The 283,200-nt window shown below is 44.3% G+C and overlaps 4 protein-coding genes across 9 annotated transcripts; 3 read left to right on the forward strand and 1 right to left on the reverse strand.

Moving 5' to 3' along the window:
* The first annotated feature begins 5,711 nt into the window (after window positions 1-5,711).
* On the forward strand, window positions 5,712-33,218 carry LOC110506123 (epithelial splicing regulatory protein 2). 3 transcript variants are annotated; one of them, XM_036963857.2, is made up of 17 exons: window positions 5,873-6,061; window positions 6,234-6,385; window positions 6,873-7,001; window positions 13,682-13,795; window positions 16,634-16,748; window positions 16,834-16,935; window positions 17,308-17,362; window positions 17,912-18,022; window positions 18,180-18,312; window positions 18,721-18,763; window positions 19,337-19,638; window positions 20,459-20,689; window positions 20,879-21,077; window positions 23,872-24,082; window positions 25,101-25,296; window positions 31,395-31,494; window positions 32,020-33,218. In XM_036963857.2, the coding sequence occupies exons 2-16, from the start codon at window positions 6,254-6,256 to the stop codon at window positions 31,482-31,484; spliced, it is 2,163 nt and encodes a 720-aa protein (XP_036819752.1). In that variant the 5' UTR covers window positions 5,873-6,061; window positions 6,234-6,253; the 3' UTR covers window positions 31,485-31,494; window positions 32,020-33,218. The 3 variants fall into 3 exon arrangements, with proteins under 3 accessions (XP_090078773.1, XP_036819752.1, XP_036819751.1); XM_090222647.1 differs by lacking the exon at window positions 6,234-6,385 and having other exon boundaries at window positions 5,712-6,061; XM_036963856.2 differs by lacking the exon at window positions 31,395-31,494 and having other exon boundaries at window positions 5,875-6,061.
* Window positions 33,219-34,720: 1,502 nt separating this feature from the next.
* On the reverse strand, window positions 34,721-142,019 carry LOC110506757 (nuclear factor of activated T-cells, cytoplasmic 3). 3 transcript variants are annotated; one of them, XM_036964593.2, is made up of 10 exons: window positions 141,511-142,019; window positions 119,065-120,241; window positions 109,577-109,739; window positions 70,673-70,872; window positions 69,939-70,111; window positions 69,596-69,736; window positions 57,749-57,804; window positions 57,421-57,547; window positions 52,874-54,046; window positions 34,721-41,100 (listed from the first exon to the last, which is right to left on the reverse strand). In XM_036964593.2, exons 1-10 carry the CDS (start codon window positions 141,599-141,601, stop codon window positions 41,042-41,044), a joined length of 3,360 nt encoding a protein of 1,119 aa, XP_036820488.2. In that variant the 5' UTR covers window positions 141,602-142,019; the 3' UTR covers window positions 34,721-41,041. The 3 variants fall into 3 exon arrangements, with proteins under 3 accessions (XP_036820488.2, XP_036820487.2, XP_036820489.2); XM_036964592.2 differs by having other exon boundaries at window positions 69,939-70,135; XM_036964594.2 differs by lacking the exon at window positions 141,511-142,019 and adding an exon at window positions 134,300-134,987 and having other exon boundaries at window positions 69,939-70,135.
* A 5,131-nt stretch (window positions 142,020-147,150) lies between these two features.
* LOC110526627 (DEAD-box helicase 28) lies at window positions 147,151-151,086 on the forward strand. Its single transcript, XM_021607758.3, has 4 exons — window positions 147,151-148,537; window positions 148,726-148,809; window positions 149,400-149,612; window positions 149,854-151,086. The coding sequence occupies exons 1-4, from the start codon at window positions 147,422-147,424 to the stop codon at window positions 150,169-150,171; spliced, it is 1,731 nt and encodes a 576-aa protein (XP_021463433.3). The 5' UTR covers window positions 147,151-147,421; the 3' UTR covers window positions 150,172-151,086.
* A 3,649-nt stretch (window positions 151,087-154,735) lies between these two features.
* LOC110526625 (talin-2) lies at window positions 154,736-280,159 on the forward strand. 2 transcript variants are annotated; one of them, XM_036964205.2, is made up of 57 exons: window positions 154,736-154,868; window positions 204,457-204,624; window positions 204,881-204,978; window positions 205,516-205,645; window positions 205,758-205,910; window positions 206,833-206,975; window positions 208,095-208,222; window positions 208,602-208,665; window positions 209,233-209,337; window positions 210,643-210,798; window positions 213,437-213,538; window positions 213,761-213,837; window positions 214,800-214,980; window positions 216,733-216,846; window positions 217,348-217,456; window positions 218,246-218,454; window positions 219,496-219,594; window positions 219,767-219,934; window positions 222,227-222,361; window positions 222,493-222,652; window positions 223,778-223,944; window positions 227,482-227,610; window positions 241,195-241,308; window positions 241,499-241,612; window positions 241,886-242,020; window positions 242,216-242,344; window positions 242,467-242,569; window positions 243,449-243,657; window positions 247,762-247,881; window positions 248,096-248,293; window positions 249,568-249,707; window positions 251,046-251,139; window positions 251,462-251,551; window positions 251,732-251,854; window positions 252,218-252,361; window positions 252,663-252,824; window positions 252,918-253,058; window positions 253,248-253,429; window positions 253,729-253,861; window positions 254,154-254,255; window positions 254,427-254,597; window positions 256,773-256,919; window positions 258,271-258,372; window positions 258,692-258,811; window positions 259,049-259,195; window positions 263,743-263,909; window positions 269,073-269,256; window positions 269,511-269,636; window positions 270,587-270,703; window positions 272,880-273,065; window positions 273,325-273,432; window positions 273,528-273,633; window positions 274,129-274,253; window positions 275,455-275,643; window positions 275,801-275,983; window positions 276,192-276,317; window positions 277,108-280,159. In XM_036964205.2, the coding sequence occupies exons 2-57, from the start codon at window positions 204,489-204,491 to the stop codon at window positions 277,234-277,236; spliced, it is 7,629 nt and encodes a 2,542-aa protein (XP_036820100.2). In that variant the 5' UTR covers window positions 154,736-154,868; window positions 204,457-204,488; the 3' UTR covers window positions 277,237-280,159. The 2 variants fall into 2 exon arrangements, with proteins under 2 accessions (XP_036820100.2, XP_090078775.1); XM_090222649.1 differs by having other exon boundaries at window positions 252,663-253,058.
* Window positions 280,160-283,200: the final 3,041 nt, after the last annotated feature.

Here is a 283,200-nt window from a genome sequence, read left to right on the forward strand (position 1 = left end):
CACCTGTCATTTGTCCTGTCCTCCAGACCACATCCATTCGATTAACACCAGTCAATACAGGCTGCAGCCACCCAAGGCAGGCAGGCAGAGACGGGTACAAAGGCAAACACCTCTGCCTGTTCAGCAGTACCAAGGTCACCTCCAGCCAAGCGGTCTGATAGAGAGAGGAGAAAGACCCTCTTGTGCGCACACAGCCTCATACCTGATTCACCTTTATCATACATCTCAATGTCAATGCATGTAGCAGACTATGATCCATCCATTTTACATGGAGCACCTGTGGATAATAAATAGGTTAGTGATGTCAGACCATCTTCTCCATGCAGCCAGTCCCCACATGAATGATTACAGAAACATGAGTTTCTCAGACTAAACAGGATGGGCCATGTTAGTTTGATGGAGTGTGTGGACACATGTCTACTTGTGCTTGTGTACAGAACTGTGTACTAAAAGTCCTAAGAAACACCAAAGGGTGGTCAGTGTGAGGACCAGGGCTGTATGTGTGGTATAGAGACAGTATGCCAGTGCTTTAGTGCCTGGGTATCACATGCAAACCTACTATGTACAATCAAAAGACACACACACCGTTGCAGAAGTTAGGTGGTGTGTCCCTGCTGCCTGGTTTACTTGGTGATGTATCAACTTCACATGTATCTCATTAGCACGGCATCTGGATTCTCTCCAATACACAAACACAGTGGGCGACGCTGAATTGTGTGTGTGTGTGTGTGTGTTGGGGTCAGGAGGTCTGTATCAGTAGGCAGCAGCATTAGAGAGGTTTCACCCAGAGAGGAGAGGAGCCTCTGACCCCAGACAGACCTGCTGGAGGGTAACTAGAGAAGGAGCATGACAGAGGCCATCTCCAGCCTCATCTATCAACTTATTGGTTACAGCCTCCCTCATCTTCTCAACCCACTGTCTCTGGACGCTCCATGTAGCCAAGGCTGCCTGCCTGCAGGCACATATCTAGGGCCAGCTTAGCCTCTCCCGGTCCGAAACAAAATTCTTGGAATCTACCCCTAGTCCCCTCGCTCCTACCTGCGACCTGATGGCTACTGACAGCTCACATCGCCAACATGTCCGTTCAGTCATGGGTTGCCATAGTTACATCAACTGCTTGCAGTAATCTTTGCCCTGACATTTTCAAAACAAAGGAGAGGGGGAACAACTACACACAGTCAACGTACCCACACCACAACAGTCCCAGATTGACAATAAGTAGATTCTCCTCTGTCAGTGGAGGCAGTAGAACCACATCAAAAAGGCAAGGCAGTCAGCTTGGATCAGTGAGTGAGTAAAATATACCCTGCAGATACTGAATGACACATTCTCTCCAAGACCAAACCCCTATACAGAACCAGGAGGTCACTCACCCAAACAACTCTCCACCCACAACATTTAGCACATTATGCACAAGGAGGAACATGATCAAACCCAGCTACAACGCAGGGAAACATGAATAGGGAGTCCCCTATGATGTCAGGTGTAGATATCAAATGACAGGCCAAACGTGGGTTTTATGATGTAGTTCTGCATATATGTAGTCTGATTACAAGTCATGTCTGGTAAAATCCCTTGTGAGGGGCTTTTCAGGGACAGAGAACAGTTTTGGTTTTCATGTTTCTGTTCTACCAGCTTAGACTGTTTCCCTGCAGTCATAAGAAGGTTGTGAAAGCTTTTTGAAAGGACAGCAACAACAGGAAGTAAAAGGCATCAGGCATAAATCTCAGCTCCTGAACCGGAAACTCAACGAAGGGCTGAGCCAGAGCAGACAGCAGCATTTGCACTTAGCACCCCTGGACCTCCTGAAACACGCTGTGTAAGCAAGCACTGTCGATAACTAAACAGTCACACACACACACCTCTTCTGGTTCGCCCTGTGTGAGATCCTCTTCACACTCCACTATATCTCCATGTCAGCTGGAGGCAGCAGGAGCTAAAGCACTAGATGAGCCAAGCTCAGAAGTGAGTCATTATACAGACCCCACTATGCTTCTGGGTGGGTGTTCGTCAAGCCTGCCTCTCTGCCTGCCTGCCTCGCTGCCTGCCTGCCTAGGCATAAACATCTCCATACAGCACACATCAATCTCCCTGGAACACACAGCTTGCTTTGGGTAGGGTCCCAAATAGCACCACATCCATATTTAGTGCACTACTTTTGACTAGGGGATATAGGGCTCTGATCAAAAGTTGTGCAATAGGGCGCATTTGGGATGCAACCTGGGACACTCTTCCAAACAGAGGGATTCCTGAGACGCCCAAGAATGTCTGCTTTGGGAAAAAATGGGACCACTGACTTCCCTCCAGGAAGATCTCACAAAAGAATAGTACTACCAGTCTGTTCCGTAGACAATAGTGTAGGTGGGATGTAGGCGTTACAAGGCTGTAGTGGGATTAAAATCCCATCAAAAAGACTGAAATACCGTGCCTACAGAAAGTATTCATACCCATAGAGGTATTGCACATTTTGTTGTGTTACAGCCTGAATTCAAAATGGATTAAATAGATCTTTTTTTTCTCACCCATCTACAAACAATACATCATAATGACACAGTGAAAACAAGTTTAGAAACGTTTGCAAATTTGACATTGAAACAGAAATCTCTCATTTACATAAGTATTCCCACCCCTGAGTCAATACTTTGTAGAAGCACCTTAAGCAGTGATGACAGCTGTGAGGCTTTCTGGGTAAGTCTATAAGAGCTTTCCAAACATGGATTGTGCAACATTTCCCCATTATTCTTTTCAAAATTCTTCAAGCTCTAGTTGTTGATCATTGCCAGACAAACCTTTTTCAGGTCTTGCCATAGATTTTCAAAACTGTAACTCAGCCACTCAGGAACATTCACTGTCTTCTTGGTAAGCAACTCCAGTGTAGATTTGGCCTTGTGTTATAGGTTATTGGAGTGCTGAAAAGGTGAAGGCATTTGAAAAACCTCCCTGGTCTTTGTGGTTGAATCGGTGTTTGAAATTCACCTGCGACTGAGGAACCTTACAGATAATTTTATGTGTGGGGTACAGAGATGAGGTAGTCATTAAGAAATCATGCTTGAAGTCATTAAAACTTGTTTTTCAACCACTCCACAAATTTCTTGTTCACAAACTATAGTTTTGGAAAGTCGGTTAGGACATCTACTTAATGCATGACACAAGTAATATTTCTAACAATTGTTTCCAGACAGATTATTTCACTTATAATTCACTGTATCACAATACCAGTGGGTCAAAATATTAGATACTCTAAGTTGACTGCCTTTAAACAGCTTGGAAAATTCACCAAAAAGTATGTAATGGTTTTTAGAAGCTCCTGATGGTCTAATTGACATAATTTCAGTCAATTGGAGGTGTACCTGTGGAGGAATTTCAAGGCCTACCTTCAAACTCAGTGCCTTGTTGCTTGAAATCATGGGGAAATCAAAAGAAATCAGCCAAGACCTCAGAAAAAAATTGTAGACCTCCATAAGTCTGGTTCATCCTTGGGAGCAATTTCCAAAACGCCTGAAGGTACCATGTTCACCTGTACAAACAAAAGTATGAACACCATGGGACCACACAGCCGTCATACCGCTCAGGAAGGAGACGCCTTCTGTCTCCTAGAGATTAACGTACTTTGGTGCGAAAAGTGCAAATCAATCGTAGAATATCAAAGGACCTTGTGACGATGCTGGAGGAAACGGGTACAAAAGTATCCACAGTAAAACAAGTCCCATATCGACATAACCTGAAAGGCCGCTCAGCAAGGAAGAAGCCACTGCTCCAAAACCGCCATAAAAAAGCCAGACTACAGTTTGCAACTGCACATGGGGACAAAGATCGTACTTTTGGAGAAATGTCCTCTGGTCTGATGAAACAAAAATAGAACTGTTTGGCCTTAATGACCATCGTTATGTTTGGAGGAAAAAGGGGGAGACTTGCAAGCTGAAGAACACCATCCCAACCGTGAAGCACGGGGATGGCAGCATCATGTTGTGGGGGTGCTTTGCTGCAGAAGGGACTGGTACACTTCACAAAATATATGGCATCATGTGGAAGGAATATTATGTGGATATATTGAAGCAACAGCACAAGACATCAGTCAGGAAGATAAAGCTTGGTCGCAAATGGGTCTTCCAAATGGACAATGACCCCAAGCATACTTCCAAAGTTGCGGCGAAAATGGCTCAAGGACAACAAAGTCAAGGTATTGGAGTGGCCATCACAAAGCCCTGACCTCAATCCCATAGAAAATTTGTGGGCAGAACTGAAAAGCGTGTGTGAGCAAGGACGCCTACAAACGTGACGCAGTTACACCAGCTCTGTCAGGAGGAATGGGCCACAATTCACCCAACTTATTATGGGAAGCTTGTAGAAGGCTACCCAAAATGTTTGACCCAAGCAATGCTGCCAAATACTAATTGAGTGTATGTAAACGTCTGACCCACTGGGAATGTGATGAAAGAAATAAAAGCTGAAATAAATCATTCTCTCTACCATTATTCTGACATTTCACATTCTTAAAATAAAGTGGTGATCCTAACTGACCTAAGACAGGGAATTGTTACTAGGATTAAATGTCAGGAATTGTGAAAAACTGAGTTTAAATGCAATTGGCTAAAGTGTATGTAAACTTCCGACTTCAACTGTACATACTACCTCGTACCCCTGCACATTGACTCGGTACCGGTACTCCTTGTATTCATTCTCATTATTGCTATTTTATCTTGTCACTATTTCCTTTAAAAAAAATGTAAATTTGTCTTACTTTTTAAGTCTGCATTATTGGGAAAGGGCTCGTAAGGATTTCACAGTAAAGTCTACACCTGTTCTATTCGGCGCATGTGACAAATACAATGTTATTTGATTATGTAGCAAATAAATAGGAGCTTGACAAACCTGGTGATGGTTAGTCATTACCAGCCAGGGACATACATGTATTTTCTGTATTAGGTGGTGGAACAGAGTTTCACTCTCAAACTTGGCACAAGAGAAGCTAAAATTCCTATATTCTTTTAAAAACATGGACCGACACCATCATTGCATCAATGCTGGGTAATAAATTCTGCAGTCAAACTTGTTCATTATGTAATCCAACATTTTTACTGGATATGTGTTCAACAAAAGTTAAACATTGCCATTTTGCTACTATTTATGTTAAGTCTACACATACAATTTGATGCACACCTTGGATATATCCAACCTATGCACCACACAGAACATAGAATGCATTGCAACTGCCTGTGCAAAGCAATGCTGCAAGGCAAACAGTGTTCTTTCATCTACCCTACTGAAAGTGGTACTGATGCACCAAGTCTGGAACCAACTGGACCCTGAACAGCTTCTACCCCAATACCATAAGACTGCTAAATAGTTAACCAAATAACTACCCAGACTATCTGCATTGACCCCCTTTGAGAGACTGCATTTGACTCATCACATATGCTGCTGCTATTGTTTATTATATTTTTCAAGTCACTTTATCCCTACCTATAAGCACATATCTATCTCAATTACCTCGTGCCCCTGCACATCGAGTCGGAACTGGTACCCCACAAGTTATTGTTTATGTATTCCTCGTTATTATTTTTCTGTTTTTCTCTACATTGTTGGGAAGGGAGCGTAAGTATGCATTTCACTGTTAGTCTACAGCTGTTGTTTGCCAAGCACGTGACAAATAAAGTTTGATTTTGTTTTGAATGTAGCCTTACTTCTGGTGTGCCAAATCCCAAGAACACTGTCGGTGTGATAGAGGCGTAAGGTGCTGTACTACTTCAAAGGTGTGTGAACAGCCGGAATCTTATTTGCTACTACTTCCGCCAAACATGCTAAACCAATCAGGTTAGTTTACATAGATTTTGGTGCGCTATGTCCCGCCCTCACCTTTGCCATGCGGCCAATAGGCCAACTCCCCTTACTGAAAGTAAGAGGCTGAATCATACACAGGTAGCTCAGAAAAATAGCGAGAGTGAAAAACAATTCTGGGCTTGTCATAGAGTTCGCGTGAAAGAAAACAGGGATTTTTTCAAATTTTCTTTACCAGTTAAACCAGTATCTCTGGATAGAACACGCTCAAGTACTTGATCAGGTAGAGTCTTTGGTCGAAATCTCTTTCGTGTCCTCTTGAATATAATCTTTCTTTCCCCTTATTCGTTTTCTTGACTTCAATTGAATTTCCAGACCTTTTGTTTGCTTCTCTTATCACTGGAAAAAGGTGGATCCTGGTGTTATTTTTATTTCATCTTTGCTTTTAATTGTAGTTTTACCCTTGTGGTCCCTGATGGCTTCGCACAGTGATACTCTGGTGGTGTTCTTTGGGGCAACAGCTGGTGCAAATGGGGGTAAACTGGGTTCGGATGAGAGGGAAATAATTCTCTTGGTGTGGCAAATTGTGGATCTACATGAGAAAAAGGTACGGACTTTCTCACCCGTTGTAAAGGTTTCTTCTTGAATTCTTAGTGTTTTTGTGTCTAAGTAGTGGATTCATGTTTTAACTTGACAGCTGACATATTAATCAACAAAGGTATGCGTTCTGTAATTATTTGTGGGTCACAGTTTTAAAAGTGCGCATGGGCCTCAACTAATCCAACCGATAGGCTCATGGGTGTGTAGCTTACACCTGTCAGATTTAACTTCAGTGAAATGCTTTAAATATATGTTGAAAGAAAGCATACCTTTTTGGTTATATGTCAACGCCTTGACATTGGCAACTGTGCGTTGACAATTAACTGCTTTGTTTGACAATTAACTGCTTGTTTGATGGTCTGAGTTCATAAAATTGGCCTGTCATGTTTAGTGCTGACTTGGGTAATTATTTGCGTTTTCACCAAACTGTACTCTGTAGTTTATAACTAAAATGGGTGGCACATGCCATGGTGAAACAACGATTCCGTTCACAGGTTGGGAAACTTCAGAGACGTCTTGTGAAGCCCGACTCTTTGGAGTTGACAGACCAGAGTAAAGAGGAGACTGGGCTGTCTGTGGAGGAACTCTACAAGGCTGAACCTCTGGACAAAGTTCTGCAACAGGTGAGACTGATTAGGCTACTGGTGAAGATTCCTGTTCAGGCCCTAAAACATTTTAGGACTCAAATCTGGAGTCTTGTCCTTTGCTTTCCTGCATTCTCCGACTTAAATATTTTAAACCTGACTCAAAGAAAAGCTGAAGATGCTGAACAAAGCATTTCATCTCTAATATGATAATGGCTGAACTTTAACTGGCAAAAACAGCCATGCATGATAAGACTGACAGCATTCAAATGGTCTGTGTCACCAACCACCTGGAGGGAGGTAACAGGACAAGCTTGATGAAGCTTTAAGTAAATGTCAAGGTGTGTTGATTTTTCTCAACAAATGGAAACCCCTGAAAGGTATCTGACCTTTACAAATTATTCCACTTGGTTTGGCTGCTGTTTGGCCTATTAAACTCTGACAGGTTGTGAGTAGTTCAATCCAAAATGGTATCCTATTCCCTATAGTGCACTACTTTTGACCAGAGCCCTATGAGAATAGGGTGTCTTTTGGGACCGGCTCAGTGTAGTTGCTGGTTTGAGTAGGCTTGCTTGGCTAAAGCAGTGACTGCCGTGGGGTTGAGGTAGGGACGGGGAGGCAAGCATGTCTAGTCTTGTCCCAGACTGATGCGAGCTGCTGACATCTGGAAGACTGAATGTTTACTTGGGAATGCAAAGAAATACCCCTGCTGGGTAGAGAGGACGGAGAGAGAGAAAGTGTGGGAATGACAGAGACCCCTTGCCATAGCCCAGCACCTGTTTTCTCAGGCCAGGTAGTTGTGAGATAAGGCAGTCTGTTCCTGTTTATGATGACCAGGATGTAAAAGTGTTTTCAGGTTCCACCTCCCCTGGTATGTTTTGACAAAAGAAGGGCTTATGTTGCCAAACGTGTTTCTCAACCGCTCTGTCTGCCTGCAGTGTTGAGAGTATTTGTATGCACTCTGTAGGTAGATAGTTACACCGAATCCCATCCCCGCCCCCAGCAGTATTTCAATCATTGAAAACCCCATATTACCAGGCTCTCCTTGTGATTTAGGGTTACGATTAGAGATGCTGTCTGACTCAATGCTGTGGTCCTCTCCCATGCAACAAGCAGGTTTGTTGAAGTGATCAGTTATTCCTCAACAACATTTTGCAATATAGCGCCTGAGTTTGACAGTGCTCTTGCTGTTGACACACTATAGATTTAGAGTAGATCCGTACTGCAAGATGCTCTCACTGCTGATTGCTGAAGTAATCTCTAGTTTGAGTTTCTATACCTGCAAGCCGTCCCAATTCATTTGTTTTGTGGGTCTGTGGACCCTTTAAAGATTAACCAGAAAAATCCATTTTTTACTGGCTTACCTCTGTCTGCTAGGTCACTTTCTCTTGCCATTGGTCAGGTTAAGTTTATTTATTTGTCTCTATTGATTTAAGTCAGGCAGTCAGTGGAGGAATGGAGACATTCAGCTAATGTGAGTCATACGAGAGACTGCCTTTGGGGTTGTAGGTAGGAATAGCTAACTAACCTAGCAGAGACCATATCTCAGTGGACCTGTCAATGTCATAAGGCCAGAGTAGCCAAGCCAAGGATGCAGATTTGAAGAAATCTTTCACCAAAGAAAACAGTCTGAGATAGAGAGAGATAGAGATTAGAGCTGGGCTGCACCCTTTCCATTGGGGGAGGGGGGGGGGGACGACTTTAAATAACTACTGTTCCTTGTGGGCTAGCCTGCCTTCGATTCAGCATATCAACAAGTTTCTCTCCCTAAGATTGAGTTTATAAAAATAAAGTCAGAATCCTGTTGTAGTTTCTCTAACTGTTCTCAGATCAATGGGTTTGTCTGGAAGACATTTGGGATTTTGACTCATTGAACCCCAGTCAGTCTTAGGCCCTCGCTTATTAGGGCCAGTATTGAGTGTGAAGAGCCTCAGATCAGTGCAGTGATAGTACACAGGCTCTGACATGCTCTGTTCCAGGGACCCCGGAGCAAAGCGTGTTCAGCTCTCTGTGCTGCTAAGTCTCTCTCATAGGTGGGGCAGCGTCACCCTGTTCCAGGTTGTGAAGGCACTGGGGCAGGTGCACAGCAGAAGCAGATAATGAAAGATAGTGCCAGCAGCAATAAAACACTCCCTCGGTCTTCTCCCTTCCTGCTCTCCAACAGCATTGTACCTTGTAGAGAACAAGCCAGAGGATCCTCTACAGAGCCAGGATTGTAAACATCTAATCTCCACAGTCCAGTCATAAAATGACTAAAGTTTGGGACAGTGGTGTGACTGTAACAGGCCTAGCCATGAGTACTGCCTGGTACTCTCTACTCCCTTATCATGAGCCTCATCACCACCCCTGCTCTACTCCTCTCCATGGGTCCAGTCTCAACACCATGCAAACACACCAGCTATAGCTTATACTACAGAGCAAACACAGATGGGGCCAGGTTCAAGGGTAAACTCCTACCTCATACTCACCCATGGCACAGTGCAACAGAGAACCTTCCATTGGGGGAAAATGAAACCAATGGTAATCAATGAATGGTTTGGCTGGCCAGGTCAGGTATATTACAGTGACCGTCTATGCACGTTCTCATTTGTTGCATGTTGACATTTCCTATTCTGACAGCCTTGCTGCTAGTGTTGGCATATTTATCAAGACCTGTTTCCTTTGTTAGGTCTGTCCTGTTGGACATGTTTGCTCTAATAGTATGCTGGTTTGGCAGAGAGGATAGAGTAAAGGGTGTGTCGCTTAGTTCCTTAACCATTTGTTTCTATTCCTTATCCTGCTGCTGGTTGTGCAAGGTGAGGCTGCATAGATGTGAAAACAGCCGTGAGCTAACAAACACCACACCTCACCCACCATGCATTAGGTTGAACACAACTACCTTCACATCCTGCTCTGTTCCTGCTTGTACGTGTGTGTGGAGAGGGTTCTTGGTAACTAAACAAATGTGATAGATATTTGCATGTCAGTGTCTGAGGTGACAGAAGAATGTTTAATATCCGATGGCTTCTGAGAATGATGCTCTACCCCCCGAAACAGAGGAATAATTTTGAATTCCACAGCGCCTCAACCTGTGCTGTTTTGTTCCTCTCTTTGTCACATAGTCAACTGTGTCAGTCTAGACTTTCCTTGACTAATATCCGTCCTATTATCTATTGGACTACTTAAATGACTGGCATCTATACCATAGATGTTACCAGATACATTACCGTATCTGTTGATACCCCTATGACATACAGTGTATCATCTGTCATGGCTCCCAGATGATGAGTCATTGACCTCTGGATCCTTGGCAGCCAGTCTTTTCAGAGAAAGCCAGTCAGTTGTCTTAGGGGCCTATCTGACCGGTCCACCTTAGCCAATGAGCTTCCTGTGTGTATCTGTGCTTCCCTAACCCAGATGTTATCACACTATGGTGAAATGTAGCGTACCAGGCCCTGAAGTGGCATGGGATCCCACAGCTCCACGTGGCAAGACAGACCTGCCCAACAACCCAGCATCTTGGTCCCGGTCACCACGAGGACTCAAACATCTCATCCCTTTTAGGGTGTGATAGGTTCAGGATAGCTGTAGGCAATAGATGCAATGAAGGGTTCAACAAAACTCTATTTTTTTTTGTAGTCTCAATACAATGCATATGATGGTATAGGGGGCCTAGTGTTGTTCTGTCCAGTGTGATGGTGTTTGTGGGTAACGGCAAGTGAGTTGAAATAAGAGCCCCTCATTAACATAATTATTTCCTTCAAGTTGAACTCCCGGGTGGCTCAGCAGTCTAAGGCACTGCATCTCAGTGCAAGAGGTGTCACTACTAGAGGTCGCCCGAATATTATTTTTCAACGCCGATACCTATTTATTTATAATAATGACAATTACAACAATACTGAATGAACACTTATTTTAACTTAATATAATACACCAATAAAAATCTGTGAAATACTGAACCATAAAGTCTTTTATCTAACGGGTGGTAATAAGTCTAAAGTCTAAATATTCCTGTTACATTGCACAACCTTTAATGTTATGTCATAATTACGTAAAATTCTGGCAAATTAGTTTGCAATGAGCCAGGCTGCCCAGGCTGTTGCATATACCCTGACTCTGCATGCAATGAACGCAAGAGAAATGACACAATTTCACCTGGTTAATATTGCCTGCTAACCTGGATTTCTTTTAGCTAAATATGCAGGTTTAAAAATATATACTTCTGTGTATTGATTTTAAGAAAGGCATTGGTGTTTATGGTTAGGTACAGTCGTCCAACGATTGTGCTTTTTTCGCAAATGCGCTTTTGTTAAATCATCCCCCAGCGTTGCATCGATTATATGCAACGAAGGACACGCTAGATAAATTAGTAATGTTATAACTTAGATTATGAATGATTGTTTTTTATAAGATAAGTTTAATGCTAGCTAGCAACTTACCTTGGCTTCTACTGCATTCGCGTAACAGGCAGGCTCCTCGTGGAGTGCAATAAGAGGCAGGTGGTTAGAGCGTTGGACTAGTTAACTGTTAGGTTGCAAGATTGGATCCCCCGAGCTGACAAGGTGAAAATCTGTCGTTCTGCCCCTGAACAAGGCAGTTAACCCACCGTTCCTAGGCCGTCATTGAAAATAAGTTGTTCTTAACTGACTTGCCTAGTTAAATAAAGGTATAAAAAATTGGAAAAATCAGCGCTCAAAAATACAGATTACCGATTGTTATGAAAACTTGAAATCGGCCCTAATTAATCGGCCATTCCGATTGGTTCGAATCCAGGCTGTATCACATTCAGCCATGATTGGCAGTCCCATAGCGCGGCGCATAATTGACCCAGCGTCGTCCGGGTTTGGCCGCAGTAGGCCGCCATTGTAAAAAAAATATTTGTTCTTTTAACTGACTTGCCTAGAAATTAGCCTCACTGACTCACAATTAGTCACTAACGACCATTAGATCTTCTGGACAGATAACGTGATAAGTAGTAGCTAAACAAACCACGAATTGGTGAATAGTTTATTAGAAATGGAAAGAGTATTTGAGAAGTGTTGCCTATTTTGATGTAAAGGTATCTACATATATTTCAGGATGTTGTGTATCAGAATTCATAAAAATAGTTTTGAGAACACAACTTGTCCAAAAAGTGGTTTCTTGGCACAACTTAAATTGAGCCACCTACACATGTTTGTACTGAATGAAGTATTACCACTACCTTTTTCAAAACCATGCCCATCTTTATTTCCAAAACCCAATTCAACACAATCAAAATAGCTTTTTTTGTATTTTAACACGAGCTTAACACCTAACAAACACTTGAGCCCATAGACTGGAGCTCTCTGTTAAGGGTGTCAGTTATTTATTTTACTGTTGCAGCCGACGTATATACTGTTGCGTCGTCAGTGTACATAGACACACATGCTTTATTAAAGGTCACTGGAATATCATTAGTGAAAGGCCATTATTGTTAAGGTACACCACACTCAACCAAGTTTGTTATAGAGGCTTCTGTGCTGGGTTTAGGACCTCATATTGAAACTTAGAGACCCCAACTTATGTATAGAACAATCTTAAAATGACCTACTGTGGTTTAGACACAAGCATAATGAAACCTCTTAACACAATACATTAATTTGACTTGGTGAAAATGTATATATTTTTGACCTAACTTGCTTACCACTTTTTCCATGTGGTTTCTTCCTTCACAGACTCAATACAATTATGACCACTTCCTCAAAATTTGATCAGATGATACATTTTATGTGTGGTTTCTGAGAAACAAGGGTGGCTCAACTTACCCCACTCTCCCCCAATAGACAGGATACCAAAACTATATCCTCAAAGAAGGAAGCCAGCCTAGCTAGAAATACAATTGGCAGCACTAACTGGCAAATTGGAGAGGTCAGTTTGTTCGTTGAGGTGATGGTGAGGTGTTATGTCTGACTGTTAAAAGACACCAGTAATGTTTACACAACACTAGTAATGGGCCACATTAAATGCAATGATTATTACTGAACACAGACCTATTTCGGAGTCCCTGCTGTGGGGCATGGTAAGTGTTTTATAGGGCCTAGTGATTGGCAAACATTGTTTTATAGGAAGCGAAGCAGTGGCTGGTTTCTCTGGCTGGGGTTGGTTGTTTTCCCCTTTCCTGTCTGTTTGGTCTGGTTGTGACTGTTGGTCTAACTGCTAAGTGAAATCCTCCCTGTTCCAGGTGCTGATTAGCACCACAATCCCTCTTGTCTGCTTCCTTGCTATGAAAACACCTGAAAAAAACTATTCACATTGGTCAATCTCAGGACGCCTCCCTACCTGTTCTTCCCCCAGAAAACACAAACCTACCTGTTCAGGGAACTTGTTCGTACCAGTTAGCCTAAAGACTTGGCCTATTTAAAGGGTTAACGGTTAGAAACGCTGTGCTAATTCTTATGGGAGAGAACTCCCAGAGCACTATTATTCTAAAACAAACCAAGCATAAAAACCTTTGTAGTTAGCAGTTTGCTGCAGCAGAGCATAATTAATCAGTACTGTGTTACTCTGTGGTTGCTCATAGGTGACATTGGCACTCCCATGTTTGTCTGCTGGGCACAAGTGGTTTACACTGGATCTCTAAAAGACCATAGGGAGCTACTTGGCTGATAACCAACAAAGTAAAGGCATACTTTAGTTTTGTTGTGTGTGTGTGTGTGTGACTCATTGTATGTTCTCACAATAACTCTCCTCTTGTATCTTTCTTCATTCTCTCCCTACAGTTCCAGCAGTCCGTCTCAGCGGAGTTGAAGGCTCTGGGCAGAAGCTCCTACACACTGTGTGTCGACGGGCCCCTCATCATACGACAGGCCCTTCACCCTGAGGTCTCCAAGAAGGTATTGAGTGGCCCTTGATTTTCTAACCTACCATTCAGGGAAAATGTAGCAATTTTGATAGAAAATATAATTGCCCTTATTTACTGACCAAGTTAGGGGAATTTCCACCACATATAGAGTTGAAGTCGGAAGTTTACATACACTTAAGGTTGAAGTCATTAAAACTCGTTTTTCAACCACTCCACAACTATAGTTTTGGCAAGTCAGTTAAGACATCTACTTTGTGCATGACGCAAGTAATTTTTACAATTGTTTACAGACAAATAATTTCACTTATAATTCACTATCACAATTCCAGTGGGTCAGAAGTTTACATGTACTAAGTTGACTGTGACTTTAAACAACTTCGAAAATTTCAGAAAATTATGTCATGGCTTAAGAAGCTTGTGATAGGCTAATTGACATAATTTGAGTCAATTGGAGGTGTACCTGTGGATGTATTTCAAGGCCTACCTTCCAACTCAGTGCCTCTGTGCTTGACATCATGGGAAAATCAAAAGAAATCATCCAAGACGTCAGAAAAATAAATTGTAGACCTTCAAGTCTGGTTCATCCTTGGGAGCAATTTCCAAACGCCTGAAGGTACCACATTCATTTGTACAAACAATAGTACGCAAGTATAAACACCATGGGACAACGCAGCCGTCAAACCGCTCAGGAAGGAGACGCGTTTTGTCTCCTGGATATGAACGTACTTTGGTGCGAAAAGTGCAAATCAATTCCAGAACAACAGCAAAGGACCTTGTGAAGATGCTGGAGGAAACGGGTACAAAAGTATGTATATCCATAGTTAAACAAGGCTGCTCAGCAAGGAAGAAGCCACTGCTCCAAAACTACTGTAAAAAAATACTGTTTGCAACTGCACATGGGGACAAAGATCATTATTTTCGGAGAAATATCCTCTGGTCTGATGAAACAAAAATAGAACTGTTTGGCCATAATAACCATTTTATGTTTAGAGGAAAAAGGGGAAGCTTGCAAGCCAAAGAACACCATCCCAACCGTGAAACGTGGGGGTGCTTTGCTGCAGGAGGGACTGGTGCACTTCACAAAATAGATGGCATCATGAGGGAGGAAAATTAGGTGGATATATTGAAGCAACATCTCAAGACATCAGTCAGGAAGATAAAGCTTGGTCGCAAATGGGTCTTCCAAATGGACAATGACCCCAAGCATACTTCCAAAGATGTGGCAAAATGGCTTAAGGACAACAAAGTCAAGGTATTGGAGTGGCCATCACAAAGCCCTGACTGCAATCCTATAGAAAATTTGTGCGCAGAACTGAAAAAGCGTGTGCGAGCAAGGATGCCTACAAACCTGACTCAGTTACACCAGCTCTGTCAGCAGGAATGGGCCAAAATTCACAACTTATTGTGGGAAGCTTGTGGAAGGCTACTCAAAACATTTGACCCAAGTTAAACAATTTAAAGGCAATGCTACCAAATACTAATTGAGTGTATGTAAACTTCTGACCCACTGGGAATGTGATGAAAGAAATAAAAGCTGAAATAAATTATTCTCTCTACAATTATTCTGACATTTCACATTCTTAAAATAAAGTCGTGATCCAAACTGACTTAAGATAGCACATTTTTACCAGGATTAAATGTCAGGGGTTGTGAAACTGAGTTTAAATGTATTTGGCTAAGGTGTATGTAAACTTCTGACTTCAACTGTTTCATACATACATGCATACACACACACACAGTACCGTTCAAACGTTTGGGGGCACTTAAATTTCCTTGTTTTTTTAAAGAAAAGCGCCATTTTTTTTTTTTTTGTCTAATAAAATTAAATTGATCAGAAATGCAGTGTAGACATTTTTAATGTTGTAAATGACTATTGTAGCTGGAAATGGCTGAGGGAAAAAAAAGGAATATCTTCTTAGGCGTACAGAGGCCCATTATCAGCAACCATCACTCCTGTGTTCCAATGGCACGTTGTGTTAGCTAATCCAAGTTTATTTTTAAAAGGCTAATTCGATTATTAGAAAACCCTTTTGCAATTATGTTAGCACAGCTGAAAACTGTTGTTCTGATTAAAGAAGCAATAAAACTGGCCTTCTTTAGACTAGATGAGTATCTGGAGCATCAGCATTTGTGGGATCGATGACGGGCTCAAATGGCCAGAAACAAAGAACTTTCTTCTGAAACTCATCAGTTTCTTGGCAATTTCTCACATGGAATAGCCTTCCTTTCTCAGAAAAAGAATATACTGAAGATCTCGTACAATGCTGTGTACTACTCCCTTGACAGAATAGCACAAACTGGCTCTAACCAGAATAGAAAAAATGGGAGGCCCCGGTGCACAACTGAGCAAGAGAACAAGTGCATTAGTGTCTAGTTTTAGAAACAGGCATTTCCAGCTACAATAGTCATTTCTGACGTTAACAATAGCTACACTGTATTTCTGATCAATTTGTTATTTTAATGGACAAAAAATGTGCTTTAAAAAACACTGACAATGCTATAATTCAGTTCAGATAATGAGTCTGGTATTTGTTTGTGTATGTTCTTTACATTTGACCTTTTAGCCACGTGTGTAAGTTGTAATTCCTGGGTCACAGTTAGCAGTATGTCTCCTGTGCTTGTGTTGAGCAGTAACGTCATCATCTGCACAGGAATGCTAGCTATCCACACAATCATCCGTAGATGGCGTCATGTCATCTGTTTTCCCCGCTTTATCTCATCCCCTCTTTATGCCACCTATTCCTGGCTCCCTTCATTGCATCACTCCTATTATCCCTTATTTTCATGAGGTCTGTCTACAGAGTACACTACTATTCAGTGAATGTTGAATGGACTAATGACTGACCTACCTGTTGTGTGTCTGTTTCAGAACCTGGTCCTGCCGGAGTGTTTCTACTCCTTTGTGGATGTGAGGAAAGAGTTTCACAAATGTTGTCCCAATGCTGGACAGGTCCAGGACCTAACACTGCCCTCTATGCTAGAATGTAAGTCGGAGTCAGATGAAATGTAATCTCATCTGTTCCTAGTACTTATATAAATGACTGATAAAACATCCTTACATGTGTGTAGATGTGTGCATCCCAGAACTTCCCCTGTCAGAGCAGGTGATGGGGCTGAAGGAGGTGAGGTGTATGGTCCAGCTCTCCCTGCACATCCTGGCTGAGCCATACAGTAAGTCTATACATCTCTCTCCTCTTTTGCTATCGCATTTCCCCCCACTCTCTGTCTGTGCCAGTCCCACCTGGCCACCCCACAGCCCTGTCAATCTCTCTACGTTAGGTGGCTAACAGGAATGCTGCTGAAGTTGCAAGCTGGCAGGCCAGACCTGTTGAGCATGAAACAACCTGGCAGCATGGAGCAACACTTAAAAACAACATTTGTTGTATTGTTCAGTCTGAATATAAGTGAAGTTGATTGGCTTCTGTTGGCGGATCCAATGTCAAGCCTAATGTGAAGTTATTTTTTATCAGTATGGTCCTTTTGATTGTAAATGTGGATAGAAGTTTGATCCATATTGTAAATTAGTGTTTGAATCTCTTGCAGACCACAAATTCTCATGCTTTGAAGCTGTGAAGTACAAGCTTGAATCGGGAGCATGGTATGTATATTGTGCATCGACTTCATGTAACCTCACTCAACCAGGTTGTGTGGCCACGTCTCTATACTAAACCTGTTGTTTAGTGTTTACTGCAGTTGAAGCCTAACCAACCGTCCCTCCCATGTTCAGAGCCAGGCTCGTAGCATTGATTACAGCAACAAGGGAAACCACAAGCGTGTCATTAAACCACTCCAACTTTGCCATTAAGTACTTAACTGGCTATCCAGTAGCACCACACAAATCTCACTACGGTGTCCGATACCCATTGCCCTGACAACCCCTGGCATGTGTGTTTCCGTGTTAGAGTACTGTGAAGTAGACTGTTAAACTGCATAAGTCCCAATTTTTACCATGTCTCTCTCTGATGAAGACAACTTACTGAAACACTTTGGTTTTTAACAATATAGAAGTACTATTCAAGTCCATTTACATTGTCTTCAAGAGTTTGTGAACATGACTTTCTCTGTCTCATGCAGCATTGAGTTTAGTGTGTAACTGTTAAACACCGTTCCCCATGTTGACTGTGCCCCCCTGGTTTGTCTCCTGCAGCAGTAAGACTGAGCCAGTGGACAGTGAGACAGTGATCAGAGCCAGGGGGTTGCCATGGCAATCCTCTGACCAGGACATCGCCCGCTTCTTCAAGGGCCTCAACATCGCCAAGTATGTTACCAAAACATGACTGTGTGTCATGTGATTAAGCCACGGTTCCACTGACAATTGGCGACTAATACCCACAGGATGTTGTACATGCAGCTTCGCCTCCATAAAGGGTCAAATTGTTCTGACCTTTCCTCCAACCTCTCCCTGTGTATTTCAGGGGTGGTGTGGCCCTCTGTCTGAACGCGCAGGGCAGGAGGAACGGTGAAGCCCTGGTTCGGTTCATCAACCAGGAGCACAGAGACCTGGCCCTGGAGAGACACAAACACCACATGGGCAGCAGATACATTGAGGTCAGCATCCGTATAACACAGCAGCCCCTACATCTAACACAGCAGCCCCTACATCTAACACAGCAGCCCCTACATCTAACACAGCAGCCCCTACATCTAACACAGCAGCCCCTACATCTAACACAGCAGCCCCTACATCTAACACAGCAGCCCCTACATCTAACACAGCAGCCCCTACATCTAACACAGCAGCCCCTACATCTAACACAGCAGCCCCTACATCTAACACAGCCATACTAATGCTGTTGCTTCACTAATGGATCCAATACCGTTACAGCATCAGCTATGCAGCCAATACTGTTACAGAGGAAAAAAGTGTCATGCTTTCCAACTGTAGCACAATGCATGTTGCATTGGTCAGATGAAAGGCCATTTGGAGTTGCTAAAAGTCTCCTCTCATCCTCACAGGTATACAAAGCCACAGGAGAGGAATTCCTCAAGATCGCTGGAGGTCAGATTTCAGACTTTTTTTCCCCTTCCCTCTCTTCCCTTGACTAGAGGGACTTTCCCTGTTCCTCCGCCCTGTACCACTCCAGTTGCCTGGCTTATCCTGGGGGAATGAAAGGTGCTTTGTGGGCCTCACCCCTCAGAGGCTAGTTGGAGGAAGGTAACTTTACCCCTGGCCGACAGTGTCTCACCTCATCCTCCCGGCGGCCATTGAAAGGCCCAGCTCAGGGCCATACAAAGGGGGCGTGAATAGACAAAGAGCAGAGCTGATACAGGAGAGAGAACAGGGGGAGAGACTAGTGTCTGTCTGTGGACTCTAGCCAGTCGACTGGAGTTCAATAATATCTGTCAAGACATTGGACTTTCAGCAGATACTGTTTGCCCTAGACTCTGACTCACTGCTCTTGTTTTAACGTCTACTCTTGTATTTTAAAGTGATGTAATGCATTTTAGCATTTTATTTATTAGTGGCAGTAAGCAACAATAATTTGCATGTTAAAGGGACCAAGTAATTAGCTAAAGGTCTTACTTCTCACTTATAGCTAACTCTGTTTCCTCTCCCTCTGTGTGACTGTAGGCACATCCAACGAGGTGGCCCAGTTCCTGTCCAAGGAGAACCAGGTGATCATCAGGATGAGGGGTCTTCCCTTCACCGCCTCTCCCCAGGACGTGTTGACCTTCCTGGGGGCCGACAGCCCCGTGACGGACGCCAGCGACGGCCTACTCTTCGTAAAGTACCCTGACGGGCGGCCCACAGGCGACGCCTTCGTCCTGTTCTCCTGTGAAGAGTACGCTCTGAACGCCCTGAAGAAACACAAGCAGATCCTGGGCAAGAGATACATTGAGCTGTTCAGAAGCACTGCAGCAGAGGCCCAACAGGTAAAACACATCACAGTCACTGTTTATAGGTGTAGTAGAATGTAGAGCTGTTCAGAAGCACTGCAGCAGAGGTCCAACAGGTAAAACACATCACAGTCACTGTTTATAGGTGTAGTAGACTGTCACTATGAGGTAGAGTTGTTCACACAGGTTCAGTGTAGTAGAATGTAGAGCTGTTCATAAGTACTGCAGGTGAGGTCCAACAGGTAAAACACATCAGTCACTGTTTATAGGTGTAGTAGAATGTAGAGCTGTTCATAAGTACTGCAGGTGAGGTCCAACAGGTATGGCATCTAGGGACTCAATGGGGTTTCTATACTACTTAACCTACTATCAGAGATGCATCAAGCTATTCCCTTGTACTGCAGCCAAGGTGCAACAGTTACATTATAGTAGACAGTCACTGTGAGGTAGAGATGCTTAGAGCGTTTTAAAGACAGTTAAGGTCCAACAGGTACAGTGTTCTAGGCACTGCCTGTCATTTGAGATCATTTCTTTAGAAAGGAGGACTACTGGCGATGAACCTCTTTCTCCATATTTAACCAGTTCTCTAATTTGTTGTGCAATGACTATTGTGTTTACAGTGTAAGACATGACTAAAGTTGAAGGACTATACGTGACACAGCATAGAATGCGGTCCCCATGAGTCAGTTTGCTGGAGGATGGTACTTGTGTCGTGACACAGGAGTTGTTTGTTTGACTATTATATCAGAGCCTCTTGTAAATGAATGTCAACATGACTCAACACCACAGGAACAGCAATATAATGAAGTCGGTGCCGACTTTGTCGTCTAACCTTTTGACCTCTGCCCTCTGTTAGGTCCTGAACCGTTACATGTCCACCCCTCTGATCTCCACGCTGCCCTCCTCTTCCATGGTCCCTATGCCGGTCTTGGCCACGCCCCCTTACCTGGCGACTGGCAGCACGCGGGACTGTGTTCGTTTGCGAGGTCTACCCTACACCGCTGCTATAGAGGATATACTGGAGTTCATGGGAGAACACACTATTGATATTAAACCACATGGAGTTCATATGGTGCTCAACCAACAGGTACTGGTTGGTACACACACACACCATGGTACTTTCACTCGTCTTATATGAAATACTTAGTGTAGATGAAGTGATGGGTACAAGCCGAGGATTCGGAAGCAGCTCTACACTATTGAGATGTGACAAGTTCCCACCCTAACCCTTCCATCAGAGCATCATTCTCATCTCTAACCTCCCTCTCCTCTCCAGGGTCGTCCCTCAGGTGACGCCTTCATTCAGATGAGGTCAGCTGACAGGGCGTTCATGGTGGCCCAGAAGTGCCACAAGAAGATGATGAAGGACCGCTATGTGGAGGTGTTCCAGTGTTCTACTGAGGAGATGAGCTTCGTCCTGATGGGAGGAACACTGAACCGCAGCGGCCTGTCCCCTCCACCCTGCAAACTACCCTGTAAGTCCATAATACACCTAGCTGAATCACTGCATGTCCCATTGATGTTTCAGAACATATCACGTAAACAGGAGAATATGTAGCAAGGACAACAGGACAAGTAGCTTTCAGAAATGCTTGTTTATTATTAAAACGGACATGTTTCAGTCAATGTTATGCCTTCTTTTGATGGTTTGTTCAGGGAACATACACTGCTCAAAAAAATAAAGGGAACACTTAAACAACACAATGTAACTCCAAGTCAATCACACTTCTGTGAAATCAAACTGTCCACTTAGGATGCAACAATGATTGACAATAAATTTCACATGCTGTTGTGCAAATGGAATAGACAACAGGTGGAAATTATAGGCAATTAGCAAGACGGTTCTGCAGGTGATAACCACAGACCACTTCTCAGTTCCTATGCTTCCTGGCTGATGTTTTGGTCACTTTTGAATGCTGGCGGTGCTTTCACTCTAGTGGTAGCATGAGACGGAGTCTACAACCCACACAATTGGCTCAGGTAGTGCAGCTCATCCAGGATGGCACACCAATGCGAGCTGTGGCAAGAAGGTTTGCTGTGTCTGTCAGCGTAGTGTCCAGGGCATGGAGGCGCTACCAGGAGACAGGCCAGTACATCAGGAGACGTGAAGGAGGCCGTAGGAGGGCAACAACCTAGCAGCAGGACCGCTACCTCTGCCTTTGTGCAAGGAGGAGCAGGAGGAGCACTGCCAGAGCCCTGCAAAATGACCTCCAGCAGGCCACAAATGTGCATGTGTCTGCTCAAACGGTCAGAAACAGACTCCATGAGGGTGGTATGAGGGCCCGACGTCCACAGGTGGGGGTTGTGCTTACAGCCCAACGCCGTGCAGGACGTTTGGCATTTGCCAGAGAACACCAAGATTGGCAAATTCGACACTGGTGCCCTGTGCTCTTCACAGATGAAAGCAGGTTCACACTGAGCACATGTGACAGACGTAACAGTCTGGAGACACCGTGGAGAATGTTCTGCTGCCAGCAACATCCTCCAGCATGACCGGTTTGGTGGTGGGTCAGTCATGGTGTGGGGTGGCATTTCTTTGGGGGGCTGCACAGCCCTCCATGTGCTCGCCAGAGGTAGCCTGACTGCCATTAGGTACCGAGATTAGATCCTCAGACCCCTTGTGAGACCATATGCTGGTGCGGTTGGCCCTGGGTTCCTCCTAATGCAAGACAATGCTAGATCTCATGTGGCTGGAGTGTGTCAGCAGTTCCTGCAAGAGGAAGGCATTGATGCTATGGACTGGCCCGCCCGTTCCCCAGACCTGAATCCAATTGAGCACATCTGGGACATCATGTCTCGCTCCATCCACCAACGCAACCACGTTGCACCACAGACTGTCCAGGAGTTGGCGGATGCTTTAGTCCAGGTTTGGGAGGAGATCCCTCAGGAGACCATCAGGAGCATGCCCAGGCGTTGTAGGGAGGTCATACAGGCACGTGGAGGCCACACACACTACTGAGCCTCATTTTGACTTGTTTTAAGGACATTACATCAAAGTTGGATCAGCCTGTAGTGTGGTTTTCCACTTTAATTTTGAGTGTGACTCCAAATCCAGAGCTGCATGGGTTGATAAATTTGATTTCCATTGATACATTTTTGTGTAATTTTGTTGTCAGCACATTCAACTATGTAAAGAAAAAAGTATTTAATAAAAATATTTCATTCATTCAGATCTAGGATGTGTTATTTTAGTGTTCCCTTAATTTTTTTGAGCAGTGTATTACACAGGCAGGGTTGGCTGTAGTAATTATGCCCTCCCATATTAGTTGTAACACACCCATTAAAACTCTGAAGGGTTTGTTTGCATACACATGGTTAAAGTGGGTGTGTCTATCTATCCCAGTGTACTTTGTTCTATTAGTGCCCTGTTGCTATAGAGATTATATTCCTGCTTATCATATCACTAGAAGGCAGTGCACACTCTTGGTGTGGCTATTGGCTGTTGTGAATTCTGATGGCCACACTTTGAGAGCAGTTGCTCAAATGGCTGTTTGTTTGCTGTAAACTTTGTTTCCATTTATTCAACCTCATGTTTGACAACTGTAATCTCACTGGCTTGACCTGGAGTTATGGCAGTCACTCACTCGGGTTGCCAGGTTGGTGACATGGTATACCTGGGAACGCTCAGCCCAACAAGGTCACTCGGCGCCTTCAGCCCAACAAGGTCACTTGAGTTGCCAGATTGGTTTGGGGAGTGTACCTGCAAACCCACCCTCAGCCCACAAGGTCACTTGAGTTGCCAGATTGGTTTGGGGAGTGTACCTGCAAATCCACCCTCAACCCACAAGGTCATCTGACTGTGTTTTGTGTCAATGTGGCAACAGACCCATACAGCCTGTTTGTGTGTAAATACACAACCTCCCTCCATCCCTCACTGTGTTTATGTTGTAGGGTTAGGGTAACACCAAGGACAACTGGAGCAACTGAGTAGAATACTACCTTGAGGCTTTTATGTGACTAACAGTCTTATCAATCATATGTAAAACTAGAGTTTTTCCTAGGGACCATGCTTCTGCATTGCTTGGGCTTTGGGGTTTTAGGCTGGGTTTCTGTGTAAGCACCCGGTGACAACTGCTAATGTAAAAAGGGCTTTATAAATACATTTGATTGATGTTGTATGCCGCTGGGAGCTGTGTGATGGTTCAGCGTGATGTTTGATGTGCAGGCTTAGGCATGATGGTGTAGTAATATTGAGGTTATGATAAGGATCCAATGTTCCTGTGTGGTTGTATCTGAGATTCTGAACTTCGCTCTCTGTCCTCTCCCCAGGTCTGGCTCCTCCGGCCTATGCTGCGTTCCCTTCTCCTGCCATGCTCTCTGAGGCTGCTCTGTACCAGCCCCCCCTACTGGCCACCCCCAGAACACCCCAGCCCCCACACAGCCCCCACCCCACCCCCACCCTAGCCTACTACCCACCACAGCACCACCCTGCACAGCTCTACATGAACATGAACATGAACTACACTGCGTACTACCCCAGGTTAGTGTGAACTACACTGCGCACTACCCCAGGTTAGTGTGAACTACACTGCGCACTACCCCAGGTTAGTGTGAACTACACTGTGCACTACCCCAGGTCAGTGTGAACTACACTGCGCACTACCCCAGGTTAGTGTGAACTACACTGCGCACTACCCCAGGTTAGTGTGAACTACACTGCGCACTACCCCAGGTTAGTGTGAACTACACTGCGCACTACCCCAGGTTAGTGTGAACTACACTGCGCACTACCCCAGGTTAGTGTGAACTACACTGCGCACTACCCCAGGTTAGTGTGAACTACACTGCGCACTACCCCAGGTTAGTGTGAACTACACTGCGCACTACCCCAGGTTAGTGTGAACTACACTGCGCACTACCCCAGGTTAGTGTGAACTACACTGCACACTACCCCAGGTTAGTGTGAACTACACTGCGCACTACCCCAGGTTAGTGTGAACTACACTGCGCACTACCCCAGGTTAGTGTGAACTACACTGCGCACTACCCCAGGTTAGTGTGAACTACACTGCACACTACCCCAGGTTAGTGTGAACTACACTGCACACTACCCCAGGTTAGTGTGAACTACACTGCGCACTACCCCAGGTTAGTGTGAACTACACTGCGCACTACCCCAGGTTAGTGCGAAATACACTGCGCACTACCCCAGGTTAGTGCGAACTACACTGCGCACTACCCCAGGTTAGTGCGAACTACACTGCGCACTACCCCAGGTTAGTGCGAACTACACTGCGCACTACCCCAGGTTAGTGTGAACTACCCCAGGTTAGTGTACAAACCACACAACCATTTCCTTCTCGGGTTTTGTCAATATGAACTGTACATCCTCTTTTGTCATGTGTGTTTCATGTATGTATGTATGTATGTATGTATGTATGTATGTATGCAGTTCAAAGTGCCATGTTTGGTATTGATTTTGACACTGGAACATCTTCTGAATAATGTACACTTGCTTCCAAAGAAAGAAAAATAAATGTGTTTCTCTCTCGCTCTAGCCCCCCAGTCTCTCCCTCCACGATGAGCTACTTTGCGTCTCCTCCAGGGTCAGTAGCGTTAGCGGCCCAGCAGCCCCATGCCCAAGGCCACGTTGCCTCTCCCATGATGCCCCAGCACGGCGCTCTAGTTAGGATGCAGGGTCTGCCCTACAACGCCGGGGTCAAAGACATCCTCAGCTTCTTCCAGGGATACCAGGTCAGAACCTCCAATATGACCCCCAATACTAACCTTTCTTTTTCCTCCATAGTCCCCCCTCCCTCTACCCCAGTCTCCTTAGTTCCAGTCTCCCCAGCCCCCGTCTCAAACTCCATTGCAGTTTAATGTCTCTTGGTTGATTTCTTTGCCACTCTTTTTTTGTGTATTGTCCCTTTCATATACAAAGATCCCACAATTTTACCATGCCAGCTTTTTTGTGGGGGTAAAAAAACATGGCAAATTAAAAGCCACCTAAGACCTAGTCATGATTCCTGCATGTTCAGATGCTGTAACCAAAATACAGGTATTGGGTCTGTGTGATTGGTTCTCTGCTTTTATTCAGGTAAATTCATAAACACTTCCATTGTTTTAACACCTCCCCTAATTTGAAATGCAAACAGCCCCCATGGTTTAACAACATCCCTGCCAGTTACTCACTGACATGTATAAAAGGAGTATACCTGGAAATGAGTTGGAAATAAGGGGCTGTTTGAATGGGGCTCATATAAACATTACCAAATGAGTTGGAAATAAGGGGCTGTTTGAATGGGGCTCATATAAACATTACCAAATGAGTTGGAAATAAGGGGCTGTTTGAATGGGGCTCATATAAACATTACCAAATGAGTTGGAAATAAGGGGCTGTTTGAATGGGGCTCATATAAACATTACCAAATGAGTTGGAAATAAGGGGCTGTTTGAATGGGGCTCATATAAACATTACCAAATGAGTTGGAAATAAGGGGCTGTTTGAATGGGGCTCATATAAACATTACCAAATGAGTTGGAAATAAGGGGCTGTTTGAATGGGGCTCATATAAACATTACCAAATGAGTTGGAAATAAGGGGCTGTTTGAATGGGGCTCATATAAACATTACCAAATGAGTTGGAAATAAGGGGCTGTTTGAATGGGGCTCATATAAACATTACCAAATGAGTTGGAAATAAGGGGCTGTTTGAATGGGGCTCATATAAACATTACCAAATGAGTTGGAAATAAGGGGCTGTTTGAAAGGGGCTCATATAAACATTACCTTGTGGTATGTTACCTGTAAAAATACATCTTCTGTCTGGTTTAGGAGCTGTCGGTTAGAGTCCTGCATCTGGTCACCTCCCTACAGTTGACCTGCAAAAAAAATCAGCTAGCGGGTGCAATGAAAAAATTATTTCAACCCACGGGTCGGCTCGCGGTTCAGAACAATTATTTTGCTGGTCGGAAGCATTTTAAATCAAGATAATATATTTTTTTACAAACCCTGGAGGTTATTGTGTTGCGAATTCCATTCTGTGAGCGGTGAGGCAGACATGTAGGCTACCAGCCATGCATGCAGTGGATCAGGGAACTGTCCATTGTGTGGTGCTGAAACTTGTGTTTTATCCCCCCACGTGAATATGTTGCCAAGTGTACTTCCCCTGGCTAGCCTAGCTCACGTGAAAAAGGCTAACGTAGGCCTAACCGGAGAAATAAAAAGGTTCTGAAATACACCATAGTGGAACCAGGACAACAACCCGGTAGATGGAGTGGCTATGCAGACAGCAGAACTTGCAAGCAGGTATTTGTTTAAGGTGGGCCAATTCAGTTTAATATCAGTTAATTCAGGCTTTCGTTCATTTGGACCATACGCAGGCCATATGAAGTTTAAACCGGTGCGCTGGTTAAAGTTTGAGTAGGCTATAGCCTATAAATGTATTATTGCAGCCTATATTCGATTCTTGGAATTGTTTAAGTTTCAATTCAATTATTTGATTATCTAAACAATATTGAATGTAAAGGTTTTGTCAGCTCTTGGCAATTCTATGCAGGTGGATCAGGTTGAGGAGAAAAATCTTTCGTCAGATGGGGCTCTGAATTGGTTTTGGGCGGGTGCGGCTCCAGAACTGACCCGTGTAGGACTCTACTGTCGGTACATTGTATGGCTTGTGTTACATAAAATTTACACAATTTGCAGATGTTATCACGGGTGCAGTGAAATGCTTATGTTTCTAGCTCCAACAGTGCAGTAGTATAAAACAAGACACACAAATGAAGAAATACCTGGACAAACTGTCCAAACCCTTCTTATTCATGAATAGCATATTTGTATAATTCCCCCACCTCATGACAAAACCATCTTTGTTTAACTACAAGCCTGTAGGCAAACCCATCATTCAGAACTGAACAGTCAGTGTGCTCATATATATTAGCAACCAGAATGAATGCTTTACTGCAACACAAACCATGGTTCAGCACTGCAGCATATTCAATAAGGGACGTGTGCACTTGTGCTCTCCCCTTCTCTTGCTTCTCCCTCATTGGCTGACTGGCTGAGTAGGCGGAGTGAGTCTACAGAGGAGGTATGAACTGAACTCTCACAGTACTGTGACTGACTGGGCTGGTTGGGCAGGTGTATTAGGTGTTCTAGCCTGAGGATACTGGGATGGGACTGAGGTGTTTTTGTTAAAGGTTTGGGTCTCTTTGTGCTCTTAAAGGTTTGTTTAGAAAAGTTTTTAATGTCGTGTGTGTGTGTGTGTTTTCCTCGGGGCTAACTCTAAGCTCCCAGCATGTGAGAACACCTGACCAGTTACTGTAGGGCTTTACAGTCCTACACACTGTGTGTGTTAATGCTAAAGAGAGAGTGTTGCTGAGTTCAGTCCTGACTTGACTAAACCACTGTAAACTCCTCCTGACTGGTTATCCCCTGGTTTCTGCAATCTGGATCAATTAGAAAGTTGTTGTGCTGTCTGACTGAGCACTCAGTTTGGGTGAGGAACTGTTCTGAGTGGTGGATTGGTGTCTTACACTACAAGTGTAATGTATGCATGTACAGTTGAAGTCAGAGGTTTACATACACTTAGGTTGGAGTCATTAACTTGTTTTCAACCACTCCACACATTTCTTGTTAACAAACTATAGTTTTGGCAAGTCGGTTAGGAGGTCTACTTTGTGCATGACACAAGTCATTTTTCCAACCATAGTTTACAGACAGATTAATTCACTGTATCACAATTCCAATGGGTTAGAAGTTTACATACACTAAGTTGACTGTGCCTTTAAACAGCTTGGAAAATTCCAGAAAATGTCATGGCTTTAGAAGCTTCTGATAGGTACACCTCTAGTTGACGTCATTTAGCCTGTGGATGTATTTCAAGGTCTACTTTCAAACGCAGTGCCTCTGCTTGACATCATGGGAAAATCAAAAGAAATCAGCCAAGACCTCAGAATTTTTTTTGTGGACCACTATTCTGGGTCATCCGTAGGAACAATTTCCAAACGCCTGAAGGTACCACATTCATCTGTACAAACAATAGTACGCAAGTATCATACCGCTTAGGAAGGAGACGCGTTCTGTCTCCTAGAGATGAACGTACTTTGGTGCGAAAAGTGCAAATCAATCCCAGAAAAACAGCAAAGGACCTTGTGAAGAAGCTGGAGGGAACAGGTACAAAAGTATCTATATCCATAGTAAAACGAGTCCTATATCGACATAACCTGAAAGACCGCTCAGCAAGGAGGAATCCACTGCTCTAAAACTGCCATAAAAAAGCCAGACTACGGTTTGCAACTGCACATGGGGACAAAGATTGTGTTTTTTGGAGAAATGTCCTCTGGTCTGATGAAACAAAAAATAGAACTGTTTGGCCATAATAATCATTGTTATGTTTGGAGGAAAAAGGGGGAAGCTTGCAAGCCAAAGAAAACCATCCCAACCGTGAAGCACGAGGGTGGCAGTGTCATGTTGTGGGGATGCTTCGCTGCAGGAGGGACTGGTGCACTTCACAAAATAGATGGCATCATGAAGTAAAATTATGTGGATATATTGAAGCAACATCTCAAGACATAAGTCAGGAAATTAAAGCTTGGTTGCAAATGGGTCTTTCAAATGGACAATGACCCCAAGCATACTTTCAAAGTTGTGGCAAAATGGCTTAAGGACAACAGAGTCAAGGTATTGGAGTGGCAATCGCAAAGCCCTGACCTCAAGAACATTTGTGGACAGAACTGTGTGTGCGAGCAAGGAGGCCTACAAACCTGACTGTTACACCAGCTTTGTCAGGAGGAATGGGCCACAATTCACCCAACGTATTGTGGGAAGCTTGTGGAAGGCTACCTGAAATGTTTGGTCCAAGTTAAACAATTTAAAGACAATGCTACCAAATACTAATTGAGTGCATGTAAACTTCTGACCCACTGGGAATGTGATGAATTAAATGATTCTCTCCTATTATTCTGACATTTCACATTCTTCAAATAAAGTGGTGATCCTAACTGACCTAAGACGGGAAATGTTTACTAGGATTAAATGTCAGGAATTGTAAAACTGAGTTTTTTTTTAATGTATTTGGCAAAGGTGTATGTACACTTCCGACTTAAACTGTATGTATAGTGGGACAAAAAAGTATTTAGTCAGCCACCAATTGTGCAAGTTCTCCCACTTGAAAAGATGAGAGGCCTGTAATTTTCATCATAGGTACACTTCAACTATGACAGACAAAATGAGAAAAAAAAATCCAGAAAATCACATTTGTAGGATTTTTAATGAATTTATTATTATGGTGGAAAATAAGTATTTGGTCACCTACAAACAAGCAAGATTTCTGGCTCTTACAGACCTGTAACTTCTTCTTTAAGAGGCTCCTCTGTCCTCCACTCGTTACCTATATTAATGGCACCTGTTTGAACTTGCTATCAGTATAAAAGACACCTGTCCACAACCTCAAACAGTCACATTCAAACTCTACTATGGCCAAGACCAAAGAGCTGTCAAAGGACATCAGAAACAAAATTGTAGACCTGCACCAGGTTGGGAAGACTGAATCTGCAATAGGTAAGCAGCTTGGTTTGAAGAAATCAACTGTGGGAGCAATTATTAGGAAATGGAAGACATACAAAACCACTGAAAATCTCCCTCGATCTGGGGCTCCACGCAAGATCTCACCCTGTGGGGTCAAAATGATCACAAGAACGGTGAGCAAAAATCCCAGAACCACACGGGGGGACCTAGTGAATGACCTGCAGAGAGCTGGGACCAAAGTAACAAAGCCTACCATCAGTAACACACTACGCCGCCAGGGACTCAAATCCTGCAGTGCCAGACGTGTCCCCCTGCTTAAGCCAGTACATGTCCAGGCCCGTCTGAAGTTTGCTAGAGAGCATTTGGATGATCCAGAAGAAGATTGGGAGAATGTTATATGGTCAGATGAAACCAAAATATAACTTTTTGGTAAAAACTCAACTCGTCGTGTTTGGAGGACAAAGGATGCTGAGTTGCATCCAAAGAACACCATACCTACTGTGAAGCATGGGGGTGGAAACATCATGCTTTGGGGCTGTTTTTCTGCAAAGGGACCAGGACGACTGATCCGTGTAAAGGAAAGAATGAATTGGGCCATGTATCATGACATTTTGAGTGAAAATCTCCTTCCATCAGCAAGGGCATTGAAGATGAAACGTGGCTGGGTCTTTCAGCATGACAATGATCCCAAACACACCGCCCGGGCAACGAAGGAGTGGCTTCGTAAGAAGCATTTCAAGGTCCTGGAGTGGCCTAGCCAGTCTCCAGATCTCAACCCCATAGAACATCTTTGGAGGGAATTGAAAGTCCGTGTTGCCCAGCAACAGCCCGAAAACATCACTGCTCTAGAGGAGATCTGCATGGAGGAATGGGCCAAAATACCAGCAACCGTGTGTGACAACCTTGTGAAGACTTACAGAAAACGTTTGACCTCTGTCATTGCCAACAAAGGGTATATAACAAAGTATTGAGAAACTTTGTTATTGACCAAATACTTATTTTCCACCATAATTTGCAAATCAATTCATAAAAAATCCTACAATGTGATTTTCTGGATTTTTTTTTCTCATTTTGTCTGTCATAGTTGAAGTGTACCTATGATGATAAATTACAGGCCTCATCTTTTTAAGTGGGAGAACTTGCACAATTGGTGGCTGACTAAATACTTTTTTGCCCCACTGTATGTTCCAAAGACAGTTTTTAGGTGGGTTGTTGGGGACTTGTGATGTATCTACATTTAAGTGTGATTGTATTTATGTGCTGTGTGTGTATATAATGCTCTACCAAGTCCCCCTGTCTGACTGTGAACCTCATTACACTGTAGTACTCTCCTGAAGACTACAGCAGCATGGTTCAGATGAGTCGAGGACAGACCAGGAGTCTGATCCAGCCCAAAGAGTGGCTCTGTCTGTAGGGAGACTTGGGTAAGTTACCAGCCTACCCTGTACCTCACATGGCCCCCGTCTGCCTGCCTGCCTGCCTGCCTGCCTGCCTGCCTGCCTGCCGGTCCACCTGCTTAACGTCAAATCAAGAGTGTGCTCCAGAGTGACTCTTTCTGTTTCTCCTCGCTCGCTCGCTCGCTCCTTTCCTCTCCTCATCCATCTAGCCCTTGACCTGAGTGTGCTAACCTACTCCCACAGACTGATCAGGGGATTGCTTTTGGACTGTAGCTCTTCTAAAGGGAAGCATGCATTAGAAGGAATTGCATTGACCTGTGGTTTCTCGTCTGACTCATCCAACTCTACTGGGTTGATCAGTGCAGGATCTCCTCTCCAACTCTACTGGGTTGATCAGTGCAGGATCTCCTCTCTTCTTTGCCAGATTGTGGCCCCCTGGTGTTGGGATGGTGCTAATGACTGAGCGGTGTGGCTTCTATCCCCTCTGTCTCTCTCTCTCTCTCCACGACTCTCTTCATCTCTCCTCCATCTCCTGTGGTTTGTTGCCTCCAGCTCCAGCCGGACGCCGTCCTCCTGTTGTACAACTTCAGCGGCCAGCGTAGCGGCGAGGCCCTGATCACCTTCCCCAGCGAGGAGTCAGCCAGGCGGGCCGTGGCCGAGCGCGCCAACCACCCCCTGTCTGGTCTCCCCGTCCGTCTGCTGGTGTGCTGCGACTAACCTCGATCAGCTGACCGCTACCATGGCGGGAGGAGTCGAGGACCACAACCGCTGATTCCTTCTCCCTTGTCACTTCCTCTCCCTCCACTACTGATACAAACACACACGCACACACCTCCCCACAAACAATCTGCTGACTCTCCTCCCTCTTAGCCTCTTTCTCAAGCTCCCTCTCAACATTCATACACAGACCGACAGACACCTCTCCCCACAGAACTTGGTTGTACACATATTTATATTTGATGCACATCCTCCTTCCTGTGTGTCTGGTACTGCATAGAAGGGAAATCAGACGCTCGTTCCACTACTCCCTTTTCTAAAACTAGAAAAGACAAGGCCACTATGTACAGTAGTGAGAGCCACAGTAACATGCTGGATGCTGAGCTTAATCACAGCTACTTGTGTAACAGTGTTTGTTTCTGCTGTGAAAGCATTTGTATGGCATGCAATTATATTTAGAATAATATGTCCAAGCACTCTGTCTTTGTTACAATCCGAGTAGGCTAAGGCTCAATTAGCCGAAGTCTCATTTAGTTCTGTAGTATACTAGCATGACAAATATTGATTCTTTGTTTAATCCAAAAAACTCTTCCTAAAATGTAGATTTTATTTAAATGTGAAAAGAGTTGGCTGTTCGTCTGCATGATCTTCAAGCAATATCCTTTAAAGGGAGTAGATCTCTGTGCCATCTGTTTTCTTCCAGACTATATTTGATAGAAAACCGTGTCCTTCTGCAGCATGCTTTCCATTCTCCCTTGTTTTTGGACTGTCAAACTGTGTAAAAAAATGTATATTAAGAAAACGCTGAATGAGTGGTTCCTGTGACTGGGCTGCTGAGAACATTAGTCTGGTTTCTCATCTTTGCTATGCCTATATTACCCAGAGTGCAATAGCAGCCCCCTCTGTGGCTTGGCTGACCTCTGGTGGCTGATGGGAAAAAAATTGTTTCTTTTAAGCAAGTTTGAGACTTGACTTGTATGAATTTAACTACTGTATGTGTATATAACTGTTTGAATAAATACAACTTTATTGCCCCAGTGTTTTAAATTGCCTTAATTTGTTCTGAACTGTGTCAATTAAATTATATCGAAGATATACAGTAGTCTGTGACATGGTGGATGGTGTGCTTATTGACAACTAGTAACCTTTATTTTTGCTGTGAAAAGCATTTTTGAATGTATGGCATAATGCACCAATGAAATGTATTTTTACACTGGATTGAATTGGACAACTAGATGTCTCGAATCGTTAATGGCACACACAAATTCATAAATAAGGTGTTCTAGTAATCCCTATTAGTAGGCTGATCTAGTCAATTCCACATGTATATTCCAGTGTAGGTCTGGATGACTCCAATGAAATGAGGCCCTGCATAAAGTGATTTGTTTATCAGTGAAAAGGTGATCTCTTCAGGACCATCACCATCATTCCTCCCACACAACCAATTTATTAACACTGAACAAAAATGTAAACATGTGAAGTGTTGGTCCCATGTATCATGAGCTGAAATGAAAGCTCAGACATTTTCCATATGCACAAAAAGCTTATTTCTCAAATTTTGTGCACATAGTTTTTTACATGTCGCAGATCAAGAAGCTGATTTAAAGAGCATGATCATTACACAGGTGCACCTAGTACTGGGGACAAAAGGCGACTCTAAAATGTCCACAACACAATGGCATTGATGTCAAGTTTTGAGGGAGTGTGCAATTGACATGCTGACTGCAAGAACGTTAATTTCTCTACCATAATCCACCAATGTCATTTTAGAGATTTTGGTAGTATGCCCAATCGGCCTCACAACCGCAGATCATGTGTAAACAAGCCAGCCCAGGACCTCCACCCCCAGGTTCTTCACCTACGGAATCATCTTAGACCGGACAGCTGATAAACTGGATTTGCCCAACTGAAGAATTTCTGCATAAACTCATCTGCGTGCTCGTCGTCCTCACCAGGGTCTTGCAGTTCGGCGTCATAACCAACTTTAGTGGGCAAATGCTCAACATTGAGGGCCACTGGCATGCTGGAGAAGTGTGCTCTTCATAGATGAATCCCGGTTTCAATTGTACCGGACAGATGGTATGTGGTATGCTGATGTCAATGTTGTGAACAGTGTCCCATGGGTGGCAGTGGGGTTATGGGCATAAGCTACGGACAACGAACACCATTGCATTTTATTGATGGCAATTTGAATGCAGAGATACCGTGATGAGATCCTGAGGCTCATTGTCGTGCCATTCATCCACCCCATTACCTCATGTTTCAGCATGATAATGCATGGACCCATGTTGCAAGGATCTGTACACAATTCCTGGAAGCTGAAAATGTCCCAGTTCTGGATGACATATCTGTTTTCCCAGTCATGGGAAATTTTATTTCAATTTACTTGTTTGCTTATATGAACTGTAACTCAGTAAAATCTTAGAAATTGTTTCCATGTTGCGTTTATATATTTGTTCAGTATAGAAAGAGAAAAACACAAAGCCCCAGATTGACATTTGTATTTTTATTGATACACTACTGTAAGAGCCCCAGATTGACATTTGTATTTTTATTGATACACTACTGTAAGAGCCCCAGATTGACATTTGTATTTTTATTGATACACTACTGTAAGAGCCTAAATGCAAGGTATTCCCTTAGAATACGTTCAAAAAGCACTGCAGTCTTAAATTACAAAATGGTTTTAAAATACAAAATGTACATGAAATGACAATACAAGGTTCCTGTAAACATCAGCTAAAACCTGTATTTCCCTTTTCTTTTACAAAACATATATTTATAGATATATGCACCCAACCGTTAGGAATGACATCCATTTCAAAGTATCAAAAATAGAGTTCTAATGTCAGTCTGTGTTGCATTTTACCAGTATGTAAAATGGGAACATATTGTTTATCTTTGGTTTTACAGAAGAGGATGGCAGAGAGCGAATGGTTACTGAATTTAATGCTGCTTTTGTTTCTGGACTCATATGCCTCATTCACACTATAGAGCCAAGCTGCGCCAAGCCGAGCTGTACTGGGCTGCCCTGTTTACGCATCTACATAGTGCGGGAACTGTGCTGGAAAGGACCATGTGAAAATGAAACATCCAAGCCAGCACAGTACGGTTCTGATCAGCTCTATACTGTGAATCAGGTAACAGTAACAAGCAGCACCAGAGCCAGCCCTTCCTCTTGTAACTAACGTCCTGCTGTCCAAAATATATATTCTCAAGTAAATTATTAACCCAGAAGAGCATACAGACAACAAACCAGTAATTCATATTTAACACATGAGTTAAGGCCTTCCTATAGTTTAAATAAACAAATAGTGACATTCTTTCCTCACTATTTGAAAAGGTTTTACACAAAAGCCACGAGATTATTACAAACAAACCAGTTATTTTGTACTCGATGCCAAATATCACGTCGTCATGATGCTTTCGTCATGGTTTGCATAGTAGCCTAATGCATCTGTGTGCTTGTATTGTACAGAACTGAAATTCATTATAAAAAAAACACTTATCTACAGTTTATTGGGTACAAACGCACACATCCACACTTAATATAATCTACTAAGACGCTTGACCTGTGTCCTTTACAAGGCAGATTCACTGACTGGCCCTCTGGTATGCAGGACTAATAAGTATTGTGCTGATACTCTAGAAGGCTGCGTTTATACAGGCAGCCCAATTCTGATATTTGTTCCACTAATTGGTTCTTTGACCAATCACAGAACTTTTTCAGGGCTGTTCTGATTAGTGAGAAAAAGATCAGAATTGAACTACCTGTGTAAACAGAGTCTTGAAGTAACAGAACCAAGCATCTCTGCTGCATCTACAACTATAGGCATCAAGGTTCTTTTTTAATAAAAAAAAAATGTTTTTAAAGGCATCAGGCAGGTTTTTGTGTATAGCAGAATTCTTTTCTATTTCTGATTGGACATGATTGACAGTTGTCATTAGCAACACCCTCTCAGAGAAAAAATATACATGCAAGAATATACATATATCATTGTCCAATCACAGAGAACATGTTAAGGCAATAGGAGTTGTTCCTACCCAGACCAATCAACATGTTATATTACAGCATGACTACGTAATGTATGGCATACATACATACATCTATCCAGCATTCAGAATCACATTCTGGAAACATCCTTATGATGATGTTGGACTGGAATATGTTGCTTTTCAACACTCAACTTTGTCATTTTCTTTGGACTTTTTGTTGTTGTAATTCTCAGGCAAACTGAAAATCTTTTTATTATTGCTATCAATATTCCATACATTCGCAGTCTGTATGTCTCCCCAAGGAGGAAGATTGACAAATACATATATTTGTCCTGAAGACAAAATGATAATTTGTCGTGATTGTCGTGATGTGCAACACACAGGGGCGCTGGAAGAACCAACAACATACAAAAATGAAAGTCGTTTTTTAAAACTAACTTAACCTTGTTCATCAGGGGTGGTGGAGGGGGGGCTATACATAAATACAGTATATATAAATGACTATATATAAAAGACATTTATCAACAGTTTATATCTGCAGTTTTCAATGTGTTATATTATTTCCAATAGCTGCTTTACCCTCAGAAGGTATGGTTGTTACAAAGTGGAAGGCAGAGTCTCTGGGCCCAGTTTTTAAAAAGTTATCTGATTGGATTTCTGCAATCGGATACAATTACATGTTAGAATTGGGTTTTTCAAAAGAAAACAAAACTATTCTGATCCTCCAGATTTGGTAATCCAATCTGACCATTAAATCAGGATTAAATGTAGTTTTTGCTGGCCAAAAGTAATGCACTATACAGGGAATAGGGTGCCATTTCAGACACTCTTTAGTTATTGCATGACAGAGCTCAGAGGAACACAGGTCCGTCTTGCTCTGTGGATAATTCAAACACCACCTTTAATTAAACTCCAACGAGTCTACTTACAGTTACAAATATATATATATTTACTTGTCTTAACAGGCTACCTCGGTCTGGAGGAAACCAGTGTTCATCTATCCATCGCATAAAACATATTCATCGAAAGTCAAGCGTCTCCATATCACAAACTCAGAAATCCATCTCATTTCTATAAAAATCAAAGTCATACTCTGCATGAAGAGTCAGCTGTGCAAACAAACAACAAAAGCGTTTACCATCCTATCATTCAAAGCTGCTATTTAACAGGGTTTATAAGGCATTTGTTCAACCTGAAGAGGAGGTGTGGGGAGTCAGGAGGAGAGTAGTATTAATACACAGATACAGTGGCTTCAGAAGGTATTCATACCCTTTGACTTATTCCACCTTTTGTTGTGGTACAGCCTGAATAGAAAATGGATTATATCTACACAATAACCTATAATGACAGTAAAAACACGTTTTATAAATGTTTGCTAATTTATTGAAAATAAAATACAGAAATCTAATTTACATAAGTATTCACACCCCTGAGTCAATACTTTATAGAAGCACCTTAAGCAGTGATTAAAGCTGTGAGGCTTTCTTGGTAAGTCTCTAAGAGCTTTGCACACCTGGATTGTGCAACAATTAACCTTTTGGTTGTTGATGGTTGTTGGTTGTTGATCATTGCTAGACAACCATTTTCAGGTATTGCCACAGATTTTCAAGCAGATTTAAGTCAAAACTGTAATTTGGCCACTCAGGAACATCCACTGTCTTCTTGGAAAGCAACTTCAGTGTATATTTGGCCTTGTGTTTTAAGTTATTGTCCTGCTGAAAAGTGAATTCACCTCCCAGTGTCTGGTGGAAAGCAGAATGAACCAGATTTCCCTCTAGAATTTTGTCTGTGCTCCATTCTGCTTATTATTTTATTTAAAACAAATCTCCAGTCCTTATCGATTACAAGCATACACATAACATAATGCAGCCATCACTATGCTTGAAAATATGGAGAGTGGTACTCAGTATTGTGTTGTATTGGATTTGCCCCAAACATAACACTTTGTACTCAGAACAAAAAGTGAATTGCTTTGCCATTTTTTTTTGTAGTATTACTTTAGTGCCTTGTTGCAAACAGGATGCATGTTTTGGAATATTTTTATTCTGTACAGGCTTCCTTCTTTTCACTCTGTCAATTAGGTTAGTATTGTAGAATAACTACAATGTTGTTGATTCATCCTGTTTTCTCCTATCACAGCCATTAAACTGTGTAACTGTTTTAAAGTCACCATTGGCGTCATGGTGAAATCCCTAAGCCGTTTCCTTCCTCTCTGGCAACTAAGTTAGGAAGGAGGCCTGTATCTTTGTAGTGATTGGGTGTATTGATACACCATCTAAAGTATAATTAATAACTTCTCCATGCTCAAAGGGATATGCTCAATGTCTGCTTTTTTTTTACCCATCTACCAATAGGTGCCCTTCTTTGCGAGGCATTGGAAAAACTCCCTGGTCTTTGTGGTTGAATCCATGCAACTTATGTGACTTGTTAAGTTCATTTTTACTCCTGAACCACTCAAGACATTTCAGCTTTTTATTTTTTATGAATTTATAAACAATTCTGAAAACATAAGTCCACTTTGACATTATCGGGTATTGCGTTTAGGCCAGCGACAAAAATTACTACATTTAATATATTTGAAATTCATGCTGTACCACAACAAAATGTGGAAAAAGTCAAGGGGTGTGAATACTTTCTGAAGGCACTATATCTACATGGCTGGAAGGTCACTAGAAGTGTGGAATGTTGCATATTACAGATCCCAGTCCAGCACAAGAGAAGAAGAGAAGGGGCTCCCAGGCACCAAGAGACAAAGAAGGACAAGGGTGATGGGGGTGTCGCAGTGGGGCTGCAGTACTACCTCTACACTCCCAGGGGGTGCTGTTGTGACATCACTCAACCAACCGGGGTGTTTGTACCGTCAAGGTCTATGCTGGTGAGAAAATCATGAGTACAGTATTCAACCCTTCTTTATTCTTACTGAGGGGTCCTATTGTTCCTCACTGAGCACTACACTGTTAGGGACAACATTGTGACTTGATAGGGTATATTTCATACTCCATCCAGACACCCTGAGCAGAGTTTAGCTGCATAGAAACCGTTTAGGAGGTGATCACTATCTAAACCAGTGATCACCTCTGGGGATCTGAACCCAGGCCTGAGAACTAATGCTAAAAATGAACCCGAAATCAACTGAACAGAGAACATGTTCCTCGTCTTTCTGCCACTCACTGACCCCAATAATCCTACAGTTTGTCAGAAAATCACGTTGTAGGATTTTTTATGAATTTATTTGCAAATTATGGTGGAAAATAAGTATTTGGTCAATAACAAAAGTTTATCTCAATACTTTTGTTATATACCCTTTGTTGGCAATGACAGAGGTCATTTTGGCCCATTCCTCCATGCAGATCTCATCTAAAGCAGTGAGGTTTTGGGGCTGTTGCTGGGCAACACAGACTTTCAACTCCCTCCAATATGGGGTTGAGATCTGGAGACTGGCTAGGCCACTCCAGGACCTTGAAATGCTTCTTACGAAGCCACTCCTTCGTTGCCCGGGCGGTGTGTTTGGGATCATTGTCATGCTGAAAGACCCAGCCACGTTTCATCTTCAATGCCCTTGCTGATGGAAGGAGATTTTCACTCAAAATGTCATGATACATGGCCCAATTCATTCTTTCCTTTACACGGATCAGTCGTCCTGGTCCCTTTGCAGATAAACAGCCCCAAAGCATGATGTTTCCACCCCCATGCTTCACAGTAGGTATGGTGTTCTTTGGATGCAACTCAGCATGCTTTGTCCTCCAAACACGACGAGTTGAGTTTTTACCAAAAAGTTCTATTTTGGTTTCATCTGACCATATGACATTCTCCCAATCTTCTTCTGGATCATCCAAATGCTCTCTAGCAAACTTCAGACGGGCCTGGACATGTACTGGCTTAAGCAGGGGAACACGTCTGGCACTGCAGGATTTGAGTCCCTGGCGGCGTAGTGTGTTACTGATGGTAGGCTTTGTTACTTTGGTCCCAGCTCTCTGCAGGTCATTCACTAGGTCCCCCTGTGTGGTTCTGGGATTTTTGCTCACCGTTCTTGTGATCATTTTGACCCCATGGGGTGAGATCTTGCGTGGAGCCCCAGATCGAGGGAGATTATCCGTGGTCTTGTATGTCTTCCATTTCCTAATAATTGCTCCCACAGTTGATTTCTTCAAACCAAGCTGCTTACCTATTGCAGATTCAGTCTTCCCAGCCTGGTGCAGTTTTGGTACAATTTTGTTTCTGGTGTCCTTTGACAGCTCTTTGGTCTTGGCCATAGTAGAGTTTGGAGTGTGACTGTTTGAGGTTGTGGACAGGTGTCTTTTATACCGATAGCAAGTTCAAACAGGTGCCATTAATACAGGTAACGAGTGGAGGACAGAGGAGCCTCTTAAAGAAGAAGTTACAAGTCTGAGAGAGCCAGAAATCTTGCTTGCTTGTAGGTGACCAAATACTTATTTTCCACCATAATTTTCAAATAAATTCATTAAAAATCCTACAATGTGATTTTCCAGATTTTTTTTCTCATTTTGTCTGTCATAGTTGAAGTGTACCTACGATGAAAATTACAGGCCTCTCTCACCTTTTTAAGTGGGGGAACTTGCACAATTGGTGGCTGACTAAATACTTTTTTGCCCCACTGTACATGTGTAGGTGGGTGAATCTGAGCTCTTTTGCTGTCATGTGGGTAAATGAAAGGTTTGTTCATGTGTGTCTGGAGGGTCTTTTTGTGGACTGGTAGGTCCATGAAGTGTAAAAGGGAATCTCAGCCCAGTCTGTCCTGCCTAGAGGCAGGTAAAGTCCTGTGGTGGAGGTGGTGGTGTTGGGGCTGGTGAAGACACTGCTATGCCCAGCTGGGTGTGTGGATGCCTGGCCACGGACAGCGCTACGACTGGGCACCGCCACCAGGGGACTGGGACATGTCTCTGCCGATGATCTCATTCACTGGAAACACAAAGAGAGAGGATACAGGTTCACTACAGCTGAACAACACAGTCCAGAGGGTTTATTATTATAGGCTACTAAACCTTAGCAAGGCTTTCTTCAACTTCAATTGACCCAAAGTTTTTGAGACCACATTGATTGTCATATATTATCAAGAAATCAAATCTAAATTGTGTTCCTGAATGCATTCGGACTGTGAGAAAATACAAATGTTTACCAGCAGAGGGCGATGTTGCCCCGCTCACTTACTGACTTCTCTGAACACAGAAAAGTTCAGCTTCAGCATATCACAGTGGAGAGATAGAGGGAAAAACTCATACATACACTGGCAAGACCCAGAGGTTCAACTCACAGCTTTGGAATGACAAAACCACCGTCAACAACCAGAAAGCGAGGAGAAACTATTCCATTCACTGCCGTGTGTCATTACCGTCAGACATGACCTTTGATAGCGTCCAAGATATTTAGTCTTTACCACCACAACATGTCGACTCCTATAAATATCATCCTCCATTTATTGAATGGCCTAGCGAGCACCATTTCTCTATTGCGTTTCTTCATTTCTTCCACCTCTTAATTGAGCTTGAGTACATTTCCTCTAGCCTATTATTGTGGGTTTGCGAGTGTAGTAAATGGGCCTGTATAAAACTAATCCATTGTTACAACACATGTTGTCGACCCCAGAGAGGCACTCAAGCACAGTGCTGTAGGTAATTACTCTGCCAGGCAGAGCTAGCTAGGCCTAATATTAAATAAATAAGTTATTTTCTCTCTCGCTCTCTGGCGGTGGGGCATGTTGGAGATGCCTCCAACAGAGGCCTGACTGTTACAGTGGTGCCAAAGCTGTTTTCAGCTCACACCGGGTCCAGCGTGGCTCAGCGGGAGAACCAGCGGGGAGCCTGTAAAAACCACAGCCGTAAATTAAATCAACTTCTAACCCCCATATCACGCTAACTGAAGCTGCATCTGGTTAACCTGTGGAACAAAAAGGAGGGTGAGAAAGAGAGAGGGAGAAAGAGAGGGAGAGAAGAGAGAGGGGAGAGAGAGAAAAGAGAGAAAGAGGAGAGAGAGAGTGAAAGGAGAGGATACGTAGCCTGGTTTGGTATTTGTGGAAAAAGTGAAGATATTTTCCACACAGCAGCGACTGGTAGCTTTGCATTCGTGCAGCAGTGGCGGCATTCATACACCGTTCATTTCCTGATGTGGCACATAGGTGTCAAAAGTCATGGCAGGTCAAAGAGACAGAGGGCAAAGAAAGGAGAGGGTTTGACTATCTGGTTTAGAGCGAGGAGATGGCGAGTGAGTCCTCTGAGCTCTGACAGTTTGACACACATTAAGACAGATAGACACGCAGGTATTCAGCCAGACCTGTCCATACACCACAGCAACAGTACCAGCCCTGCTGCTTGGGGATTCCTCTTCTCTTACCTACAACTGGCCACTTGTTGTGAAACTGTCTGTTGTGAAATCATACATTTAATGGCCCACCGTGTCTGATGGACAAGTCAGCATCTGCTTTATATGGGTCATATTATATATGGGTATTTATATATGTGGTATATTATTGGTAGATGGAGTGAGAGGAAAATTAACAGTCAAATCATGTGTAGATTAAATTCAGAGTATTATCGAGATATTAGGGAGTCCGTTCAAATTAATTCATCTTAAGATCTTCCCTTTATATTTCTTAACCACATTTGGCTGTGTATGGGGTTAAATAATAATGTATTCATTAACACAAATCAAGAATGATACTTTTTCATCAATTTAATTAAAAGCCTTGATATTCTGTATTCCAGTTGTTACCCCCATCCCTAAGAATCATCAGCTGTATATCAACTGATACCCCCATCCCTAAGAATCATCAGCTATATATCAACTGTTACCCCCATCCCTAAGAATCATCAGCTATATATCAACTGTTACCCCCATCCCTAAGAATCATCAGCTATATATCAACTGTTACCCCCATCCCTAAGAATCATCAGCTATATATCAACTGTTACCCCCATCCCTAAGAATCATCAGCTATATATCAACTTTTACCCCCATCCCTAAGAATCATCAGCTATATATCAACTGTTACCCCCATCCCTAAGAATCATCAGCTATATATCAACTCTTACCCCCATCCCTAAGAATCATCAGCTATATATCAACTGTTACCCCCATCCCTAAGAATCATCAGCTATATATCAACTGTTACCCCCATCCCTAAGAATCACCAGCTATATATCAACTCTTACCCCCATCCCTAAGAATCATCAGCTATATATCAACTGTTACCCCCATCCCTAAGAATCATCAGCTATATATCAACTGTTACCCCCATCCCTAAGAATCATCAGCTATATATCAACTGTTACCCCCATCCCTAAGAATCATCAGCTATATATCAACTGTTACCCCATCCCTACGAACATCAGCTATATATCAACTGTTACCCCCATCCCTAAGAACATCAGCTATATATCAACTGTTACCCCCATCCCTAAGAATCATCAGCTATATATCAACTGTTACCCCCATCCCTAAGAATCATCAGCTATATATCAACTGTTACCCCCATCCCTAAGAATCATCAGCTATATATAAACTGTTACCCCCATCCCTAAGAATCATCAGCTATATATCAACTGTTACCCCCATCCCTAAGAACATCAGCTATATATCAACTGTTACCCCCATCCCTAAGAATCATCAGCTATATATCAACTGTTACCCCCATCCCTAAGAATCATCAGCTATATATCAACTGTTACCCCCATCCCTAAGAATCATCAGCTATATATCAACTGTTACCCCCATCCCTAAGAATCATCAGCATAATATCTACTGTTACCTCCATCCCTAAGAATCATCAGCTATATATCAACTGTTACCCCCATCCCTAAGAATCATCAGCTATATATCAACTGTTACCCCCATCCCTAAGAATCATCAGCTATATATCAACTGTTACCCCCATCCCTAAGAATCATCAGCTATATATCAACTGTTACCCCCATCCCTAAGAATCATCAGCTATATATCAACTGTTACCCCCATCCCTAAGAATCATCAGCTATATATCAACTGTTACCCCCATCCCTAAGAACATCAGCTATATATCAACTGTTACCCCCATCCCTAAGAACATCAGCTATATATCAACTGTTACCCCCATCCCTAAGAATCATCAGCTATATATCAACTGTTACCCCCATCCCTAAGAATCATCAGCTATATATCAACTGTTACCCCCATCCCTAAGAATCATCAGCTATATATCAACTGTTACCCCCATCCCTAAGAACATCAGCTATATATCAACTGTTACCCCCATCCCTAAGAATCATCAGCTATATATCAACTGTTACCCCCATCCCTAAGAATCATCAGCTATATATAAACTGTTACCCCCATCCCTAAGAATCATCAGCTATATATCAACTGTTACCCCCATCCCTAAGAATCATCAGCTATATATCAACTGTTACCCCCATCCCTAAGAATCATCAGCTATATATCAACTGTTACCCCCATCCCTAAGAATCATCAGCTATATATCAACTGTTACCCCATCCCTAAGAACATCAGCTATATATCAACTGTTACCCCCATCCCTAAGAACATCAGCTATATATCAACTGTTACCCCCATCCCTAAGAATCATCAGCTATATATCTGAATACAATTACAACGTCTCAAAGTCATTGCACTCCTGTTAAACTGGTACATTCTCAAAAATCCCCCCAAATAAATTTGTCTCAGAAAAAGTAATACAACTATTTCAAACATAATTTTACAGTATCGACAATGAATACTGTAGCGTCAACTGTACTTGCTAGTTGACTACCATTAAAAAAAGCAGTGAAAACTTATTGGTGGTTCCATGATAGAAATAGAGGTGTTTATTTGTATTTGTTTGTGTGATCTGTGAGCTGCTACTACTGCTGATGTGACAGAGGGAGGGGCAGGCCTTTGTGCTTGGCTGGCTAGCCACTGTCTCTATCCTGTTGGCGTGGGCGGATGGTTCTTCCTCTCCCATCACACACGGCTATCTATCTTCACACATAGACTGTATTTGTCGGTTAACTGCGACAGACAGCTTTACATAAAACATCAGTCTACAACAATGTATCCACGTTCTAATCACAGCACACGAGCTGAAATGTTCAACTAAAAATGAACCATTATTGTATGTGTTTAATGTAAGTCTCAAGCACAATGTCTATCTGCAGTTGTGTCTGTTTAGAAAACGTTCCACAGAACACACACAAAACACACAAAACGATGCAAACTTTCACACGGGCATTAGATATCCTATTAATCGACTACTGGTAAATTTTCAAAATGGGCTCTAACAAGACTGACAGTTATATAAAATATTATCAACTAGGTCTATAATCTGATGTAGATCTGGGAAAAATCTTTCAAATTGTGCTTGACTTCAGTAGTTTCATACCTGAACCAATGTCTCAGATTGACTTGTTTTTATGACTGCATCAGAAACGTGATGATTTAGCCCAGCTTACTACAGAGAACCCTGGGTCTCTTTAACCCTCTGGAAGGGAGATCCTCTTTATATGACTAGGAGGGGGGGGTCCCTATTAAGCCAGGGAACTGCTCCTCATACAGTGAACTGTCATTTCGCTTCTAAGGTCCTAGGGCTAATCTACTTTACTGGATGTGTGACTAAACCAGCCCATGAACATGACTTCCCTCCCCATCAGACCAGTGTCACCTCTCAGACAGTACTGTAGTGGGGAACGAACCCTTCAATCACTGTGACTTAGGCTAATTACAGTCAAAGACAGAGAGTCCCTCCTCGATCAAAGTCCATCAGTGTACTGATTGGTGGTAAAACTAGGTTTTCAGTGTGTGTCATGTCATTATCTCAAAGGGGAAACTCACATGAATCACTTTACCTAACCCAGACATAGGGGAGAAACAGACTGCCCTTATTAAATCTACATTGTGTGTCCTTTCTGACCCCAATTATTTTTCTTTGCTTTTCTTTGCTTGGAATCACAGTGATCTTTAACGTCATGTCTAGATGTGTACATTTCATGTCTAAAAGGGATCTGCTAAAATGATCTCTGCAATGAGAAACAGAAGTGAAACAATCAAACAGATGTGGATTTTCTATGATAAACAGGTCATCAGTTAGGATGGAAAACAGGTAATCACCCTGGTTCCCGTCTGACAGATTGAAAAAAACGTTCCCTGACAGACAAACACTGAAGTGTGAAGCAGAAAAGGGCATGTAGGGCGCTCCAACAGAGAACCAGCTTCAGAAAATAACAAGAAGACTGAGTGATTGTTCTCTCCACTCTACCAAATGAAGAAAACATGTGACGATGGATAACACTTGTGCAAGGCACGGGACAGGCAAGCCAAGATTCAGTTGGTCAAAAGGAAGACTTGCAATGACATGCACACATCTTCTGAGAGCCTCGGGTAGAAGAGAAAACATCAGGCGTTCAAGTCAAATGGACAAGTCCACTTAATGATCATATTTCATTGGAAATATATGGTCAGTTTCAGTAACAGAATCTAGACGACTAAAAACATTCCAGGGTTGCTAGGCTAACATCTCTTTTTTTTGTTTAACTGTAGCTCTGTAGTCTATTACTCTAGTCTGACACGCTGCCAGAGAGACAGATCACAGTAACAGTAGAGCTCCAGTCAGAACACTATAGCCTCATTAGAACACTGCTGCAGTTTTAACAAAGTCACTCATCTCTGTGAATCATCTGTGGATTTCCCATTTGTAAGTGATTCACAACACACATGTCTTTTGATCTGGCCCCTTTAATGTCTGCTCACAGGAAGCCATCAGATGACCACAAGAGTGAGTTACAAGGTGGAAGCCAACAGGATTGGAGCCAGAATGGCCATCCTAAAATGTTGGAATGGAAGCCAATAGGATCCGGAATGGCCAACCAGAAGATTCATCTAAACTTCTACCACAATAGACCATGACCTTAGGATGTGCAGTAGGGATCAGATAATGACACATTCTATGTGTCTGCTGCATTTCACAGTGACTAAACGCCTAATGGCACTTAATGGCATTTTAAGAGATTTGTCCGGACTGGAGGCTAGTTTAGTGAGTTAGAAGAATTCCTGCATCCACATAACTAGAATGGCGGATAACTGCAGTAACCTGACTGCCATGTGTTATGGTGTGTGTGTGTGTGTGTGTGTGTGTGTGACTCAACAGTTCTCTGAGACACTTGACATATACACTCCCCTTACAGCAGCTGTCACACAAAGCACACTACAGGGTTTAATAGGGATATCAACTATAACAGTGGCTCTCTGTTAGGAAACACAAATCAACAATGACATCTAAAATTGACAAGCTAACCGATAACACAACCCACGAGCTGGTACAAGAGGCCATTTGCATACAAACAAGACAATATTATATTCAAAACATTGATATGGGACTCTGTAAACAAATAAAAGGTTTCTCTTTCTGTTTTCCTGGCTGAAGGTCAATGTTAAGTTCCAACATTACCAAGGATCTCCGGCCTGCCCGGGCACTCCGTCTGCCTGGCGCTGGCCAACATCTTGACGGAGAAGCACACTGAAAAGCACGCACACACAGACACGCACACACAGACACGCACACACAGACACGCACACAGAGACACGCACACAGAGACACGCACACACAGACACGCACACACAGACACGAACACACAGACACGCACACACAGACACGCACACACAGACACGCACACAGAGACACGCACACAGAGACACGCACACACAGACACGCACACAGAGACACGCACACAGAGACACGCACACACAGACACGCACACAGAGACACGCACACAGAGACACGCACACAGAGACACGCACACAGAGACACGCACACACAGACACGCACACACAGACACGCACACACAGACACGCACACACAGACACGCACACACAGACATGCACACACAGACACGCACACAGAGAGAGAGAGAAAGGCACACTGGCAGGACCTGAACCCCAGAGCCCAGAACCCAGTGCTGGTGCTACACTGCCAATTACATTCCTAAGTCTTTAATTGTATGGAAAGACGACAAACAAAGTCGGTTTCCACTTGTTCCAGGGCCGGTGGTGTGTGTTTGTGATTGTGTTTAACTAGCTGAGTTTGGTTAGGTCCGGGCCTGATGCATTTTCCTACCACTGTTGTTTTTTCCTCACATTAATAGAGAGTTGTGTTATTTATCTGCCATGCTCGGTTAGAAGTTAGAAGCAGCCACTGGCTGGGCTGGGACTTGGACCAAGCCACAAAGCCACCAAACCACAGAGTACCAGAGGAGAGTTTCCACTGTTGGGGACAACTCAGGACTCTGGAGACTGAGGCCTGCTTGACCCAAACTGACCAGCAGCATGGTGCCAGGGTTCTGTGACTTCCGTCTAGTGGTAGTGCAACCTGTAGACTAGAGGTTGGTTCCCTGGGTCTGTAGTAGTAGAGACGGACAGGGCCTACCTCACGGAGGGGATTGGAGTCTGGTGAAAGCTATGTTTCAAGAGCCTTAGTAGCAGACCCAGATTAGCCCATGTTTTAAATGTAGATGTGTGTGTGTGTTGTTGGCTATGCTGTGTCAACAGGGACCGTGCACATGCTCTGGGAGCGGCATTGCTCGTGTATTTGTATATAGAGTTGTGCCTGAGAAAACTGCCTAAAGTATGTGATTAACTACTGTGTGCACAGTGTTTACAATGTGTGGCGCAATACTCATAGTACTGACGTGGATATGGCTGTTTTTGGTGGGTGCATTTACTGTGTGTACTATGTGCCTGTGTCTCTCTGTGTGTGTGTGTGTGTGTGTGTGTGTGTGTGTGTGTGTGTGTACACTATGACAGCGCTAGAAATAAGTGTGTGTGCCTGCTCTATGTCGATGTCTCTCACAAGAAGAGCGGGAGCAGCAGGCCTGGCCTATTATTAACCCAGAATGCCGTGCTCACGGCGAGAGGCAGCTGTAGCCCGAGCAGGAGAGCAAACAAAAGATGCAGGCACGCGGTGTCACACACACACAGCCTCGGCTACCCCCCCGCCCATCTGCACTGTGTATGTGTGTTGTCTGTGCAAACACAGGGCCAGCTGATTAATTAGATGAACACACGGGTCGGCACCACAAGTGGTTCAGTCTGTCACCATGACGGCCGTAATCACCCTCACAGGAGGGTTCACTCACATTCACACGAGAGGAAGGGGGAGAGCAAGGTTGCACACACCTACAGCACGCTATACACACTACTGTACAATTACTGTCCCTGTTAATAGTGCACTCACATTAACACTGTTCAGGAAGATTGGAAATATATTGACACTAAATATGGACACTAAACCAAATATAGACTACTGTACCTACCAATAAAGAAGCAGAGGTCCTGTACACAGCAGTTTCCTTTCAGCTGCTAGCTCTAGCAGAAGAACTGCCTCCTCCTGCCTCTTACTGATAAATACATACTCTTTGTTATAAACCTTTATTGGAGATGAGAATTCATCTAGGAGGAGTATGAGAAGTGGGGATGCATACTGCCAGTTGGGTGGGATCCTCAACTCGTCTCTCCATCTGTCAGTAAGTCTGTGCCACTCCTGAACCCCCCACACCCACAGTAGACCTACTGCACGCACACACACACGTACGTACGTACGCACGTACGTACGCACACACACACACACCCTCTACATGGCCCCTGCCATGGTACGTCACCAGTCACCAAGGCCATCTGTTAGCTCACCACAGCAGTTTTACACTGTGACATGGTGGTACACACACACAGACTTGTGCTGACACAAGTCTATGCAGGCAATACTACAGTGATACTCAGGGGCGCAACTTTGGTTTTAGAAGTGGGGGGGGAACTAATATTATATATATTTTTTAAATAGTAGGATAAACACTCCAAACAGCCTACCCGACCGCTCGGAGGCGTCCGCATGGTCCTAAAGCACACAGTTGCCTTGTTTTGTATCACATTCCAATGATAAAACTGGGGGGACAAAAATGCAATTCCCCAAGTGAAAGTTGCACCCCTGGTGATACTACTGTATACTGAAATCCTACCAGGGAATGACTATCATATCAAAATGTACATATCAGCACTGACCCTGTTCTTAGTTAGACTACTAGAACTCAGACAGATAGACAGACATTAACAGAAAGACACACAGATAGTCTAGTAGACCAGAGTTCAATCACTTTCAAAGACATTTAGATGGAAGTATTTAGATATTTATTTATTTGAAAAGAAACGTAGTTGAATATTGGAATGTATTTAGAAATACACTTGGAAAGTATTTGAAAACACTCAAATACACTGACTCAAATACACTCCCATGCATTTAACCCAGTTATTTTAATATAGTATTTGAAATAAGGATTTGAAAATACGGTCAGACTTGATTTGGATCGTCCGGATTTTTGCTTTGTAGATGCTCTACAGATGGTCATACTATCAACAAACTATCTGTTGATAAACAACTGCTTGCTAAGGTTAGGGTTAGGTTAAGAATAAGGTTAGGGTAAGGATTAAGTTTAGGGTTAAAGTTAGAGCTAGGGTTAATAGATAGTTAGTTGAAATATTACTGATAGTCTGTAGAGCATCTACATATGGACTATCCAAATAAAGTGTTACCGAAAATACTTCCAATAGAAGTAGTTAATTAGGCCACATTATTTGAAAATAGTCAAATACACCAACAACAACAAAATAAATAACAAATAATTAAATACACATGAACCCTGGTCTGCTCTGTGGTATATTTCATGTGCTGCTCTGACCTCCTAAAAACTCAGTCCTTCCATTGCTGCACTGCGCTGCTCAGTCATTCACTGCTTCATGATGTCCTACAGAGCCAGTGTGTGTGTGTGTGTGTGTTTTGTGTGAATGTTTGTTTGTGCGTCCTACAGAGCCTGCATGGCACAGAAGCTATTTCTAGGCCTCGCTCAGACAGGTTCTTACTAATCCCAGGGTGAACCTGTCAGTCTTTTCAGTCAACAACTTTTCTCACACTTTTCTTCTTGGTATGTACAGGTAACTGCCAAAATAAAGGAAACACTTGAGTAAATGAGGGCCACAAAGCAAGTGCTTCCACACTGGTCTGGAATTAACATCTCATCATCATGCTTAGGGTCATATATAAAAATGCTGGGCAGGCCCAGTTGCCCATTATTTTGGCTACCATGGCTAGAAGAGATCTCAGTGAGTTGGGTAGGAGGGGGCACATTTGACAGGAGCTTCGTTGACCAAGACTGCACAACTTGCTGATGTTTCACAATATGCCATGGCCGTGTCAGTCAGCAGATCTCAACCCAATTGAACACTTATGAGAGATTCTGGAACATTTTTCCCCCACCATCAACACATTTCTCATGGAAAAATGGTGTTGCATCCCTCCAATAAAGTTCCAGACACTTGTAGAATCTATGCCAAAGTGCATTGAAGCTGTTCTGTCTCGTGGTGTTTCCTTTATTTTGGCAGTTACCTGTAGCTACACCGTCTGAGGGAAATTGACTGAGGCAGCCAGACTTTTACTTGCACAATGTGTGTGTGAATGTGTGTTGGAGAGTGTGAGAGAGAAATAGAGAGTGAGTAATTAAGGATATACTGATTATGATTATGCGTGCGTACACACAACTGTGCGACTAAGTCTGAGTGTATGAGTGTGTGTAGGCATACACATGTAGTGTATTATGCAGCTGGTGAACTTGTGTCTGATGGCCTTTCATACATGACTTATTGATAATGGACCGTGTAATTAGCCTGGCCCTTGCTAGCACACAATACAGCACTTCCTGATGCACACACACTTTCTGTCACAGCCACTCCAGGCTGTTTATTAACTATGGGCCATTTGACTGCTGTTTATTTGAATACGTGACTGAGCGGGACCAGTGTGCAGAGAAGCAGAAGTGGCTGTGCATGGCAGATTAGAAACTAAATGGGGAATGGTGGTTTCTCAAACGGCTTGTGCCGAGTTAGGATTTGTAGTGTTCTTGAAGTGAAGAGGCACTGTTAATGAGTTAGTCTCATCATTCTCCAGTCAGTTTGTTATACCACCGTAAATAGAGGTACATTAGTCCTCTTCAGAATGGAAAGGGCCTTCCACACACAGTATGTGTGTGTGTGTGTGTGTGTGTGTGTGTGTGTGTGTGTATGTATGTGTGTGTGTCAGATAAGGATGAGCTATTTGTGACGAGGTCAATAGTGCGAGAGTCATTAGTCTATTGTGCTGCTATGATGTCCAATCCTCCTGTCAGGACCACTCAATAACAACCCTACTGTGTACAAAACCCAACGGACGATTTAAGTGCTGTATTTATGAAATACAAATCACTACAACGAGACATCATTTCACCCAGGAGAATTCAGTAACTGGTGGAAGGTATCTTTTTCCACAGTGTTATAAAACAGAAGCATTTTTGTAAAACACGTGTTAGCTGGATGCTATGCAACAATGTAATGTAATGCAACTTTTTTTTAATTCTAAAGGATAATAAAATAATGAAAATGTAAGGAGACACAGAGAGAGTGTAGTGAGTACAGACACAGAGAGAGTGTAGTGAGTACAGACACAGAGAGAGTGTGGTGAGTACAGACACAGAGAGAGTGTGGTGAGTACAGACACAGAGAGAGTGTAGTGAGTACAGACAGAGAGAGAGTGTAGTGAGTACAGACACAGAGAGTGTGGTGAGTACAGACACAGAGAGAGTGTGGTGAGTACAGACACAGAGAGATGGAGAGGCTGACAGACAGAGCTGTGTCTTACCGTCGTCCAGTGTGATGTCCTGCAGGCCGATGGTTCTGAAGGTGGGCTCTCTCTCCTCCGGCTCCTGCTTGATGTTCACACTCTCCCCCTCCGTAGGGAAGGGGCTCTGCTGGGGGGCAAGGGGGTGCTGCTGCACGGGGTTGCTGCTGCACAAGCCTGGGGACAGGCTGGACATGACAGGGCTGCTGGCCTGGGGACTGTGTGCTGGGGGGCCCAGAGGGCTGCCGGTGGGGGAGGTGGGCGACTGGTAGGGCAGGGAGTGGAGCTGGGGGGAGGGTGGCCCGGAATGGGGCGAGGGAACCATGTGGGCTGGAGGGGCACTGGAGGTAGTGGGACAGGAGGCAGACCTCTGGCTGGTGGGGTGGTAGCCCCCCATAGCTCTCTGCAGCTGGGGGGAGGGCTGCATTGGATGGTTTGGGTGGGTGGGTGAGGGCTGGCCCATGGGGTGGTTGGGGCGGGTGGGCGAGGGCACCTGGCTGGGGTTGGGGGGGCAGTGGTAGCCCATGGAGAGCAGGTGAGGGGCAGAGTGGGATGAGTGGGTCATGGGCTGGCTGTGGGGGGCCGTGGAGATGGGGCTGTGGGGGCTGGAGACCTGCTGGGCGGAGGTGGATGGGGAGGAGTGGTACACCATACCCAGCCCCATGGGGTGGGGGTGGGAGGCCCCGGGGTCAGACTGCTGCTGGTGGTAAGGCATCCTCTCATAGCCCTGCGGAACCCCAGTGTTCATGGAAAGGCTGGGCTGGCCATTGTAGGGCAGGTTGGGATTTAGGTTGCTTAGGTGGCTGGGGTGGGTGTGACTCTGCTGCATAGGATGGTGTTGGTAGGAAGGCCTGTTGGGAGGGGCTGGGCCCGGATGGAACGTCATGTGGCAGTCAGCAGGCGTGTGGAGGCCTCGGCCCTGGAGGTGAGGCAGGTGCTGGAAGGAGGGGGAGCCCATGAGGGGGCAGGCAGGCTGCAGAGTATGGAGGCTGGAGCCGGGGCCCGCAGCCAGGCCCCGGGGAGAGCTGGACAGAAGGCCGTCCGGTGGGTGGCCCTGCTCAGGGGAAGGCAGCTGGGTGTGGGTACTGCGGACCAGGATGGCAGCATGGGCCAGGGGCATGGACATACCGGGCATGGGGGGCACAGCAGGGGGCCCTTCCATCTCTTCTCTGTTGTGCTCCTGCTTCACCAGGACTGGAGACAGTGAGTGAGAGTGAGCGAGACAGAGACAGAGACAGAGACAGAGAGAGAGAGAGAGAGAGAGAGAGAGAGAGAGAGAGAGAGAGAGAGAGAGAGAGAGAGAGAGAGAGAGAGAGAGACACTCAGTATGGGAAACCAACGCATTGCCTTTCACATGATACCAGCATTAATATATTCAAATCTTTCATTGCAGCCATAAATATTTTGGTGACATATGTTATGATTATGATAACAGATAATGAATTCCAAAGAAAAACACAAGGCAGTACTCATTTGTTTGACCAAATTCTGGAACACCACAAATAGCCAAATCTCAGGATTAACTTCCCAATCAACATCCACATGAACATCAACATGAACTTGGTTCACCCAAGTTCAGAATGTATGTTTTAACTATATTAGAAATCTTTACTTAAACGGAGCACCTTTACAACGGCGCATAGCACAACTCTGCTGTGTACCAATCAGTAACCTATTTCCCAATCTGGTGCTTGTGACCGGGCAGGGTTTTATTTTGACTCAGCTCTGAATCAGAGAGAGGGAGCATATGTTGTTGGGTTTGGGTGCCATCATGTTGACTGCAGTATGGGGAGAAGCAAAATGCCTTCCAGCCATGCTGAAACCAGGAGGAGGACAAACCAGTTCACAGCCCCTAGTACCCCTACTACCTCCCAGGGCCCTCCCTCTGACAGGCATGTTACTGAGAGAATACAGCCAGGAAGACCTGTGTCTGAGGGGGAAGGGACAGAGATACTGTGATAGATTGGGTTAAATGGTGCTTTTATACATGTTTTGGTTTTGAAGGGGAAAGGCACTGCGATATTGTAGAGACAGAAGGGGTCTTCCTCAGCACCTATCCATACTTGGCCAACCCTAATGACAAAGTTTTTCTTGTCTTGACCACCTGAGAACCCTACACATTCTAATCATGACATCCTCCTTAAGGGATCTCAGAAGTTAACTGATGCTCTTTTCTCACAGTTCAGCCCTAAACCAGGCCAGCCAGGGCCCTACTACCCACGCACACTAGGTAGCACAGTGTGATTGGTGGGCCGGTGATGTCACAATTAAGGGTGCGGTGTCCGTGGTAACAATAGTGGCGTCTACACTGACAGAGCAGGCTTCCTGTGCTGTGCTCTAATTGGCTGTCCTGGTAGGGTAGCGTGGAAAACAGGAAGCACTAGAAGAGTGGGCGACGTGCTGCAAACGGAGAGTGGGTGGAAGGGCACATACACATCTAAACACACTCACACACATTGCTGTGGTAGATATCAGAAATTGCTCACTTGTCATTATATTCCACCAACACAGTTTTCGTTTTGACTAACGTTGATTCGACGTTATTGTTGGAAAACAATAACAATATCAAGTAACTATGCAGGGATTTGACTTAATGAGAAACATTAGGAAACTGTAGAATCCACGTAAAAAAAAAAGAAAATTCAGCCTTGGAGAGATTTCATTTTAGACAAACAACACCGTTTGAAATTCCCACAATTCCTGTGTGCAATAAAATGTTCCTGGAGAGCAGAAATTTGCACACTAAAACTTAAATGCAAATACACATCAGAAATAGACAGCAATAGAGTTTCATGGTGCTTTACATAAACAATCGGCGGATGCACATGTAACTGTTAGTGGAGGAGCCCCTTCTTTAACCACAGCTATGCAAACTGTGAGGGAAAGTTCAAAGCTCTCCAAAACCGCGTTAGTTAGCTAAGCCCAAAAGCAGGATCCTCGGCAGTGTGTGTATGTTTGTATGCGTGTGCTGCTGCTTTCCATGGCTGTATCTGCTTTCTGTCAATCCCCCTGAGAGGTCAACACAGGAGTGACAAGCAGGTTTCAACGTGACTCCACATGATCCTGTTCCAGTATGTCTTTAGAACACTCCCACTGCCACACAACTGCTACATCATATAAATGTGGTTGATGAGATGTTAGCTAAACACCACGTGTTGCAAGATCTAATCATCTGCAGTGGAACACAACCGCCAGTGATTCTAAAGACTTGCAATTCAAGCACTATGATTGGTGTAGAATAGAGGTTGACCGATTAATTGGAATGGCCGATTAATTAGGGCCGATTTCAAGTTTTCATAACAATCGGAAATCTGTATTTTGGGGCGCCGATTTGCCGATTTTTGTATACCTTTATTTAACTAGGCAAGTCAGTTAAGAACGCATTTTTATTTTCAAAGACGGCCTAGGAACGGTGGGTTAACTGCCTCGTTCAGGGGCAGAACGACAGATTTTCACCTTGTCAGTTTGGGGGATCCAATCTTGCAACCTTACAGTTAACTAGTCCAACGCAATAACGACCTGCCTTTCTCGTTGCACTCCACAACGCCTGTTACGCGAAATGCAGTAAGCCAAGGTAAGTTGCTAGCTAGCATTAAACTTATCTTATAAAAAACAATCAATCATAATCACTAGTTAACTACACATGGTTGATGATATTACTAGATATTATCTAGCGTGTCCTGCGTTGCATATAATCTGACTGAGCATACAAGTATCTAAGTATCTGACTGAGCGGTGGTAGGCAGAAGCAGGCGCGTAAACATTCATTCAAACAGCACTTTCGTGCATTTTGCCAGCAGCTCTTCGTTGTGCATCAAGCATTGCGCTGTTTATGACTTCAAGCCTATCAACTCCCGAGATGAGGCTGGTGTAACCGAAGTGAAATGGCTAGCTAGTTAGCGCGCGCTAATAGCGTTTCAAACGTCACTCGCTCTGAGCCTTCTAGTAGTTGTTCCCCTTGCTCTGCATGGGTAACGCTGCTTCAATGGTGGCTGTTGTCGTTGTGTTGCTGGTTCGAGCCCAGGGAGGAGCGAGGAGAGGGACGGAAGCTATACTGTTACACTGGCAATACTAAAGTGCCTATAAGAACATCCAATAGTCAAAGATTAATGAAATACAAATGGTATAGAGGGAAATAGTCCTATAATTCCTATAATAACTACAACCTAAAACTTCTTACCTGGGAATATTGAAGACTCATGTTAAAAGGAACCACCAGCTTTCATATGTTCTCATGTTCTGAGCAAGGAACTGAAACGTTCGCTTTCTTACATAGCACATATTGCACTTTTACTTTCTTCTCCAACACTTTGTTTTTGCATTATTTAAACCAAATTGAACATGTTTCATTATTTACTTGAGGCTAAATTGATTTTATTGATGTATTATATTAAGTTAAAATAAGTGTTCATTCAGTATTGTTGTAATTGTCATTATTACAAATACATTTAAAAAAATTGTCAGATTAATCGGTATCGACTTTTTTGGTCCTCCAATAATCGGTATTGGTATCGGCGTTGAAAAATCATAATCGGTCGACCTCTAGTGTAGAATGTAGATCCTCCTACCTGACAGGTAAGTGAAGCGTTGTGATTGGCTCCTTTTCCGTTTGCCGTTACACACGTAGAACTGCACCTGAACAGCCGAGGTCACGGTCTTACTGTGGTAGGGAGGGACCTCCACTACGACGCTCGACTGGGAGAAGGATCCAACACAGTCAACGTTTCCACTTTTCACAGACATTCACATTAGTTAGGATACTTTAGTAATAATGAATGAATAATGCTACATCAATATAACAGCTGTAAAAATATAGCCTAATGATACAGAATAATATACATCATGCTTGTGACAGCTAAGCTACAGAGAGGTGTAGAAAGCTTGTGTTCTACTTACTCCTTGACTTTTCTCACGGATGATTTTCGCCTCCACTTCCCACTGGGGTCGTCCATCTAAAAAGACAAAAAGAGAGAGAGAAGACATGACAGATGAGTAAAACACATTGTAGGACTCCATTTTGACAGACGGCAAGATCACAGCATTCCCAGTCCAGGCTGGGCCTGGCGAGAGACAATGCATTCGGCTCTTAGTCTGCTTTTCAAATTATGTGTGAATTAATGAATAAATGGCAGAATGGCACCCATAGGGATTCAGCATAGAGTCAACCCACCTTCTTCTCCTCCACAAACAGATGGAGTCAACAGACAAATTTGACACAAAGGACTCCATCAAATCCTCCCCTAATTGAATTGCCAGCTCTTGGATTAATTCCTATATCAATGTGAATCTGGGAGGAAGTGAATTCTAGTATCTGTCAAATAGTTTTCAAATAGAAAACCAAGACCATTAAATCTAAAGATCATACAGTAATGCTGAGTTGAATAAGTCAAGTAGCTCAATGCACCTGACATGCAATAAACTCCGGCAAAAGAACCTAAATATGAAGACAATCTATGATCATTACACTGTATTTCAGAGCCATCTTTAAGTCTTGTGTAATATTTTGGAATGTATCTTCTGGGTTACTGTCTATTTTCCTAATGATCATCATGTCAGTGTCACGCCCTGGCCTTAGTTGTCTTTGTTTTCTTGATTATTTTGGTTAGGTTAGAGTGTGACATGGGGGATTTATGTGTTTTGTCTGGTCTAGGGTTTGTTGTATGTTTATGGGGCTGTTTCCTTTCTAGGTAGTTTGTATGTCTACGGTTGCCTAGATTGGTTCTCAATTAGAGGCAGCTGTCTATCGTTGTCTCTGATTGGGAACCATATTTAGGCAGCCATATTCTGTGGGTACTTTGTGGGTGGTTGTCTTCTGTCATTGCACCAGATAGGACTGTTTCGGTTTTCACATTTGTTGTTTTGTATTTTGTAGTGTTCTCATTTATCGTCTATATTAAACATGTTGAACACTAACCACGCTGCATTTTGGTCCTCCTCTCCGTTACAGTCAGTGTAAGACTCCCTGCCCCAGCAGACATGGCTCAATATGAACCACAGAAAAACTTCGGAAAGCAGAGGGATTTCAATTGGTTCTGGCTGGGGGACCAGAAACATCTCAATGATGTCATCTTTATGGACACAAAAACTCTGTGGAGAGTATTTTTACAGCTATTAAAAAGTAATCAGTCTAAATATCCTGTTGTTTGTCTTGCCTGGTTAACATTATGGAGAGACGAGTGGAATAACTCTATTTATTTAAAATCCCTGCCTCCCTCCTCCCTCCGCCGGTCGGTCCACCACGCGCTAGGCTACGTTGCGCTGCCAGAGTTCTGGCTGGCTTAGGAAAGGAAACATCCCCTTATTTTCCAGTTTTCCTCCTACAGATCTAATGATCTGGCCAGACATCTTAGGCATCCAGCCATTCAGAAAAACAGTTGAGAGAATTATAACGGGCTGCTGCGTTTAAGGAGGTTACGATCATCACAACTACTAAATCAGATATGTATTCAGCAACTACTGCAGTCACTTACAGTAGTAAGTAGCTACAACTTTTTTTTAATGACATGATGCCACACTAACTTGCAATTGAAAATGGGTCTGTTTCATGCTGTTCATAACATATGGATCTGATTACATCTGACTGTACCTGTGTTACTTCTCCGCTTCCCCAAAACAATCTGCCCTAATGCCTGCTGAAAGACTCCCCATCTTTACAATGGGATCTTATAGCTGTACTGTAGTTATAGGTTAAGTCCTGTACATCTACAGTATTCTGCTTTTCCTTCCAAACGCTTCCCCTTCTAATAGCCATCTATAGTAGATGGCCCTTCTCTGATCTCCTCTTAACTGATAACTGTTCAGAGAGATAACATACTACTTTAGTTAGGAAGACCCTTGATCTCATCCTAACAGAGGCAGATGACAGTCTTTGCCCCAGTAATCCTGTGGTGCATTAGACTCTTCTATAGAGCTCAATGGAGATTCCACCATCCCACAGAATGAAACAGAACAGGTTTATGACATAAGCCACTTTAGGCTATTGTATCTCTACTGGAAGATTCCTTATCTTTTTGTGAAAGGGGGGCTCTAGCTACTCCTCTAGGTATCTGAGTCAGCTTTCTGGTAATGCCTGAATAATGACCTTGGGTGCCTTAGCTCTGTCTGACTTCAGCATACTGAGCGTATTTCTGCAGCACATGTTGACATTCAATAGGGAGGAGGGAGAGGGCCCCACATGTACTGCCACCATCCTCCGCCCACCACTAAACAAGCTCCAACAGGAACCTACCCGATGACGGAGAGAAAACATATCCATCCACCCCTCACCCTCAGAAAAAAAAACATGTTCTATATACACCCCTCTCTCAGAGAGTTAAAAACACATCCATGTGTTATGATATCTACCAAAACAATGAGGGCTATTCAGACAGCTAGAATAACTGTAGCTTGTAGACCTTTTGTATGGAAGAAAGGAAAAACACTGATGCCTGGTGTGTTAAATGCAATTTCAATTCAACCAGTTTTTTTTTTTTTTTTTACATCATTCTCCACTCGCCTTCTGCCCTCATCAAGGCCCTACAGTAGTCTTACAGTATAGTCAGTCAGTATAGTCAGTCAGTAAGCCAGTAGAGCCAGTATAGTCAGTACAGTACAGTCAGTCAGTAAGCCAGTAGAGTCAGTAAGCCAGTATAGTCAGTAGAGTACAGTCAGTCAGTAAGCTAGTAGAGTACAGTCAGTCAGTAAGCCAGTAGTCAGTACAGTACAGTCAGTCAGTAAGCCAGTAGAGTCAGTAAGCCAGTAGAGTAGTCAGTCAGTAAGCCAGTAGTCAGTAGAGTAGTCAGTCAGTAAGCCAGTAGAGTACAGTCAGTCAGTAAGCCAGTAGAGCCAGTATAGTGAGTACAGTACAGTAGAGTCAGTAAGCCAGTAGAGTCAGTAGAGTACAGTCAGTCAGTAAGCCAGTAGAGCCAGTATAGTGAGTACAGTACAGTAGAGTCAGTAAGGCAGTAGAGTCAGTAGAGTAGTCAGTCAGTAAGCCAGTAGAGCCAGTATAGTGAGTACAGTACAGTCAGTCAGTAAGCCAGTATAGTCAGTACAGTACAGTCAGTCAGTAAGCCAGTAGAGCCAGTACAGTACAGTCAGTCAGTAAGCCAGTAGAGTCAGTAGAGTACAGTCAGTCAGTAAGCCAGTAGAGTCAGTAAGCCAGTATAGTCAGTAGAGTACAGTCAGTCAGTAAGCCAGTAGTCAGTACAGTACAGTCAGTCAGTAAGCCAGTAGTCAGTACAGTACAGTCCGTCAGTAAGCCAGTAGAGTCAATAGTCAGTACAGTCAGTCAGTAAGCCAGTAGAGTCAGTAGTCAGTACAGTACAGTCAGTCAGTAAGCCAGTAGAGTCAGTAAGCCAGTAGAGAAGTCAGTCAGTAAGCCAGTAGAGTCAGTAGAGTACAGTCAGTCAGTAAGCCAGTAGAGCCAGTATAGTGAGTCCAGTACAGTCAGTCAGTAAGCCAGTAGAGTCAGTAAGCCAGTATAGTCAGTAGAGTACAGTCAGTCAGTAAGCTAGTAGAGTACAGTCAGTCAGTAAGCCAGTAGTCAGTACAGTACAGTCAGTCAGTAAGCCAGTAGAGTCAGTAAGCCAGTAGAGTAGTCAGTCAGTAAGCCAGTAGTCAGTAGAGTAGTCAGTCAGTAAGCCAGTAGAGTACAGTCAGTCAGTAAGCCAGTAGAGCCAGTATAGTGAGTACAGTACAGTAGAGTCAGTAAGCCAGTAGAGTCAGTAGAGTACAGTCAGTCAGTAAGCCAGTAGAGCCAGTATAGTGAGTACAGTACAGTAGAGTCAGTAAGGCAGTAGAGTCAGTAGAGTAGTCAGTCAGTAAGCCAGTAGAGCCAGTATAGTGAGTACAGTACAGTCAGTCAGTAAGCCAGTATAGTCAGTACAGTACAGTCAGTCAGTAAGCCAGTAGAGCCAGTACAGTACAGTCAGTCAGTAAGCCAGTAGAGTCAGTAGAGTACAGTCAGTCAGTAAGCCAGTAGAGTCAGTAAGCCAGTATAGTCAGTAGAGTACAGTCAGTCAGTAAGCCAGTAGAGTCAGTACAGTACAGTCAGTCAGTAAGCCAGTAGTCAGTACAGTACAGTCCGTCAGTAAGCCAGTAGAGTCAATAGTCAGTACAGTCAGTCAGTAAGCCAGTAGAGTCAGTAGTCAGTACAGTACAGTCAGTCAGTAAGCCAGTAGAGTCAGTAAGCCAGTAGAGAAGTCAGTCAGTAAGCCAGTAGAGTCAGTAGAGTACAGTCAGTCAGTAAGCCAGTAGAGCCAGTATAGTGAGTCCAGTACAGTAGAGTCAGTAAGCCAGTAGAGTCAGTAGAGTACAGTCAGTCAGTAAGCCAGTAGAGCCAGTAGAGCCAGTATAGTGAGTACAGTACAGTAGAGTCAGTAAGCCAGTACGCCAGTATAGTCAGTACAGTACAGTTAGTCAGTAAGCCAGTAGAGTCAGTAAGCCAGTAGAGTCAGTAGAGTAGTCAGTCAGTAAGCCAGTAGAGGCAGTATAGTGAGAACAGTCAGTCAGTAAGCCAGTAGAGTCAGTAGAGTACAGTCAGTCAGTAAGCCAGTATAGTCAGTACAGTACAGTCAGTCAGTAAACCAGTAGAGTCAGTACAGTACAGTCAGTCAGTAAGCCAGTAGAGTCAGTATAGTCAGTACAGTCAGTCAGTAAGCCAGTAGAGTCAGTAAGCCAGTAGAGTCAGTAGGGTAGTCAGTCAGTAGAGCCAGTAAGCCAGTAGAGCCAGTATAGTGAGTACAGTACAGTAGAGCCAGTATAGTGAGTACAGTACAGTAGAGCCAGTATAGTGAGTACAGTACAGTAGAGCCGGTATAGTGAGTACAGTACAGTAGAGCCAGTATAGTGAGTACAGTACAGTAGAGCCAGTATAGTGAGTACAGTACAGCCAGTATAGTGAGTACAGACAGTCAGTGAACCAGTATAGTGAGTACAGTACAGTAGAGCCAGTAGAGCCAGTATAGTGAGTACAGTACAGTAGAGCCAGTATAGTGAGTACAGTACAGTAGAGCCAGTATAGTGAGTACAGTACAGTAGAGTCAGTAAGCCAGTAGAGCCAGTATAGTGAGTACAGTACAGTAGAGCCAGTAAGCCAGTATAGTGAGTACAGTACAGTAGAGCCAGTAAGCCAGTAGAGCCATTCTAGTGAGTACAGTACAGTAGAGCCAGTAAGCCAGTAGAGCCAGTATAGTGAGTACAGTACAGTAGAGCCAGTATAGTGAGTACAGTACAGTAGAGTCAGTAAGCCAGTAGAGCCAGTATAGTGAGTACAGTACAGTAGAGCCAGTAAGCCAGTAGAGCCAGTATAGTGAGTACAGTACAGTAGAGCCAGTGAGCCAGTATAGTGAGTACAGTACAGTAGAGTCAGTAAGCCAGTAGAGCCAGTATATTGAGTACAGTACAGTAGAGCCAGTAAGCCAGTAGAGTCAGTATAGTGAGTACAGTACAGTAGAGCCAGTATAGTGAGTACAGTACAGTAGAGCCAGTAAGCCAGTAGAGCCAGTCTAGTGAGTACAGTACAGTAGAGCCAGTATAGTGAGTACAGTACAGTAGAGCCAGTATAGTGAGTAAAGTACAGTAGAGTCAGTAAGCCAGTAGAGCCAGTATAGTGAGTACAGTACAATAGAGCCAGTAAGCCAGTAGAGCCAGTATAGTGAGTACAGTACAGTAGAGTCAGTAAGCCAGTAGAGCCAGTATAGTGAGTACAGTACAGTAGAGCCAGTAAGCCAGTACAGCCAGTATAGTGAGTACAGTACAGTAGAGCCAGTAAGCCAGTAGAGCCAGTATAGTGAGTACAGTACAGTAGAGCCAGTGAGCCAGTATAGTGAGTACAGTACAGTAGAGTCAGTAAGCCAGTAGAGCCAGTATATTGAGTACAGTACAGTAGAGCCAGTAAGCCAGTAGAGTCAGTATAGTGAGTACAGTACAGTAGAGCCAGTATAGTGAGTACAGTACAGTAGAGCCAGTAAGCCAGTAGAGCCAGTATAGTGAGTACAGTACAGTAGAGCCAGTATAGTGAGTACAGTACAGTAGAGCCAGTATAGTGAGTACAGTACAGTAGAGTCAGTAAGCCAGTAGAGCCAGTATAGTGAGTACAGTACAATAGAGCCAGTAAGCCAGTAGAGCCAGTATAGTGAGTACAGTACAGTAGAGTCAGTAAGCCAGTAGAGCCAGTATAGTGAGTACAGTACAGTAGAGCCAGTAAGCCAGTAGAGCCAGTATAGTGAGTACAGTACAGTAGAGTCAGTATAGTGAGTACAGTACAGTAGAGTCAGTAAGCCAGTAGAGCCAGTATAGTGAGTACAGTACAGTAGAGCCAGTATAGTGAGTACAGTACAGTAGAGACAGTATAGTGAGTACAGTACAGTAGAGCCAGTAAGCCAGTAGAGCCAGTATAGTGAGTACAGTACAGTAGAGTCAGTAAGCCAGTAGAGCCAGTATAGTGAGTACAGTACAGTAGAGCCATTAAGCCAGTAGAGCCAGCATAGTGAGTACAGTACAGTAGAGCCAGTATAGTGAGTACAGTACAGTAGAGCCAGTAAGCCAGTAGAGCCAGTAAGCCAGTAGAGCCAGTATAGTGAGTACAGTACAGTATAGCCAGTAAGCCAGTAGAGCCAGTATAGTGAGTACAGTACAGTAGAGCCAGTATAGTGAGTACAGTAGAGCCAGTAAGTCAGTAAGCCAGTAGAGCCAGTAAGCCAGTAGAGTCAGTAAGCCAGTAGAGCACAGTAGAGCCAGTAAGTCAGTAAGCCAGTATAGTCAGTACAGTACAGTCAGTCAGTAAGCCAGTAGAGCCAGTATAGTGAGTACAGTACAGTAGAGCCAGTATAGTGAGTACACTATACGGGTCCTTTTCCTGTTTGATGAGGTTCACTCTGATCAAATAATATGTTTTTCCCCTCAGAATAATAATAATAATAATGCACTTTCATATTCCCCTTCCTCTGAGCCAAACTGCTCCCTCCCTCCCCCAGAGCAGGTAATACAGTGATAGAAGTCAGCATGAAGCCAATGCATGTGATCCTGTTTCATCTGGACAGAGGGAAAGGACCTTTCTGCTTTTCCTAGCATTAGGAGGTGATGAGCGAACGAGCCAAAGACCAGACCTCACACTGACAGACCTGCTGTAGCCAGATGGACCAGAGTCGCCTGCCTGCATCATTATGGCTCCCCTTCCTCAACTACCTCTCTCACTCCTCCCCTATCTGCAGTGCAGCCAACAAAGAACTGGTAAACTGGATGGACACACAACCAACTCACTAAAAGACCTCAATTACTGCTTGTAATAAAAACATAATATGGTCATTTAGCAAACGTTTCTATTCAAAATGACTTTTATCATCTTTAAAAATGGGAATTGAACAAGTCCAGTAGAGAGTCCAGTAGAGATTCCATAAACTGTAATGTAGAACTTGTTATCAACTGGTGCCTGGAGCTAGGGATTCCTGTTACCCAACCCTCCTCTCTTCCTCTGTGCATTTAGGAGCGGTGTGCCACCACTGCATTTATTTGTATGTATGCCCCAGGAAGACCCCATCCTATCCCCCCAGGAAGACCCCATCCTATCCCCCCAGGAAGACCCCACCCTATCCCCCCAGGAAGCCCTCACCCTACCGCATGAAGTTCCCATCCTACCCCCCCAGGAAGACCCCATCCACCAACCCCCGCATGAAGTCCCCACCCTACAGGTAGCAGGTAACACTGACTATACATGAACTAACTAACCACAATAAACTTGTCTTTCACACTCAACGTGATTCCACTGTTGTACTCTGTTTATGGAAGGAGAAGGTGGAAAACTCTGTCATTACTACTCTCTTCCTCTCCTCTCTTTATTCCATCCCTCCATCCGCTCCCTCCAATCAGACATGTTCTGCAATAAGCGTCTGGATTAGCCTTGATGAGGGACAATTTACACAAACCAGATCATCATTATCTCTCTATTTCCCCCATGATGAGACACATCATGTCTGCAGGGCCCAAGTTTCCTCCACTCCACTCCTAGGGTAAAGGTTTCCACTCAATTTCTCAAAATAATGTATCTTAGTCAATAAGTAACAGCCCCCTTGACTCTCCTCCGTGTTTGAACTTGATTCAGTTTGGCCTCTTTCACAAAGCTATGGTGGGCAGGCAGGGACTGGTTCACAGAACGCTGTCACCCTTTCACAGTTTCCATCCTGGAGCCCGCCCATACTTGTGTTTTATTATTGAAAGAGTTAAAGGAGGGAGAGTCTAAATAGTGGGCTGTAGTACGTTAAGTTCAACCCAATGAAGAGGTACAGTATGAGCAGAAGGACCGACCACACTCAGAGACTCTCTCTTATTAAGTTAATACACTAAACAGGTCAGGGCAGGGCTAAATATTAACACTGATAAGGACTAGAGAGAGACTGAGGAGTCAGGTGTAAGCAGTAGATTGTACTCTGTGAGTGTGTGATAACCTGTGTGTCAGTCAGTAGCAGTAGTCAGATATGCTACCCATCTTTCTCTTGGGATGGACAGATAAGATCAGAAAAAGAGACTGAGATCCATTTTTAGTGGCTCTTGCTCTTGAGCTTTGTGTGTATTATAACTCATAACTCAGTAGTAACATTCCATGGATGACAGAAAAATACATGTGCCTTAAATAGTAGAGCAGTGCTAGTGGGCGGGATAGCAGCATGGTGTGGAACGCACCCCAGGGCTGTAAGAGGCATGGGACTGTTCTTTTTACAGGTGTTTCTATCTAGTTGGGTCTGACTCTTCCTCCGCAGTCAGTAAATCAGTTATTGGAACCTGTTTGATCTCTGTGTTGAAAGAGGTGATTGGTGATGGTGACGTTCTATCTAGAGGATGTTGAGAAGGGTCCTTACACTCCAGCTGTTTTCTACACAACAATGGTTATGTTGTTGCAACAGCGCCTCCTCAGGAGGCTGAAGAAATGTGGCTTGTCACCAAAAACACACAAACTTTTACAGATGCACAGTCGAGAGCATCCTGTCAGGCTGTATCACCACCTGGTACGGCAACTGCTCCACCCACAAACGTAAGACTCTTCAGAGGGTAGTGAGGTCTGCACAACGCATCACCGGGGGCAAACTACCTGCCCTCCAGGACACCTACACCACCCGATGTCACAGGAAGGCCATAACGATCATCAAGGACAACAACCACCTGAGCCACTGCATGTTCACCCCACTATCATCCAGAAGGTGAGGTCAGTGCAGGTGCATCAAAGCTGGGACAGAGAGACTGAATAACAGCTTCTATCTCAAGGCCACCAGACTGTTAAACAGCAATCACTAACATTGAGTGGCTGCTGCCAACATACTGACTCAAATCTCTTGCCACTTTAATAATTAAAAAAGGGATGTAATAAATGTATCACTAGTCACTTTAAACAATGCCACTTTATATAATGTTTACATACCCTACATTACTCATCTCATATGTATATGCTGTACTCTATACCATCTACTGCATCTTGCCTATGCCGTTTGGCCATCGCTCATCCATATATTTATATGTACATATTCTTATTCATTCCTTTACACTTGTGTGTGTGTGTATAAGGTAGTTCTTGTGAAATTGATAGATTACTTGTTAGATATTACTGCATGGTCGGAACTAGAAGCACAAGCATTTCGCTACACTCGCAATAGCATCTGCTAACCATGTGTATGTGACCAATGCATTTTGATTTGATTTTAGTTAAGCTGGAAGTACAGTACCTAAAGCAACCCAGAGCTTGGATCAACTCACTGGATCCAAACTACAGAGTATTTGCTACTGTGGATATTCTAAGGTGTTTAATTTGGATAAACCAAACAGTATTATATACACTTGGAGTCTGAAGTTTACATACACCTTAGCCAAATACATTTAAACTCAGTTTTTCACAATTCCTGACATTTAATCCTGGTAAAAAGTATGTGTCTTAGGTCAGTTAGGATCACCACTTTATTTAAAGAATGTGAAATGTCAGAATAATAGTAGAGAAAATTATTTATTTCAGCTTTTATTTCTTTCATCACATTCCCAGTGGGTCAGAAGTTTACATACACTCAATTAGTATTTGGTAGCATTGCTTTTAAATTGTTTAACTTGGGTCAAACATTTTGAGTAGCCTTCCACAAGCTTCCCACAATAAGGTGGGTGAATTTTGGCCCATTCCTCCTGACAGATCTGGTGTAACTGAGTCAGGATTCTAGGCCTCCTTGCTCGCATACGCTTCTTCAGTTCTGCCCACAAATTTTCTATGGGATTGAGGTCAGGGCTTTGTGATGGCCACTCCAATACCTTGACTTTGTTGTCCTTAAGCCATTTTGCCACACCTTTGGAAGTATACTTGGGATCATTGTCCATTTGGAAAACACATTTGCGACCAAGCTTTATCTTCCTGACTGATGTCTTGAGATGTTGCTTCAATATAGCCACCTAATTTTCCTCCCTCATGACGCCATCTATTTGGTGAAGTGCACCAGTCCCTCCTGCAGCAAAGCACCCCCACAACATGATGCTGCCACCCCCATGCTTCACGGTTGGGATGGTGTTCTTTGGCTTGCAAGCCTCTCCCTTTTCCTTCAAACATAACGATGGTCATTACGGCCAAACAGTTATATTTTTGTTTCATCAGACCAGAGGACATTTCTCCAAAAAGTACAATCTTTGTCCCCATGTGCAGTTGCAAACCGTAGTCTGGCTTATTTGTGGCGGTTTTGGAGCAGTGGCTTCTTCCTTGCTGAGGGGCCTTTCAGGTTATGTCGATATAGGACTCATTTTACTGTGGACATAGATACTTTTGTACCCGTTTCCTCCACAAGGTCCTTTGCTGTTGTTCTGGGATTGATTTGCACATTCCACACCAAAGTACGTTCATCTCTAGGATACAAAACACGTCTCCTTCTTGAGCGGTATGACAGCTGCATGGTCCCATGGTGTTTATACTTAGGTACTATTGTTTGTACAGATGAACGTGGTACCTTCAGGCATTTGGAAATTGCTCCCAAGGATGAACCATACTTGTGGAGGTCTACAATTATTTTTCTGAGGTCTTTGCTGATTTATTTTTATTTGCCCATGATGTCAAGCAAAGAGGCACTGAGTTTGAAGGTAGGCCTTGAAATACATCCACAGGTACACCTCCAATTGACTCAAATTATATCAATTAGCCTATCAGAAGCTTCTAAAGCCATGACATAATTTTCTGGAATTTAGCAGGCTGTTTAAAGGCACAGTCAACTTAATGTATGTAAACTTCTGACCCACTGGAATTGTGATACAGCAAATTATAAGTGAAATAATCTGTCTGTAAACAATTGTTGGAAAAATTACTTGTGTCATGCACAAAGTAGATGTCCTAACAGACTTGCCAAAACTATAGTTTGTTGACAAGAAATTTGTGGAGTGGTTGGAAAACAAGTTTTAATGACTCCAACCTAAGTGTATGTAAACTTCCGACTTCAACTGTATCTCATATAAAACCATTGTAGCAAGAGGACAAACTAAAAATAATCTCTCCTGATGCGTTGGATGGTTCGACCATGTGAATTAAGAGTCAGCTTGTGGGTCAACAATATTTTATTTGACTTTTATTTTAAAATGGGAGACACCATACATCCCTTTTACAAGGGAGCCCTGCATACTGTATACACAATTTACAAAATAAAGTCAAATACAATATAATACAAATAATCAAGAAAAACAATCACATTCCTCAGCAAGGATGTCCCTAAGGATCTCCCCCCTGTGTGTGAGACGCTGTGTGTACAAGTCTCTTACCAGGGCCCTTCTCCAGGAATATGACCTTTGATTCGGGGAAGAAGTTGGATCCTGTGATGACCATCTCCTCTCTCCCGCTGACCAGACAGCCGGTCAGACTGGCCTTCTCTACCTGGGGAAGCTCCTGGGCCGAACGCTGGGCTGGGAGGATAGAGGAGAGGAGAGGGGTTTACATAGGCAGCAATGTACATATGAGAGAGAGACAGAGAAAAGAGATGAGTGGGGGGGGGGGGGGGGGGGGCGGTAAAGAGAGAGAAAAGGGCTGTATGTATGTATGTATGTATGTATGTGTGTGTGTGTGTGTGTGTGTGTGTGTGCATCTGAACAGGATCTGGACACTCACAACACTCCACGGGGATGGATGCAGCCTGTAGAGAGAGAACCTTCCCATTGGGCTGGGGAATGTGAACACGAAACACCACTCGCACACGCGTGTTCTTCCGCCCGATATCAGTCTCCCCCTTCCGCAGCTCAATGTCTGAGTTCCGCAGCTTCAGGATGCCAGCACAGTCAATACTGCAAGAGAGATAGGGTGGGGAGCTAAGCAACACCCCCCGATTGGGTATCAATTAAGCAATTTATTAGGCTGAATGAAAGGCTGAATGAATTCCATAATAAACCTTTGCCATCATATTGTGAAAACATATCTATCTGAGTCAAATTACAAAGTGTAATGCAGTAAAAATGATTTATTAATGCTACAGCTATGAGGGAAACACCAAATCTAAGATAAAACATCTTGGAAAACCAGAGCCTTTGAAATAAAAGCCTAAATATATACTTTGGTCAATGTAGATCCCTAAATAAGGGAATAAAGTGTATTGAAAGCATATTCTGCTTGGTGGGAAATTCTCATATTTTCCTGCTGAACTTAACCCTCCTGTTGGTTTGAATTAAGACAAATAAAATCCTTACCGTGTGTATGTATGTATGTATGTGTCTGTCTGTCTGTGGATATTATGATCCTGTTTGATCATAAACTGTTCTTTTTACACTTTCAAGGTCTTCCTCTGTGCTAGGAGGTAGCACTCATAATTCAACTGAGTAATGTAATCCTTGAGCGACCATGACACCCACCTGGCAGACATATTGTTTTCGGGAAGCAGAGGAATCTCGAGAACTTTGGTGCTGGAAATGATGATCTCCTGGCTGGCGGTGGCCACCGTTTTCCCAGTGATCCGATGCACCTGGTAGAAGGCGTGAGGTCTGAGGTAGCGGTCGTCTGCCGTGCCGATGAACATCTGTAGGTTGACAGGCTTCTCGTTGTAGCCCATCAGCTGAGACAAGGCAGAGATATGGAGGGAAGGGGGGAGAAAACCCCCCCCAAAAAAACATGAGTATGTAGATCGAGTCCATATGAGCATCGCACTTCCAGGACAATCTGCACATTTCCTTTACTTCCCAATGCCCACTTCTCTCTTTTCTGGAGGAAGTCTAGCCTAAATGTCAGCTTCAAACATTTAAGTGAAAACCCCAGTCAGTCAGGAATTTCTGGCAGGATCTCTGGAGATTCATCTGGATCCCTCTACTTGGCCTCCAACCAGGTCAACACACACACAGGCACACACACAGGCACACACACATACACAGGCACACACACACACGCACGCACACACACACACAGGCACACACACACACACACAGGCACACACACGCAAACACGTTCTCTTCCTCTAACTAAAGACCCTCATAATTTCCCCTTTGTCTACTCTCTGTTTTCAATCCGCATATGCACAGTTACCTCCAAAATCCCTTCTGCAGAGGAACCACCATCTAAGACCGTAGCCCAGTATTTTCCGAGACAAACCCCCAACAGGTCGGAGCTACCCAAAAAGACCAAGCAAAAAACGAGGAGACACGTTTTCAAAACACGAGAGAGAAAGGAGAAAGAACATGGAAATGGAAAGGGAGTGAAAAATAATAATCTTGAAAGACATTCTTTGGTGCACCACAGTGCCGGAAACAAAATGACTACAACTTTACTGAATGGAGAGCAAACTTGGAAAAATATGATCTTCAACTCATTCTGTGTGGTCTATCGTGCACCTTTTAAATAACCTTTTATTGGTGAAGCTGCGGTTTTGGGTTCTAGACTAAACCTGTCAGTGAAATTGCCAACCAACGCCCATGACCCTGATCCAGCTGTGGTGCCAGTGCCAGCTTGGCCTGGGCCCTGGGCAGCCTGTGCAGCTGCTCTCTCCTTCTTGGCTCTTTCAGGAGCCAAAATGGCCATCAGCCTGCCATGCAGGTGAGAGGCCCTCCCCTCCATCCACTCCTCAGAGGGACAGAGAAAACACCGACAACACAATCCCACTACTGTTAGGAATGTTGTGCTTGGCAGAGGCCGTGACGGCAGGATGGCACCCCCTCCACCACAACTTCCACCCACCACCCCCCCGTACCCACCTCCCCAACCCAGCCAAGCCACATCCAACCCCTGGCTCCACTGCAGCTGGAGGGTTACCCCTGCTCCCCACCCTGCGTCACACACCGGCGTTACCGTTTGGGGAAAGAGAGAAAAAGGTTAGGTGTGGAAGGAGAAAAAAAGAGAAAAGAAAGGAGGGGGGTTTGAGGGTGGGAGTTGTCATTATGCAGTCCACAGCCCAACAGCAGCCAAAACAGTGAAATTATGGTCTGGGTGGAAACAAGTGTACCTGAGAAAAACACCAACCACCAAAAATCACATGCCGCTAGGTTTCAAAATATTTACTTTCTCTGAAACCAATTATTGAACATCCTTTTCCTTTCCAGCTCCAACTGAAAGCTTGACTGTGGTGGTGTGTGCTCACTTAGGGGGGAGAGATCCTATCAGCCACTCCATTGATTTTTATTGAATTTTCAGACTATTTTCTCTCTGACTAAAACACATAGCTGGGACCCAGCGGGGTCAGAATAGAGGTATGGGGGCCTGTTGGGGTCAGACAGAGTCAGTGGAAATGATGTGTTATGTTTAGTGGTCTTTGAGAGAAGACGAGTCCCCTGGGTATCATATAGGGTGGTAAAGACCTCTACACCTCTACTACTATAACGCTGAAGACAGGAGCAGGGTTCTAGGAGCATAAAGCCTCAGTGTTCTGAATAGGGGTAGGGAGGTGAGGTAGCCGGGACACACAGTCTTGCAAGACGATGCTGGTCAGGGGCTTTGTTAACGCAGTGAACCCGAACCTACCCCCTCTCCCTGACCTCTAACCTCTGTGTGTGTGTGTGTGTGTGTGTGTGAGAGAGAGAAAGAGGGCAGGGTTTATGATGACCTGGCTCCTCATAGGCCTAGTTACAGGTTACAAGGCCCGGCTGGTCTGGTCTGGCTGGTTAATTCCTCTTCAGGGTAGATGGCAAAAAAATGTAAAAGCAGGCCCAGCAGCTGCCCACTGCAGCCCTGCCAGTCTCAACTCAACCAGGTTAGGTCACTCTCCTCTCTGCTTTGCAGCTCCGCCTATTTATACAGGCAGGCACATCTAGGAAAGCACCAGCAACACATGGAGACCTTTAGAGTATGGGTGATTAGACCTGTTCTGTTCCATTTGGACTTCATTCTTGATTCTTAACCTTTCAACACACGGCAGACACATTACAGCTGAGCAGTAGGCCTACTTCCAATTCAGGTTGATGTGGTACTGGACAATTTGTCTCAGTTAGAATTTCCAGTTCCGCAATGCATTGTTCATGCTGAAGTACTGGGTGCTTACTAATCAAATGCAGCCACTGCTTTAATGAACAAAAACCAAAGCATTTTGATATTGCATGCATTAGAACAATGGAGTAAAGAGCACCTGGCAGAGGGGCACACACAGGCTTAGGATAGAACTAAGTGACAGGGAATGTCCCCTGAAATCATTCCTAGCTGGATGTCTTGGAAGTGTGTGTGCCCTCTAAGCCTGCTCCTGTTGGACCTGCGTGCTACAGGCTGATACCTAGGAGACAATCTGACTCTTCCCTGACTATGCTAAGAAGCTTTCGGACGGCCGGGGCGAAGCGTGCGAGGTCACATCCTTGTCTTACACTGTGACACACACACACACACACACACACACACACACACACACTTGGGGCGATCAGCCTCAGAGGCGGTGCCATTTCGCCCGTCGAAACAAGGCCAGAGTCAGGGATAGGGCCTGTTGCATCCACAACACATTGGCACCCAGCTGAGCGGACAGGGTTGGTGAACAGTCCAGCCTAGTAATGGATTAGTCCATCAGAGCTTTTAAACAGAGGAAGAGAGGTGCACTATAATGGTCTCTTAGATCTGCAAATAGGAGAACTGGCATTGATTTAACCCTACCTGAATACAGGAACACAGCTGTTATAGTGCTATTAATATTGTCCCTACAAGGTTAGTCTTTGTAGGGTACCAGGTGAGTCGAGCAGAAAGGTAAAGTCTCATAAGAAATAGAGTGCAACGAATCTCTGAGACAATGGATGTGCAGACTCTGACTGCAACTCCAAATGTCAAAAAAGCTTGTCTTCATTTTGGCAATTGAATATATTTAGATGTGCTGAAAGTTGTTTATACGATCAACATTACTTCCTGTATAATACCCCCCTATTATGGGGTCATCCTCAATCCCTAGAGAACCCCATCAACATGAAATACATCAATGTGTGTGTGTGTCTGCATGTGTCTAGCTAACTAGTGATAATTATCATTACAATTACCTGTGATCGTAAACAAAACCTTAAGTCTACTTTCAAAAAGCTCAAAGTTATTAGGCATGGCTTTATGAGGTGCTTTACAGTCTGTTATTACTAGTATAGATATGGCAAGCGGACTATGGAAGTGAGTACTGACTGACTGATTGAGTGAGTAAATCTGTGAGTGTGTGGCGTTATAATGTTTATTCACAGCACACCATGTGTGTTCCAGACAGCATATAGCGACTTTATGTTTCTGTGTGGGTGTGAAACTGTGAGAGCACGGGGGGGTGAAAGAGAGAGAGAGAGAGAGGAAGTGACGTGACGAGCACTAGAGCACAAAACGTGGTCAGAAATCAAGTATTGTTATTCTTTTGTGAAACCATGTTTCATGCTGAGGTACTTTTCGCATCTCTAAACAAAATACTCTGTTCACATAAAATACTTTGAACACCTGCAGTTCATCTTGGAGTAGAAGTTTCTGTAAAGACCTACTACACCAAGGCCTCTCTCAGTCTCTAGTCTATAACACGAGGCCCAGGTCTGGAGTAGAGGTTTCTGTAAAGACCCACTACACCAAGGCCTCTCTCAGTCTCTAGTCTATAACACGAGGCCCAGGTCTGGAGTAGAGGTTTCTGTAAAGACCCACTACACCAAGGCCTTTCTCAGTCTCTAGTCTATAACACGAGGCCCAGGTCTGGAGTAGAGGTTTCTGTAAAGACCTACTACACCAAGGCCTCTCTCAGTCTCTAGTCTATAACACGAGGCCCAGGTCTGGAGTAGAGGTTTCTGTAAAGACCCACTACACCAAGGCCTTTCTCAGTCTCTAGTCTATAACACGTGGCCCAGGTCTGGAGTAGAGGTTTCTGTAAAGACCTACTACACCAAGGCCTTTCTCAGTCTCTAGTCTATAACACGAGGCCCAGGTCTGGAGTAGAGGTTTCTGTAAAGACCCACTACACCAAGGCCTTTCTCAGTCTCTAGTCTATAACACGAGGCCCAGGTCTGGAGTAGAGGTTTCTGTAAAGACCTACTACACCAAGGCCTCTCTCAGTCTCTAGTCTATAACACGAGGCCCAGGTCTGGAGTAGAGGTTTCTGTAAAGACCCACTACACCAAGGCCTCTCTCAGTCTCTAGAGTCTGTAACACGAGGCCCAGGTCTGGAGTAGAGGTTTCTGTAAAGACCTACTACACCAAGGCCTTTCTCAGTCTCTAGTCTATAACACGAGGCCCAGGTCTGGAGTAGAGGTTTCTGTAAAGACCCACTACACCAAGGCCTTTCTCAGTCTCTAGTCTATAACACGAGGCCCAGGTCTGGAGTAGAGGTTTCTGTAAAGACCTACTACACCAAGGCCTTTCTCAGTCTCTAGTCTATAACACGTGGCCCAGGTCTGGAGTAGAGGTTTCTGTAAAGACCTACTACACCAAGGCCTTTCTCAGTCTCTAGTCTATAACACGAGGCCCAGGTCTGGAGTAGAGGTTTCTGTAAAGACCCACTACACCAAGGCCTTTCTCAGTCTCTAGTCTATAACACGAGGCCCAGGTCTGGAGTAGAGGTTTCTGTAAAGACCTACTACACCAAGGCCTCTCTCAGTCTCTAGTCTATAACACGAGGCCCAGGTCTGGAGTAGAGGTTTCTGTAAAGACCCACTACACCAAGGCCTCTCTCAGTCTCTAGAGTCTGTAACACGAGGCCCAGGTCTGGAGTAGAGGTTTCTGTAAAGACCTACTACACCAAGGCCTTTCTCAGTCTCTAGTCTATAACACGAGGCCCAGGTCTGGAGTAGAGGTTTCTGTAAAGACCCACTACACCAAGGCCTTTCTCAGTCTCTAGTCTATAACACGAGGCCCAGGTCTGGAGTAGAGGTTTCTGTAAAGACCTACTACACCAAGGCCTTTCTCAGTCTCTAGTCTATAACACGTGGCCCAGGTCTGGAGTAGAGGTTTCTGTAAAGACCCACTACACCACATATGTCAGAGTCAAGGCCCGCGGGCCACATCCGGCCCGCAAGAAGGTTTTTTACGGCCCCTGGGATGATCTTGATTTATTATTAGAACCGGCCCGCAGCAAGCCGGCAGCCCGCAGATCTTTTACACGCACCAATACTACATTTCCCACAATGCAAAGGTGACGCACCGAGCAGTAGGCTGCTTCATTTCAATATTTATTGGCACAGCAGTCGTCAGCATCACAGTAAAATTAACTTTCAGATACCCATCAAAAATGGCAAAACGGAAGGTGGATACTGAGAACCGGGGGTTTCAAACAAGGTGGGAGTCGGAGTATATGTTCACGAAGGTAGCTGGAAAACCTGTGTGTCTTCTGTGTGGAGAAAGTGTGGCGGTACTGAAAGAGTATAATCTGAGACGACATTATGAAACGAAACACGCGGACAAAAACAAGAATATGGACATGGAACAAAGGCTACAAAAGGCAGAGGAATTAAAACGAGGCCTCAAATCTCGACAGGCTCTGTTCAAAAAAGCCAAATCACAAGGCCAGGCTGCTGTCAAGGCCAGTTTTATTTTGGCAGAAGAGATCGCTAAATCAGCCCGGCCATTTACGGAGGGGGATTTCATCAAAAACTGCATGATTAAAGTTTGTGACGAAGTTTGCCCAGAAAAAAGGCAACTCTTTTTAAATGTGAGTCTGAGCAGAAACACCATTGCCGAGAGAGTAGACCAGTTGTCCATCAATCTAAAAGAGCAGCTTGTGAAAAAGGGAAAAGATTTTATTGCATATTCCTTGGCTGTGGATGAGAGCACCGACATTTCTGACATTGCCCAGTTGTCAATTTTCATCCGCGGAGTGGACTCCAACCTAAGCGTGACAGAGGAGTTTTTGGCTTTACGTCCTATGCATGGCACAACTACGGGGCATGATTTGTATGAAGAGGTGTCAAGATGTGTAAATGAGATGGAGCTGCCTTGGGAAAAACTCGTGGGTTTGACAACCGACGGAGCACCTGCGATGTGTGGACACAGGAGCGGACTGGTGGCGAAGATACGGGAAAAGATGCAAGAGGAAAACGCGACAGGTGAGCTGACAGCTTATCATTGTATCATACACCAGGAAGCGTTGTGCGGTAAAGCCTTGAAAATGGAGCATGTAATGAGCATCATCACGCGCACAGTTAACTTTATCAGAGCCAAAGGTTTGAATCACCGCCAGTTCAAGGCATTTCTGACGGAGTTAGAAACGGAGCATGGTGATTTGCCTTATCACACAGAGGTGCGATGGCTAAGCCAGGGAAAGGTGCTTCAAAGATGTTTCGAGCTTCGTGAGGAGATTTGTCTGTTCTTGGACAGCAAAGGGAAAGACACAACACAACTCCGAGACGAAATGTTTCTGTGTGAAATGGCTTTTCTGTGTGACATTACGAGTCATCTGAATGCAATAAACTTGCAGCTGCAGGGTCGGGATCGTGTCATCTCTGATATGTACAGTACAGTGAAGGCATTTAAAACCAAACTGACTCTGTGGGAGACGCAGATGCGGAAAGAAAATTTGAGCCACTTTCCCAGCTGCCAGACCATGAAAGAGAAGCTCTCTACCAGTGCGTTCCCGAGCACACAGTTGGCTGATAAAATAGGTATGCTTGCCGCTGACTTTCGACGCCGATTTGCTGACTTTGAAGCACAAAAAAGCAGGTTGGAACTGCTCGGTAACCCATTTGCTGTTGACGTGGAAAGCTCACCACCAAACCTCCAAATGGAGTTGATTGACCTCCAATGCAATGATGCACTGAGGGCAAAATATGCGGCAGTGGGTGCTGCGGAGTTCGCCCGTTTCCTCCCCGGCACAATGCCCCAGCTGCGCATCCAGGCTGCTCAAACGTTGTCTATGTTTGGCAGCACATACCTGTGTGAACAACTGTTTTCTTTGATGAACCTGAACAAAACATCACACAGAAGTCGACTTACTGCTGAACACCTCCACTCAATTCTGAGGATTTCTTCAGCTCAGAGCCTTACCCCGAACATTGATGAACTTGTGGAAAAGATGGGACACCACCAAGTATCACCCTCAACCTCAAACAAGTGAACATTACTGTGCAATCACATATTTAGAGTTTTTACTCAGTTCAAGTTTAAAAGTTAAAATTTAATATTTGTTTTCACTGCATGTTACTTCTCCTTAAACAAAGTGTTGTTTTTGATTAATAGATTTTTGCACTTTATTTTTTTGTATTTCAATCCAATTATATTTTAAAAATATTTCAGTTGAGTGGATGATAGAAAATTGCTATTATTGTTTTTTCTTTGAAGTAAATTTAGCCCACTTTTGCTAAAATAGAAAATATAGTCTACTGATGGTGCCTTGAATACCGGTTTCTTTCATTTAATGTTCATGTTATGGGGATATTTATATAAAGGAAATTTGTCTTTTGTGTCTGTTGAAAATTAAAGATTACTGACAGAGCCATAAGAAAATATTGCTTTATTTATCTGATCATATTGTAATATATTTGTTAGGTTTTCAGTAGGTTCAATTAGGTTCACTAGACTATATGCGTCATTTAAAAATGTTTCAATGAACATTCGAACAGTCCGGCCCTCGTCTTGTAGCTGATTTTTTTATTTGGCCCTCCGTCCATTTGACTTTGACACCCCTGCACTACACCAAGGCCTTTCTCAGTCTCTAGTCTATAACACGAGGCCCAGGTCTGGAGTAGAGGTTTCTGTAAAGACCTACTACACCAAGGCCTTTCTCAGTCTCTAGTCTATAACACGAGGCCCAGGTCTGGAGTAGAGGTTTCTGTAAAGACCTACTACACCAAGGCCTTTCTCAGTCTCTAGTCTATAACACGAGGCCCAGGTCTGGAGTAGAGGTTTCTGTAAAGACCCACTACACCAAGGCCTTTCTCAGTCTCTAGTCTATAACACAAGGCCCAGGTCTGGAGTAGAGGTTTCTGTAAAGACCTACTACACCAAGGCCTCTCTCAGTCTCTAGTCTATAACACGTGGCCCAGGTCTGGAGTAGAGGTTTCTGTAAAGACCTACTACACCAAGGCCTCTCTCAGTCTCTAGTCTATAACACGTGGCCCAGGTCTGGAGTAGAGGTTTCTGTAAAGACCTACTACACCAAGGCCTCTCTCAGTCACTAGTCTATAACACGAGGCCCAGGTCTGGTAGTGAGCCATCATGTTATGAAACACACTCAGCAGATGTGGGCTGCTCCAAATGAAATAATACGTCAGGTAAAACTGATTAGGGCCTGACTGTAGAGTAGAAAAAGCCCTGCTTCAGCACTCCCAGTGAGTCAACACCACACGGTTAAACAGAACAGAAACAGAAGACAGAGATGGCTAATTTAACAACCTCTGACATTTAAAACTACTTCCAAAATAACTATTTTCTTTGCAATTTCCGTTTTTCAGTCCCAACATCATAGCAAGGCTACACCTTTCCAAATACTGTAATGTGTAAAGTGTTATGTAAACATAACACATGCGAGGGCAAATAAGCAAAAAATACAGACACACACACGTAGGCACAGGCAGAGTAGACACACGCAGACACACACACACACACACACATAGACACAGGCAGAGTAGACACACGCAGACACACACACACACACACACACACGTAGACACAGGCAGAGTAGACACACGCAGACACACACACACACACACACACACGTAGACACACGCAGACACACACACACACACGCAGACACACACACACACACACACATAGACACAGGCAGAGTAGACACACGCAGACACACACACACACACACACACACACACGTAGGCACAGGCAGAGTAGACACACGCAGACACACACACACACACACACATAGACACAGGCAGAGTAGACACACGCAGACACACACACACACACACACACACGTAGACACAGGCAGAGTAGACACACGCAGACACACACACACACACACACATAGACACAGGCAGAGTAGACACACGCAGACACACACACACACACACACATAGACACAGGCAGAGTAGACACACGCAGACACACACACACACACACACACACGTAGACACAGGCAGAGTAGACACACGCAGACACACACACACACACACACATAGACACAGGCAGAGTAGACACACGCAGACACACACACACACACACACATAGACACAGGCAGAGTAGACACACGCAGACACACACACACACACACACACACGTAGACACACGCAGACACACACACACACACGTAGACACAGGCAGAGTAGACACACGCAGACACACGCAGACACACACACACACATAGACACAGGCAGAGTAGACACACGCAGACACACACACACACACACACATAGACACAGGCAGAGTAGACACACGCAGACACACACACACACACACACACACGTAGACACACGCAGACACACACACACACACGTAGACACAGGCAGAGTAGACACACGCAGACACACGCAGACACACACACACACATAGACACAGGCAGAGTAGACGCACGCAGACACACACACACACACACACACACGTAGACACAGGCAGAGTAGACACACGCAGACACACACACACACATAGACACAGGCAGAGTAGACACACGCAGACACACACACACACACACACATAGACACAGGCAGAGTAGACACACGCAGACACACACACACACACACACACACGTAGACACACGCAGACACACACACACACACGTAGGCACAGGCAGAGTAGACACACGCAGACACACACACACACACACACATAGACACAGGCAGAGTAGACACACGCAGACACACACACACACACACACACACGTAGACACAGGCAGAGTAGACACACGCAGACACACACACACACACACACATAGACACAGGCAGAGTAGACACACGCAGACACACACACACACACACACACACGTAGACACACGCAGACACACACACACACACGTAGACACAGGCAGAGTAGACACACGCAGACACACGCAGACACACACACACACATAGACACAGGCAGAGTAGACGCACGCAGACACACACACACACACACGTAGACACAGGCAGAGTAGATACACGCAGACACACACACACACATGTAGACACAAGCAGAGTAGACACACGCAGACACACACACACACACGCACGTAGACACAGGCAGACTAGGCACACGCAGACACACACACACACACACACACACATGTAGACACAGGCAGAGTACACACGCAGACACACACACACACACACACACACACACACGTAGACACAGGCAGAGTAGACACACACACACACACACACACACACACACACGTAGACACACGCAGACACACACACACGTAGACACAGGCAGAGTAGACACACGCAGACACACACACACACACACACACACACACACACACACACACACATAGACACAGGCAGAGTAGACGCACGCAGACACACACACACACACACACATAGACACAGGCAGAGTAGACACACGCAGACACACACACACACACGTAGACACAGGCAGAGTAGACACACACAGACACACACACACACACATACACGTAGACACACGCAGACACACACACACACACACGTAGACACAGGCAGAGTAGACACACGCAGACACACACACACACAGACACAGGCAGAGTAGACGCACACAGACACACGCAGACACACACACACACATGTAGACACAGGCAGAGTAGACACACGCAGACACACACACACACGCACGTAGACACAGGCAGACTAGTCACACACAGACACACACACACACACACACATATAGACACAGGCAGAGTACACACGCAGACACACACACACACACACACACACACGCACACAGGCAGAGTAGACACATGCAGACACACACACACACACATGTAGACACAGGCAGAGTAGACACACGCAGACACACACACACACACGTAGACACAGGCAGAGTAGACCCACGCAGACACACACACACGTAGTAGACGCAGGCAGAGTAGACACACGCAGACACACACACATGTAGACACAGGCAGACTAGACACATGCAGATACACACACACAGGCAGAGTAGACACATGGAGACACACATGTAGACACAGGCAGAGTAGACACGCACACGCACACACACACACACACACACACACACACACACACACACACACACACACACACGTAGACACAGGCAGAGTAGACACACACACACACGTAGACACAGGCAGAGTAGACACATGCACACACACACATACACAGACACACAAACACGCACCCTCTGCCTGCTTGTTTCACATTCCTCACCTCACATCCCCCACCAAATCCATGGTTGGTGTGAAATACCACAGGAGGGTGGTCTCTGCACTTTCGTAACCTCCTCAAATCCTCTGGGACCAGCTGGTCAATAAGATCTGATGGATCACGTCAGTCAGTAGTCAAATTAAACCTGCTGACATTAATACCAGTCACATGTCTGACACACACCGCACTGCTGCTGCTGGATATATGTCTGCGTCCCAAAAGCCACCCTATCCCCTACATAGTGCAGTAATTGCACTACTTTTTACCAGGGAAATGGTTGAAAGCAGGTAGCTATGTAGGGACTAGAATGCCATTTGGAACACAAGCATAGGCTGCCTGCTAGGTTACCTAAATATAAAACTACTGGATACCATTACAGATTCAGGTCTAAATAAAGAGAGGCTTATTTTGGTTCTGTGGAATCTGTTCCACTGATCCAGTATTAAAGAGAAAACAGCCTGGCCGAGGGCCCAGGGAGAAGAGGGTGACATGCAACAAGGAGAAATGTAAAACAGCCTTTGAAAAGTGTTGAGGGATGGTTGGGCTGGGCTGGGGCTGGGGCTGGGCTGGGGCTGGGTTGGGTTGGGTTGGGGCTAGGCCTGGGTTGGGTTGGGCTGGATAGGGGCTGGGTTGGGTTGGGTTGGGGCTGGATTGGGTTGGGCTGGGTTGGGTTGGGGCTAGGGCTGGTTTGGGTTGGGGCTAGGGCTGGGTTGGGTTGGGTTGGGCTGGGTTGGGTGGGGCTGGGTTGGGCTGGGGCTAGGGCTGGGCTGGGCTGGGCTGGGGCTGGGCTGGGTTGGGGCTGGGGTTAGGGCTGGGTTGGGCTGGGGCTAGGGCTGGGGCTGGGTTGGGTTGGGCTGGGTTGGGCTGGGGCTGGGCTGGGGCTAGGGCTGGGTTGGGCTGGGTTGGGGCTAGGGCTGGGCTGGGTTGGGGCTAGGGCTGGGCTGGGCTGGGTTGGGGCTAGGGCTGGGCTGGGCTGGGTTGGGGCTAGGGCTGGGTTGGGCTGGGTTGGGGCTAGGGCTGGGCTGGGTTGGGGCTAGGGCTGGGTTGGGGCTAGGGCTGGGCTGGGTTGGGGCTAGGGCTGGGCGCCGTATCACCAACAGAAGCGTAGCCCGCCAAACTTCACCGTGAGAGCTGCATGTTTCACCATGCCTAAATCCACCCTCCCCTTTCTCCTCACCTCTCCTCCTCACCCCCTTCAGCTCCGACCCTCTACCTCCCTCCCCTTTCCCTCGCTCCTCACCTCTCCTCCTCACCCCTTTCAGCTCCGACCCTCTACCTCCCTCTCCTTTCCCTCGCTCCTCACCTCTTTCAGCTCTGACCCTCTACCTCCCTCCCCTTTCCCTCGCTCCTCACCTCTCCTCCTCACCCCTTTCAGCTCCGACCCTCTACCTCCCTCCCCTTTCCCTCGCTCCTCACCTCTCCTCCTCACCCCTTTCAGCTCCGACCCTCTACCTCCCTCCCCTTTCCCCTCGCTCCTCACCTCGCTCCTCACCCTCTTCAGCTCCGACCCTCTCCCTCCCTCTCCTTTCCCCTCGCTCCTCACCTCGCTCCTCACCCTCTCCCTCCCTCTCCTTTCCCCTCGCTCCTCACCCCCTTCAGCTCCGACCCTCTCCCTCCCTCTCCTCTCCCCTCGCTCCTCACCCCCTTCAGCTCCGACCCTCTATCCCCCTCCCTCCCCTCTCACCCCCTTCAGCTCCGACCCTCTCCCTCCCTCCCTCCTCCCCTCGCTCCACACCCCCTTCAGCTCCGACCCTCCCTCCCTCCCTCCTCCCCTCGCTCCTCACCCCCTTCAGCTCCGACCCTCCCTCCCTCCCTCTCTCTCCTTTCCCCTCGCTCCTCACCCCCTTCAGCTCCGACCCTCTCCCTCCCTCTCCTTTCCCCTCACTCCTCACCCCCTTCAGCTCCGACCCTCTACCTCCCTCACCTTTCCCCTCACTCCTCACCCCCTTCAGCTATGACCCTCCCTCCCTCCCCTTTCCACTCGCTCCACATCCCCTTCAGCTCCGACCCTCCCTGCCTCCTCCCCTCACTCCAGACCCCCTTCAGCTCCGACCCTCTCCCTCCCTCTCCTTTCCCCTCGCTCCACACCCCCTTCAGCTCCGACCCTCTCCCTCCCTCTCTACTGTAATACACCACGTTCTTTAGGCGCATGCCTCTGCCAAGTTGTTTCCCTGTGTTTCTCTGGTGTTGCCATGGCAAGGCTCTGTGCATGTGTCTATGAGTGTGTGTATATGAGTGCATTCTCACACTGGTGTAAACTACAGATCTTAGTGCGTGCGCGTGCGTGCGTGTGTGTGAGAGACAGAGAGAGAGAGAGAGATATGTTGGAGCGGCAACAACGGTGGTCAAGGTCATGGGCGGCTTCTGGGCCATGACGTTCAGTGGTGTCTCTGCTCTGACACGGCTTAGGGCCCACCCACGCACACAGCCCTGCTGTGTACCCAGCACACCAGGGCCCAGAGAGCCGCTTGGCCGTTTGTTTAAACAAGGTCAACACACACACACACACACACACACACACACACACACACACACACGCACACCAGAGCAGAGCAGAGCAGAGCAACGTCTACTGTATGCTCAGCCAGTATATGGTTCTGCAGGTCTGCTCAAAGCTCAGTGACTCTTTCCCCTTTTCTATCCCTCTCTTCCTCCCCCCATGTCTCTCCCCTTACCTCTGCTTGAAGCTGAAGGCTATTTCCCCCTTCTCTTTACCACCCCCCCCTCTCTCCCCTTTTCTCCATCCTTCCTCTCTCTCTCTCGCTCGCTCTCTCTCAATTCAATTCAAAGCGCTTTATTGGCATGGGAAACATATGTCAAAGCAAGTGAAATAGAAAATAAATACAAGTGAAATAAACAATATAAAATGAACAATAAACATCTCCCCCTCTCTCCCCCCACCAAGTACCCTCTCCCTGCCGTCTCACTGCACACTAACCCTGATTACATCAAATGAGAGTGGAGCCTCACAGCCTACCTCATGTTTACATCAAATAGAGCCTGGGGCAGGACAACAGCTCCGGTCGGTTCAATCAGTGCAAACTGCAGAGCAGAGAGTTGCTCATCTCCCTCTTTATTACCCATACATGCCTATTGAAAGAGTCAACAAAGCCATGCCACAACAACACAGAGGAATAAAGACTACACACAGTGGAGCAGAGGGGACTGGTGTAGAAAAGTGACAAACACAGAGGAATAGAGACTAAACACAGCGGAGCAGAGGGGGACTGGTGTAGAAAAGTGACAACACAGAGGAATAGAGCCTACACACAGTGGAGCAGAGGGGGACTGGTGTAGAAAAGTGACAACACAGAGGAATAGAGACTACACACAGCGGAGCAGAGGGGGACTGGTGTAGAAAAGTGACAACACAGAGGAATAGAGACTACACACAGTGGAGCAGAGGGGGACTGGTGTAGAAAAGTGACAACACAGAGGAATAGAGCCTACACACAGCGGAGCAGAGGGGGACTGGTGTAGAAAAGTGACAACAAAGAGAAATAGAGCCTACACACAGTGGAGCAGAGGGGGACTGGTGTAGAAAAGTGACAAACACAGAGGAATAGAGACTACACACAGCGGAGCAGAGGGGGACTGGTGTAGAAAAGTGACAACACAGAGGAATAGAGCCTACACACAGTGGAGCAGAGGGGGACTGGTGTAGAAAAGTGACAACACAGAGGAATAGAGCCTACACACAGTGGAGCAGAGGGGGACTGGTGTAGAAAAGTGACAACTCAGAGGAATAGAGACTACACACAGTGGAGCAGAGGGGGACTGGTGTAGAAAAGTGACAACACAGAGGAATAGAGACTACACACAGTGGAACAGAGGGGGACTGGTGTAGAAAAGTGACAACACAGAGGAATAGAGCCTACACACAGCGGAGCAGAGGGGGACTGGTGTAGAAAAGTGACAACACAGAGGAATAGAGCCTACACACAGTGGAGCAGAGGGGGACTGGTGTAGAAAAGTGACAACACAGAGGAATAAAGACTACACACAGCGGAGCAGAGGGGGACTGGTGTAGAAAAGTGACAACACAGAGGAATAGAGCCTACACACAGTGGAGCAGAGGGGGACTGGTGTAGAAACGTGACAACACAGAGGAATAGAGACTAGACACAGTGGAGCAGAGGGGGACTGGTGTAGAAACGTGACAACACAGAGGAATAGAGACTAGACACAATGGAGCAGAGGGGGACTGGTGTAGAAAAGTGACAACTCAGAGGAATAAAGACTACACACAGCGGAGCAGAGGGGGACTGGTGTAGAAAAGTGACAACACAGAGGAATAGAGCCTACACACAGTGGAGCAGAGGGGGACTGGTGTAGAAAAGTGACAAACACAGAGGAATAAAGACTACACACAGTGGAGCAGAGGGGGACTGGTGTAGAAAAGTGACAACACAGAGGAATAGAGACTACAGACAGCGGAGCAGAGGGGGACTGGTGTAGAAAAGTGACAACGCAACAAGCCACATGCTTTATACAGTGCCTTGCGAAAGTATTCGGCCCCCTTGAACTTTGCAACCTTTTGCCACATTTCAGGCTTCAAACATAAAGATATAAAACTGTATTTTTGTGTGAAGAATCAACAACAAGTGGGACACAATCATGAAGTGGAACGACATTTATTGGAAATTTCAAACTTTTTTAACAAATCAAAAACTGAAAAATTGGGTGTGCAAAATTATTCAGCCCCCTTAAGTTAATACTTTGTAGCGCCACCTTTTGCTGCGATTACAGCTGTAAGTCGCTTGGGGTATGTCTCTATCAGTTTTGTACATCGAGAGATTGAAATTTTTTCCCATTCCTCCTTGCAAAACAGCTCGAGCTCAGTGAGGTTGGATGGAGAGCATTTGTGAACAGCAGTTTTCAGTTCTTTCCACAGATTCTCAATTGGATTCAGGTCTGGACTTTGACTTGGCCATTCTAACACCTGGATATGTTTATTTTTGAACCATTCCATTGTAGATTTTGCTTTATGTTTTGGATCATTGTCTTGTTGGAAGACAAATCTCCGTCCCAGTCTCAGGTCTTTTGCAGACTCCATCAGGTTTTCTTCCAGAATGGTCCTGTATTTGGCTCCATCCATCTTCCCATCAATTTTAACCATCTTCCCTGTCCCTGCTGAAGAAAAGCAGGCCCAAACCTTGATGCTGCCACCACCATGTTTGACAGTGGGGATGGTGTGTGTTCAGGGTGATGAGCTGTGTTGCTTTTACGCCAAACATAACGTTTTGCATTGTTGCCAAAAAGTTCAATTTTGGTTTCATCTGACCAGAGCACCTTCTTCCACATGTTTGGTGTGTCTCCCAGGTGGCTTGTGGCAAACTTTAAACAACACTTTTTATGGATATCTTTAAAAAATTGCTTTCTTCTTGCCACTCTTCCATAAAGGCCAGATTTGTGCAATATACGACTGATTGTTGTCCTATGGACAGAGTCTCCCACCTCAGCTGTAGATCTCTGCAGTTCATCCAGAGTGATCATCGGCCTCTTGGCTGCATCTCTGATCAGTCTTCTCCTTGTATGAGCTGAAAGTTTAGAGGGACGGCCAGGTCTTGGTAGATTTGCAGTGTTCTGATACTCCTTCCATTTCAATATTATCGCTTGCACAGTGCTCCTTGGGATGTTTAAAGCTTGGGAAATCTTTTTGTATCCAAATCCGGCTTTAAACTTCTTCACAACAGTATCTCGGACCTGCCTGGTGTGTTCCTTGTTCTTCATGATGCTCTCTACGCTTTTAACGGACCTCTGAGACTATCACAGTGCAGGTGCATTTATACGGAGACTTGATTACACACAGGTGGATTGTATTTATCATCATTAGTCATTTAGGTCACTGAACTTCTGGAGAGAGTTTGCTGCACTGAAAGTAAAGGGGCTGAATAATTTTGCAATCCCAATTTTTCAGTTTTTGATTTGTTAAAAAAGTTTGAAATATCCAATAAATGTCGTTCCACTTCATGATTCTGTCCCACTTGTTGTTGATTCTTCACAAAAAAATACAGTTTTATATCTTTATGTTTGAAGCCTGAAATGTGGCAAAAGGTCGCAAAGTTCAAGGGGGCCGAATACTTTCGCAAGGCACTGTATGTGACAAAAGCTGCTGGTTATGCTGTATAGAAATAGAACCACAGTCGCCGGTAGTCAGAGAGGGGGTTGGTGATATATCCCTCTCTGTGTGGCCAGAGAAGGAAACGTAATGCGCTCTTGGACAGCCTCAGCCCATCTTGTCTTTCAAATCCCATTTTCAGACACCATGGACTAATTTAGAGTTATTAAAAAGACTGAACATTAAAGACTAAATGCAAGTGCTGCAATATAAAACATGTTATATTTAGTGTTTTAGTTTACAGAAGCCTTTTACCTAATACACAATACTGTAAGTGTAAACTGTAGTGGAGCGGGTCAAGAGTTTCAAGTTCCTTGGTGTCCACATCACCAACTAACTATCATGGTCCAAACATACCAAGATAGTCAAGAAGAGGGCACAACAACACATTTTGCCCCCCAGGAGACTGAAAACATTTGGCATGGGTCCCCAGATACTCAAAAAGTTCTACAGCTGCACCATTGAGAGCATCCTGACTGGTTGCATCACCGCCTGGCATGGCAACTGCTCGGCATCTGACCGTAAGGCGCTACAGAGGGCAGTGCGTTCGGCCCAGTACATTACTGGGGCCTAGCTTTCTGCCATTCAGGACCTATATACTAGGCGTGTCAGAGTGTTCAAAGGCACCAGTCACCCAAGTTATAGACTATGCTCTCTGCTACCGCACGGCAAGGATATGCATTTTCTTGGTATCATTGGAAAGGAAACACTCTGAATTTTGTGGAAATGTGAATTGAATGTAGGAGAATATCACACAATAGATCTGGTAGAAGAAAATACAAGGAACATACGTTTTCTGTTTTTTATTGTTGCTGCATCATCTTTCAAATGAACAAGAACAGCCAAACATACAGATAGGATGCTGGGGATGATTTGACCAAGAACAGCCAAACATACAGATAGGATGCTGGGGATGGTTTGAATGAAGAACAGCCAAACATACAGATAGGATGCTGGGGATGATTTGAATGAAGAACAGCCAAACATACAGATAGGATGCTGGGGATGATTTGAATGAAGAACAGCCAAACATACAGATAGGATGCTGGGGATGATTTGAATGAAGAACAGCCAAACATACAGATAAGATGCTGGGGATGATTTGAATGAAGAACAGCCAAACATACAGATAGGATGCTGGGGATGATTTGACCAAGAACAGACAAACATACAGATAGGATGCTGGGGATGATTTGAATGAAGAACAGCCAAACATACAGATAGGATGCTGGGGATGATTTGACCAAGAACAGCCAAACATACAGATAGGATGCTGGGGATGGTTTGAATGAAGAACATAAGATGGCAACAATAGCTGAGCAAAGTTTTAGACAGATAACTTCAAAAATGAGCGAGCTACATGACATTGAGCATGACGTCACCCAGGTGTCCCACACAAATGTACCCAAATGTACCCAAGTGGTCGAATTGGTACAGTGATACATTTTGAAGGAAATAACTATATACAAAATACATAAATGCTATTCTAACACACACACACCCCCCCCCACCCCCAAAAATATATATAAAAAATATTTACAAATAAAATAAATAAATAATAATAATTAAACATAAACAAATAACAAGGGTAACTATTTACACATTTTCTATTTACAATATTGTGAAGACCCTCAGTCCTCTACACAATATTGTGCTGCTGGTGCCATGGCCCATAGCAGTCTCTTTCTGCTGTAAAGCAGAGGCTTCCTGAACAGGTGGTGCAGGTGATGGGGCATTTCCTGTGACAAAGGGCACAACGACATCTCCCTACTGTGCCTTTTTTGCCCTGAGGCACATTCATGCCTGCAGAGATGAGTCTGGGCAGGTGAACACCACTGGAGCAAAAGGGACAGAGGTAGAGGGGACAGAAGGTGCTGAAGCAACTCGGTCTCGCTTTCTCTATCAATTTCCTCTATAATTTGGGTTAAATCTGTATACCTAGACTTTGATTTAGCTTTTCCTGATTTATTCGCCATAATTTAAATATATAAACTTTCTGAAAATGCTATTGACTATGTACTGCTATGCGTAACACCCGTGGCTCCGTCAAGTAGGATTTGCAATGGTGAATGAACCTCGTTTACGACAAAGGCTGGTCTTCGAACGTATAACCACTACATATTGCCATTTACCTCAGCTCATTGGCTATCTTCCAAGCAAGATTTCAAGATGATTAGTGGTCATTGGGCCAAAATACAGTCAATCAACGATAGAGCGGTCCTACCATTGGTGCGCAATGAGGTCATTGATTGGGGTCTTCAAAATCGGTTTGTTTCGGTCAATACGTCCCAGGAAAAGAACCATCAAGTATGGTTGTGTTAGTAACAACCAGAGGATTGCAATGAAACCAACCATGACTGGATAAACATTTGTTTAGTGTGTGTAATTACCACGAACGCTTCGTCCAAAGTTGAGTGAGACGGAAATCACGACGCAAGCGGTTTACAAATGTTTTGTGTTCGGCTATAAAAATTGATTTTATCAAACAAAACCAACATTCACTGTGTAGTTAGGACACTTGGCATTGCCACCAGAGGAAGATCTTCAAAGGTAAGTGATTTATTTTATTGTTATTTCTGATTTTCGTGACGCTAATGCTTGGTTGGAAAATGCTAGTAATACTTGTGTATGCGAGGAGCTGTCCTCAGAAAATCGCATGGTTTGCTTTCGCAGTAAAGCCTTTTTGAAATCTGACACAGCGGCTGGATTAATAAGACATTCGTCTTTTAAATTATGTAATACATGTATTTACAAGAATGTTCACTATAAAAAAATTGTGTATTTAGAATGTTAGCGCTCTGCAGTATCACCGGATGTTGGCCTGGAGGGACGTTAGCGTCTCACCTACCCTAGAAAGGTTAAGGGCTTGTAACTAAGCATTTCACACTAAGTTCTACACCTGTGTGTGTGTGTCTGTATCCATGGCCCAACTGTGTAACACTGTGGATCTCCTTTTCTTTGTGTCGAAGCAGCAAGCGCACAATTAGGCTGGTTAAATACGCACATGGATTGCTAAGCCAGAGGCTTTGGACTTACCCATCCCCTAGCAACAGGTGTGCCTGACAATTATGGTCTGCCTGCCCAGCAGTTTGGCTAGCCTCGGAGGAGAAGCCCTAGCTTAGCATGGCGTAACCCAGGCTATGTTTACATTAGAACAGCTTAGCGTAGCATAGCCTAGCGTGGTATCCACTGGAATAAGCAGCATTCCACACAGAACACAGTGGTATGAATCACCTCTGTCCAAACAGTGCCATGTAAACAGTGTCACATTGTTTTGCTTTTGTTTGTCTGGCTACTGTAGGTTTTAGTTAGAAGATGACTGTTATGACATGCAGACCTGTGGCTTTCTTTCTGTTGCACTCTATGGTTTATTTTTGGGGGGGAGACACAGACTGAGGAGACTACATTTATGACTTTCCCTTATACTACTCGTTAACCTATAGTAGGATATGTATGTGCATGTACGCCCAAGGGAACAGTTCGGTGGCCGTTTGATCACAGTGTGGATAAGATCAGTTAGTCTTGCATGTTCCTCTCATGTAAATGACGCTGCCCTGCCTGATAACCTGGTGACCCTTGGGGTTATGGGAAGGAGACCCTGTAGCTAGCGACCTTTCAAATCTACTAAACAATACGGGGGATGAAATAAAAACCACTAATTTAAGATGAGGCCCCCCAAGCAAACAAATGCCTGTTGCTCAAACTAGGTGAGCAGCATTATCATTGAAGTACACGTCCTATAGAGAGGCATGCTTTAAAGCATCCTTTCTTTTCCTTTGGTTTGCAACAAGTCAACATACAGCAGTAAAAGCATGAATCTTAACAGTAGCAGAAAACAGAGACAAGTCCACCCTTCCCTTTCAGGTGGTGGGAGGACCAGGATATTTTAACAGCTTCCTGCCTCAGGCACACAACCTCTACCATTATAACTGCATCTGTGGCCCACTGTGATAAGAGAAAACAACAGACAATGACTGGCTGACTTCTGACATATAAACAGGGCTCGGTCACAGAGAGTCTAGACAAATAGATAGATGATAGGGAGACAAGCCAGGAAGTGCTTCAGGAACAGGACTGGTAAAATTTGCATAAAGCAGATACTGTAGCATGAATAATGTAGGCTGATTGGCTGAGGGGGAGACACGTACGCACACACCTACATGCCCATGTCTGCCCGCCCGCCGTCTGTCCTGCGCCTTCTGCAGTGGTAGTGGTAAAAAAAATAGGTTGGGTTAACTCTGATCGCCGGTCGCAGTGAGAAAAGTCAAACTTCCTGTACTTTCAATGCATTTTTCCGCAAAAGGTGAGTAAACTGTTTTTACTGTCCACTACACCAACGTCGTGGACATGGGTAGTGTGGAGCCTGAACGTCGTGAGCAAGGGTAGAGTAGTGCCTGAACATCGTGGGCATGGGTAGGATAGGGCCTGAACGTCGTGGACACGGGTAGGGTAGAGCCTGAACGTCGTGGGCATGGGTAGGGTAGAGCCTGAACGTTGTGGACATGGGTAGGGTAGAGCCTGAACGTTGTGGGCACGGGTAGGGTAGAGCCTGAACGTCGTGGACACGGGTAGGGTAGAGCCTGAACGTCGTGGACACAGGTAGGGTAGAGCCTGAACGTCGTGGGCATGGGTAGGGTAGAACCTGAACGTCGTGGGCATGGGTAGGGTAGAACCTGAACGTTGTGGGCATGGGTAGGGTAGAGCCTGAACGCCGTGGGCATGGGTAGGGTAGAGCCTGACATCACGAGTCCCATCACCTGAGTCAGTGGACCCCACAGGAAGACTGGTGCCATCAGAGCAGAAGGATGCAGTGACACACTGGAGACACTGAGGGACCATTGTCCTCCTATGGCTAGGGACTATAGGCTTAGTTACAGACCTGCACCTGGAGGGGAAAAGGCTGTTAGTCAGTCTGTTGTTAGCCTAGTGACTGACCCTTGATGACTCACCCCTATTCACCAGGGCCTACTGTATATTCACTCAGAGTACGACTGCTGATATAGGATCAGTTTTGTTTTTATACATAAAGAATTCATAATTAATATGATTTTCTGAACCGGTGGGGAGCTGGTCCAAGATCAGCACTTCTTACCTGAGACTTTTTGTAAATACTCTAGCAGCACATTGTGTCTTGGGCCTGTATCAGTAAGGCAGGTGTTCAGGTTGTAATCAAAACAACAGTGTTTCTGTGAAAACAAATATAACAGGACAGCCTCTTGGTCCCACTGTGTTAAAGGGGGAAACAGAGTGTCAATATAACAGGACAGCCTCTTGGTCCCACAGTGTTAAAGGGGACATGAAACAGAGTGTCAATATAACAGGACAGCCTCTTGGTCCCACAGTGTTAAAGGGGGAAACAGAGTGTCAATATAACAGGACAGCCTCTTGGTCCCACAGTGTTAAAGGGGGAAACAGAGTGTCTATATAACAGGACAGCCTCTTGGTCCCACAGTGTTAAAGGGGGAAACAGAGTGTCAATATAACAGGACAGCCTCTTGGTCCCACAGTGTTAAAGGGGACATGAAACAGAGTGCCAATATAACAGGACAGCCTCTTGGTCCCACAGTGTTAAAGGGGGAAACAGAGTGTCAATATAACAGGACAGCCTCTTGGTCCCACAGTGTTAAAGGGGGAAACAGAGTGTCAATATAACAGGACAGCCTCTTGGTCCCACAGTGTTAAAGGGGACATGAAACAGAGTGTCAATATAACAGGACAGCCTCTTGGTCCCACAGTGTTAAAGGGGGAAACAGAGTGTCAATATAACAGGACAGCCTCTTGGTCCCACAGTGTTAAAGGGGACATGAAACAGAGTGTCAATATAACAGGACAGCCTCTTGGTCCCACAGTGTTAAAGGGGGAAACAGAGTGTCAATATAACAGGACAGCCTCTTGGTCCCACAGTGTTAAAGGGGACATGAAACAGAGTGTCAATATAACAGGACAGCCTCTTGGTCCCACAGTGTTAAAGGGGGAAACAGAGTGTCAATATAACAGGACAGCCTCTTGGTCCCACAGTGTTAAAGGGGACATGAAACAGAGTGTCTATACAACAGGACAGCCTCTTGGTCCCACAGTGTTAAAGGGGGAAACAGAGTGCCAATATAACAGGACAGCCTCTTGGTCCCACAGTGTTAAAGGGGGAAACAGAGTGTCAATATAACAGGACAGCCTCTTGGTCCCACAGTGTTAAAGGGGGAAACAGAGTGTCAATATAACAGGACAGCCTCTTGGTCCCACAGTGTTAAAGGGGGAAACAGAGTGTCAATATAACAGGACAGCCTCTTGGTCCCACAGTGTTAAAGGGGGAAACAGAGTGTCAATATAACAGGACAGCCTCTTGGTCCCACAGTGTTAAAGGGGACATGAAACAGAGTGTCAATATAACAGGACAGCCTCTTGGTCCCACAGTGTTAAAGGGGGAAACAGAGTGTCAATATAACAGGACAGCCTCTTGGTCCCACAGTGTTAAAGGGGGAAACAGAGTGTCAATATAACAGGACAGCCTCTTGGTCCCACAGTGTTAAAGGGGACATGAAACAGAGTGCCAATAAAACAGGACAGCCTCTTGGTCCCACAGTGTTAAAGGGGGAAACAGAGTGTCTATATAACAGGACAGCCTCTTGGTCCCACAGTGTTAAAGGGGAAAACAGAGTGTCAATATAACAGGACAGCCTCTTGGTCCCACAGTGTTAAAGGGGGAAACAGAGTGTCTATATAACAGACAGCCTCTTGGTCCCACAGTGTTAAAGGGGGAAACAGAGTGTCAATATAACAGGACAGCCTCTTGGTCCCACAGTGTTAAAGGGGGAAACAGAGTGTCAATATAACAGGACAGCCTCTTGGTCCCACAGTGTTAAAGGGGGAAACAGAGTGTCAATATAACAGGACAGCCTCTTGGTCCCACAGTGTTAAAGGGGGAAACAGAGTGTCAATATAACAGGACAGCCTCTTGGTCCCACAGTGTTAAAGGGGGAAACAGAGTGTCAATATAACAGGACAGCCTCTTGGTCCCACAGTGTTAAAGGGGGAAACAGAGTGCCAATATAACAGGACAGCCTCTTGGTCCCACAGTGTTAAAGGGGACATGAAACAGAGTGTCAATATAACAGCACAGCCTCTTGGTCCCACAGTGTTAAAGGGGGAAACAGAGTGCCAATATAACAGGACAGCCTCTTGGTCCCACAGTGTTAAAGGGGACATGAAACAGAGTGTCTATATAACAGACAGCCTCTTGGTCCCACAGTGTTAAAGGGGACATGAAACAGAGTGCCAATATAACAGGACAGCCTCTTGGTCCCACAGTGTTAAAGGGGGAAACAGAGTGTCAATATAACAGGACAGCCTCTTGGTCCCACAGTGTTAAAGGGGGAAACAGAGTGTCAATATAACAGGACAGCCTCTTGGTCCCACAGTGTTAAAGGGGGAAACAGAGTGTCAATATAACAGGACAGCCTCTTGGTCCCACAGTGTTAAAGGGGGAAACAGAGTGTCTATATAACAGGACAGCCTCTTGGTCCCACAGTGTTAAAGGGGGAAACAGAGTGTCAATATAACAGGACAGCCTCTTGGTCCCACAGTGTTAAAGGGGGAAACAGAGTGTCAATATAACAGGACAGCCTCTTGGTCCCACAGTGTTAAAGGGGGAAACAGAGTGTCAATATAACAGGACAGCCTCTTGGTCCCACAGTGTTAAAGGGGGAAACAGAGTGTCTATATAACAGGACAGCCTCTTGGTCCCACAGTGTTAAAGGGGACATGAAACAGAGTGTCAATATAACAGGACAGCCTCTTGGTCCCACAGTGTTAAAGGGGGAAACAGAGTGCCAATATAACAGGACAGCCTCTTGGTCCCACAGTGTTAAAGGGGGAAACAGAGTGTCTATATAACAGGACAGCCTCTTGGTCCCACAGTGTTAAAGGGGACATGAAACAGAGTGCCAATATAACAGGACAGCCTCTTGGTCCCACAGTGTTAAAGGGGGAAACAGAGTGCCAATATAACAGGACAGCCTCTTGGTCCCACAGTGTTAAAGGGGACATGAAACAGAGTGTCAATATAACAGGACAGCCTCTTGGTCCCACAGTGTTAAAGGGGGAAACAGAGTGTCAATATAACAGGACAGCCTCTTGGTCCCACAGTGTTAAAGGGGGAAACAGAGTGTCTATATAACAGGACAGCCTCTTGGTCCCACAGTGTTAAAGGGGGAAACAGAGTGTCAATATAACAGGACAGCCTTTTGGTCCCACAGTGTTAAAGGGGGAAACAGAGTGTCAATATAACAGGACAGCCTCTTGGTCCCACAGTGTTAAAGGGGGAAACAGAGTGTCTATATAACAGGACAGCCTCTTGGTCCCACAGTGTTAAAGGGGACATGAAACAGAGTGTCAATATAACAGGACAGCCTCTTGGTCCCACAGTGTTAAAGGGGGAAACAGAGTGCCAATATAACAGGACAGCCTCTTGGTCCCACAGTGTTAAAGGGGGAAACAGAGTGTCTATATAACAGGACAGCCTCTTGGTCCCACAGTGTTAAAGGGGACATGAAACAGAGTGCCAATATAACAGGACAGCCTCTTGGTCCCACAGTGTTAAAGGGGGAAACAGAGTGCCAATATAACAGGACAGCCTCTTGGTCCCACAGTGTTAAAGGGGACATGAAACAGAGTGTCAATATAACAGGACAGCCTCTTGGTCCCACAGTGTTAAAGGGGGAAACAGAGTGTCAATATAACAGGACAGCCTCTTGGTCCCACAGTGTTAAAGGGGGAAACAGAGTGTCAATATAACAGGACAGCCTCTTGGTCCCACAGTGTTAAAGGGGGAAACAGAGTGTCAATACAACAGGACAGCCTCTTGGTCCCACAGTGTTAAAGGGGGAAACAGAGTGTCAATATAACAGGACAGCCTCTTGGTCCCACAGTGTTAAAGGGGGAAACAGAGTGTCAATATAACAGGACAGCCTCTTGGTCCCACAGTGTTAAAGGGGGAAACAGAGTGTCAATATAACAGGACAGCCTCTTGGTCCCACAGTGTTAAAGGGGGAAACAGAGTGTCTATATAACAGGACAGCCTCTTGGTCCCACAGTGTTAAAGGGGACATGAAACAGAGTGTCAATATAACAGGACAGCCTCTTGGTCCCACAGTGTTAAAGGGGGAAACATAGTGTCAATATAACAGGACAGCCTCTTGGTCCCACAGTGTTAAAGGGGGAAACAGAGTGTCTATATAACAGGACAGCCTCTTGGTCCCACAGTGTTAAAGGGGACATGAAACAGAGTGTCAATATAACAGGACAGCCTCTTGGTCCCACAGTGTTAAAGGGGGAAACAGAGTGCCAATATAACAGGACAGCCTCTTGGTCCCACAGTGTTAAAGGGGGAAACATAGTGTCAATATAACAGGACAGCCTCTTGGTCCCACAGTGTTAAAGGGGGAAACAGAGTGCCAATATAACAGGACAGCCTCTTGGTCCCACAGTGTTAAAGGGGGAAACAGAGTGTCAATATAACAGGACAGCCTCTTGGTCCCACAGTGTTAAAGGGGGAAACAGAGTGTCAATATAACAGGACAGCCTCTTGGTCCCACAGTGTTAAAGGGGGAAACAGAGTGTCAATATAACAGGACAGCCTCTTGGTCCCACAGTGTTAAAGGGGGAAACAGAGTGTCAATATAACAGGACAGCCTCTTGGTCCCACAGTGTTAAAGGGGGAAACAGAGTGTCAATATAACAGGACAGCCTCTTGGTCCCACAGTGTTAAAGGGGGAAACAGAGTGTCAATATAACAGGACAGCCTCTTGGTCCCACAGTGTTAAAGGGGGAAACAGAGTGTCAATATAACAGGACAGCCTCTTGGTCCCACAGTGTTAAAGGGGGAAACAGAGTGTCAATATAACAGGACAGCCTCTTGGTCCCACAGTGTTAAAGGGGGAAACAGAGTGTCAATATAACAGGACAGCCTCTTGGTCCCACAGTGTTAAAGGGGGAAACAGAGTGTCAATATAACAGGACAGCCTCTTGGTCCCACAGTGTTAAAGGGGGAAACAGAGTGTCTATATAACAGGACAGCCTCTTGGTCCCACAGTGTTAAAGGGGGAAACAGAGTGTCTATATAACAGGACAGCCTCTTGGTCCCACAGTGTTAAAGGGGGAAACAGAGTGTCAATATAACAGGACAGCCTCTTGGTCCCACAGTGTTAAAGGGGGAAACAGAGTGTCAATATAACAGGACAGCCTCTTGGTCCCACAGTGTTAAAGGGGGAAAAAAAAGTGTCTATATAACAGGACAGCCTCTTGGTCCCACAGTGTTAAAGGGGACATGAAACAGAGTGTCAATATAACAGGACAGCCTCTTGGTCCCACAGTGTTAAAGGGGGAAACAGAGTGCCAATATAACAGGACAGCCTCTTGGTCCCACAGTGTTAAAGGGGGAAACAGAGTGTCTATATAACAGGACAGCCTCTTGGTCCCACAGTGTTAAAGGGGGAAACAGAGTGCCAATATAACAGGACAGCCTCTTGGTCCCACAGTGTTAAAGGGGACATGAAACAGAGTGTCAATATAACAGGACAGCCTCTTGGTCCCACAGTGTTAAAGGGGGAAACAGAGTGTCAATATAACAGGACAGCCTCTTGGTCCCACAGTGTTAAAGGGGGAAACAGAGTGTCTATATAACAGGACAGCCTCTTGGTCCCACAGTGTTAAAGGGGGAAACAGAGTGTCAATATAACAGGACAGCCTCTTGGTCCCACAGTGTTAAAGGGGGAAACAGAGTGTCAATATAACAGGACAGCCTCTTGGTCCCACAGTGTTAAAGGGGGAAACAGAGTGTCAATATAACAGGACAGCCTCTTGGTCCCACAGTGTTAAAGGGGGAAACAGAGTGTCAATATAACAGGACAGCCTCTTGGTCCCACAGTGTTAAAGGGGGAAACAGAGTGTCAATATAACAGGACAGCCTCTTGGTCCCACAGTGTTAAAGGGGGAAACAGAGTGTCAATATAACAGGACAGCCTCTTGGTCCCACAGTGTTAAAGGGGGAAACAGAGTGTCAATATAACAGGACAGCCTCTTGGTCCCACAGTGTTAAAGGGGGAAACAGAGTGTCAATATAACAGGACAGCCTCTTGGTCCCACAGTGTTAAAGGGGGAAACAGAGTGTCAATATAACAGGACAGCCTCTTGGTCCCACAGTGTTAAAGGGGGAAACAGAGTGTCTATATAACAGGACAGCCTCTTGGTCCCACAGTGTTAAAGGGGGAAACAGAGTGTCAATATAACAGGACAGCCTCTTGGTCCCACAGTGTTAAAGGGGGAAACAGAGTGTCAATATAACAGGACAGCCTCTTGGTCCCACAGTGTTAAAGGGGGAAACAGAGTGTCAATATAACAGGACAGCCTCTTGGTCCCACAGTGTTAAAGGGGGAAACAGAGTGTCTATATAACAGGACAGCCTCTTGGTCCCACAGTGTTAAAGGGGACATGAAACAGAGTGTCAATATAACAGGACAGCCTCTTGGTCCCACAGTGTTAAAGGGGGAAACAGAGTGCCAATATAACAGGACAGCCTCTTGGTCCCACAGTGTTAAAGGGGGAAACAGAGTGTCTATATAACAGGACAGCCTCTTGGTCCCACAGTGTTAAAGGGGGAAACAGAGTGCCAATATAACAGGACAGCCTCTTGGTCCCACAGTGTTAAAGGGGACATGAAACAGAGTGTCAATATAACAGGACAGCCTCTTGGTCCCACAGTGTTAAAGGGGGAAACAGAGTGTCAATATAACAGGACAGCCTCTTGGTCCCACAGTGTTAAAGGGGGAAACAGAGTGTCTATATAACAGGACAGCCTCTTGGTCCCACAGTGTTAAAGGGGGAAACAGAGTGTCAATATAACAGGACAGCCTCTTGGTCCCACAATGTTAAAGGGGGAAACAGAGTGTCAATATAACAGGACAGCCTCTTGGTCCCACAGTGTTAAAGGGGGAAACAGAGTGTCAATATAACAGGACAGCCTCTTGGTCCCACAGTGTTAAAGGGGGAAACAGAGTGTCTATATAACAGGACAGCCTCTTGGTCCCACAGTGTTAAAGGGGACATGAAACAGAGTGTCAATATAACAGGACAGCCTCTTGGTCCCACAGTGTTAAAGGGGGAAACAGAGTGCCAATATAACAGGACAGCCTCTTGGTCCCACAGTGTTAAAGGGGGAAACAGAGTGTCTATATAACAGGACAGCCTCTTGGTCCCACAGTGTTAAAGGGGACATGAAACAGAGTGCCAATATAACAGGACAGCCTCTTGGTCCCACAGTGTTAAAGGGGGAAACAGAGTGCCAATATAACAGGACAGCCTCTTGGTCCCACAGTGTTAAAGGGGACATGAAACAGAGTGTCAATATAACAGGACAGCCTCTTGGTCCCACAGTGTTAAAGGGGGAAACAGAGTGTCAATATAACAGGACAGCCTCTTGGTCCCACAGTGTTAAAGGGGGAAACAGAGTGTCAATATAACAGGACAGCCTCTTGGTCCCACAGTGTTAAAGGGGGAAACAGAGTGTCAATACAACAGGACAGCCTCTTGGTCCCACAGTGTTAAAGGGGGAAACAGAGTGTCAATATAACAGGACAGCCTCTTGGTCCCACAGTGTTAAAGGGGGAAACAGAGTGTCAATATAACAGGACAGCCTCTTGGTCCCACAGTGTTAAAGGGGGAAACAGAGTGTCAATATAACAGGACAGCCTCTTGGTCCCACAGTGTTAAAGGGGGAAACAGAGTGTCTATATAACAGGACAGCCTCTTGGTCCCACAGTGTTAAAGGGGACATGAAACAGAGTGTCAATATAACAGGACAGCCTCTTGGTCCCACAGTGTTAAAGGGGGAAACATAGTGTCAATATAACAGGACAGCCTCTTGGTCCCACAGTGTTAAAGGGGGAAACAGAGTGTCTATATAACAGGACAGCCTCTTGGTCCCACAGTGTTAAAGGGGACATGAAACAGAGTGTCAATATAACAGGACAGCCTCTTGGTCCCACAGTGTTAAAGGGGGAAACAGAGTGCCAATATAACAGGACAGCCTCTTGGTCCCACAGTGTTAAAGGGGGAAACATAGTGTCAATATAACAGGACAGCCTCTTGGTCCCACAGTGTTAAAGGGGGAAACAGAGTGTCAATATAACAGGACAGCCTCTTGGTCCCACAGTGTTAAAGGGGGAAACAGAGTGTCAATATAACAGGACAGCCTCTTGGTCCCACAGTGTTAAAGGGGGAAACAGAGTGTCAATATAACAGGACAGCCTCTTGGTCCCACAGTGTTAAAGGGGGAAACAGAGTGTCAATATAACAGGACAGCCTCTTGGTCCCACAGTGTTAAAGGGGGAAACAGAGTGCCAATATAACAGGACAGCCTCTTGGTCCCACAGTGTTAAAGGGGACATGAAACAGAGTGTCTATATAACAGACAGCCTCTTGGTCCCACAGTGTTAAAGGGGACATGAAACAGAGTGCCAATATAACAGGACAGCCTCTTGGTCCCACAGTGTTAAAGGGGGAAACAGAGTGTCAATATAACAGGACAGCCTCTTGGTCCCACAGTGTTAAAGGGGGAAACAGAGTGTCAATATAACAGGACAGCCTCTTGGTCCCACAGTGTTAAAGGGGGAAACAGAGTGTCAATATAACAGGACAGCCTCTTGGTCCCACAGTGTTAAAGGGGGAAACAGAGTGTCTATATAACAGGACAGCCTCTTGGTCCCACAGTGTTAAAGGGGACATGAAACAGAGTGTCAATATAACAGGACAGCCTCTTGGTCCCACAGTGTTAAAGGGGGAAACATAGTGTCAATATAACAGGACAGCCTCTTGGTCCCACAGTGTTAAAGGGGGAAACAGAGTGTCTATATAACAGGACAGCCTCTTGGTCCCACAGTGTTAAAGGGGACATGAAACAGAGTGTCAATATAACAGGACAGCCTCTTGGTCCCACAGTGTTAAAGGGGGAAACAGAGTGCCAATATAACAGGACAGCCTCTTGGTCCCACAGTGTTAAAGGGGGAAACATAGTGTCAATATAACAGGACAGCCTCTTGGTCCCACAGTGTTAAAGGGGGAAACAGAGTGCCAATATAACAGGACAGCCTCTTGGTCCCACAGTGTTAAAGGGGGAAACAGAGTGTCAATATAACAGGACAGCCTCTTGGTCCCACAGTGTTAAAGGGGGAAACAGAGTGTCAATATAACAGGACAGCCTCTTGGTCCCACAGTGTTAAAGGGGGAAACAGAGTGTCAATATAACAGGACAGCCTCTTGGTCCCACAGTGTTAAAGGGGGAAACAGAGTGTCAATATAACAGGACAGCCTCTTGGTCCCACAGTGTTAAAGGGGGAAACAGAGTGTCAATATAACAGGACAGCCTCTTGGTCCCACAGTGTTAAAGGGGGAAACAGAGTGTCAATATAACAGGACAGCCTCTTGGTCCCACAGTGTTAAAGGGGGAAACAGAGTGTCAATATAACAGGACAGCCTCTTGGTCCCACAGTGTTAAAGGGGGAAACAGAGTGCCAATATAACAGGACAGCCTCTTGGTCCCACAGTGTTAAAGGGGACATGAAACAGAGTGTCTATATAACAGACAGCCTCTTGGTCCCACAGTGTTAAAGGGGACATGAAACAGAGTGCCAATATAACAGGACAGCCTCTTGGTCCCACAGTGTTAAAGGGGGAAACAGAGTGTCAATATAACAGGACAGCCTCTTGGTCCCACAGTGTTAAAGGGGGAAACAGAGTGTCAATATAACAGGACAGCCTCTTGGTCCCACAGTGTTAAAGGGGGAAACAGAGTGTCAATATAACAGGACAGCCTCTTGGTCCCACAGTGTTAAAGGGGGAAACAGAGTGCCAATATAACAGGACAGCCTCTTGGTCCCACAGTGTTAAAGGGGGAAACAGAGTGTCAATATAACAGGACAGCCTCTTGGTCCCACAGTGTTAAAGGGGGAAACAGAGTGTCAATATAACAGGACAGCCTCTTGGTCCCACAGTGTTAAAGGGGGAAACAGAGTGTCAATATAACAGGACAGCCTCTTGGTCCCACAGTGTTAAAGGGGGAAACAGAGTGTCAATATAACAGGACAGCCTCTTGGTCCCACAGTGTTAAAGGGGGAAACAGAGTGTCAATATAACAGGACAGCCTCTTGGTCCCACAGTGTTAAAGGGGGAAACAGAGTGCCAATATAACAGGACAGCCTCTTGGTCCCACAGTGTTAAAGGGGACATGAAACAGAGTGTCTATATAACAGACAGCCTCTTGGTCCCACAGTGTTAAAGGGGACATGAAACAGAGTGCCAATATAACAGGACAGCCTCTTGGTCCCACAGTGTTAAAGGGGGAAACAGAGTGTCAATATAACAGGACAGCCTCTTGGTCCCACAGTGTTAAAGGGGGAAACAGAGTGTCAATATAACAGGACAGCCTCTTGGTCCCACAGTGTTAAAGGGGGAAACAGAGTGTCAATATAACAGGACAGCCTCTTGGTCCCACAGTGTTAAAGGGGGAAACAGAGTGTCTATATAACAGGACAGCCTCTTGGTCCCACAGTGTTAAAGGGGACATGAAACAGAGTGTCAATATAACAGGACAGCCTCTTGGTCCCACAGTGTTAAAGGGGGAAACATAGTGTCAATATAACAGGACAGCCTCTTGGTCCCACAGTGTTAAAGGGGGAAACAGAGTGTCTATATAACAGGACAGCCTCTTGGTCCCACAGTGTTAAAGGGGACATGAAACAGAGTGTCAATATAACAGGACAGCCTCTTGGTCCCACAGTGTTAAAGGGGGAAACAGAGTGCCAATATAACAGGACAGCCTCTTGGTCCCACAGTGTTAAAGGGGGAAACATAGTGTCAATATAACAGGACAGCCTCTTGGTCCCACAGTGTTAAAGGGGGAAACAGAGTGCCAATATAACAGGACAGCCTCTTGGTCCCACAGTGTTAAAGGGGGAAACAGAGTGTCAATATAACAGGACAGCCTCTTGGTCCCACAGTGTTAAAGGGGGAAACAGAGTGTCAATATAACAGGACAGCCTCTTGGTCCCACAGTGTTAAAGGGGGAAACAGAGTGTCAATATAACAGGACAGCCTCTTGGTCCCACAGTGTTAAAGGGGGAAACAGAGTGTCAATATAACAGGACAGCCTCTTGGTCCCACAGTGTTAAAGGGGGAAACAGAGTGTCAATATAACAGGACAGCCTCTTGGTCCCACAGTGTTAAAGGGGGAAACAGAGTGTCAATATAACAGGACAGCCTCTTGGTCCCACAGTGTTAAAGGGGGAAACAGAGTGTCAATATAACAGGACAGCCTCTTGGTCCCACAGTGTTAAAGGGGGAAACAGAGTGCCAATATAACAGGACAGCCTCTTGGTCCCACAGTGTTAAAGGGGACATGAAACAGAGTGTCTATATAACAGACAGCCTCTTGGTCCCACAGTGTTAAAGGGGACATGAAACAGAGTGCCAATATAACAGGACAGCCTCTTGGTCCCACAGTGTTAAAGGGGGAAACAGAGTGTCAATATAACAGGACAGCCTCTTGGTCCCACAGTGTTAAAGGGGGAAACAGAGTGTCAATATAACAGGACAGCCTCTTGGTCCCACAGTGTTAAAGGGGGAAACAGAGTGTCAATATAACAGGACAGCCTCTTGGTCCCACAGTGTTAAAGGGGGAAACAGAGTGCCAATATAACAGGACAGCCTCTTGGTCCCACAGTGTTAAAGGGGGAAACAGAGTGTCAATATAACAGGACAGCCTCTTGGTCCCACAGTGTTAAAGGGGGAAACAGAGTGTCAATATAACAGGACAGCCTCTTGGTCCCACAGTGTTAAAGGGGGAAACAGAGTGTCAATATAACAGGACAGCCTCTTGGTCCCACAGTGTTAAAGGGGGAAACAGAGTGTCAATATAACAGGACAGCCTCTTGGTCCCACAGTGTTAAAGGGGGAAACAGAGTGTCAATATAACAGGACAGCCTCTTGGTCCCACAGTGTTAAAGGGGGAAACAGAGTGTCAATATAACAGGACAGCCTCTTGGTCCCACAGTGTTAAAGGGGGAAACAGAGTGTCAATATAACAGGACAGCCTCTTGGTCCCACAGTGTTAAAGGGGGAAACAGAGTGTCAATATAACAGGACAGCCTCTTGGTCCCACAGTGTTAAAGGGGGAAACAGAGTGTCAATATAACAGGACAGCCTCTTGGTCCCACAGTGTTAAAGGGGGAAACAGAGTGTCAATATAACAGGACAGCCTCTTGGTCCCACAGTGTTAAAGGGGGAAACAGAGTGTCAATATAACAGGACAGCCTCTTGGTCCCACAGTGTTAAAGGGGGAAACAGAGTGTCTATATAACAGGACAGCCTCTTGGTCCCACAGTGTTAAAGGGGACATGAAACAGAGTGTCAATATAACAGGACAGCCTCTTGGTCCCACAGTGTTAAAGGGGGAAACAGAGTGCCAATATAACAGGACAGCCTCTTGGTCCCACAGTGTTAAAGGGGGAAACAGAGTGTCTATATAACAGGACAGCCTCTTGGTCCCACAGTGTTAAAGGGGACATGAAACAGAGTGCCAATATAACAGGACAGCCTCTTGGTCCCACAGTGTTAAAGGGGGAAACAGAGTGCCAATATAACAGGACAGCCTCTTGGTCCCACAGTGTTAAAGGGGGAAACAGAGTGTCAATATAACAGGACAGCCTCTTGGTCCCACAGTGTTAAAGGGGGAAACAGAGTGCCAATATAACAGGACAGCCTCTTGGTCCCACAGTGTTAAAGGGGGAAACAGAGTGTCAATATAACAGGACAGCCTCTTGGTCCCACAGTGTTAAAGGGGGAAACAGAGTGTCAATATAACAGGACAGCCTCTTGGTCCCACAGTGTTAAAGGGGGAAACAGAGTGTCTATATAACAGGACAGCCTCTTGGTCCCACAGTGTTAAAGGGGACATGAAACAGAGTGTCAATATAACAGGACAGCCTCTTGGTCCCACAGTGTTAAAGGGGGAAACAGAGTGCCAATATAACAGGACAGCCTCTTGGTCCCACAGTGTTAAAGGGGACATGAAACAGAGTGTCAATATAACAGGACAGCCTCTTGGTCCCACAGTGTTAAAGGGGGAAACAGAGCGTCAACAGAGAAACAATGAGGAAGTTCTGTTTAGTAAACAAGGACAACACCACTAGACCTGCCTGGGTTCAACATTCTCATAGCTAAATTATGCATCGTCACACATGGTGGGGTAGAATGAGAGGTTGCAATTGAAATGGTTCAGCATTAGCTCTGACTGATGGAGGAACAGGACCCAAGTCTGTATAACTCGCCCTGAGATGAGTTGGCATAGTTTTTAAGAAACTATGCTATATGGAACAAATGGTCAACAACATTTGCGTCAAAATAACCAAAAATAACCAAAAACCAACAACCAAAAATTAAAGAAATGAGTGGTTCTGGACACCAAACTGTGGAATCTTCCTCTCGTCCACATTTTTAAAGGTCACTTCAATTAGAAGAGTATTACATTGGGGTTGTTGTGGGTATCAGTGTATAGTTCCATTAAAACCACAACTAAAAGATGATCCTGAGGGAGTGGACTGGAATGACAAGCCACCTCCTGGCTCTTATAAGCAGGGTTATTGTTGGGTTATGCAAACACACAGTCCAAGCCGGGGCATTGTTGGGTTACACACCCCTGGTCATGGCCCATGATGCCGTCCGCCCCGCTTCAGTCACCACACAAAGGATCCCTGTCCCCTGAGCATAAAATATTCACCCGCTGCCTGGCTCTGCTCTGGTTGTCAGCTGGATAACAGAACGGGAGCCCTGGGTCAGGAATGTGGCGTTACAAAGGTACTGTAACAGACCTCAGAACAAATAGTATTCAAAACCTTCAAAATACTTGGGAGCCTTTTCTTGAGCCTGCCTGGAGTGGAGTTGTAGTTGGACAGGGTTTAGACCTTTGGAACTTGTCCTTTGTACCTCAGTTGGTAGAGCATGGCACTTGTAATGTCAGGGTAGTGGGTTCAATTCCCGGGACCACCCATACGTAAAATGTATGCATGCATGACTGTAAGTCACTTTGGATAAAACCGTCTGCTAAATGGCATTTATTATTATTGGATTCACTGATCTAGTCAAGCACAATCAAGCACAAGTTAAGTAACAGAAATATTTCAAATACTATTTCAACCCAGGTCTGGTACAGTAGTAAGGCTGAGGCTCACTCTGCCGCAGTCTCTGGGGTATCACATGACAGACAAACTAATTGGGCTTCGAGTACGGTGACTGCGATGATGTACCCTGCCCTGCTTGGCGTGCCTGCTGCAGCAGCTCACCCTTTCTACCTGTACAGAGGGAGGGGTGGGGCGTTTATTGTTTGGTAATACTTACACATAATACTTGAATTCACTAGCACTGGCTGCCGTAACCTAGACGGCTGTATAAATTGACAGTTGAGGTACTGCATGTTGTGACAGTCCCAGTCTTGGCACCAGTCCTGATTCTACAAGGCACGGGCATCAATCTGATTTTTTAAATAAAAAAAATACAAATGTAACCTTAATTTAACTAGGCAAGTCAGTTAAGAACAAATTCTTATTTACAAGGACGGCTTACCCCACCCAGCCAAACCCGGGCGACGCTGAGAGCCTATGGGATCCGAATCACGACCAGATTTGATGCAGCCTGGATTCAAACCAGGTACTGCAGTGACGCCTCTTGCATTGAGATGCAGTGTCTTAGACCACTGCACCACTCGGGAGCCCTTTTCCAGACTGTCACTGTCAGTATAGATGCAGGTCACCTCCAGAACTGAACTGAGCTGCACTGCCTCTTGTAGTTACCATCAGAGAGTTTCTTAAGTTCTACTTCCTGCGTCCAGGTTGCTACACCAACATCATGGTTACATGACTAAGGTGATAGTTTCCCTGGTGGTATAGGTTAAATTCAGAAAAGTTTACCTTATGCTATCAAAGGTGTTATCACGTGCTCCACTGAGGCAGTTATTTATCTTTAAATTATGTGGTTAAAACAAAGCGCAAATTAAAAGTACTAATCTCGGAGCATCGTAGCACCATTTTGTGCAAAAACTCGACTTACCCAGTTGCGGCCCACTTTTTGTAAGCAAACCACTCGATTTCATCCTTACGTTATATTGTCATTGAACATGTCACCCTCCCTAGGAGAGGGGGTGACCTCGACAATTTATTGTTAAAATGAGAGGCTGCATGGTCCTTTAATTTAAAGACCCTTGCTCCCTTCGATCTCAACGTAGACTTTGATCTGAAGCCATTCTTGTGATTATTGTGATTTTGCTATTGTTAATGTTTGTAGGCTTATGTAACCAAATTGTATCTATGATCAGACTATCCATTTATGTTTTTTTTATGCTATTTTAATATATCAGTGTTAACCAATGATATCAGGCCACACCCAGCCATGATTACAGACACCTGTGTGTGCCCTTTGACACTATATAAACTAGTCACGCTGCAGTGTTTGTCATTATACCCTGATGAAGACAGCTTGTCTGTCTAAACGTTGGATATTAGGTTATTACATTATTGCATCTGAGCTCCTAGACTGTGCGGCTCTACTTTCATTTTTCATGTGTTCTACTCCATGTGTTCTAGGCGTTTCTTTCGCCTCTAGACTTACCTTATGTAACACACTGCAGGGCAGTCAGGCATCATGCTAACAGATGGGCACAACAAACTGGCCATGACCTAGTGTATACTATGACCTAAAGAGCCATTTGACCTGTGTTTTGCCAGTTATTAGGTAAGGTTGGTTACACCAGCTGGTAATAACTGAATGTTTTGGTTATTATGATTTCTATGGGTTATTCACTGACCATGTACTAGGCCAGTGAATTAGTGAGGAAGGTCCACCCGCTTTGAGGGCCCTTTGAGCCCTGTCTGGAAAACAATCTAGGGGAAAGAGTACAATCACCTATATGGTCTTACCTTGACAACAGGATGACCACCTGATGCAGCTTTGATCGCCCCTCTGCTTCCTTCCGTCTCGTAGTGTGCTCGGTGGTGGGCCTTGGGGTGCACCTCAACCTTCAGCTCGTACTGGCCAAACAGGTGGGGCAAGGGCCAGTCCAGGGGGGGCAGGGAGGAGGTCCTGGGGACAGACCGAAACATAGACAATAAGGGTACTGATGGTTTGGATAACAACAAGATACAGATCACCTAGGCATTACCTAGGTGATCTATGGATAACAAATAGATATAGCCTATTTCACCTAGCATTTCTTGTCTTTTGGGAAGACATTACCTGTGAGCCGCTGTGACTACATAATCATCCTATGGATAACAAAAAGGCTCTATAATCAGAGATTTAGGTCTAACATATTAGCTAGCAGGGGCCGGTTAGAGCTAATTAAGCCGGCTGGATTCATTCAAACCTGCCTTGGCAGCACAGTACAGTAGCTCTGTTTACAAACTACTGCCAGGCCAGCACACCCACATGTCCTACTCTGAGAACTAAGAGCATTTACTTGTAAGATGAGTCAATTTTAGCATATAGAACCACTCAACTATCGCAACTGTATTTGGTCAGGGAAAAGAGGTTGTGCTTTTAACATAAATATGCTACTGGAATAGGTTTGGAATAGTAGGTTTGACTGCCCTTAATCAAAGAGAATAACTACATAGAAGAACCAATGCAATTACACATTATATATGCTAATATAAAGAAGTGAGAGCACAACAGGTTGTGCTGAATCATGACCTCTGGAAACATTGTGGAGGATCACACTAGGCCTAGACTAGGTCTGAGTGACACACAGAGTACAGTGTCTAAATGGGGCTGTAGGCTGTGTGTTCAACCCCATCAGTCAGACAGTGAATCATAGGAATTACCACCAACATTAGGCTAACCATACTGGAATAATCACACTTGTAATAGGTCATGCAGGGACTGTAACTAGCAGTGAATCATGAAGGGGTTTTACACTATAAACGGTATATAGATAGATGGAGAGTATGGTTGTGTTGTTCAGCACTGTAGTATGGATGAGGCTGTGTCACAGGAGAGGCTGCAGGCTGATGGGGGTTTTTCCCTCTGTATGTTTTTATCTATGTAGGGCACAATCATATTTGAACAGCTGCACTCAAAAAGAAACACTCCATCTGTGCCCATCCACACAGACAAACTGTCTCTCTCAGTGTGTCTCTGGGTAGCTTGGCTGGTCTATGGCTCTACTGATCTAGAACCTACAGAGAAATAATGTTCTAAAAACCTATTTAGGTAAATTATTGTCAAAACTATTCAGGATGTTAGTAATTCATCATCTACTAGCCTACACACTGAATCTTCATAAAAAAGACTTGGCTACATTGAGCCAGTTATAAGGACTTGGCTACATTGAGCCAGTTATATAGATGGGGCTACATTGAGCCAGTTATAAAGACGGGGCTACATTGAGCCAGTTATAAAGACGGGGCTACATTGAGCCAGTTATAAAGACTTGGCTACATTGAGCCAGTTATAAAGACTTGGCTACATTGAGCCAGTTATAAAGACTTGGCTACATTGAGCCAGTTATAAAGACTTGGCTACATTGAGCCAGTTATAAAGACTTGGCTACATTGAGCCAGTAATAAAGACTTGGCCACATTGAGCCAGTTATAAAGACGGGGCTACATTGAGCCAGTTATATAGACTTGGCTACATTGAGCCAGTTATAAAGACTTGGCTACATTGAGCCAGTTATAAAGACTTGGTTACCTTGAGCCAGTTATAAGGACTTGGCTACATTGAGCCAGTTATAAGGACTTGGCTACATTGAGCCGGTTATAAAGACTTGGCTAGATTGAGCCAGTTATAAAGACTTGGCTACATTGAGCCAGTTATAAAGACTTGGCTACATTGAGCCAGTTATAAAGACTTGGCTACATTGAGCCAGTTATATAGACTTGGTTACATTGAGCCAGTTATAAAGACTTGGCTACATTGAGCCAGTTATAAAGACTTGGCTACACTGAGCCAGTTATAAAGACGGGGCTACATTGAGCCAGTTATAAAGACGGGGCTACATTGAGCCAGTTATAAAGACTTGGCTACACTGAGCCAGTTATAAAGACGGGGCTACATTGAGCCAGTTATAAGGACTTGGCTACACTGAGCCAGTTATAAAGACGGGGCTACATTGAGCCAGTTATAAAGACTTGGCTACATTGAGCCAGTTAAAAAGACGGGGCTACATTGAGCCAGTTATAAAGACGGGGCTACATTGAGCCAGTTATAAAGACGGGGCTACATTGAGCCAGTTATAAAGACGGGGCTACATTGAGCCAGTTATAAAGACAGGGCTACATTGAGCCAGTTATAAAGACTTGGCTACATTGAGCCAGTTATAAAGACTTGGCTACACTGAGCCAGTTATAAAGACTTGGCTACATTGAGCCAGTTATAAAGACTTGGCTACACTGAGCCAGTTATAAAGACTTGGCTACACTGAGCCAGTTATAAAGACGGGGCTACATTGAGCCAGTTATAAGGACTTGGCTACACTGAGCCAGTTATAAAGACAGGGCTACATTGAGCCAGTTATAAAGACTTGGCTACATTGAGCCAGTTATAAAGACTTGGCTACATTGAGCCAGTTATAAAGACGGGGCTACATTGAGCCAGTTATAAAGACGGGGCTACATTGAGCCAGTTATAAAGACAGGGCTACATTGAGCCAGTTATAAAGACTTGGCTACATTGAGCCAGTTATAAAGACTTGGCTACACTGAGCCAGTTATAAAGACTCGGCTACATTGAGCCAGTTATAAAGACGGGGCTACATTGAGCCAGTTATAAAGACTTGGCTACATTGAGCCAGTTCAGGAGCTCTCAGTATGTGTTCCATACAGCATGATAAAGGTGTTCCTGGTCTGTTACAGTTACAGGGAGACACAGTTTGCTCTAACACAGCACTGTGCAGTACAAATGGGGAGAAATTAAACGTTTGTGGGTGTGTGTGCGTCCATGGTCTATGAGTAAGAGGAATGATACACACCACTGTAAGCTGTCCTAACAGGCAGACATTTACACCACATTATGCCTCGCTACAGTAACTAGCCTAACCACGAAGGCTAGCCTAACCTTCTCCGCTAGTCAAAGAAAGTCACTAACCATGGTCTATTGTTTCTTTATGTGCCCCGGCAGGTCGTGGCAAAACTAAAGTTGTGCTTTCAACAGGCAGACAAACATGCCACACAGAAATGCCCTCCACTCAGCCCTCACATAGCATGCAGACACCAAATAAAATGCATGTTAATTTACTAAAGGCCAGGGAACTCAAAAAGAACTCAACAGAGTAGCAAAACATGAGTCAGTCAGTTTTTGCCTATCCTCCATGGCTCTATCAGAAGCTGGGCAGCTGGCTGACTCCGAACACCATCAGTGGGAGAACTAAATGGGAGAAATGTGGTGGCTGGCTTTCTTTGGAGTCGGTTCACTGAATAAACTGTTGTCCAGAGGAAAGAATGACAGTAGAAGAAAAATAGAAGCACGTGTCTCTAACATTGTGGTATCGTACCACTGGCATCTGTTCCCATGCGATTTTGAATCAAAGTAGGCTATAGGACAGCCTGTCCTGGTAGCCTAGATTCCCCCACAGCACATGGCAGAGGAAAGCCCCCATGAATATGATCACATTGCATACTATAAAGATGTACTGCACGAGTCACAACTATTCTAAATAAAAAGGTAGGCTTCTCAGACCCAGATCAAGTCTATTCCTTCGAAGCTATTTGAATAATAATAACACTCATGCTGCCAAACATACCCTTGTAAAACTGACCATCCTACCAATCCTCGACTTTGGCGATGTCATTTACAAAATAGCCTCCAATACCCTACTCAACAAATTGGATGCAGTCTATCACAGTGCAATCTGTTTTGTCACCAAAGCCCCATATACTACCCACCATTGCGACCTGTACGCTCTCGTTGGCTGGCCCTCGCTTCATACTCGTCGCCAAACCCACTGGCTCCATGCCATCTACAAGACCCTGCTAGGTAAAGTCCCCCCTTATCTCAGCTCGCTGGTCACCATAGCATCTCCCACCTGTAGCACACGCTCCAGCAGGTATATCTCTCTAGTCACCCCCAAAACCAATTCTTTCTTTGGCCGCCTCTCTTTCCAGTTCTCTGCTGCCAATGACTGGAACGAGCTACAAAAATCTCTGAAACTGGAAACACTTATCTCCCTCACTAGCTTTAAGCACCAACTGTCAGAGCAGCTCACAGATTACTGCACCTTTACATAGCCCACCTATAATTTAGCCCAAACAACTACCTCTTTCCCAACTGTATTTAATTTATTTATTTATTTTGCTCCTTTGCACCCCATTATTTTTATTTCTACTTTGCACATTCTTCCATTGCAAAACTACCATTCCAGTGTTTTACTTGCTATATTGTATTTACCTTGCCACCATGGCCTTTTTTGCCTTTACCTCCCTTCTCACCTCATTTGCTCACATTGTATATAGACTTGTTTATACTGTATTATTGACTGTATGTTTGTTTTACTCCATGTGTAACTCTGTGTCGTTGTATCTGTCAAACTGCTTTGCTTTATCTTGGCCAGGTCGCAATTGTAAATGAGAACTTGTTCTCAACTTGCCTACCTGGTTAAATAAAGGTAAAATAAAATAAATAAATAAATAAGGATTCTCCAATGAGCATGCTTTGTAGTCCAGAAGTAATCTTAATCTAGGTCTGGGAAACCGTCTCTAAAGGTTTAAGGCCTAAAAACAAAGGTGGGTGTAACAGTGGCTTGTCTCGTACCCTCCAATGCCACCGACATAACACCGGAAGTGTATGTTTTCCCTGGCCAGCGGCCACAGTAACACAAGAGGGGTTTGGTAGCTAGGAAACCTGAGCATTGTGCCGGGCAGAGGGAGCGGGTTGGAGCAGAGGTCGGAGCCTGGATTAGCGTAACCTTTCTAGGGTATGCTGCTCGGTACCGCGGGGCTCTGGGACTCCCAGTCTGGTGCTACCAGTCACCACCTGCGGCCTACAGCCGCTCCCCTGTACATCTCTCATTCTTTATTTAACTTTTATTTAACTAGGAAAGTCAGTTAAAAACAAACAATAACAAAAAAATAAAAATAAAAAATGAAATAAAATATAGGACAACACACACATCACGACCTGAGAGACAACACTACATAAAGAGAGACCTAAGACAACAACACAGCATGGTAGCAACAAAACATGACAACAACATGGTAGCAACACAACATGGCAGCAGCACAAAACATGGTACAAACATTATCGGGCACAGACAACAGCACAAAGGGCAAGAAGGTAGAAACAACAATACATCACGTGAAGCAGCCACAACTGTCAGTAAGAGATGGAGATAAAACTGTCCAGTTTCAGTGTTTTTTTGCAGCTCGTTCCAGTCTCTAGCTGCAGCGAACTGAAAAGAGGAGCGACCCAGGGATGTGTGTGCTTTGGGAACCTTTAACAGAATGTGACTGGCAGAACGGGTGTTTTATGTGGAGGATGAGGGCTGCAGTAGATCTCTCAGATAGGGGGAAGTGAGGCCAAAGGTTAGTTTGGCAGCTGGGGTGAAAGAGGAGCAATTACAATAGAGGAAACCAAGTCTAGATTGAACCTTAACCTGCAGCTTTGATATGTGCTGAGAGAAGGACAGTGTACCGTCTAGTCATACTCCCAAGTACTTGTATGAGGTGACTACCTCAAGCTCTAAACCCCCAGAGGTAGTAATCACACCGGTGGCGAGAGAGGCATTCTTCTTACCAAACCACATGACCTTTGTTTTGGAGACATTCAGAACAAGGTTAAGGGCAAAGAAAGCTTGTTGGATACTAAGAAAGCTATGTTGTAGTAGAGTTTAACACAAAATCCGAGGAGGGGCCAGCTGAGTATAAGACAGGCATATAAATAGATGAGAGAGCTTCCTACTGCCTGAGCTATGTTGTTGATGTAAATTGAGAAGAGTGTGGGGCCTAGGATCGAGCCTTGGGGTACTCTCTTAGTGACAGACAGTGGCTGAGACAGCAGATATTCTGACTTTATATACTGCACTCTTTGAGAGAGCTAGTTAGCAAACCAGGACAAAGACCCCTCAGGGACACCAATAGTCCTTAGCCGGCCCACAAGAATGGAATAGTCTACCGTGTCAAAAGCTTTGGCCAAGACAATAAAAAAAGCAGCACAGCATTGCTTAGAATCAAAGGCAATGGTGACATCATTGAGGACCTTTAAGGTAGCAGTGACACATCCATAACCTGAGCGGAAACCAAATTGCATACCAGAGAGAATACTATAGACATCAAGAAAGCCAGTCAGTTGATTATTGACAGGTTTTTTCAACACTTTTGATAAACAGGGCAAAATAGAAATTGGCCTATAACAGTTAGGATCAGCTTGATCTCCCACTTTAAATAAAGGACACACCGTGGCTGCCTTCCAAGCAATGGGAACCTCCCCAGAGAGGAGAGACAGGTTAAAAAGGCCAGAGATAGGCTTGGTGATGATAGGGGCAGCAACCTTAAAGAAGAAAGGGTCTAAACTAGAGGTTGACCGATTAATCGGAATGGCTGATTAATTAGGGACGATTTCAAGTTTTCATAACAATCGGAAATTGGTATTTTTGGGCGCCGATTTCCGATTATTAAAAAAATTAAAAATAATACGAATATTTTTTTATACCTTTTATTTAACTAGGCAACTCAGTTAAGACTTGTTTCATTACTTATTTGAGGCTAAATTGATTTTATTGATGTTTTATATTAAGTTTAAATAAGTGTTAATTCAGTATTGTTGTAATTGTCATTATTACAAATATATGTTTTTTTTAATTATTATTATTTTATTTTTTTTATAAATCGGCCGATTAAATCGATATCGGCTTTTTTGGTCCTCCAATAATCGGTATCGGTGTTGAAAAATCATAATCGGTCGACCTCTAGTCTAAACGTTTGGACCCAGATGTTTTTTTGGGGTCAGGTTTAAGGAGCTCCTCTAGCACCTCAGACTCTGTGTCCGCCTGCAGGGAGAAACTTTGTAGCGGGGCAGGGGAAAGAGGGAGGAGGTCTTTAAGTGAGAGAACTGCTCCTTAAAGTAACTAACTTTGGCCTTTAGCCTGAGTGCACTTATTTCTCATTTGCCTGATCCAGTCAGCCTGAGTATGAGTGTGCCGAGCCATAAAGCCTTTCTTAGCCCCACTAAATGTCATATCAACCTGAATACCGGTATGTGAATATGGATTTCTATAGTTAGCCCTGAGGTGGGATGGACTAGCCTGGTTATAGATCTTTTTGTGCAGTATAGCCAACTATAAATGTCATTTTCATGCCAATTGTCTATACAGAAAACAGATCTGGGATCAAGATATAGGGAGGGACTGGGAGGGATTGGGAAAGAGGGCTCCCTGAATCCACCCCCGGTCTGTCTGAGGCTCAGACTCGGAGCCCCCCGCCCCATGCCTCTGTTTCCTCCACCACCAGTCTGTCTGAGGCTCAGACTCGGAGCCCCCCGCCCCATGCCTCTGTTTCCTCCACCACCAGTCTGTCTGAGGCTCAGACTCGGAGTCCCCCGCCCCATGCCTCTGTTTCCTCCACCCCCAGTCTGTCTGAGGCTCAGACTCGGAGCCCCCCGCCCCATGCCTCTGTTTCCTCCACCCCCAGTCTGTCTGGGGCTCAGACTCGGAGCCCCGCGCCCCATGCCTCTTCCTCCACCACCGGTCTGTCTGAGGCTCAGACTCGGAGCCCCCCGCCCCATGCCTCTGTTTCCTCCACCCCCAGTCTGTCTGAGGCTTAGACTCGGAGCCCCCTGCCCCATGCCTCTGTTTCCACTGAACACTGACAGCCACCCAGCAGACAGACGCCAGGACCATCTGTTCAGCAGAACACCTCCCAGACACAGCTTCTCTGACTGGAGACTAGGGTTGTCACGATACCAGTGTGGCAAAACTACCATACCACATTTTCCTTGGTAAAAAAAAAACAGGAAGAAAACTAAACTCTATGGTTATTTACAAAAAGGTTTTATTTTATACTATAGGACTGTTATGTCATAATAAATTAATTCATTTTTTGTTTTCTTGCCACGATACTTCTGAGTATCGCGATACTGGTATCATGGTGACAACCCTAGTGGAGACTCTTCCAGAACCTTCTACAGCAGACAGGAGAGATCACCCCACAGTCACAGCACTCACTACATCCAACAGTGGAAGCCTACTCTAGTCCTAAAGACCTAATCATTTTATAAATAGTGGTTTATCCTAGATATGAATATACTCTTGTAGCAGGGTACTAGACCACTATAACAAGGTACAATGTTGACCCCTTTCTGGAAGGTGTCTGTGAATGGGCAGCTAGACTGTGGTGTTTCAGGAAGGCTGGGTTAGATAGTGGTGGTGTGGCCCCTCAGCCATATGTGACCTGTGCTGATTTCATAGCGCTAGAGGCCAGAGCACACAAACAAGGCTGAGACTTCATCTGCTGCACACATTGGGAGAGCAGAGAAGGGAAACTTTAACCCGCTCTTTCTGATAGAAGTCAGTGCGTCACGACGATCAAGAGCTTCTGGTTACGCCGATTTCCAGATAAAAAATGTGTGTGTGTGTGTGTGTGTGTGTGAGTGAGTGAGTGAGTGAGTGAGTGAGTGAGTGAGTGAGAGACGTGAGCATGTGCTTCCCCCCAGGCACCAACAACCTTATGTTACACTGTTGTGCTACTTCAGACAGCGCCATCATGTCTCTGTGGCTCATTAAATGTTTCAGCCCATGTGGGTCTAAAGCAGTGACCTAAAGTTTGAGAGCATTGGAGTCAAACCTACAGACACAATTATAACGGTATAAGCTACAGAATATTATACTAGTGCACCCCTGATAGGTGCAGACTAAGTGCATGGTAGTTCCCCTGTTCCAATTCAATTAGGCTACACAATTGTAACTTCGGAGCTCAGGATATCCGACTGCAAGCTCAAATTTGAGGAATGCTTGCCCAACTGTCCAAGCCATTGCATAACCAGGAGTGAACTGTAATCTATTGCTATTAAACTTGATTCAATGTAAGAATCTTCCTTCATAAAATACTAGTATGAACAGTGTCTTAATGCTCTTATCGGGATCAAACAGGCTACTGAACATTTAGTTCTTTATCACTAATCCTATAAAGGTCCCATAAAGGTTCCTATCTGCACCTTTCATGTACTCTACCTTGACCTAGTAATACTAATGACTCTGATGAGTGTGTATTCATTCTAAATGCTGACTAAAGCTAAAGATGACTTGTGATTAGTGTTGCAAAATATCTTCCTTGGTTATTCAGATATCCTGGTTGGAGGATCCCCTCCCTGCTTATTCCCTCCTGATTCTGGGAATCCTCCAACCAACATTTCTGGGAAAGTTTGTGGAATTTTCCAACTCTATCTGTGATTGAGAGGGCAGGTAGAGGAAGTGACATACCTGAAGATGGGTGTGTGTCCTGGTTTGGGTTTGTTCCATGTGAAATGTGAGGGCACTGAGAGAAACTGTTCCCCTGGCCCGTCCTTCTTCAGGGAGTGCAAAGTGTCTTCCGAGGGAGAGTCCATGAGGGGGGACCCGTTCCCAGAGTCGTCCAGGCCCAGGTCCCCCTTCCCCCCCATGGAGCATGTCCGGTCCTGGGACGTCTTCCTAGTCTTGGAGGGGATGTCTGCCTCGGAAGGGCAGCACTGGAACATGCCCATGGAGGGGCTTCCTATCCAGGTGTCCTCTGTCACGCTGCCCCTTGGGGACGGCTCAGGGGTGGGGATCGGGGAGTGGTGTGGGGACACGGAGCCCACCGGGTAGCAGATGTCTGCGCTGGAGTGGCGTCTCTTCCCGCAGGGTGAGGTGGGGCGTGAGGAGGGGCGGGACGGCGGCCGGGGGCTCAGCCAGTTCTCGTCGGTGACGGAGGTGCGTGGGGAGTGGCACGGGGAGACTCGGGGGGACAGGGAGTGGGAGGAGTGGGAGTGGTGAAAGGCAGGGTGGTGGTGCTGATGCCCAGCCCACAGACCCTCCTCCAGGACCCCAGGATGAGGGGAGCAGCCAGGGGATGTGCAAGGAGACCCCAGGGTAAACCTTGCGGCCGCTTCGTTCAGCTCAGAGTCCACGTCATCGTACTCGTGGGAAAAGGACTCGCAGGACGAGGCGTCTGAGAACCAGCTCCTGGAGGACAGGGAGCTGCAGGGGGATGGGCTGAGAGTTGAGTCCCGGTATGAGTGGTCTAAGGGCAGGTACAGGTGGTCCCTGGACAGGGGCCGGTCCCCATGGTGGTAGTCCCCATCATTACCTCTAAGATTGTCCTCGTTAGCGTCCATCTCCTGCTGACAGCTGGGGGAGATAGAGGTGATCTGGATGCTAGGACACTCAAAGGCTTTGGGAGGCCCCCCACCCCCACCTGCAGGTCTGGATTTGTTTTTGTTGACATTGTCCTGGACCTCATAAATGGGGTTGTACACCTTGTGGGACTGCAGGTGCTGATGGGGGGAGGAGCTGATGACTTGGGAGTGGGAGTGAGGCTGCATGCTGCCATTGCATGACTGGCCCATAGACTGGTTGTTGACCACGGACTGCTGGCCCACATTGAGGATGTAGAACGACGTATTGTCATCAGGCTCCAGATCTGAAGAGGAATGATGGAGAGAAAAAGGACCATAAGTCACCATCACAATAACCGCTCTATGGGCCATTCAATACCTATTTGTATTATATGAGGAGGATGCTAAACTTGTGATCTGGCAATGCCTTTGAACTGAATTTATTTCAACAGAACATTACTTTTACCCCTATTCCTGTGAGAGCTGAGCCACTGCACTGCCAGGGGAGTGATAAGGATAGACCCAGGCAAACAGCTCCACTATCTCCCTGACAAACACCTTTATTGGTGCTTTATTGCTGTGGTTTTCATTCTGCTAGTCTTGAACAGGAGTTGGCTTGACACACACATACACACATAGGAGGAGTTACTTTGCTTCACTACAAACAAGGATAGTCCTCATCTACAACAGTAGGTACATTATGGTCTACTGATAGGCTACCTCCATTCCAGACATAGTCCTACATTCCAGAGGGGCGGGGGGATGAGAGAGGTGTGTGTGTGTGTGTGTGTGTGTGTGTGTGTGTGTGCACGTGTTTAGACGGGCAGAAAGAAAACGGGCATGGTTCCAAGAGGGATAACCGATGAGCATCGCTCCTCAGGAAACAAATTCACACAACGGTGCATGCTCTCTCCTGTCATCACGGCAGCACCAGCACTCTAATAATACACATCAGCCCTGCCTCAGTGATGGTCTGGCCACACACAGGCACAAAGACAAGCTCGCACGCACACACACAAAGGATAGGTGGCTCACAGACAACAACCTATTGTCCACCAACACCATTCTATTTGTAGTTATTGATAAACTGGCTGGACCTAACTGGGACACGAACGAACACAGGACAGCGTCACTACACGCCCCTGGACTCATCACGAGAAATACCCCATGTCACGTTCTATTCCATAGTTCTGTTCTATATTAGGACTTATAAAAGATGAAGAGATTTTGCAATATTGAACCTATGTAACTTTGTGAAAATACAGATCACGTTTAACTACTGTTGCAGCAGTAGTGTAAATCACTTAACATCGTTGTGCTGTGCTCTCCTGTAAAGTACAAATAACCTAACCAAAGGTGCACATAATCATGATATTTACACACCCAGTTCATGTCATAGGCAATGGGGGTTTGAAATTGCTGTTCGAATACAAAACACTTTCCGCAAAAAAGCTTGTTCTTCAAAACAAAACACTTTGAAAGGACCTTGAGAAGAGACACAAACCCTGTGCGTCAACACAGTTAGGAAACCACAGTCTTCTTAAGCTAAAGATGAATGGAAATATCAGAATCAGACTGTAAAAAGGAACATTTTAGAAGAGGAGCAGCCTACTCAATTCTCTCTCTCCCACTCTCCCCTACCTCCTCCCTCCCTCCCCCTCCCTCTCTCACTCCCACCCTCTCACTCACTCCCTCTCTCTCTCCCCCTCCCTATCTCACTCCCCCTCTCTCTCTCCCTCCCTCTCTCACTCCCTCTCTCACTCCCTCCCTCGCAGCAGTCTATTCATAGCTGCTCCACAGTGGCCCTGCCTGCCTGTCAGTGTCACAAGACTGCTGTATCCTGTGACGACAGAGGGAGACATCATCTGACTGACGGAGGAATAGATAGAATGTATGGTGTGTGTATGGAGGAGGACAACAGAGCGGGTCAACAGCCTGCTGCACTGTGCTGCCTCGACCCGCCCCCCCGAGCCCTCAGAGGAAGGACAAGACAACACACTAACAAAGGCATGGCGTACAGTATGTGGAAGGATACACTAACTAAAGCACTGCTATCGGGCTGGATAGTCATACACTGTAGGCCTATCTTTCCATAGCATCTGGAAAAACACACATTTACTTTGTGTTGTTCCATTACTTTCTAGTCAAGCTTTAAAAAAATATCATTCAAAAGTAGTGTGGCACGGTATACTGAAACGCTTGTACTTTTCCGATACTAGAAGCTGAAAAACGATTCGGTACTAGAATTAGTATTACTTTTGGTACTTCTGTCAAATGTTTCTCACGGCGTCTACTGATTGAGAGAGGATCAAGTCTATCATTGCAGTCCCCTCGTAGCACAACAATACACTAGCTCTAGACTAGCACTAGACTAGCTCTAGACTAGCCTGTTCTGAGGAACTCTGGGAGTCTGGGCTGCATCACCACTTGCGCTGCACAGAAGTTAACACGCTTAAACGTCATGTAGAAATGTTGATTACTGTTGATTACTGTTGGCTAAACAATGTCCAAGAGCTACATAATACAACACTTTACAATGCAGAAAGATAACGTTACCGGTAGCTTCCAGCTTTGTAGGCAAACTGTCCTTCCTAGCTTACAGCTGAAGCTAACATCAATTCACTACCCTAGTACCTTGTTTGTGATTACATGCAGTATACAAACCATAACGCTAAATATTGCAGATTTCAAAGCTTATTGTCACCAAAACGTTTATTCATTCACTTAATCTCCCCCGCCTCAGTTTCTCCAAGTCAAGATCATTTTTGCTCAGCATTTGTATCTCTCTGTGTGTGAGAATGACGTCAGGGGTCTTAAAGAGACAGCACAGACTTTGTTCAAAGAAGAGATTACTTATTCTATGCACATTTAGTTGATCAGTACAATATAACAAGTCTCAAATGGAAGGGAAACAGATGGTTTTGATATCTGCAGTCCCATGAAATCAGTGAAAACAAGCTCAATAACTAAAAGGCATGCACACATCCTACTGAACATGATTTCATCTGTATTGTGAATAGGCCTAGTCTAAATCTTGATGACCCAGTTTATCAATAGACTAGAGATTTTCCATTCAAATAAATGATTACCATTATGTTGTCATGTAGTTAGTTATTTGTTTTACCAAAGCCAAACTGATTGTATGACTGACTCATTAATGCATACATTCAAAAATGTAATGACATCAGCTGCCATTCTGTGACTTTGGCTAATATGCCTTCTTTTTTCCCTTGGTATTGTTTTGGTATTGTGATGGTATCAAGTATTGTGATAGTAAACTGGTATTGGTATCAAAATCTAAATACTGGTATCGTGACAACACCCTTCAAAAGGCACAGGATTGGACAGCCCTGGTAGTTTCCCACGCAATTCAATAAATGTAGCCAATTCAATAAATGGTCAACGGTAGAAATCGAGTTAGACAAACCTGTAGGCCAATACTTTGTGAATCACATTGCATTAAAGAAATCCATTGGGAGGTATGAATTGAAAGTGGAAAACAATTCAGTTTACATTAGCCAGAAGTAAGCACTCAAAATACATTTGCCTGGATATATTTTAAGTGCAAAGAAGCCAATATTCATTGCCAAATGCAGACATATTAAGAAGGGATTACTTTCAAGGCAGTCATTTTCAAATGCATATTAATTAACAAGAGCAGGTCCACAAATACACCTCAGTTGTTAAAGATCTATTGAATATTGTCTGTTTCCAAGAGCCTGCTGGAAAGAGAGAAAAAAACTATCTGCCAACTGTGTTGTACGTGTACATGTGTGTGTGTGTGTGTGTGAGTGTGTGTATGTGTGAGGCACATGTTGTGTTGTAAATGTACATCTCCCCCTCATTTAAATGTTGTTCTAAATGATTGAGGTGGCATGGCCAGCAATCAATAAATACTCAACCCTACCACACTGCAGGCTTCCAGCTCAGTTCATTAACATCACTCACTCAATGATGAGAGACAAGACAGAGAAAGACAGAGAGACTGACAGAAATGGTCATCTCCCTGTCTTGTTTGTGACCACTGACAGAGATACAGCTAGAACAGAGTCAGACACAACACATGAGCTAATTAACAAAGGAAGCAGTGAAGCCATCTGATCTCAATCTAATTTTCCCAGCAGTGGGACATTAAAGATCTTCTGGTTCTTATGAAGGGCTCTTTGTTTTATTCTATCAAGAACTGTCTACAAAATAATGTATCCGACAGATAGAGTGGGAAGGGCCCTAACATATATGTTCATCGCGGTCACATCAAACTGTTCACATGTGAAGTGCAGTTTTGACAGTGGTGTTTTCCTGCTGATTGCATTATGAAATTAACATTCATCTGTAGCCAACTGCTTTGTGCGCATGGCTGCACTTAAAATGTGAAGAACTCTGTCCCAGAGTCGGTTTGGAATAGGCTATTTCTGTCTCGACAAGCTGACCAATAGAATAGGTAACCTACACTTTTCTACTATAGTAGATTGACATAGGCTAGTGATTTTGCTGTTTGTTACTCATCTTGTTGGCTGTGGAAAAGTACATGTTATTCCAACATGTTCAAAGTGAACACCAGAATTTGTTAAGAAGGACCAAATCATTGTTTTGTTAATATGAATGACCATATTCTAAATGTGACTTCTGTCATTCTGAGCACAGTGTGTGGACGCCTTAATCAGGTTACACACCCAATGCAAATGGGTCTGGTAAATTTCTCAAAATGTCTGGTGAATTAAAATGTCGCCGGTCAAATGTCCGGCACCACATTCTCCTAATGGAAACCCTGGAACACGTTCGCTACAAAAATAACATTTTTTGTGACAAAACCATCAGTAGAGTTGAAAATGTGATGGAAACCCATTCGGTACATGAGAATTTAATCTCAAAAGTCAATTTTTTTTGCACTACATCATCATTCACAGCCTTTTACCCACAACAAGTCAATTTGATGGAAACATCTCTGGCGGGAAAATGTGGATCTTAGAATATTCACATGAAAATCGGTTGCCAACCTGATGGAAACATAGCTATTGTCAAAAGTCTCATCATTGTCCTACTTCCACATGGCATTGGAAAGGCCTGTAAAGTCTGACTATACTTTATACAGCATATAGGCTACAATCTGTATGTGAGGGAAAGTGTGTTTAAATGCTCTGCATGACCAGTCTAAGAGCTCATTAGGTGTATGTTTTATGATGTGGAAACCCTCTTACTCAACAAGCTCCGCCAGCCTCCTCAAATGACTGATCTGAAACCCTCTTGCTCAACAAGCTCCGCCAGCCTTCTCAGATGACTGATCTGAAACCCTCTTGCTCAACAAGCTCCGCCAGCCTCCTCAGATGACTGATCTGAAACCCTCTTGCTCCACAAGCTCCGCCAGCCTCCTCAGATGACTGATCTGAAACCCTCTTGCTCCACAAGCTCCACCAGCCTCCTCAGATGACTGATCTGAAACCCTCTTGCTCCACAAGCTCCACCAGCATCCTCAGATGACTGATCTGAAACCCTCTTGCTCCACAAGCACCACCAGCCTCCTCAGATGACTGATCTGAAACCCTCCTGTTAATGCCACGGTTTCATCACACTGGATGGTCTTCTGGGGGGAGGAGGGAAGGGGAAAGAGGTTTACAGACAGAGAGGGGGAGGGTTGAGAGAAAAAGACAGAAGGGGGAGGGAGAGAAGAAAGGGGGTGCTTCTGGGGGGAGGCAGGGGATAGACATGGGGAGGGAGGAGTGGAGTGGACCGGGTGCCCTGGCTCACACCCCTCTGAGACCAGATTAGCTCACTGGAACGCCACTGAATACCTGGCGAAGGGGCTCCCCTGGGGGTGTCAGACCCCAACCACCTGCTCTCAGGAGGAGAAGAGGGGGATGGAGGAGGAAAGGGGCAAGGAGGAGGCGAAGAGGAGAGCAGAAAGGAGGAGGAGAGGGGGAAGGAGGAGAAGAGGAGAAAGGAGGAGGAGAGGGGGGAGAGGGTAGTCGGGGATGCATGTGGATCAGACAGGTCTAAGAAAGCTGGTCAACATGACCACAACCCTCCTGTCCCTGTTTTAGAACCATTATATCAACAAACTATAATTAAAATTCCCTCACACACTCCGGCCCACGCACGTATGCACGCACACACCAACCCACATGCTCAAAGGTTGAATTAATGGATCTATGATTTATGACATTGACGGAGCCTCATACGAGATATGAGTCAGTCCTCTGGAAAAGTTCCTGGTAAGACATGAGGTCAGATGAGTTAAACTCTCCTTTATCTCATCTGAACATCTCATAATCTAACCAGACAATGAATAGAAAGCACAGCTGCTTTACTCTACTCCTGGTCTAGCCTGGCCTGAGGCCCCTGCTCCTCCCTCTTCTCCACTTCTGACAGGCTGCAAGAGGATTGCGTCATACACAACTAAAGTGCCCCCACATCAGACTGCCGATCTGGTTAAATAAAGAGCCCTAAGAGGCTTTGCTGTTCCTAAGCTAATAATAGCTGGAAATCGCCTGGCAGTGGAGTTAAATAGACGTTTTGCTATAGGTGATGTAGGATAGGCTTCTCCGTGACACACCCCAGGGTCAACCATGTTGCATTCTCCACCATCCCCAGGCAACCTGACGTGCAGCCCCAGCTAAGAGGCCTCCGAGGTGGTCTCGACCTGACTCAGACATCACCTTCTCTCTGGAGCCCTGGGGATTCTCACTGGTCTGGCCGCTCACGCCTCTTCTCCTCTCCTTCCCCGGCACAGGCTCTCCTCATGGTCTACCCTGCCCTGGAGTGGGTCAGGGTCATCATTACTGACACTCGTCATGTCCTAAGAAACAGCCTCCGGTTATAGTAAGGGGATCTACCACTCTCGTTGCCTCGCTCTGCCTCGCTCTACCTCTCTCTCGCGTGACAAATTCATCACCATGAACTGTTCTTTCATTTACCCTTTTTCTCTGTGCTGCTACACCTGTGTTGTGAGTGTGTGCACTCATGCATGTGTTAGTGCGTACATACACTACCATTCAAAAGTTTGGGGTCACTTAGAAATGTCCTTGTTTTTGAAAGAAAAGCAACATTTTTGTCCATTAAAATAACAAAATGATCTGAAATACAGTGGGGCAAAAAAGTATTTAGTCAGCCACCAATTGTGCAAGTTTTCCCACTTAAAAAGATGAGAGAGGCCTGTAATTTTCATCATAGGTACACTTCAACTATGACAGACTAAATTAGAAAAGAAATCCAGAAAATCACATTTGTAGGATTTTTAATGAATTTATTTGCAAATTATGGTGGAAAATAAGTATTTGGTCACCTACAAACAAGCAAGATTTCTGGCTCTCACAGACTTGTAACTTCTTCTTTAAGAGGCTCCTCTGTCCTCCACTCGTTACCTGTATTAATGGCACCTGTTTGAACGTGTCTCCTGACCCCTCCTGTCTCAGCCTCCAGTATTTATGCTGCAGTAGTTTGTGTCGGGGGGCTAGGGTCAGTTTGTTATATCTGGAGTACTTCTCCTGTCCTATTCGGTGTCCTGTGTGAATTTAAGTGTGCTCTCTCTAATTCTCTCTTTCTCCCTTTCTTTCTCTCCCTCGGAGGACCATGCCCCAGGACTACCTGACATGATGACTCCTTGCTGTCCCCAGTCCACCTGGCCGTGATGCTGCTCCAGTTTCAACTGTTCTACCTTATTATTATTCGACCATGCTGGTCATTTATGAACATTTGAACATCTTGGGCATGTTCTGTTATAATCTCCACCCGGCAAAGCCAGAAGAGGACTGGCCACCCCACATAGCCTGGTTCCTTTCTAGGGAGTTTTTCCTAGCCACCGTGCTTCTACACCTGCATTGCTTGCTGTTTGGGGTTTTAGGCTGGGTTTCTGTACAGCACTTTGAGATATCAGCTGATGTACGAAATTTGATTTGATTTGTTATCTGTATAAAAGACTACCTGTCCACAACCTCAAACAGTCACACTCCAAACTCCACTATGGCCAAGACCAAAGAGCTGTCAAAGGACACCAGAAACAAAATTGTAGACCTGCACCAGGCTGGGAAGACTGAATCTGCAATAGATAAGCAGCTTGGTTTGAAGAAATCAACTGTGGGAGCAATTATTAGGAAATGGAAGACATACAAGACCACTGATAATCTCCCTCGATCTGGGGCTCCACGCAAGATCTCACCCCATGGGGTCAAAATGATCACAAGAACGGTGAGCAAAAATCCCAGAACCACACGGGGGGACCTAGTGAATGACCTGCAGAGAGCGGGGACCAAAGTAACAAAGCCTACCATCAGTAACACACTACGCCGCCAGGGACTCAAATCCTGCAGTGCCAGACGTGTCCCCCTGCTTAAGCCAGTACATGTCCAGGCCCGTCTGAAGTTTGCTAGAGAGCATTTGGATGATCCAGAAGATTGGGAGAAAGTCATATGGTCAGATGAAACCAAAATATTACTTTTTGGTAGAAACTCAACTCGTCGTGTTTGGAGGACAAAGAATGCTGAGTTGCATCCAAAGAACACCATACCTACTGTGAAGCATGGGGGTGGAATCATGCTTTGGGGCTGTTTTTCTGAAAAGGGACCAGGACGACTGATCCGTGTAAAGGAAAGAATGAATGGGGCCATGTATCGTGAGATTTTGAGTGAAAACATCCTTCCATCAGCAGGGGCATTGAAGATGAAACGTGGCTGGGTCTTTCAACATGACAATGATCCCAAACACACCGACCGGGCAACGAAGGAGTGGCAACGAAGATCCTGGAGTGGCCTAGCCAGTCTCCAGATCTGAACCCCATAGAAAATCTTTGGAGGGAGTTGAAAGTCCGTGTTGCCCAGCAACAGCCCCAAAACATCACTGCTCTAGAGGAGATCTGCATGGAGGAATGGGCCAAAATACCAGCAATAGTGTGTGAAAACCTTGTGAAGACTTACAGAAAATGTTTGACCTCTGTCATTGCCAACAAAGGGTATATAACTATGTATTGCGAAACTTTTGTTATTGACCAAATACTTATTTTCCACCATAATTTGCAAATTCATTAAAAATCCTACAATGTGATTTTCTGGAACTTTTTTTCTCATTTTGTCTGTCATAGTTGAAATGTACCTATGATGAAAATTACAGGCCTCTCTCATCTTTTTAAGCGGGAGAACTTGCACAATTGGTGGCTGACTAAATACTTTTTGGCCCCACTGTACAGTGTAGACATTTTTCATGACAAACTTCGATTAGCTAACAACGTGCCATTGGAACACAGGAGTGATGGTTGCTGATAATGGGCCTTTGTATGCATATGTAGATATTCCATAAAATCAGTTTCCAGCTACAATAGTAATTTACAACATTAACATTGTCTAAACTGTATTTCTGATCAATTTGATGTTATTTTAAATTGACAATTAAAAAAAAAAAAAAAAATTCAAAATCAAGGACATTTCCAAGTGACCCTAAACTTTTGAACGTTGGTGTACATGCACTCTACCTGTCCTCCAGAGCCACACAGGGCTCAGTCAGTGTGTGTGACGCCTGGAGGTAACAGTAGTAACCTAACGCTGGGTTCCCTTTGTGTATCCAGGCAGGTTGATTAGACACACGTCTCTGTTTAGACCCCCTGCACACTGGGCTTTGTTCAGGGCCTGGCTCTCCTTTCTACTCTCCTCAAGAGCTGCTGACCAACACAGAGCCAGGGGCTGGAACAGTGGGGGACTCATTGACTGAAGCAGAACTTGCACTGAGTACTAATTAGCCATCCAACCAACTCTGAAATAACATAAAGAACAGTCCATTTCTAGCTCATCATTTCTGTTACTTACTGTAGTAAAAGGCCATCTATCTACCCTCAACATTTTGCAGCAGCTTTTTAATGATACAATTGTATAACTATTACCATCTGTAATAGCTCAATTACACATCGTTACACAATTATAACCATTAGTTTGGATTTTGGTCAAATAATGCCTTGGATTTGATACGTCATCATTATCAGACAATAGTGATTACCTGAAGAACACATTTAATTACTTCCTTTCTGTTCTGCCTATCCAACAACTGAGCTGCCTGCCTGGCTGGCTGACTGACTGGCTGGCCACCTGCCCCCATTTCTAAACACAGAGGCTGTGACGCACAAGGCACGCATACTGTACTGTATATTACTGTTAGTAGGGCTGGCCTGGCCTACACCTATGGCCCTCAATGCTGACTAGAGGGGGAGGACTGGGGATGCCTCAAACCTCCCGTTGAACTCTGTATGTCGACTACGGTGTGTGAGAGAGGGGGAGGGAAAGAGAGAAGGGGGAGAGAGACAGAGACAAAAAGAGCCTAGGAGTTATATAGAAATAGAAAATAGCTAAACATTTTGTTTTAAAGATGTTTTAGTGTCACATACACCGGATAGGTGTTGTTTTACAGGGTCAGTGTCACGACTCCGACCGAAGGTGGCTCCCCTTCCCGTTCGGGTGGTGCTCAGCGGTCGTCGTCACCGGCCTACTAGCTGCCACTGATTATTTTCTCTCCCTCCTTATGTGTTTATTGATTACACCTGTTTTGAGTTGGTTGTAATTAGTTGGGCTTTATTAGCCGGCCCGCCCGTTTCTTTGTGCGGGATTGATTATTGTAACCCTGGTGTTTGTTACAGACGAAAGTGTTGGTTTATGTTCGTGTATAGTGCTGGACTGTTTTCGTTCCCCGTGTCTGGGGCATTTTGGTTTTGAGCACCCAGTGTTTAGTGGGGTGGTCGTGGTTCACCATGTGTGCATTAAAAGAGCACTATGTTGAACTCTCTGTTTTCCCTGCGCCTGACTTCATACTCACGACACCCAGTACGTTACAGTCAGCCATATTAGTACAGCTTAAGGGCACATCGACAGACTGACAGATTTGACTCAAACCAGCGCTCTAACCGCTAGGCTACCTGCTGCTCCATTTAGTGATGGGCTGTACATAACTTGTGCATCCATTGGTTAACAGTGGTCAGGCAGTATGAGCGGTGACCCCCAGCTACAGTACATTAGATGATTGTCCTTTGAGCCGCGAATGCAGTAGTGACGATAACACAGCCCAACAGCCTGCAATAACCCAGGGCAGATAGATCACATCAGTGGCTCTGCTCACAGCACAACCTAGCCAGGGTGACATTTAAACAATATGCCTGTCCGCGCTGACTGTGCATACGCCTGATCCAGAGAAAGAGAGGGGGGAGGGGGGAAAGACAGGGGGAGAGCTAGGGAGAGGAAGGAGTGAAAGCAAGGGAGACAGAGCAGAGAAATACTATGTGGGAGTGAGAGTAAAACTGAAATCTGGGTTGACATTTGCAAACTGTGAGTCTGGAAAAGTGCAGAGACTGAACTAAATAGGTATATGATCTAACTGCCAAAATAGAGTGTGAAAGGATGGGGTGGCCCCAGAATGTATGTAATATCCTTCTCCTCCACTCCCCTCTCCTGCCCAGTCACAGTCCCTAGTGATGATGTCCCTCCTCTCAGGTTAATTACACAACTGTAACAGCAGCAATAAGCTGCTGGCCCTGAGAGTAAATTGTGCAACCATGGAGTGGAGAAGGAAGAGGTGGAGGGGGACCTTCAGGACCGTAAGAAGGAAGTGCAGTGTCCCTGGGTGGAGATATGACCGCGCTGTCTGGGGGCTTGTAAAGTGGAAGGGAACCCTTGCACACTCACCAAGATCTTTCTCTGCACACCCACAAGGCCATGTTAAATGCCAGAGGGTAGATAGACAAATTGACATTTATATTTCACATTAGCTTTGTCAAGGCTATTTTAATTTAATTCCCAAAGGCCCCCTCTCCACTAGACACTACACAGATAGTTGTAGAAGGTTTGCATCATCATGTTACGCAAATTACCTCCACTGAAATGTAGGCCTAAATAGCATGGTTTCCCCCAACCAATCATAGTGTTACTCATCAACAGGCTACCGACATCAAACCATATCGAAATAAGTTGAATAGTCATAAATTGTTCACAAACCCAAACTTTCCCACATTTTGTGAAAACTAAAAAAACATTATGAAAGTTTTGTTTAACTTCGGTGGTCCTTCGTGGGAAAATTGTCATCAAACTTTGTCATCAAAGTCTGGCATTCTCTGGATTTATGGTGCTTTCAAGGCAACTGGGAACTCTGAAAAAAACAAGGTCGAATCATGATGACGTCAGCGATCTTCAGGTCAGAGCTCTAGAAAGAGGCCCGAGTTCCGGACATTCAATTCCGAGTTGGATGACCGTTCAAAACCTATTTTCCCAGTTGGACCTCATTTTTTTCTCAGAGCTCCCAGTTGTCTTGAACTCATTGAAAACAGATTTCACAGTTCTGGCTTTCCAGTTGTTTTGAGCGCCACAGAAGTCATGCTGGATTGACAGCATGGCCAATGGTTGAATATTTATCCTTTTAATCTTGGAAAAAGAGACCCTTAAACCCTGACCACACACCCACTCCACTGAACAGCAGGCTATTGGTTGCTTTGCAATGCTTGTAGTTAGGCACTAATTCCTTCCAAAACACTCATTGTTGAATTTGCGATTTCCAACTTGCTGTGTAATGTTTATGTCCAATGGCCAATGAGCACAGATACATTTTATTTCTCTTCAATATTTATCTTCATATGACAAGGATTAAAAATGATTTGCCAGTAGATTGTTGACTTGATTCATGATGATGACTGCTAGCTAAGATTTTCAAAGTATGATGTTGACAATCCAATCAAAGCTGCTGTAGATATAACGTGACTTGACGTCATTATATCTGTGGCCAATGACCTTGAGCCTTCTTGGATGGGCACTTCTAATGTAACTCAATGGCAGCACCCAAGGGGCTTGAATTTTCAAGCTCTACCCTTAGATATGGCAGTGACCTAGTGTCCCCATGAGTGACAGAACACTGAGCCAATCAAGGCGCAACTAGAGAACATTACCAACCCCTACGCTCCGTATATGTTCCGCTGGTTGCCCCACCACCAAAGAAAGCACTGAGCTAGGCTGAAACACCTGTATTTTGGAGCTGCCTTACTCAAGTAAGCAAAAACGAGACCAAGTTTGAATGCGGCTTTATTAACTCAATTTATTTTTGATATATTGTTGTACATTGTTTGTAAACTGATACATGACATGTATTAATGTCACAATAACATACAAAACAGGCATCCTCCCCAAAAAGTAGGTTATTTTTATTGAAAGGTGGAGCTCAAAACAGCTGGGGCAGTGTCGCCACTGACTAAAACAGGGCTTACAGGCACAGCCTAGAATAAACTGGGATTCAGCAGCAGCAGCTCTTACTGAGACCAGTGCAATATGCCCCGCCTCTTCAAAGAGGACCAGGGAGGGGGAAAACTAAATGCAAGATTTCAACAACTTTCTCTTCTTCCCTCGCATGTTGATACAGTGTAGCATAGCCAGTGGGAGCTTCAGTTACACTAAATTTAAAGTAGACAGATGCCACACATAGCTGCTCGTGCCTCGCCCTGGGAAACAAACGTCTCTCTCATCACTCCAGACTAGGGCTCCTCCAGGCCAGACCCCCTCAGCTCAGCTCCACACTGTCCACTCTGGAGGGTTAGGGGGTTGGGGCACCCACCTGGCAAACTAGCCCACATATCTTTAGTGTTAACAAATCCAACCAGGGTTCACTGCTGGCTACCAAACTGTTAAGCCCTCTCACTCTAAGCTGTGTGCTCCACTGAACAGAGATAGGCTACATTATAACCCAAATACCTGTACTTTCAACATGTGGAGTCCTGCATAGAGTACAATACACAGCAGTTGAGACTGTAGTGTTAGTGGTCATAGTATGTTTAAAGGTGCACTATGCAGAAATTGCTCTGGTTGCTAAAGTTCTAATAGTTCGCCTAATTTCAATTTATGAGACAAATAAAGTTAGTATAGTGTAGACGTTGTACCATCTAAATCTCTGTGAAATGTATTTTCCATAACCAAAAATATTGTATTTTCTGCTGTTTGAAGTTGATATACAAAACTGAAAGTGAAATATACAAAAAAGAAACTTAAGAACGAGAAGCATAAAAATAGCGCACATAGAAGATCTACTGCTTCTTAGACTTGCTGTCAATGAGAATTACAGCTCAAAAACACATATTTCTATGCGAACTGGGTCAAGTCGCCCAAAAAGTTACAGATTGCAGCTTTAAGTCTTCACCACTCAGTTTAACCTTTGTTATAGGCCTGAATGTGACTCATTTTTCAAAGGAAAACTCCATAAATTAGAGGAATAATGCTTTGTAATTTATAACTTGATACATTGTTAGTCTTCCAGACACACTTGATAAGGGTCCTGCAACACAGACCCAGTCCCTCATCTGAGCCGGTTACACCACAACACACACAGCTGGCCAGAGTCTGGGAGTCGGACATACAGTCACTCACCTGTTGACGTGGCGCACAACATTCTTCCGCTCCTAGCTCCCGTTAAACGGTAACAGTGAAGCAGTGTTGCTCTGTGGACTGGACAGCTTCAGACCTGCCTGCTGCTGGGGGACTCCTGATCTAACAGAGCTGTCTGCAACCTGCCGCCTGCTGCCCTCTACCACTCTCTCTGAGAGCCCAATATAGTCCACCATGAGAGCGATGTAATTTCAGTCTTTCCCACGACTGAGACAGGCAGAGCCAGGAGTCAAGTCCAGACAGATGAAGCTGGAGCAAGCACAAGAACAAACTAAAAGTCAAGAGCAACAGATCTCCTCCAAAAAAAATGACAGACTGTCACTTAGTTGATTTCTTCACTGGGTTTCAGCTATGACGCAATACTACTACATTACAACATCAAACTCTGTACAAATTCCACTCTACAACATACCAACATGTCAACCGATGTACTAGCTTACGCCAAATCAAGCCTGATTACAGTTAGTTTACGCCAAGATTGCCAGCATCTGGAGATTTCATTAGTCTGGATCAGGCTCTCTCTTAGATGGAAATAACTGGTGGTCTCCCATTCCTTCGTGGGTGAGGAGGGATGGAGGGAGGAGAAGAAGAGGAAAAAGAGAGGAAGCATGCATGGCCCTTGTTGAGGCTTGCACAGCGCTGAGGTGGTACGATGATGACAGACCCAGAGCTGCCAGACAGGCCACCGGATGTGAGAGAAAAAGGACCAGAAGAGAGAGAAAGAAAGAAGACAAAAAAGGATAAGAGAAAGGAAAGAGAGCGAGACAGAACCTTTCCCTGTTCCCCTTAACGGGGGGGGGGGGGAGCTGCCCACTCCCCCTCTGTCATTGCACTACAAGCTAAAGCCCACATGCCATGTCTGGGCACTGTAGACTGCCACCACCTCTAGACTAGAGGTCGACTGATTATGATTTTTCAATGCCGCTACCGATTATTGGAGGACCATAAAAGCCGCTACCGATTAATTGGCCCAATGTTTTTATTTATTAATTTGTAATAATGACAATTACAACAATACTGAATGAACACTTATAATACAATATAATACATCAATAAAATCTATTTAGCCTCAAGTAAATAATGAAACATGTTCAATTTGGTTTAAATAATGCAAAAACAAAGTGTTGGAGAAGAAAGTAAAAGTGCAATATGTGCTATGTAAGAAAGCTAACGTTTCAGTTCCTTGCTCAGAACATGAGAACATATGAAAGCTGGTGGTTCATTTTAACATGAGTCTTCAATATTCCCAGGTAAGAAGTTTTAGGTTGTAGTTATTATAGGAATTATAGGACTATTTCCCTCTATACCATTTGTATTTCATTCATCTTTGACTTTTGGAAGTTCTTATAGGCACTTTAGTATTGCCAGTGTAACAGTTTAGCTTCCGTCCCTCTCCTCGCTCCTCTCTGGGCTCGTACCAGCAACAAAACGACAATTAGCACGCGCTAACTAGCTAGCCATTTCACTTCGGTTACACGAGCCTCAACTCAGGAGTTGATAGGCTTGAAGTCATAAACAGCACAAGGCTTGACGCACAACGAAGAGCTGCTGGCAAATCGCACGAAAGTGCTGTTTGAATGAATGTTTACGCGCCTGCTTCTGCCTACCACTGCTCAGTAAGATACGTGTATGCTTGTATGCTCAGTCAGATTATTTGCAACGCAGGACACGCTAGATAATATCTAGTAATATCATCAACCATGTGTAGTTAACTAGTGATTATGATTTATTGTTTTTATAAGATCAATTTAATGCTAGCTAGCAACTTACCTTGGCTTACTGCATTCGCGTAACAGTCTCCTTGTGGAATGCAACGAGAGAGAGGCAGGTCATTATTGCATTGGACTAGTTAACTGTAAGGTTGCAAGATTGGATCCCCCGAGCTGACAAGGTGAAAATCTGTCGTTCTGCGCCTGAACAAGGCAGTTAACCCATGGTTCCTAGGCCGTCATTGAAAATAAGAATGTGTTCTTAACTGACTTGCCTAGTTAAATAAAGATTAAATAAAGGTCAAAAAATAATAATAATAATAATAATTACAATTACGGCCATTACGATTAATCGGTCGACCTCTACTCTCGACTGCCACTCAATAGGGCCCACACTCCCACCACCACTAGACTGCCACCCAATGGAGCCCTCACTGACACCACCTCTAGACTGCCACACAACGGGGCCCTCACTGACACCACCTCTAGACTGCCACCCAATGGGGCCCTCACTGACACCACCTCTAGACTGCCACCCAATGGGGCCCTCACTTACCTCCAGCCACCTTCTCTATGACACCTTTTGTGTCATACGGCCATGGCAGTTTGGAAGGATGAGAAGGCAGACAGGGTCAAAAGGCTCCTAAAAGGTTTAGTGTTACATCTTCACTTTTCACTGTACACAGCCTCGCTCAATACCACATGAGCACACTAGCTACCATGTAGGGATAGAAAAAGAGTAACAGTTTGTTTCTTAAATAGGAAAAAAAGGACCATATTAAAGTATATCTATAGTTTATCCCCACTACTCTCGAGATTCAGTGAGAAGTGAATACGCCCTTAACCTTTAAATGAATAACCTTGTCAAAGTGACAGGTTGCTACTTTAGACTAATTTAGGCCTAATCCTGGCAGTAGAGTTGAACATTCTGTCACATTGTTATTTGATTTGAAGGACTTATTAGTCCATATTTTTCCCTCTTCCATTCAACACCATTGTAGGCCTACAGTAGTGGGGGAAAACCCTTCAGCATTGACTGAGTTAGGCTACTGCATTTTACTACAGCACTCACTGGAATGCCTCACTTCAAAGGGAACTGCATTTCCTGAACAACAAATCACGAGAGAGAGAGAAAGAGACAAAGCCCTCACCTACAGAGAGATTAACCTAGAGAAGAGTCCCCTCAGCCAGCTGGTTCTGGGGCTCTGTGGAGTCTGTTTGTGAACAGAGCCCTAGTACCAGCTGGCTGAGGGGACTCTTCTCTAGCACAGCAACATAATTAGACCCAACAAAATTATGAAAAGCAAAAAGATAACCATTTAACACACTGGAAAGACTCAACCAAAAAACAGAGCAAATTGGAATGCTATCTGGCCCTATACAGAGAGTACACAGAGTCACAATACCTGACCACTTTGACTGACCCCAAATTAAGAACATCCTTGACTATGTACAGACTCAGTGAGCATAGCCTTGCTATTGAGAGAGGCTGCCATAAGCAGACCAGGCTCTCAAGAGGAGACAGGCTATGTGTACACTGTCCACAAAATGAGGTGGAAACTGAGATGCACTTCCTAACCCCCTGTAAAATGTATGACCACATTAGAGATACATATTTCCGACAGATCACACTGACAAAGAGTTTCAAAACAAATCAAACATTGATAAACTCCCATATCTGTTAGACAAAATACCTCAGTTTGCAATCTCTTCAGCAAGATGTGTAGCCCATTGCCATTGATCAAAGGGCAGCCAGTGGATACCACTAATATTTATCTTTCCCTACTATTCGTACTACAACTATTGGCACATTGCTAAAACACTGTACATAGCTGATAATAAAACAAATATATTTTTAAACCTTTTTGAATGCAATATTTACTATTAAATTCAAATAGTTTTTTGTTGATGTTGTTTTGTGTCTTCTCAGGTTTGTTTATTTCACGTGCTTTGGCAATGTAAACACGTTCCCGATGTGAATAAAGCCTTTGAAGAGAAAGTCCAAGCTTGGCACAGTGCAGTCTTCTTAATCACATGTTTATTCACAGTGGTAAGACCTACTGCGGTAGAGTAGGACAGACTGAAAAGTTAAGAAATGGAGTGGGTCTAGACTACATAGGCTCATGTGTTTTTTCTCAATGGTTCTTACACTAACGTTTACTATTCAATTAGTCCATGTAAACAAACAGCTGGGTACTACATACCTAACTGACAGGATTCAGAGAGTGACTGAGAATAACATGTCTGTCACTACCTGTAACTAAGGTATAGCCAGCCTACTGTTCTATTTGAGAGGATGGAAATCTGCTGGGCTATTTCTCTGGGTTCATAGTTACTTTATTAATAATCATATAATTGCTGTTAACAGTATGATCCTCTGTGATGAACAATCATAATAGCACAGTTCAAGAAACTAAATAAATACAAATGTAGGAAATAGAGGTGATCCAGGTTGTTCTAGAGAGCCCTGACTTGTGTGAGTGAGGCTAGCGCTGAGGAGGAAGGAGAGAAAGAGGGAGGGCTGAGGAGGAAGGAGAGAGAGAGAAAGAGAGGCTACGGCTGAGGAGGAAGGAGAGAGAGAGAAAGAGAGGCTAGGGCTGAGGAGGAAGGAGAGAGAGAGGGCGAGACAGAGGGAGAGAGAGGGCGAGAGAGAGGGAAAGAGAGAGGGAGAGAGAGAGAGAGAGAGAGAGAGAGAAAGAGAGGCTTGGGCTGAGGAGGAAGGAGAGAGAGAGAGAGAGAGAGAGAGAGAGAGAGGCTAGGGCTGAGGAGGAAGGAGAGAGAGAGAAAGAGAGAGAGAGAAAGAGGCTAGGGCTGAGGAGGAAGGAGAGAGAGAGAAAGAGAGAGAGAGAAAGAGGCTAGGGCTGAGGAGGAAGGAGAAATAGAGAGAGAGAGGCTAGGGCTGAGGAGGAAGGAGAAATAGAGAGAGAGAGGCTAGGGCTGAGGAGGAAGGAGAAATAGAGAGAGAGAGGCTATGGCTGAGGAGGAAGGAGAAATAGAGAGAGAGAGGCTACGGTTGAGGAGGAAGGAGAGAGAGGTAGTGAGAGAGGCTAGGGCTGAGGAGGAAGGAGAGAGGGAGAGAAAGAGGTTAGGGCTGAGGAGGAAGGAAGGAAGGAAGGAAGGAAGGAAGGAAGGAAGGAAGGAAGGAAGGAAGGAGTGAGTGAGTGAGTGAGTGAGTGAGTGAGTGAGTGAGTGAGTGAGTGAGTGAGTGAGTGAGTGAGTGAGTGAGTGAGTGAGTGAGTGAGTGAGTGAGTGAGTGAGTGAGTGAGAGGCCAAGTGTGACACAGTGCAGTCTTCTTAATCACATGTTTATACACAGAGATAAGACCTACTGCGGTAGAGTTGGTCAGACTGAAAGCTTACTAGCAGCGCTCCAGGTTGTTCTAGCGAGCCCTGACTTGTGTGAGTGAGGCTAGGACTGAGGAGGAAGGAGAAAGAGAGAGAGCAATTAAACTTGGAGCCATACCGTTCTACTCACCGTTACTCTGGTTCTGTGTCTCTGCGTTACACTCCAGTTATTAATGTGAACAGGCACTAGCCATACGGGCCAAGGCACACAGTCCAACCAGATTAAAACCACTTGCACAGTGGCGTTTTTATTCCTTGGCTTATTCCAAAAACACTTTTTTCACTTTTCCCTACTCGTCTCCAAATTAGACTTTTTTATAATCTAGGGAAAAATTGATTGCGGCGGAGAAAGGTCTAGCAAAGCCTTGGATTCATAGTATTGCGAGAGCTTCATGAAAAGGGCTGAGCTAGGCTTAACTCTGTCTAACTCTGCAGATATTGGTCCTATTTAATCAAAACTGGTAATCAATCTTTCAAGATAAAATGTAAGTTGCAGTCGCCCTACACTGAATATAGGGTTTGAATTAAAACAATTTGCAGTTGTGCTTCTTTTAGTTTCACAGAATCCAAGCATGCATTCTAGCTATGTGAAAGACAGATGCTTTTGAAATAGCATGGAATCCCAGATCTGTGGTTATGAATGAATGAATGGCAGCTTGCTTGTCTTCTCTTGTCTCAGAATGGTTAAACCCCTTGTCTAGTCTTGTTTCCAAAAGAACTGTCCAAAATACACAAACAAAACACAAATATAATATTGTGGCATGATGCATCACCAGACTTCCACAGATCTGGTTCTTTCTCTGCACACCTGGTCACACTGAGATTCTGATATGAACCCCCACCTTCTCACACACACACACCTCTATCTGTGAGAGTCAAATACTGGATTGGGCCACTGTGGCCGGCAAACTGGGCGCAAACTGTAGAGATGATTGAAATTTCTTTGGACTTACTGGCCAAAGAAATTATGCAAAAAAAACTGTTTAAACTAGGTTGTGAGGTGTCTTGTATACTGGGAAATATGTAGTTTCAGTTTATTAATTCAGTTTAATTTATTGTGTTGTTTATTGTTGTAATGGAGTTTTGTCAAGCTGCATAGTCAACGCACCAAATACTCTAATTTAAACATACACCTTACACATTTATCTGCATTACAAATTAATAATTAAAGGGAGTAATACTACTTGATGTAATAACCTCTTAATTTATAAGGTCATTTAGAATAACTAAGCAGAAAAATAGAGCATACTTGCTTGCTTGTAATACTAATAACTATATTATTACATTCACTATATTGCTATTTATGTCTAATTGTTGTACTTTTTAAGTTCTATTCAGTATTATGATCAACAACATCGATTGCATGACCACTAACGCTACTAACAAGTTAGATTACAAAATGGAAGAGTTGGGAATGCATGCATGGTAGTTTCTTACAATATGACGTTCCCAATGCTGCCAAGTTCATGGCATTGCTGTTTCAAACCTATTCAATTCGTTTTCTGAAGCATAATCGATAATAAAATGGATTGATTGGAGCGAATGTTTGAAACAAGTAGTAGAGCTGATAGGCAGGCATAATGCATTCTTGTTAAGCTAGGTGTCTGAATAACCGACAGCTGTGTCCTCTCGTGAGCTAGCTATCTTACCTACTCAGCTGCCGAGCTAGTCTTTTGAAATACATTTCTAGCTAGCTACATTATTATTTATGCTAGGAGCCACATACACATTTCAGCATGTGCTGCAGTATTTAAATATATTATTTATACATTATTTAGTACAGTCTTGCAACTTTTGGTGGGAATTAGATAGTTAGCACGAGGACACCGCTATTTGACAGCTGCTGTCGCGCGCTTGTTTGCTGTTTAGGCTCATGTTCCTAAAAAACCCATATTTTAACTGTGGAAAAGTCCGTGTGCAACTGCACATACAAAAATAGAAAAGACTAATGTTGATGTTTAGCCTACTTATTCTACTTTCTGCTGCCAGAACATTCCCTAGCTTGTTTACATTAGCTAATCTGTTGCAACCAATGCCCCTTCTGCAATGTTCTTGTTGTTTGCAATGTCATCGCATCTGTGCACTCTTCTACGTCAAGAGAAGTTGACTGGGTATTCGCAGCAAAGATCAAATTCTAACCTGCGGGGCCTAGCGACTGCTGTTGGCCGTCCTCTCCGAAGATCAGCCTGAAGTCCAGCTCCTCATTACCAGTGCAATTTGCAGTAGTCATCGGGGTTGACAGCTCGGGTACACCCGTCACACGAACGACGGCTAATGCAAAATACTATTTTAAATGTCACAACATTTACAGAACTAACGTTAACTGAAACAACAAAACGTGTTTAATTTAGCAAATCAAAATTGTAGCGAGCAATCGATCCGAGAGCGGCGTTAACTAGTTTTTCTTCCTTGATTAGAAATCCAAAAATTATTCTTCCTCCCCGGCGACGTTTGGTAATAAAATGCTCGTTAAACTTTTGATTGTCCTACAACGAGTCTACTCTTTTGCCCTTGCGAACGTTAAATTGATTTATCGCTGTTTGGTGTCAACAAGACAGGCAAGGTTGTCGGTGAAACTGACTCTCACTGGAGCGCCTTCTATCCCAACTTTTACTAACTGCGCGTGACAGGGCAGTTCCAGTAGTGACGTCAGCAAACCCGGGAACACAACAGAGCGCTGGCACTCTTGTCTCTCAATTCAATTCAGAGGGCTTTATTGGCATGGGAAACATACAGTATGTTTACATTGCTAAATCATGTGAAATATACAATAAACAAAAGTTAAATAAACAATCAGAAATTAACAGTAAACATTTATCTCACACACACACGCACAAACACGGATAAGGCTGGCAAGAGCTCCTAGGATATGTAGTTAAATCTCATATTGAAACACATTTCCTCAACGTGAACCTTATTATAGCGTATAATAAAGTTATCTAGATGTACAGCACTGTTGTACTACTCGGATTTAATCCAAATTAAATTACACTTAATCTGAGATCATAACACATTTTCATTTATAATGTCTCAATCCCTATTTTGAATGTATGCAGGCTCTCATATACTATTGGCCTACATCTCTACCAGACACAATTACAGTTTAAACGGACCATGCTGGCTCAAATTAACTAAATGTTATGTGTTCACGTTGCCTTTTGGGCTATAGGAATTCAACAGACTGCCTGCCCCAAGGTCTATGCAATAGTTCTGCATGTCGATGATAAAGTCTGTGACATATGCATTAGTATTTAAATCTGTCTTTATACTAAGTAGGCCATCACACTTTCCTGGAATGCATTGCTTATGTGATTAGTTCAATATATCCTATACCCTAAAGCAGGGATCATCAACTAGATTCAGCCGCGGGACGGTTTTTTCTTGAGCAGATGGTCAGGGAACCGGAACATAATTACAAATCATTTGTAGACTGCAAATTGACCGCAAGAAGCCCAAACAGATATCCCATTTGACTAAAACATTTCAAACCTTGCTTACATTTTTATATGATCACATATACAGTATGTCTCTATTATGCGTGGGAATACTTTGGAACAGATTTCCAAAATTAAAATCACGTGGAGTTGATTTGCTGGTGTTTTTACAGTCTTTTATGTCCAACATTTATACAAATGGGCCGCCAGTCGCGGAACCCTTCCCGATAGACTATACAGATAGTTTTTCTGGCCTGGGCAGATCAAGTAAACCTTTTGACCCTTTCATGTTGAGCAGATTTCATAATCACTTTAATTGTATCACTGCCAACCATTATGTGCACCGTTAGATTAAACCAAATTATAGCCAACCTTCAACCTTTCTCTCTTAACTATATTGTAACTATATTGTAACTATATATATATATATATATATATATATATTACTTTAACTGAACATATAACAGTGAATGAAAGCTGAGGGTCACATTATAAATACAAATATATATATATATATAATTCAAGAGTGCAATGTACAGATCAGAAATAGTGCAATAACTTTAGCTCAGATAGAGCCTTGCACTACTGGGTTTCAACTGGTAAAGAAAGCTAAGAAGAGCTACTGGGAATTATTGCAGGGTGAATCTGATGGTAGAATAAATAAGAAATAAACCCAGCAGCTCAGAGAGTTGTTCCTCCTGATAGTATCAAGATTTCCCCTCTGTGACCCAGCCATCTACTTATGCAAAGCTATACTGGATCAACACTTAGGGCCTTCTCTATAAGCCTCTGTACTGTTGTGGCTTTGATTGATGTACTGGAAGTGCAACAATAAAAGTAGCTGGTTATTGATTAAAGATACAGCAATATAAATATGTCAAACAGGGACATTCTCCTAACATCATTGCACCTCATAGTGCAATACATAGCTACATTAGTTAGAATATTAATTTCTACATCATAAAAATGAATTACTCAATTGGTAAAAAAATATCAGAGAGGTTCCATTACATCAGAGGTTTAATAACATCAGAGCAGTTTAATAACATCAGAGAGGTTTAATCACACCAAAGAAGTTGGTTCAAACCAGGGAGGTCCATAACACCAGAGAGGTTCAATAACACCAGAGAGGTCCAATAACATCATGAGGACAGTTGAATGTCCCCTCGTACTGGATTACATCGTTCAACAATGGAAACCTTAAAGTGCCGATGTCTGACTCTATATGACATATGCACAGGAGTTATACATCAACAGAAATCAAAGGGAAATGTCCTTTACTGCTAATTTCTCCACAATAATACATTAAGTACATGAATATGACTTTATATAACCGACATAAATCATTAATTGATAACTCTTCTTGGACATTGTTCATATTTGTGGAGTTTAGGGGAATATATTCCAGTAGTGATATAGGCCTATATAGAAAAATATGAATTTTTCTGCAGCTGTCTGGGGTGCATTGAGACAAAACACCTGCATACACAGAATCCTCTTATTGAATATTCGTGAAAGATAACGGATACAGCAAAGATAAGAAAAAACAAGAGAATGTTTTTGTTTAACACATGTGGGCGTACAGACGCTGAAGTTCACAAAAGCAATGCGGAAAAAAATATCACATTTCCTGTGGTCTAAATTTCCAAGCAAAAGCGCTCACTACATGTAAACCTCACTGACATTCACTGTATGCCATCAGCTGGCGAAATTGAAATTGATTACAAAATATACTCGTTTGAGATCATACTGATAAAACTGCTATAGGTATGTTACCTTGAGAGTGCACGTTTGAGTTAAATTAGAAATGACAGTTTAATTCACAAGACAATCCATTGTTGAAGCATAACCCTCTTTTTTGGTTACATTAGGCAACAAACTAATCACTGCATTTTATAGCTGCGATATCGATATTATGAGAAAATGATTGGATTTATATAGGACAAGGGTGTTATGTACAAAGGTGTTATGTGGCCAAAATAGAGAAATAACATAATTTACTAACCTTGAAGTTCCCTGATGTTATTTCATAAAAGTTATTTTGAACATTAAGTTTTAATAAACCATATTAAAAAATATATTTTAATAAGATTTAAAAAGTAAATAACAGATTTAGCTCTTGTCTACCTCACAACCTGTCCAACACTGTAAACACTGACTCAGTAGGATTTGTATGCATTCTCTTTTGTATGGTAGGTTATTATTTGTTTTATTGACATCTGTATGAGTACAATGCAGAATGCATGGGTATGTATGGTATGTAATGTATATGATCGTCATGACACCAAGGCATTATAACACTACTGCTGTAAGAGCATGTCTCCAGACCCACTACTGGTTGCTGCTTAATTCAGGTTACCCGTGTGCCTCTTATCTTCTCATCTTACCATTAAAGGGAGAAGATAAAGAACACAGTGTACACAAATTGTGTGGGAGGGTATGGATGTGGTTAACGATATTAAGTTCTCGTAAAGAAAGTAGTGAGGGAACAAATAAACCCTCTACCCCCTCACTTGTCCTGTGTGTGAGAGAGGTATGTGACGCTCTCTTTCAAGGATTGAGGCTTGTGCTTCTGCACAGCATAGTACACAGACTGCACAACTTCAATGCATCACCTTGACTGACATGAACCATAATATGGGTTAAATATTGACTGTTATTATTATATTGCACAAGAATCTGTCTGAATTCCTCACTTGAGGAAGGAGGCTTATTTCTAACTTTCTAAATATCGGAGAAGACAGGATTATTTCAGATGTATCTTTCCTGCTTGTTTTTATTAAAATACAGAACCACAAGAAAGCAAATGGCAGGAATATATCTATTTCATATTGGTAGATAACTGAACTGAGTATAACAGTGAAAAGCATTTTGATTGAACACCTAAGTGAAAATAGCTACATGTAGACACCATGTAGCCTATTCATAATTGTTTTACATTTAAATTGAACCTTTATGTAACTATGAAAAAATGCAGAAGTATACTGGAAAAATTGGCTGAGAAATTGGTACAAAAATTCTGAAGAGTGTAAAATGCATACACAGGATAGACATTGAGTGGAGCATATGACAGGTTTTGTGGTTTACGGGTTTGACTTACTGGTTTTCATCCTTGGTGTAGGCTGCCCTCCACTGTTTACTGAAAGAACAACAGCAAAATCAATCAAGACCCAACATTATTCGCCTCTCCTCACTGCTCACTTCTTTCCCGTAGTTCTCTCTAATACTGTCAAAGCTCTTCTATTTTTCCTCTTTTTGCCACCAGTACTGTTCTGGATAGCAATGTCAGGGTGTTGCCCAACGCTTGAACCAACAGTCAACACGTGACACAGTCAGACACCCTATTACTGGCAGCGTATGTGTGATGTTCTGATGCTTCAGAAAATCAATCAGACAACCGGTTCATTCAGAGCATGGGAACTGTGCCTGGTGAGGGATCAATACTGGTGACAGATCAGTAATTACTGAACCACAGAGATCATCAGAGGCAATCCTCATCATCAGGTCCAGGGTGAAAATAGCTATGAGCTCATTATGTGGGTTGTACCATCACATTGGCTTTGATCTAGGGTGGAGAGAAGTTCAATACATGTATGACTTTCTTGTTTGTTTTTTAGTGTATAAATGTACAAGTCTATTCTATTTTCTGAAGTATGTTCTTTTAGGTCAGCGGTGTCAAAGAAGACCTGAATAGGCACTGGTCCTGGAAGTCACCATAAGGTTATCGCAAAATATCGATTTTAATGTAAATTATTATTAAATAGTTCAAACAGGTATGGGCTGGCGATTTAGAATGCCAAAAAAGGTCCACAGGTTGTCAGTGGCTCTTCAGTACAATAGTCTACAATAATGATTTAGTACATGTATCATCATGGCAGAGCATGGATAGAAGCTCATCAAACTAGTCTACCACACATACGTACACAGCAAAGTTGAACCATACTAGTAAGGATCAATATCAAAATGGTCTTAAGACAGATACATGCATAATTGAATTGAACAATTAACCCAGTATTGAAACACAATAATGACGTGGCTGTCTATCTCCAATCCACACAGCCAAACTCAAGTTGTACTCAAGTACAATAATACATTAACACAAAACATAAATATAAGACTGATCCCACTGTGGATGGAAGTTGGCCCACACATTTTACCCTGTTCCATTTGAGTACTCCACAGGTAGCCGACACATACTATTAAAAACGCTCCATAATATACATTACATCTAACATACTTTCTAAACAGCAAAATGTCATAAAAACAAAAACTGGAGAGCAATTTTTTTGTTGTTGAAATGTCCATTCTATATATTAGATTTCTATCTGGGCTACCCGTTCTATTCAATAAGGAATGCGTCATCTCTTGCGACAGATTGACGTCATCATTATTCGCCACGGACGCATGTGCATTTAAATGTTTGAAAATTGAACGGAAAATACAGTCCGGTAAAAACGTATATAATCAAATATATCTTGTTCTCGGAGGCATTTGATAAATTATACACTATAATGAAATACAACAGAAACGGTATTGTCTATTTGTGAAGACGTGCACTAGCTGATTCTTCCTACCTAACGTTAGCTAGCTAGTAAGCTAGTTAACTTACCATCGGAATGCAGTCTGTGAAGGTTGGCTACTCAGTATTGTTTACGTTGATATCAAAACACAACTACTCGTCCTCGGGTCATTTCAGAGCACTAGCATGTAGTCATGGTACAATCAGTTCAGCCTGTGGTGCCCATCCCATGTCAACCACAGCACAGCCTGTGGTCATTCGTATTCCCAGACACATGCAGGAGCAGGTAGAAAATGTGAAGCAGGTGAGAGGCAAGAACAAAGTCAACACCATCAAGGCTGGCAAGCTCCTAATCAAAAGCAAGAACCCAGAACTGAATCAGTCCGCAGGCTACACACTTGGGAAATTTGAGCAGCCCCATCTCTGCTCCAAAGGATGGAAACACAACAAATCATTTGGTGACTACTTCACGGTTAACAACACTCAGCTTACTCCACCCGTTGTCACTGAAATCCAGGAAGAGGAGGGTGACAAACTCAAAGAGAAGAGTAAACCTATTACATTTCACAACCTTCACCTCTGCCCGGACTTAGTGGAGGCTTTGGGCAAGGACAACATAACTCGCCCTACAACCGTTCAACTACAAACCATCCCCAAGCTCCTGAAAGGCAACAACATCCTGTGCGCAGCTGAGACAGGCAGCGGCAAAACCCTGAGCTACCTGTTGCCTGTCATTCACAAACTACAGGCTGAGAAAGCAGCAGATTCCGAGTCTATAGAGACCACACCCAGGACTCGCTCTGTTATCATTGTCCCCTCTAGAGAACTTGCTGACCAGGTCTCAGCTGTGGCTAGGAGCCTGTGTGGCCCATTCAGGCTGATGGTGAAGACAGTGGGAGGTGGGAGAGGTGTGGGCAACATCAAGCTGGCCTTCACCAAGGGTCCCCCGGATGTGTTGGTGGCCACACCTGGGGCCCTTGTCAAAGCCCTGCGGAGACGCTACCTAGACCTGAGGGAGCTGAGCTTCATGGTGGTGGACGAGGCAGACACCATGTTTGATCCCAGCTTCTCTGGCATGCTGGAGAGCATCCTGGCCCAGACCCGTGTGGCCTGTGACCCCTCAGAGACCCAGGGCCCCGGCTCCACCCGCAAGGCCCAGCTGGTGGTTGTGGGGGCCACGTTCCCCGGTGGGGTCGGAGAGGTTCTCAGCCAGGTCATCATCATTACTTTTTTCTACATTGGTTGCGTCCCAAACTCCCTATACACCCTACTCCCTATACTATAGTGCACTACCACATAGGACTCTGGTCAAAAGTAGTGCATATTCCTGCCTCATTATGTAAAATGTGTTGAGACCCATGGAAAAATGCATATTAAAATGAGACTGACTTGTTCTTATAGGTGACGGACCTGGGCAGCATGGTGACCATCAAGAGCAAGAATCTTCACTTCCTCATGCCACATGTAAAACAGACCTTCCTGAAGGTATTCCCCTCTTTTTTTCTTGTTTTCATTGGTTTGGTATTAGTGTTTTGTTTATTTGGTGTTCTTCAATATTGTAAAGTGTCTATGGGGCCTATATAAAAACCATGTACTAGTACTTAGGTATTTATAGTAGAGCTGTCAAAGTGAATCTGTTAACTGCACTAATTTTATTGCACACTATTTTTTTTATCGTGATTATTCACATTGTCTGAAGGCATTAAAAATACATCATCTCTACAGCTAAAAACAACATTGCGATGCCAAATCAAGTTGACATTGAGGTTAAAGAAAGAGTATATCAATTTATCAGATTTTGCTTACCGTTACTTTGGACAAAATCGAGATGTCAATATTCCATAATGCTTTTTGTCTAAAAATCTATTACAGCTCAAATTGAGCAAATTCTGAACTTAATTGCGATTCATCATAGCAAATCCTGCGATTTCACTTTTTTTTTAAATTGTTTGACAGAATACAATGAATTACATTAGTATACTATAAATGTAGTAATTTATAGCATTAAAGTATAAACGATAGAATATAATTTATAGTATACTATATATAACAAATCTATATTATTCCATGGTCAGGTGAGGGGAGCTGACAAGCTTCTGGAGCTCCACCAGGCGCTGAAGGCAGCAGAGCAGGACAAGGCTGGGGTGTTGGTGTTCTGTAACCGGGCTTCTACAGTCAACTGGCTGGGCTATTCCCTGGAGGACATGGGGCTGAGACACGTCCGACTGCAGGGGGAGATGCCTGCCTCCCTCCGGGCTGGAATCTTCCACTCCTTCCAGAAGGGACAGGTGATATGAGATGAGAAAATACTTTGTCTGCTCATGCAGTGTCAAATTCCTTATCAAACTCCATGTGACAATATCCATGTCCATATTGTGTGACAAGCTCCATGTCACACAATAAAGAAACACTTTAAAAAGACACCCAGTAACAATAACACATTGACCACAGATCATAACAAAACACATAGCTAACATGTTATTAATAAGATACATGTTATAGGCTATGTTTCACATTCTATCCTTATAGGTGGACGTAATGATCTGTACCGACATCGCTTCCCGAGGACTGGACACCCAGAGGGTCTGTCTGGTGGTCAACTACGACTTCCCAGAATCCCACACGGACTACATCCACCGGGCTGGACGGGTGGGCCGGGTAGGGAGTATGGAGGATGGGGAGGTGCTCAGCTTTGTCACCCACCCCTGGGATGTGGAGCTGGTGCAGAAGATTGAGACGGCTGCCCGGAGGAGGACAAGTCTGCCTGGGATGGAGTCCTCCATCGGGAAGCCTGAGCCCAAAGCAGCCGAAGAGGAGGAGGAGGAAGAAGAGGGGTTGCTCTACTAGTTGGTCTGCCACAAATAAGGATATTACCAAAGCAGAACTAACTTGTTTGATTAATTTGTTCATTAAAATGATTGTATCCAGGATAGCCCAAACCAGCTGTGTGAGACTGAATCCTTTGTCTCCAACACAGGCATGGTAGTCTTTCAATTTGACCTTTTTAGATGCCATATCATGTTTGAGACTGGAACTATGATCTGACTTCTCTTTTTAACCCAGATAGTTACCGCATGTCATTCCAAAGAGGAAGTGTCTTTGGTAATGTACAAAAATCATGCCCTCTTACAAGCAGCAGGTGTGCGGCACGTTTGCACTTCTCACGGGTAATCACGGGGTGGCAGTATTTACTTTATTTGACCTGTCATACAGCAGTCATACAATAACCAGAGAAGGGCTATGGCCGAATATAGCCTTATTTTAATGCTCATCCACATGCGGCAAGCCCTTCTTTTATGGAATTTAACTCAGCCATACTAACTTGTTTTGGTAAAACATAGGTTAAAGAATCTAAAAAAAAACCCATTTAGAACAAGTATGGAATACCGATTTTATTTTCCTTCCAGAAACTCAAATAATTTCCTTAAAAGAAAGAGTAACTCATATAACCCTTCATGTATCTGGTAGGGTGCCACTGAGACAACGGTGCTAATCTCTTCTCACTAACCACAGGTTAGACCCACATTAGCATATTACATTTTGGAAAGTGGTCTTCACTCTGTTTCTGCTTTTGTGTGTAATACCGAAGCACGACATTAAAACCTCCATATGTAGAAATTTCCATGAATCTACAGTCAAGTTGGATTCAGGCCCTAGCCTTGAAGTCTATCCCATTGATGCCTGCGGTTACTTGCTTTAGAGGAAGCAAGATGTTTGAACATGATAATGTGTCGGAGTGAAAATAAATCTCTGTGAAATCTGGTTTCTGAATATGCCTCTATATTTTCTCACTTATTGAGTTTGCTTTAATTGCACCAAATATAACATTACTAGGTTGCTGTACCATAAACATTTACACTGGGGCAAAAAAAGTATTTAGTCAGCCACCAATTGTGCAAGTTCTCCCACTTAAAAAGATGAGAGGCCTGTAATTTTCATCATAGGTACACTTCAACTATGACAGACAAAATGAGAAAAAAAAATCAAGAAAATCACATTGTAGGATTTGTAATTAATTTATTCGCAAATTATGGTAGAAAATAAGTATTTGGTCAATAACAAAAGTTTCTCAATACTTTGTTATATACCCTTTGTTGGCAATAACAGAGGTCAAACGTTTTCTGTAAGTCTTCACAAGGTTTTCACACACTGTTGCTGGTATTTTGGGCCATTCTTCCATGCAGATCTCCTCTAGAGCAGTGATGTTTTGGGGCTGTTGCTGGGCAACACGGACTTTCAACTCCCTCCAAAGATTTTCTATGGGGTTGAGATCTGGAGACTGGCTAGGACCTTGAAATGCTTCTTACGAAGCCACTCCTTCGTTGCCCGGGCGGTGTGTTTGGGATCATTGTCATGCTGAAAGACCCAGCCACGTTTCATCTTCAATGCCCTTGCTGATGGAAGGAGGTTTTCACTCAAAATCTCACGATACATGGCCCCATTCATTCTTTCCTTGACACGGATCAGTCGTCCTGGTCCCTTTGCAGAAAAACAGCCCCAAAGCATGATGTTTCCACCCCCATGCTTCACAGTAGGTATGGTGTTCTTTGGATGCAACTCGGCATTCTTTGTCCTCCAAACACGACGAGTTGAGTTTTTACCAAAAAGTTATATTTTGGTTTCATCTGACCATATGACATTCTCCCAATCTTCTTCTGGATCATCCAAATGCTCTCTAGCAAACTTCAGACGGGCCTGGACATGTACTGGCTTAAGCAGGTGGACACGCCTGGCACTGCAGGATTTGAGTTCCTGGCGGCATAGTGTGTTACTGATGGTAGGCTTTGTTACTTTGGTCCCAGCTCTCTGCAGGTCATTCACTAGATTAAAAATCCTACAATGTGATTTTCTGGATTTTTTTCTTCTCATTTTGTCTGTCATAGTTGATGAAAATTACAGGCCTCTCTCATCTTTTTAAGTAGGAGAACTTGCACAATTGGTGGCTGACTAAATACTTTTTTTGCCCCACTGTACCTGTAGACATCCTTGTGCTGTACACATCCAGACTGAGTGAGACTTGAGCTTTTTACGAGTTCTTACAGTATTACTACACTGAACAAAAATATAAATGGAACATGTGAAGTGTTTGTCCCATGTTTCATGATCTGAAATGAAATGTTCCATAAACACAAAAAGAGTATTTCTCTCAAATTTTGTGAACAAATTTGTTTTCTGGGGACAATAAAAGGCCACTGTAAAATGTGCTGTTTTTTCACACAACACAATGCCACATGCTGAGGGAGCATGCAATTGGCATGCTGACTGCAGGAATGTCCACCAGAGCTGTTGCCAGAAAGTTGAATGTTAATTTTTTTACCATAAGCCGACCAACGTAATTTTAGAAGATTTGGCTATGCGTCCAACTGGCCTCACAACCGCAGACCACGTGTAATCACACCAGCCCAGGACCTCCACATCCAGCTTCATCTGCTGGATCGTCTGAGACTGGACAGCTGGTGAAACAGGAGTATTTCTGTTGGTAATAAAGCCCTTTTGTGGGGGAAAAACTCATTCTGATTGGCTCGTCTTGGCTCCCCAGTTGGTGGGCCTATGCCCTCCCAGGCCCACCCATGGCTGCGCCCCTGCTCAGTCATGTGTAATCCATAGATTATGGCCTAATTTATTTATTTAAATTGACTTTATTTCAATATAAACTTTAAACATCTGCTATCTGAGCAGCTAACCGATCGCAGCAGCTGTACAGAGTCCATCTCTAAATAGCCCACCCAATTCACCTACCTCATCCCCATACTGTTTTTATTTATTTACTTTTCTGCTCTTTTGCACACCAGTATCTCTACCTGCACATGTTCATCTGATCATTTATCCCTCCAGTGTTAATCTGCTAAATTGTAATTATTCACTCCTATGGCCTATTTATTGCCTAACTCCTCATGCCTTTTGCACACAATGTATATAGACTATTTTTTTCCTACTGTGTTATTGACTTGTTTATTGTTTACTCCATGTGTAACTCTGTGTTGTTGTCTGTTCACACTGCTATGCTTTATCTTGGCCAGTTCGCACTTGTAAATGAGAACTTGTTCTCAACTAGCCTACCTGGTTAAATAAAGGTGAAAAAATTAAATATGAACTGTAACTCAGTAAAATCATTGAAATTGTTGCATGTTGCGTGTATATTTTTGTTCAGCATATATTATTTTAATACTATATTAGGAGCAGTCTTGCTTATCAATGCACTTCCTTATACTGAAAGATGATTTAGTATAGTAAATAGAATAAAACATTTGGACAAAGTAAAGCCTAACATGAGAACTAAGGGTAAGGATTAGCAGCAGGCGGTCTGAACTGAGTGTAGGTGTTCCAGGGTGTTCACATCAGAATCCCTGGAATAATGTTGTCCTTATACTTCTGTCTGCAGCTCACTCTGTGGGTTAACACCACCTTACGGGTTTGTCTTATTTTCACATTCCTCTGCCCTGACAACGAGTGCCAAATTATTTCCTCTACTACACTCTGCCCTGAAAACAAGGGCCAAGTTTGGCTACACAGCGTTCCTCCTCTATAGTAGACTGGGGGGGCTAAGTGTGTAGTTAGATGCTTTTTTGGCCTACCGCGTCACTTTATACACAGAAAATCTCCACTAAACATAGAATCACATGGTTCATCCCTAACTCTCTGCTGATAACTTCAGAACAAAGTTGACTACAAATACAAACTTACCAATGTCTTTGCAATTGATACAAACAAGCAAGGTATACAATTATGCTTCAAATAAAAATAAATTCCACACATTAACTTTTGACAAGGCACACCTGTTTGTTTAAATGCATTCCAGGTGACTACCTCATAAAGCTGGTTGAGAGAATGCAAAGAGTGTGCAAAGTTGTCATCAATGCAAAGGGTGGCTTCTTTGAAGATTCTAAAATATATTTGTTTAGCGCTTTTTTTTACTGCATGATTCCATATCTGTTATTTCATAGTTTTGATGTCTTCACTGTTATTCTACAATGTAGAAGAAAAACCCTTGAATGAGTAATTGTATCCAAACGTTTGACTAGTACTGTACATTTAATGTATAGTCAATTCAGTTATAGTTTGCTACTTCTAGGCTTCTGTCTGTAATTTGTCTCAATATATTTCATGACGTGTAGCCTAACATGTGCGCAATGATGTGGTAAGTATGTGTGGTGTTTTGGGAAACGCATGTTACATCTGATCTACTTCTATTATGTTTCACTATTATGCCCCTGCTTGTGGTACCATGGCGACGTCTCTCTCAGACCCTATCCTCTAATGGACTTCAACGCGCTTTTTACGACAGTAGATGGAACACAGCTACGGACGTAATTGTCTACAATGCAGAAGTGACTACAAAGCCCCTTAAGGTCCCTCTTTTATGACGTATTTCCGCTCTCCCCTACACCCCCTCCCTTCAACACCAAGCACCACTACAGTTCACTATTTGGCCACTTTGAGATTTCCTCAGCGAGGAGGGGTTTTTACTCAATAGAGCAGGACTTCTGGTTATATGTGCATCTGAAGGGCTGATTGCAGGCAATGAAGCAGTAGAACATTAGCAGGTAGGATAGCATTTTCTGCCGGCTTATTATGTCCAGTCCGCTTCTTGAATAGACGTCGAAATGAGATATTCTCTCTGTCCATGCTTGGTTTAATTAGGGATTTGATGGGAGTGCGTTGCAAAACAGCGAGCAAGGCGATGTAGAACCCTTGCTTGACTATCGAATGAATGGGATTATATGTCTTGTTTCAGAGTTATCCTTACTGCATAGTTTTTACTGGGATGTAAAGTCTGCACTGTTGTGCATACAGTTTCTTATTTCAATTCGTGAGCGTGTCCCCTACTTTTCGGGAATTTATGGTCAAAATCACATTTCATGGTGTGAGATTAGGCTGCAGAGGATGTTGGTTGTGGAGGAATTTCACCTTAACGTCATTGCATTTTCATAATACTACAGGAAATTCAGTAGTTTAGAACCAAATGTACCCTTTCGGGTAAATTACCACATATATTGCGTTTGGTAAGAAGAGAAGCAGGAGTCGAAGTCCATGTGTTTTGGGGTCGCTCTGTTTGTGAAATGAGTGGCGAATTGAGCCCTTTATAATAACACCACGTTTGTAAACTTAACATTACTGAGTATATCCAATGTAACAAATGGCCTACATTCTTGTTAGAAATATAGGCTGTGCATGCGTAGGGGTCATGGCAATTCAATTGTAACTGCATGGAGGGGTGCGATTTGAAACCGCCATATTATAGCCCGATGTACTCACTGATGGTAGCGGCTCACTAGACTAGAGACACCTTTTAAAACTTTGCATTATCTCCGTTTATACATGATACGCCATTGAAGTATCTATGCTTTGATATGTTTAATATGAAACAAAACACAGTGTGCCAAGCTGTTTCCCTATATCAGAGGCACTCATTGCATAGATGAATCTGGCCGAATAAGCACGCGAATACATTTTAAATCCAACCACACTCGTCCTGTATTTCAGCAGCAGTTTTCCACGTCCGTGAGCTTTGCATCAGCGTGGGTGCTGGTCGCTACAATATATCAAGGTGTCGCTCGTCTTTTGAACCGCAACATTGTAACCAGGAATATGCAACGGTCCGGATAATTGTTGGCTGTGGAATTTCCACGAATTACTATATTTACTTTGTGATTTAAAGATGTTGTGTGCCTTCTTGCAGCGCATGGTAGTGCCACACCCCTTGACTTGCATTGACGTACCACTGTGATCATGTAGCCTATTCAATGCAGAATATCATCAATTGACCATTAATTTTGCACGGTATAGCCTACCATTGCTTGGTGTAACTACAATTCGATCCTTTTGAGAATACTACGAATATAATGTTATTTTTTCATGTGGTGAATCGTTATTCAAATGACTGCATGCACAGTGTTGATACATTCTTATTTTATAGCTGTTTGTAAAGGACCACTAGTAAAGCTTGGCAAACTTGTCATTTAGCCTATAAGAATCTTGGAGTATGGCTAGAGGTAGACTTGTTGGTTTCAGCTGGTTTCAGCTGGTAAGCAGAAGGTTGACATTGTTATGAGTGGCAGAAAAAGGGTGATGTTTGAAATGTTTGCTGAACAAGCTAGGTTTTTTGGGGGCAGTTTTATGGACAAAAAGTACATGGTTCAGAAGACTCCCTGGTTTAGTCCTTGGCGTGCCAGTAAAAGACATGGCCTTCTAGTGAAGATGTTATGGGTACATAATGTCTCAGAAGACTGACTGGTAGCTCTGTTGGGACAGCAAATCCCAGTATGGTAGGTATGTCTGTGAAATGAGTCATTGATCCTATTGATCGGCCAGGGCAAGGTAATGCATGGGGTTGGCACCTTCCCTTCTCTTCATCTAGTTCAGGGCTGTTCAATGCCAATCCTGTTGGGCCAAAACACTTCTAGTTTTCATGCTCTTCTTCTAATAAGACTGAGTACACCAGGAAAGTGCAATTAACTGCCCGGTAGAAAAGCAGTAGCGTTTGGGCTCTCCAGGACCGGAATTTAACAGCCCTGGGCTCGGTTTCCCAGAAGCATCGTAAGGCTATGTTCATCGTTAGAACCATTGAGCTCAGTGGTTCTGATTAACTTAGCTTTAATACGCTTTTTGGAAACTGGGCCCTGGTCTAGTTGTTGAAGCCGATGGAGGGGCTGCATGGCTTTTCCCAGAGGATTGGTCTTCCACTCTGTCATAGAAAAGCAATGAAGTATTTGAATACACATGGGGAGCATTCAGGTTGCATCAACGTTTGCTAGGTTGTGTGATGGTTTGTACTGAACGACACGTTTCCCTAAAACTTTGACACGTTCATCAACAGTGTCGTGTCTTTGGCTATGCTATTCTATAAAATAATTTATTGATTGAGCTAATCATGTAAATGTAATTAACTAGAGTCGGCACCACAAAATAATATTTATAGAGCTGTTATCTTCCGAATAAACTCTTAAAGACCTAGTAATATTTTACATCAATAGCAGTCAGTATTAATCGTCATCTTAATTCAGTCTCATCTGAAAGTTGTAAATTCTTGGTTATCTGCACGAACCCTGGCTAACAATTTAAATCAGCAATACAAAATTAGGTATTTAGTAAATAAATAATTAAACCCAACTAATCACACAGAATTACACATACACATGTTTAAATCATAACTTGATTACAAATGACGGCATAAAGGAAAACGTCCCTAGCGGGTGAAACAGATATGACCACTGGTTACACAAAAGAAAAGGGTTGGGTTTGAGTGAAAGAGCGGGAAGACTGAGGAACAAAGGGCGAAGCTGTGCTATCGTAAATACAGTATCATATGCATTCTAAATTACCGTCCATTTGGAAAAGGAAAATGCAATAAATATTTACTCTGAGCTGCGCTTCGGTAGGTTGGTGGTAGATGGAAGGCCGTGTTGCCCAACCGAGTACTTTGTCCTTTGAAGAATGTCTCTGCTGGTAAATTGATTAGGTTGTAGTAATGTCGTTGTGTGGTAGACGGGATACTCTGTCTGTTCCTTCCTAACCCTCGTTTGCAGCGGCTGTTGCTAACTCAACGGCTAGGAGGTATCACTTCTGTAGTGAATAAGAGTTCAAAGTTTATACAATTCGCAACCAAAGCTCACGCTGATGTTGGCTTCGTTCTGTAGTTATTATCTGAACCATTCTGACATCGGACCGTCGTCCTCACGTCCTCGGAACAGGAGGTTATATTGTCGTCAAGGGCTTATATAGGAAGGGAGAGGAGGGCGTGTTTGAAATGTTTTATAACCCATGTCCCTTCACAGGGGAGGGCAACTGATTGAGCAGAGCCCTGTCTTATGAAAACCAAAATCTCACATTTTAGAAGCTAAAATCATGTTTCATCCCATCACGAATAATTTCATATTCAAACATTTAAATTGGACAACAATTCCATGTGAATCCGATAACTCTGATGTGTAGACTTTCCACTGTAGAGTTTGTCATCTTATCATTGATGAGAATGTCTCAGATGACAACCGAACTGACATCATATTCATTAAGTACCACCGCATATGTTCAATTGATCGGATTACCAGAATATAGTTCATTTCCCCCCACCTTCTGAGGGTCCCAGAATCTCTATGTTAACCAAGGGTTTTGCAAATGTGACATCAGTAGGGTAGAGAGAGGAAAAAGGGGGAAAGAGGTATTTATGACTGTCATAAACCTAACCCCAGGCCAACGTCATGACAACAGTCTGAGGTATGTTTGCTCAGATTTGATATGTGTGGCCTGATCAATATGGGTGTGACCATCTGAAATCACAACTCGTACAGCACTATAATCACAATGATTTTCAACTGGTCGAACAGTACCGTTTCCATTGAATTCCGCTGTTACCCACCGTTTTGTCTTACTGAACGCAACCCTGGTTAATTTTCCACTTGACCATTTGTAAAATATTCCTCCATAAGAACTATTTAACCGTTCTTATTGATGCTTAGTATGCACTGCAGGTCAGTCATCATCAGCATTAACTTCTATCGTTTTCATGCTTACACACATCTGACATTCACGAAAAACATAAATCAAAAGCCTTTTCCTCCTTGTATTAGAAACTGCTCCGACCTTTTTAAACGTGTGTATTCATCCATTACATTATTAGCAGTTTGAGCTACATTCTGTCAAAGCAGCAGTGATTGACAAATATTCTTACTGTTTCAATGGGCCTGTTTGTCCAATTCCCAGCACTGAGATGAGTGGCATGAAGTGACAGTATTTAGAATAACAATCAAGCCCTTTATGAAACTGCTGTTTGATGTTAGCCAGCATAGCTGCCTTATTTTCCCGTGAATGGAGTCGTGAATGCAGTATTTATATTCACATGGTTTAATATGAACAATGAATACATCACTTTAGCAGCAGAAGTTTAATATGAATATGTGATGATGGGGATACATGACAGCATTTGTATGTGGGTCTGTTCTACGTTAATGGCAATATGATTGTAAGCGTTAATACACATTCTGTTATGATTATAGGCTACAGTCTGTCAGTTTGTTTGGCATCCATGCCATTTCCCACATGGTGCTGACCGCTGGTTCATGCATTGTTCTGTATTTTACATACTAAACCTGATAGTGCCACATTCCAACTATAGGCGATAATAAGAGCCTCAAAGCCACAGGCCAATGTGTTTATGGCTTATAAAGACCTCTAAGGCCAATAGCATCTGGTTGTGGAGGAGTTCATCACGACTGTGATGGCTAATTTATTGATCCTGCCTGTGTTGTGTTCAGAGTGGCCTCTGCTGCCTGTCATCACAACCCAGGGAGAGGAAGTAATGAGCAGGGCTGGAGGCTGCCCTAAGTCCCAAATAGCACCCTATTCCTTATATAGTGCACTACGTTTGATGAGCTTTGTAGAGAATAGAGTGCTATTTGGGAGTCAACCAGTCTGTCGACAGGCAGCATAATGACAGCAGGATGTACAATGTCAACTTGGTGGTCTGGAGGACCAGGGGAGAGGAGGGGGGCTTTGCTGCCAAGGCCAGCAGTCAGGTGCCTTTGTTCTGGGGGGAGAGGTGAGGCCCAGGCCTACTGGGATGGAGATGAGACGCAGGGGAAGATAAGTAGCTCTCTGTGGGCTTGGTTGATGTGTGCAGACTGCAGAGCAGAGGAAGTGGTTGGGGCAGAGAACTATTCTTATCGATAACTACTGTGTATCCTTAGTCTCCAATTGATTTTATTTGACTACATCATTTGATCACTTGAGTTGTAGCCAGTCTCTTGATTAATGCGTTGTGTATCACTCCACTGGGTAACACACTTGGGTATAAAGGTGAGTTAACCTCTATAATTCTCTGAAGAACCATTTTAGGTGTGAGTATGAAAGGTAAGCTACTATATGAATGCAGTCCATAGTAGCAGCCACGTTCTGGAATGCAGCCCCAGGGCTGTGTTCGTGCACATTAACAACAATATATCTGAATTTCACACCTCAGTGTGACCCAGCCCAGCTATGTGTAACCTTATACAAAAGAGCCAAATCATGAGATTCCAATACTTTGGCAGGATTCCTTTTGAACTTTGAAGACCAGGCTTTTCTGTGCCTGCCTGTGCTTAACACTTAGTTAGGATACGATCTGATTCTCCACCCTTTTCCATAAGTGTATTGATTAAAAAGCATGGGATTGGTTTCCACCGTTGTAAAATCCATCTGAGAAAGTGTGCTATTGCATACTCTGGGAGAAGTGTAGAGAACTGTAGTTAGTTTGGACCCAGACAGTTAAGAGCATGTGACCCAAACCCACGGTTCAGTGGGTGCACTCCTGTGCTCTCCCACCCTGTCACATTCTCATGTTCAGGTATAATTAGCAACAAGCAACACACGCCATTCAAGTATCACAGCTGCAGCTCGCTGGACAACAGTCCTGCCAACAGCAACTGATAAAATACTACACCTCTGACATGCACAGGATCCAAAAGGTTGGAGGTTGAAATTGGGTATTCATATTCCAGTCAATATGTCCCATACTGTGTCCCTTCCACTTCCACTCATCTGCCTCCATGCATTTGAGTTGTAATGTGAAGGCCTTCCTGTTTGCATTGCAAATCAAATATGGCTGCTTGCCAGGCATGTCTCAAAGCTATTTCTGCTTGATTGGCCTTTGTAAATAGTTTGTTTAAGTTCTGTACATTACACAAGGGTAGTCCATGCTTGTGGTGAGGGCTGATCATTCTTAGCAGTTCTGATGCAAGAAGTCCTATAATTGAAAAGAGATGCCAGGCTTAAAGCTACATTCTGAGATTAGAGAAAGCAGCTGCAGCCCGGCCATTTGTTTTGGTATACAGCGGAGGGATGGGGCTGCGGAAATGTAACCCCTCTCAGATTCATAGATGGACTTCTAAATGCAGTCAATGAGTAGGACTAAATAGAACTGAAATGACCATTGAACAGATCCAAGACTGTACCTTTTTTAAGATGATTCAGTGATGCTATTTCTCTGGAATTGCCTCTTGAATACAACTTCTCTGGCCTGTGGTGTTTGCCATGCAGGAGAGTCCTCACTGTTATGTCATGTGAGACAATGACCCTTCATCTGTAGCCTGTGTAAACTGACAGGACAAGCTGCATTAGTTCAGATGGCAAGGAACATTTGTGAGAATTATGTTTTAAAAATGGGGACTGTTTTGATAAGATTTTTCATTTGGCTGTAGCCTATGGTGTCTTTGTGAAAATTAAAGTCTGAAGCTTTGCAAAAAGCAACTTTACAGATTCATATCCAGACCCATGCAGCACTCCAAACGTAGGCCCATAGCCTGAAGAGATGTGTTACTAACTCCACAACTGTTCCTCATATCTTATATGGTGTTGCTGTTCCTCCTTCTGCTAGACCAAAATTACTTGAATTATGACTGGTTCTAGATTTAACTGGTGCTTAAAGATGTATTTTATTAAGGTTTTGCATAATTTGTCAGTAGTTTTTAAAAATAGTGTTAACGAGCCAAAACGAGTCATCCATTTTGTATAATATGTTATATCCCACAAAAAAAAAGATCTATTTCCAATTCGTACAATATGTTACCCATTTGTAAGTACTTAACATCCCGTTCAATCTCTTTAACTACTGTAGTATCTTCTAGGAACTGTTGGCAACCTGTTTCATTAGCTTCTGTGCTAGAATCAGCTAATGATCCACTTACACTGTTCACTATATTGCTTTAATTGCCTTGGATGTAGGTTGGCTTTTCTCAATGATTAATTGAAATAGTTGTTATATTTAATTAGTTTGTATTGACTTTGTCCTTTCCTCCAACAGTGATCCGTTACCATTAGAAATACATTTCAAATGAACTGCATTCTGTAATTGAAAGCGATTGTGGGTTCTAACGACTTACATTTACATTATAAAAATTTAATTTAACAACAGACAAGTTTTTATTTAATGAAAGGGACAGAGCCTGTGAAGTGAGAACCCCATACCACGGAACTCCAGCTTGTACTGAACATGTTTATATGCCAAAATCGGACACAGGATATCATACTTTCCCTAAGAAGGTGCACTTTACTGGCCTTTGGGCCAAATTCAAGGTGTCGTGTCACTGGCTGCATTCCCTAAAGAGCCCTGGTCAAAAGTAATAAACTATTTAGGGAATAGGGTGCCATTTGGGACACAGCCCCTGAACCCACCCTCCTTTGGCCCAGGCCAGTGCTAGGGGAACTAACTGTCATACTGGATCACCGCAGCTGAAAGCAGATCTGCTCTGAAATCTGTTTGAGGTTGCAGCTGAAAGCCTCCGCTATTGCTGGACTTTGGTATTGGCAGATCTCCATGGATGGCATGGTCACCAGGCCCCTCGGGGGCCGGGACTCATGTCTCTTAGTCACCGGGACAGAAATGTCTGATCTGTAATCAGGTGTCTGCTAACAGTAAAAGACCACAGCATTGGATTGCAATGACTGCTTGGCTATCATATGTAAAACCACACAGACTATTAGCTCGTAGTCTTTGATGATTAGCCATGTCATTACCTGACATACCGTGTTGTCTCGTAACTGTAAATGACCACAGCATTGCAATGTCTGATCGTGTGGCTACTTGCCTAAGGTGTGTAAAACTCTGACTACTTAGGCTGCTTATCTTTTGCAAATAATTGGTCTTTTGACCAATCAGATCAGATCGTTTGCTAATAATTGGGCAAAAGATCAGAATTGGGCTGCCTGTGTAAACGCAGCCATGATAGTGACACACTGCTATGAGCTCAGATGCTGTGATGATTGGCCATGTCACTGCCTGACACACTGTGTAGTCTGCCTGTTTGACCTTGATCCTTGTGACCTTATTTAGCCCAGAGAGGAATCCAGAATTCGATTTCAGTTTAGCGAGCCCTTTGAGTAGCCTCTATCCAACCTGAGTGAACAGGTTTCAAACTTTGTCTGGTTGAGTTGTTCTGATCTGCAAGACTGATACAAACTGACAGTGGAACTACTTTTTGTAAAAATGTGAAATGTTCCTTTTTCATGAGAGAAAGTCAAACCTGGCTGATGTGAGTGGAACAGTCTTATAGCCCAAAATAATATTTCTCCTTTATGTTCCTGGGTGTTGAAGTGTCGTGGGTAAATTAAACTTTAGTCCAGCACCTGATTCTCTTTGTTGTTCAAGCTGGGTTGAAGTGCTTTTGGGTGTACTTTCATTCTGGTATTGCTACTAGCTTTGCTACACATTGGACATTCCCTCATTGGTTGTTCAAACCAATTATTGCTAAGTCACCTTGTTTATCCCCAAATGCTCATAAACAAATGGACTTCTGATGGTTGTGTATTATTTGTTGACACAATTCTACCATTCATATCACTCATCAGAAATGTATTCCTGTTCTGACTCCGTTGAGGTGGTAACCATGCTGAAAATGGCATTCCTGGTTGGAATACCCCAGAAAGTGTGTCTGGCCCTGGTTGTATTGTTGAGATCATGTGGGTGGAACCCACCCCCCTGCTCTGCCTCTTCCCTAGCCTGGCTTCAGGCAAGGGCTTCTATTTTTGGTTTTCCTATAAGGATAGATTCTCTTCTTGCTACCAGCTAGCCTTCCTGCCTGCCTTGGTAGTTGAGGGAGGGTCATGGTTTCAAGTTGTTCCACCCACTCCACACTTGGTTGGTTACTCATCCTGAGAGGCTAGAGACAGAAGACAGTATGTGCATGTTTGAGATTGACTCCGTACATTGCAGTCGGACTGCACAGAATCACTGATTCTCCCAAATAAATAATCTAATTAGCAATTCTGCATCTCGTTCTGTTCAGAGGACTGTGTGTCGGATAAATAGTGCCTATTATGTTGAATGTTTGTACAGTGTGTTACAGCCTGAATTTTAAAATGGATTCAATGTAGATTTTTTTGTCACTAGCCTACACCCAATACCCCGTAATGTCAAAGTGGAATTATGTTTTTCAATTTTAACAAATTATTTAAAAATAAAATGTATTGAGTAAAGTATTCAACCACTTTGTTATGACAAGCCTAAATAAGTTCACGAGTAAAAATGTGCTTGGCAAGTCACATAAGATGCATGCACCCACTGTGTGCAATAATGGTTTTCAACATGATATTTGAATGACTAGCTCACCTCTGTATCCCACACATGCAATAATCTGTAAGGTCCCTCAGTCAAGCTGTGAATTTCAAACATAGATTCATCCTCAAAGACCAGGAAGGTTGTCCAATGCCTCGCAAAGAAGGGCACCTATTGGTAGATGGGTAAAAAAAAAAGCAGACTTTTTAAAATATCCCTTTGAGCATGCTGAAGTTATTAATTACACTTTGAATGGTGTATCAATACACCCAGTCACGTGCCTCCCGGGTGGCGCAGTGGTTAAGGGCGCTGTACTGCAGCGCCAGCTGTGCCATGGGGGTTCGCGCCCAGGCTCTGTCGTAACCGGCCGCGACCGGGAGGTCCGTGGGGCGATGCACAATTGGCCTAGCGTCGTCCGGGTTAGGGAGGGCTTGGTCGGTAGGGATGTCGTTGTCTCATCGCGCACCAGCGACTGTGGCGGGCCGGGCGCAGTGCGGCCAGGTGCACGGTGTAGCCTCCGACACATTGGTGCGACTGGCTTCCGGGTTGGATGCGCGCTGTGTTAAGAAGCAGTACGGCTGGCTGGGTTGTGTATCGCATGACTTTCAACCTTCGTCTCTCCTGAGCCCGTACGGGAGTTGTAGCGATGAGACAAGATAGTAGCTACTACAACAATTGGATACCACGAAATTGGGGAGAAAAAGGGGTAAAAAAATAAATATATATATATATATATATATATATATTAAATACACCCAGTCACTACAAATATACAGGCTAACTCAGTTGCCGGAGAGGAAGGAAACCGCTCAGGGATTTGACCATGAGGCCAATGGTCACTTTAAAACAGAGTTTAATGGCTGTGATAGGAGAAAACAGGATGAATCAACAACATTGTAGTTATTCCACAATACTAACCCAATTGACAGAGTGAGAAGAAGGAAGAACACAGAATACAAATATTCAAAAAAATGGTTCCTGTTTGCAAAAAATGTGGCAAAGAAATTCACTTTTTGTCCTGAATGCAAAGCGTTGTTTGTGGCAAAGTGGTACCACATATGGTACCACATATTTTCAAGCATAATGATGGCTGCTTCATGTTATGGGTATGCTTGTCATCGACAAGGACTAGGGGAGTTTTTTTTAGGATCAAAAGAAACAGAATAAAGTTAAGCACAGTCAAAATCCTGGTTCAGTCTGCTTTCCAACAGACACTGGGAGACAAATTCATAATTTCAGCAAGACAATAACCTAAAACACACTTTTTCTGACCTAAATGCCAAAGTGTTTCAAGCTATATGTGGAGCGATCAGGGGCCAGTTATATAGTTGGTAGTTTGACTGTCACTGTACAGCCTCAGTGAGCCTCTGGAAACCAGAGGAGATGGTGTATTCATCCTATTGTGCAGGTATTTGCACTTTGCAGACAAGTGTCAATGTTTGATTGAAGTCCGACCTGGCAACATATTGTTAACAAGTATTACTGTTACCTTTTCCTGTCCTGGGAATACTATTGACACATTTTCATGTTGGTGTCTTTAGAATGGAATTTCTTTTTCAAAGAGGACCACGTGGCGTCTTAGAAAATTATTTTAAAAACACTGAACAGAGAATGGAATGTCCATTGATAAACCTACCAATAATTGATTTTGGTTGGGCAAGATTTTGCCCATGTTTTCTCATGTATAATCTAGTCAGAAATGGAAGCCCCTTCTACTTTGCTTAATTGCTTTTGTTGCATTTTGATCTTGACTTGTGACTTACAAATACATTATTTCTGCTTGGCTCTAATTACTAGGCCTAAAGTGCCTTCGGGCTTCTGCATCATGATGTTCCAAGACAAACTTGTTTTCATGGCCCTATTTGACACATTCTTGTGTTGAAATGTTTAGTGCTGCTTTGCTTCTCAAGTCCTTTCAAACATGACCTATCTGACACTGTCACTGCCCTATGCAACAACAGTAAATGCATCCACTGTGACCAGAAAATAGCTCTTTAAGTGCCCTTTTAATATACCACTACATGGGCCCTGTTCAACAATAGTGCAGGATAGACCCATTTCCTAGCTGGATAGACCCATTTCCTAGCTGTATCATGAAAAGTAGCGCGTGTGGGTTCACGCCAGAAAGGGCTTTGTTTACGTAGGAGTCAATATAGAATCCTCCAACTTGAGATGCAGCTCGTGCAAGTTAACAAAACCTCATTTAGATGGTTTTTGTCTACGACATCACAGATGTCATCGGAGTATTGATTACCTAGCAAGGTAAAATATCACAAATAGAGCTAGATAAAGCCAGAAGAATAATATACTTGTTGAACATAGCTAATTAGCAATAGCCACCAGCCCTGTGTGTTTTCATGGTCATCACTCAGACTGTTAAGTTTGTCAAGGTCCCAACATCAGCGTTAGCTATCCTGTTTTAGAGCTTTTTGGTGTGAAGATGTGTGCACATCACTCGAATGTGATGTTTGCTTGTAAACAAAAAATATCTATGTAGGGAATAGTGCCATTCGGGACGCAGAGGTATCTTTCTGACTATTTTGTGTGAGCATTTTCTGATGTCGCCTGCCCGTATGGGTACTCATTAGACCTATATAAGGGAATCCATTCTTTGTTTATTAGTGGAGGGGAGAGAAAATAGGAGCGCAGCCAGTGCTCCCTTCCAGATTTCAAAATGGGAACAGTGACTGAGGCAGAAAGAGGCTAAGTGAGGCTGGAGAGAGACTTTACTTTAAACCCACTATCTCTGCACTTCTGTAGTCTTCTCTCCGGCTTAGAGGTTTTGCAGCAGCGTCATGTATGGCAGGGAGGCATCTGGATTCTATTACATGTGGACAGGCCAACGTTGTTCAAGTGGCTGAAAATAACCTTTTATTTGTCGCAGCATGCAAAGGGGGGAGAGTTCAGCTCGGCTAATGCAACTAAATGGATACAACGGCTAACATTAGACGGCCTCCTCAACATCTGATGAACCAACAATTCCAGAGGGTGAGGAGGCAGTGGCTGCTATCTATCCAGCAGAGTGATGAGAAGAGGGAGAGAGGCCAGACAATCCAACACCTACTTAGGGGCAGGTCAGTAGCTAACACGCTGCCCTGGTGTGGTCTTTATCATGTTCATTTGGCAGCAAACGCAATAAACTTGTAGCGATGAGACAAATGGCCTCATCACTCAAATCCCCCGTTTGAATTTAATTGACATAAGCCAATACAATGTTTGTTGTTTTCTACTTTGCCTAATTGAAATGTCATTCTTCAATAGTCTTAAGTTTGAGCGCACAGTTTCATATTGACGACAGGACTGAGTCTGTGGGAAGTTCTCAGATCTGGCAGAAAGATAAAGGGTACATTGAAGCCCTCCTCAGGCAGTTGTTGTTAAGACTATTAGGGAACGGGGAAGAATGCTGTCCTTGTCCCAACGCGGGTTATACGTGATCACACACCTCAAACTCCTGATCAGGTGGATTAACCCATGTCCATATCAATTAACCAGAGGTAACTTCTCAGGGCCCCTCCTCGGGGCCCTCCTCATGTTAGAAGCCATGAAGAGCTGCCCTGTCTCATGATGATGTGTTTCATTCTCTGAGGCTCGCTAAGGGTTTATTTGACACTTTTCTTGCTGTACACTTTTCAGAGCAGAAACACTTTAGACCCAAATACACTGAAGAGAGGCAGCAGAAACACTTTAGACCCAAATACACTGGAGAGAGGCAGCAGAAACACTCTAGACCCAAATACACTGGAGAGGCAACAGAAACACTTTAGACCCAAATACACTGAAGAGAGGCAGCAGAAACACTTTAGACCCAAATACACTGAAGAGAGGCAGCAGAAACACTTTAGACCCAAATACACTGGAGAGGCAGCAGAAACACTTTAGACCCAAATACACTGAAGAGGCAGCAGAAACACTTTAGACCCAAATACACTGGAGAGGCAGCAGAAACACTTTAGACCCAAATACACTGGAGAGGCAGCAGAAACACTTTAGACCCAAATACACTGGAGAGGCAGCAGTAACACTTTAGACCCAAATACACTGGAGAGAGGCAGCAGAAACACTTTAGACCCAAATACACTGGAGAGGCAGCAGAAACACTTTAGACCCAAATACACTGGAGAGAGGCAGCAGAAACACTTTAGACCCAAATACACTGAAGAGAGGCAGCAGAAACACTTTAGACCCAAATACACTGAAGAGAGGCAGCAGAAACACTTTAGACCCAAATACACTGAAGAGAGGCAGCAGAAACACTTTAGACCCAAATACACTGGAGAGGCAGCAGAAACACTTCAGACCCAAATACACTGAAGAGAGGCAGCAGAAACACTTTAGACCCAAATACACTGGAGAGGCAGCAGAAACACTTTAGACCCAAATACACTGAAGAGAGGCAGACGCAGGGTTCCTAGTTCTGTCCTGGGCTTTATTAGGCATGTTGTTGATGATCTCTAGTTCTGGTGAGAAATCTAAGGCTGGAGGTGGGCATTGTTCTGCTGTTGTGCCTTGCCTCGTGTTAAGTGAATTAGCTGTGTTGGATGGGAGCTCCCTCCCAGGCCCTGATTGGATTTTCTGTTCCAGGCTGTGGGTTGTGATTGGACTTGACTGGCACACACACATTCCCACCGGTTAACAACAAGGGACACACACACTGCACCGATGATTGATCTGCCATTGTCTTTCGATGCTGTGTGTTTTAGGGACAACCCGCTGGTGGACGTTTGACTGCTGACATTTACTGTGCACGCAATTCTATATGTAGAATCGGCTTGCAAATTACCGATGGTACTCTAAGTGCTCTCGACCGGCAAATGCTACCTGTGACCATGAATTAACCCTCCCTGGTTGGACCAGTGCTTATGTTGCAACTGCCTGCCACAGGCTTTCACTCATCCCAATGCAGGGGAGTGTGTAAACACCACAACACAATCTGGCAACCCAGAGTATTTAAACTCACCCCAATACAGGGGAGGGTGTAAACACCACAACACAATCTGGCAACCCAGAGTATTTAAACTCACCCCAATACAGGGGAGGGTGTAAACACCACAACACAATCTGGCAACCCAGAGTATTTAAACTCACCCCAATACAGGGGAGTGTGTAAACACCACAACACAATCTGGCAACCCAGAGTATTTAAACTCACCCCAATACAGGGGAGGGTGTAAACACCACAACACAATCTGGAAACCCAGAGTATTTAAACTCACCCCAATGAGGGGGAGTAGGAAGGTAAATACTACAAACAGTCAATGGGGGGAGTGTACACTCTAGGTAAACATTACCACAACACAACCTGGCAACCCAGTGAGGTCACTGTATCATCCCTGGTGATTTGTTTACAATAAACTGCCATATTCCCAATACAAATGACCAGGCCTGGGAGACTGAGGCAACCTAAGTGGCAAATCTCTGCAGGAGGGTTGATATCTGGCTGTTGTAAAAATAGTTTCACTCCCAATCCCCAGACATCTCTATTGTTGTCTATTCATCAGTTCCTAATCTAACCCCAGCAGCATTATTATCCAGTATGCATTTAATCTTGTGGTGTGAGTGGAGGTGGTAACTGTTGAAAGATAAACTGTAGCCTACTCCTGGAATTAGCCCCACTCTGCTGACCTAGAGGGAAACACTAACTACCCCCCTACCCTCCTCTCTTCTCCAAACTCTCTCTTTCCAGGGGGGTATACCGTGGATCTCCCCCTCCTTAGCCTCCCCCAGCTACAGTGTCAACACCTACACTTACATTCACAAGGAAGTCACAGGTTGCTTTGGCAGACTGTAAATTCTCACATCTGGTTCGATCTGGAGGTGTTAGTGGCCAGAGGGGTTGGAGACAAGTAGCTGGGGCTGAAGGGATTGGAGGGGTTGAGATGTTTAGGGGCGGTGGCAGAATTGGGGCTCCCGAGTGGTGCAGCGGTCTACGGCACTGCATCTCAGTGCAAGAGGCGTCACTACAGTCCCTGATTCGAATCCAGGCTGTATCACATCCGGCCATGATTGGGAGTCCCATAGGCCGGCGCACAATTGGCCCAGCATCGTCCGCGGTTGGCCGGGGTAGGCCGTCATTATAAATAAGAATGTGTTAACTGACTTGCCTAGTTAAATAAATCAAACAGATAGAACCTCTATGGTCCTCCTCTTGTGTGAGGCACCTCAAACATCACTCATGTCATGTAAAAGTCTGATGTTTGTAACGGCCACAACTCACTTAATAGGATTTAGATTTTATAATGTGTCATTTTGACATCTGTGGACTCTGATGGCTCTATTGTCTATTAACCACCTGCTGTGATCCTTGTCAGATAGCTGTTCCTCTCATTGCACTCAATGCCTGCTGATTCTGCCCCTCTCCGCTCAGCCAACTGTACTAGAGCCAGCCTCTCTCTGTGGTCCCTCTGGCTCAATGGTACATACAGAGTCATTTCCTTCTTTGTCATCATGGTTCAAAGAGTGGGAAGAAGGGGGCCATACACCACCCACTGGCATCCCAGCTAGTGGTACTGGTCCTACATTTCATGTCACTCTTTCTGTACGTAACCACTCTTGACTTACAAAACCCTATGATGCAACTTTATGTGGAGCTCAGTGTTTGTTGTTGTGTGTGTGATAGCTGTCTGGTACTGATGGAAGTTGCATCGGTGGTAGCCTGCCTGCTGTGACTCCGTTACTTTCTTATTGGAGTGAAATTGATTCTCTCTTGCTTTCCTAATTTGGGATTGGGGATGCTGAGATTGATGAAAAGATACACAATGTGCTCGACTCCACCTTTTTTACATGAATTGAAATCGGTTGCTGGATCCTGGTGTATATGATCCAAAGAGATGGGACAGCACTCAGGTAAATAGACTTAAATATACATGTTTTTATTGTTGCATGAATCTGTCGGGTAGGAACCCTTCCTCAGTGAGAGGCTTGTTTCTGGAAAGGTGGACTTTGCTCACCACGCTCATAAGCAATGCCTAGGATGAACATAAAACGCTTGAACTGTGTGATCCTAATTACCTACATAATATGGTTTAATATAAGATGACATGACAATGTATATGAAATCAAGCCTCCAGCCTGTGTATTGTATTTCCTATACAACAGAGGGCTGACAGGCCCAATGGTATACATATCACTTGCATACCAGTGACTGATGCCTTATCCATTTCATACACTACAATATCTGTTCATTTATCACTGACATGCGACTGCCATCCGGTAACTTAACCGGTTCGTCCAGTCTGTGTCTTTCAGAGAAGTCAATCATACATCACTAGCAAACACGTTATAGAAATAGTTCAAGTACTAAATTACATGTTTCAGCATTTTTTCATACATCAAATGTGGTGTAAAGTCAAGCTGACTGAGGCCACATCTTTCCACTAGATCCTGTCACTTGCATTAGGAGAGATCTGCAGGTCTCTATAGAATTACATTTAGACAATCAATTCTATTCTTATGAGGTCTGCTGAAGATTTGATGATGTTTACAGCTGTATCTCTGATCTACACATCAGAGGAGATGACGTGGGATGTCTTTGAAAAGCTCTTACATCACAAGCCTTAATTTATGTGTGAAGCATCTATTTGAGGAGACCCTATGATGTAAAGCTTTGCTAAACCGTTGTCAACAAGAGTGGAGGAAACAACCTTCTGGTCGGCGATGTTTTATGGCAAATCATACTTATTGAGGATAATGTACTGGGTCTGGATGGTAATGACATGGCAGTTGGTGAGCAGCTGACAGCTGGTGTCGCCTTCTGGATAAACAATTTGAGACATTAGGAACCAATAGTAGGAAAACTGACAAACGCTTTGGTCTAACCTAATGAATACCATCCTGCTGCTGTGCTCCACTAACCCTGTCGTGTGTGACACTATGTGTGTGTGTGTCTCACTGTGTGTCTCACTGTGTGTGTCACTGTGTGTGTCACTGTGTGTGTCACTGTGTGTGTCACTGTGTGTGTCACTGTGTGTGTCACTGTGTGTGTCACTGTGTGTGTCACTGTGTGTGTCACTGTGTGTGTCACTGTGTGTGTCACTGTGTGTGTCACTGTGTGTGTCACTGTGTGTGTCACTGTGTGTGTCACTGTGCGTGTGTCACTGTGTGTGTCACTGTGCGTGTGTCACTGTGCGTGTGTCACTGTGCGTGTGTCACTGTGCGTGTGTCACTGTGCGTGTGTCACTGTGTGTGTGTGTCACTGTGTGTGTGTCACTGTGTGTGTGTGTCACTGTGTGTGTGTGTCACTGTGTGTGTGTCACTGTGTGTGTGTGTCACTGTGTGTGTGTGTCACTGTGTGTGTGTGTCACTGTGTGTGTGTCACTGCGTGTGTGTGTGTGTCACTGTGTGTGTGTGTGTCACTGTGTGTGTGTGTGTGTCACTGTGTGTGTGTGTGTGTCACTGTGTGTGTGTCACTGTGTGTGTGTGTGTGTGTGTCACTGTGTGTGTGTGTGTGTCACTGTGTGTGTGTGTGTGTGTCACTGTGTGTGTGTGTGTGTCACTGTGTGTGTGTGTGTGTCTGTGTGTGTGTGTGTCACTGTGTGTGTGTGTGTCACTGTGTGTGTGTGTGTCACTGTGTGTGTGTGTGTGTCACTGTGTGTGTGTGTGTGTCACTGTGTGTGTGTGTGTGTCACTGTGTGTGTGTGTGTGTCACTGTGTGTGTGTGTGTCACTGTGTGTGTGTGTGTCACTGTGTGTGTGTGTGTCACTGTGTGTGTGTGTGTCACTGTGTGTGTGTGTGTCACTGTGTGTGTGTGTCACTGTGTGTGTCACTGTGTGTGTGTCACTGTGTGTGTGTGTGTCACTGTGTGTGTGTGTGTCACTGTGTGTGTGTGTGTCACTGTGTGTGTGTGTGTCACTGTGTGTGTGTGTGTCACTGTGTGTGTGTCACTGTGTGTGTGTCACTGTGTGACACACACAGAAGATTGGATCCCCCGAGCTGACAAAGTGAAAATCTGTCGTTCTGTCCCTGAACGAAGCAGTTAACCCACCGTTCCTAGGCCGCCATTGAAAATAAGAATGTGTTCTTAACTGACTTGCCTAGTTAAAGGTAAAAAATAAATAAAAAAATTAAATAAAATGAATCGGCAAATCGGCGCCCAAAAATACCGATTTCCGATTGTTATGAAAACTTGAAATCGGCCCCAATTAATCGGCCATTCCGATTAATCGGTCGACCTCTAGTCTCAAACTCTGTCAGTTTTCTTTTATGGCATGTCAGAGTCCAAAGCACACAGGGAATTTTTATTTGCATGACTAATCAAAATGTGTTTTCTCATGACCCTCTCTTGTCCCTTTGCAGCAGACATATATGGTGAGCAATATGTTTGGAACATCGAATCGCAATGAAATTACTGTATCGAATCGCAATACATATAGAATCGTTTAAATCTCAGTACATATCTTATCGGCACCAAATTATTATAGTATTGTATCGTGAGGTCTCTGGCAATTCCCAGCTCTACATAAGTCCCCTCTAGTTCAACAGAGGTTTGTTTCCATTCACGGCATTGAGAGCAGATCTGAGGAATCAAGGCTGAGAGGGCCTGAGGAATCAAGGCTGAGAGGGCCTGAGGAATCAAGGCTGAGAGGGCCTGAGGAATCAAGGCTGAGAGGGCCTGAGGAATCAAGGCTGAGAGGGCCTGAGGAATCAAGGCTGAGAGGGCCTGAGGAATCAAGGCTGAGAGGGCCTGAGGAATCAAGGCTGAGAGGGCCTGAGGAATCAAGGCTGAGAGGGCCTGAGGAATCAAGGCTGAGAGGGCCTGAGGAATCAAGGCTGAGAGGGCCTGAGGAATCAAGGCTGAGAGGGCCTGAGGAATCAAGGCTGAGAGGGCCTGAGGAATCAAGGCTGAGCGGGGCAGAGGGACTAATTTAATTATGGTCTGTTGCCCTCACTGGGAGGGCAGGACTAATCATTTAGGATCTCTCGCTTGGATGTCGGTGGAGGTATGGGATGGCTGCTTTCAGTGCCTTATATAGCACGGGGGGGGTACGGACACTGCTTGATTTCCAACAATTGGCCATAGCTAAATTGTTGCTGCCACACCCCAAAAAGACGTATTCATTATTTTTGTTTAAGTAATTTTCGGAATGGAAAACGCTTCCAGTATGAGCTTCAGTGAATAAAACCACACAGAAATGTTGTAGAAAAGACAATTGACCTATATTTATTAAATAATATAATCTTAGCTTTTATTATCAAAGACGATGAAACCATTAAATTAGGAATTTAGGCGTACTTTTGGCACGGCTGGATTACCGACCGGGCGCGCAGGGCACATGACCAGGGGCCCCAATTGGGCCCTCATTGATTTTATGTTTGAGCAGAACACGAAATAAGCCATGGCAAAATGAGTAGAATTGCAGGAAGTTAGCTGTCACACTGCAACATTTTCTGGACTCAAAATGTTTAGAATTGCAGAAAATTTTGCTTTACAATTGCCAAAGTCTCTCAGGTCCATGGGAAAATGTGTAGAATTGCAGGAAAGTAACCCCGTTTTGGTCCAGAAAATGTTTATTGCTAATAGCACCTGCCTGATAATCCAGTCTAGTACCATGTATAGGCTACAGTAAAATAATCTGTTATTGGGCTGGTTTCTGGGGGGATTATAGATGGTGTCAGTGTCATCTGATTTTCATTCGCCTTGGAGTAGAACATCTTTCTAAAAAGTCACCAGAAATTACGTTTTCAGTCCTTCTAAAAATATTGGGCGGCATGCCTCTCTCTTCCGCGACCTTTGCCACCGCTGCTAAACAAAATATGTAGGGGGAAACACTGCATAGCCATTATTAAATATTGTCTCTACACAGGGCCCTGCTGAAGCCCTAAGAGGAGCAATAGCAACAGCTGCTCCACAGATGTCCTGGAACACTCTAAAAATCACTGTATGTGGCCCAAATGGCTCCCTATTCCCTACATAGTGCACTACTGTTGCCCAAGGCCCACAGGGCTCTGGTCAAAGGTAGTGCCCTATATAGGGAATGGGGAGCCATGTAGATTATGAAAGAAGAGCTAACCAACCACAAGAAAAAGAGAGTAATACCATGGGCCTTGACTCATGCTGGAGGCATTTGCATGCCCCTCCGTCACCTTGGGGGATAATGTCTGTTTTACTGAGAGGGTCAATGCCGCATCCACAGTCACTCTGATCTGTGAGAGTAAAAAGGGTATAGGAAATCCTGAGGGTTCAAGAATGCACCAATAAAATGACTTCATTGTGTTTTTGGGTACACTGTTCTATCACCAGATTCAGCGCTGTCCTGAGAGAAGCCTCTGTGATATAGTGGATTAAATCACGTGCATGAGATAGAAATGGCTACCTAGGTGAAACCTACTACACTGAACAAAAATATAAACACAACATGTAAAGTGTTGGTCCCATGTTTCATGAGCTGAAATATAAGATCCCTGAAATGTACAAAAAGCTTATTTGTTTACATTCCTGTTAGTGAGCATTTCTCCTTTGACAAGATAATCCATCCACCTGACAGTTGTGGCATATCAAGACGCGGATTAAACATCATGATTATTACACAGGTGCACCATGTGCTGGGGACCATAAGGCCACTCTAAAATGTGCAGTTTTGTCACACAACACAATGCCACAGATGTCAAGTTTTGAGGGAGTGTGCAGTTGGCATGCTGTCTCACGGAATGTCCACCAGAGCTGTTGCCAGAGAATTGAATGTTATTTTCTCTACCATAAGCCACCTCCATTGTTTTAGATCATTTGGTAGTACATCCAACTGGCCTCACAACCACAGATTTTGTAAGCTGGTTTTAGTTTCAGATTGATGGTTATCTAGGCTTACTGTAGATGAGCAATCCTTTCTCGAAAGGAAAGGAATCTTGTGCTGGAATTCTCAGAATGTATTCTCAGTGTGTTGTTCTCTGTGGGTTCTGTTCATTGATCTATCCTACTGCTGAATTCTCTGAGGTACTGAGCTATGAGGAGTTTGTTTCTCCTGCTGATGAGAGGTGAAGGGTTGGGCGATATTTTGAATTAATGTTTTTGAGCCATATTCCTATGGCAGGAATCTCGTTTATTTTCTTCTGTGTTTATATCCGCTTGTTCTGTCATCTATTTGGTATTGTGTTCTTCACTCCTTCTGTGCTGTACACCTTCCCATTTACACCAGAGATGCTCATGTCTCCGGAATGGGAGGAGTTGTCCCAAAGTGGGAAGGGTTTATTTTGGACATATTTTGGCAAGAGTGAAACCTCTCGCTTCAGCTCTACTTCTGTTTACAAACACACACACACACACACACACACCAAGCCCCTCCCCCTGCCACTACCAACAACTAAGATGAGAGATCACTTCTTCCTCTCTGACAAGCGGTTTCAACTCGCTATTTGCATTTGAGGTTTGGTCCAACAGAATTAGTCATATGGACACTGAAACACATTGAGACATTATTTCACTGTAATAGAGGAAATTAATCTTTCTAACGAGATCCCTTTTGTGTGTCTCAGCTCCTCAAATTGCACTCAGAACAGACACTACTAAAATGGGAGTATCAATGAACATTGATTCTGGAAAATGAATTTTAAGTTTGTCGTGTGAGGAATTGCAGTACCGCTTGCAGCATTGTAGCCAAGGACTCTTACACTAGCTGTCTAGTGGGTTTTTATAAATGTGCAATAAGCACAAAACACAATTATATAAGGAATTGCCAACTTTCTCATTCAGATGAATAAGGTTTCCGCGTGATTTCCACGTCTGAACTAAGTAGACAGGCTAGCATGGTGTTCAAACAGTTGGTGACGGACAGAAGGGTGTGTTCAGAACAATTCACATGTTCTACCTGGGTAGGTAGCAAATAAATGCAAGTTGGCTGAACTTGAAATAGAAAGATTAGCTGGCTACTCACTAGCACGAGAGATTGTATGAGACCTGTGTTCATTTTCTATAATGCCTGCTACAAGAAGCAGGTAAACTATTTTGATTTAAATAAATCAAAAATGATTTGGTCTTCTGGTTGTGGAAAGCAACCAACAATGGATGTAGATGGTCGATATCCTGCTCCTGTGTTCTGTGCTTATTGAAGTGCAGAACTTGTAGTTTCCTCACCTGCCATTACTCACAAGGATGCATTGTCGAGAAAGACTTACCTGTTCACTTTTGGATCATTTCTGGTTTTGTTTGAAGGATACAATATTCGTTCTTACAGACTAAAGGCCTCGTTGTCTGAGTTATATGGTTAATATATTCTCGTCTCTTCACCCCACATGAGTTTGGCAAAGCAAGCTTATGGTTGATATTACACAAGTAGGTAGGCCCAGAGTCTTTTGGCACATGTGAATCTCTCCCCTGCATTTACCTAGACCCACATTCCATTGGCCCCACTTAGCTAATGACATAGCTGGGCCGCGTCCCAAATAGCACTCTGTTCCCATATAGTGCACTGCTTTTGACCAGGGCTCATTGGGCTCTGGTCAAAAGCAGTGCACCATATAGGGAATAGGTTGCCATTTGGGATGCATGCCAGACAATTAGTGGGCCTCAGTGAGCACTGAGTAGCAACACTCTAGGGCAGGGAAAACCAGGGAACTAAAAATACTTAGGTGCCGATACGATTTGAATTGCGATTCTCACAATTCTGTATGTATTGCGATTCTCACAATTCTGTATGTATTGCGATTCTCACAATTCTGTATGTATTGCGATTCTCACAATTCTGTATGTATTGCGATTCTCACAATTCTGTATGTATTGCGATTCTCACAATTCTGTATGTATTGCGATTTGATACCTTGATTTTACTGCAATTCGATGTTCCAAACATATTGCTTACCAAATGTATTCACAAAGGAGTGTGAATACTTTCTGAAGGCACTGTAAGTCCATATAACAGTCGTAAGAATCTTAAAGGATATTATTTTTTAAAACCAAATCTCTTTTTGATGTAAATGACACCTTTTGTGATTTCATGTTTTTGAGAAACTTACCTCAAATCACTTCTTCATCCTCGTTGTGTAGTATGGGGGGCCTTGAAAAAGCAAGGTTCCCAAAACAACCCAATACATCCATTTAGAAATGGCAAAGCTCTCAGTATAGTGATGCAATTCTTTCAATGTACACATTAAATTGTGTCAATCCAAACTTTATCCGCAAAGTTACTTGACCTTTTGCGTGACTTGAGCCATTTCCCCTATCCAGCTGTTCCATTCTCTGTGTAGCCTGCTGCTACAGGTAACTACCAAAATAAAGGAAATGCCAACATACAGTGCCTTGCGAAAGTATTCGGCCCCCTTGAACTTTGCGACCTTTTGCCACATTTCAGGCTTCAAACATAAAGATATAAAACTGTATTTTTTTGTGAAGAATCAACAACGAGTGGGACACAATCATGAAGTGGAACAACATTTATTGGATATTTCAAACTTTTTTAACAAATCAAAAACTGAAGAATTGGGCGTGCAAAATTATTCAGCCCCTTTACTTTCAGTGCAGCAACCTCTCTCCAGAAATTCAGTGAGGATCTCTGAATGATCCAATGTTGACCTAAATGACTAATGATGATAAATACAATCCACCTGTGTGTAATCAAGTCTCCATATAAATGCACCTGCACTGTGATAATCTCAGAGGTCCGTTAAAAGCGCAGAGAGCATCATGAAGAACAAGGAACACACCATGCAGGTCCGAGATACTGTTGTGAAGAAGTTTAAAGCCGGATTTGGATACAAAAAGATTTCCCAAGCTTTAAACATCCCAAGGAGCACTGTGCAAGCGATAATATTGAAATGAAAGGAGTATCAGACCACTGCAAATCTACCAAGACCTGGCCGTCCCTCTAAACTTTCAGTTCATACAAGGAGAAGACTGATCAGAGATGCAGCCAAGAGGCCCATGATCACTCTGGATGAACTGCAGAGATCTACAGCTGAGGTGGGAGACTCTGTCCATAGGACAACAATCAGTCGTGTATTGCACAAATCTGGCCTTTATGGAAGAGTGGCAAGAAGATAGCCATTTCTTAAAGATATCCATAAAAAGTGTCGTTTAAAGTTTGCCACAAGCCACCTGGGAGACACACCAAACATGTGGAAGAAGGTGCACTGGTCAGATGAAACCAAAATTGAACTTTTTGGCAACAATGCAAAACGTTATGTTTGGCGTAAAAGCAACACAGCTGAACACACCATCCCCACTGTCAAACGTGGTGGTGGCAGCATCATGGTTTGGGCCTGCTTTTCTTCAGCAGGGACAGGGAAGATGGTTAAAATTGATGGGAAGATGGATGGAGCCAAATACAGGACCATTCTGGAAGAAAACCTGATGGAGTCTGCAAAAGACCTGAGACTCTGACAGAGATTTGTCTTCCAACAAGACAATGATCCAAAACATAAAGCAAAATCTACAATGGAATGGTTAAAAAATAAACATATCCAGGTGTTAGAATGGCCAAGTCAAAGTCCAGACCTGAATCCAATCGAGAATCTGTGGAAAGAACTGAACTGCTGTTCACAAATGCTCTCCATCCAACCTCACTGAGCTCGAGCTGTTTTGCAAGGAGGAATGGGAAAAAATGTCAGTCTCTCGATGTGCAAAACTGATAGACATACCCCAAGCGACTTACAGCTGTAATCGCAGCAAAAGGTGGCGCTACAAAGTATTAACTTAAGGGGGCTGAATAATTTTGCACACCCAATTTTTCAGTTTTTGATTTGTTAAAAAAGTTTGAAATATCCAATAAATGTCGTTCCACTTCATGATTGTGTCCCACTTGTTGTTGATTCTTCACAAAAAAATACAGTTTTATATCTTTATGTTTGAAGCCTGAAATGTGGCAAAAGGTCGCAAAGTTCAAGGGGGCCGAATACTTTCGCAAGGCACTGTAGTGTCTTTATAGGGCGGGCCCACCACGAGATGCCAGACCAGCTTCAATGTGGCTTGGCATAGATTCTACAATTGTCTGGGACTTCCTGTGTGGAAGCACCCCCATGCTTTCAATATACTTTGTATCCCTTATTTACTAAAGTTGTTTCTTTATTTTGGCAGTTACATGTAGAATGGATCGAGGTATCGCTGGAGTCGCAACAAAATATAATTAAATATTGCGGATAAAGTTTGGAATAACATTTTCCCCATTCCTCCTCCCAACACTAGGGCCTGCTCCCTTCCTTCTCACAACAGTTGAAGATGTCGTGCCCAGTTGATCACCACGACAATTGCTTCAAATGAACCTAAACTATATTAACAAGAATTTCACATGTATAACAGATGAAATAAATGAGGTAAAGTATCATGGGGAGAAGGGCGAGGGGATGTGAACAAGTTTTAAAAATGTTGTTATTAAAAAGGAGCTGGTCCCTCGAGGCCCAGCGGTTCTGGTGTTAATCAGACTGTTGTTGAAATGAATGGGAGTGGTCAGGGAATAATGTTAAATTGGGATACCATCGAGTGCAGCTTTATTAAAAAGCCATTTTCACCTCTGGCCAGGATGTTTCCAACTGGCACCACAGGGCCCTCAGTCTGTCCACCTTGCTGTATGAAAAACTGTGGAAATAGTTGATACATGTGACTCCATTGTTGGGCTCCATGTTGTGCATTGCTACTCCACAGATTGCAGTGGTGATATGGCCATGTGTGCCCCACCTCTACACCCCTCCAGGGAATGAGATGGTGTGTTTCCACCAAAGATTACCTTACACTTTCTGAAAGCAGGATTTGGGTCAATGTAGTAAAATCAGCTAGTACTGTAAGCTGTACCAAGGTAGAGACATTTCTGTAGGCTTCATCAGGGTGGACTTTTGAACGCTGTATCAAGCACAATTGAGTTTTCATGTCCAAAGCTCTGGGGCTTTATCATACAGAATGACAGGAATGCAGGTGTCTTTCATGTAGTACAGATGCAAGATATTAATTTGACCATTTTCTCACAGTTTGAAAATAATCCTGCAGCAACAGGAAATGTGGATTATGTGGCAATTTTTGTGGGGGTTGAAACATTTTTAGTTAGGGCAAACCACGTCTGACATTTTAAAGTGAAAATTACAAACTTTAGAAACCTGTTTAAACCTTAAATACGCTACAAATTTGAATTTCCTGCAACAGCAAATTAAAATGAAATTAACATCCCACATATGTACATAAGATTCTACTCTCTCTGTAAGTTTTATTCTCAACTTTTATTTAGCTGGAGGCTGACATCTGAGCTGATCAGTTCATTATTACCTCATTCTCTCCTTTTCCAGGTATTCATAGCCTTTAGTAAGTGAGAATAACATGCTGGCTGTGATGGCGCTTGCTGATTTTCAGAAATGGAACCATATTCCCTATAGTCTATTGTGCACTACTGTATTTGCCAGAAGAAGTAGTGCACTATAAAGTAAAATGGGGTGCCATTTCATAAGCAGCCATGGTTAGTTGTACAGTATGTGGAAGGGTCTGATTAGGCCTAGGTTGCTGGAGTACAGTACATCCCATCTCACCCCCACCTGACAAGCAGGAGCATTTAATGTCCTCACCTGCTGTGTTGGTGCTCTTTCCCACCGTTTCTGTCCTCACCTGCTGTGTTGGTGCTCTTTCCCACCGTTTCTGTCCTCACCTGCTGTGTTGGTGCTCTTTCCCACTGTTTCTGTCCTCACCTGCTGTGTTTGTGCTCTTTCCCATCGTTTCTGTCCTCACCTGCTGTGTTGGTGCTCTTTCCCACCGTTTCTGTCCTCACCTGCTGTGTTGGTGCTCTTTCCCACCGTTTCTGTCCTCACCTGCTGTGTTGGTGCTCTTTCCCACTGTTTCTGTCCTCACCTGCTGTGTTGGTGCTCTTTCCCACCGTTTCTGTCCTCACCTGCTGTGACTGGGCTTCTTGTCGCCCGACTGTCTTTTACTGCGTCTCAGAGGAGTTTCAGAAATGACTGTGATGTGCAGTAGATCCGTTACCAGAAGAAACCTAAAACCGTCCCACCGGCTGCCTCTCTGGCAGTTATATTTGAATTGAGCACATTTGACTTTCAAAATGGGGTTGTTGGTGCTAAAAATGTAAGGTTGTTGGTGCTAGTATTAAAATCCACACATCAGCAGTGTTTCAGGTTGTGGTGGCTAACCCCCAAAGGGTTAAAAGCCGAGGTGTACAATAGAAGGAATGATGAGTAAGTAGATGATCAAATTCACAACAGTTATCAGTTACTCTGCATCTTTCAGCTGAATGCAGCAGTTTGATTTGACCTCATACACTTCCTCCTGAATTAGTTTCTTTGGTCCTCTTGCTATCCTTGAAAACTGACATTTGAGTATGATCTTGTGTTATATGAAATCACCATCATGCTCTTATTTGTTTCTGCTTTTCAATTTATGCTGTCTTGTGGTGACTGAGGCTTGATTCCTATTAAGTAATGCTCATTCATTTAACCAGTCATAATGTCCTGATGGTTAGCTGATGAACAACTATCCGACATGTTGAACATGTTCATTCTCAAGCACTGCCTATTAAAGAGTGGCATATGGCCTAGTGCGAATATCAGGGCCAATAAATATCTAGTTGTGAGCGTTCTGCTTCATAGTAGCATCTTTATGGGATAATACTGCTCTAGTTTAGTGAAGCTGCTGGCACAGTGCATTCTGAATATTTTCAGACTCCTTTTCTTTTTCCACATTGTGTTATGTTACAACCTTATTCTAAAATGGATCAAATAAAATCCTCATCAATTTACACACAATACCCTGTAACGACAAAGTAAAAACAGATTTTTTGAAATGTTTGCCAATTTATAAAATAAAAAAACATACCTTAAGTATTCAGACCCTTTGCTATGAGACTCGAAATTGAGCTCAGATGTATCCTGTTTCCATTGATCATCTTTGAGATGTTTCTGCAACTTGATTGGAGTCCTGTGGTAAATTCAATTGATTGGACATGATTTGGAAAGGCACACACCTGTCTATATAAGGTCCAACAGTTGACAGTGCATGTCAGAGCAAAAACCAAGCAATGAGGTCGAAGGAATTGTCCGTAGAGCTCCGAGACAGGATTGTGTCAAGGCGCAGATCTGGGGAAGAGTACAAAAAAATATCTGCAGCAATGAAGGTCCTCAAGAACACAGTGGCCTCCATTTTTAAATGGAAGAAGTTTGGAATCACCAAGACTCTTCCTAGAGCTGGTCACCCGGCCAAACTGAGCAATCGGGGAAGAAGGGCCTTGGTCAGGGAGGTGACCAAGATCCAGATGGTCACTGACAGAGCTCCAGAGTTCCTTTATGGAGATGGGAGAACCTTCCAAAAGGACAACCATCTCTGCAGCACTCCACCAATCAGGCCTTTATGGTTGAGTGGCCTGACGGAAGCCACTCCTCAGTAAAAGGCACACGACAGCCTGCTAGGATTTTGCCAAAAGGCACCTAAGGGACTCTCAGACCTTGAGAAAGAAGATTCTCTGATCTGATGAAACCAAGATTGAACTCTTTGGCCTGAATGCCAAGCGTCACATGAAGAATGGTGGTGGCAGCATCATGCTGAGTTTTTTTTTTTTCTTCAGAGGCAGGGACTGAGACAAGTAAGGATCGAGGGAAAGATGAATGCAGCAAAGTGCAGAGATCCTTGATGAAAACCTGCTCCAGAGCGATTAGGACCTCAGACTGGGGGCCAAGGTTCACCTTCCAACAGGACAATGACCCTAAGCACACAGTCAAGGCAACGCAGGAGTGGTATCGGGACAAGTCTCAATATCCTTGAGTGGCCCAGCCAGAACGCAGACTTGAATCTGATTGAACATCTCTGAAGAGACCTGAAAATAGCTGTGCAGTGACGCTCCCCATCCAACCTTGACAGAGCTTGAGAGGATCTGCAAAGAAGAATGGGAGAAACTCCCCAAATACAGTTGTGCCAAACTTGTAGCGTCATACTCAAGGTTGCAATAATGTACTGCGTAAAGGATTTGAATACTTAAGTAAATGTGATGTTTCAGTTTTTATTTTTTGCAAAGATATCTAAACCTGTTTTTGCTTTGTCATTGAGGGGGTATTGTGTGTGCAGTTGTGGCCAAAGGTTTTGAGGTTTTAATTTCCACAAAGTTTGCTGCTTCATTGTCTTTAGATATTTTTGTCAGATGTTACTATGGAATACTGAAGTATAATTACAAGCATTTATTAAGTGTCAAAGGCTTTTGTTGACAATTACATGAAGTTGATGCAAAGAGTCAATATTTGCAGTGTTGGCCCTTCTTTTTCAAGACCTCTACAATCTGCCCTGGCATGCTGTCAATTACCTTCTGGGCCACATCCTGACTGATGGCAGCCCATCTTGCATAATCAATGTTTGGAGTTGGTCAGAATATGTGGGTTTTTGTTTGTCCACCCGCCTCTTTGAGGATTGACCACAAGTTCTCAATGGGATTAAGGTCTGGGGAGTTTCCTGGCCATGGACCCAAAATATTGATGTTTTGTTCCCTGATCCACTTAGTTATTACTATGGCAAGGTGCTCCATCATGCTGGAAAAGGCATTGTTCGTCACCAAACTGTTCCTGGATAGTTGGGAGATGTTGCGCTCGGAGGATGTGTTGGTACCATTCTTTATTCATGGCTGTGTTCTTAGGCAAAATTGTGAGTGAGCCCACTCCCTAGGCTGAGAAGCAACCCCACACATGAATGGTCTCAGGATGCTTTACTGTTGGCATGACACAGGACTGATGGTAGCGCTCACCTTGTCTTCTCCGGACAAGCTTTTTTCCAGATGGCCCAAACAATCGTAAAGGGGATTCATCAGAGAAAATGACTTTGCCCCAGTCCTCAGCAGTGCAATCCCCGTACCTTTTGCAGAATATCAGTCTGTCACTGATGTTTTTCCTGGAGAGAAGTGGCTTCTTTGCTGCCCTTCTTGACACCAGGCCATCCTCCAAAAGTCTTTGCGTCACTGTGCGTGCAGATGCACTCACACCTGCCTGCTGCCATTCTTGAGCTAGCTCTGTACTGGTGGTGCCCTGATCCCGCAGCTGAATCAACTTTAGGAGACGGTCCTGGCGCTTGCTGGACTTTCTTGGGCACCGTGAAGCCTTCTTCACAGAAATTGAACCGCTCTCCTTGAAGTTCTTGATGATCCGATAAATAGTTGATTTAGGTGCAATCTTATATCCTTGCCTGTGAAGCCCTTTTTGTGCAAAGCAATGATGACGGCACGTGTTTCCTTGTAGGTAACCATGATTGACAGAGGAAGAACAATGATTCCAAGCACCACCCTCCTTTCGAAGCTTCCAATCTGTTATTTGAACTCAATCAGCATGACAGAGTGATATCCAGCCTTGTCCTTGTCAACACTGACACCTGTGTTAAAGAGAGAAGCACTGACATTATGTCAGCTGGTCCTTTTGTGGCCGGGCTGAAATACAGTGGAAATGTTTTTGGGGGATTCAGTTCATTTGCATGACAAAGAGGGACTTTGCAATGAATTGCAATTCATCTGATCACTCTTCATAACATTCTGGAGTATATGCAAATTGCCATTATACAAACTGAGGCAACAGACTTTGTGAAAATTAATATTTGTGTCATTCTCAACTTTTGGCCACGACTGTAGATTGAGGGGGGAAAACAATTATCAATTTTTTAAAGTTTGTAACAAAATAAAATGTGGGAGAGTCAAGGGGTCTGAATACTTTCCAAATGCACTGAATGTGGGATACATTCATCTGTTATGTATTGTTCTTAACCTCTTATTTTATCTCTGTTCACATTAGCTCATAAATTCTCTTGTTTTTTCAGTTGTGAATATCTGCAGATATCCTAGGCTGCATTACCCGCAGCAATAAGGTAAGACTGAATGTGCTAGAGATGATGGAGATTGTTTTGAAATCCACTGCTCCTACTGCTAACCAAAGTTTCAGAAACATGGTTCATACCTTTATATGGCTTCAGCCAACACCTTTCATTAAATGGCGTCTCCATCTCCACACATTTGCAAATAATCTACTTAGAAGGATGGTTGTCTTATGTTTCCGGACTTGTAAAGCCACAAAGTGGCATATATTATTGTTCATATCATGGTGGTGTTCGTGAGTGTTGTTTAAACACCACATGACATCCGTACCTTTAATCCCTACACCGTTGGGGACCCCAGGAGTGTCACGTTTGCATAGTCAGAGGGTAGTTGGGCAAAGAATGGCCCAAACATTGCCTGGTTGCCAAGGAGACCTGTGGAAGTGGAGTGTAGAAGAGTGAGTGGAAAGAGTTAACAGAGCATAGCAGGAAGAGAGTCCAGATATCTCTCTTTACTGTTCACTCTCTCACTCACACACGCTATTAGCGCACACCCCGCTAACGAGCTAGTCATTTTCACTTTGGTTACACCAGCCTATTCTCGGGAGTTGATAGGCTTGAAGTCATAAACAGCTGCTGTAAAACGCACGGAAGTGCTGTTTGAATGAATGCTTACGAGCCTGCTGCTACCTACCATCGCTCAGTCAGACTGCTCTATCAAATCATAGACTTAGTTATAACATAATAACACACAGAAATACGAGCCGAAGGTCATTAATATGGTCGAATCCGGAAACTATCATCTCGAAAACAAGACGTTAATTCTTTCAGGGAAATACGGAACCGTTCCGTATTTTATCTAACGGGTGGCATCCATAAATCTAAATATTCCTGTAACATTGCACAGCCTTCAATGTTATGTCATAATTACGTAAAATTCTGGCAAAGTAGGCGGCCCAAACTGTTGCACGCAGAGTCAGTGTATATGCAATGAACGCAAGAGAAGTGACACAATTTTACCTGCAATTACCTGCTAACCTGGATTTCTTTTAGCTAAATATGCAGGTTTAAAAATATATAATTCTGTGTATTGATTTTACATCAATGCCTTTCTTAAAATCAATACACAGAATTATATATTTTTAAACCTGCATATTTAGCTAAAAGAAATCCAGGTTAGCAGGTAATTGCAGGTAAAATTGTGTCACTTCTCTTGCGTTCATTGCATATACACTGACTCTGCGTGCAACAGTTTGGGCCGCCTACTTTGCCAGAATTTTACGTAATTATGACATAACATTGAAGGCTGTAGGACACGCTAGATGAACTAGTAATATCATCAACCATGTGTAGTTAACTAGTGATTATGATTGATTGTTTTTTATAAGATAAGTTTAATGCTAGCTAGCAATTTACCTTGGCTTCTACTGCATTCGCGTAACAGGCAGTCTCCTCGTGGAGTGCAATGTAATCACGTGGTTAGAGCGTTGGACTAGTTAACTGTAAGGTTGCAAGATTGAATCCCCCGAGCTGACAATGTGAAAATCTGTCGTTCTGCCCCTGAACAAGGCAGTTAACCCACCGTTCCTAGGCCGTCATTGAAAATAAGAATGTGTTCTTAACTGACATGCCTAGTTAAATAAATGTGTAAATAAATAAATAAATCATCATAATCGGCCAAATCGGTGTCCAAAAATACAGATTTCTGATTATGAAAACTTGAAATCGGCCCTAATTAATCGGCCATTCCGATTAATCGGTGGACCTCTAGTGGTAATAGTTTGGTCCTGCTAGCTGACCGTGGTAATAGTCAGCAGCTAGCCCCCACTCCAGATGCCTCCACACACACTAGGAGGAGAGGAGAGCTGTGTAGCTGGGGCTGTAGACCACAGCCCTGCTTGTGTGTACTTGTAGTTCTCCATGGCTGTGGGTGCTGTACTTCAATACTGACTCTGCAACTGGTTTCACAGAGCAATTAACTCTCTGGATGTATGGTGCTCACAGTGCTCGGCTACTCGATGCGACTTGATTCTGAAATGAGTTGGAGGAGCTGTGGGTGTCTGAGTTTTTCTGAGATTAATGAAGTCCTAGGGTTCTGACAGATTTAATTTGGAACCCTGTTCAAGGCTTTGCTTCGCTGGCGAGCTACATGGTATTATTACGGAGATATAAGCTTAGTTTAGGAGTAGTGCGAGGATAAAATGGTTCTAGACATGTATAGCCAAATGATCTATATTACACTTCAGTTTTCCCCACTGTGTGTCATTAATACCATCGCCACAGCAGTAGTTGCTGTGTTGTGTGGGTCATTAGCGTTGTGGCTGGTGATCTGAGTGAGAAAGGGAAGGAGAGAGGAAACTAGGGAAGTATAAATATGTCGGCTGTCATCAGAACGCTGCTGAGTGTCCTATCCTCTGGGTACCAATAAAGGAAATGTTCACTTGGTGCTCACTAATGGATCTCAGTGACCTTCTCATCTCTATGTACTAAAGTCCTGCTGAAGTTCTGTCGTAGCTCTCTGTGGTGTCCACTCCAGTCATAGTCAATCAGTGCAGCACCAAGGCCACCAGCTCTCAGGGCTAATGGATCTCTGATTGAACTAGCACCATAATAGTAGCAGCTCTTTTGTGGTTAAGAAACATTCTAGAAAACTGTAGTGAAGGTAGCTTCTTCATTTATGCATTAATTTACACATACACACATGTTCAGTTGCTTTCATTTCCACAGTTTATAGCTCTGGAAGATTAGTTTATCATCTTGAGAAGGAATGCTCAGTAAATAAAAAACTCTTGAGAGACGAGCCAATTGTGTGGTGAGACTGGACTCAGATGAGTGGCCATCTTTCCTGTTTGGTTTTGCCTGAGTTCGTAGATAAGTAATCAAAGTTGTGCCTTGGATATCTGCCAAGTCTGTCTGTGTGAGATGTTTATTGGTGCTCAGCTACAGCATAATCACTACGGCAAATATCTGACTGGGGTGATTTGTGAAGGTTGTTTTCAATCTTGATGAAGACTGCGCTGTTGTGTGGGTTGTGCTTGCCATAGCTTTCACATTTGAAGCTATTGTACCATCAGCTAAGTGTTTATTTAACACTTTTTTTTAATCATTTGTCATTAACAGACACTCTTATCCAGAGGGACTTACAGTAATGAGTGCATACATTTTTCATAATTTTTTCTGTACTGGTCCCCTGTGGGAATCGAACCAACAACCCTGAAGTTGCAAGCGCCATGCTCTATCAACTGAGACACACGGGACTGTTACACTACTAAGAATCTCATTGTCCCTCTTTTGTGCACTTGGTCCCCTTGCGATGAATAAAAAGCCTAGTTTGTACGATGCTTTGGGATCGTTTCATTATTCCTCAATTATGCAGAAGTCATTTACTTTCATGGTGATATTCAATGTTGGAAGCCTATGTTCTGGCTTATTTCCACAGCCAGGAGAAATTGATAGCCTAATAGGTTTTTACAGCTGGTTTGTGTTACTGTTTGTTGCACTAAATTTGTCAAAACAGATCCATATACTATAATTACGTTTGGATAATTGCCTAAATATGGGGCATTAGTTGAACAAGGGAAATTAGTTGTAATTGTCTATTTAGAGCTCTAACCTCTCCTGAGGGAAGGCAGTGGTTTCCTACTCAATCAAATAGTGGTTTCCATAAGTTTTCCAGGATGTTAGGTTGAAAGCGCAGGTCATTAGCAGCTCAGGTCTGAAAGCTAATTTCCTGCAATTCTATCCGTTTTGTGCTGGGGTTTGGTTCTGTGTATTTATATGCTGTATTCTTGGCGTAGCTCATTCTAATATTTCTACTACTGTACATTGTCTTTTAGTTACACTTGATACACACCACATATTTTTATACTGTATTCTTGACACAGCTCATTCTAATATTTCTACTACTGTACATTGTCTTTTAGTTACACTTGATACACACCACATACTTTTATACTGTATTCTTGACACAGCTCATTCTAATATTTCTACTACTGTACATTGTCTTTTAGTTACACTTGATACACACCACATACTTTTATACTGTATTCTTGACACAGCTCACACTAATATATCTACCACTGTACATATCATTCTTATTATATCTTGTGTAGATTTATCCGGTGTAGATTGCATTTTGATTACTTTGACAGTGCTATTTGGGTTGTTAATTACATTTTTTCAGACATAACTTTATATTCTTTAATTTCACTTTTTGGATTATGTTTGTTTTGTGTTGCTAGGCATTACTGCACTGTTGAGAGCTAGAAACACTAGCCCTTTCTTGGCACCTGCGATAACATCTGCAAATCTGTGTACCCGAACAATAAACATTGATTTGATTTTAGAAAAAATACAGGTTAAGACCATGTAAGAATTACATGCGCCACATCTGCAAATCAACTCATTAATTGGGCCAGCGCTGTTGCTGATTTTGCAGGATTAACATTGAAAACACTACTAGCGGTAGCAAAATCGTGTAATTAAGTGGTTGTAGATCATTTGACAAATGTTTAAATTAATTATATAACAGGAATATACTGCAACCATTCACTACGTCATCTTTCTTCCGCCGCTGGTCCCATGAATTTATTTACACTATATATACAAAAATGAGTGGACTCTGCTAGTTCAGCCACACAGGTTGCTGACCGGTGTATTGGTAGTAGAATGGCCTTACTGAAGAGCTCAGTGACTTTAAGCATGTCACCGTCATAGGATTCTACATTTCTAGCAAGTCAGTTCATCAAATTTCTGCCCTGCTAGAGCTGCCCCAGGCAACTGTAAGTGCTGTTATTGTGAAGTGGAAACGTCTAGGAGCAACATCGGCTCAGCCGCAAAGTGGTAGTCCACACAAGCTCACAACGGGACGGCCGAGTGCTGAAGTGCGTAGGATGTGAAAATAGTCTGTCCTCTGTTGCAACATTCACTACCGCATTTCAAACTGCCTCTGGAAGCAATGTCAGCACAAGAACTGTTCGTCGGCTGGGGTAGCGTAAAGCTTGCTGCCATTGTCCGCCGGACTGCCCAGAGTCCAAATCTGGGTTTGGCGGATGCCAGGAGAACGCTACCTGCCCCAAATGCATAGTGCCCACTGTAAATTTGGTGGAGGCGTAATAATGGTCTGGGGCTGTTTTTTCATAGTTCCAGTGAAGGGAAATCTTCATGCTACAGTGTACAATTTACATTCTAGATGATTCTGTGCTTTCAACTTTGTGACAAGCATTTAGGGAAGTCCCTTTCATGTTTAAGCATGACGATGCCCAGTGCACAAAGCAAGGTCCATACAGAAATGGTTTGTCGATCGGTGTGGAAGAACTTTACTGGCCTGCACAGAGCTCTGACTTCAACCCCATCAAACACCTTAGGGATGAATTGGAATGCTTACTGCGAGCCAGGCCTAATCACCAAACATCAGTGCCCGACCTCAATGCACTTGTGGCTGAAGCGAGTCCCAGCAGCAATGTTACAACATCTAGTGGAAAGCCTTCCCAGAAGCAGCAAAGGGGGATCAACTCCATATTAATGCCCATGATTTTGGAATGAGATATTCAACCTGCAGGTGTCCACATACTTTTGGTCATGTAGGGTATTTTTCTTTCTCTTAACCTTTATCGTCAACCTTGCCAGACTAGAGCCTATCCTTTTGATTGTGTTTTCTCTTGCCAGACTAGAGCCTATCCTTTTGATTATGTTTTCTCTTGCCAGACTAGAGCCTATCCTTTGATTGTGTTTTCTCTTGCCAGACTAGAGCCTATCCTTTTGATTATGTTTTCTCTTGCCAGACTAGAGCCTATCCTTTTGATTGTGTTTTCTCTTGCCAGACTAGAGCCTATCCTTTTGATTGTGTTTTCTCTTGCCAGACTAGAGCCTATCCTTTTGATTGTGTTTTCTCTTGCCAGACTAGAGCCTATCCTTTTGATTGTGTTTTCTCTTGCCAAGAAGATCAATTGAGTTTTGCAGTGTAGAGCCCTTTAAGCACTTTTTAAGAGCCCTTAATGGTATTTGTAGTGAGAACCATGCCAGACTGAAATAGATCAGGAAGGTTAAGGAGGGTCATTTCAAGGCTGACCTGACAGAAGAGTGAGCAGTATGATGTGAAGTGGAGAGGTTAAGCTACTGCCTGACTATCCTCTCTGGAAGTAAGACAGGATCATCACTCTTTTTTTGAATGCAGATGTTTATTTTTAGTGATAATATTTGACACTACCAGCAACATGAAACAACATAAAAACCTACTAAATGTAATAACAATGAATATATCCAACAGTGTTGGACTGGAGCAGACTGTTAGTTGGTGGTTGCTTATTGTTGACTTGGTTGATGTCATTTAACTACCTACAAAAATGCTTTGTTGATCCGTCTTCAAAGCTCTCTTCTACGATGAACAGTGTTGTTGCCATAGCTTTATTCAATGGCTGAGAAACCAACACGTTTCAGGGCAGACATCACATTCAATTCCCATGGACTCTGTTGATGTGAAAATATTTAGTGAACAACATGGCGTCATTGAATTGCCTGTCTAAGCCTCCCTCAATTCATAAAATACCAGTTGTTGGAAAATGGTAAGAGACAAGGGCACATGTTGTGGGACTGTAGCTAACGGCTATGAGCTGTTGTGTGTTGAGGTTTACATGATGTGGTTAGGCTATTTAAGTGTTTCCTAAAAGAGAGAAATTACATGCTCTGTAAATAAGTGATGTCGTGCTGTGGACAGGTTTGACATTTTTCAGAGGGGTGCAAGGAACTGAAGTGTTTGCCAGAATGTTCCATCTTTCATTATTCTTCTCTAGTATTAATCCAATGAATCAACTGTTCAAATCAGTAAGCTAAAGTCAATAGCTCTATACATTTTACAAGGGAGGGGGGGGGCTGTGTAGCTGCAGGCCTCTGCCTCACACCGTCATGGTCACACCGTCATGCTCTCACTCTCTCACACTCACACACAGCTAGCTGTCTTCTTGCCAGTGGTTTTCAATTCACTGGTATGGCTGTTGTCTGGGTTAGAGGCCACTAGGCCAATGCCCTTGCTGCAGCTGGCTGGCACTGGAACAGTCGTTTGTCACCTTCCACCTTCCAAGTCGACTGCATCACAGTCAACTTGTGTAGCCTGGCCAGAAACCTAGTGGCCTGTACCTGCACCTGTCAGGACTGGGAAGCAGGCCAAGCAGAGAGACGTCTTCTGGAGCTGAAGCCTTTAGGAACTGGAAAATGGAATGTGTCCTGTGTGTTCTCATTCCAGCTAGCAGCTGCAGTGATGAGGCGAGCAGCTGCAGTGATGAGGCGAGCACCTGCAGTGATGAGGCGAGCAGCTGCAGTGATGAGGCTTGAGAGGAATCATGAGTAGGAGGATTATGTATAACTGCAGTTGAAGTCAGAAGTTTACATACACCTCAGCCAAATACATTTCAACTCACTTTCACAATTCCAGACATGTAGGATCACCACTTTATTTTAAGAATGTGAAATTTCAGAATAATAGTAGAGAATTATTTATTTCAGCTTTTATTTCTTTAATCACATTCCCCGTGGGTCAGAAGTTTACATACACTCAATTAGTATTTGGTAGCACTGCCTTTAAATTGTTTATCTTGGGTCAAACATTTTGGGTAGCCTTCCACAAGCTTCCCACAATACGTTGGGTGAATTTTGGCCTTTCCTCCTGACAGAGCTGGTGTAACTGAGTCAGGTTTGTAGGACTCCTTGCTCGCACACACTTTTTCAGTTCTGCCCACAAATGTTCTATGGGATTGAGGTCAGGGCTTTGTGATGGCCACTCCAATACCTTTACTTTGTTGTCCTTAAGCCATTTTGCCACAACTTTGGAAGTATGCTTGGGGTCATTGTCCATTTGGAAGACCCATTTGTGACCAAGCTTTAACTTCCTGACTGATGTCTTGAGATGTTGCTTCAATATATCCACCTAATTTTCCTCCTTCATGATGCCATCTATTTTGTGAAGTGCACCAGTCCCTCCTGCAGCGAAGCACCCCCACAACATGATTATGCCACCTACGTGCTTCACGGTTGGGATGGTATTCTTTGGCTTGCAAGCCTCCCCCGTTTTCCTCCAAACATAATGATGGTCATTATGGCCAAACAGTTCTATTTTGTTTCATCAGACCAGAGGACATTTCTCCAAAAAGTATGATCTTTGTCCCCATGTGCAGTTGCAAACTGTAGTCTGGCTTTTTTATGGCGGTTTTGGAGCAGTGGCTTCTTCCTTGCTGAGCGGCCTTTCAGGTTATGTCGATATGGGACTTGTTTTACTGTGGATACTTTTGTACCCGTTTCCTCCAGCATCGTCACAAGGTCCTTTGATATTCTACGATTGATTTGCACTTTTCGCACCAAAGTACGTTAATCTCTAGGAGACAGAAGGCGTCTCCTTCCTGAGCGGTAAGACGGCTGTGTGGTCCCATGGTGTTTATACTTGCATACTTTTGTTTGTACAGATGAACATGGTACCTTCAGGCGTTTGGAAATTGCTCCCAAGGATGAACCAGACTTATGGAGGTCTACAATTTTTTTCTGAGGTCTTGGCTGATTTCTTTTGATTTCCCCATGATTTCAAGCAACGAGGCACTGAGTTTGAAGGTAGGCCTTGAAATTCCTCCACAGGTACACCTCCAATTGACTGAAATTATGTCAATTAGACCATCAGGAGCTTCTAAGACCATTACATACTTTTTGGTGAATTTTCCAAGCTGTTTAAAGGCAGTCAACTTAGAGTATCTAATCTTTTGACCCACTGGTATTGTGATACAGTGAATTATAAGTGAAATAATCTGTCTGGAAACAATTGTTAGAAATATTACTTGTGTCATGCATAAAGTAGATGTCCTAACCGACTTTCCAAAACTATAGTTTGTGAACAAGAAATTTGTGGAGTGGTTGAAAAACCAAGTTTTAATGACTTCAAGCATGATTTCTTAATGACTACCTCATCTCTGTACCCCACACATAAAATGATCTGTAAGGTTCCTCAGTCGCAGGTGAATTTCAAACACCGATTCAACCACAAAGACCAGGGAGGTTTTTCAAATGCCTTCACCTTTTCAGCACTCCAATAACCTATAACACAAGGCCAAATCTACACTGGAGTTGCTTACCAAGAAGACAGTGAATGTTCCTGAGTGGCTGAGTTACAGTTTTGAAAATCTATGGCAAGACCTGAAAAAGGTTTGTCTGGCAATGATCAACAACTAGAGCTTGAAGAATTTTGAAAATAATAATGGGGAAATGTTGCACAATCCATGTTTGGAAAGCTCTTATAGACTTACCCAGAAAGTCTCACAGCTGTCATCACTGCTTAAGGTGCTTCTACAAAGTATTGACTCAGGGGTGGGAATACTTATGTAAATGAGAGATTTCTGTTTCAATGTCAAATTTGCAAACATTTCTAAACTTGTTTTCACTGTGTCATTATGATGTATTGTTTGTAGATGGGTGAGAAAAAAAAAATCTATTTAATCCATTTTGAATTCAGGCTGTAACGCAACAAAAATGTGCAATACCTCTATGGGTATGAATACTTTCTGTAGGCACGGTATTTCAGTCTTTTTGATGGGATTTTAATCCCACTACAGCCTTGTAACGCCTACATCCCACCTACACTATTGTCTACGGAACAGACTGGTAGTACTATTCTTTTGTGAGATCTTCCTGTAGGGAAGTCAGTGGTCCCATTTTTTCCCAAAGCAGACATTCTTGGGCGTCTCAGGAATCCCTCTGTTTGGAAGAGTGTCCCAGGTTGCATCCCAAATGCGCCCTATTGCACAACTTTTGATCAGAGCCCTATATCCCCTAGTCAAAAGTAGTGCACTAAATATGGATGTGGTGCTATTTGGGACCTTACCCAAAGCAAGCTGTGTGTTCCAGGGAGATTGATGTGTGCTGTATGGAGATGTTTATGCCTAGGCAGGCAGGCAGCGAGGCAGGCAGGCAGAGAGGCAGGCTTGACGAACACCCACCCAGAAGCTTAGTGGGGTCTGTATAATGACTCACTTCTGAGCTTGGCTCATCTAGTGCTTTAGCTCCTGCTGCCTCCAGCTGACATGGAGATATAGTGGAGTGTGAAGAGGATCTCACACAGGGCGAACCAGAAGAGGTGTGTGTGTGACTGTTTAGTTATCGACAGTGCTTGCTTACACAGCGTGTTTCAGGAGGTCCAGGGGTGCTAAGTGCAAATGCTGCTGTCTGCTCTGGCTCAGCCCTTCGTTGAGTTTCCGGTTCAGGAGCTGAGATTTATGCCTGATGCCTTTTACTTCCTGTTGTTGCTGTCCTTTCAAAAAGCTTTCACAACCTTCTTATGACTGCAGGGAAACAGTCTAAGCTGGTAGAACAGAAACATGAAAACCAAAACTGTTCTCTGTCCCTGAAAAGCCCCTCACAAGGGATTTTACCAGACATGACTTGTAATCAGACTACATGTATGCAGAACTACATCATAAAACCCACGTTTGGCCTGTCATTTGATATCTACACCTGACATCATAGGGGACTCCCTATTCATGTTTCCCTGCGTTGTAGCTGGGTTTGATCATGTTCCTCCTTGTGCATAATGTGCTAAATGTTGTGGGTGGAGAGTTGTTTGGGTGAGTGACCTCCTGGTTCTGTATAGGGGTTTGGTCTTGGAGAGAATGTGTCATTCAGTATCTGCAGGGTATATTTTACTCACTCACTGATCCAAGCTGACTGCCTTTCCTTTTTGATGTGGTTCTACTGCCTCCACTGACAGAGGAGAATCTACTTATTGTCAATCTGGGACTGTTGTGGTGTGGGTACGTTGACTGTGTGTAGTTGTTCCCCCTCTCCTTTGTTTTGAAAATGTCAGGGCAAAGATTACTGCAAGCAGTTGATGTAACTATGGCAACCCATGACTGAACGGACATGTTGGCGATGTGAGCTGTCAGTAGCCATCAGGTCGCAGGTAGGAGCGAGGGGACTAGGGGTAGATTCCAAGAATTTTGTTTCGGACCGGGAGAGGCTAAGCTGGCCCTAGATATGTGCCTGCAGGCAGGCAGCCTTGGCTACATGGAGCGTCCAGAGACAGTGGGTTGAGAAGATGAGGGAGGCTGTAACCAATAAGTTGATAGATGAGGCTGGAGATGGCCTTTGTCATGCTCCTTCTCTAGTTACCCTCCAGCAGGTCTGTCTGGGGTCAGAGGCTCCTCTCCTCTCTGGGTGAAACCTTACATCTCTGTTTAATGCTGCTGCCTACTGACACAGACCTCCTGACCCCAACACACACACACACACACACACACAATTCAGCGTCGCCCACTGTGTTTGTGTATTGGAGAGAATCCAGATGCCGTGCTAATGAGATACATGTGAAGTTGATACATCACCAAGTAAACCAGGCAGCAGGGACACACCACCTAACTTCTGCAACGGTGTGTGTGTCTTTTGATTGTACATAGTAGGTTTGCATGTGATACCCAGGCACTAAAGCACTGGCATACTGTCTCTATACCACACATACAGCCCTGGTCCTCACACACTGACCACCCTTTGGTGTTTCTTAGGACTTTTAGTACACAGTTCTGTACACAAGCACAAGTAGACATGTGTCCACACACTCCATCAAACTAACATGGCCCATCCTGTTTAGTCTGAGAAACTCATGTTTCTGTAATCATTCATGTGGGGACTGGCTGCATGGAGAAGATGGTCTGACATCACTAACCTATTTATTATCCACAGGTGCTCCATGTAAAATGGATGGATCATAGTCTGCTACATGCTCCGGGAATGCATTAGAACCTTTAGCCTCAGTTTATCAGGAAGATATTTAAGAAGCCTGCTGCGTCTCACTGTTAGCTTCGCACCAGATGTTGCTCTCTGAGTCGTTTTTTTTACCATGCCCTTCTCCCCAAACAAGTCCATCTCACTTGCAGCAGGCTAATTTGAGTTCATCTGAGTTCATCATGGCTGAATGTAGAATTAGCCGTAGGGATTACATTTTTGCCAAATGGAACTTGATCAAATCTGAGGTAGATGTGATTCTATTCCAACCTTCATTGTGTTAACCTGAGGCCATGTGCTGTTGTAGAGTCAGCCTGACGGTCATAAGATGAGGCTATATTGTATTGGTGGACACACACACACACAGTATTCTATTTGTACCACATTGATGTGTTCTGTCCGTGTATTGAATGTCCATCCCAGTGGCCCTCCAGTATTGTAGTCTCCTATTGGATTGGAGACCATGTTACAGTAACCAGGCCTGGGGATTCCCAGCAGGACCAGGCTCATTCATTGATCTAATAAATTACATGGTCTCTCTTTCTATCCTCCTTTCTCTCCCTATTTCTCGCTCTCCTCCTGTCTCTCGCTCTCTCTCTCTTTCCATGCTCTAACCCTTTTCTCTCTTCTCTATCCATCCCTCTCTCTTCTCTGTACATTCCTCTCTCTTCTCTATCCATCCCTCTCTCACTCCTGCAATAGGAAGTGGCTCAGATTTCACCTTAGGTTGTTTTCCTTACAATGTTTTGTTGTTGACCTGAAGTATGCTTCCGCTACTAGTCTGCTTTCAGATACTATTCTCCTCTCCTTTATTAGACATTGAGATGTATGATAAAGGTGAATCAGGTATGAGGCTGTGTGCGCACAAGAGGGTCTTTCTCCTCTCTCTATCAGACCGCTTGGCTGGAGGTGACCTTGGTACTGCTGAACAGGCAGAGGTGTTTGCCTTTGTACCCGTCTCTGCCTGCCTGCCTTGGGTGGCTGCAGCCTGTATTGACTGGTGTTAATCGAATGGATGTGGTCTGGAGGACAGGACAAATGACAGGTGGCTATAGAGGGGATGTCACAGTAGCAGGAAGTCAGACATGGATATGGGGTCATCTGGAAGCCAAGGGCTTAGCCTGCTCACAAATGACCATTAACACCACCACATTTACTTGCCTACTGTGACCCTAATAATCTGAACATGATCATGAAAAGCTATGCCATTATTCTACCTTGTCATTTCACTGTACATTGTAGTTTCTATATCCCTTTCTCCCACAGTGGGTTTGCTTTTCAGTGTACTGGAAGGTGTTTCAAAACCCGACTAGATCTCAGTAAATCCTTCCTTGTCTGAGGGAGAGAATAGGAAGGATAGCAGGCTGGTGTGGTAATCCATGTTTGATAGCAGGGCATCCTCTCGTTAGCCTGCAGTCATCTCATGCCAAGCGTATTCTTATGAGAATTATTTGTATTTATTGTTGCAACAATCAAGACCTACTTGTGTAAATGATGAGTGATGGTTTGGTTGTTACTAAGAACATTAATTGTCAGTTCTGTTTGATGCCAGCCATTTCATTTTTAAGGCTCCCTCTGGCAGCCCAATAAAGAGAGAGATGTTTCAGTTTATTGCGAGTGAAGGAAAGAGCCAAATGGTTTTTCTCAAGGCTAGGAAGTGTTCACACCCTAACCCGACCTGTAAAATCCACCAGACTTCAATCAAATTGTATTTGTCACATGACTTTACCTTGAAATGCTTACTTACAAGCCCTTAACCAACAATGCTGTTTTAGGCAAAATATTTACTAAATAAACTAAAGTAAAAAATAAAAGGGCAACAATAAAATAACAATAACGAGGCTATATAGGGTAGAGGTCGACCGATTATGATTTTTCAACGCCGATACCGATTTATTGGAGGACCCAAAAAAAGCAGATACCGATTAATCGCCAATTGTTTTATTTATCTTTTTATGTATGTTTGTATGTATGTATGTATGAATGAATGAAATGTATATATGTGTAATAATGACAATTACAACAATACTGAATTAACACTTATTTTAACTTATTATAATACATCAATAAAATCAATTTTGCCTCCAATAAATAATGAAACATGTTCAATTTGGCTTCAATAATGCAAAAACAACGTGTTGGAGAAGAAAGTAAAAGTGCAATATATGTGCCATGTACGAAAGCTAACGTTTAAGTTCCTTGCTCAGAACATGACAACATATGAAAGATGGTGGTTCCTTTTAACATGAGTCTTCAATATTCCCAGGTAAGAAGTTTTAGGTTGTAGTTATTATAGGAGTATTTCTCTCTATACCATATGTATTTCATATACCTTTGACTATTGGATGTTCTAATAGATACTTTAGTATTGCCAGCCTAATCTCGGGAGTTGATAGGCTTGAAGTCATAAACAGCGCAATGCTTGAAGCACAGCGAAGAGCTGACGACAAATGCACGAAAGTGATGTTTGAATGAATGCTTACGAGCCTGCTGCTGCCTACCACCGCTCAGACTGCTCTATCAAATCATAGACTTAATTATAATATAGTAACACACAGAAATGCGAGCCTTAGGTCATTAATATGATCAAACATGTTAACTACCATTTCTAAAACAGAACGTTTATTCTTTCAGTGAAATACGGAACTGTTCCGTATTTTATCTAACGGGTGGCATCCATACGTCTAAATATTGCTGTTACTTTGCACAACCTTCAATGTTATGTCATAATTATGTTAAATTCTGGCAAATTAATTACGGTGTTTGTTAGGAAGAAATGGTCTTCACACAGTTCAACGAGCCAGGTGGCTCAAACTGCTGCATATACCCTGACTCTGCTTGCACAGAACGCAAGAGAAGTGACACCATTTCCCTTGTTAAAAGAAATTCATGATAGCAGGCAATTTTAACTAAATATGCAGGTTTAAAAATGTATACTTGTGTCACTTGATTTTAAGAAAGGCGTTGATGTTTATGGTTAGGTACACATTGGTGCAAAGACAATGCTTTTTTTTGCGAATGCGCTTGTTAAATCACCTGTTTGGCGAAATAGGCTGTGATTCAATGACAAATTAACAGGCACCGCATCGATTATATGCAACCATGTGTAGTTAACTAGTGATTATGTTAAGATTGGTTGTTTATTATAAGATGCTATATTTGTATAGCATGCTAATGCTAGCTACTTTGGCTCCTTGCTGCACTCACACAACAGGTAGTCAGCCTGCCACGCAGTCTCCTCGTGGAGTGCAATGTAATCGGTGTCAGAAAATGCGGCCATTCCGATTAATCGGTCGACCTCTAATATAGGGGCTACCAGTACATGAAGGTAAGTAAAGTGACTATGCATAGATGATAAACAGCAAGTAGCAGCAGCGTAAAAAAAATAAAATGTGGCGGGGGTCAATGCAAATAGTCTGGATAGCCATTTGATTAGCTGTTTAGCAGTCTTATGGCTTGGGGGTACAAGCTGTTGAGAAGCCTTTTGGATCTAGACTTGGCGCTCTTGTACCGCTTGCCATGCGGTTGCAGAGAGAACAGTCTGGCTGGAGTCTTTGACAATTTTTAGGGCCTTCCTCTGACACCGCCTGGTATAGAGTTCCTGGATGGCAGGAAGCTTGGCCCCAGTGATGTATTGGGCTGTTTGCACTACCCTCTGTAGTGCCTTGCGGTCGGAGGCCGAGCAGTTGCCATACCAGGCAGTGATGCATGCAGTCAGGATGCTCTCGATGGTGCAGCAGTAGAACCTTTTGAGGATCTGGAGACCCATGCTAAATCTTTTCAGTCTCCTGAGGGGGGAATAGGTTTTGTCGTGCCCTTTTCACGACTATCTTGGTGTTCTTGGATTGTTGGTGATGTGGACACCAATGAACTTGAAGCTCTCAACCTGCTCCACTGCAGCCCCATCGATGAGAATGGGGGACATGCTAGGTCCACTTTTTCTTGTAGTCCACAATCATCACAAGAACACGGTGAGCAAAAATCCCAGAACCACACGGGGGGACCTAGTGAATGACCTGCAGAGAGCTGGGACCAAAGTAACAAAGTCTACCATCAGTAACACACTACGCCGCCAGGGACTCAAATCCTGCAGTGCCAGATGTGTCCTCCTGCTTAAGCCAGTACATGTCCAGGCCCGTCTGAAGTTTGCTAGAGAGCATTTGGATGATCCAGAAGAAGATTGGGAGAATGTCATATGATCAGTCGAAACCAAAATATAACTTTTGGTAAAAACTTAACTCGTCATGTTTGGAGGACAAAGAATGCTGAGTTGCATCCAAAGAACACCATACCTACTGTGAAGCATGGGGGTGGAAACATCATGCTTTGGGGATGTTTTTCTGCAAAGGGACCAGGACGACTGATCCGTGTAAAGGAAAGAATGAATGGGGCCATGTATCGTGAGATTTTGAGTGAAAACCTCCTTCCATCAGCAAGGGCATTGAAGATGAAACGTGGCTGGGTCTTTCAGCATGACAATGATCCCAAACACACCGCCCGGGCAACGAAGGAGTGGCTTTGTAAGAAGCATTTCAAGGTCCTGGAGTGGCCTAGCCAGTCTCCAGATCTCAACCCCATAGAAAATCTTTGGAGGGAGTTCAAAGTCCGTGTTGCCCAGCAACAGCCCCAAAACATCACTGCTCTAGAGGAGATCTGCATGGAGGAATGGGCCAAAATACCAGCAACAGTGTGTGAAAACCTTGTGAAGACTTACAGAATACGTTTGACCTCTGTCATTGCCAACAAAAAGTATATAACAAAGTATACTTTTGTTATTGACCAAATACTTATTTTCCACCATCATTTGCAAATAAATTTATTAAAAATCGTACAATGTGATTCTCTGGATTTCATAGTTGATGTGTACCTATGATGAAAATTACAGGCCTATCTCATCTTTTTAAGTGGGAGAACTTGCACAATTGGTGGCTGACTAAATACTTTTTTGCCCCACTGTATATACTGTATTTCATACCGTCTATTGCGTCTCTGTGCCGCATAGCCATCGCTCATCCATATATGTACATATTCTTATTCCATCTCTTTACACTTGTGTGTATTAGGTAGTTGTTGTGAATTTGTTAGATTACTTGTTAGATATTACTGCACTGTCAGAACTGGAAGCACAATCATTTTGCTACACTCGCATTAACATCTGCTAACCATGTGTGTGACAAATAAAATGAGATTTTTATTGTTTTATTGACCAGTTAGCCTCTACACCGTCTTGTAAAGCGGTTTAATATGCTTAATTTTAAGAAGTTATTTATCCACTTTAGTTGTGATACAAACTTATAGGCCTCAAAGCATATAGGCCTATGGGCTAGGCTAAACGGGGTGTGTGACTATGATTATTTTTAAAGTAGCCAAAAAATGCCTTGTTTCTTGCCTTATGCTGGGCATCATTCACAAATGATATATTATAATTCACAAGCTAATGTTGTCATCCATCAGACGATTCTTGATTTAATCTTGTCTTTACATATACAAAATAACATATGTGTGAAATTTGTATTGATTTAGAATGGACTATTATCATGCACCCGTCTCGAAACAGGCAGGGGGACAAATACATGTTACCTATGCACTTAAATAGCTAATGCTCATTTTTTTAAATGCCAGCCAGATAGGCTATACTCCTGTTGTAAAGAGAAGCAATGTGCTTAATATTAGGAACGTTGAGAAATAAATATAGCAGGCCTAGCCTATAGAAAGCTGATTGGATCCTCTTTTTAATAGAGGGCACCACTGTTTTCTCATGCAATTGCATAGCCTATAGAAATGTTGCGCAACATGAGCTCATGAAGTGTTTGATTTGATTTTCGATCACATTTGCATTGTCAGTGATTAGAAGGACAGTAGAGTGCAGAGTACCAGGCAGTTAGCAAGTTAGGTAAGCTACTAATACCATCAGCAGCATCAGAGCTTGGAGAAGCCTAATTACCATGACTAAACGGTCATGTGGAATTTGACTGCCTTCATGACTCGTGACCACCGGTGTGGCGGTAATACGGACACCTTAACAGCCCTAGTCCTATAGATTGTTGGAGAGTGTTTTCCTAACTTGAGCAGGTTGTTCTGGTCAGTCTGAAGGTTGTATATGAGGTAGGAAATCCTCCCCTTACGCTGTCAAATCAAATTTGATTTGTCACACACACATTTTTAGCAGATGTTATTGCAGGTGTAGTGAAATTGTTGTAGGTATATATCTAGGTAAATAGACTGTTGATTAGACTTGAACCCTCTGAGTGTGTACCAACCAGGTGCAGTTATTTATCCTTGTCTGAGTAATATGCAGGATATGTTCTCTGTCGTCTCCGAGTGGCACATGGCTCATTTCTGTCTGTCTGGGTTACAGATGAATTGAGTTTCAGGTTGTTTGAGTGTCTGCCCGCTCAGTGAGACAGACAGATGGCAGTGTTCTTCTCACGTTGTTTATATCCAGATACAGACATGACTTCAGTTTTGACCCCATTCGTTTTCCCCAGACAACAGATGGACTGTATTTGAGAACTTGTGAATTTGTCATAGGCTCTAACTCACCAGAATGAATTCTGTGAAATATTACTAATGTGGTGCGGTCACGTCTGTGTCTTGGCTTCATGGAAAATAACTAAGTAGTTGTATTTCCTTTGTTCTCATCCACATCTTTTACTGATCTCACCCTCCATTCTCCCAGGTGTAGACATACCCCCCACACCGCCGGCCAAGATGGTGGCCCTGTCCCTGAAGATCTGCGTCTGCCAGTGCAACCTGGTGAAGACCATGCAGTTTGAGCCGTCCACGGCCGTCTACGACGCCTGCAGAATCATCAGAGAGAGGGTTCCCGAAGCACAGACTGGACAAGGTACACTCACAAGACACAGACATACAAGCGACACAGGCCACGTTCAAATTCCTTTATAGACCATCCTTCCTTAAATGGTTAAAGCAAGTGGCTTTCATCTGTACAGTCATGTCTTAGCACTGAGTACTTCAAGGAAGGGAGGATGCACTTCGGAAGAATTAGAATGGTACCTGCCTCTCAACACTAGAAACAAGGGCTTAGAAATGCATCATTCATCCTATTGCTAATGGTAACTTCTATTCCTATTGTCTTCCAGCCTCAGACTACGGTCTGTTCCTTTCTGATGAGGACCCCAGGAAAGGCATCTGGCTGGAGTCAGGAAGAACTCTGGATTATTACATGCTGCGGAATGGGGTAAAAACCTACCTAAAGCATACCTTCTGTAACCCTTAGTAATCTGACCAGTCCTATACTGTAGCGAGGGTTCTCTACTGTAGCGAAGGTTCTTTGTAGTTGTTGCCATGGAGAAAGTATTTAAAGTATGAGAATCGCATACTTTAACACACACACACACACACACACACACACACACACACACACACACACTGACACTATTCTTGATTGAAGTCGGTCCTCAAAGATCACACACACCAAACGTGTTCGTTGGATGTGTTTTCCATTGGTATTTCCTCTCTAGACAAGTGCTGTGTGTTTAAAGCAGGGTGAAGTACCAGGCCTGTTGGAATGACAGAGTATGTAGTTCAGAGGAAAGTCTTTTTCATATTGCTGTGTGTGAGAAATTAGAGAGTTGTGGGGATGGAATAGGCAACCGTTAAATTAGATTTTCTGCCCTCCGTTCATCCCTCTCGCCTTCGACTGGCTAAATGTTTGATCACTCGCTCTACATTTTGCCACATTTACAGTTTATATTTTGCTCTTCCTCCTTCTCAGGATATCCTTGAATACAAGAAGAAACAGAGGCCATTGAAGATCAAGATGCTGGATGGAGCTGTGAAAACTATTATGGTGGACGACTCCAAAACAGTGGGAGAGCTGCTAGTGACGATATGCAGTAGAATAGGTGAGTGGTCCATTATTTGTAAAAACACCTGGATTACATGATTTGTTTTAACACCTGTCATAGGAGAGCCAGTGGTTTGGGGTTGTCTGAAAGCTTTCCCCTGTGATTTCAGGAATCACCAACTACGAGGAGTACTCTCTGATCCAGGAGGTAATGGAGGAGAAGAAGGAGGATGGGACGGGCACCCTGAAGAAAGACAGGACTCTGCTCCGAGACGAGAGGAAGATGGAGAAACTCAAAGCCAAGCTTCACACAGACGATGACTGTGAGTTTAGGCCAACTTCACTTATTATTTTTAACTCCTTGTGAACTATAGGGCCTTAGTTGAGGCCAAACATCTCTAGCAGACGCTCTTATCCATAGCAATTGGGGTTAAGTGCCTTGCTCAAGGGCACATGAACAGAATGTTCACCATGTCAGCTTGGGGATTCAAACCAGTGACCTTTCGGTTACTGGCCAACGCTCTTAACCACGAGGCTACCTGCCATCTCTACAAATTGCCACTAGTTCTGGGAACATGTTGATACTGAAGCCAATTTAATTTCCCTTATGGTCATTTTTTTATAATTCAACCGATCATATGAGCCAAATAGGTTTTGAATAAAGTTTGCAGTAACAGGATTATTTAGTTAGCTAAATTGCATCTGCTATCCTTGAAGGTATTGCTCTGTCTGTTCTGAAAATAGATTTTGATACATCTGTGTGTTTCATAAGAGTTTGGACAGAAGCAACATTATTTGCCGGTTATTGATTTGACTGACATTTTTGTTTAAGCTATTATTTGAATAGTGATTTGAGTTGGATTCTGTTATCGCACATCAAATGGTATTTTCCTCCTTTTTTCCTGAGCGGTAGTGTCCATATCTCATGAGCTGTAGGCAATGGATGTCTGTCTTTGACTGAACACTTCACAGCAGGCCTACAGGCCATGGACAGGGCAGCTCCTCTCCAGCCTCTAGTTATTGGCACATCCATCAAACTGATGGGCAGCTTTACACCACTATTGACATTATCACTACCCCCCTTCAGGGGAACACTGACGCCAACATGGATTTTGGTTTTATAAAATATTGAGTCAACCCATGGGTTGACTATAATGGAGAGAATTATGGTTAGATTTTAAAGTTTATTGAGAAGGTCAGAATCTGCATTTACGAGTTAATATCTGTGTGTGTGTGTGTGTTCAGTAAACTGGCTTGACCACAGCAGAACGTTCCGTGAGCAGGGGGTTGAGGAGACCGAAACTCTTCTGCTCAGGAGGAAGTTCTTCTACTCAGACCAGAACGTGGACTCACGAGACCCGGTCCAGCTCAACCTGCTCTACGTCCAGGTCTGACCCTCACCGCGGTCTCTCCTCTCCTTCTGCTTTTAACACATCTCTGTCCACTCCACTTCCCCCTCTCCTACTCTTTCTTACTCTCTCTTTTCATCCTTCCCTCCTCAATAACTATCTTTCACTCTCTCCCGCCCCTCTCCTTCCCTCTTTCCTCACTCATGCCTTCTCCTCTGTTGTACTTGCCCTGCATAGTAGTCAGCAATTAAGCTCTTCACCAGAAACATGCTGTAATGGATGAATGTTGATGGATAGAGAACATCTGTTATTCCATTTTTTGTTTCCTTTTATAATAATAATTGAACACACACACACACACACACACTCACAGCCAGAGCTGGTGCTTCACACTCTGGTGTCTCATTATCACCACCACAATGATTACTGCCTCAAGGTGTGTGTGCACGCATGTATATTTTCCTGCATTTCTAAATCATTTGTCAGTGCATTTGCGATGTATTGTATTTTGATGTATGCAGCTGGCATATTGAATTTGTGTCATTGTCAAGTCATGGTGGGACCCTATTCCCTTGTCTACTGACAGTGTCCTCTTCTGTATGACATTTGGTCCCAGGGGTCCTGCCTAGTCTTTAACACACATCTCCTCTTCCTCATAAGGACTAAAGCACCACTTCCATTGCTAGTCATGTTGTGCTGTCTGTGTGTAATTACCTGTTGTTGTAGTGTATGTAAATGGCTGTGAGAGATGGTTCAGCCAGATAAAGGATCTGGTTCAATAAGTAGGTATATGAGACTCAGCAGGCTCTCTGTTCTGGGCTCATTATTCTCTGTATGAGAGTTGTCTCGATCAGGCTGATTGGCTGTACAACATTAAGGGATCAGGGTTGAGATGAGGTCATTAGAGGTACTAGTGTTAGACGTCTTTTGTTTTGACATGTCACCATGGTTAGATCCATCATTTCAGGAAGTGAATTGTTTCCCATTCAAGAAGGTAAAGAAACTGGAGTCAGCCGCTCCATATTACTAGTGATATATTGGGTTTCATCTTCATCTCTTACCATTCCAGAATGAAAACATCCGTGGAGAACTTTGAGCGGCTCACGTCTCTTATGACGGTGATTATATTAAATGTGTGTGTGTTTATCTCTCTCCCAGGCACGAGATGACATCCTAAATGGTTCTCACCCTGTGTCCTTCGACAAGGCCTGCGAGTTTGCAGGGATTCAGGCTCAAATCCAATTTGGGCCGCACATAGAACACAAACACAAGCCTGGATTCCTAGAGTAAGCTTCACTTCCTTCTGAAGACTACTTTAACTTTACATAATGCGAAGGGAAAGTGGGATACCTAGTTAGTTGTACAACTGAATGCATTCAACTGAAATGTGTCTTCCGCCTTTAACCCGACCCCTCTGAATCAGGGGAAGGATGATGATGAACATGGTGATGTTGATTTTTATCATGAAGGTGATGCTATTCAATACAAAGAAGACATATTGCTGGAAGGAATGTATTACTTCAGGGTACTGATAGAAATCTGTTATTTGTTTTCATAATACAAATCCTCACCATATTAAATGGGGTTTTGTTGTTTGAAACCAGCAGACTTTTCATGGTTTTATGTATAAACTCTCAACCTGTACCTACCTATAATCTATTTTAGCCTCAAGGAGTTTCTACCTAAAGAATATATCAAGCAGCGAGGGAATGAAAAGAAAATCTTTCAGGTTGGTCCAGTTTGTTTATGAATCTTATAGAAGTAGATATTGGGGCAGCAGGTAGCCTAGTGGTTAGAGTGTTGGGCCAGTAACCAAAAGGTTGCTAGATCGAATCTGTCGTTCTGCCCCTGAACAAGGAAGTTCACCCACTGTTCCTAGGCCGTCATTATAAATAAGAATTTGTTCTTAACTGACTTGCCTACTTAAATAAAGGTTAAATAAATCAAAATATATTGCCATTTTATCTTCAATTAATTTGCTTGTTTCTGAATTAATTATTTATTACTTTTGGTTCCTATTCTGTCAACTTCTTAGTCCCATACAACTGCTGATAGTCTAAATAAAAGTAGAACCCTGGTGGTTCAAGCACTGAATACTGATGGGCTGAAAGCCATGGTATATGAGACCGTATACCGCAGGTATACGTTTGTAGCCAGTTTATAATGGCAATAAGGCACCTCTGGGTATATGGCTAATATATCACGGCTAAGGGCTGTTCTTATGCACGACACAACGCAGAGCACCCCATCGTGCCTTACTGCTTTAATATATTCTATTCTATTTTCAAACTCTCAGGACCACAAGAACTGTGGTGAGATGACAGAGATAGAAGCTAAAGTAAAGTACGTGAAGCTAGCCAGGTCCCTAAGGACATACGGAGTGTCTTTCTTCCTGGTGAAGGTAAGATTGTGTGTGTGTGTGTGTGTGTGTGTGTGAAGCACTAGCAGGTGCAGAAATGAGTGGGTTACAGCTGAATATCAGTAGCTTTTCATGTTGTTGCAACACCAAGGCCTCGTTGCACTCTTTCATATCAGAGGAATGTCTTCTCTTTGGAGTGGACAGAATCAAATCCCACCTGAGCATTAGGTTTAAGACCAACCAGATGACTGAAATATGCTCATCTGGCTTCTACCAAACTGCACATTTCCTAGCCTGGTCCCTGATCTATTTGTGCAGTCTTGCCATCAACAACCATAGGAGTTGGCTAGTACTGTACAAATAAGATCTAGTACCAGGCTAGAAAAACTGACCGCACCATTATTCAGACTCCAGAGTCACACTTTCCTAGTTAAGAAATGGCAGAGCAACACAAGGCAGTGTGGTAATGAATTAGACTGAGGAAATATTGCACGTTTTGGCACACCCATTAATCTTATGTAGATGTGAGCTAAACAAAAGTGTTAGACACATTTCTTACAAATTCTTCATATCTGGATATAGACGTTTGAGTAGTAGTTAAAGCAATACGTAGAAGTGATGAACAATAAACCTTTTGATTCAAACACATCCCACAGTGGTTTATGAGAAGGTAATATAAAGACAAAAGTCATAGTTGATGGATTTAAATGGCTCTGGTTAAGCTGGTAGAACTGTAGCAAAGCAGTGAACACTAACTTACTCCCATCATCATCACCTCTGTGAGGTTCATTGTGTTCCTGAAAAGTGACCGTGTGCCTGCAGCCTGTGCGCTGGAGTGTGGCGTAATGATTACTTCCCTGTGAGCAGGGAGAGAGCGCGAGGGAGGGAGGGAGACAGAGAGCAAGCACCTGGAGAGTTAACTAGTGGTTTCTGGCTGCACCTCTGCCAGGCAGGGTCTGTCCTTTTACTGCAGCCCCCACAGGGAGATAGGAGGGGCCAGTTTGTTTGGTCCCCCCCGCCCGTCACCCCTCCAGCTCCCCTGGTCCCCCTGCCTGTCACCCCTCCAGCTCCCCTGGTCCCCCTGCCTGTCACCCCTCCAGCTCCCCTGGTCCCCCTGCCCTGGTCCCCCTGTTGCTTTTTATTTTTCATTGTTTTCTATTGACTGTTTGTTTGTATTAGAAGATTAATAGTATGAATTTGTTGTGTATTTTCCACTGTTCTCTGAGTGTTAGTTGTTGCTTATTCTCCCATGGTTCCCCAATAAGGTTTTGTTGCTTATTCTTCATCATTCTCCAATAGGCTTTTGTTGCTTAATATTTCCCATTGTTCTGTCACACTGTTTTATAGGAGAAGATGAAGAGTAAGAATAAGCTGGTCCCCAGGCTGTTGGGGATAACCAAAGAGTCAGTGATGAGGTTGGAGGAGAAGACCAAAGACGTGGTGCAGGAGTGGCCCCTCACCACTGTAAAGAGATGGGCCGCCTCGCCCAAGAGCTTCACCCTGGTGAGAACCCCAGCGTGTGTGTGTGTGTGTCTGTCTGGGTAGACTCCCTTCCTCAGTGCTGCCGCCTCCACTTCCTATAGTCCACTAGAAGACTGACAGGGTCCACAGAGACCTCTTGTATATTTTATACGCAAACACCAATCCATTATCTGCCCTCTAACATGTATGTCTGTTGTGCTGTATTTCTTAGGTAGATTACACATAGACTCTCAGTAAATGAAATGTTCATCTGAATGTTTCTCTTCTCATAAACAATTAGTATGAAGACTCTTCTCGTCACTCAACTTAATTTATTGAACAAACCCCCTTTGTCTTGCCTGCCAATGACTGCCCTTTGTGACTTTACTAAGAGTCAGTGACTAAAGAAATGCCTAATCTAGAAGATCTCTTTTTGTAGACATGCCGTCTTTACCAACACTCAATTGAATTAATATTCTCTGTGTTGGTACAGTTCAGGAATGTTCCCTCTGTGTCCCAAGTAGCACCATATTCCCTTTAAAATGCACTGCTTTTGACCGGAGGGAATAGGGTGCCATCTGGCATGCAGCCCCTGTACCTTGAAGCTGTTGGAAATTAAGCTGTACCTTTTGGTGAATGCTTTGAAATATATTCCTAGAATTTTATTCAACCAATCATGCGTATTCCTTTGTGGGGATCCTTTCATCCATTTTCAAACCCCTGTTGGCAGGGTCAGATCAGTTTCATATTCTAAAAGATGATGTCCAGAAATATGACTAAGGAATATAGAAGGATATTCTATGGAATGTCTCCTGATATTTAATGTCCGAAGTGATTTTCTTCTTTCCCCACACAGATTCTTCCATGTGAAGTGTGCCTTTATATGACAATAACTGTAATTGGTTTAATCTGACAGTGGCTACAGCCTGCTAGCAGTTTGATGTCTAGGCTCCAGCAGCTCAATGTCTGGCGTCTGTTATAAATAACTTATTCCATACGTTCACATGAATCCCTACACACTGAGCCAAGTCCTCTATGTAAACTCATTCCATACGTTCACATGAATCCCCGCCCACTGAGCCAAGTCCTCTATGTAAACTCATTCCATACGTTCACATGAATCCCCACCCACTGAGCCAAGTCCTCTATGTAAACTCATTCCATACGTTCACATGAATCCCCGCCCACTGAGCCAAGTCCTCTATGTAAACTCATTCCATACGTTCACATGAATCCCCACACACTGAGCCAAGTCCTCTATGTAAACTCATTCCATACGTTCACATGAATCCCCACACACTGAGCCAAGTCCTCTATGTAAACTCATTCCATACGTTCACATGAATCCCCACACACTGAGCCAAGTCCTCTATGTAAACTCATTCCATACGTTCACATTAATCCCCACACACTGAGCCAAGTCCTCTATGTAAACTCATTCCATACGTTCACATGAATCCCCACACACTGAGCCAAGTCCTCTATGTAAACTCATTCCATACGTTCACATGAATCCCCACACACTGAGCCAAGTCCTCTATGTAAACTCATTCCATACGTTCACATGAATCCCCACACACTGAGCCAAGTCCTCTATGTAAACTCATTCCATACGTTCACATTTATCCCCACACACTGAGCCAAATCCTCTATGTAAACTCATTCCATACGTTCACATGAATCCCCACACACTGAGCCAAGTCCTCTATGTAAACTCATTCCATACGTTCACATGAATCCCCACACACTGAGCCAAGTCCTCTATGTAAACTCATTCCATACGTTCACATTAATCCCCACACACTGAGCCAAGTCCTCTATGTAAACTCATTCCATACGTTCACATGAATCCCCACACACTGAGCCAAGTCCTCTATGTAAACTCATTTCATACGTTCACATGAATCCCCACACACTGAGCCAAGTCCTCTATGTAAACTCATTCCATACGTTCACATGAATCCCCACACACTGAGCCAAGTCCTCTATGTAAACAAATTACAAGCGAAGCCACTGCAGTGGTTGGGATCTTGCTTTCAATGTTATTCCAGTAAGAGATTCTGTATACAGTTTGCCATTTGCTGGAGCATTTGTCATGAACCTCTGTGTTATTCCAGTGTGAGATGCAGCATTTGGCGTTGCTGGCCTGTGTTTGACTGTTGTAGGATTTGGTATGAAGCCGTGTGTGTTTGCCTCTGGTAGGGATGTATAGGATTTGGTATGAAGCCGTGTGTGTTTGCCTCTGGTAGGGATGTATAGGATTTGGTATGAAGCAGTGTGTGTTTGCCTCTGGTAGGGATGTATAGGATTTGGTATGAAGCAGTGTGTGTTTGCCTCTGGTAGGGATGTATAGGATTTGGTATAAAGCCGTGTGTGTTTGCCTCTGGTAGGGATGTATAGGATTTGGTATAAAGCCGTGTGTGTTTGCCTCTGGTAGGGATGTATAGGATTTGGTATGAAGCTGTGTGTGTTTGCCTCTGGTAGGGATGTAAAGGATTTGGTATGAAGGCGAGTGTGTTTGCCTCTGGTAGGGATGTATAGGATTTGGTATGAAGCCGTGTGTGTTTGCCTCTGGTAGGGAGGTATAGGATTTGGTATCATCCTCTGTTTGTCTGTCTGTTGTAGGCTTTTGTAATAGTCCGGTATAAAATGCTATATTTGGTATGGACCTCTGCTGTAGGATTTTGGGGAGTACCAGGAGAGCTACTACTCAGTCCAGACCACTGAGGGAGAACAAATCTCTCAGCTCATCGCTGGATACATCGACATCATCCTCAAAAAGGTGTGTAGGAAACCCTTTCCCATCGCAGCTAGATTATCCACTTGTTAAAGTGAGGGATACTGCTTCTAGAAAACATCAATACTCCCATGCATGTCCAAATAGTTATGCCTAAACCTACCTGCCAATCACTATGTGTTGCCTTTTAGAGATGGAATAGCCATTGTCACCTTTGATCCAAATGTCACTTTGTGAATTTCTCTCTCTTTGTCTCTGTCTCTGTAGAAGCAAAGTAGAGACCGTTTTGGTTTAGAAGGAGATGAAGAATCCACCATGCTTGAAGAATCCGTCTCCCCTAAGAAGTATGTGAACTGTTATATAATGCTCAGCAACACACACTAGTAGTGTCCTACAGACCAGGGTTGTGTTCATTAGGGCATGCAACAGAAGACATTTAAAATGAAAAAGAGGGTTTATTATTGGGGAGGTCCAGTTAGTCTTGCCTGTTTTTGTCAGTTTTGTTCTGTTCAGTGGCTAATGAAGCCAACATGGCCTCAGTCCCATTTTATGTTCCAGCTATAATGTATAGATCTCATAAATACACCTGACTGTACTCATGAACAATTCCCCTCAGTGAGGATAGTATTGTCCCTTAGGATCAACTTCCTCTGTTGGAGTTTCTCTTTTTCTCCGTTCTCTCCGTCCGGATAAACAACATTAGTCCCTTTATCTACATATTAGTATTAGTCCCTTTATCTACATAGAGCTGTCGTTAAATTACGTAAGCTGTTTTCCTGTCTAGTCTCAATTGATGTTTCCGTTCCTGCACTGAGGGAATATTGGTCTTGAGCCCTATGTGCCCTGATCAAAAGTAGCACACTAATGAGGGAATAGGGTGCCATTTGAGACACAGACCTTGTGTTGTTCCCTTATCTGGGGCAGTCAGTGTGGAGGATAGCATAGAGGGAAGACACAGGCATTAATACTGTAAACTCACAGGAAACCAAACCTGGAAGGCTTCGTCTGAAGAATAACAGAGTCTTGTTCCTGGAAGAACACAATGAAGGTTTGATGTCGGCCGTGTTTCCTGTTAGCACCCCCCCCACACACACACACACACACACACACACCGAGTCTGGCAAACAGACACCACCATCCTTCGATAGTTGGATCACCTGTGGATGGGAATGGTGACGCTGTCACCTGAAATGCTATCGATAATTATGTGATGAATATTAAGTATCACAGATGCGTTTTTTTGAAAATCATGCACAGACCATAGTTAATTCATGTAGAATTTGTCTGTTTATCTGCGTGTTTCCAGGTCGACAATCCTGCAGCAGCAGTTTAACCGTGTGGGTCGTGTGGAGCATGGCTCTGTGGCTCTACCAGGGGTGATCAGGTCTGGCTCTATAGGAGCAGAGTCTCTCAGCATGGGCACCATGCCTTCTGCACAGCAACAGGTCATCATGGGACAGATGCACCGAGGACACATGCCACCACTGGTGAGAGCAGGAATGCAATGTTAAATGTTCTCTCTCTCTCTCACACACACACACACACACACACACACACACACACACTTTCTCTTTCTGCCCCTCTTCTTTCTGTTTCTCTCTCCAACTTTCTCTCTCTCTCTCTCTCACACATCCTCTTTTAAAATGTACAGTGGGGCAAAAAAGTATTGTCAGCCACCAATTGTGCAAGTTCTCCCACTTAAAGTTGAGAGAGGCCTGTAATTTTCATCATAGGTACACATCAACTATGACAGACAAAATGAGAAAGAAAATCCAGAAAATCACATTGTAGGATTTTTAATGAATTTATTTGCAAATTATGGTGGAAAATAAGTATTTGGTCAATAACAAAAGTTTATCTCTATATATCTTTATATCTTTGTTATATACCCTTTGTTGGCAATGACAGAGGTCAAACGTTTTCTGTAAGTCTTCCCAGGTTTTTCACACACTGTTGCTGGTACTTTGGCCCATTCCTCCATGCAGATCTCCTCTAGAGCAGTGATGTTTTGGGGCTGTTGCTGGGCAACACGGACTTTCAACTCCCTCCAAATATTTTCTATGGGGTTGAGCTCTGGAGACTGGCTAGGCCACTCAAGGACCTTGAAATGCTTCTTACGAAGCCACTCCTTCGTTGCCCGGGCAGTGTGTTTGGGATCATTGTCATGCTGAAAGACCCAGCCACGTTTCATCTTCAATGCCCTTGCTGATGGAAGGAGGTTTTCACTCAAAATCTCACGATACATGGCCCCATTCATTCTTTCCTTTACACGGATCAGTCGACCTGGTCCCTTTGCAGAAAAACATCCCCAAAGCATGATGTTTCCACCCCCATGCTTCACAGTAGGTATGGTGTTCTTTGGATGCAACTCAGCATTGTTTGTCCTCCAAACACGACGAGTTGAGTTTTTACCAAAACGTTCTATTTTGGTTTAATCTGACCATATGACATTCTCCCAATCTTCTTCTGGATCATCCAATTTTTTTTCTCCAAATTAGACTTTGTTACTTTGGTCCCAGCTCTCTGCAGGTCATTCAGGTCCCCCCGTGTGGTTCTGGGATTTTTGCTCACCGTTCTTGTGATCATTTTGACCCCACGGGGTGAGATCTTGCGTGGAGCCCCAGATCGAGGGAGATTATCAGTGGTCTTGTATGTCTTCCATTTCCTAATAATTGCTCCCACAGTTGATTTCTTCAAACCAAGCTGCTTACCTATTGCAGATTCAGTCTTCCCAGCCTGGTGCAGGTCTACAATTTTGTTTCTGGTGACCTTTGACAGCTCTTTGTTCTTGGCCATAGTGGAGTTGGGAGTGTGACTGTTTGAGTTTGTGGACAGGTGTCTTTTATACTGATAACAAGTTCAAACAGGTGCCATTAATACAGGTGGAGGACAGAGGAGCCTCTTAAAGAAGAAGTTACAGGTCTGTGAGAGACAGAAATCTTGCTTGTTTGTCGGTGACCAAATACTTATTTTCCACCATAATTTGCAAATAAATTCATTAAAAATACATTCATTCTTACAATGTGATTTTCTGGATTTTTTTTTCTCATTTTGTCTGTCATAGTTGAAGTGTACCTATGATGAAAATTACAGGCCTCTCTCATCTTTTTAAGTGGGAGAACTTGCACAATTGGTGGCTGACTAAATACTTTTTTGCCCCACTGTATCTCTCTCTCTCCATCTCATATCTCTATACGTGTTTAGTAGATATTAATCATGTCTGTGTTTATTCTCTCCAGAGCTCGGCCCAGCAGGCCCTGATGGGGACCATCAACACCAGTATGCAGGCAGTACAGCAGGCACAGGCTGATCTGGGGGAGGTGGACAACCTGCCTCCTCTGGGACAGGACATGGTGTGGAGACACACACACACACACACACACACACACACACACACTTGTCTCCACTGGGACAGGACATGGTGAGGAGGACATATAACAGCATACTGACCGTCACACACAGACAAGCACACACAGCACTCAGTTAATTTCACGCCCTATTAACTTATAATTAAGTTGTTAATACTCTTAAAGCTTCTGATCCAAATCTTTACATTTTATATTGTAATTTTCTGACGTTTGATTTTTATGCTTAACGGCATGTTTAATGTATGTACATAACACTCCTTAAAATAAATGTAACTACGTCTATGCTCACCATAGTGCTCTTCCCTCAATGCCATTCTCCCTGCTTCAGCTCCTAGATAGATCACCATTCATCCTCCAACTCCCATCCTGACTTTCTGATGTTTCAGTGTTCTTGTTTACTTGTATGTTCTGCAATTCAGCTTTTAGCTGCCAAGTACCACCTTCATGTGATAATTCTGATGAACCAGTACCATCTCTCTCCTCCAGGCGTCCAAGGTGTGGATCCAGAACAAGGTGGATGAGTCCAAACATGAGATCCACTCCCAGGTGGATGCCATCACCGCAGGAACAGCTTCTGTGGTCAACCTCACCGCTGGTACGTGGCTTTGGGATGACTCAGGAAATGCCATGATGTTCAATGGAAGAGTTGGATATTCCAGTGCTGTTGAAGTGACAGAAGGTTTTGAGTTTACATTTTTACAAGCAGTTTTTTTCTTCATTTTTATCTCTCGGTTTTAAATTATTCACACTTAACATTTTTCAAGTTAACGACCTGGTTTTCATTACGTATAAATCTACAGTAATGGTGAACTGATATCCTTTATACTGTGTACTAGTGGGCCATGCGAGCTGGCAGTATTCTTCATATCATTTGTTTGGTGCCATGCTGAACCCAGCCAAGGGACAGTCGGTGCTTCAACCATCTGTTTCAATATAAGGGGCCTTTTAGACCATCGTATAGTGAATAAGATGACATGGACCAGGGGTCCTGATCCTGGACCAGCGCTCTGAGATGCTTTATACGGTCCCTGACCCTTTCCCCTTTTATCTAAACATCTGGTCATTTCCACCAGCAGTCTCATGTCTAAACAGAATGATCTAATGTGACATGCTGAATTGACTGGCTGAGTGTAACATGTGTACAAGTTTGTGACACATACTGGCTCACTGTACTGCACCCTGTTAGGTACCCAGAGGACAGGCCAGAAGGGCTTGAGATGGTTAACTTGGCTCTCTTTATTTCTCTATCTCTGTCTCGCTTTTTCATTCTCCTTTTCTATCCTCTCTGCCTCTTTCCATCCCCACTCTCTTTCGCTTACTATACTCTATTCCCTCTCTCTCTGCTCTCTCTTCCCCTCCCCTCCTTCCTCCCTCCCTCTTATAGGTGACCCGACAGACACAGACTACACTGCAGTGGGTTGTGCCATCACCACCATCTCCTCCAACCTGACAGAGATGTCTAAGGGTGTGAAGCTACTGGCTGCTCTTATAGAGGACGACACAAGCGGGAGCAATGACCTTATGGGTGCCGCTAGGAACCTGGCTGGGGCCGTCTCTGACCTGCTCAAGGCTGTGGAGCCTGCCTCCGGAGAGGTGAGACGGGGCTGGCGGAGGCAGATGCCTCAGCACTGGTCCAGGAGAGCCTAGAGTGTTTACGGCTTTTGTTCCAGCTTAGTGCAAAGCAAGCACACTTGAAACAAAAGCCTGCAGATTGGCCTACTGCGGCTTTCCGTGGCCAGAGTTTTATACCAACAATGCTTTAGCCCAACACCTGTGGTATCTGAAGAGCACATGAGCTAGCTTCTACACATGATTCAATGTTCTAGACTTACTTGGACCTCTCATTAAGTTCCATTGTCCCTGATATAAGGCATTTTATATTCTCTTTAGTAACAGAACCAACATCACAGTTGATCTTTCCCAGTTGTATTGCCTGTAAAGAGAGGGTAACAGAAGGCTGTAGAGTGTGTTAGGTTTGACCTCTGATTGATTGGAGGTGTTTATACTGTACTTATCACTAATGCACCACTGGCCTCAATAATACCAACTGAGCTCCTACTGTATTCATATGGTGGCACTCCTCCCAGTTACAAGGCTTAATTTGATTAATATTTCCCTTTTTTAGGGAGTGTGTCATGTGTTGGCTGTCTATTGTATTCCTGCCCTCATGTCTGAACAGAGACAGATGGCCAGAGAGCGACGGCCAGGCAGAACCATAACAAAATATGGCCATTTGAACTATTCCCCCTTCCTTTGCTGCTGTGTGTTTTGTTCACGTTGAACAAAACAAAGGCTGGTGAGGATAATTCTGCTGTGAATGATTCATCACTGCCATGTTGAATAATGGATTTCACATAGACCTGCACCTGCAGGCCCAGTTCACTATGCTCACAGTGTTCTCTTCAAGGCCAGTTGGGATAATAATGTTTTTGGGAGATTCTGTCTTGACAATATGAAAATATCCTGATGTGGATTCAGAAATACAGTAGTAGCTCATCTAAGCTAGTCTGGTGTGTCAACCTTCTGGGGCTAAGCGTAAATGCTGAGCCAGCTGTAATTTAGGTCTACCTACCGTAGACCCCACATGGGCTAACCCTTGTGCCATAGCTGTACTCTGACTTCCTGTTCCCTCAGCCCCGTCAGACAGTGCTGAGTGCAGCAGGCAGTATAGGCCAGGCCAGTGGGGACCTGCTGCTTCAGATAGGAGAGAACGAGTCAGACGAGAGGTTCCAGGTAAGAGTCTGTTTATTTTCACTTTTTCTCATTACAAACTTTCACATGCGATTCAGACTCACCACATTTAGAGGGATTATTCTGCAGTTGCACCCAATATGAATTTCAAGCGTAACCTTTGCTTATTAGAATTTATTAAGAGGGATGGACAAAATGGTGATGACCATTTCAGGAGGTGCTGATGATCCTGGCCAAGGCGGTGGCCAACGCGGCAGCCATGATGGTGCTGAAGGCTAAGAACGTGGCCCAGGTGGCAGACGACACAGTCCTACAGAACAGAGTCATCACTGCTGCTACGCAGTGTGCCCTCTCCACCTCCCAGCTGGTGGCCTGTGCCAAGGTACAACACTGTAGACCTTTCACACACTCCCACTGACATTTCATCATGATGAGAATGATGTGAGAGGGGGAAAGGTTTGTGGCAGTGCTGCGGTGGATAATTCAACAACAGTAGCTATGATTCTTCCACTTCAATAACCCCAGGTAAAGTTAGTAACTTCAATAACCCCAGGTAAAGTTCCTAACTTCAATAACCCCAGGTAAAGTTAGTAACTTCAATAACCCCAGGTAAAGTTAGTAACTTCAATAACCCCAGGTAAAGTTCCTAACTTCAATAACCCCAGGTAAAGTTCCTAACTTCAATAACCCAAGGTAAAGTTCCTAACTTCAATAACCCCAGGTAAAGTTCCTAACTTCAATAACCCCAGGTAAAGTTCCTAACTTCAATAACCCAAGGTAAAGTTCCTAACTTCAATAACCCCAGGTAAAGTTCCTAACTTCAATAACCCCAGGTAAAGTTCCTAACTTCAATAACCCCAGGTAAAGTTCCTAACTTCAATAACCCCAGGTAAAGTTAATAACTTCAATAACCCCAGGTAAAGTTCCTAACTTCAATAACCCCAGGTAAAGTTCCTAACTTCAATAACCCCAGGTAAAGTTAGTAACTTCAATAACCCCAGGTAAAGTTAGTAACTTCAATAACCCCAGGTAAAGTTCCTAACTTCAATAACCCCAGGTAAAGTTAGTAACTTCAATAACCCCAGGTAAAGTTCCTAACTTCAATAACCCCAGGTAAAGTTAGTAACTTCAATAACCCCAGGTAAAGTTAGTAACTTCAATAACCCCAGGTAAAGTTACTAACTTCAATAACCCCAGGTAAAGTTAATAACTTCAATAACCCCAGGTAAAGTTAATAACTTCAATAACCCCAGGTAAAGTTAGTAACTTCAATAACCCCAGGTAAAGTTAGTAACTTCAATAACCCCAGGTAAAGTTAGTAACTTCAATAACCCCAGGTAAAGTTAGTAACTTCAATAACCCCAGGTAAAGTTCCTAACTTCAATAACCCCAGGTAAAGTTAGTAACTTCAATAACCCCAGGTAAAGTTAGTAACTTCAATAACCCCAGGTAAAGTTACTAACTTCAATAACCCCAGGTAAAGTTAATAACTTCAATAACCCCAGGTAAAGTTAGTAACTTCAATAACCCCAGGTAAAGTTAGTAACTTCAATAACCCCAGGTAAAGTTAGTAACTTCAATAACCCCAGGTAAAGTTAGTAACTTCAATAACCCCAGGTAAAGTTAGTAACTTCAATAACCCCAGGTAAAGTTAGTAACTTCAATAACCCCAGGTAAAGTTAGTAACTTCAATAACCCCAGGTAAAGTTAGTAACTTCAATAACCCCAGGTAAAGTTAGTAACTTCAATAACCCCAGGTAAAGTTAGTAACTTCAATAACCCCAGGTAAAGTTAGTAACTTCAATAACCCCAGGTAAAGTTCCTAACTTCAATAACCCCAGGTAAAGTTCCTAACTTCAATAACCCAAGGTAAAGTTCCTAACTTCAATAACCCCAGGTAAAGTTAGTAACTTCAATAACCCCAGGTAAAGTTAGTAACTTCAATAACCCCAGGTAAAGTTCCTAACTTCAATAACCCCAGGTAAAGTTAGTAACTTCAATAACCCCAGGTAAAGTTCCTAACTTCAATAACCCCAGGTAAAGTTCCTAACTTCAATAACCCCAGGTAAAGTTCCTAACTTCAATAACCCCAGGTAAAGTTCCTAACTTCAATAACCCCAGGTAAAGTTCCTAACTTCAATAACCCCAGGTAAAGTTCCTAACTTCAATAACCCCAGGTAAAGTTCCTAACTTCAATAACCCCAGGTAAAGTTCCTAACTTCAATAACCCCAGGTAAAGTTAGTAACTTCAATAACCCCAGGTAAAGTTCCTAACTTCAATAACCCCAGGTAAAGTTCCTAACTTCAATAACCCCAGGTAAAGTTCCTAACTTCAATAACCCCAGGTAAAGTTCCTAACTTCAGTAACCCCAGGTAAAGTTAGTAACTTCAATAACCCCAGGTAAAGTTAGTAACTTCAATAACCCCAGGTGAAATTACTAACTTCAATAATATACACTTAGATGTTCAAGTGTTTTTCATCTTACATGGTTTGTTTACTTCATATTTTTTCCTTTGTTTCTCTTTCAACACATTCACTCATTTTTCTCCATCACCCCTTCCTCTCCAGGTGGTGACTGTCACCATCAGTGCTCTGGTGTTCCAGGAGCAGCTGATCTCGCTCTTCCTCTAACTCTCTATATCCCTCTCTCACTTTCTCCATCTCTCCCTGCAGGTGGTGAGTCCCACCATCAGCTCCCCAGTGTGCCAGGAGCAGCTGATTGAGGCAGGGAAGCTGGTGGACCGCTCAGTGGAGGGCTGTGTCCAGGCCTGTCTGTCTGCCACAGTCGACGGGGAGATGCTGAAGCAGGTGAGCGGAGTTGGGCTCAACTCCATCTCAATTTCAGTACAGTTTTCACATATAGAAGCATTGAGGAACATTTGAAATGGGTTTGTCAGTGTACTTCCTGAATTGAAACTGAATTGAGAGACATCCTGCAGGTGAGTTCTGCAGCCAGTGTTGTCGGTCAGGCCCTGGGGGACCTGCTGGAGCACGTATGCCGCTACGCCTCCCACGGCGAGCCCATTGGTCGCTACGACCAGGCCACCGACACCATCATGACCGTAACAGAGAGCATCTTCAGCTCCATGGGAGACGCAGGTGAGGAAAGGAGGGAAGGAAGGGGATTCCCTAGTAGTGGTAGAGATGAAGTCGCTAAATAGAACTGTTAAATGCCAATAAAGCTTGATTTAATTGTTTAAATTGATGAATGTTTGTTGATATTTAGATTTAAAGCCTCTTGGTGTATAGAAAGTGTCTGCCAGCTACTCTAAAGAACCTCATTCTGTCCTGTACCCAACCTGTTGAAGAATGCTGGCTTTCAGCCAACAGCAAATATGTGGGTTCAAGTCACACCTGACATAAGCCTCAGTTAGTTGAGTATAAAAATGGATTGGAAATAGACTCATTCTCTCTCCCAGGGGAGTGTTGGCAGATTGGCTCGAGTTCTCAATGCTGGCTGCCAGATGACTGCAGTTTAAAGCCATGTGTTCTTTAATAGAGAGAATAAATACCCATCTCTCGTCTCCTTGGACTAGCAGGATTTAGTCATACAGTAGCCTAACTTCGTCTTGTTCTCTTTCTCCGCTCGCTGTGTCGCTCGCTGGCTCTGTCGCTCGCTCGCTCGCTGGCTCTGTCGCTCGCTCGCTCGCTGGCTCTGTCGCTCGCTCGCTCGCTGGCTCTGTCGCTCGCTCGCTCGCTGGCTCTGTCGCTCGCTCGCTCGCTGGCTCTGGCGCTCGCTCGCTCGCTGGCTCTGTCGCTCGCTGGCTCTGTCGCTCGCTCGCTCGCTGGCTCTGTCGCTCGCTGGCTCTGTCGCTCGCTCGCTCGCTGGCTCTGTCGATCGCTCGCTCGCTGGCTCTGTCGCTCGCTCGCTCGCTGGCTCTGTCGCTCGCTCGCTCGCTGGCTCTGTCGCTCGCTCTCTCTCTCTCGCTGGCTCTGTCGCTCGCTGGCTTTCTCGCTGGCTCTCGCTCGCTGGCTTTCTCGCTGGCTCTCGCTCGCTCTCTCACTCGCTCTCTCGCTATCGCGCTCTCTCGCTGACTCGCTCGCTGACTCGCTAACTCGCTCGCTGGCTCTCTCGCTGACTCGCTAACTCGCTCGCTGGCTCTCTCGCTGACTCGCTCTCTCGCTCGCTGACTCGCTCGCTGGCTCATTCTCATGCACACACACGTCTCCACCCCCTCTACTTCTACCCATCCCCCTCTTTCTCTCCCCTGTCTCCCCCCTCAGGAGAGATGGTTCGGCAAGCCAGGGTCCTAGCTCAGGCCACCTCTGACCTGGTGAATGCCATGCGGTCAGATGCTGAGGTGGAAGTGGATGTTGACAACTCTAAGAAGCTACTTGCTGCAGCTAAACTACTGGCAGACGCCACAGCCAGGATGGTGGAGGCTGCTAAGGTACAGTACATAGTAATGGCTTACTTACTGTGCTAAGCTTTCGGTCAACAACAACCTTTGTCAGAACCGGTCTGATGAAGGTCGTTCATTAAAAGCGTAGCACATTAAGCACTGAAACTTGCATCTGATCAAGTGTGCAGAGTGTGTCCTGTTTTCATTTATTTAGTAAAAAGGGTTTAGAGATGTCAAAACCATTCCACAGAGGCCCAGTGTCTGCTGGTTTTTACTCCACCCTTGTACTTGATTGAGGAATTAAGGTCACTGATTAGTAAATAACTCCCCTCACCTGGTTGTCTATCAATCAATCAAATTTCTTTATAAAGCCCTTCTTACATCAGCTGATGTCACACAGTGCTGTACAGAAAACAAGCCTAAAACAGCAAGCGAAGCACAGTGGCTCGGAAAAACTCCCTAGAAAGGCCAGAACCTTGGAAGAAACATAGAGGAACCAAGCTATGAGGGGTGACCAGTCCTCTTCTGGCTGTGCCAGGTGGAGATTATAACAGAACATGGCCAAGATGTTCATAGATGACCAGCAGGGTCAGATAATAATGATCACAGTGGTTGTAGAGGGTGCAACAGTTCAGCACTTCAGGAGTAAATGTCAGTTTGCTTTTCATAGCCAATAATTCAGAGTATCTACCGCTCCTGCTGTCTCTAGAGAGTTGAAAACGGCAGGTCTGGGGCAGGTGGCATGTCCGGTGAACAGGTCAGGGTTCCATAGCCGCAGGCAGAACAGTTGAAACTGGAGCAGCAGCACGGCCAGGTGGACAGCAAGGAGTCATCATGTCAGGTAGTCCTCAGGCATGGTCCTAGGGCTCAGGTCCTCCGAAAGAGAGAGCGAATTGGAGAGAGCCTACTTCAATTCACACAGGACACTGGATAAGACAGGAGAAATACTCCAGATATAACAGACTGACCCTAGCCCCCCGACACAAACTACTGCAGCATAAATACTGGAGGCTGAGACATTAGGGGTCGGGAGACCAACGATACCCCCGGACAGGGCCAAACAGGCAGGATATAACCCCACGCACTTTGCCAAAGCACAGCCCCCACACCACTAGAGGGATATCTTCAACCACCAACTTACCATCCTGAGACAAGGCAGAGTATAGCCCACGAAGTTCTTCCCCACGGCACAACCCAGACAGGAAGATCACGTCAGTGACTCAAGTGACGCACCACTCCTAGGGATGGCATGGAAGAGCACCAGTAAGCCAGTGACTTAGCCCCTGTAATAGGGTTTGAGGCAGAGAATCCCATTGGAGAGAGGGGAACCGGCCAGGCGGAGACAGCAAGGGCAGTCTCAATTGAATGGAAACACTAAAAACCTGCACACATTAGGCCCTCCGTGTGATGTGTTTGACTCCCCTGGGTTAGAGCATAGATTCTCCATTATGTATGTACTAGAGGAGTTGTCCAAACGGTAGGTTGTACTAAAGTAGAATATTACCGATTCGTCCTCTACACAACTAGAGCAGTGAAATTCCTCAAACTCCCTTCCAAGAACGATGATCTGTCCTGTCCGTTGTTTTCCCCTTCCTGTACACACAAGGTGACCTGTTCGTTGTCTGCCTGGATGTGCTGGGGAAAAGAGGACCCGGCTGCTGACCCTAGAGAGAGACGTCTGTTTTTGAATCCCAGAATGTCTTTCAGAGCAGTGTATGGCCACAGCAGGATGTCCCGTGTTGTCCCTCAGATCACCATGTTCCCATGAAGTGACCTCATCACTAATGAACCCACTAATGATACCTCTGAGGTATCACTGATTGTACTGCTGTGTCCAGCTATGGTGGCCTTCCTATTTAAACACCACCCAGAGACCAAGAGACTGAGCGGTTCTCACTGACTGGAGGAGGACAGGCATCGCTATGGGGTCTGAAAGAATTTGGCTAGTCTTAACCCTTTCTATGTCATACTTTCTCTAAAAAAACTACAGGTTGTAATTCACAGAGCTGCCAGTGTATTTATTTTGTTTTTTATTGAACCTTTATTTAACTAGGCAAGTCAGTTAACAAATTATTATTTACAATTTACATTGACATGCTTTATATGGTTTATATGGTTATCCAAATGGGGTTGTATTGCATTTGTTTACATTCATTCAAACCAGAGCTTTTTCCACTGCTATTTGGGTGCTTCCTGGTTGTCTAGTTAAATATCAGTCTACTTTTATTCAGGCAGTCCACTTGATTCTTCATCTGCTCCTCAGCCTTACAGACAAGCATTAATGTCCCTGCCATCATGAATGCTAAATGGGGCCGTATCTTACAGCTGGTTAGATGCTTTTGATTCCACATTAATCACATTATAGCAGCTATCTTTATCACTATCAGTGATGGATTTGCCCAGCCACTGTTTCCTTGGTAACTGTCAGAAAGGGGGCTGTATTCAGCACTATAGCACTACCCCTAGTTGCAGGTAGCCTAGCAGTTAGTGTTGGGCAGGTAACCAAAAGTGAAAATCTGTCAATCTGCCGTTGAGCAAGGTACTTAACCCTAATTGCTCCAGGGTTGCCGTCAACATTGGCTGATCCCTGGTTGTAACCCAGGGTCTCGGAGGGGGGGGGGGGATATGCACAAAAAATATATATTATACGAGGCTAATATAAGCGTCCTATAATTGATTGATTGAGGGTAGAGATGGTTTTGCTGAGGCATGGAGAAAGGATTGTGTCAGTAGTGGGGACTCCACAGAAGATGGCAGCTCTTCGTTTGGCTTTCTCTCAAAGCTGTGTGCTGAGAAATCTGGACATTAGCCATGTGGTTTAATTTCGGACACTACTGTGTTTTCATTTCCAATCCCTTTTATTATTAGGATACAATTGGTTTTCCCTTCAGTGACAATTTCTGATCACACATAAGTGACAGTTAACCTGGTGTACAGGAAGCAGCGAATAGTATCAATGATAGCCAGCCCAGTACAGGCTAACATGACACACTTTTATGAAAAAAACTGTTTTGCATTTCAACAGTCAATCACATTATTCCCCTCTACTCTTGAGGAATTAGAACTGTAATGTCTATTCACATTAGTCTGGGCTTACTATAAACATCACCTTGGGGCTGTGGGTGGTATGTTTTTAGTGTGTGTGTGTGTATTAGAGAGATATAAGATGGCTGCTGTAATGTACTGTGGAGGGTTACATTCAGCAGCAGGTGAGGGAAGCGCCTGGCTGCTTAATTAACTAAATGGCATGGAGGCTTAGGCTCTAGATTCTCTTCATTCCCTCAACAATAGGACGCACAGAGGCTCTTAGGGATATTGGTTTGTGTGAACTGAACCCAGTCACGTACAATCAGAGACAGCTGGAGAGACAGAGAGAGGTAAAGAGAGCTGGAGCCAGAGGAGGAGGTAATGAAAAGGAATCTTGATGTTTCCTCAACAAGTTGTTGATAGATAGACAAAGAAGAGCTGATGTCATTACAAACGGACATGATTACAGTTGGACTCTAGCACTTTCCCTGGATGCATCTCCATCTGCTCCAATTTAATGATGGATGAGGTGTGTGTGTGTGTGTGTGTGTGTAACAGGGCGCAGCGGCATACCCAGAGAACGAGGACCAGCAGCAGAGACTGAGGGAGGCGGCTGAGGGGTTGCGCGTGGCCACCAACGCTGCAGCTCAGAACGCCATGAAGAAGAAGCTCATTAACAGGCTAGAGGTCAGTTGGATGAGTCTGAGCTAGGCTGGGCAGAGCCATATATGTACAGTATACCTATGGGTGGCTCCGCGAGTTTGGTGCTAAGGTGGCGTCCCATTAATGGGTTTGCCAAACTCTGTATATGGCTCTGGGGCTGAGTAAGCAGGCACTTCCACTTGTCGCCTCATCATAGCTCTTGCTCTACATACACACCACATTGTCAGTCGCATGGAAAACAACAGGCTTTGAGTGAAAGTCTAGAAATAGTCTTTTTGATATGCTGTGTTATTTTGGGCTTTAGGTTAACGTGCAGAGGTGATTACATTTCCAGAGCTATTATTTCCAACTGTTGATGTAAACCATGCAAGAACAGTTATATACAGTACAGGACATTACTGAGTGTGTTTGGAGAGCTACAGTGTACTCTGGGTACATTCAACTGTTATAGAAACTTCCTTTCCCTTCCTGTTTACATTCTGAGAAGTCCTTGTAGGTTTTCCTTCATATGAAAGTAGAGACCATCCAGTATCATTCTTCAATCGTCATCCTACTAGCCACTGAAATGTAAAAGGAGCATTTTACATATGAGGGTGAGCTCGGTTTGGTGTTTTGAAAGTGTGTTAAAAAGTTTCTTAGTATCTAGCTATCTTTTTTGAGTTTGGATCCCGAGACGCAGTTGGCATCAGTTGCTGGGTCTGCTACTCTCTGTCCAGTGATCCTGCCGACCAAGACCGTTTCGGAGGAGCTACAGTGCCTTGCGAAAGTATTCGGCCCCCTTGAACTTTGCGACCTTTTGCCATATTTCAGGCTTCAAACATAAAGATATAAAACTGTATTTTTTGGTGAAGAATCAACAACAAGTGGGACACAATCATGAAGTGGAACGACATTTATTGGATATTTCAAACTTTTTTAACAAATCAAAAACTGAAAAATTGGGCGTGCAAAATTATTCAGCCCCTTTACTTTCAGTGCAGCAAACTCTCTCCAGAAGTTCAGTGAGGATCTCTGAATGATCCAATGTTGACCTAAATGACTAATGATGATAAATACAATCCACCTGTGTGTAATCAAGTCTCCGTATAAATGCACCTGCACTGTGATAGTCTCAGAGGTCCGCCAAAAGCGCAGAGAGCATCATGAAGAACAAGGAACACACCAGGCAGGTCCGAGATACTGTTGTGAAGAAGTTTAAAGCCGGATTTGGATACAAAAAGATTTCCCAAGCTTTAAACATCCCAAGGAGCACTGTGCAAGCGATAATATTGAAATGGAAGGAGTATCAGACCACTGCAAATCTACCAAGACCTGGCCGTCCCTCTAAACTTTCAGCTCATACATGGAGAAGACTGATCAGAGATGCAGCCAAGAGGCCCATGATCACTCTGGATGAACTGCAGAGATCTACAGCTGAGGTGGGAGACTCTGTCCATAGGACAACAATCAGTATATTGCACAAATCTGGCCTTTATGGAAGAGTGGCAAGAAGAAAGCCATTTCTTAAAGATATCCATAAAACGTGTCGTTTAAATTTTGCCACAAGCCACCTGGGAGACACACCAAACATGTGGAAGAAGGTGCTCTGGTCAGATGAAACCAAAATTGAACTTTTTGGCAACAATGCAAAACGTTATGTTTGGCGTAAAAGCAACACAGCTGAACACACCATCCCCACTGTCAAACATGTTGGTGGCAGCATCATGGTTTGGACCTGCTTTTCTTCAGCAGGGACAGGGAAGATGGTTAAAATTGATGGGAAGATGGATGGAGCCAAATACAGGACCATTCTGGAAGAAAACCTGATGGAGTCTGCAAAAGACCTGAGACTGGGACGGAGATTTGTCTTCCAACAAGACAATGATCCAAAACATAAAGCAAAATCTACAATGGAATGGTTCAAAAATAAACATATCCAGGTGTTAGAATGGCCAAGTCAAAGTCCAGACCTGAATCCAATCGAGAATCTGTGGAAAGAACTGAAAACTGCTGTTCACAAATGCTCTCCAACCTCACTGAGCTCGAGCTGTTTTGCAAGGAGGAAAGTTTTATATCTTTATGTTTGAAGCCTGAAATGTGGCAAAAGGTCGCAAAGTTCAAGGGGGCCGAATACTTTCACAAGGCACTGTATTTGGTGTAGCTGCTTGCTAGCTGCCTATCAAGCTAGTAGGGTTTTCTTGAGGGCTTGAACGCAGCCCGTGGCTGGGATCACAGATTGTCCCAGGCTTGTGGCTGTCTAGATCCCTGCTGTTTGTTGTTTTCAATCTTCCCTGCAACCTGCCCTATCTGGAACTGCGAGGAGTAACAGCGTAACCTACGTTGCTAGGTACCATGACAAAGACCAAAGCTGGCAGGAGTACTGTTGAGGACAGTGGTGTGTCTCTGTCACAGGTGTATGAACAACAACAACCCAAAAATTCTACATGCAGTTTCAACAACAAGAAAATGGCTTGTAGTGTTTTGTCCAAATACTGGTGGACTGAAACTAATAAAAGAATGGATGACCTGACCAGAGAGGTCCAGGACCTGAAGAACAGTTTGCAGTTCTCCCAGGGTCAGCTCGATGAGTTTAAACAGGAGAAGGGCAAGATGACAGCAGTCTGTAAGTCATTGAGAGAGGACATCAGTTCTGTGTATGAATCCATGATAACATTGACGGAGAACAAATTATCTCGAGGGACAATCAAGGTTGAACAACATGGTTGTGGACGTAATTGCAGAATCGCCACATGCGACCTGGATGGAGTCTGAGGACAAAGTGAGGGAAATGATCTCGGAGAAACTGAAGATGGACTCCAAGAAGATTGAGTTGGAGCGCGCCCACAGAACTGGAAAGCCCACCACCGGCCCAGGTGACAGGCCCGTAGTGGTCAAGTTCTTGAGGTTTATTGCACACACTGTATATAGACTTTTCTATTGTGTTATTGACTGTACGTTTGTTTATCCCATGTGTAACTCTGTTTGTGTGGCACTGCTTAGCTCTATCTTGGCCAGGTCTCAGTTGTAAATGAGAACTTGTTCTCAACTAGCCTAACTTGTTAAATGAAGCAGAAATTAAAAATACAATTTTAAAAAAGGACAAGGTAGCTGTTCTGGAAAGAGCCAAGAACTTGAGAGGAACGTGTACCTTCCTCAATGAGGACTATCCTGAAGCTGTGCACCAGAAGAGGAATTAACTTATCTTGGCCATGAAAGCTGCCAGAGTGGGTGGGGACATTGCTTACATCCGCTATGACAATGCTCGCTATCCACCCTCCTTCCCAAAACCCTGGAAGGGATGAGAGAGCCAAGCCTATGGGTTTGTAGCTTCAACCCCGCAGCACACACAGACTCACTTACACACACTGACTGATTCATGGAATATTTATTTCTCACACAGAATAGAATAGGTCGACTTTTGCACTATGGGAGATAGTAGATTGATATAGGCTAGTGCTTTTGCTGTTCGTTAGGCCTACTCATCTTGTTGGCTGATGAAAAGTAAATGTGGACAGTTCTTTCAATATCTTCAATATGCACCTCGGAACTGGATATGACTGAGAGCCGTGTGAGTGAGAGATGCTTCGGATTGTGTTGCACACTCAGGAAGAAGGGCAAAACGCAGCACTGCAAAAGGCATGGATTTTTTTAGGGTGCCTTACGGCCACGAAGGGGATACCACTGAAATTCGAGGCATTATCAAGTGCTTGTCAAATTGTGAATGAGAGACTATTGGCGTGTGTACAGCCTGTGCAAAAACAAAGCCGAGCTCATGCCTTTCGAGAGTTTTTCAAATCATCATTAGTCTCATCATGCAGCCTTGCAATGTATTAAAAGTCAAAACATAAACATAGCCCACTGTTTGTAGAACAACTAAAGTTACATTAATACATCTAAATTACGCATATAGGAGTACCTATTTCTTTGTTAACCGCTCAACACAGAATAGGTTGTGTGCGCATGTGCTCACTCCCTCAAATAAATTGTTTTGGAGAAAATATTTATATTTTATTCAGCTTTGTTCAATTGTATTCTTCATACTATAAAATAATGCCACAGAATTATAATCAAATCGTATCTGCTAAATTAAGTAGTGTAGCCCACAGCCATTTGGCATAGCCACATCAGGACCTAACATAAGGACAACTCCGAGTATGCTATTCTTTTCTTCTGAAATAGACTCTATTTTCTTATCATGCTTCTTTAGACCTGTCTAAAATAAATAATGGATTTATTGTGAAGGGGTAGGCTATATTACATGGATTTATTACACTTTTTAAAATGGCTTGTAGGCTATGTGTGGAAGCCAGGAGATGCTAAATTTGTTTGTTAATTAATGGTCAGTTACCTTGAGACCGGCAGTTATTTGCTTGACAGTCACCGGCTGACGAAATTTTGTGACCGCCACAGCCCTAAACAAGATTGTCCATGTATCGATCACATAAAGCGGCCTTTACTGGTTCTAACAGCAGACCTATCAACTTGCTGCCAGCTCTTAGCAAACTGTTGGAAAAAATGGTTTGACCAAATACAGTGCTATTTCTCTATAAACAAATTAACAACAGACTTTCAGCATGCTTATAGAGAAGGGCATTCAACATGTACTGCACTGACACAAATGACTGATTGTTTTATAAGAAGATTGTGGGAGCGGTACTGTTAGATTTCAGTGCAGCCTTTGATAGTATTGACCATAACCTGTTGCTGAGAGAACTTGTGTTGTGGCTTTTCAATCTCTGCCATATCGTGGATTCAGAGCCATCTATCTAATATAATTCAAAGGGTTTTATTTAATGGAAGCTTCTCTGTCAAACATGTAAAGTGAGGTGTACCGCAGGGCAGCTCTCTAGGCCCTCTACTCTTTTATATTTTTTACCAATGACCTGCCACTGGCATTAAACAAAAGCATATTTGTCCATGTATGCTGATGATTCAACCATATACACATCGGCAACCACAGCTAATTAATTCACTGAAACCCTTAACAAAGAGTTGCAGTCTGTTTTATAATTGGTGGCCAGTAATAAACTGGTCCTAAAGCTAAGAGCATTGTATTTGGTACAACTCATTCCCTAAGTTCTAGACCTCAGCTGAACCTGGTAATGAATGGTGTGGCTGTTTAACAAGTTGAGGAGACTAAATTACTTGATGCTATCTTAGATTGTAAACTGTCATGGTCAAAACATATAGGTGCAATGGTTGTAAAAATGGGGAGAGGTCTGTCCGTAATAAAGAGATGGGGAGAGGTCTGTCCGTAATAAAGAAATGGGGAGAGGTCTGTCCGTAATAAAGAGATGGGGAGAGGTCTGTCCGTAATAAAGAGATGGGGAGAGGTCTGTCTGTAATAAAGAGAAGGGGAGAGGTCTGTCCGTAATACAGAGATGGGGAGAGGTCTGTCCGTAATAAAGTAATGGGGAGAGGTCTGTCCGTAATAAAGAGATGGGGAGAGGTCTGTCCGTAATAAAGTAATGGGGAGAGGTCTGTCCGTAATAAAGAGAAGGGGAGAGGTCTGTCCGTAATAAAGAAATGGGGAGAGGTCTGTCCGTAATAAAGAGATGGGGAGAGGTCTGTCCGTAATAATGGGGAGAGGTCTGTCTGTAATAAAGAAATGGGGAGAGGTCTGTCTGTAATAAAGAGATGGGGAGAGGTCTGTCTGTAATAAAGAGATGGGGAGAGGTCTGTCCGTAATAAAGTAATGGGGAGAGGTCTGTCCGTAATAAAGAGATGGGGAGAGGTCTGTCCGTAATAATGGGGAGAGGTCTGTCTGTAATAAAGAAATGGGGAGAGGTCTGTCTGTAATAAAGAAATGGGGAGAGGTCTGTCTGTAATAAAGAGATGGGGAGAGGTCTGTCCGTAATAAAGAGATGGGGAGAGGTCTGTCCGTAATAAAGAGATGGGGAGAGGTCTGTCTGTAATAAAGAGATGGGGAGAGGTATGTCCGTAATAAAGAGAAGGGGAGAGGTCTGGCCGTAATAAAGAAATGGGGAGAGGTCTGTCTGTAATATAGAAATGGGGAGAGGTCTGTCCGTAATAAAGAGATGGGGAGAGGTCTGTCCGTAATAAAGAGATGGGGAGAGGTCTGTCTGTAATAAAGAAATGGGGAGAGGTCTGTCCGTAATAAAGAGATGGGGAGAGGTCTGTCCGTAATAAAGAAATGGGGAGAGGTCTGTCCGTAATAAAGAAATGGGGAGAGGTCTGTCCGTAATAAAGAGATGGGGAGAGGTCTGTCCGTAATAAAGAGATGGGGAGAGGTCTGTCTGTAATAAAGAGATGGGGAGAGGTCTGTCCGTAATAAAGTAATGGGGAGAGGTATGTCTGTAATAAAGAGAAGGGGAGAGGTCTGTCCGTAATAAAGAGATGGGGAGAGGTCTGTCTGTAATAAAGAGAAGGGGAGAGGTATGTCTGTAATAAAGAGAAGGGGAGAGGTCTGTCCGTAATAAAGAAATGGGGAGAGGTCTGTCCGTAATAATGGGGACAGGTCTGTCCGTAATAAAGAAATGGGGAGAGGTCTGTCCGTAATAAAGAAATGGGGAGAGGTCTGTCCGTAATAAAGAGATGGGGAGAGGTCTGTCCGTAATAAAGAGATGGGGAGAGGTCTGTCCGTAATAAAGAGATGGGGAGAGGTCTGTCTGTAATAAAGAGAAGGGGAGAGGTCTGTCTGTAATAAAGAGATGGGGAGAGGTCTGTCCGTAATAAAGAGATGGGGAGAGGTCTGTCTGTAATAAAGAAATGGGGAGAGGTCTGTCTGTAATAAAGAAATGGGGAGAGGTCTGTCCGTAATAAAGAGATGGGGAGAGGTCTGTCCGTAATAATGAGATGGGGAGAGGTCTGTCCGTAATAAAGAGATGGGGAGAGGTCTGTCCGTAATAAAGAAATGGGGAGAGGTCTGTCCGTAATAAAGAGATGGGGAGAGGTCTGTCCGTAATAAAGAAATGGGGAGAGGTCTGTCCGTAATAAAGAGATGGGGAGAGGTCTGTCTGTAATAAAGAGATGGGGAGAGGTCTGTCCGTAATAAAGAGATGGGGAGAGGTCTGTCCGTAATAAAGAGAAGGGGAGAGGTCTGTCCGTAATAAAGAAATGGGGAGAGGTCTGTCTGTAATAAAGAAATGGGGAGAGGTCTGTCCGTAATAAAGAGAAGGGGAGAGGTCTGTCTGTAATAAAGAGATGGGGAGAGGTCTGTCCGTAATAAAGTAATGGGGAGAGGTCTGTCTGTAATAAAGTAATGGGGAGAGGTCTGTCTGTAATAAAGAGATGGGGAGAGGTCTGTCTGTAATAAAGAGATGGGGAGAGGTCTGTCTGTAATAAAGAAATGGGGAGAGGTCTGTCCGTAATAAAGAGATGGGGAGAGGTCTGTCTGTAATAAAGAGATGGGGAGAGGTCTGTCCGTAATAAAGAAATCGGGAGAGGTCTGTCTGTAATAAAGAGATGGGGAGAGGTCTGTCTGTAATATAGAGATGGGGAGAGGCCTGTCTGTAATATAGAGATGGGGAGAGGTCTGTCTGTAATAAAGAGATGGGGAGAGGTCTGTCCGTAATAAAGAGATGGGGAGAGGTCTGTCTGTAATAAAGAGATGGGGAGAGGTCTGTCTGTAATAAAGAGATGGGGAGAGGTCTGTCTGTAATAAAGAAATGGGGAGAGGTCTGTCTGTAATAAAGAAATGGGGAGAGGTCTGTCCGTAATAAAGAGATGGGGAGAGGTCTGTCTGTAATAAAGAGATGGGGAGAGGTCTGTCCGTAATAAAGAAATCGGGAGAGGTCTGTCCGTAATAAAGAGATGGGGAGAGGTCTGTCTGTAATATAGAGATGGGGAGAGGCCTGTCTGTAATATAGAGATGGGGAGAGGCCTGTCCGTAATAAAGAAATCGGGAGAGGTCTGTCCGTAATAAAGAGATGGGGAGAGGTCTGTCTGTAATATAGAGATGGGGAGAGGCCTGTCTGTAATATAGAGATGGGGAGAGGTCTGTCTGTAATAAAGAGATGGGGAGAGGTCTGTCCGTAATAAAGAGATGGGGAGAGGTCTGTCTGTAATAAAGAGATGGGGAGAGGTCTGTCTGTAATAAAGAGATGGGGAGAGGTCTGTCTGTAATAAAGAAATGGGGAGAGGTCTGTCTGTAATAAAGAAATGGGGAGAGGTCTGTCCGTAATAAAGAGATGGGGAGAGGTCTGTCTGTAATAAAGAGATGGGGAGAGGTCTGTCCGTAATAAAGAAATCGGGAGAGGTCTGTCCGTAATAAAGAGATGGGGAGAGGTCTGTCTGTAATATAGAGATGGGGAGAGGCCTGTCTGTAATATAGAGATGGGGAGAGGTCTGTCTGTAATAAAGAGATGGGGAGAGGTCTGTCCGTAATAAAGAGATGGGGAGAGGTTTGTCCGTAATAAAGAGATGGGGAGAGGTCTGTCTGTAATAAAGAGATGGGGAGAGGTCTGTCTGTAATATAGAGATGGGGAGAGGCCTGTCTGTAATATAGAGATGGGGAGAGGTCTGTCTGTAATAAAGAGAAGGGGAGAGGTCTGTCCGTAATAAAGAGAAGGGGAGAGGTCTGTCTGTAATAAAGAGATGGGGAGAGGTCTGTCTGTAATAATGGGGAGAGGTCTGTCCGTAATAAAGAAATGGGGAGAGGTCTGTCTGTAATAAAGAGAAGGGGAGAGGTCTGTCCGTAATAAAGAGAAGGGGAGAGGTCTGTCTGTAATAAAGAGATGGGGAGAGGTCTGTCTGTAATAATGGGGAGAGGTCTGTCCGTAATAAAGAAATGGGGAGAGGTCTGTCTGTAATAAAGAGAAGGGGAGAGGTCTGTCTGTAATAAAGAGAAGGGGAGAGGTCTGTCTGTAATAAAGAGAAGGGGAGAGGTCTGTCCGTAATAAAGAGATGGGGAGAGGTCTGTCTGTAATAAAGAGATGGGGAGAGGTCTGTCTGTAATAATGGGGAGAGGTCTGTCCGTAATAAAGAAATGGGGAGAGGTCTGTCCGTAATAAAGAGAAGGGGAGAGGTCTGTCTGTAATAAAGAGAAGGGGAGAGGTCTGTCCGTAATAAAGAAATGGGGAGAGGTCTGTCCGTAATAAAGAGATGGGGAGAGGTCTGTCTGTAATAAAGAAATGGGGAGAGGTCTGTCCGTAATAAAGAGAAGGGGAGAGGTCTGTCTGTATTAATGGGGAGAGGTCTGTCCGTAATAAAGAAATGGGGAGAGGTCTGTCTGTAATAAAGAGATGGGGAGAGGTCTGTCCGTAATAAAGAAATGGGGAGAGGTCTGTCCGTAATAAAGAAATGGGGAGAGGTCTGTCTGTAATAAAGAGATGGGGAGAGGTCTGTCCGTAATAAAGAAATGGGGAGAGGTCTGTCTGTAATAAAGAAATGGGGAGAGGTCTGTCTGTAATAAAGAAATGGGGAGAGGTCTGTCCGTAATAAAGAAATGGGGAGAGGTCTGTCCGTAATAATGGGGAGAGGTCTGTCCGTAATAAAGAAATGGGGAGTGGTCTGTCCGTAATAAAGAAATGGGGAGAGGTCTGTCCGTAATAAAGAGAAGGGGAGAGGTCTGTCCGTAATAAAGAGATGGGGAGAGGTCTGTCCGTAATAAAGAGATGGGGAGAGGTCTGTCCGTAATAAAGAGATGGGGAGAGGTCTGTCCGTAATAAAGAGATGGGGAGAGGTCTGTCCGTAATAAAGAGATGGGGAGAGGTCTGTCCGTAATAAAGAGATGGGGAGAGGTCTGTCCGTAATAAAGAGATGGGGAGAGGTCTGTCCGTAATAAAGAGAAGGGGAGAGGTCTGTCTGTAATAAAGAAATGGGGAGAGGTCTGTCCGTAATAAAGAGATGGGGAGAGGTCTGTCTGTAATAAAGAAATGGGGAGAGGTCTGTCTGTAATAAAGAGATGGGGAGAGGTCTGTCCGTAATAAAGAGATGGGGAGAGGTCTGTCTGTAATAAAGAGAAGGGGAGAGGTCTGTCTGTAATAAAGAAATGGGGAGAGGTCTGTCCGTAATAAAGAGATGGGGAGAGGTCTGTCCGTAATAAAGAGATGGGGAGAGGTCTGTCTGTAATAAAGAGATGGGGAGAGGTCTGTCTGTAATAAAGAGATGGGGAGAGGTCTGTCCGTAATAAAGAGATGGGGAGAGGTCTGTCCGTAATAAAGAAATGGGGAGAGGTCTGTCCGTAATAAAGAAATGGGGAGAGGTCTGTCCGTAATAAAGAAATGGGGAGAGGTCTGTCCGTAATAAAGAAATGGGGAGAGGTCTGTCCGTAATAAAGAAATGGGGAGAGGTCTGTCCGTAATAAAGAAATGGGGAGAGGTCTGTCCGTAATAAAGAAATGGGGAGAGGTCTGTCCGTAATAAAGAAATGGGGAGAGGTCTGTCCGTAATAAAGAGATGGGGAGAGGTCTGTCCGTAATAAAGAAATGGGGAGAGGTCTGTCCGTAATAAAGAGAAGGGGAGAGGTCTGTCCGTAATAAAGAGATGGGGAGAGGTCTGTCTGTAATAAAGAGATGGGGAGAGGTCTGTCTGTAATAAAGAGATGGGGAGAGGTCTGTCTGTAATAAAGAGATGGGGAGAGGTCTGTCCGTAATAAAGAAATGGGGAGAGGTCTGTCTGTAATAAAGAGATGGGGAGAGGTCTGTCCGTAATAAAGAAATGGGGAGTGGTCTGTCCGTAATAAAGAAATGGGGAGAGGTCTGTCTGTAATAAAGAGAAGGGGAGAGGTCTGTCCGTAATAAAGAAATGGGGAGAGGTCTGTCTGTAATAAAGAAATGGGGAGAGGTCTGTCTGTAATAAAGAGAAGGGGAGAGGTCTGTCTGTAATAAAGAAATGGGGAGAGGTCTGTCTGTAATAAAGAAATGGGGAGAGGTCTGTCTGTAATAAAGAAATGGGGAGAGGTCTGTCCGTAATAAAGAGAAGGGGAGAGGTCTGTCTGTAATAAAGAAATGGGGAGAGGTCTGTCCGTAATAAAGAGATGGGGAGAGGTCTGTCTGTAATAAAGAGATGGGGAGAGGTATGTCTGTAATAAAGAGATGGGGAGAGGTCTGTCTGTAATAAAGAGATGGGGAGAGGTCTGTCTGTAATAAAGAGATGGGGAGAGGTATGTCTGTAATAAAGAGATGGGGAGAGGTCTGTCTGTAATAAAGAGATGGGGAGAGGTCTGTCTGTAATAAAGAGATGGGGAGAGGTCTGTCTGTAATAAAGAGAAGGGGAGAGGTCTGTCTGTAATAAAGAGATGGGGAGAGGTATGTCCGTAATAAAGAGATGGGGAGAGGTCTGTCCGTAATAAAGAGATGGGGAGAGGTCTGTCCGTAATAAAGAGATGGGGAGAGGTCTGTCTGTAATAAAGAGAAGGGGAGAGGTCTGTCTGTAATAATGGGGAGAGGTCTGTCTGTAATAATGGGGAGAGGTCTGTCCGTAATAAAGAGATGGGGAGAGGTCTGTCCGTAATAAAGAGATGGGGAGAGGTCTGTCCGTAATAAAGAGATGGGGAGAGGTCTGTCCGTAATAAAGAAATGGGGAGAGGTCTGTCCGTAATAAAGAGAAGGGGAGAGGTCTGTCTGTAATAAAGAGAAGGGGAGAGGTCTGTCCGTAATAAAGAGATGGGGAGAGGTCTGTCTGTAATAATGGGGAGAGGTCTGTCTGTAATAAAGAAATGGGGAGAGGTCTGTCCGTAATAAAGAGATGGGGAGAGGTCTGTCCGTAATAAAGAGATGGGGAGAGGTCTGTCCGTAATAAAGAGATGGGGAGAGGTCTGTCCGTAATAAAGAGATGGGGAGAGGTCTGTCCGTAATAAAGAAATGGGGAGAGGTCTGTCCGTAATAAAGAGATGGGGAGAGGTCTGTCTGTAATAAAGAAATGGGGAGAGGTCTGTCCGTAATAATGGGGAGAGGTCTGTCTGTAATAAAGAAATGGGGAGAGGTCTGTCCGTAATAAAGAGATGGGGAGAGGTCTGTCCGTAATAAAGAGAAGGGGAGAGGTCTGTCCGTAATAAAGAGAAGGGGAGAGGCCTGTCTGTAATAAAGAGATGGGGAGAGGTCTGTCCGTAATAAAGAGATGGGGAGAGGTCTGTCCGTAATAAAGTAATGGGGAGAGGTCTGTCCGTAATAAAGAAATGGGGAGAGGTCTGTCCGTAATAAAGAGATGGGGAGAGGTCTGTCCGTAATAAAGAGAAGGGGAGAGGTCTGTCCGTAATAAAGAGAAGGGGAGAGGCCTGTCTGTAATAAAGAGATGGGGAGAGGTCTGTCTGTAATAAAGAGATGGGGAGAGGTCTGTCTGTAATAAAGAGATGGGGAGAGGTCTGTCTGTAATAAAGAGATGGGGAGAGGTCTGTCCGTAATAAAGAAATGGGGAGAGGTCTGTCCGTAATAATGGGGAGAGGTCTGTCCGTAATAAAGAGAAGGGGAGAGGTCTGTCCGTAATAAAGAGAAGGGGAGAGGTCTGTCTGTAATAAAGTAATGGGGAGAGGTCTGTCCGTAATAAAGAGATGGGGAGAGGTCTGTCCGTAATAAAGAGATGGGGAGAGGTCTGTCCGTAATAAAGTAATGGGGAGAGGTCTGTCCGTAATAAAGAAATGGGGAGAGGTCTGTCTGTAATAAAGAAATGGGGAGAGGTCTGTCCGTAATAAAGAGAAGGGGAGAGGTCTGTCCGTAATAAAGAAATGGGGAGAGGTCTGTCCGTAATAAAGAGAAGGGGAGAGGTCTGTCCGTAATAAAGTAATGGGGAGAGGTCTGTCCGTAATAAAGAGATGGGGAGAGGTCTGGCCGTAATAATAAAGAGATGCTCTGCTTTTTTAGACACCACACTCCAAAAAGCTCTAGTTTAGTTTTGTCTTACCTTGATTATTGTGTGGTCCAGTGCTAAAAGAAAAGACCAAGATAATCTGCCGCTGGCCCAGAACAGAGGCACACCTTGCTTTTTATTGTAATCAGAAGGAGGATATAAGTACTATCCATGTTAGACTCTCTTGGCTAAGAGTTGAGGAGAGACTGACTGCATCACTTCTTTTTATAAGAAACGTGTTGTAAATCCCAGATGGTTTGCATCGTCAACTTACACAGAGCTCTGACACACACACTTACCCCACCAGGCATGCCACCATGGGTCTTTTCAGTCCCCAAATCCAGATCCAATTCAAGAAAGCGTACAGTATTATATAGAGCCATTATTGTATGGAACTGCGTTCCAACTCATACTGCTCAAATGAACAGCAAACCTGGTTTCAAAAAACCAATAAAGCAACACCTTCCCTATTTGACCTAGATAGTTTGTGCGTGTATGTCTTGATATGTCCTTGAGCTGTTCTTGTCTGTTAATGTTCTGTATTGTTTATGTTTTGAGTGGGTCAGAGGCTCTCACAACAGCTAATGGGGATCCAAATAAAATACCAAATCAGGAGATGGTTTGAACCCTACTGCCCGACATTAAAGATGGCACGACAAATATTTGATCTCTGACCCGAGGAACCCTGGCTCTAAACGGAGACTGTCTGCCTCCCAAATGGCACTCTATTCCCTTTAGTACGGTTATTTTGACCATGGGCCTCCTGGTAAAAATAAGTGCACTATAAAGGGAATGGGGTGCCATTTGAGAGGCATCTTGTGTGTGTTTTGATTCGTCGAGGCAGTGATTCTAAACATGCCTGACGTGTGTGACATTCCAACAGAATGCCGCCAAGCAAGCTGCAGCTGCAGCCACCCAGACCATCGCTGCCTCCCAGAATGCAGCAGCCTCCAACAAGAACACCGCCGCTCACCAGCAATTGGTGCAGAGCTGCAAGGTACTGGGGATAAGTCTCTTAATGCCAGGGGACATTGCCAGTTGCTTGCATTGAACAATTTCTATGCCTACTGTAGTTATACAGTAGGTGCTACAGCTATATACAGCTATATAGGTGCTACAGCTATATAGAAACTGTGGTTGAATACTGTATGTGTGTTGACTGTTTATGTATGTGTGCGGCTCACTAGGCCATTGCAGACCACATTCCCCAGCTGGTTCAGGGGGTAAGGGGCAGCCAGGCCCAGCCTGAAGACCTCACTACCCAGCTAGCCCTCATCATCACCAGTCAGAACTTCCTACAGGTGCTCCACCAGTGCCAGTCTGGCTCCTAATCTCTCCACATATTGAATGAAGGGATCTCAATATATTGTACAGTGCTGACGTGTGTGTGTGTGTGTGTGTGTGTGTGTGTGTGTGTGCTTGAAAGCTTATAAAGATATATTATTGATGATGATGTCTAATACTTGGGTAAGGCTGGGTTTTGTAGTCATAATAGATTCAAAGAAAGACTTATATTCTCTGGTCCAAAACATCTTCTTGGGATGAATTTGACATTCCTGTTTCTGTCATGACAGCCTGGCAGTAAGATGGTGACATCAGCGAAGTCGTCTGTTCCCACGGTGATGGACCAGGCCGCTGCTATGCAGCTGGGACAGTGTGCCAAAAACCTGGCCACCAGCCTGGCAGAGCTCAGAACCGTAGCACAGAAGGTACATATATACACACACACACACACTTAAGTCATACCTGTCGCTCACCTCTGTCACTTTGTGAGGGTACCTATCCCCTGTTAGGACTAGCCAGCTTCTGATAGACTAGGACACTAAATACCAGCTCAGATGGGATAAAAACTGTCAGTCTAGAATGACTAATTCAATGGTCTGCTCTCTCCTTGTGCTCTTTAGGCCCACGAAGCCTGCGGCCCCATGGAGATCCAGTCAGCTCTCACAGCCGTCCAGACTCTGAAGACTGAGCTCCAAGACGCCAAGATGGCTGCCATAGACATGCAGCTGAAACCACTACCTGGAGAATCGGTCAGGGAAATCTGATTCATTGAATTAATCAACGTCTCATTACTTCTACTGATTACTCTTTCATCCATTGCTGAGTCTGTTTGTCTGGGTGTCTGATGTACTGTGTGCTGTTCTCTCTGCAGATGGAGAAGTGTGCTCAGGACCTGGGCAGCACCTCCAAGTCTGTGGGATCCTCCATGGCTCAGCTGCTCACCTGTGCTGCACAGGGCAATGAACACTACACAGGTACTGTACTACTGCCCTGGGGCTCCCATTCTAATTAGAGAAATACTGCTAAATAGCAAACTCCATAGCACCACCAGGATGTCTATAATAGTATATTTCACTTTTGACTACAGATTTTACTGTTACTACTGAAAACTTCAACATATTTGATGCTTCAAGGTCAATAGTAGATTAGATTCAACCTTTACTCTCTGGAAAGTAGCACAAAGACTAAAACAGAAGAAATCCTTCCCCTACTTCAATAGATGTGACATTCCTTCAGTAATCTTGTCTAGATGAATGGGGTAATGCAAGCTGATTCAATTTACTAGATTCTTCCCCAATGTGTTGTGTTGAAGCTGAAATGTTGCATTCCCTTGTTGAGGTAGTCATAGTTTAGACCTTATGAAACTAAACCAGAGGCTCTTGCTACCTGGTATAGCACACTGTCAACATGAGAGGGCTATGGATATCGGAGGTCATAAAATGCATTTATTAAGGCTTAATTCAATCTTCTGAATGTATGTGGATGTTTGGGGGTCCTGTTGGTTCCAGACTTGGTGCATCGGTACCGCTTGCCGTGTGGCAGTAGAGAGAGAGCTTGCCGTGCGGGCAGTGGAGAGAGAGCTTGCCGTGCGGCAGTGGAGAGAGAGCTTGCCGTGCGGCAGTGGAGAGAGAGCTTGCCGTGCGGCAGTGGAGAGAGAGCTTGCCGTGCGGCAGTGGAGAGAGAGCTTGCCGTGCGGCAGTGGAGAGAGAGCTTGCCGTGCGGCAGTGGAGAGAGAGCTTGCCGTGCGGCAGTGGAGAGAGAGCTTGCCGTGCGGCAGTAGGGAGCTACTTCCTTAACTCTTCTTTATTTGTAGCATTCCAACCCCTACTCACCATTTGTATATTTACCTCCAGGGTTAGCAGCCAGAGAGACGGCCCAGGCCCTGAAGACTCTAGCCCAGGCAGCTCGGGGCGTGGCAGCCTCTACCACCAACCCTCAGGCAGCGGCGTCCATGTTGGATTCAGCCTGTGATGTTATGGAAGGCTCGGCCATGCTGATCCATGAGGCCAAGCAGGCCCTGGTCTCTCCCGGTGACTCAGAGAGCCAGCAGAGGCTAGCCCAGGTGAGTGGGGGACTTCAGTACAATAACGTGCAGAGCCATATAGGAATGAAGCTACTGTACAGTCGTGGACAAAATTTTTGAGAATGACACAAATATTAATTTCCACAACATTTGCTGCTTCAGTGTCTTTAGATATTTTTGTCAGATGTTACTATTGAATACTGAAGTATAATTACAAGCATGTCATAAGTGTCAAAGGCTTTTATTGATAATTACATGAAGTTGATGCAAAGAGTCAATATTTGCAGTGTTGACCCTTCTTTTTCAAGACCTCTGCAATCTGCCCTGGCATGTTGTCAATTAACTTCTGGGCCACATCCTGACTGATGGCAGCCCATTCTTGCATAATCAATGCTTGGAGTTTGTCAGAATTTGTGGGGTTTTGTTTGTCCACCCGCCTCTTGAGGATTGACCACAAGTTCTCAATGGGATTAAGGTCTGGGGAGTTTCCTGGCCATTCCTGGCCAAAATTGATGTTTTGTTCCCTGAGCCACTTAGTTATCACTTTTGCCTCATGGCAAGGTGCTCCATCATGCTTGGAAAGGCATTGTTTGTCACCAAACTGTTCCTGGATGGGTGGGAGAAGTTGCTCTCAGAGGACGTGTTGGTGCCATTCTTTATTCATGGCTGTGTTCTAGGCAGAATTGTGAGTGAGCCCACTCCCTTGGCTGAGAAGCAACTCCACACATGTCTCTTGATGTTTTACTGTTGGCATGACACAGGACTGATGGTAGCGCTCACCTTGTCTTCTCTGGACAAGCTTTATTCCGGATACCCCAAGCAATCGGAAAGGAGATTCATCAGAGAAAATGACTTTACCCCAGTCCTCAGTAGTCCAATCCCTGTACCTTTTGCAGAATATCAGTCTGTCCCTGATGTTTTTCCTGGAGAGAAGTGGCTTCTTTGCTGCCCTTCTTGACACCAGGCCGTCCTCCAAAAGTATTTTGCCTCACTGTGCGTGCAGATGCACTCACATCTTGCCTGCTGCGATTCCTGAGCAAGCTCTATATTGGTGGTGCCCCGATCCTACAGCTGAATCAACTTTAGGAGACGGTCCTGGCGCTTGCTGGACTTTCTTGGGCGCCCTGAAGCCGCCTTCACAGCAATTGAACCGCTCTCATTGAAGTTCTTGATGATCCGATAAATGGTTGATTTAGGTGCAATCTTACTGGCAGCAATATCGTTGCCCGTGAAGCCCTTTTTGCAAAGCAATGATGACGGCACTTGTTTCCTTGCAGGTAACCATGATTGACAGAGGAAGAACAATGATTCCAAGCACCACCCTCCTTCTGAAGCTTCCAGTCTGTTATTCGAACTTAATCAGCATGACAGAGTGATCTCCAGCCTTGTCCTCGTCAACACTCACACCTGTGTTAATGAGAGAATCACTGACATGATGTCAGCTGGTCCTTTTGTGGCCGAGCTGAAATGCAGTGGAAATGTTTTTGGGTGGATTCAGTTCAGAGGGACAGAGTTCATCTGATCACTCTTCATAATATTCTGGATTATATGCAAATTGCCATCATACAAACTGAGGCAGCAGACTTTGTAAAAATGTATATTCGTGTCATTCTCAAAACTTTTGGCCATAACTGAATATCTCTATAAAAGGCTTTGCTATGTGTATGGACAGTTGAAGTCAGAAGTTTACATACACTTAGGTTGGAGTCCTTAAAACTAGTTTTTCAACCACTCCACAAATTTCTTGTTCACAAACTATAGTTTTGAGAAGTCGTTTAGGACATCTACTTTGTGCATGACACAAGTAATTTTCCCAACAATTGTTTACAGACAGATTCTTTCACTTATATTTCACTGTATCACAATTCCAGTGGGTCAGAAGTTTACGTACACTAAGTTGACTGTGCCTTTAAACAGCTTGGAAAATTCCAGAAAATGATTTCATGGCTTTAGAAGCTTCTGATTGGCTAATTGACATAATTTGAGTCAATTGGAGGTGTACCTGTGGATGTAGTTCAAGGCCTACCTCCAAACTCGGTGTCTCTTTGCTTGACATCATGGGAAAATCAAAAGAAATCAGCCAAGACCTCAGAAAATAAATTGTAGACCTCGACAAGTCCAGTTCATCCTTGGGAGCAATTTCCAAACGCCTGAAGGTATCACGTTCATCTGTACAAACAATAGTACACAAGTATAAACACCATGGGACCACGCAGCCATCATACTGCTCAAGAAGGAGAAGATTTCTGTCTCCTAGAGATGAACGTACTTTGGTGCAAGAAGTGCAAATCAATCCCAGAACAACAGCAAAGAATCTTGTTAAGATGCTGGAGGAAACGGGTACAAAAGTATCTATATCTACAGTAAATCGAGTCCTATATCAACATAACCTGAAAGACCGCTCAGCAAGGAAGAAGCCACAAAGATCATACTTTTTGGAGAAATGTCCTCTGGTCTGATGGAACAAAAATAGAACTGTTTGGCCATAATGACCATCGTTATGTTTGGAGGAAAAAGGGGGAAGCTTGCAATCGGAAGAACACCATCCCAACCGTGAAGCACAGGAGTGGCTGCATCATGTTGTGGGGGTGCTTTGCTGCAGGAGGGACTGGTGCACTTCACAAAATAAGGTGGATATATTGAAGCAACATCTCAAGATATCAGTCAGGAAGTTAAAGCTTGGTCCAAATGGGTCTTCCAAGTGGACAATGACCCCAAGCATACTTCCAAAGTTGTGGCAAAATGGCTAAAGTACAACAAAGTCAAGGTATTGGAGTGGCCATAACAAAGGCCCGACCTCAATCACATAGAACATTTGTGGACAGAACTGAAAAGGTGTGTGTGAGAAAGAGGCCTACAAACCTGACTCAGTTACACCAGCTTTGTCAGGAGGAATGGGCCAAAATTTACCCAACTTATTGTGGGAAGCTTGTGGAAGGCTACCCAAAATGTTTGACCCAAGTTAAACAATTTAAAGGCAATGCTACCAAATACTAATTGAGTGTGTTAACTTCTGACCCACTGGGAATGTGCTGAAATAAATCATTCTCTCTCCTATTATTCTGACATTTCGCATTCTTAAAATAAAGTGGTGATCCTAACTGACCTAAAACAGGGAATTATTACTAGGATTAAATGTCAGAAATTGTGAAAAACTGAGTTTAAATGTATTTGGCTAAGGTGTATGTTAACTTCTGACTTCAACTGTATATGGCTCTGCTAACATCCATACTTTCCATCTATTCAGTATAATTGTCCTCTGTCTGAATGGAGTTGGCTGTGGTTGGTGCTCTTAGACAACCAAAGGGCTACTAGAGTTTTAAAATCACCACTTTTATTCAGGAAGTCTTGGCTTGTGTTACACGGAAGGTCAAGTGAGAGGCAACTATTTTTTATTGTAGAGCTTCCACAGATCACTTCTCACAACTTCAGTATCTGGTTGTAAAATAAATAACTTTTTGTAGACAAATAATAGTTCACATTTTATCAGCCCAGCTGAACATAACACTGATCACCTGTCAAACACAGTGAGGTGTTCACCCTCAGCAGGAGATTCACAACTTTAAGCCCACATCAATTATTAATGCCTGGTCCTCCCCATATAACCTTCCCACCAGATGAATAAATTATGCATCTGTAGATGCTACTGCAGATAAAGGGACAGACTAGACACAGTATTGTGGTGTTTGTTCTGTTCCTTTGCAAATGAGAGAGAAATAGGACCCATTTTACATGGTGTTGAAGATCCCTTTGGTTTTGAATGGAATCCAATGAAAGTCCTTCTCTTTCAAATCTTACCAAATAAGTCTTCAATTGTCTCTTTTTATCTTTTCAGGTAATCCTAGTTGTGCATTCAGTAATCCTTTCAGCAGCACGACTCCCGTTCTGTTGCTAGGCCCCACAGGGACACAGACATATTGGTTGGCATATGTTCTGTTGGAAACAGAAGTGCAAATTAGGAACATCAATTACTCCGCTATGCTTCTTGGCTCATTAGCATTTTAAGATTGTGATTGCAGCTCAGCAACATCACTACTGTGGAAAACAACTCCGTTCGCGCATGAATGATCACACTTGACACACACGCAGGCATGCTCACAAACACACACCTGTGCTCACACACACCTGTTCTCTCTGCTTCAGGTGGCCAAGGCTGTGTCCCACTCTCTGAATAACTGTGTCAACTGCCTGCCTGGCCAGAAGGATGTGGACATGGCCCTCAGGAGCATTGGAGAGGCCAGCAAGAAACTGCTGGGAGAAACGGTAAGTTCTCCACTTCCTTAAGTAAAGGTTACTTTATTGAAAAAACATTCACGTAAAGCCACTGATTACCCCAGAGTTAATCACCCGTTTATTGATTTAAAACTGCCCCTAGGTCAAACACTTATCAAATGTTTTTAAACCAAACTTACATTTATTGCACCACAACCTAAACACTGACTGTCTTTGTTGTCTCTCTGTATTTCTCTCTCTGTAGCTCCCTCCATCCACCAGGTCATTCCAGGAGGCCCAGAGCGAGCTGAACCAGACCGCAGCAGATCTGAACCAATCAGCAGGAGACGTGGTCCATGCCTCCCGCGGCTCCAGCACCCAGCTCGCAGACGCATCTGGGAAGTTCAGCGAAGACTTTGATGAGTTCTTGGACGCCGGCATTGAGATGGCTGGGCACACTCAGGTGCAGTCACAGTGGTCTGTCTGTGTGGTACTGAACGTGTTCCGTAGAGTTCTTGGACACTGGCATTGAGATGGCTGGGCACACTCAGTGTGTGGTCTGTCTGTGTGGTACTGAACCTGGAACGTGTTCGTTAGGGCACACCACACCACACCACACCGCACCACACCATCGCAATGGAAACCATAATGAACCTTTTTTTATTTTTGAATTTTTATCCCTTTTTCTCCCCAATTTCGTGATATCCAATTGTTGTAGTAGCTACTATCTTGTCTCATCGCTACAACTCCCGTACGGGCTCGGGAGAGACGAAGGTTGAAAGTCAAGCGTCCTCCGATACACAGCGCGCATCCAACCCGGAAGCCAGCGTGTCGGAGGCTACACCGTGCACCTGGCAACCTTGGTTAGCGCGCACTGCGCCCGGCCCGCCACAGGAGTCGCTGGTGCGCGATGAGGACATCCCTACCGACCAAGCCCTCCCTAACCCGGACGACGCTAGGCCAATTGTGCGTCGCCCCACGGACCTCCCGGTCGCGGCCGGTTACGACAGAGCCTGGGCGTGAACCCAGGGACTCTGATGGCACAGCTGCAGTACAGCGCCCTTAACCACTGCGCCACCCGGGAGGCCAATGAACCTTTCTCATTGACAAGTTCACATAGTGCCTCCCCGTTCCACGCAGTTTTGTTGTTTTATTTTGTGCCTAAAGAACACAAAAACGAGGGACCATACTGGATTTGACCGTTTTAGTGTGACTCATTTATTTACATAAGCCTTTTGGACGTAAGAACCAACTGTATAATTTATCAAAGCTGATATGATGGAAAATAGAGGAGGAGAAGTTGACCAATTGGCCTCAAAAGTCATAGCTTGGCCAACCATCAGTCTATCTATTTGTTGATGAACTTTCCTTATAGATACGGAATATTTAATTGAATTGCCTCAGAGCGGCGGTCTGTTAAATTTAGTCTAAATAAGATGACAGTTGAAGGTCTTTTCCGGACTGCCTTGCTGATAAGAAAGGAGGAAATCTTAGTGGCATGACACTGATTACCAAATCAGACCCAGGTGACTGCAGGAACTGCCAGCAGCAGAGTTGGAACCAGAGAGTCTATGTTTAGAACAGAGTTTGAGGGGAACAATAGACATGTTAAGCTTTGGGTTTTGGGTTCATTTAGACTCTAAATGACTAGCAACATTTCATGCCCTTTCTGTATGACTTTCTGCAACTAGTGTTTATGACTTGTAATAACTGGTGATTCTGCTGTGGATGTTGTAGAGGAAAGATGAGCAGATCCAGGTGATAGGTAACCTGAAGAACATCTCCATGGCTTCCAGCAAGCTGCTCCTGGCAGCCAAGTCTCTGTCTGTAGACCCTGGGGCAGCTAACGCCAAGAACCTTCTGGCTGCTGCTGCAAGGTACCTACCATACACTGCCCTCTATGTGGGCTCTCACAATACCACACCTGTTGATTGGTTATTTATTATGTCTTGTTGGATTTAGAACAGGAGATTTTTCACCCACAGTTCATTCCAGTTTTGCAATGTGTTACAATACGCTTATGCCAGGGCCAAAGCAATGGGAGGTTTCACTGTGCCGTAGGAAGGGACAAGGCTTTTGATGTGACACACATGCACTTCGCAATCTCACACCTCCAGTGTAGCTCCACTTCACAGCAGAAATGTCCTCCTAGGTGGTAGATGAAGTGCTGTCTCCCTTCAGGCTTGTGGAGGCTGTTAATTTCCTGTCTGGTAATTGGAAGGTTAAGAGGGAGGTGTGTGACTGAAATGTCTGACTGGTTCACTGAAACCTGCTGGAATTCTGCTGAAAAAAGAGCGAGAGAGGGAGGAGGAGGGGAGAGACCAGAGGGACCCCCAGAGCACAATATTAGATTTGGAACCAATGGAGCCTGGGAACTTGTGTTTGTGTAATGGAGCTGAACGCTGGTCTAAGTGCCTCTCATTTTGAACTTCTCTCGCCCTCTCTCTCGGTTTCTCTCTCTCTCGGTCTCTCTCAGGCTCTCTCTCTCTCTCTCTCTCTCTCAGGCTCTCTCTCTCTCTCGGTTTCTCTCTCTCTCGGTTTCTCTCTCTCTCGGTTTCTCTCTCTCGGTCTCTCTCTCGGTCTCTCTCGGTCTCTCTCAGGCTCTCTCTCAGGCTCTCTCTCAGGCTCTCTCTCAGGCTCTCTCTCAGGCTCTCTCTCAGGCTCTCTCTCAGGCTCTCTCTCAGGGCTCTCTCTCTCGGTCTCTCTCGCTCTCGGGCTCTCTCACTCGGGCTCCTCCCCTCTCTCGGTCTCTCTCAGGCTCGCTCTCTCTCTCTCGGGCTCTCTCTCTCTTGGGCTCTCTCTCTCGGGCTCTCTCTCGGTCTCTCTCTCTCTCGGGCTCTCTCACTCGGGCTCCTCCCCTCTCTCGGTCTCTCTCTCTCTCGGGCTCTCTCTCTCTCGGTCTCTCTCTCTCGGGCTCTCTCTCTCTCTCGGGCTCTCTCTCTCTCTCGGGCTCTCTCTCTCTCGGGCTCTCTCTCTCTCGGGCTCTCTCTCTCTCGGGCTCTCTCTCTCTCGGGCTCTCTCTCTCTCGGGCTCTCTCTCTCAGGCTCTCTCTCTCTCGGGCTCTCTCTCTCTCGGGCTCTCTCACTCAGGCTCTCTCTCTCTGTCTCTCTCAGGCTCTCTCTCTCTCTCTCTCTCAGGCTCTCTCTCTCTCAGGCTCTCTCACTCGGGCTCTCTCCTCTCTCACTCCTCTCCCTCCCTCCCATCCTGTGTTTCAGAGCAGTGACAGAGAGCATTAACCAGCTAATCACATTGGCCACACAGCAGGCCCCGGGACAGAAGGAGTGTGACAATGCCCTACGAGAGCTGGAGGTACCATCAACATCAATAGCTTACATCAATAGCATGAGCTTTACTGATAACAGCTGCAGTCATAGTGGTGGTAGCAGGAGTGTTAGTTGGAGCAGTAATGGTGTTAGTAAAAGCAGTGTCATCTGTAGCAGCCTTTGTTATGAGAGATTGGATAGTAGCATCATTAAAGTGGGTTATGTTAAATGTATAGATTATGGGAGTGCTCTAGGATAATGTTTTCATGTTGTTCATTTAAGTTGTATCTATAATGGGTTCCTTTGGTTTTAGTTCAATTAGCAAGTTCCCTTGTAGATGTTAAGAGATGTTTTCCCTCTCCCCTCAGGCGGTGAAAGGAATGTTAGCCAACCCCAACGAGCCAGTCAGCAACCTCTCCTACTTCCACTGCATCGAGAGCGTCATGGAGAACTCCAAGGTAGGGAGGGCCATGACCCTGAGTGCTGCTGAAAGAGCAAGCATAACCACAACCTCCAGACAGATGGAAACGAGTAGAGATGGAGAGATGGGAGGGAGAGCAGAGAGAGACCTGCCTGGCTGAGGAATGCTACAGCTCCCTCCCTTCTGCTCTTTTCCTCTGTTCCCCCTGTTCTTTCAGGTCCTGGGAGAGTCCATGGCTGGCATTTCTCAGAACTGTAAAACCGGGGATGTGCCAGCGTTTGGGGGCTGCGTGGGACTGGCCTCCAAGGCCCTGTGTGGGCTCACTGAGGCTGCAGGACAGGTTAGGACATGCTACGAAGTACCTGCTCTGGACCTACCAGACATACTGTGTGTCATACTGTGTGAATATGTGAGCACCCTGTGTGTGCTCTGCTTGAGCTAGGGAGTGTTGTGCTAGTGTAGAAAGAGAGTAGTGTGGACTTCTGTTTTTCCACCACTGACCATTTCTGGGTTTCCCCTTACTACATCAATATACCACACATGAGTAAAGCTCTGTCCATCTGTGTGTCGACCAGATGCTGTGTTCAGTAAAAAGCTGCTATTTAAGCTGCTAACATTGTAGCCTACCTGTTTTCTGCTACTATGAGAGCCACGTCTGATTCTACAGTATGTTGAAGTGTCTCCTCCTGTCCTCTCTCCTCAGGCCTCCTACCTGGTGGGCGTGTCTGACCCCAACAGTCAGGCAGGGCATCAGGGGTTGGTCGACGCCATCCAGTTTGCACGAGCCAATCAAGCGATCCAGATGGCCTGTCAGAACCTGGTGGATCCGGACAGCAGCCCCTCACAGGTCAGTTGGGACATAATAACACAGGTTTGTTTGGTTTTATTTGTTTACTAACTAGTCAATTTGGGTTGATTTGAAGAGTCTATTGAAATGAGATGTTTATGAGCCATCAGCTGTTCCCTCTGTCATGTTTATCTCTTGTCATCTACTTTCGAAAAATCCCGAGCTGCTGATTTGTTTGTTGTTATCCTTCATCTGACGTGTTATGGTTCATCTGTCTAGACATCCGGGTTGCCTCCCACCACGTACCAATGTTCCCATTTAGGGTATGGCTTTCTGAGACTGTTATGGTGGGTGTTTTCAGGTGCTGTCGTCTGCCACCATCGTAGCAAAGCACACATCAGCTCTTTGCAACGCCTGTCGCCTGGCCTCCTCCAAGACAGCCAACCCCACAGCCAAAAGACACTTTGTCCAGTCTGCCAAGGAGGTGGCCAACAGCACAGCCAACCTGGTCAAAACTATAAAGGTAAGACTGCAGACTCCAATGAGTTTTTTTTTACTGATAGACTGGCCCATTACGTGTATATTGACCTGTGTTTCTCCATTTCTTTCCCTCCAGGCTCTGGATGGTGATTTCTCTCAGGAGAATAGGAACACGTGTCTGGTGGCCACAGCTCCACTCATAGAGGCTGTTGAGAACCTCACAGCGTTTGCGTCTAATCCAGAGTTCGCCAGCAGCCCTGCTCAGATCAGCAATGAGGTACAACTACACACTTCTGGCCATTTCTAAACATGGTGCTCCGTTCAACTTGTGTGAAAGTTTAAACCTTATTTTGAACTCTGTGAGACAAACTGCAATGACATTGTGGGTGTAGAAAACGTTTACTTTCAACAGTTTATTTTTCATGGTTGTCATGGAGATGTTCATCTTTTGTTTGTTTATGTGCAGGGCTCTGCCGCTCAGGAGCCCATCCTCCAATCAGCTCGCTCCATGCTGGACAGCTCCACCCACCTGCTGAAGACTGCACGTTCACTGGTTATTAACCCCAAAGACCCACCCACCTGGTCGGTCCTGGCTGGCCACTCTCGGACTGTGTCTGACTCCATCAAAGGTCTCATCACGGCCATCAGGTTAGCACAGTGACAGCACTGCACCTCTTACTGGCCTGGACATGGACAACTGTTATAACTCATTAAGTTGTGATAAGTAGTTATAATAACCTTCAGAGATTGGACAAGACCACAATGTTCATCCTTGATCTCTGATTGGCTGATTTGGCTGTTGATCGGCTTACTCATGGTTTGTTAGAATTCACCATCTCTCCAGATCTCTCTGATCCTGTTGGATGCCTGCTAGCTGACATAGATAAACATGCTCTTTATATTTATTTCATCCTCTTTCCCTCTCTTTCTCTCTCTCCGCCTCTCAGGGACAAGGCTCCAGGCCAGAGGGAGTGTGACTACTCCATAGATAACATCAACAGATGTATCCGGAACATTGAGCAGGCCTCGCTAGCCGCAGTCAGCCAGAACCTGGCCAGCAGGGATGACATCTCACTGGAGGTAATGATCTTTAATGAGACACTACATGCTTTGTTAACCCACAGCCCCCCCCCCCCCCCCCTCTCATTCTCTCTCTATCCATCCTTCTCTCCCTTTACCCATCTCTCTCAATCTCTCTGTCCGTTAGTGGGCTACAGATCTTTGATCAGGTCTACTGCTAATTGAGACCAACTGCCATTTGAATTAAGTTAAAAGCAGTTTGGACAAGGAGCGTCAGAATTGCCACAGAACCACAACATGCCTTGCATAATGACCAATGTTGAAATTATTTTACTCTGATCAATCCCATCAGGCCTTGCAAGAGCAGCTGACGTCCACAGTGCAAGAGATTGGATACCTAATCAACCCAATATCTACAGCCGCCAGAGGGGAAGCTGCCCAACTAGGACACAAGGTAACTAGTTGTTGCAGCATCATCACTGTTACCAATACTAGGTCTATATCACCTGTCAGGTGCAGTCAATAGCTGCGTTCCAGGTTTTTATTTTTATTTATGATGATCTGGAACGCAACAATAACCAGTCTGACACATTAACCTCTGACCCTTGACACCTTTCCATCCCAGGTCACCCAGCTGGCGGGCTACTTTGAGCCTCTGATCAGGGCGTCGGTGGGCGTGGCGTCCAAGCTGCAGGACCACCAGCAGCAGATGACCTTCCTGGACCAGACTAAGACCCTGGCAGAGTCCGCCCTGCAGATGATCTACGCAGCCAAGGAGGGAGGAGGAAACCCCAAGGTATGGAAAAATATGGGCGATAGGGCCAAAATATCATGTCACAGCATTTTTCTAATTTATGTCAGTATTTGACGGTATTTTGAAGTATCTTAATAATACAAGTTCTAAACCTGTTTTATGAGTAGTGTTTTTAATGGGCTTTTTCCATTATATTTGTTTTATACTCAACTAGGACAAAACCGACAGTGAAGTAATCCAACTTTCATTCCAACTTTCCATGTATTTAGCTCTGTATCAGCATATCGTCATAGACCGTATTGTAAAAATCCATACGGGTATGTGGATCCATACCTTGAAATAGGATGTATGGCCCAACCCTACCCCAGGGTGAACCCTCACAGTTTAACAGGACTTTGGGTCTTTGAAAAAACACTATCTAAAGCCTACCATCATTTGCACTTTACAGCAACTTTACTTGATTGGATTTATAAATCACTCAAAGTGCTTTATAACACAAGGGGGAAACTCCACCTCATCTTTATGGATTATGAATATAACCTATACAATTGCTAATAACTAATACATATGTTGTTTGAACAATAACTAATAGATGCACTTTTCTAAGTTTAACTTAGGAACTGAAGAGACTCGTAGTCTAACAGATACAGTTGAAGTCAGAAGTTTACATACACCTAATACATTTAAACTCAGTTTTTCATAATTCCTGACATATAATCCTCGTAAAACTTCCCTGTCTTAGGTCAGTTAGGATCACCACTTTATTTTAAGAATGTGAAATGTCAGAATAATAGTAGAGAATTTATTTCAGCTTTTATTTCTTTCATCACATTCTCAGTGGGTCAGAAGTTTACATACACTCAATGAGTATTTGGTAGCATTGCCTTTAAATTGTTGAACTTGGGTCAAACAGTTTGGATAGCCTTCCACAAGCTTCCCACAATAAGTTGAATGAATTTTGGCCCATTCCTCCTTACAGAGCTGGTGTAACGGAGTCAGGTTTATAGGCCTCCTTGCACACTCTTTTTCAATTCTGTCCACAAATGTTCTATGTGATTGAGGTCAGGGCTTTGTGATGGCCACTCCAATACCTTTACTTTGTTGTCCTTAAGCCATTTTGCCACAACTTTGGAAGTATGCTTGGGATCATTGTCCACTTGGAAGACCCATTTGCGACCAAGCTTTAATTTCCTGACTGATGTCTTGAGATGTTGCTTCAATATATCCACCTAATTTTCCTCCCTCATGACGCCATCTATTTTGTGAAGTGCACCAGTCCCTCCTGCAGCAAATCACCCCCACAACATGACACTGCCACCCTCGTGCTTCACGGTTGGGATGGTGTTCTTTGGCTTGCAAGCTTCCCCCCTTTTCCTGCAAACATAACAATGGTTATTATGGCCAAACAGTTCTATTTTTGTTTCGTCAGACCAGAGGACATTTCTCCAAAAAGTACGATCTTTTTCCCCATGTGCAGTTGCAAACCGTTGTCTGGCTTTTTTATGACAGTTTTGGAGCAGTGGCTTCTTCCTTGCTGAGCGGCCTTTCAGGTTATGTCGATATAGGACGTGTTTTACTGTGGATATAGATAATTTTGTACCTGTTCCCTCCAGCATCTTCACAAGGTCCTTTGCTGTTGTTTTGGGATTGATTTGATACTTTTCGCACCAAAGTACGTTCATCTCTAGGAGACAGAAGGCGTCTCCTTCCTGAGCGGTATGACGGCTGCGTGGTCCCAAGGTGTTTATACTTGCGTACTATTGTTTGTACAGATGTACGTGGTACCTTCAGGTGTTTGGAAATTGCTCCCAAGGATTAACCAGACTTGTGGAGGTCTAAAAAAAAATGTTTTGGTATTTTCTGATTTCTTTTGATTTTCCCATGATGTCAAGCGAAGAGGCACTGAGTTTGAAGGTAGGCCTTGAAACACACCCACAGGTACACTTCCAACTGACTCAAATGATGTCAATCAGCCCATCAGAAGCTTCTAAAGCAATGACATAAGTCAACTCAGTGTATATAAACTTCTAACCAACCAGAATTGTGATACAGTGAAAGAATCTGTAAACAATTGTTGGAAAAATGACTTGTGTCATGCACAAGGTAAATGTCCTAACCGACTTGGCAAAACTACATTTTGTTAACAAGAAATGTGTGGAGTGGTTGAAAAGAGTTTTAATGACTCCAACATAAGTGTACGTATCTGTCTGTATGAAGGCGTCCCATACCCATGATGCCATAGCGGAGGCTGCTCAGCTGATGAGGGAGGCGGTGGATGACATCATGGTGACCCTGAATGAGGCCGCCAGCGAAGGGGGTATGGTGGGCGCCATGGTGGACTCCATTGCTGAGGCCATGGGCAGGGTGAGTGGGTGTGACGGGGGGCAGGATGAGTGGGGTATGGTGGATTCCATGGGCAGTGTGAGTGGGTGTGACGGGGGGCAGGATGAGTGGGGTATGGTGGATTCCATGGGCAGGGTGAGTGGGTGTGACGGGATTCCATGGGCAGGGTGAGTGGGTGTGACGGGGGGCAGGATGAGTGGGGTATGGTGGATTCCATGGGCAGGGTGAGTGGGGTATGGTGGATTCCATGGGCAGGGTGAGTGGGTGTGACGGGGGGCAGGATGAGTGGGGTATGGTGGATTCCATGGGCAGGGTGAGTGGGTGTGACGGGGGGCAGGATGAGTGGGGTATGGTGGATTCCATTGGCAGGCTGAGTGGATGATACAGCAACACTGTAAACTGGGGATTATTAGGTGACCGTGATGGTTTGATGGCCAGATTGGGAATTTAGCCAGGACACCGGGGTTAACACCCCTACTCTCACGATAAGTGCCATGGGATCTTTAATGACCTCAGAGAGTCAGGACACCCGTTTAACGTCCCATCCGAAAGACTGCACCCTACACAGGGCAGTGTCCCCAAGCCCTGGGGCATTGGGATATTTTTTTAGACCAGAGGAAAGAGTGCCTCCTACTGGCCCTCCAACACCACTTCCAGCAGCATCTGGTCTCCCATCCAGGGACTGACCAGGACCAACACTGCTTAGCTTCAGAAGCAAGCCAGCAGTGATATGCAGGGTGGTATGCTGCTGGCATTCATGTACATTCCTATGAATTCTGTATGAATGTGTCTGACTTGAATAAATGGGGATAATCTGTGGAGATAATTTGCTGAGATAACAGCGTTCTTTAACCTGCATTTGTAGTGGAGGTGAATTACAGGATTTAACATAGTGGATACCAGTCTATCACTATTATCGTCAGTACACATTCCAGCCAGCGTGCCAGAAGCATCCATGTGGGAACCATTTGTGTCTTACTCTGTGTTGATGTGGTAAAGTGGCTGACATCATAACGACGGGTGTCTAATAAGTGACAGTATATTTACAGACTGATATGCTAATGATGGATTGGAATGAGCTAATGTGCATATTCATGATCATATTCTGAAGGTGGATACTTTGCCAGGAAGACGTTAGTAAGGAAGTATGTTAATACAGTTCAGTATGCCAAGAGTTCATAATGCAGGTTGAATAAGGGTTTGATGTTTGGCTTAAGGGTTGTTTAAGGGTTGGTTTTTAGTTAGAATAAGGTTTTGTATGTTTGGTTGATTTTTGTTTTTTGGGGGGGTTAGAACGTTATTTATTTTTTCACGTTTGAATGAGGGTTTATTTTTGGTTGAGTAAGGGTTTTCTGTGTTTCTTTCCTCTCAGCTGGATGAGGGGACCTCTCCTGAACCAGAAGGATCGTTTGTAGACTACCAGACTACCATGGTGAAATACTCTAAGGCCATTGCGGTCACCGCCCAGGAAATGGTAACTTAGATTCAGATGGAAATACCTATTTATTTTTGTTGAACAATTTATCTCTAGAGCGATCAATCAATATAATTGTATTTATAAAGCCCTCTTTACGACAACATTTGTCACAAAGTGCTTTGCGGTAACATAGCCAACATTTGTTGAAAGAATTATCCAAACGTCTTGTTTCAGGACTCAACCCCTTTTTCTTCCTGTGGACCACAAGTCATCCACAAACGTCCTCCAGCAGGCTCTGTGTTGTATAGTTTTCTCTATTCCTTTCAAGGGTTCAGGAAGTCTGTTGTTAATGTTGACTGGTCTCTCTGTCCTCTAGATGACCAAGTCTGTGACGTGTCCAGAGGAGCTGGGGGGTCTGGCCTCTCGGGTGACCACAGACTACAGCCAGCTGGCCCTGCAGGGACGTCTGGCCGCGCACACTGCAGAACCCCAGGAGGTATCTAACCACTACAGTCAATCCCATCCATCTATCCACCCATCTCTATTGTCCCAATTTGACTACTATGTCACTCTAATCTGCTTTCTACTCAACAAACCTGGTACCAGATAACCTGGATTCAAATGTACAACCAGAGAGATTAATTAAATCTTTATTTTGTCACCTTATTAGGTTAGTATTAAGTTATGTCTTGGGTTGATTGGTGTCTTCTATGCTGGTTCTGTCTCCCTCCAGATTGGTTTCCAGATCAAGGCTGGTGTCCAGGAGCTGGGTCACGGCTGTATCTTCCTGGTGCAGAAGGCTGGAGCGCTGCAGATCACCCCCTCAGACAGTTACACCAAGAGAGAGCTCATAGAGTGTGCCCGCACCGTCACAGAGAAGGTACTGTACTGTAGGAGAGGTCTTCCATCCCAATAAGGTGTCACATACAGTGCCTTGCGAAAGTATTCGGCCCCCTTGAACTTAGCGACCTTTTGCCACATTTCAGGCTTCAAACATAAAGATATAAAACTGTATTTTCTTTGTGAAGAATCAACAACAAGTGGGACACAATCATGAAGTGTAACGACATTTATTGGATATTTCAAACTTTTTTAACAAATCAAAAACTGAAAAATTGGGCGTGCAAAATTATTCAGCCCCCTTAAGTTAATACTTTGTAGAGCCACCTTTTGCTGCGATTACAGCTGTAAGTCGCTTGGGTATGTCTCTATCAGTTTTGCACATCGAGAGACTGACATTTTTTCCCATTCCTCCTTGCAAAACAGCTCGAGCTCAGTGAGGTTGGATGGAGAGCATTTATGAACAGCAGTTTTCAGTTCTTTCCACAGATTCTCGATTGGATTCAGGTCTGGACTTTGACTTGGCCATTCTAACACCTGGATATGTTTATTTTTTAACCATTCCATTGTAGATTTTGCTTTATGTTTTGGATCATTGTCTTGTTGGAAGACAAATCTCCGTCCCAGTCTCAGGTCTTTTGCAGACTCCATCAGGTTTTCTTCCAGAATGGTCCTGTATTTGGCTCCATTCATCTTCCCATCAATTTTAACCATCTTCCCTGTCCCTGCTGAGGAAAAGCAGGCCCAAACCATGATGCTGCCACCACCATGTTTGACAGTGGGGATGGTGTGTTCAGGGTGATGAGCTCTGTTGCTTTTACGCCAAACATAACGTCTTGCATTGTTGCCAAAAAGTAAATTTTTGGTTTCATCTGACCAGAGTACCTTCTTCCACATGTTTGGTGTTTCTCCCAGGTGGCTTGTGGCAAACTTTAAACAACACTTTTTATGGATATCTTTAAGAAATGGCTTTCTTCTTGCCACTCTTCCATAAAGGCCAGATTTGTGCAATATACGACTGATTGTTGTCCTATGGACAGAGTCTCCCACCTCAGCTGTAGATCTCTGCAGTTCATCCAGAGTGATCATGGGCCTCTTGGCTGCATCTCTGATCAGTCTTCTCCTTGTATGAGCTGAAAGTTTAGAGGGATGGCCAGGTCTTGGTAGATTTGCAGTGGTCTGATACTCCTTCTATTTCAATATTATCGCTTGCACAGTGCTCCTTGGGATGTTTAAAGCTTGGGAGATCTTTTTGTATCCAAATCCGGCTTTAAACTTCTTCACAACAGTATCTCGGACCTGCCTGGTGTGTTCCTTGTTCTTCATGATGCTCTCTGCGCTTTTAACGGACCTCTGAGACTATCACAGTGCAGGTGCATTTATACGGAGACTTGATTACACACAGGTGGATTGTATTTATCATCATTAGTCATTTAGGTCAACATTGGATCATTCAGAGATCCTCACTGAACTTCTGGAGAGTTTGCTGCACTGAAAGTAAAGGGGCTGAATAATTTTGCACGCCCAATTTTTCAGTTTTTGATTTGTTAAGAAAGTTTGAAATATCCAATAAATGTCGTTCCACTTCATGATTGTGTCCCACTTGTTGTTGATTCTTCACAAAAAAATAGTTTTATATCTTTATGTTTGAAGCCTGAAATGTGGCAAAAGGTCGCAAAGTTCAAGGGGGCCGAATACTTTCGCAAGGCACTGTACCTGGTTTTTCAACTCCCATCAATTCATTAAGTCAATTGGAATTTGAGTAATGAAAAGAAAAATCATATTTGAAAATAAATTACATTTTCGGTTGTTGAATTGAAATAGAAATGTAACCTGAAAACTATTACATAATATCTTGGCCTGCCTACAGGGTCCCCACTGCAACTTTAAAGGAACGTCTAATAGTACTTTAGGAACTTGTGACACCATTCCAGTTGACTTTAAGGCCTCCGGTAGAGCCAGGGTCTCCAGTCAATCCTGTTTAATGATACATGATAAGTATTCCACTCCCGTTCTCTCTGTCGGTCGCTCTCTCTCTCTCTGTCGGTCATTCGCTCTCTCTCTGTCGGTCATTCGCTCTCTCTCTGTCGGTCATTCGCTCTCTCTCTGTCGGTCATTCGCTCTCTCTCTGTCGGTCGCTCTCTCTCTGTCGGTCAGTCGCTTTCTGTCGGTCATTCGCTCTCTCTCTGTCGGTCGCTCGCTCTCGGTCGGTCGGTCGCTCTCTGTCGGTCGGTCACTCGCTCTCTGGCTCGCTCTCGGTCGTTCGCTCGCTCGCTCTCGGTCGATCGTTCGCTCTCTGTCGCTCGCGCTCTCTCTGTCACTCGCTCTCTGTCACTCGCTCTCTGTCACTCGCTCTCTGTCACTCGCTCTCTGTCACTCGCTCTCTCTCTGTCGCTCTCTCTGTCGCTCGCTCTCTCTCTGTCTCTGTCGCTCGCTCTCTGTCGCTCTCTCTCTCTGTCGCTCTCTCTCTCTGTCGCTCTCTCTGTCGCTCTCTCTCTCTATCGCTCTCTCTCTCTGTCGCTCGCTCTCTCTGTCGGTCGCTCTCTCTCTGTCGCTCGCTCTCTCTGTCGCTCGCTCTCTCTCTGTCTCTGTCGCTCGCTCTCTCTCTGTCTCTGTCGCTCGCTCTCTCTCTGTCTCTGTCGCTCGCTCTCTCTCTGTCGCTCTCTCTCTGTCGCTCTCTCTCTGTCTGTCGCTCTCTCTCTGTCTGTCATTCGCTCTCTCTCTGTCGGTCATTCGCTCTCTGTCGGTCATTCGCTCTCTGTCGGTCATTCGCTCTCTCTCTGTCGGTCATTTGCTCTCTCTCTGTCGGTCATTCGCTCTCTCTCTGTCGGTCGCTCTCTCTCTCTCTGTCGGTCGCTCTCTCTCTGTCGGTCAGTCGCTTTCTGTCGGTCATTCGCTCTGTCGGTCGCTCGCTCTCGGTCGGTCGCTCGCTTTCTGTCGGTCGGTCACTCGCTCTCTGGCTCGCTCTCGGTCGATCGGTCGATCGTTCGCTCTCTGTCGCTCGCGCTCTGTCTGTCGCTCGCGCTCTGTCTGTCACTCGCTCTCTGTCACTCGCTCTCTGTCACTCGCTCTCTGTCACTCGCTCTCTGTCACTCGCTCTCTGTCACTCGCTCTCTGTCGCTCTCTCTGTCGCTCTCTCTGTCGCTCTCTCTGTCGCTCGCTCTCTGTCGCTCGCTCTCTCTCTGTCGCTCTCTCTCTCTGTCGCTCTCTCTCTCTGTCGCTCTCTCTCTCTGTCGCTCTCTCTCTGTCGCTCTCTCTCTCTGTCGCTCTCTCTCTCTGTCGCTCTCTCTGTCGCTCGCTCTCTCTCTGTCGCTCGCTCTCTCTCTGTCGCTCTCTCTCTCTCTGTCGGTCGCGCTCTCTCTGTCGGTCGCGCTCCGCGCTCTCTCTGTCGGTCGCGCTCTCTCTGTCGGTCGCGCTCTCTCTGTCGGTCGCGCTCTCTCTGTCGGTCGCGCTCTCTCTGTCGGTCGCGCTCTCTCTGTCGGTCGCTCGGTCGCGCTCTCTCTGTCGGTCGCTCGGTCGCGCTCTCTCTGTCGCTCTCTCTCTCTCTGTCGCTCTCTCTGTCGGTCGCTCTCTCTCTCTCTCTGTCGGTCGCTCTCTCTCTCTCTCTGTCGGTCGCTCTCTCTCTCTCTCTGTCGGTCGCTCTCTCTCTCTCTCTGTCGGTCGCTCTCTCTCTCTCTCTGTCGGTCTCTCTCTCTCTCTCTGTCGGTCGCTCTCTCTCTCTCTCTGTCGGTCGCTCTCTCTCTCTCTCTGTCGGTCGCTCTCTCTCTCTCTCTGTCGGTCGCTCTCTCTCTCTCTCTGTCGGTCGCTCTCTCTCTCTCTGTCGGTCGCTCTCTCTCTCTCTGTCGGTCGCTCTCTCTCTCTCTGCCGGTCGCTCTCTCTCTGTTGCTCGCTCTCTGTCGCTCGCTCTCTCTTTGTCGCTCTCTCTGTCGCTCGCTCTCTCTTTGTCGCTCTCTCTGTCGCTCTCTCTGTCGCTAGCTCTCTCTTTGTCGCTCTGTCGCTCGCTCTCTCTTTGTCGCTCTCTCTGTCGCTCGCTCTCTCTCTGTCTCTCTGTCGCTCGCTCTCTCTCTGTCGCTCGCTCTCTCTCTGTCGCTCGCTCTCTCTCTGTCGGTCGGTCGCTCTCTCTCTGTCGGTCGCTCTCTGTCGCTCACTCACTCTCTCTGTCTGGCGCTCTCTCTCGCTCTGTCTGGCGCTCGCTCTGTCTGGCGCTCGCTCTGTCTGGCGCTCGCTCTCTCTGATTTTCCAGATTTCTCTCAGCTGAGTAGGTAGCAGAGGAAATAAGCGTGCCATGTAGCTGTCATTTTGACTGGACGGGTTCTCTAGTCCCTATGGTCTGCATCTGATATGGATAGACATTAGACCAACACATCAATATATCTGAGAGCACTGCAGTGAAAGAAATCAAAAGGACACAAGAAACCACACCGACAGTCACACCAACTCCCTTTCTCTGATCTAGTCCCAGTGTCAATGGAGGCTGTGATCTGTGATTGTTTGTTTGTGGCTCCTACAGGAGTCCTCAGTGTGTGCAGTCTCTGCTTATGTCTCTCTGGATGTATCAAACTGAGTAGCTTGACTGTGTCTGTCCAGGTGTCGATGGTGCTGTCGGCCCTACAGGCTGGTAATAAGGGCACTCAGGCCTGCATCACAGCTGCCAGTGCTGTCTCTGGCATCATCGCTGAACTGGACACCACCATCATGTTCGCCTCCGCTGGCACACTCAACGCAGAGAATGACGAGTCCTTCGCTGACCACAGGTGTGTGTCACTACAAGAATAGTAATGAAACAAAACTTTGAATAACTGGGGACATTTTGTTAGTCCCCACAAGGTCATGTGCTATTTCTAGGGGGTTATAATTAGTGTTAGGGTTAGAATTACATTAAGGATTAGGAGCTAGGGATAAGTTTGGGGTTAGGAGCTGGGGTTAGGAGCTGGGGTTAGGAGCAGGGGTTAGGAGCAGGGGTTAGGAGCAGGGGTTAGGAGCAGGGGTTAGGAGCAGGGGTTAGGAGCTGGGGTTAGGAGCTAGGTTTAGGGTTAGGAGCTAGGGTTAGGTTTAAGGTTAGGAGCTAGGGTTAGGAGCTAGGTTTAGGGTTAGGAGCTAGGGTTAGGAGCTAGGTTTAGGGTTAGGAGCTAGGTTTAGGGTTAGGAGCTAGGGTTAGGAGCTAGGATTAGGAGCTAGGGTTAGTGCTCGGGTTAGTTTTAGGGTCAAGGTTAGGTTTTTGGGTTCGGGTAAGACGAACCATCAAACAGGCAACGAGTCAATACAGAACTAAGATGATGATTACCAGGACTTGAACTCAAAACATGTGCGGACCAACTGGCAAGTGTCTTCATTGACATTTTCAACCTCTCCCTGACTGAGTCTGTAATACCTACATGTTTCAAACAGACCACCATAGTCCCTGTGCCCAAGATAGCGAAGGTAACATGCCTAAATGATTTGAAAGGCTGGTCATAGCTCACATCAACACCATCATGCCAGAAACCCTAGACCCACTCCAATTCGCATACCACCCCCAACAGATCCACAGATGACTCAATCTCAATCGCACTCCACACTGCCCTTTCCCACCTGGACAAAAGGAACACCTATGTGAGAATGCTGTTCATTGACTACAGCTCAGCGTTCAACACCATAGTGCCCACAAAGCTCATCACTAACCTAAGGACCCTGGGACTAAACACCTCACTCTGCAACTGGATCCTGGACTTTCTGACGATGACCCTCAGGGGTGAGTCCTCCTGTACTCCCTGTTCACCCACGACTGCATGGCCAAGCATGACTCCAACACCATCATTACGTTTGCTGATGACACAACAGTGGTAGGCCTGATCACCGACAACAATGAGTCAACATATATGGAGGAGTTTAGAGACCGGGCAGTGTGATGTCAGGACAACAACCTCTCAATGTGAGCAAGACAAAGGAGCTGACCGTGGACTATAGGAAAAGGAGGGCCGAACAGGCCTGCATTAACATCGACGGGGCTGTAGTGGAGCGGGTCGAGAGTTTCATTTTCCTTGGTGTCCACATCACCAACAAACTATCATGGTCCAAACACACCAAGACAGTTGTGAAGAGGGCAAGACAAAGCCTTTCCCCCTCAGGACACTGAAAAGATTTGTCATGTGTCCCCAGATCCTCAAATGTCTACAGTTGCATCCTCACCGGTTGCATCACTGTATGGCAACTGCTCGGCATCTGACCGGATAAATCTCTATGGCCAAGCTTCCTGACATCGGAAACTATATACAGTGAGGCAAAAAGTATTTAGTCAGCCACCAATTGTCGAAGTTCTCCCACTTAAAAAGATGAGAGAGGCCTGTAATTTTCATCACACGTCAACTATGACAGACAAAATGAGAGAAAAAAAAATCCAGAAAATCACATTCTAGGATTTTTAATGAATTTATTTGCAAATGATGGTGGAAAATAAGTATTTGGTCAATAACAAAAGTTTATCTCAATACTTTGTTATATACCCTTTGTTGGCAATGACAGAGGTCAAACGTTTTCTGTAAGTCTTCCCAGGTTTTTCACACACTGTTGCTGGTACTTTGGCCCATTCCTCCATGCAGATCTCCTCTAAAGCAGTGATGTTTTGGGGCTGTTGCTGGGCAACACGGACTTTCAACTCCCTCCAAAGATTTTCTATGGGGTTGAGATCTGGAGACTGGCTAGGCCACTCCAGGACCTTGAAATGCTTCTTACGAAGCCACTCCTTCGTTGCCCGGGCGGTGTGTTTGGGATCATTGTCATGCTGAAAGACGCAGCCACGTTTCACTCAAAATCTCACGATACATGGCCCAATTCATTCTTTCCTTTACACGGATCAGTTGTCCTGGTCCCTTTGCAGAAAAACAGCCCCAAAGCATGATGTTTCCACCCCCATGCTTCACAGTAGGTATGGTGTTCTTTGGATACAACTCGGCATTCTTCATCCTTCAAACACGACGAGTTGAGTTTTTACCAAAAAGTTATATTTTGGTTTCATCTGACCATATGACATTCTCTCAATCTTCTTCTGGATCATCCAAATGCTCTCTAGCAAACTTCAGACGGGCCTGGACATGTACTGGCTTAAGCAGGGAGACCCGTCTGGCACTGCAGGATTTGAGTTACTGATGGTAGGCTTTGTTACTTTGGTCCCAGCTCTCTGCAGGTCATTCACTAGGTCCCCTCGTGTGGTTATGGGATTTTTGCTCACCGTTCTTGTGATCATTTTGACCCCACAGGGTGAGATCTTGCGTGGAGCCCCAGATCGAGGGAGATTATCAGTGGTCTTGTATGTCTTTTCCATTTCCTAATAATTGCTCCCACAGTTGATTTCTTCAAACCAAGCTGCTTACCTATTGCACATTCAATCTTCCCAGCCTGATGCAGGTCTACAATTTTGTTTCTGGTGTCCTTTGACAGCTCTTTGGTCTTGGCCATAGTGGAGTTTGGAGTGTGACTGTTTGAGGTTGTGGACAGGTGTCTTTTTATACTGATAACAAGTTCAAACAGGTGCCATTAATAAAAGTAACGAGTGGAGGACAGAGGAGCCTCTTAAAGAAGAGCAAGACAGGTATGTGAGAGCCAGAAATATTGCTTGTTTGTAGGTGACCAAATACTTATTTTCCACCATAATTTGCAAATAAATTCATTAAAAATCCTACAATGTGATTTTCTGGATTTTTTTTCTCATTTTGTCTGTCATAGTTGAAGTGTACCTATGATGAAATTTACAGGCCTCTCTCATCTTTTTAAGTGGGAGAACTTGCACAATTGGTGGCTGACTAAATACTTTTTTTTGCCCCACTGTACTTGGCGGTGTCAGAAGAAGGCCCAAAGAATTTTCAGACTCCAGGCAACCAAGTCATGAACTGTTCTCTCTGCTTCCGCACTGCAAGCGGTACCGGTTCGCCAAGTCTTGGACCAAAAGGCTCTTTAACAGCTACCCCCAAGCCATGACTGCTGAACAACTAAACTAATCGAATGGCCACCCAGACTATTTACATTGAGTACGGGTTAGGTTTAGGATTAGGGGTTAGGGAAAATAAGAGTTTGAATGAGACTGAATTGTGTCCCCCCACAAGGTTGTGTGTGTGTGTGACAGAGACAGCTGGAATCAGGTCTTAGGCCAGGGGTGTCAAACTCATTCCACGGAGACTGAGTGGCTGAGGGTTTTTGTTTTTTCCTTTCAATTAAGACCTAGACAACCAGGTGAGGGGAGTTCCTTACTCATCAGTTACCTTAATTAATCAATCAAGTACAAAGGTGGAGGGAAAACCTGCAGACACTTGGCCCTTTGTGGAATGAGTTTGACACGTGCCTTAGGCCAACCTCCACCCCTGCACACAGTAACAGGAAGACATATAGCCTAGTGATCAGGCAGGAGGAAGTGTCTGGACTGGAATCACACTACAAATCATTCAGACTGGGAGGAGAGGAAGTCGCTCAGTACTTCAGACCAAACACTTCTATTAAACACTTCAGAGGCAGGGGTCAGTACCTTACCTGACCCCTCAAACACAAAAATTCTAGTTTTGAATACATTTTATTTGTTTAGTGCTTTGTTACATCTATGAAACAGAAAGCATATGCTTAGGAGCATGACAACAACTTATTTTTAGAAAGACAAAAGAAAATACCCCAACCACCAAGAAGTAGGGTCAAAAGACGCGCGGTCAAATGATGACAACATCAGTAGCCTGAACATCATTAGAAGTAGGGTCAAAAGACGCGCGGTCAAATGATGACAACATCAGTAGCCTGAACATCATTAGAAGTAGGGTCAAAAGACGCGCGGTCAAATGATGACAACATCAGTAGCCTGAACATCATTATAGGCCTTGATAGTGGTCTTGATAAATAGTGTAACTTGGCACAACAGCAATAATGACATTACAATGAATATATGTTAATATGACAGTAGTCAAAAATAAACAATTATTTTCAGCTCGTACTTCATCAGTTGGGTTTAATTTAGCTAGTATCCCTTGTCCTAACAGTTGACACGATGTTCTTATCTTTCACTTGCTTGACACACTTGGACATACCTTTGTTTGGTTGAAGTGCGTAATAGTATCCGGTTTTCTCTTGCTTGTGTCCCGTTGTCTTCAGCACTGTTGTTGAGTACCACAGCTGTGCAGGTTTCTTATTCTGCTCAGAGGCAGGGCACTCCCATATCTGTTTGTTCATGGTGCCTGCCATACTTGTTTTCTTTGCAAGCAACTTGTTCGCCAATGACAGTTTAGTGAAGTAATTGTCCATGGTGACAGTTCTCCCCTTGCTAACGTAAGGTTCCACAAGCCTCATCACCACATTCTCTGAAACTTGTGCCTGCTGCGAGATGTGGATATTTTCCCAGAGATTGAAAGCCGTTCAACAATTACGCTCTCACTATGTAGCGTCCTCCAAGTTGTCCAGAGTAGTCTCATAAGACTGGTTGGATTTGTTTTGCTGATATAGGGAACCTACCATTTTGAGATGATGAGGATTAGAATGGATCAATACAATAGAATGGCCCTCCCTGTTCTTCATTCACAATTGGTGATTACATTAGTAAACTTCTTTCGCTTCCCCTCGCTCATCAACTCACCCCTTTTCCACATCATACTTTACTTAATTTATTTCATCTGTTGTCTGTGTGAAATTAGTTTAGGTGTAGTTTAGGTTCAGTTTCAACTTGGGACTCCACTTTCAAGATAATGAACTGTCAAAATGGGGTTCTAGTGTTAAGAGCTATCATTTTGAATGGGTTAAAAGAGTTTTGGCATATCTTTGTTTTGGTGGAGGGTCGTCTCATAGCAGGATGGTATTAATAAGACCAATAAAATAAAAAACGTAATGTTTTATTTATTTTATTTACCACCTCTTTCGGTCTCTCTTCGTCTGTCCGTCTCTCTCCTCCCTCTCCCCGCACCCCCTCCCAGGGAGAACATATTGAAGACAGCGAAGGCTTTGGTGGAGGACACTAAGATGTTGGTGTCTGGAGCAGCGTCCGGTCAGGACAAACTAGCCCAAGCTGCCCAGTCCTCAGCTAAGACCATCACACAGCTCACTGACGTGGTCAAACTGGGCGCCGCCAGCGTCGGCTCTGACGACCCAGAGACACAGGTGACCTATTATTCATTTTAGGTGACATCTTCAGTTCCCAGAACAGTCCTTAGTGGACAAAATTACTGTACCTTTTTAGACTGTTTTTAATTAATAAAACATAGGCCTACTGCAACTTTCCTTTCAAAGAGACTGCTATTAAAAGTAGGAAGTACTGTAGCTATTTAGGGGGACCTATTGATGTACCCAACCTGGGATGGACTCTACCCCAGGTTGTGTCCTTAATAAGCTGATGATATGTGTGTTCTGTATAGGTGGTTCTGATCAACGCAGTGAAAGACGTGGCCAAGGCCCTGGCTGAGCTCATAGGAGCCACTAAGTGTGCTGCGGGCAAGGCTGCAGACGACCCATCCATGTACCAGCTGAAGAGTGCTGCCAAGGTAGGAGACCCAGTAGGACCCATATTGGACTCTAAGGCCACTGTCTCTAACAGGCATTGTTGCATCATCATCCCTCCTGGCTGTAGCTTATTATACAGTTACTATACATCTTCTTGACAGAGTGCTTTTTAGTCCAGCACTAGGCTTAATCTGTGTCCGGGCAACCGACCAATTCTGTTTGAACTATGTCTAATGCTCTGAAATAAAATATTGTCAGATTAAATATTGTAATGTACGCCCAGTTGTCCCCCAGAGACATGGCAGAAGTGAACGGGATGCCTCCTCAGTCTGATATGTGCATAAAGGGTGTTCTGGTGAGCACTTCCAGTACACCAGATGAAGGCATGCTGTCGTTGTGTGTCATATCAGCAGATTTCATCCACCTCCTTTAGGCCTAGCCATTAATCAACATCCCATCTACCTCGCCATGCTCGAACCTCATCCAGCGCTAGTCAATGACCCAGCCAAGTGGAAAGGAAGCCAGTGGAAATGTAGTTTAACAGACTGATGGGCTGTGTCCCAAATGGTATCCTATTCCCTATATACTGCTCTACTTGGGGCCCTGGTTATAAGTAGTGCACTATATAGGGAATAGGATGCCATTTGGGATGCAGTCATAGTAATCCAGGGCACTCCTTTTAACCTGCTTTTGGACCTTCTCCATGCCCTAAGGCAGACAGACGGTAGATAACAGGTCAAGTTTGGCTTATATTAACTTCAGCTCAAGCTGCAGGGTGGTTCATGTTGATGGCTGTTGTGCTGCCTGTCTTTCAGTTCCATATGGTGTTTATGTACATAATACCAACAGCACACGCAAACTGTGAACAGAAAAAAAGGTTAATCTCTCCGCCCACCAAAGGCAAGATGTCTCTGATGCCCCCAGTTCTGTCTCTTCCACTGACATCCATGGACCTGTCTCCCCCATTGTCCCCCCTCTGGTAACCCACCAGGTGATGGTGACCAACGTGACGTCCCTGCTGAAGACGGTGAAGGCTGTGGAGGACGAGGCCACGCGGGGGACCAGAGCCCTGGAGGCCACCATTGAATGTATTAAACAGGAACTCACAGTAAGCAGTCATCTATAAAGTTATTTATTTCATCAATGACTTGATTAGGATAGATGACAATGGACATGCTCTCTCACTTCCGCTTTGTGGCCTAAACGTGTCCTCAAGCTAAGCTGTAAATGCTGTCTTAATTACGTACTACAGTGCCTCGCGAAAGTATTCGGCCCCCTTGAACTTTGCGACCTTTTGCCACATTTCAGGCTTCAAACATAAAGATATAAAACTGTCATTTTTTGTGAAGAATCAACAACAAGTGGGACACAGTCATGAAGTGGAACGACATTTATTGGATATTTCAAACTTTTTTAACAAATCAAAAACTGAAAAATTGGGCGTGCAAAATTATTCAGCCCCCTTAAGTTAATACTTTGTAGCGCCACCTTTTGCTGCGATTACAGCTGTAAGTCGCTTGGGGTATGTCTCTATCAGTTTTGCACATCGAGAGACTGAATTTTTTTCCCATTCCTCCTTGCAAAACAGCTCGAGCTCAGTGAGGTTGGATGGAGAGCATTTGTGAACAGCAGTTTTCAGTTCTTTCCACAGATTCTCGATTGGATTCAGGTCTGGACTTTTACTTGGCCATTCTAACACCTGGATATGTTTATTTTTGAACCATTCCATTGTAGATTTTGCTTTATGTTTTGGATCATTGTCTTGTTGGAAGACAAATCTCCGTCCCAGTCTCAGGTCTTTTGCAGACTCCATCAGGTTTTCTTCCAGAATGGTCCTGTATTTGGCTCCATCCATCTTCCCATCAATTTTAACCATCTTCCCTGTCCATGCTGAAGAAAAGCAGGTCCAAACCATGATGCTGCCACCACCATGTTTGACAGTGGGGATGGTGTGTTCAGCTGTGTTGCTTTTACGCCAAACATAACGTTTTGCATTGTTGCCAAAAAGTTCAATTTTGGTTTCATCTGACCAGAGCACCTTCTTCCACATGTTTGGTGTGTCTCCCAGGTGGCTTGTGGCAAACTTTAAACGACACTTTTTATGGATATCTTTAAGAAATGGCTTTCTTCTTGCCACTCTTCCATAAAGGCCAGATTTGTGCAATATACGACTGATTGTTGTCCTATGGACAGAGTCTCCCACCTCAGCAGTTCATCCAGAGTGGTCATGGGCCTCTTGGCTGCATCTCTGATCAGTCTTCTCCTTGTATGAGCTGAAAGTTTAGAGGGATGGCCAGGTCTTGGTAGATTTGCAGTGGTCTGATACTCCTTCCATTTCAATATTATCGCTTGCACAGTGCTCCTTGGGATGTTTAAAGCTTGGGAAATATTTTTGTATCCAAATCCGGCTTTAAACTTCTTCACAACAGTATCTCGGACCTGCCTGGTGTGTTCCTTGTTCTTCATGATGCTCTCTGCGCTTTTGACGGACCTCAGAGACTATCACAGTGCAGGTTCATTTATACGGAGACATGATTACACACAGGTGGATTGTATTTATCATCATTAGTCATTTAGGTCAACATTGGATCATTCAGAGATCCTCACTGAACTTCTGGAGAGAGTTTGCTGCACTGAAAGTAAAGGGGCTGAATAATTTTGCACGCCCAATTTTTCAGTTTTTGATTTGTTAAAAAAGTTTGAAATATCCAATAAATGTCGTTACACTTCATGATTGTGTCCCACTTGTTGTTGATTCTTCACAAAAAAATACAGTTTTATATCTTTATGTTTGAAGCCTGAAATGTGGCAAAAGGTCGCAAAGTTCAAGGGGGCCGAATACTTTCGCAAGGCACTGTATAAAAGCATTGACATATTGAATCATCAACCATAACGGTTTATATACTCGTCACTAGATGAACTCTGAACTCTAGAACGGCCCAGGCCCTGTGTTTTCCCTGCTATCCTTATCTTTAGTAACTGACAGAGGACCACAGATCTCCATTAGTTTGTGGTTCCAGCTCTAAGCTTTATCAGTACCCCCTCAGGACAGCCTCCTAGTGCAGCTACTACAACTAGAGCCTTGATCAAACACGGCTATTACCATGGCATCAATAAGATAAACCAGAGTTAAAACTCAACAACCAGTGTTGCCACATTGGGACACATTAGTATGCCTGTTGTGTGTTTGGTCATTATAGGACACAGCCCATTATATGGAGAGCTGTTTGATATATTAAATCAGTGAGATTTTTAAGAACATATTGAGTGTTGTATTTCTTCAGGTGTTCCAGTCTAAAGACGTCCCGGAGAAGTCGACCACGCCTGAAGAGTTCATCCGCATGACCAAGGGCATCACCACGGCAACAGCCAAAGCAGTGGCGGCTGGGAACTCTGCACGACAGGAGGATGTGATCTCCACAGCTAACCTTAGTCGCAAGGCCATCTTCGACATGCTGACCACATGCAAGGTTCTGATCAATACTCCTTACTAGGGAAGATGCCCCCTACCTCCTGTCCCCTACCCTCCTATCCTGTATACTTAAACCCTGACCAGCACGGCCATTTTCAACATGCTGACTATATGCAAGGTTGTGATCATCCCTAGGCCCTAAACCGTGTGGATGTTAGAGGAAGAATAGATATTGATATTACTCCTCATCTCATCAATATTGACCACCTGGAAAGTGGAACATCTGACTCCTAACACTGTGTGTCTGTGTCCCTCAGCAAGCAGCTTACCACCAGGAGGTGAACAAGGACGTACGGAGCAGAGCACTGCTCTACGGGACAGAGTGCACCACAGGTTACATTGACCTACTGGAGCATGTGCTGCTGGTAGGTTGGGTGGGTGTGTCTGTGATTTGAGAAAAGAGTAATAGTGATGATGGGGATGTTTTCCTGAACCACCTCTACTCTGTGTGTATCTCCAGGTCCTCCAGGGACCTACAGCAGAGCAGAAACATCAGCTGGTGTTCTACTCTAAACGTGTTGCTGGGGCTGTTACTGAACTCATCCAGACTGCTGAGGCCATGAAAGGTGAGAGGAGACACTTCACGGAACTACTGTACGCCTGCTTCATAATATAGGACAGTAATGATCATTTAGCAGATATACTGTATGTATCCAGAGTGTTCTATTAACAGTCTGTTCCTGCCTTCTTTGCCACAGATGGAGGTAAGTTAAGAATGTAACCAGTTGTGATTCAGGGCCGACCGTTGAATTGTCCCTCTTTACAGGTCCGTTAGTCTAACAATATCCCCATTCATCCATCATGCTCTTCATTTTAGATTCCTTCTCACCATAAAGACATTGTGAAATGCTCATCACCATGTCCATTGCAGTGTGGATGCTCTTCATTTGCGTATTTAATGTCACTGATAAGATGATTGCGATTCAATCTTAAACACACTTAATTTGCTGTGCACGCCGTGTCATGTGGCATTTGTTCTGTCTCTGTGGTCTTCATATTGTGAGGCATGCTCTGTTCATACACTGCTGTGTGTGTGGTAACTCACTGTGTGTGTGTTTCAGGCACAGAGTGGGTGGACCCAGAGGACCCCACAGTGATAGCAGAGACGGAGCTGTTGGGGGCGGCAGCGTCCATCGAAGCAGCGGCTAAGAAACTGGAGCAGCTGAAACCCAGAGCCAAGCCCAAGGTAGGAGACTACACCACCCACAACGCACCTCACACGCCACATGGGTATTTTTAACCCCCAATTTCTACACTAATAACATAAATGGGATGCATAAGTTGGAGCAAGAATGACAATCCTGTCAGTAATGTTGTCTTGGTGCTTGTCTCTTTGTTGGTGTGTTTGTCATTATGTGGCTGTCTGTTTAGAGACCGTGTCTCATCAGTTTTGACACGAAGGTTCTGTGGTGTTCAGTCGCCGTGAGTCAGTGTTAGATCCATAGGGTGATGCTCTATTCACTATTTGAATGTCTAATACTTGTATTGTCTCTCCTCACATACAGTGAAAGTAGTGGCAACCTCTCTGTCTCTGGATTTATTCATGTTTGTACGCCTGTATGTACACCCGTCTGTATGTACTTTGGTACGTCTACCAGTCTGTCAGTCTGTCTGTAGCTGATATCATGTACATCGTTCAGGAGGAACCTCCTACTCTATTCTGACCTTCTGCTCACCGCTCCCTCCTCTCTCCCTCCTTCACTCTTTTCCTCTTTCAGTCCCTTTCTCCCTCCCCTTCCTGCTGTCTATGTTTCTAACCCTTCTGTTCCTCCATTCCTCCTCTCTCCCTCCTTCACTCTTTTCCTCTTTCAATCCCTTTCTCCCTCCCCTTCCTGCTGTCTATGTTTCTAACCCTTCTGTTCCTCCCTTCCTTCTCTCTCCCTCTCTTTCTTTCTCCCTCTCTCTTTTCCCCCTCCTGTCCTGTAGTTCTAGCTGTAGCCCATCCGTCCCTATATACTGTAGAAGTACTACTCTGATCAGAGTATAAACCCTCGAAGCCTTCTCTGCAGGCCTCTGTCTGATATGTTTGATATATTAGGTTGTTATTTAATCCAACTATATATCAAACATATTTCTACAGTGTCCCGCCCTGTCTACAGACTGTGTGTGTGAGGGACTGGTCTAATCTTGGAATGCCTTGGCATAGAATAGTTGTAAGTGTTTTGTGTTCTTATTTCGTTTAGTTTGCCCCAAATAACAGATGAGAAGTTTCTGTAGTGCAGACAGTACGATTTTGTAAACAAATCTGTCAGTGAACTATTTTGAAATTGAAAGACTCTAAAACTCCAACATCAAAACCATTACGTTTGCCATGTAATATGATTGCTGCCTATCTTTCTCCTGTCCTGTGAGACGTCTGAGTTGTGACTGTCTCGTCTCCCCTTCAGCAAGCAGATGAAACACTGGACTTTGAGGAGCAGATCCTGGAAGCAGCTAAGTCCATCGCTGCAGCCACCAGTGCCCTGGTCAAGTCTGCCTCAGCTGCCCAGAGAGAGCTGGTGGCTCAGGGCAAGGTGGGCTCTATTCCAGCTAACGCAGTGGATGATGGTCAGTGGTCCCAGGGTCTCATCTCAGCGGTACGTACACACACCTACACACACAATCTAAATAAAGCCTCCAAATAATGTTTATCAATCCTTTTTTTGGAAGAGCTGGAATGAACACATCATTAATTCTAAGGGATTGGATCTTTGAAATGTATATGAACCGTTCTCTCTGTGTTCTCGCCTACAGGCCCGGATGGTAGCAGCAGCCACCAGTAACCTGTGTGAGGCAGCTAATGCCTCGGTCCAGGGCCAAGCCAGCGAGGAGAAGCTGATCTCGTCAGCCAAGCAGGTGGCAGCCTCCACAGCCCAGCTCCTAGTGGCCTGTAAGGTTAAAGCTGACCAGGACTCTGAGGCCATGAGGAGACTGCAGGTACGAGGATGATGAATAACAAATTGCCCCCTGCCTCCTAGGCACTCCTGTAGATCCTACACGTCTATCTAATTGTTTCAGATCTGGAGGGGTGCCGGGGGAGACCGGGGGCTCAGTGTAACCCCACAAACACACATCTTGTGATTAGCATTGTGTAATAGTTGTAACATGTTATGTGGTATGATATTGATGGACTGTCCTCCCAAAGGCTGCTGGTAACGCAGTAAAGAGGGCGTCGGACAACCTGGTCCGAGCGGCCCAGAAAGCTGCGTTCCACAAGGCAGACGATGACAACGTGGTGGTCAAGACCAAGTTTGTGGGAGGAATCGCTCAGGTGAGACTTCAGCGCTCTGGCAGACTCCACAGTGACATGTAGACTGTTCAAACCTGATTTACTCTTGTCAAGCCTTTCAGTTCTATAAGTGGAACAACTCCAAGCATTTATCAGGAGCTGACAGCACTGTACAGTATGTTGTACAGGCTGGTTTGAATCAGGTGTTGTGTAGTAACTGGTGCCTGTTCTATCCTTGTGTTAATTAGCTAGGTGTTGTGTAGTAACTGGCACATGTTCTATCCTAGTGTTAATTAGCTAGGTGTTGTGTAGTAACTGGCGCCTGTTCTATCCTAGTGTTAATTAGCTAGGTGTTGTGTAGTAACTGGCGCCTGTTCTATCCTAGTGTTAATTAGCTAGGTGTTGTGTAGTAACTGGCGCCTGTTCTAGCCTAGTGTTAATTAGCTAGGTGTTGTGTAGTAACTGGCGCCTGTTCTATCCTAGTGTTAATTCACTAGGTGTTGTGTAGTAACTGGCGCCTGTTCTAGCCTAGTGTTAATTAGCTAGGTGTTGTGTAGTAACTGGCGCCTGTTCTAGCCTAGTGTTAATTAGCTAGGTGTTGTGTAGTAACTGGCGCCTGTTCTATCCTAGTGTTAATTAGCTAGGTGTTGTGTAGTAACTGGCGCCTGTTCTATCCTAGTGTTAATTAGCTAGGTGTTGTGTAGTAACTGGTGCCTGTTCTAGCCTAGTGTTAATTAGCTAGGTGTTGTGTAGTAACTGGCGCCTGTTCCATCCTAGTGTTAATTAGCTAGGTGTTGTGTAGTAACTGGCGCCTGTTGTATCCTGTGTCCAGATCATAGCAGCCCAGGAGGAGATGCTGAGGAAGGAGAGAGAGCTGGAGGAGGCCAGGAAGAAGCTGGCTCAGATCAGACAGCAACAGTACAAGTTCTTACCCAGTGAACTACGGGAGGACGAGAACTGAGCTATACCCTGCTGCATTGCTATGCTGCCGCTGTGTTTGTGTGTGTGTGTGTATTGAGTGCATTTGTACCTGTGCGTCTATATGTAATATGTTACCACACACACAAGCGGTGGCCCAAATTGACTTTCCTAGTGTGCAACAAGGTTAAGTTGGTCTTTTAATATGCCCACTCAAACAGTGGGGTCAAGCCCAGAATGGGACATGGATCGCCACTGTCTACTACACCTGTAGGGGTCTTTAACTACCAGGAGTTGTCTACTACCACTATGACTTGGCTTGTGACGGTCTATTACCCTGCATTACCTGCCAGTTAACCTACACCGGAAAAAAGTATTCTCTAGAAGCAATGGATTTGTAACAGGTGAACAAGCTGAAAAATGTGCATCATAACAGTTTGAATGTTTTTCTCTATGGAGCTATACATTTGATGTGATTAGATACCAGTGTTGACATTGAATCTCCAAACTAAGGGGATATCTCTAGATGTTAGCATGGTCTTAACCTTTTGGCCGGACTTTCTTTCATAAAGGAAGAAGAGTGTGATATGTTAGGTGCATACAGTACATTAGGCATTTACACACACATTGCTATTCATTTCCTTTTTTATGAGACAAGTGAGAAATTATAGCATTTCATAGATATTACTAGTGTTTGAAATTCCACACTTGGGTGATTTGACACTTATGTCACCTTGTGGTCTATAAATATATCTCCTTGTCAGACAGCAAGTAATTCAGACAGTTGAGGTATTTGGAGCATATTGAAGGATAGCTTATGAATCTTATTTCATGGAACCATTTTTGTTGCATTGACCGTTCGTCTTGCGTAGACACTTTTTAATAATCCTTGTTTAGATGGGCTCTTGACACTGAAGATTGAAATGTGCCTAGAGTTGATAAATGCTTAAATGTGCGTCAAATTGCTCGAGACCTCTTTACAACAACCTCTTATGATGCATTACAATCTAGTACTTTATTATTTCTGTGATTTGGAGGCGAAGTTACTACAGAATAACATTTTTTAGCAAGTTAAAATACTCTGACATTTACAGTAAGCTTAACTAGTCTCATCCCTTCCACTACTACAGATCTCCTAGCCCTGCATAACCTGGACCGTGGACAGTCAGTTAACTGGCTTCCTTCTACTATTCTCATTAGTTTACAGTTGATATTGAGCCATACAGCTAGAACTGATGTTCATGAAGCAATACTATGAAGGTGCTGTAGGGGGCAGTGTTGGTGTCCTCACAGCCTCCTGACATGCAATGTAATGAAGTAACCTCTTGCTTGATCTTTTCAAACCTCAAACACTGCACCTCTGAAAACCGTTCAGATACTGTAAGAAAAAATACTAATGTAGGAAACAATTGCTGGTCTTGAAAATGTATTACGATATAAGTAGGAGTTTTAAAAAAACATCCAGGCAATCTGAAAAGATTATCATTGATAAAGCGCGATTTCTCTGCAACTCATAATGCAAGCTGAAATGGATGGCTCTGATATTGTAACACCCCAGACCTCTTGAATGAATGTGAAGCAGTAAATCTTTGTTGACTATACACAATGTACTGTGCTTCTGATGGTTACCCCTGCTGTCTTACACGGGGCTGAGTCCCCCATCCCTCCATAGGGGCCTGTTGGACCACTACAGTGGATCATGTCCTGTTGTTCTTCACCTGTTGAATCCGTCTCACTCTTACTCTAATGGTGCTTTGTGTAACTGTAGTGAGAAGTGCTACTATTGCAGTATATTTACCTTCTGTTTGCCAGGCTTGTGTTCATTATGCACCGAAAGGAGGAAATCGGAGGAGGGATTACCTAGAATTGTCCAATAGAACAACAAAAAAATCCTAATGAACACAACCCAGGTTTGGTTCTAGCGTTTGGTTTTACTAGTTTTATGGACAGTCAGTGAGTATCGGTTAGCAAACAAATCATTATTGTGAGGTAAAGGTCTGCTCTTGCGTGTCAGTCATATGCATGGCTTCTGGGTTCTAATTATTTTCTAAACTACACGACGCACTGAATGGTATTGGTATTCTGAACTGCACATAAGGACAATAACCCCTAATAAACTGCAAACGGTCCATGTTAAACATGTTTTACTCCGTATTGATGTAGACTCTACAGTTCTGTCAGAGTTCACGCATCTGGTTGTTGTAGTATTATGTCATTAGTGCCTTAGTCTCTAGCTCATACAGCGTCTGGTCTGCTTGTGACAACTTATCTAGCTGGATAAAGGAGTGTGGTCAGTATCAATGAGTAGGGCCTTGAGTTGTTCCTGTCATAGCCTATTACCAAGACGTTTAGGTCCCATAGAGATGAAAAACACGGCCTCACAGGTACTACTGCGTTGTCCTATAAACTGTACCTCTGTCCCCATCTTTCTGCCTGATGCACCCATGGCCTTGAGGGCAGAGACGAATGTGTCACTGTGTAAAGAGTACCATCACTATATGTATATGATATATATGAAGACAACACATTTTTGTACTGCATTCCATGGGCATGTATCAAGATGCTTCTGAACTCTATCTATGACAGAATGGAGTCTGTCGTTCGGTTATTGTATGTTACAAGTAAATCATAGGATTCACACACTCCGGACAATAGGTCTGTACTCTGCTGTCTCACAAAAGTTTTATGGATTGAATTTATTTTTTCTTTCTCTTTTAAGCCACGAGGAATCGTTGTTTTAAGGATAAGTGTGATAAGGATATTAAGATGTATAGCTGTCACTGTTCATGTAGTGTGACACAACACCTGTGTGTTTGTCCCATAATGAATTCAATGATAATTAAAGTGCAGTTCTACAAGAAAGATAGATATGAAGTGACAATGACCTACAGTATGGAAACTATTTATCTGGCCACAAGAAAACATCTTCTTTTTGTATTCACTGAAAATAAAGGGTTTCAAAGTAATATGGCCTGCAGAATTGTGTTTTTACCTGTTTTGTTTTTGTTGTCTTGTTGAATACAGGAGTGTGATCATGAATGGACAGGCTAACATTGTGTCTGATTCCAGCAGCCTTCTCCTAGACTAATCTACATTCTCAGGTTCAGGCCAGCTGGAAATGAAGTCACAGATGACTGAGAAGTTGTTGTTTAAAGATGAGGTGAAAGCCTGTGACAGACTAATCTACATTCTCAGGTTCAGGCCAGCTGGAAATGAAGTCACAGATGACTGAGGAGTTGATGTTTAAAGATGAGGTGAAAGCCTGTGACAGACTAATCTACATTCTCAGGTTCAGGCCAGCGGGAAATGAAGTCACAGATGACAGAGAAGTTGTTGTTTAAAGATGAGGTGAAAGCCTGTGACAGACTAATCTACATTCGCAGGTTCAGGCCATTGTGCCGGCTGGAAATGAAGTCACAGATGACAGAGAAGTTGTTGTTTAAAGATGAGGTGAAAGCCTGTGACAGACTAATCTACATTCGCAGGTTCAGGCCATTGTGCCAGCTGGAAATGAAGTCACAGATGACTGAGAAGTTGTTGTTTAAAGATGAGGTGAAAGCCTGTGACAGACTAATCTACATTCTCAGGTTCAGGCCAGCTGGAAATGAAGTCACAGATGACTGAGAAGTTGTTGTTTAAAGATGAGGTGAAAGCCTGTGACAGACTAATCTACATTCTCAGGTTCAGGCCAGCTGGAAATGAAGTCACAGATGACTGAGAAGTTGTTGTTTAAAGATGAGGTGAACGCCTGTGACAGACTAATCTACATTCTCAGGTTCAGGCCAGCTGGAAATGAAGTCACCGATGACAGAGAAGTTGTTGTTTAAAGATGAGGTGAAAGCCTGTGACAGACTAATCTACATTCTCAGGTTCAGGCCATTGTGCCAGCTGGAAATGAAGTCACAGATGACAGAGAAGTTGTTGTTTAAAGATGAGGTGAAAGCCTGTGACAGACTAATGACTTGTATACTGTAGTAAAGCTTTAATAATCACAAATCCTAGCATCACATCCTGCACATAAAAACATGCACTACTAGTGCAATAACAGATCATGATCCTGTGGTTTGAAGAGACCTACTGCTCTAAAGGTGACTTTTTCAGGCAGGGTCCCTTTAAGCAGCTCCTCTGTCAGTGAAGGTAGATGGTATTTCTGAGTCAGCAGTGAGCCTTGTGCTATATTTAGCTGGGGTTGGTTAGAGCTGAGACGGGTACTAATTCTGTCTCGCTCTAAAATCTGAGGAGGGAGGTGATTTGTAAATTACACGGGGCAGAGTCCCCATCCCTCCATAGGGGCCTGTTGGATAATACCCATAATTCTTGGGAGGAAGGGTGAATCGCAATACCATAATCACTGATCTCAAGGTGCTGGACAGGTGAAAGCAAAATGGCACCCATCCGATTCTTTAAATCAGTGAAGTAGGACAATCTACTGGTTCACAATTGGAGTTCTGTAGCCCCATAAAGTAGCCTACAAGATTTATATGGTCATGTCTCGCGGGGCCGCCCTTCCAAATCTTGTCTTGTTGACACGTGAGAAGCCTGGGCTATATGTGGTTCAATGTGTTCCCTTCAATCAGTTTTGAAAGGAAACTTCTCTGTTAGAACATATTGGGAAGTAAAAGACAAGAAGAGTGTAGGTACTTTTTTTGAAAAGTATAGTGCCACATGTCACAATAAAACTTCCTGAATCAGCTGTTGTCTTTTGTCTGAGGCAATCCTCCCACCCTCCAACCCCAACTCTTTGGCATACATGCTGCCACAGAGGGAACTTGAGACACCAATGACAAAGTTCCCAGACCAGCTGCAGTCACCCTTTTGAATGCTGCACCAAGAGCTACACATAGACATCACACATGGATGGATGTTATCTGTGGGTGGGTGGCCTCAGAGGTAGCAAGGTTCTGCTCCGCCCAAACCACATTGTAAATGAGATGGGTAGCTGTTGTCAAGCAATCGTTTAGCGTGTCGGTCTCTGTCTTTCGAAGCACCCACATGGTGTGAAAATGAACAGGAATTGTTCAACTAGTCTTGACATTGTGAAGATGAAATCATCTGCCTTTCTCAAAGTTCTTAAACTACAGTGAAATGCGGGGGTTCGAAGAAAACCTCTGCACCCATGTGTTACAATACAGGCACATATGGAGGCCTTTGGAAGGAATACAATTTAGCTATTGATCCCATTGTGGAATTGTACTACTCTGAGAATGTAGACAGTCTACTGCATTTCAAGCCCCTTTTCACCTGACCCACTGTGTTGTTTTTATTAAAATACCATAAAGTCCTGGTTAATGAAGAGGACTGCCAGAGGTCTGTAGGGTTCACATAGTTATTACCAGAGACTGACACTCTCACCCACAACCGCGTTACAACCGACCACATACTTTCCACCAGCCTGAAAATTCTAGGGATACTCTACACACCCCAATGCTACTGTCAGACCAGTGGTGTGGGATTGAGGGGTATACTGTTATGATGGGCTTAGAGACATCAAGGAAGCACATGTATTACATGACTGACAGAGATACAGTAAGTTTTATGTTATCCCAAGTTCCCAGTAATGGAAGGCCATAGAATCATAGGGTCAGATACTTCAGTAGTAAAAGGGTTTATCACTTCCCCAGTAAGAATACCTAAATATAATTTACACAGTTAAGTTAACTCTGTGTACATTTAATTCCATGTACTTTATTTTGGCCCAGCCTGGTCCCTGAGCTATTTTGGAGTTGGCTATACAGCACAAACAGATCTGGGACCAGGATTTCAGAGGCCCTAGATGCTTGGCTAGACTTTCTAAAGCATTATGATGAGTTGGCCAGGTACTGTGTTTGTGTATCTGTGTCTAGTATCTGTCTCCATTAGCCCCAAAAGTCCTGGGAAAGCATGGCTTCTGCTCTGAGCCTCTCTGATCTCTGTATGAGCGGTCTATGTGGCCTTTGATCTGTGTTTATGAGCGGCATGCTGTGCCTGGCAGCAGTTGGACAAAACCCAGGCTAACAAGAGAATGACA

Source organism: Oncorhynchus mykiss, chromosome 26 (genome assembly GCF_057628025.1).
Source record: "Oncorhynchus mykiss isolate SJ-2025 chromosome 26, ASM5762802v1, whole genome shotgun sequence".
In the NCBI taxonomy this organism is placed as follows: Eukaryota; Metazoa; Chordata; class Actinopteri; order Salmoniformes; family Salmonidae; genus Oncorhynchus; species Oncorhynchus mykiss.

Bases quoted from the DNA above. Each gene is read 5' to 3' on its own strand.
- LOC110506123 (XM_036963856.2), top strand. From the start codon at position 6,254: ATGGCTTCGCACAGTGATACTCTGGTGGTGTTCTTTGGGGCAACAGCT. The intron at 13,796-16,633 runs GTATTGAGTGGC...TGTCTGTTTCAG, and splicing joins ACCCTGAGGTCTCCAAGAAG to AACCTGGTCCTGCCGGAGTG. The intron at 18,023-18,179 runs GTATGTTACCAA...TGTGTATTTCAG, and splicing joins AAGGGCCTCAACATCGCCAA to GGGTGGTGTGGCCCTCTGTC.
- LOC110506757 (XM_036964592.2), bottom strand. From the start codon at position 141,601: ATGACTACTGCAAATTGCACTGGTAATGAGGAGCTGGACTTCAGGCTG. The intron at 70,136-70,672 runs GTGGGTGTCATG...GGTGTTGCTTAG, and splicing joins GAAAACAATATGTCTGCCAG to CTCCCCACCCTATCTCTCTT. The intron at 41,101-52,873 runs GTAAGACACAGC...TTGTGTTTCCAG, and splicing joins GGACATCACACTGGACGACG to TGAATGAGATCATCGGCAGA.
- LOC110526627 (XM_021607758.3), top strand. From the start codon at position 147,422: ATGCAGTCTGTGAAGGTTGGCTACTCAGTATTGTTTACGTTGATATCA. The intron at 148,810-149,399 runs GTATTCCCCTCT...TTCCATGGTCAG, and splicing joins TAAAACAGACCTTCCTGAAG to GTGAGGGGAGCTGACAAGCT. The intron at 149,613-149,853 runs GTGATATGAGAT...CTATCCTTATAG, and splicing joins ACTCCTTCCAGAAGGGACAG to GTGGACGTAATGATCTGTAC.
- LOC110526625 (XM_090222649.1), top strand. From the start codon at position 204,489: ATGGTGGCCCTGTCCCTGAAGATCTGCGTCTGCCAGTGCAACCTGGTG. The intron at 247,882-248,095 runs GTAAGTTCTCCA...CTCTCTCTGTAG, and splicing joins AGAAACTGCTGGGAGAAACG to CTCCCTCCATCCACCAGGTC. The intron at 254,598-256,772 runs GTATGGAAAAAT...GTCTGTATGAAG, and splicing joins AGGGAGGAGGAAACCCCAAG to GCGTCCCATACCCATGATGC.